A 273546-nucleotide genomic window follows, 5' to 3' on the forward strand; every position below is an offset into this window, starting at 1 on the left:
CATCTGTAATCTTCCCAGACCAACACTGGTCTGTGTATGATGTTTTTCTTACAAAGAGGTAAGAGACATCAGATAGAGTCAATAAGTCACTTATTTAGCATGACATGGGGAAATCAGGAGCACAATCCAGCTGTCCTTGATACTGGAGCTGTACTTGTACTCCTTCCAATACACTGCTGTCGACTCACAAGATACCAGGTCAAACAGGAAAATGTATTTCCATGATGTGCATTGGTTGGAGGACAAGAGTTGCTGAGGATAAGGGCTTTTTCCTGCTGGCTATATTCATACTTTAATTTCCTAGGCAGTGTCCAGGGGATGCACACACTGTACAGCTCTGCACAGGGCTCAGTATTTTAGCTCTAGGGCTGCATGGGCTCAGCTGTATAAGTGAAGCAGAGGTGCAAGTGAAGATCCCCAAATCAGAGGAGGGTCATACATGGCTGTGCTGCAGTCAGATGAGCTTGGCTGCTCCTGCCACAAAGCGCTGCTTGCTCTTCTTTCCAGGGGATGGGTTAAGCCCCAGCCAAACTATGACAAGCTATTCCAGCTAACATGCACTCTAAAATGAACCACAGATGCTGGCATGGCATGCAACATGCTCTCTAAGTCAAAGAACATCTCCTAGCCTGGCTGACCCTTTCTCCCAGACTGCTGCCTGTCCTTTAGTTTCTGAGGGACAAGTAATGATTGATGTTTTTCCATCAGTTATGTTATTCAACCTGATTTTCAGCCTAGCCTAGCCTGGCCTAGACTTTTATTTTTAAAAATCTAGAATGATTGTTACATACCATGCATCCTCAACTACTCTTAAATGAAGGAATAGTGGAATGTTTGCAGTCTGATGCAGACAGCATCTGGCAAGTTTAAATGCTGTGGCAAAGTAGCAGACACCACAAGTTAGGTTTGTGGGCAGAGGTTTTTACCATTATCCTATTTGGTTTTTTGGGTCTTTGGTCTTTTTCAGCAGCTGTCCTGATTAGTGTTACTAAAACGTGGTTCTTTTAGATTTACTGTCTGTGCTACAGAACTGAAGATTTGGGGAGTCCTGGCAGAACTGAATATCAGTGCTGTGGATAAATAAAATGACATGGTTGCATAGATTCAACTTTTGTCTATGTAGTTTCAAATCATAGCAGTGCCTTTCACTTATATTTGTTTGCCTTCCTCTTTGAAGCAAAGAAAACTACAAGCCACTGTAGATTTATAAGAGTATATAAGGTTGTCAGAGTTGGTTACGGTCTGACTGCTATGGCTCCATAGTTTATTTTTTAATAGTCTATATCACTAACATCACAATTAATCTATGTTTTGGAGAATTGATTATTAATTTTATTTATAAACTCAATGCAGTTGTTTCTTCCTGGCATTGTATCTGTAGACAGGCTTAAATTTTGCATGCTGTTGTTAAGAAGTATTGCAATGAGTTTGAAACAAGGCCTTTCTTCTAGCCATAGATATAAATATATGATACTTTGTTTCTTTTACCCAGGCTGTCTTTGGGAAACACTGAACATGAAGATGAAACAGAAAATTCTTCTTCAAGTGAAGATATAAAATGAATGAGACCTGAGGACCTGACTCGTGACTCCGTGACTTGATTCAAGATTAATTAACAGGAATCCAACCTGTGTAAAAGACAATATGCCATGACAACATGCCACAGCTCTGCCATTCCATGTTCTTGCAGCGTTACTACAACAACTGTGAACATAGGAAATTACTATTGCATAATCCCAAAAGACCAAGGTCAGTGGAGCTGAGGAATGGACTCTGCAGGTATATGAAGTAGGGCTGCATATGGAACAGCTTGAAGCCAGCCGTGGCCCTGCATACCTGGTGTTGAGGCTGTTAATGAGCACAGACCCATCTGCTGCTGCTCTGGGACTCCATTCATGGTGTCACCTCTCTGGTATAACAGAAAAGCAGGTGATGGGTGGCTAAAATACTAATTTCTGCATAAACATGGAATCAAAACAGAGTATCTGGTGATGGGTGGGCAGGACACGTGGTGGCCCTGGGTCCATTTGGGAGCTCCTCGTATCCACACTGATACCAACCACAACTGATGCTAGAAGTGAAATCCAAGTGACAGGGAATGAAACACACAGGTCAGAGGTCTGGACAATGCTTGTTACATGTGTTTCAACATGTTCATGTGCCAGTTCTGCCACAAAAATACTGCATCTTATTTTTCTCAGTTACCCTCTTGCAGATTAAAAGTGATTTCATTTGGTTATTTAGGTGGATTAGTAAACCAAAAGGCCAAAATCAAAATCTCAATATCTCTACTGAATTGTGGAAATAATGGGATTTAACCTCAAATTGCAACTCTGCCTCATTCTGATTCAAAGTGTGTTTGAAGAGGGTCTACTTTCCATTTCCATTTAGAAAGGAGTGGATTAAATGATTTTTTTCCATTTATGAGAGCCAAAATCTTTCTATACTTTAGGCTTCTGAATGAACAGAATGTCAACTCACAAGTCTGAGGAAGTGTAATTAACAGACTGATTTGAAGGCAGCATTCTTAGCTTATATTCAGATTCAAGTTACACAATGAAGCATTTACAATGGTCTATTCTTCTGTTACACAACAATTAGGTCATAATTTCAAACAAGATTTTTATTTCTACAAAATTGTTGGCAGTTAGTTTGTCATCTGGATAGTAAAACCATCTGTCCAGAATTATTCTCACCAGGAAACTGAGGGTTTAGAAATCCCATGTACTTCCACACTTTAGAACGATACCACAAATATTCACCAGAAAGCCACTGTCTAAGAACGAAACCAAGTGCCTTGTGGAACAGACTCCTTCTGCCAGCATGTTTTTAAAATTACTAGAATGGTTTTAGAAACCTGACCAGAGACAACATAACCATTCAAAATCCTGCCAGAGTCCTACAAAAGGTTTGATCATCAGTCTATATTTAGTACAGATGAAAGAGTAATTAGAAGCCTGTGGAAAATATTATTGTCCAAACTGTAACTTTTTCTCCACATTTCAGGTGCAGTATTCTCCATCTCAGAAGAGAAGGAAATGCATTACACATTATTATGGAAGTATTAAATAGTTTCTGTCTCAGATGTCAATGTTTAAAACGCTGGAGTATCATGGAATATGGAGGAGAACATTGCATGGATTAGGTAGAAGTTAAAATGGCAAGAATAAGGTCATAAAAGATCAGTTCTTCACAGACAAATGTGGGAGAAAATATGTCAAAATAAAAAGAAAAGAAAGGAAAAATGAAGAAGCATGAGATCAGTATCTTCTCTCATCACCCAGTGTCCCAGCTCATGACTTGGACTGCTCAGCAGGAAGGAGGATAAACACCAAACCACATTTCCAAGCAAAACATGATTCAAGAACCAAATAACGTCTCCAATCAACATCAGGCTGCCATAGGTTTGTCTTGCTCCTATTCTTAGTGGAAAAAAAGGGCAAATATTAAGCAAAAAGGCCAGTAAGCTTTAAGGGTCTACTACAGATACAGGTCTGCACAGATGCCCATAACTTTCATTGAAACCAATGGGCAACCCAAGGTTGGGAATTCTTAATATACAGTTTCTGTTCAGGTTTTGATGGAAATGTAGTCTTTGACTTCAAGGAATTCCAATTCTGTTTATCTGTAAGAAAAAAAAATCAGAAACTGAACTTCTCAATTGTCGTTTAACACATGTCTGTTGCCTGTGACAAGGAAGAACAGTCAAAAGTAACAAGAGCACCTTCACTCCCAAGAAGGTACTAACATTGCCTCTGTTACCTTCTCAGCACACCCATCCCCTGATTTGGTTCTTCTGCAAGGAAATGCCCAAATTCACTCAGCAGAACCCTCAGATCTGCAGGTTCACACAGCTACTGGAGCAATGGAGAGAGGAATCTGGTGGTATAAGAGCAAGTATTTTAGAAATTCTGGACAAAAAGCTTACAGAAGGGTGGATTTCAACTGGGCTTATTTGGAAATACCAAAAAGAATGCTAATATTCACAAGAACTGACTTTTTCCCCTCCTGTAACTGCTGTTTAAAGGGGATATTGCAACCTTCCTAATTCTATTTTGCTGAGCTTTCCTTGTCTTCTAGAGAACTAAGTATACAGTTTAGGGTTGTTTTTTATTCCAATTCCCCTTTAAAACTTTTTGTCTTAAAACAAAAGGGCTCCAGGAAGGCTCTTACTAGGTATAAATCTGTATGGTTTAAATTGAATTTCAAATTCTCATTTTATAAGAAGGTATCAGGAGCAGTCTATAAGAACTTACCTACTGTGTAGTGGAGATATTACTGGGCTGACCCCCTGTGACCCCAGATTAGTGACAAATACCAAATGGCATGTAAGTAGACTTCTGATATCTATGAGACAGATGCTTTACTGAATTTTAAGTGAGTCACATATAAATAATGACTGCACAGATAGATTTAGGAGCTGGAACATGAATTTAATGCAAAGTTAATAAACCCTTCTGGAATTATAGCATTTCTCGAGGTAAAGGCGAACGTAATGGTTTTGTTTCTATTCAGTTGCTTGTCTTGGTACTGAGAACTGCACTTGTTTACTCTGGAGAGGTGTTTTGCTGGTTTTGGCTGGGATAGAGTTAATTTTCTTCCCAGTAGCTTGTACGGGACTGTGTTTTGGATTTGGGCTGAAAACAGTGTTGGCAATTCAGGGATGTTTTAGTTATGGCTAAGCAGCACTTGCACAGAGTCAAGGCCTTTTCTGCACCCCACCCCACCCCACCCCCACCCCACCAGTGAGCAGCTGGGGGCATGCAAGGAGCTGGGAGGGGACACAGCTGACCCCAACTGACCAAAGGGATATTCCATACCATATGGCATCATGCTCAGCATATAAAACTGGGGAATGAAGAAGGAAGTGGGGGGATATTTGGAGTGATGGTGTTTGTCTTCCCAAGTCACCACTATGTGTGACAGAGCCCTGCTTTCCTGGGGATGGCTGAACACCTGCCTGCCTGTGGGAAATGTTGAAGTAAGTCCTTGTTCTGCTTTGCTTGCGTGCACAGCTTTGGCTTTACCTATTAAACTGTCTTCATCTCAACCAATGAGTTTCCTCACTTTCACTCTTCCAGTTCTCTCCCCCATCCAAATGTGAAGGGAGTGAGTGAGTGACTGCGTGGGGCTTAGTGACTGGCTGAACTGAAACCACAAGAGGTAGGAAAACAGGTATTCAGTCCACCCAGTGGATTTTTCTGAGGAGAGCTAAGGGCACCACTGGATTCAGTGGTGTGATCACATGTCTCAGAGGCATGAGCCCTGATTTATGTGCCAGCTACTTTGCATTAATCAGCTATAGAGAGGCAAAGTGTTTTTGCTCTGCAAACATCATCCTTGCGTTCTTCACTGAGACCTTGCATATTTGAACTTCTCTTTTCTTCCGCTCCCACAGAACTCGTCTGGCTCTCCAGGAGCATTAGCAGCAGGCAGCCTCCCACATAGCTCTGAGTAGGGTTGAAAACAGACTTGGCTTAAAGTCACCTGTATCCCGTGCGAGCGGTCACTAATCACTAAGCTTCTGCAGGGAGGGTGAATAGCAGGAGCGACACAGGACACGGGCACCTCCTGCCTTGTTCCTCAGCATCGGCAGCCTCCAGTCCTGCACAGGAAAGGGATTCCAGCCATCAATCGGGGGCAAGATGTGGTCCCTAAGCTCCTAGTAAGGGCAGGATTTTGTGCATACTTCTGGTGCCAGTAGCTGGCTTCAGCAGCTCCTCACTGAGGCTTCCAGCTCTCTCCATGGAGACATGCACGACCAGCTGAAGCCCTGGATGTCCTGCTGGTGGCCAGCCACAGTGACACTTAGCTTTGCTGAACTTGAGTCCTAACAACATGCCTGGGTTATTCTGTGGCAGAGTCAAGAAATTAATTTGCCTTCCTAAACATAATTTTCTCCATTCTGGACAAGTCAGCAATCTTCCCCACACCTTGCTTTGCATTATATTCTCCTAGATTTATTATGCTACATTTTTCAAATCAATTTATGTTTTGTCTTTTTCTTTCTAACTACTTTTCACCTTCTCTGCATTATATTGTCCATCACTGCAGTCTCAGCTACTCGGCTTAATGTGATATCTAGATCTCACTTCACTTCCACGTCAAATTTGACATGACTTGGCAATGAAGAAAATGAAGCAGACTGGGGCTTCCTTTGAAAATGATTCAACTCCCACTTTAGAAAACAAAGCACCTGAGCATAAGACTGGAAATAGCACAGTGTCAAAGGCCAGCCCTTCAGGAAGCAGTAGAGAGCAAAACATTTCAAAGTGAGGGTGAGAAACAAAACCCAAGCCACAAATACCTCTTCCCAGCAAAAACACTTTCAGCGCTGGGGAAGTGATGGGAAAGGCAGATTGCTAATAACATACTTGTGCCTATATCTGACTTCCACGTTAGCTGGCAACATCATGTGGCTTCCATGAGAGCTACCACATCTGCGTTTTCCTTTAGGTCAATCCAAAAGTTTTGTTTTTCTTCTGCTGTTCTTCTAATATCATTAGCAGGAACAAACAGCCACTTAAAAACCAGAAATGGCAATATAGAATATTAGTGAAGAACAACAACAACAAAAAATCCCTGGAACGTGAAAGTTTATTTATACTCACACAAACTGAAATGCGGACAGTTACAAAGATGGATGATTTCAGTAGTCAAATGTAAGAGCTTTACTTATCTTTCATATCTGTGCTGGAGAATGAGAGTAAGGGACATTTTCTATTGCAAACCGTTTGCTTGAAGTCACTTAGACAACAGGTTCAGTGATAGACCATTTTAATTTTGCTGTCATAACTAAGCTTGGCAACAAATACGTCTATCCATATTTGTATATCTAGCCATATATGTATGTGTATATATATGTATGTGTATATATATGCATACATATATTACAGAGAAGTTCACACAGTTAATAGGCTGTGGAGGGAATTCAGGACATGTACCCCAGAGATTTCCATCTTTGCTGTGTCCTTTCTGCCACATGAAGGTGCATCCCAGCTGTACAGAGGTAATGGGGACAGGGCAAAAGTTTCAGGAGGAGCCAGAAGAGGGATGGCAACCAGCGCCCACCTTGATTTACACCATCATCCTCTGAAGGCCCATACTGAGTTATGTGCTGTTGTTCACCATGCTGTGGCCAAGCTGCCATCCACACCATGAAGTTGGTGGGATAGGGTAGCCAAGAGACTGTGGGACCTCTCACCAGACCCTTGTCCCATCACATTCCTGGGCACAATGCTGAGTAGCTGCTAGAAGGCCATCTAGGAGTACTGGGTGCTCCACGCAGTGACCCTCCCAGTTTCCTACAGACTCTCTTTGCAGTTGCAGCCTTGTAACCCTCACACCTCTTCCCTATTTTTTTTTATTTTCCAGCCTGGGAGATGACTGTTTCCTCCTGGATTTTCCCATTTTCTTCTAGCCCTTTGCCTGCACAAGAGAGCTGGACAGTTTTGGTAGAGCCAGTCCCCGGCTAAACAGAGAATGGCAAAAGTGGCAGCTGTGCAGCCTTGCCATTGACAAAGAACAGGAAGATTAGGACAGGACTCTGCCTCTCTCTTGGCATATGACACAAAGAAACATGTCTCTTGATATCCATCCTCTACTCATGTTGCAGGGCAGAATTCAACACTGAGAGAAGCAGAAAACTGAAGGAAAAGGCAAAAAAGAATTTCTAATTGTATTTTATTGGCTTGCATTGCAAGCATTTTTGAGACAAAGGTACCACTCACTGAGCATGCATTCCAGTCATGAAAGACATAAATAATAATAATTACTATATTTAATTTCACTTTCTTGGCACTACCTCAAAGTTACGTGTGTTATTCTTAGAATGAAAACCATTACAGCTGAACATTTTTATCAGTGAGCATCTAAGAAATGGAAACTTCAAGTGGTGCTGACATGTTTTAAAAAGTGGACCCCAAGTTTATGAGCTGCCTACATGAACTCCTTCACTCTATAGGACTCCTCTCTTTCTTACAAGATTTTGATTTAAGAAGGGTCTTCATATGATGCTCCTTAAAAAAGAATTATTTTTCTGATTATTGAGAATCTCGGAAAGAAAGACACTAACTTCAGGGCAGATTTAAGTGCTTACTTCATTGGACTAATTTCCAGCATCATTGGTGCTGTGCTGAAAACATATAAACATAATTCAACTCTGAGCATGCAACTTCCATGGTGGTGCCAATTACGTAGAAGGAGGTCCTTAACTGGTCTTGGTTTTGCTTCTATTTAAGTCTCACTAGACCAGAAAGTGAGTGTGTGTGATAACCACCAGGCAGTCAAGGCTCTCACTGATGGGCAGAGAAGCAAAAAGAGATCTTCACCAGACCATGTGTGTATAACAAAGCATCTGCTATTAAAGGGTGCTCACTGCCACTCTTCCCAATTTAAAGGGCAGCCCTGCTCCAAGCTTGAAAAAGTTAAATACCAGTCCTGAATTCCCAGATGTTCAGGTCTGTAGAACCTCAGAGCATGGGAGACTTCTTGTAGCCTTGAGTGAGAGGTCTGAATGGTGGACTCATGCATTCAGCACATGGATTGCTTTGGATGGCAGAGGCACCATGGCACCTGAAGTTCAGGCATTTGCTTCTGTGAGTCACTTAGAGACACATTTCCAGGACACCAGGGCCTTATTCTGCACTGACCATCTCTAGCTGCTGCTGCTAAGAAAAAACACTGCTGCTCATCTAACTGAGCCTTCTGTAAACTAGATGCAAGTATTCTTTAACCTATTTAACATCTCAGCTGGGCACAAGAAGGTGAAAAACGTCTCTGGCTTGGAACAACAAAGAGATGAGAGATGTCTCCTCATTCCCAACCCAGAGGGCAGAACTATCACAGACTTGCATACAAGACAATTGTTTAATACGTTCACAAATCAATTTTATTAATTTAAAACAAAATTAATGAAGAAAAATTCTGTACACGATTGTGGACACAACACACTTTTTGTACAATAAGGCCCAGATAAACTTTGTTATTTTTTTCAGTCAGCAAGTGACTAAAAATTGAAAAGAGCCAAAGAAAAATAAAAAAAAGACAACCAATTCCTCCCCCCATCACTGTCTACTTTGTTTGAGGAAAAAAAGGCTAATTATAGTCTCCATTCTAAAAACTACCCACAATGTGCTTTATGATGTATGTGAGTACTGCATGAGTGGCAGCACTCATACTGGGTAAAGCAAAGCACATGTGCAAGTCTTGGTAAGATCAAAACCTCTCTGTTGGTACTAAAGCAATCCACAAACATTTTATTCTAGCAGCAATACGATTCCTCTAATAGAGAAGGGTGCTGATTTGTAGCTACATTGGTGCTCTGTAGCTTTGCAGGTAGCTGTTTCAAGGCTGGTGGTTTTTTAAAAAAAGAAAAGAAGAAAAGCCAGAAAATTAACGAAAGGTGAGGCTTCTTTTTAATAAGATATTTAACTGGGCAAAGGGAATTGGTACAATTCAAGCCAAAAAGTCAGACTAACTGTTTATTTAACCAAGTAGCTCACAGACTTCAAGATCAGAAAAGTCACAAGTCACAGAAAGACACAGTTTAGTTTTGTCCTTTAAGTGAGCACAGACAAAAGCAAATTTTAACTCCTTGGTGATAACCATTTCAGCATTTCCATTGCCGGCAATGGATGTTATATCTTAGGAAAATCTGACTCCTGGTGGAAGAGGATTAAAAAACTTAAATGTATATGAGCATTCTTGTTTAATTTCTCCAAAATATTCTCATTTCTAATTTCTAAAAATATTAGTGATGATAGTTTCCTTCATTTTTGGATGAGACAAAAGCTATTCAATACCAAGGTTCCAGTTTAAGTTACATCTTAAAATATATTTGTGTTCTTTCTCTATTTCTTTATGGAATGACTCTCCTAATTAATTTTTTAATACTCTAAGAAAGGGTTAATATGTTAACTTTAAAAGAGGAAACAAAAAGACAATAAAGGCCTCCTCTTCACTAGTATTTTATCTGTATTTGCTTTGACTGGGGGGGACACAAGAAATCAATCTTTTCATTATCAGTGGGTGAGAGAAGAAAATGGCAGAGAAACAGCTGAGAACAAAACCCAATTCCTATTGACACTTGACATCCATGCTTTTGGTCTTGACAAATTTATCTAAAAAAAATCCATTATCTACATATTTATATCCAACACATTGATAAGGCACTGCACAAATTTGTGCACACGTGGCCTCATTCTTCACCACAAGGCATTACTATCTTTCAATAGCATTTACCTTAACAATATGTAAAAGAATCATTCATTATTACAAATTTACACAAAAAATTCTTCCTGTACACGATTGTCTCAGTGATGTACCTATTAGTTTAAATTAGACATATTTTAAACTACTCTGTAATGTGCTAAAATCAAAAGTAGTTGCTGTACCATAAGGCAAAGGCTTATAATAGCCTTTAATCCTATTATACATATCCTCAGTTATATGATGTCAAAATATAGTCTGTTCATAAATAAGTAAAGATGTACAGAGTACCCTGGGTATGAGAAACCAAAAAGTAAACCTTCTTTATAAGAAAATTACTCCACTGGTATTTTGTAAAATCTCAGTCTTCATTGTGCAATCAAGTTTGCTGTGTTGAAGAAACGGCGTGTGTCACATTGAAGAGGCTAAAAACGAAAAAGCATTTGCAGGTCCTTTTTCTTTTCTTCACAGGTATGAACCTCTTATTTCCTTTTCTTTTTTTTTTTTTTTTTTTTTTCTTTTCATTTTCTTTTTCCTTCTCTATTTCTTTTTGGTAGCAAATATGGTAAAGATGAGTTGTTCAAAGACTCGCATGGCTTATTTTCGTTGGACTCGCAGTACCGGAGCCAACAGCTGTTCTGAAGAAAAAGACATGCTCCTCCGTTTACTGAAAGGGCAAGGGTTAAGACCAATTGCAGCTGTACGTCAACATGTTGAAATCATAAAGTTCTGTAGTCCAATGCTGACACAAGACACAGGCATCTCATCCACGGGCAGAAGGAGGCTCTGAGGTTTGAAAGTGCTGCTAAGCTGCTACAAGTACTCCAGTTCCAAGGCATGGTGAAGGGCCATAAGGTCAGAGTGGCTCGAGATCCTCCAAAATGGCATAGCATGCTGTGAACAGCACAGACAACATGTAAAAATAACCCCAAGCATTCTGGTATTTAGACCCACCCTTTGTCTTTCACAGGGATGAGAGAACACTTGGGGGAGAGAAAAAGAGCTCTGAAAACCTTGAGTCCTTCATGTTTATGTCTGGTTTCTCTGACCCACCCTCTGAGCATAAATTTTCAATAAGAGCAAATCTATTTACAATAGGAACTACAGCAAACACATCAGGACATCATAAGGAAGGGAGGGACTTCTAATCTCTTTATATGAAAAACAGATTGCAGAACTTGTAGAAGAAAATATTACTTCTGGAAAAAAATAAGACAAATAACATTTACATGAAGCATGTGGGTGATCTGAGGAAAGGAACAGAAAGAAAATAGAGAAAGTGAAAGTGTTGTTTACTATCAAAATTTATTTGCTCCTTGTAAAACTACTCCTGGCAGATGAGTTAAAAACAGAAATGGTGATTCAGAATAACTCATGTGTTGCCCACATCACTTTGAAAAGAATTTTATCCCAGTGACTTGTGTAACATTGGTCATTGCTAATACTGATCTTAAAACATCTTTTCCATATGGGACATTAAAATGAATACATATTTTTTTCCTATTAGTTGTAACAAAATCTGTCTGGAGCACAGATACTTTTGCAAAGAACCTGAATAAACCAAAAACACAAATCCCAGGAAAAAGCACAGATTACCTCATTCATGAAGGGTAAAAATCTGATTAGGAACTGTCTTTATACTTGAAACAGGGGATTATAATGTCAACAAGAACTTTTGCGTAAATTAAAAAAAAAATAGCCATTAGCTTTTGTCAGGAAATCATTCTATAAATTCCATGGGAAAATAGTTGCAATTCAACAGTATTCTGGAGGCAAACATGGCCGTGGTCACCTTTTCATTGGGTCAGTTTCTGTCCCAGCATCTTTAGGAGGCAAACCACAAGCAATTTATTATCACATTAGCTTCTAAGTTCCCCAAGCATTTTATCTATGACTTCTCAAAGAGGCTTTCATCATCCTACTTTGGCAGCTCCTGAGCAAATTCCTAATTCCAATGGCAAAACTCCATCTCCTCTGTCACTTTTATTCTGATCTCCTTTTTTCATTCTGGTCTTCTCAAATTTTAAGTTAGAGAAAAGTTTTGAAAAAAATGTTAAACTCACTGTTTCCAGCTGCATGTTTACCGTAATTTTTACACCTGTCTCAGGAGGCAAACACCTTAGCACAGAGCCTGTCACATCTTCTTTGATATGACACTCCTGGGCTGAATGAAGATGCAATATGGATGCATCAACACCTGCCCACATTCAGAGTATGCCTAGCTTCTAGAGCAAAGGAATTTCTTCAGGAAGAAAACAAAATGAACCCCAAGAAAACACCATTGTAACAGTTTCTGTTCTGCTTTGCTTTGCTCCAGAGTGTTACAAAGCCTTGAGAAACAGCTGACTGAATCTCAGCTTGAAGATAAATTCATGAGCGATGGCTGACAATGGAGAGAACAAAACAAACAAAATTCAGAGACAATTGAGGTGTTTTTGGAAAAAAATGCTTATGATATTTCCAAAACACTTTTATAGATAGATCCTTTGCTTAAAAAGGAAATGTTAAACACTACAACACCTTTTTTTTTCCTGCATCTTCAATCTGGACTTACACTGTACTGTCTCTATGCTCCACCAGCAGTAGAAAGCAGATGTAGTTAGCTCACTCAGTTACAACTCCACGTCTCAGTGTCTTCCTTATTACATTTTACAGGCAGCTTACCCTCTGTGCTCTGTCAGGCCAGACACTGCTGCTTTCCAACTCACAGATTTCCTAAAGATGAACTTCTTGCACCATGTCCAGGAAATGAACCAGCAAGGGCAACATGAAAGAAGAATTACTAGTCATGCCATTCTCTGGACTTGGTAAAAGCTTCTGTGCACCTATCTCTAACTCAGGCTGCAAGATCTTTCTGGCAGAATTTGTAATATCTGGCAGGGGTACTACATCAAGGACAAAGGGACACAGGTTCGTGCTTGCAGCAGGTCCATGTTGTGTTTGCCAGATGACTGCACAGGTCAGCGATGCTTGGCATTGCTGCCTCCTTTTCTTGTGAGGTTGCAGCTTCCCTCTTCCTTCTCAAAGCCCTGTCAGGTAGGACACAGCTGCTCTCCCTGACAGCCAGCCATAGCTCCCTGCTGCTCCTCTCAGCCAGCTTGGCAGCAGCTCTGCCTTAGCCACTGGGTCAGGGAGGTGTAAATAGCACACCTATTATGTGGCGCGGCGAAGAGTTTGGTGGATACCTGCCTCTGCAAAGTGTCTCTGCAGAAGCCAAGAGTCAAGGACATGGATGCCCTCCAAGGTCATGCAGCAAACCAATGAATAGGGAGAACTATAGGAATAAATTCTTGGCTTCCAGCTCCCACCTCATGCAGCTCCAGCTTTATACTGCTTCCCTAGTAACAACCTCAGCATCACAGAGCATACACACACCAGGCAGATAGAGCAGTTAAAGACTCTGAATGATTTAACAGAAGGTTTAGCTTCTGCTAAATCAAATTACAGCCCCTCTTGCTAGGTGCCCATGTGCAATATCAAGTTTTGGATTACCCTGTTTATGGGTCAGCTGTTCATGGTCAGATTTAAACCAAAACTGTAAGCAGTCATTATTTTGACTATATCTTTCTATTTCAAATTCAGTTAAGTATATTCTGCTTTATTTATGTCTGTCTGTGAAAGGATTATACCTATATTTACTTCATGCAGTTACGGGAATGAAGTGTGGAATGATACTAGAGAGTCTCATGAAAAAAAAGAGGTTGTGTAAATCTCAGTATCATAATTATTTTCAGTTCTCCTGCATGCAGGTCGAAAGCATAGCCGCACACTCCCAAGAAATAAAGCACGCCAGGAACGTGGTGGCTGCATGGGGCTGGAATTTGCACTGACGCCCTGGGCATGGCTGAATGTGGCCAGTTCAGATTTCTATCAGTCTGATCCTACAGTACAGCCTTCAGAGCTGTGAGAAGGGGAAACAAACCTGATACAGACCTATATATATCTATATGTTTGCGTGAATATATAGAGTCTCACACGTGTTCATATATGCATGTGTTTTCATGAGGCATGTACATTAATTTTCACCCTAAGATAATAAATGATTGTATGAAACTAAAACCTTTAAAATAACAAAATTATCATACATAACCTTATATACTCTTCCTGTATTAACATACACTGTTTATTCACATCTACTTAGCCATGTCAAAAGCGGGAACACACCCATGAGACGGAAGTGTATTTTCTCTTACCAAATGACTGGGCAAGAGATCCTTGGTATATATATGTACTAAATATTGCCTTCAAAAAGCCATCCCTGCCAACACTTAGCACACATGTCATGCAGAACACTTCTATTCTGAGCAAAGCAAGAAATGCTAATCTCGCATGTGTTGCTGCGGGAGAGCGGATGACAAATGCTAACCACTAATAAATAGGTGGTGAAACTGGATGCATTAGTATCTAATGAAACTCTAAGTGTACTGTTTCAACATCTTCCAAGTAAATATGGAGATTCTGTCTTTTAAAAAACATGAATTTTTTGGTAGATGATACTTAGTAATAAAACATCTATGAATTTTTAAATGATTTGATTTTTATGACATGTTGAAACTAAATATGGTGGCAAAAGTTTGAATTTGGTTTTGATGAAAAAAGCATAAAAAAATGAAACTACCAATTTATTAAGCCTAATAATTAGAGTATTATTAAATAACCTAAAATATTAAGCTATTTTATTTCTGAAAGAGAAGTAATTTTATTTTCAGCATGTACCTACTAAAAATACAAAACTTCAGCTATTTTACTCCACAAAATAGAGTGTTTCAATTAATACACATGCAAAACAAATCCATTTTTTGATAGCAACAACAAAAAGTGCGGACTACCCTCTATCCTCTCTCCCTTAAATGAATACATATTTATACAAAAAAACTTACTCCTGAGATTTGTGATGGATTTGAATAGAAAACTCATCAGTTTTTGTCATCTTTCACGGTATTTTTGTTGTATTCCTGCCAGATTTGCTAAGCGGCCGCCTTTACTTCCTACCCCAAACCTGACCAGCACAGTGTGACTGTGAGCTTAAAAGCAGTGGCATATTGGATACCCATTTATATTCTATTTATTGCTCCACAAAGATTTATGATTTTTCCTCATGATTTCCCTCCAAGGCAGCACAACCATTTTGGAGACAAAGGGAGAAGCCCATTTGCCCAGGCTCTCCTGAATCACCTGATGTAAAATCCAGCTCCTCAGTGCAGAGAGCTTTTGTCTCTTCTCACAAACTAGAAATACTTTGGAGAATTCTCCTAAGCAGAAAAATTCAGGAGTTGGGGTTTTTCTGTCTTATTTCCCAAACATGTCCCCAAAAGCAAAGGCAAAAGATGAGCTCAAACAAGACAAAACAAAACAAAACAAAACAAAACTAAACAAAACACAACAAAACAAAACAAAACACAACCTCCAAACCCAAAACACAAAACAAAGCAAAGCAAAATAAAATGCTGAGACAATGGAGTCTCTGGCAGAAACCCGCAGAAACTTATACTGAGAATGGCAGTGTCACTGCAGTGGCACTCGGAGGCGGCGGCTCTGACCCACATGGCACCGGCACTGGTGCCAGCAGCTCCCAAGCACCCTTTGGTCTTTCACACTGGGTGCTCTCTGCCCTCCTCTGCCTCTTTTCCTGGGGAAGCTGATATGAAGGTAGCAACCTTTGTGTGAACCCTGGTGTTACAGCCAAGCTGGCTGGTTGCTGCACTGATCCAGAAGGGTACGATTATTTCTCAATCCACAATGCAAACACCTTGAGAATTTTAATTATCTCACCAAATATTTTGCTGGAAGTGACAGCTAAACAAAGGTGTCAATATCATAGTTTGACTGAAGCTACCAGAAATGTAACAGTGTGCAGTTTCTTCAGTGTATTATGTTTACTTACATCAACCAAAAGAGGCATTTAATGAACAAACTGTTTATCCTAAATATGTTTCTCAGTAAAGCAGTGATCTTTTAAATGGTATTAAAAAGATTTTATTATTGAATTTTTATACTAATGGCAATAATAAAAAGATTTTAAATGTGTCTTTTATTTTTCCTTCTGCTGTATTGATTCAAGATTTTCCATGAATTAAGGACATAAATGAAAATCTTATGATGAAGCAATTTATAAATGATTGGTAAATTATTCTTAATAGTAAAACTTAACTTTCTTATCCCCGAAGCTGGAAGCTCAACTTTTTTTTATTCACTGAATGAACACAGAATAAAAAAATCTCTTGAATTAAATAGGCTTGAATTTATATGCTCACTTGAAAAGACTCGTTAAGGTTTACATGTAATCAATGAAGTGCTAGCTAAAGAAGGGTGTACTGTTTATGCTTTAAGCAGTGTAAAGAAACACACATATATTAATGGCTTCACCACAGGCCAAACCCCTACAGAAAAGTGCTGTGCAAAGGGGTAACAGAAGACCTGTCCCTTCTCTGAGAATACCACAAAACCTGACATGCTGACAGGAAGGAAGGCAAGAAGGAACCAGCTACCAAGATTCAGGGGATAAGCATGATAATGGGGTGGTACGTTGCAGGACAGTTACGCCACTTTGGATTGATATGCTTTGGGTACTTTAGTGGAGGTAAAGCTTCTGTTTTGTTTGTGTGCTCTCCAGAGAAGGTCCAGGCTTTTACTGTTTTTTAATACAGCAATACAATTTATTCCTTAGACAGGGCACATGCCTTTAACATGAATGCACTAGGGTGCATTCCCGTCCTTGCTCCTCCTAGTAACCCTAAAAAAACCTTGAGGAGCAGATAACAGTTAAGACATCATCAGAGTTGGCAGCAGCTCCTCATACTGCAAGGCACTGTGTGGTTTCTGCTCTTGCAGAATGTGAAGGACAAAACTTAAAGAGGCAAATCCTGCTTTCACAGTGTGAAATGTTGATTTCTTATTTGATGTAGTAAGAAGCAGGACAACAATCACAGAAGCATTTTCTAAATCAGATTGATAGTTTATGCAGAAAGGCAGGACTGCTGATGTACTTATTGATTTCTCTGGCAATGCTGCAGCAGATAATTTAATCCAGAGCATCTAACATGCTTCCAACCTGAAAATTCCTTCCACCAAGAAAGAATACACAGAAGTAATTGCACAAAGGAACTTTCTATACTGCTACTCCTCTTAGTGACTGGAAAGGCTTTTTCTTATGCTTTTCTGAATCATGTTTCCTGTTGAAAAAAAGCATTGAAATAGATAATGTTACCAAAAGGACTACTCCTGCCATTATCATATACAACACTATTTCACCGAGCAACAGAAAAGGAACAAAGAGAAGGAATTTTTTCCCCCCGATCTTAAATACAGCTTTTAAAATGTAATCATTTGCAGCGGGAAAACATTTCTCTGCAAAGATGAAAGGCATTTCTGAAGGAGAAAGGAGCAAACTGCTCCCAGTTTCAGTCTGCCAAAGGGATATATGAAACTGAGAGTCTGCGAAGTGCTGGGACGAGCCGGGAACCTACCCGCAAGGCTTCAGGGGCACAAAACCCAGATTTCATGAAGCAAAACCAGTCAATGGTTGTTAAAACACCATGTGGACTAATTAGTTTTACTTCTCCAATTTAGAAAGTCACAGTGGAAAGAGATAGAAGTATCACAGAGAGTTTTGTGGTAAAAAAGCAGCTGTGTAAAAGCAATTTATCTGTGAAAGGAAGCAAGAACAGAAACATCCATTTTCCTGCTCTTTCTCCTATTATTCAAATAGCCAGTGTTATGCCTCATTCCTCCAAGAAATGAGTGTGTATCTGTAGACTATCTTGGGTAGAATAGCAAGGCTAGAAATAACGCCTATTATTTGTGAGTGGGAAGTGTTACTTTTTATGCAGCTTAATTCACATTGAAAAAAAAAAATGAATTATTCCCTTCTCAGTGGAAAGCAAAAAATAATAGACAGTCAAATAGTATCCACTGTTCAGTTATCTGAGGTTATGAATGCAGGCCAAGCCACAGGTTGTTGCCTGAATGCAGAATCCAAATTATGGACACACAAGAAATTGGAAATTCCTGTATACCTACTCCAGTCCTACATGTCTTTTCAAGGTGTGACGTATATGTATTTCATACAGGCAAACAGCATACTGCCTTTGATCGGTAAGAATCACCATATTTTGCTTACATTCATAACATCCTATGTGGTATTTTCAGTTGCCAAGGAAAACAGAACTATTAGTTCTTGGCACAAAAGCCAAGGTCCATTTTCTGGTCCCTTTTTGAAATACATCAAACATAAATAGTTTAATGTGTCTTTTGGAGAGCAGCAGGGCAAATCATTATCTATAGTCTTACCCAGCTTTCTACTGGATATGGTCAACACAAACTTCATAAGGCGAAGATATCCAACCTAATGTCAATGTATGCTGTCCCATGTTGAAGAGAAGACAATTTGTCAGACTCTTGAAACCAACCCTCACCAAAAGAAGGTCATTACCTTTTTTGCACCTTGTTCTTCTTCGACACCATCCCCTATAACAACATACACTACTTTTCTTCCAAATCTTTGAATTATTCGTTCAAAACAACTTTCCTTTCCTGAAAGAAAAGATCAGACTATTCAGGGTAGGTGGTGATGGGATGACATCAAATAAATAACTTTTTATCCTGGATCTTCCCATCCCTTGGAATTCTTAAGTAGAGCTACAGGGAGAGAAGAGTCTGTCCCTCAGAACGGTGTATCAAGGCCGATTGCAGCACAGATATAGCATACTAGAGGACCAGAATATCACCTATCTTGTCTCATTCCCTAATATGGCACAGGTTTTGAGGGGAATTTCCATACCAGGAGAATTATCTACCATTTGTTTATGACCAGTAGCCTGAGTTAATTGATTGAATCTGAGTTGAAATTCTAGCTTTTTCTCCAAAATCTGTGACAAGATTAATCACAGCTCCTAAAACAGTAGTACCCTGACTTAGAAGGTCACCCAAAAGATTTAGATTTAAATGCCTATAATCTAATACATGGGCCATGTCCTTGATCCTGCACTGGGATCCATTAACATGGGTCATTCCTTCCCTGCACACACCTAGGGAAATGATCTCAGTGCTCCAGCCCTATGCACAAGTACCACTGAATCACAAAAATGTTAAGGGATGGAAGGGACCTTAAAGATCATCTAGTCCCAACTCACCCTGGTATGTACCAGGACACCTCCCACTAAAACAGGCTATCCAAGGCCTTACCCAATCTGTCCTTGAACAATGCCAGGGTTGGGGCATCCACAGCCTCCCTGGGCAACCTGTTTCAGTGTCTTGCCACCCTCACAGTAAATAATTTCTTCCTAATAGCTAACCTAAATTTCCTCTCTTTCAATTTATACCCATACTGGGAAGCTTCAGGTACTGGTATTGAGAAGCCAGAAAGCAAGCAAATGCTTAGAGTTGAGTTTTCTCAAATGTCCCCCTTCTGAAAGGTCACTTTAGTCTGGCCATGGGACATGCTAACCTGTGTGTCTACAGCAATAGATGGGAAAAATTGTGGTTTTTAAAATAGTTGTTTCAGCTAAAGAACAATAAAAACACAAGAAAAAGTAAGCTGGAAATTAAATGAAGTTTTCTAGCCATTAGAGAAGCCAAACTACTTAATGATACCCTTTAACAGTAGTGCCAGGCATAAGAAACCTCCAACACTAAGTTGAAACAGCATTTATGAATCATGGCATGTTATGAAAATCTCATGGTTTCCTGTGACAGTCAGTGACAGAACACATTTTTCCAAAAACATCCTTCTATCCCATGTAGGTGAAGTCACAAGTGAACATTTATTAAAATGTTTTCATTAAAATGTATATTTAAATTATTATATTTCAAAGTTATAATTTACTATACAGTTTTTACAGAGGGCACTGCAACTTTAATATCCAGGAAACAGCTTTAAATCTTTTATGGTAATGCTTTCAAATTTCTCTGTAAAACTCTGAACAAATTTTTGTTTTGTCTTGTTTAAAAAAAAAGAAAACCCCACAATTTTTTCTTGACCATTTGAGCTTGCTGTATTATAGATACTTAAGAACACATGAAAAATGTTTTTGTGTAGCCCACAATTTTGAGGGAATCTGAGAAAGAACAGATATGTCATAATCACATTAAAAACTACAAACACCGTTGCCATCTGGTCTGGGGTACTACTGCATACTCAGAATAACATCTTTTATACTGAACCAGAAAACAGAAATAAACATTTGCCTGGCTGAAGCTTATTACAGTCAGTAGGAAGAAACTTAATAATTACATTCTGCAGCAAAACATTCTTGCTTCTGGTAAATTGTTTACCAAAATTTGCTCCAGAGCCCATGCAAACAAATGGAGCCAGGGCTTACCTTTACAGAATTTCTCCTACAGCTACTCAGGGAGACTCCTACACAGCCCCACAGTTTCAAGAAATGATGGAAAAAAGGCAACTACATTTCTTCCTAACAGAGACTGCACCACTGTTAATAGAGCTATACAAAGCTTTCTCCGCTGGATCATGACACATTTGAAAAGCACTTTTAGGATGCTTTAGCAATGTTTCATGAAGATCAGGTGTTACTAATCTCTGTATTTACCACTGTGAAAGCATGTTAGAATTAAATATAGGCTACTATACCTTTTTTTTTTTAAAAATACAGCTTTAAATGTATACAGCATGATAAAAATAGCTCACCTATTTTAGTTGCACTGTAAATATTCTCTATGGGAAATACAACCCCTAGTCCATACAACAAGACTTTTGCCAGAGCTGGAATTAGCTGAGTAGTTGTTACAAGAATGTTCACACAGTTTGTCCTATGGAAGAGAAAATGCATATATCCTTTTTTAACAAAGCAAAACAGAAAAAAACCAAAACAAAACAATAGAAGGAAAACCTTATCCCTCCCATTGGAGCCCCTCAATATTATTATTATTGCCACTTAAAAAGAACATCTCTTTTTTTGCCACCTTACAGATGAGCAAGGTGTGGCACGGTCAGACCAGAATAAGGAATGAGGATAAGGTCCTCCAGGTTCAGCATTTTGCCCATCAGACCAGACAGCCTCTTCCAGATCATCATCAGACACCCTAGAGCTTCCTTCATACTCTTAGTACTCACCTCGAATGAATGAGGGTGAGTGCTTTCAGTGCAAGTGTTAACCAAGAATCTGTCAAAGCTTCAATTTCTGCTCTTAGTTGTAACCAAGCCTCTCTTTTTGCTGGACCAAGGAGACCTGTGGAGTAGACAAGGGCATGTCTGCACTGGTATTAAGTAGCGCTCTGGCATTTTCCTTTGCTTTCACTAACTCAGACAATTTTCCACACACTGCAAACTAAACAGATCGCTAAGCACTGCTATGTTAAAAAAAGGAGTAGAAACCAGTTCTTCCCATTGACAACCTCTAATGTGTGTTTGTTAGATAACTCCAGAGTCACTTGCCTCCAACATTGTTTTTGTAGGTGTTGTATATCTCTTTTACTCGTCTGTAGCGGAAGGCCAGTTTTCGCATCCAGTCCACTCCTCCGCGCACGCCGGTTGCCAGGCACAGATTGGCGCTGGTGGCAGCTGCGGGAAAGCCGTCTGTTCCGAAATTATATGTGCTAGGCAGACATAAAAAACCCCATAGATGAATAAAAGGCAACAGGCTACATTGAACCACCAGCTACTCACCTGGCTGGGCTGCACAGGAGATAGTTAAAAGAGAGCAGGCTACTCTGAGCATCCCAGCAGCCCATCACTTGCCCAGGAAGGAAGAGGCAAAGCAACTTTTTATCTTAAGGAGTTCTCTTGTACCTTAAATCTTGACCGTTGTCATCTGAAGACACGTCATCAATGTGAACCTGGTCGCATTCCTAAGGTGACAGAAAGATTTTATAATTTTCCTGGTTTTGCAAATCTTGAAAGCACAGCTATAAAAAAATCTATGAACCATCTAGTCATCAGGGACATTTTTAATTGTGGAAATCAGTAGATGGCAGTCTTGCTAAAACAACTATTTTACCTATTCCTTGTGCTCATTTCTTAGAATAAATGCACACCATCATTAGCTACTACTGTTAAATAGCGTTCCAAAAACACATTTTTATGTTTAGAAAGGAAAGTGGTTAAAAACAATTAGCATATGTGTTCCATAAACGTTCTTGTAGCCTTTCAGGTACCTTAAAACATCATGCTGCTCAAAGCTGATTCAGTCAGTGCATAAGTGTAACTAAAACCAGACATTTTGGTAAAAGTAACATATTAGAAAAATTAAACCTGATGCTAACCGCCAATGAAATTATGACCTCTGATTGCTGTTGAGCCACACACCAACACAGCCTGAGGCCAGTGTTTCAGAGGAGTGCAGATGAAAAATCTGTTCCTAGTTTGCCATTCATTTGAGAGTTGTGAGTTTCCTTCTCTCTCTTTGGTCTTAGTGCATGAAAGCAGCATGCCAAGATGAAGAAAATCTGAACAGAAATACCCAAATCAAACCATCTTTCTTCAGCAGCTTGTCTGCAAACTAACACAATGCATTAAAAATTAGCTTCGTCCATCACTAAATTAAAAATCGCAATGCATGTTGTTTATCCACAAAAAGCCCCCATTAAAACATTACTATTAACATTTTAACTGTTGGCAGGAAAACAAATAAGCCTCTGACACTCTAGATCAATATCAATTCAATGTTTGTAACAATAATAGATTTTAATTATTTTACTAATTTCCTCTTCTCTCTCCTAATGTGAAGTCTTATAACAAATATGATCTATTTTAAAGATGAAAATGCTGCAATCCTTTATTTTTGTGTTGCTTTCCTCTGAACAAATTTTTCTCTCTCCATGGATTTGTGAGGAAGGGAGGGAAGATAGAAGTGGAAAGAAACTCAAACCAGCTGTTCCCTAACAGAATTAAAATCATGACCCTCAACCCTTTTTCTAAAACATCTATTTTCCAGCCAACCCTCTCCCAGCAAGCAGCAAGCTCCAAGGAGGAAAAGACTTTGACCCTGTAACCTTCTCCTCCTCTCCTGAGGTCAACAACCTCAGATAAGAAAAAAGCTGAAGAAGCCTATGTGGTCTCACATGGTGGCTGTGGATTCTAGATTTTTAAAAACATTCATTTACGAAAAATGCCTCAGAAACTTGAAATGTTTTGAAGAACAAGGTGTGGTCTTTTGCACTTGTACAACATATTCTTACTGTAATGCTTACTCTTCTATATCTTATGCATAGGCAACTTGTGCTAGAGACAGTGGTAGGAGTGACAACCAGCACAGGAGAGACAATACTACATTTGCTCATATTTAACCACCATACAGTGAATTTCCTCCTCAAGCAGACAAAATGCATTAGATGTACAGACACAGCAGAAACTGCAAGTGTGAGCATATGTTGCCAGGCTTTGAAAATCAACTTGGCTGAAAAAAGAGCCAGAAGCTTCTTCAGCAAGTTATCAAATTCACATAATTTTTTACTATTTTTCTGTTTAAAGCTGAAAGCAAATGTCCATCCAAATGCATGCCACATTAACAATTCAAATATCAGCTGAGTGTAAGCCAAAGAAGAGACACCCTCCTGAATTCATTAGCTTCCCACTCTAGTTACTCTTACAGTGCTCAGTGATTTCTCCTTCTCCAGCTTAGAAACTATGAATGGCAACTGCAACAAGCTGCTGGAGAAGAGAACCCAAAATAGAAATCTGTGAAAAAGAAATTATTCTTTTAGTAACCACAAAACTAAAGGAAGGAATAGAAAATCATCTCTGAGCAGATGAAGGAAGGAATAATGCAAAAAATTTCCAAATTCAACTCAGAGAAAAGATAGAGGCAGGAAAAATGAGACTACTACATCTTAGATACCACAGTTAGACAGAACCTGGGGACTTGGAACTTTAATTCACAGTGCAAGATCTTGGGACCATCACAACCCTTGGGACATGACAGACATTCTCGCCTTCTGTTTAACCATCTGCTTGGTAGGTAGAAAGTGAGAACTGCAGTGATACATTAGAAATAGAAATTGTGGCATCAAAAGAAAGAGGTATTTTGGAGAGAAAAACCCAGAAAATAAATCAGAGACTAAAGATTGGTGGGGCAAAGGTACAGAAACAGTGTCAAGAAAGGAAGAAAAATGAAGAAAATGTCACAAGCACCACAAATTTCAGAATATAATAAGAGAGAGTGTCCTCTTTTGTCAGGAATACAAGAAGGAAAAAGACAGGAGGGGAACAAAGCACAAGAGATACATGCTATAATTTAGAAAGGATTAAAGCCCACTGTGATTGACACTACGTTAGAGCTAAAGGGAGGTCACAAACAGTGCACGACTGTTTTGTTCCTTTTGAATGGCAGGGCACATCTTTGAGGCTAAATGTGAGCTTTGAGTGCCAGGTATTTTTTCACGCTGTCTAGCTGACTTGGACTTTGGGCTAATGAGTGATGGCTGCATTTTTCGACCCCTGAACATGGTAAGGAAAAACACTCATTTAGCAATTGCTGTTTTAGCAGAGAAGTTATTTAGGAGTTATTCTTCAAAGAAGCCAGTTACCTGCCCATCATTCATTGATCTGGTCCATCCTTCCATCAGAACCCCTTGTATTTGTTTTCACCTGCTTGGTTTGTGTGTAGCATTCTGTTTGTGAGATACCTGAGGTACTGCTCAGTCCTCTGATTAGATATAAGCAAGCACACACAGAGTCAACAACTTAAAACAGCCATCAGCTCAATATGCATAATCAGGGGTACGGTAAAACACTGCCCAAAAAATAAAGTATGCCCTTCCAACAAGAACACATAGACTCTAAAATGTGGTATATATATACATAGATGCTAAAATCCTCAAGTACTTCTCAGAAAGGCTTCTGTGAGGGAAGCTGACTTACTATAGGCCAAATGGCCATTCAGAAAAAAAAAGGTTGTTTGCAGGCTTATGATTTCAAACTTTCACAAATGTATTTGATGTTTTTGTGAAATTTTCATAGGAAATACAGTACTAGAATTCTTCCCTTAATTTCTCTGGCAAAGTGATATCTGAAACTAATACTGAAAGTCCCTGTAGAAACACTGTTATTTATGCAGATGTACTTTATTATGACAGAATCAGTTTAGCAGTCAAGTCCAAAGCAGAAAATTGAAATTGTGGGATTCTCTTTTAAAATAGGCTGAATTGGCAAGTAAGGAGCAAAATATCCTGTGGCTTACATATAAACTTATGCAGCTAGCTGTGTTTTGCTCCTAAAGGCGTTGACCTTGCAATGTCAGTGTTCCCAGTTTGAAAACTTCAGGAGAAACTACAAGTGATAACCTGTTTGTAGTAAAGATTTGTATTTCAGTCAGACAGGCTGAGATGCAGCTCTGCACCTTCAGATCAATCCCTGGAAAGCAAAATGCACTTGGTATCATTTAGAGATAATATTTTCAGGAAAAATGGGAGTTGTCAGCATGTGTAACTTGGCAAATCTATGGATAGTAGCTTAAGAAGTTACTGCCCATGCTGTCCTTTTTTGCTCTTTCATGCAGCTAGCTTGCATGGATTCATGTGTTTGTGTCCTTCAGACCTTTCTGTGCCACAACTGGTAGCTTAGCTTGAATCTCCTGCAGCAGCCCAATTAAACCAACAGATGTTGCATGGAATAACCGAGACTTGTTTCTCCATTCCCTTCCATCAGCTCTGCTGTGGGGCCTGAAGCAGCAGCAGATATGTGCTTGCAGGAGCAACTTAAAGCTGTTGCAATCATTAGCTAAGTGAATGTCTCCAGTGAAATGCAGCAAGCCAAAGATAAACAGTAATCAAAAATGAATGACTAGGGGAGTCTAGCCTAAGATTTGTACATGGAAAGCTTTTGTCTTCTCCCTCCTCCATTCCCAAAGCATTTGTTACCTTCTTCCTGCTAAGTTTTCTTCCTTCTCTTTTCTGTTTTTGTATGACGAGCTGAACACTCCCAGAGATGCTCTGCAGTCATCATTCACAGCTCTTAAAATGCCTGGACCTATGTAGTCCTCTGGAATCATTCCTTTAAACTAACTTAGGATCTTTATAAAGATTCATATGCAAAGCATTAACTTATGGCAGAAATGTTCTGCAAATATTTATATTACTTTGCTCTGTCACTACCACCCGTCAAGTTGTGTACTTCTGCCATAATTATGTAAAATACGCTTCACTACTCAATTTACTGTAGGAAAATTAATAACAATAATTAAAAAAAAAGACATTAAGGCTGTTATAAGAGTTCTCTTATCTGTGCCAATACTACATGCCAAGTGGAGTGACGCAACAGCTAGCATGCTGATCCTCTACATTTCTGTGTTGCAAAACTAACAAAAATAAAACTAATAATTCTGCTGTCTTTGAATAAACACTGACATAAGGTAACTCTGGACAAGTCTGCACATTATAAAGGGGAATAACGTGAATAATATCAACATAACCTCAGAGGATGCCGAAGTATTACAGTTTCAAGTCTGCTGATTATAGCTAAAATATATTTCCACATTTGGTTAATCTTCTTAATTTACTGTGAGAAAACTAACACCACACTGCCAACTAATTGTTTCAATACCTTAGTCTGCAAAGTCAAATGAGAGAGGAAAAAAAACCCCAACCAACAACCACCCTTCAGAAAGAGCTATTTTCATTTTGCCTTTACATCAGCGGGCCCATTGAGACATCCTGGAAGCTGGCCAACTCACAGGAAATGATTGCTGGGATTCTCTGTTCCTCTCACATCTGTCATTATGCAATTATATCCACTGCTTCATTTTCCCTACTGAACAGTAGAGAAATTTGGTCATGTACATGTGAGAACAGATCTAGCAAAACAAGTTAAAGATGCAATTCTTTATAAATGTGATGTATCCGAAAAAAATAGAAAAAAAAATCCCCAAGCATACACTGCTGCGTTTTTAATGCAGCTTTTTAGGACAGAAGTACCTCTGTTTACGTCTTTTCCAGGAATAAGATATATACCCTTTCAGCTGTATGTACCCTTTAAGACTATTATCTGCTCCACAAATACTCATCATTCCTATTAGCCATCACAACCTGCTTCTTTGGGAATCACAGAGTTACAGATTGTCAGAATTATTTTTTTTCCAGGCAAAAATTACATATTCCAAAGCTAGTTTGTGAACGACCATTTACCACCACCCCCCCAAACTGTTGATTTCTAGTTTTTTTTACTCATAGTTCTGACCATCTTCCAGCAAAATGAAAAGCAGATTGCTTCAACCAGTTTTTGTTCTAATTTTAGACAAATAACAAGGATCCCAACACTATTTACAAGCATTCTTTAAGCTTTAGAAGTAAACCTCTGGCTTTTACTTGGCTAGAAGGATAAAATCTCTGGTATGTACAGGTTAGAAAATTGAACAACAGCACATCTATATCCTCTGTCCATTTATATATATATATGTGTATATATATATTATGACCTGTGCCTAATGTTCCTCTACTGTACTTCTGTGCTTGCTAAATATAAAAAACCCTCTGCACTTCCTTTCAAGCTGAGGCAACAAAGGCTGAAGTGCTGAACTTCCTAACCCATCATCGTGGAGCGCCTGTTAACGCACAGCACAAATCCATGTGAAAGAGCAGGGACTGCAGTTCGCAGGTTCTCAACACTGGCACTCAATTGGCAGGACCTGTCATCTCTGTCTAGCCTGCACTTTGTGACCCTAACATTTTCTCTTCTTTCCCACCACAATTATTCAGCGCTGAAGAAAAAAGGTGCAGATTACCTGTGGGTCAGGCACAGGATATTAAGAACAAAGAGAGTTCTTGAAATCCACTTCATTCTGTCTGACAATTTGTGTATGAACAGTCAAGGAATTAAATTGGGCTGTGAAGGCTTTCAAAATGCTCCCTTTTTAAACTTAAGACTATAAAGAGAAGCTTATAATGTAAAAAAACCCCATAAAAATGCTACCAACCCCCCCTCCCAAATCCTATCTTTTATTGTTAAAATAGAACACCAGAACAACAACAAAAATATTATCAATATAACCTATTAGCTGTTATAAACACTGAGGACTATGAACTGAAATTATTTACTAACTATTTTTCACAGCCAATGACTTTAAAGTACTCTTCTGCACCAAACACATAATCCTCTCATAACACACAATGTAGGCCGTTCTTTTCTAATAGAAAAAGTGATTAAAATCCTACTTTGCTTGCTCACATCAACAAATGCATTTGGATCAAATATGATACTCCTAAAGTAAACAGTGTTTATTCCAAAATAAATCAACAGATCTTATTCTGCAACTTGTGTTTATTGAAGTAGCTATGCTAAAACCAAGGTTTACATTTTCATTTCAACTACACCTTGTAAGTGGAAGAATCCAATTTAAAATAAAACATGACCTAAAGAAGTAGAAAGCAGTGTGCCAGCTACATTCCCACAGCAAATGAAAACTCTATTTTGCTAGTTTTCTTTACTTCATAAGTTTCATGAAGCAGATATTTCAAGAACTCATATTGTCTCTGTATGTATTACTCCATACACTGAAATCTTTCTGTTGAAAAGGAAGACCAAAAAGTTAAATCGTATCTCTAGCAGAGGGTCAGCAGAACTCAGGACAATCACAGAAAGTGCAGTCCTCTAAACCCCAGAGCTTTCTTGCCTGCTACAGGGTGTAAATTTGTTCAGATTTCAGTTCAGAGACAATCCCTATTGTTCTGAATACACTGGTTACATTCCAGTTGTCCAGACAAGATAAAACATAAAATTATTCTAGTTCTGTAGTATATCAATTTACTCAGAGAAGTGTTTTAGAATGCCTCTCTAACAATCAATTCTTGCTCCAACTCTGACGAAATAATTTGTTTTTCTATTTCTGTATATTTTGCAGGAAAAGTAAAGGGAAGAGGGTGGATGTCAAAGAAAGAGTTTTACCAATATATAGAAATGGCTAAATAAAACTCAAGTGTATCTGCATAAAGAGTCTGTGTCACTCCTGGAGAGAACAGTGCTAAGTTCAAAGTGTCAAATTAACTGTATTTTTAAAGGTCAGCACTTCACATGTGTTTAAATATTCTCTTTACGACATGATTCCTATTATTTGCTAATATACACTTTTGTAAAGAGAAAAAAATTCTGAGATTAATGAAAGACAGTGAAAATAAAATATGAAGGTATTTTAAGAAGTAAAAAAAGCCATGAATCTCATCAGAATCTAATGAATTATTCCCAACACATTAACTTGAAAGTATACTTCTAGGAACATATACATTTTGTTGAAACTATACACAAAAGATTGTTAAAATATATTTAAATTTTAAAGAATCTAAAAATTAAATGTATGAAAAGAAAGCTTTTTCCACAAAAGCCTTAAAATAATGTCTCATTTCTCAGGAAATAAGGGATTCATGTGGAAATTTTTACAAGATGATCTAAGCTGTGCCTTTCAGTTCCACACAACCAATTCATTTAAACTTGCAGGGCCTTGGTGGTGTTGATAATCTCCAAATGCATATGTTTAAAATGAAACCTACAATGATTTGAGTGAGCAAGTCTCCCATCTTTGTAATTGTCTGCTAATGAGACAAAGCCAGAGTTTAAAATTCTCTCTGCTAACCTTGCCAGGACGGACAGCAAAAACATTTTCTTCTATTGACAGCCTGAAAACCTTTCCACAACACTTTGACTTTTCTCTTTCCTTTTCTTTCCCACTCCCAGTGCTGCGGTGCAGAGGGCAGATGTTGACTCCTACGCTGCTGCTCAGTGGCAGGACTAGGGAGTGAGCTGACCCATCACTGCCTTGCCCAGCCAGAGCAGAGGACAACTATCCTTTGTCAGAGCTCTGAGAGTGCCAGCTAGAGAGACAAGAGGTTTTGTGCCACCTTACAGCCTGTGGTGGTTTAACACCAGCTGGCAACTCAGGGAGAAGCAACAGAAAGGTAAATAAAGTGACAAAGTGATGCTATGAGCATGGTAGGCTTGTGGGTATTTCAGCTCAGCTGTACATGTGCAATCCATGTTGTACTCTTGAGAAAGGAAATCATATAGGCTCTATTTACAACAATTTTTAGTGGCACCTAGCATGAAAGGTACTTGTCATTCGCCATGTGAAAGAAATTAAGTGGTTAATAAGTTGCATAAGCCTATAGGAATGGTCTTCTCAAGTAAGCAAAGGAGGTATTTGTTATTCTTTGTAGCGCTAACACTCACGAACTACAGCAGCACATTCCACAACAGCCAGGCATCTTGCATTTCAGATGGGTTGAGGCTCTTAGCTGTGTTTTGCACACACCAGCAAAGCCACAGTTCTGCCTGAATGAACACTTTGTTTTGCATTTTTGGTCATTCACCTACAGCTACATGTGTGATGTAATTTGGTCCCACATTCATGAAGTGAACTTCATGAACTTTCTGCAAGTCACCCATGGTAGTAGTATGATCTCACATAGATGAGAAACTATTTCCAGTCATTCCCTCACACACATATTAGAGAAAACTCTGTACCGTGATTCGTGTTTCCTTTCCTCCCTACCCTTCCTTCCTGCACTGCAACTGAGCTGTTCCTGAATTGCTGCTGTGGAAAATCAAATGCAAATACATGGGCTTTGTGTCTCAGTCTGAATGAGCAAAGGGAACTGCTGTGATGCCTGCTGGAAGGGAGTTCACAACCGTTGACAGGTTCCCTAGAAAGTGAACTTGCCTTTGCCAACTCTTCATAGAACTTATAGTACCTTAAAAATAAGGCTTATATCTCTAAAAATAAATTTAATGCTGTTAAAAGGTTTTGAAATAATCACATTTGGCTTTCCCAGAACTCTCTGTTGATGAAGAACTATCAGAAGTTGAATCACATGCTTCTCATAAAGCATCCCTAGCCACTATCTGGTCAGCAGGTTCCCATTACAGACATCACAAATATTGGGAGGAGATGAACTCTTATTTCAACCAAAAGAGAAAAGTAATTTTTGAATAGATATTCCTCTGTAGGCGCCCAATGACTCCACTCTGGGTGACCAAAGATTTGTTCAGCTGCCATCCTTATGGTATTTGGGGGTGGGCAGAAAATAATTCAGTCAGCTCTGTTTGAAGCTTTCCTCTCCCTGAAACCATCCCTTGTATCTCACCAGGAATAAGGCTTATTCAACAGTCTTTCCTGTAATTGTTTATTTTTTTGAGTCTGATGGCCCAGAAATCTATTTTCAGTATGTTCTACAGTCCTTTCTATGTTTGGTGGTTTTGTTGTTTTTTTGGTTTGTTTTTTTTTTTTTTTTAGAAGTGACTACAGGTGTTTCTTATTCAACATCTAGCTAATCAGCTAGGAAATGAAGAGCCAAAGGTTTGCTAAGACTTTCCAGGATCCATCCTCCAATCACAGCCAAATCAGACCAACTCTGCCAAAATCACATTTGTGCCTCAAGGAAAGCAGCTATTTCTCACAGCAGCAGAACCAGACCTAGAGGTCTGAATATGAGCTTCTGTCCATTGTTTATTGATAAATGAAGGTCACCTGGCAAAAACAATCATGAATGATTACATTCAACAATCACCAAGAGCTGATTTCACTTTCAGCTCATCTTTAACTATTATACTCTTCTGAAAACTTCTCAAGCAAAAAGATTTTCTTTCATCGGTTGTTTTAAAAATATTTCTATTGAAGAAACATTTCTTAGAATATTAAAGATAGCACATGCAATTTTTCTATTTTGAGAGAATGTGAAATGTAATTTTCTAAGAAATTTATTTTCTTTGGCATCTTCATGGTCAATATTTATTTTTAGGTCAGTAAATCTATCCCTTCAGCTCAACAGTGGTTGACCTCCACCTATCAATAACACAGTTGCTTCATACTGGATTTTTTTTCTTTTTTACTGACATTGACATATTTAGGTTTATGTTTTTCTTGCTGGCACATCATTGGGGATCCCAGCACAACAAAGGAAATTCATGCCACAATGAAAAAAGCTGAGTTTTGCAATGCTCCTAGACAAGTTTGCAAATGAAATGTTTTAAATAGAACTGGGGTAATTGTCCATGAGGATAACAAAGAGCAGGAAGCACTCAAAGCTGTCGTGTTCACTTCTTAAAAGAGCTGATATCTATTTCTTTTTTAAAAACCCCAACCAAAAAACAATAACAACCCCCTTCATATTCCAACAACTTAACTTAGGAATGGTCGAACAACTAAAACACATAAATGTGCTGTATGGTTGTAAGAAAATCATTAAATTCTAAGTAACTTTAATCATCCTCATTTTGAATGGAAGATAATACCAGCTCTAGTGGGGATGCTGCAGACTTAATCAGTGATTTAATCTTTTTAGCATTCTGAAAGCTTATCACAAACCAAACATAAATGGGATAACTGTTAATACTAAGTTTATCAATATTTTAATGCATTCTCCATCCCAATTTTCTTCTAATAATATTATTTCAAAAGACATTAAGAGGTAAAAAATAGACAAGTGATACTAAGAAATAATAGAATTTATGAAAATTATAAATATAGCAAATAATTATGAAATGATACTAAGTTCTAATCCCATGATGTTTTTCACCTTTCTCCTGAATGATTTTAATTCATAGCTACCAATATTTTATGTTCTGCCATGGATTGTGGTATAACTTTGTGGTAATTTTACTGATTTCTGAAGCATTTTTTCACACCCCAGAAATTGAAAGCCTAGAAGTCTCACTTGCTTTATGGTCAAGAAAAATGAGCTATTAAATAATACACACAATCACAGGTAACTTGTTTTGGAACAGCAGTACTTAGAGAAGCAATACTCTGATTTACTGTTGTTCTGATTTCTGCTTTTTCAATGGGTTACCACATCATTTTGTAAACATAATTTGTCACCAACACCAGCCAGAGTTCTCTGTAGCTACTTTTTGCCTTTCTTTCAGATCTGTTATTCCTGCTGAGAGAATCTACTAAAGAAGAATTTTTCATACTGACACCAACTGTAGTCTTGCTGTGAATAACCACATTCCCATAAAAATCATTCCATTTATTGCAAAGTTGTTGGCAGACCATAGGAATAATAGTCAACTCAGGAAACCTTTTATCCTGAAATCACATAGCTTAACCCTTTGCATGACCACATGTAGTTCATACAGAAAAGCTATATTGCCACACTGCTATTTAATTTCTTAGTAAAAGCTTTTCTGTTGTTGGCAAGTCTTTTAAAATTATTTTTTCACAGTACTTCATTTAAGTAAAATTTAAATAATGATTTTTAAAAAGACAATTTGAATTAGTCAAGCAGTATTCAGGGTTTTTTTTCTTAATATACAATGTAGTATTAAAAATTAGAGACTCTTTCCCAGTACACGAAGTATTACATTATATAGACATTTGAGTGTGGTTTTGATTATAAACTAAAAATTTTCATTCATACAAATTTTTTTGTTTTTTCTACCTTCCTATGGTAAAGAAAGACTTATGAGTTTACAATATATGAAACAATTAGAAAAAAAAACCTGTTTGCTTTATGATTTTTCTGTGGAAGATACTTCTGTTAGTCATTATATTTGCTGTGAGATTACTGAGATTCCACTAGTGAGAAACTAGTGGAGATTAGATCCAGGAAAGAGATGTTCTGTTAGTCAGTCGTCTTGACAGTTTGGGAGTCAGAGGTTGTATTGCTTGTATTAAAATTTCTGTCTGAATTTATTAAACTGATGGAACAAAAACCAAAAAGTCAGTGTGTGTTTTCACTGTCTATTTTGTTCTGCTTATAAATCCTTGTTTGTAGGTAATCATGGCTTGATTTATGCTTTATTCATTTGACCAAGGCGATAATGGGAGTTTTGGACGTGTGAGCACACCTTTAAGAAAAATATATACATCTTGTTCCAATGAATGAATTGAAATATTTGTGGTTTAAACTTTTCAAAGTCAAAGAAAATTCCTAGAAACCCTCTTACTCGTGTTCTAACTGCTGCTACAACTGTCTCTCCTCCTTGCCCAACAGTGTTAGGGAAGGAGTTATTCCCCTGTGTGTCCATATTTTACATTCACAGAGTGAGTTATATAATTAGGCAGAAGAAAAAGATGAGACCTTTTTACTTACTGAAGTGGTTTTCTACAGTTCAGAAAGTATCATTTGCTTAGATAAAGCTGATCTTTCTCATGACAGTGTTTCAGCTGAGCCAGTACTGGTGTCAGCAGCCTGTACCCCGCTGCCCGTGAACACGCATGAACGCTCATCTCCTGACTGCACGGTGCTACAGGTAACCCTCACATAATGCCTGGACTGCCTTGTTCTGACCGAATGAGGGTCTTGGAAAACCCCAAAAAATAAAATCAACGCTCCATTCCTTCAATACCTCATTGTTTCTTTTGTTAAACTTTTTGTTTACATTTTTTTAAGTCCTTATTTAAAGCCTCATGCTTTAACAGCACACTTTAAGGTAGTTTTAGTCTACTATAGAATCACCCAGCCTCTTGACCATACCTAAAAAAAAATTTTACAAATGCAATTAACAACAGTCAAATTTTACTTTAAAATACAGAAAAATAGAAGTGATACCGCAATGAGTAAAGGAAATAATGCTCTCCCCCTTTCTTTACAGTTTCATTAGACCATTGAACTGGATGAAATTCAGATAGAGACCTTATTGTAACCACACTGAAACAGAAGAAATCTCCTGAGACTGTGAAACTCAAACATTTTGGGAACCAGCTTCAAGAACTCTTTTCGTGCTTTTAAAAGAAAGTGAATGAAAGAAACTTCTTAATTTTTCTCCCTGTGGAAACATTTTAACATAATTGCTACCAAAAAGCCAAACCAACCAACCAACCAACCAACCACCCTAAAAACCCAGCACAAAGAGATATGCTTAAAATTCATATGTATGCATATTTCCTTAACATTTAAACTTCAATCATAGCACTCACACATAACCACACCAGCACAACCTGCACGACAGCTTTCATGATACCAAACAACTTGTAAACAACATTGTAAATTCATGCCAAAAAATAAACCTAGGCTGACAAGATTGATAGAAACTACCTACCATGTATATTGCTAAGATGCTTAAGCTGTGGTTTCAAACCTTTGTACTTATGTGAGGATTGGCTAATGTGCTCTAATCCTGCAAAAAAAGGCGTAAGGATGACACTTAGCTTCACCCAGTTTTCCTAAAATAATTGCATTACATAATTTTCAGAGACTAATCCACTCAAAATATTAACCTGAATAATTCAAATCTGAGATTTTAAGATGTTACCTACATCAATCAGGAGATATTTTTTCTAAAGGTGGCTATTTGTTTTGCCTCCTGGATTTTTGTATTGGAAGAGTCCAATGAGAAAACAATGGTTTGCCTCAAAGTAGCGGAATCAGCACAAAATAACCACATTACATGAATAGAAAGGGCAGTCTGGGAAAGATATTTGAGTGTAAATTAATGTTGATCTTAGCTGGAATAACTTGCACTCTTTAGCACTCGCAGCTGCACCAGGGACTTGACTGGCTGTATGAGATTTTACACATCTGTCAGCTTAATCAGAGACCAAAACACAAAATCTACTGTTCAGGAATGTTAATTGATTTTATGAAACTCTTTATATTATAAACTAATAATGGAATACTTAGTGTTAGGAACAAGTTGTAACTACAGTCTTGACATCTATAGTGGTAGATAGGATTTTGTTCAGTGCTATCAAATTCATAATATTTAAATAAAATGTAAAAAAAAATTTGTTCGCATCAGTTCCATGAAATATTAAAAGCCAAGTGAAGCTTCTCTACACAAGAATAAAAGGAAAGCAATACAATAATTAATACATAAACTGCTTTTACCATTAGTATCAACTATTTATTAATTTATTTGACATTACTGCTCTATTGTTTCAAATAATTTTACTAATAAAATGAACCTATTCAAATCTGAAGCGACAATTCTGGCACTAAGAGGCCTTCAGGATGAATGACATTATTACCTAGTTTTGGATTTAGTATGATGAACCATCAAGTAGTGTATCATATCTGTGCTTAGGAAAGAATTTGCATTGTGAAAGAGCTCTGTGGCACATATCAGCAACTTTTCAACCTCTCACAAGTAAAAACTCATTATTCATTAAGGGTGTTTTTATGTGTCAGCAATATAATGTAAGACACTGTTTTGAAATCTGCTAATGGTTGCAAAGCTCTCAATCTGATCAATTTCTTGCAGTCAGTTTTGCATCTCTTAGTTTCCATCAAGTCAGACAGGCTTTTAAAAACAACTCTATCATTTCATTACTGGCTGTTAAGAGAATTTTCAAACCACTGTCTCATGTCCTTCATGACATAGCAATCTGCATGTTGCCCTTCAGAGCCTGCCTCTGCAGCCCAGCACTGAGGTTTCTGCTGCAATTAAAGCTGACATACGTGGGGTAGATCTGGGATTCCAGTAACAGACCCTGCCTATACACAGCTTTGATGGAGGTATTGCAATGGCTTCCAGGTACCTCACCACTGTCCTTCTACCACTGTCTCCTGAACTAGCTGATCCTAAATCTGATATTTCAGACTCTGCAGAATCTAGCTATAACAGGCAGGTATGATTGATACCTGAAAAGCATGCCAGCTTTTGGTATTTTATTTCCTGTGAAAGGGACAAGAATGTTCGTTCTGTCACTGGAAGGAACACCTCTGAATGTGTAACTTGGGAGAATACATAGACAAAACACATTTTGTTATTTTGAAAGAAATTACTTTTAGCATACCATCTTGGAGATGGGTCTCATACCACTAAAAGTTAGCTTGCTGCCTACCACAAACCTTTTTGCACTGGAATGTATTTCACTGACTTGTGGGATGCCATCCAGAGAGACCTTGACAGGCTTGAGGAGTGGGCTGATATGAACTTCATGAAATGCAATAAAGGGGAGGGTATTGCAGCTGGACTGGGACAATGACCCATATCAGTACAGGCTAGGTGGTGAACAGATAGAGAATAGCCCTGTTAAGAAAGACTTGGGAATTCCAGTGGATAAAAAATCCTGGATATAACCTGCAGCCCAGAAAGACAACAGTACACAGGGTCACACCAAAAGAGGCCTGAAGAGCAGGTTGAGGGAGGTCATTTTCCCCCTTCCCCTTCTACTCTGCCCTGGTGAGATCCCACATGGAGGACTGCCTCCAGCTCAGGGGGCCTCAGCACAGGAAAGAGAGGCAGGCTGTGAAGACAGGCTGAGAGAGCTGGGGTTGTTTAGCATGGAGAAGAGAAGGCTCTGGAGTGACCTAATTGTGGCCTTTCAATACATCTAAAGTGGATTTAGAAGAAAGATAGGGTCAGACTTTTTACCAAGGCCTGTACTGATAGGACAAGGAATAAGGGGTAATGGTTTTAAACTGATAGAGGACAGATTTAGATTATGTACATGGAAGAAATTCTTTACTGTGAGAGTGGTGAGGTACTTGAACACATTGTTCAGAGAAGCTGTGGATGTGGATCCCTGGAAGTTGGATGGGGATTCAAGCAACCTGGTCGAGTGGAACATTGTTCCTGACCATGGCAGTCGGGTTGGACTAGACGATTGCTAAAGGCTTCTTCCAAACCAAACTACTCCATGATTCCATGAAATGCACTATACTATACTGGGCAATTTGCATGTCCATGTATTTCTTCACAAAGCATGCCTGCCTAGCCTTTAGCTCATTTGTACTACAGCAAAATCTAGGCATCCCAAACAGAAGCCCTGGTACCAGTTGACTACATGGAGTTCTTACTAGCTACTAGCTCACAAGTACAGACACCTGAAGCACTGCCATGATTAGTGATGACTGATGCCCTTTTACTCTAAATGTTGGGGTGTTTTTTAACCTGCGCTTTTACAAATCAGACCTTACCTGAACTATCCGAGTAACGCAAACTGGAACAAGTACAACTGACAAAAATCATCCAAAAAAAACCCCCAAACCAGAAAAGAAATTAACAAATACAACAGAAAATTGGAAAGTTTTCTTGGCTGACTATTTGTAATTTTTTTGTATTTTTTTTTCTTTTGAGTTGTTTGAAATACATTTCCTAATTGTGTCAGTCGAGAGAGAATTTGTGCCAGTATGTTCCTGAGGACTAATATGTTAAAGAGAACAAGCTGAAGCTTTGTTAGAAAGCCAGCTACAACTGTACACAGTAAAAGCTGCTATAATCATCAGACTCAACTGCTGCTTTTCTCTCGAGTACTTTATGACAGAATTATGATCCTCATATCTGTAGATACCATCCTTATCATCACCATCATGAAGAGACTAAGGCACAGTGATCACGAATTAAAAAGTACTGGTAACCACAAACACGGGCTTCGTGTTGTGTCATCTGCACAAATATGTATATAAAATATGCACCAGACAAGTGATTAGTACATAACGCCAGCAAAGGGTCACCCTGTCAATGTTCAGACCTTGGAGTACAGCTTCAGACACAAAATGACCTTGATCTGATTCTTTTTATTGTGTGGAGAAGTTGAGAAAGCTTTTCTTTCTGTAATGGTGTTTCACAATCCTCCTTCTGCACTTCTTTGGTCTGACTGCAGCTCCCCCAGTTCCCATCACTGACTGTGGACCTCCATACAACACAGTTAAGTTTAAATCTAGGCCACGTCATACCTGTCAAAGCTGGCTCCATGACATTTCTACAAGGTGTGGGAGAATAAATGATGGACCTCTACACTGCTAATAGTGGCCAACCTGCTCTCCCAGCCTGCTTTGGAGCTTGCTCAAAATCTGCACTTAAGAGCTGGCTTGCATCCAAGCACTTCATTTGTTAGATTATTTGACTCTAGGACCAGATGTGCTAAAATGCTTTCAGAAAGAAGAGCATTTTACCCTGCAGTGGTCATGGTTCTTTGACATGTGCAATAACCTGCATATGGTAAGTCTGCTGAAATGAATTCAATAATGTGTATTATCATAATGCCAATGATCCCAAATCATGCTTCAGAGTGCTACTGTGCTAAAAGTTACCGGTCCAAGTCTGTGGTGTATTAAAGTACCCAGGTCTGAGGGGAAATCGTTTCCCTTTCTCCTTCAGATTAAAGAAACAGAACATATGGCTGTATTGCTTCAAAGGCATTCCTACAGGGCACTGCATGGTACACGGGGGACGTAGCTGTGTGCACGGTCACTGAAGGACCTGTGAGGAAAGTCACTTAGTCTCCTGTGGTGTTACTGATACCTACAAAGGAGAGATTTTCAGGCTGATGAAAAGAGGATATATGTCCCTGTCATGAAAAAAGGTCTCCTTGAGGGCCAGAAGTGATTTATATGGTACATTTGCTTCCAGCAGCAGGGAGGCAGCCGGGTTTCACCTGTAAGAATTGAAGGCAAAGGCCAAAAAGGAGCTAATGTTCAAGGAGTTCTGCTCCACGATCAGCCTTTATAGATGCTATCCTGGGCTTTAGTTGTTCTCTCTCTTATCCCTGAGGTTTCACAAAGATTTCTCATCTCGGAAATCCCTGTAGTGCCTGGTGTTAGTACAGAGTGTATCATCTGCTTTAGTGACATGAGAGTCTGCCTTGTAACGTGGGCCTTACTGGTCCTTTACGTGCCTTTAGGGAACAGAAGGCCTCAGCATCAGACATCTCCATCACATTTCAAGTAAAAAAGCTGTCCTCCACACAGTCTTCAGCTTGAAAAGGCATAAGAGGGAGAGGTAGAGTTGATAAATACTCATAGTCTAATGACTGGGAGCCACAAAGAAGAGCAGGCACTTCCATATAGTAAATTATACAAGAAACAATCCACAAAAAGCAGTTTTCATAAAAAGTATCTGATAGCTAATTTCTCCCTATCAACTTCTAGATCTGAGTAAACCTAAGCTAGCAGCTACAGACTTGTAGGAGTCCCGGAAGGATTTATTGCACTGTGGGTGGAGGGAGGAGGTTTACAGGGCAAACACAGAATGTGAGAGTGCAAGGACATAAACGCTGCTTATTCTCTGCTTTAAACTGTGAGAAGATGCATCTGTGGAAGACAGCATCTCAATGCTTCATTAAAGCTGGAAATGTTCCCATATGTGTAAAATGGAGGATTTGTAAAATGTTTCTGTATTAATCTAACTTCGTTTTATGGAGTGAAGAGGCAGAGAGATGGGCTGCTCCTTGGTGCCTGAGGACCGGCTGATCTTGTTGGTGGCAGGTGGGCAGGACAGAGGAGTGAAGGTGCTGCCTGGTAGCCAGGCTGGGATGGGAGCACCTCGGCCACTGCCCACCCTGGGCTGACAGTCCAGCCAGCTGTGGTTAACAACAGTTGCATTTTATGGAAATCACGTGCAACTCCAACACAGGCAGCTTTCCAGAGGGGTCCATGCACAATAACATGCTCATATGGTGTCTTAAAGGTTCATTAATGTGAAGTAACACCCCATACTTGAAATCATAACACAGTTATGCAGCTCTTTTTGACACACAGAAGAGATTGTGCTCTGAATTTTCATCATGAACACATTAGGTGTGGAACACCAGGTGGATTTTAAGTAACAATTTCAGAAGAAATTAATCAAGGTCATCATTCCTAATTGTTAGAATATAATTGACTATTTTAATTTTTTTTCCCAAAGAACCAAAGTTACTGCTTGACAGTAGTACCTTACAGCATTCCCTCATCTTTTATCACTAAGAGAAATATATCAACTAACGAAGCCTGGAAACTCATACCATACTGCCATTCATTATAAACGACTCCCATACACATATCATCACTTTGCATAGGCTTCACAAACAGAAGTGAATTGTGAACCCATGGGTGTGCATTATACATCCTTCACAAATGGCATAAAAATTAATGCAATTCATCATGATCATGCACTCTGCATTACTACATTTGTCAAAGGTGTGAAAATTTTTGATTTTTTATAGTATCATTACAATCTTATTTTGAACCTTCCCACAAAAGCCCACACCAAAAAACTTGACATAAACAAACTGAAATAAAAGTCCTAAAAGAAAAAAACAACAACTATGAAATAAAACTACAAATTAATTTGCCTTTAATTACTTCAATAGAATTCAATACAAACAATTAAAAAAAAAGGAAAGTATTCTAAGTGTTAGGTAAGATTAGACAAAAAAAGTGTTAATAAGTGACATATTCAGCTCCAGTATGTATCTCAGTATATATAAGGAAGAGATCTAATGAGGTGGTATCATTTTAGAATAAAGTTTGCAAAACACTGAATTAACTTTTTCAAATAAGATGTTCCTAATAAGTCACTACCACCAATATTCCTTTAACATACCCAGTTATAATATGCACTTGATATTCCAAAAAAATGAGTACACTAGTATTTTTTAAAGTACTAGTAAAAATATGTAAACATATACAATCTTTAAAGATGCGGATAGAATCACAAAATGGTTTTGGTTAAAGGGACCATAAAGATCATCCAGTTCCAAACCCCCTGCCATGGGCAGAGACACCTCCCTCTAGACCAGATTGCTCAAAGCTGCATCCAAACTGGCCTTGCACCCTTCCAGGGATGGGGCATCCACAACTTCCCTGGGCAACCTATTCCAGTGTCTCACCAACCTCACACTGAATAATTTCTACCTAATTCCTAATACAAACCTACCCTTTTTCAGTTTAAAGCCACCAACCCTTGTCCTGTCACTACATGACACCTTGCAAGAAGTCCCTTTCCTGCTCTCCCCTCTGGAAGGCCATGATAAGGTTTTCCTGGAGCCTTCTGTTCTCCAGGCTCAACAACTCCAACTCCTCAGCCTTTCCTCATATATGAGAGGTGCTCCATTCCTCTCATCGCCTTTGTGGCCTCCTCCTGACTCACTCTATGCCCTTTAGCTGGGTTCCCAGAGCTGGACGCAGTACTCCAGGTGGGATCTCACAAGGGGAGAGTAAAGGGGGACAATTACCTCCTCGACCTGCTGGTCATGCTTTTATTGCAGCCCAGGACACAACTGGCTTTCTGTGCTGCAAACGCACATTGCCAGGTCATGTTTAGCTTCTTGTCAATTAACCTCCAAGTCCTTCCACCCAGGGCTGCTCTCAATTCAATCTCCTCTGGATTTCCGCAATCCAGATGCAGTATTTTGCACTTGGCCTTGCTGAACTCCCTGAGGTTTGCATGGGCCCACCTTCCAAGCCTTTCAAGGTCCCTCTGGATGATAGCTCTTCCCTCCAGCATGTTCACCACATCCTCTTTGTTGGGATGCACCATTCTTGAGCTTGGAGGAGCTGATCCTTGAATATTAACCCCTTTTCTTGGGCCTCTTTTCCCTCTAGCGATTTATCCCATGGTATTCTACCGGGTAGGTTGCCAAAGAGGCCAAAGTCTTTCTTCCAAAGTTCAGGGTTGTGAGCTTCATGTGCACCCTCCTTGCTCCCCTGAGTATCTTAAAATCCACTATTTCATGGTCACTGCAGTCAGTCCTTGAGCTTCACATTCCCCACCAGCCCTTCCTTGTTGTTGAGAACAAGGTCCAGCATAGCACGTCCCTTCTCCATCACTTGCAAAAGGAAGTCATCACCAATGCATTACAGAACCTCCTGGATTGCTTATGGCCTACGGTGTTATACCTCCAAGAGACATTTGGGTGGCTGAAGCTCACCATGAGGACCAGGAATTGCCAGTGTGAGGCTGTTCCTACCTGTCTATGGAGTGCCTCATGCACTATGGAGTGCCTCATCCACAATCTTCCTGGTTAGCTAGTCTATAGCAGACCCCCACTTAACGTCACCTGTTTCCTGCTCTCCCTTTAATCCTGACTCACAAGCTCTCAGTTGGCTCCTTATCTATCTCCAGGCAGTGCTCCATGCACTCCAGCATCAACATCCACTGACATACAGGCCCTTCCTGTCTCCCCTGCCCGTCCTTCCTAAACATCTTGCTTATTTTCTTTCCAACACTCCAATCACAAGAGTCATCCCATCAGTCTCTGTGATGCCAATAAGATCACAGAACGGCAGGCATGCACGTGCATCCAACTCCTCTGTTTACTCCCCATGTTGTGTGCATTTGCATAGAAGCATTTAAGATGGGGCCATGATGAAGCCAACTTACTGGCTAGAGTGGCTGGAATTCTTTTGTACTGTTCTTCAGGTGTTCTTCTGCTGAACTGTGATCCCTCTCCAGGCTCTGGGCATGTCTGGCTACCACAGGCATCAGACTGGTAGGAGTGGGATGGATTGGGGTTCCTCTCCTCCAGCAACTTTAGTTTAAAGCCCTCTTCCTCAAGCTTATGACTGAAGATGCTCTTCTTCTCTGACAGATGGAGCCCATCAGCCCCATCAGACCAGGTTTCTCAAGGAAGTCACATGCTCTAAAGTACCTGAACCCCTCTCTGTGGTACCAGTTCTGCAGCCATGTGTCAATTTGCCAGATTTGATTGGCCCTTTCAAACTCCCTTCCTATGGCTGGGAGGATTGATGAAAAAACTACTCACACTCCAGAATCCCTTACTGTTGCTCCCAGGGCTCTGCAATCCATCTTGACTGTTTCTGTTTCCTCAGACTGTTTCTGGCTGTATCACTGGTGCCCATGTCAAACAGCAGCAGATAGAAGAGGACTGTATGAGGCTTGGTAGGCTCTTGGTGATACCCCTAATATGAGTCCCTGGCAAACAACACACCTCTCTAGAGAGCAGCTGAGGCTGACAAATAAGACTCCCAGAAGTGAGTCACCTACTACTATTGCCTCCTACCTTTTCTTCATTGCTTTCATTGTTGTATGGGGGGCGGGTCAGGCTCCTTAGTCAGCTCCAGCATCTCTCCTGTATGATGTGTCTTTCCTTTTCAGTCTGCACAGCAGTGAAGCAGTTCTACAGGGGCACCTCATCTTCCTCCTGCAGACCCTTGCCATTGCAGGCTTACATTGTGCCATGTTATTGCTCCCCCTCCCTTCTGCGTGTGCCAGTGGGGGAGGTTTTGGCTGTTTGGCCATGGGCTCTGGGTACGCTGCAGACTGCGCTTGGAAGCAGCCATCCAACTCCACTGAACCAGCTATACAACTCCTTCTCAGCCACCCTGATGCTATGCAGTCTTCCCACTGCCTCCTGCAGCTCAGCCACCTGTCACAGGAGCTCCTCCACTTGACGCACCTTTGGCAGTCAGGTCTGCTGCCTTTCCCTACCCCAGGAGAAACTTCTACTTGCTTTCTGCAGTCTCAGTTCTGCACTGCAGTCTCCCCATTTAGCAGCCCTGTCTGTGTGGAGGCACTGGCCACTGTCCGGACAGATGGTGCAGATCCCCCATCAAAGCTGCAGCCTTTGCTCTCAGATGAGTGCCTACCATTCTGCCCTGGGAGTCAGGTGGGATGAGTGCCTTTGACCTGTGCAGATGGCTACAGAATGGTGCTGGGTTGCTGGTAGACTTCATGTGTGCACTTGGCCAGTGGATTGTCCCTCCTCGGAGTCATCATACTCCCTGAGCACCCTGTCGGGTTCCCTTCCCCCCTGCCATGTGGTCCTGGGAGAGGGGCCCTGGGGGGGAGGCACGGGGTTTCCCTGCCCCTGCTCAGCCTCGTTCCCCATTGGTTGTTTTGTGTTCCCCTGCGCGGGCAGAAGGACCCTCGGGTCCCGTGATTGCCTCAGTTCCTCGGCAGAGCCCCGGCCATGCGGCTGGAGAAATAAACATCTCTGAAACATCTATCAAGAATCCGTCCATATATATTTCTTTCCACGGGCCTCGTTGTTTGATACACGTGTTGCAGTATCCGCACTGTAACAAATGGTGGATAATGCGAGCAGAATGATCTCCGATCCCTAAGGACAGCGACTGATTTGTGAGTAAACTCTGGATTTCGCTTCTTGTTTTTGTTTTGCTGTTCCATCTCTAAATCATGGAGGAACTGTGGAAAGACTCCTGGCTCTCCAAGCCGCATATGGACATTTATCTTAAACTTGAAAAGATTCTTGAACAATGATTTGTAAATTTTAGCTTAATTCAAGCTCAAAAGGAACTGAAACACTTCCTGACATGGTTGTTTAAGAACTTTTTCTACTTTTCTTGGGATTTGATTCTTACCAAAAACTTTTGGAAGACCATTTGGACCCAGTTAATTTCTGAGTCAAAATATATGCCAATGGAAGAATATTTTCGTGACTATTATTTAATTATCGAGAGTGTTGAGCAATGTCAGCTGTGTCCTTGCAAAGTTAGAACTGCTTCAGGGACCGTGCAACCCAGGCCACATGGACCGAGCGCTCTCCAAGCAGCAGTGAGGCAGTTCCCGCGCGCGGGTGGAGCGGTGCGAGCTGCAGTGTCAGCAGCAGAGCGAGGTGCAGTGGGAGCCTGCCCAGCCCCGCGCAGTGCATGGTGGAGCGAGCCCCGTGAGAGGAGCGGCGCGTGGGTGGCGGCTGGCGGTGGAGCGGAGCCGTGCCTAGCCAAAAATGCGCGCTGGAGCAGGGCACGGGGGCTTGTCACTCGGGGCCCTGCTGAGACGTGGGCGCGGCCCCAGGCAGCAGCAGTGCAGCTGAGGGCAGAGGCGGCGGTGCGGCAGGGAGCTGAGCCGGCGCGGCCCGGCCCAGCCCGCACAGCCCCGAATGCAATCCCGGGAAGAGCGCGGCAGGCACGAGCAGCCCCAATGGCCCCAGCAGCCCTGGCAATTCCAACACGGGAGCGAGCGAAAACAAAAGAGAAAGCAAAACCACAGAGAGACAGAAAACAGCAGCCACTCGGAAAAAGGAAAAGATCATCGTAGCTAAGGTTTTAGGAATAGTAAAATGGTATAATGTTAAACAAAATTATGGTTTTATAACAAGATGTGACAACCAAGAAGACATATTCGTTCATAGAACTGCTTTTAAAAAGAATAACCCTGAAAAATACATCCCAAGCTTAAGAGATGGTGAAGTAGTAGAGTTGAAAATTGTGCAAGGTAGAAAAGGGTTACAAGCAGCAGAGGTCACTGGGCCTGATGGTGTTCCTGTAAAAGGCAGTATATATGCTAAAAATCGTAGTCATGTTAGACAATATCTCCATTATAAGCCCCCCTACAGTCTCCCTTTCCTAATCCCACCTTTCCCTTTTACCCTATGTCCTATTACCGCCAGTGTATTCCCAATCCGTTTTTTCACCCATGGTTTCCCTCACAAAACCATGCCTTTGCCAATTGTTTCCCCAAAAATCCCTTTCCAATGCCGAGTGGGGGATGAAGAGGGGGAGGGAAGAAATTAACTAGTGTTGTTTAGAGTTCCAACTGGTACAAATGGAAGAAACCCTCTCCTGCCTCCATTTCCCCACAAAGCATGCCCAGAGAGTCCTGTCTCCCTACCGTCAGCCTTAAGATGTTCCAGAGAATCTGTTTGGACATTTAAAGACTCAGGAAGGTGGCTTGTTTTGTTTTGAAACTGTCCTTGTTATCTCATGTTTATCCAGTTGTTTTCAATGTTAATTTTTAAACCTCTTTTTGTTAAAAATAAATGGGTGAAATGTTGGGGCCCTCCCCCTGCCATGTAGCCCTGGGAGAGGGGCCCTGAGGGGACACACGGGGTTTCCCTGCCCTGCTCAGCCTCGTTCCCATTGGTTGGTTTGTGTTCCCTGCGCGGGCAGAAGGACCCTCGGGTCCCGTGATTGCCTCAGTTCCTCGGCAGAGCCCCGGCCATACGGCTGGAGAAATAAACATCTCTGAAACAGCTATCAAGAATCAGCCCATAGGTATTTCTTTTCCACGGGCCTCGTTGTCTGATACGCGTGTTGCAGTATCCCTGCTGTAACACCCTGCCGAGCAAACTGCCACACCATGACCTGCCTGCCTGCCCTGGTCACGGTGCTCCTGGGCACAGTGCTCACTAGGGCTGCCTACTGTGGGAAGAGGGACTGGACACCAATTCTCCTGGCCTTGCAGATGCCAGGAAAGTAAGCCACTCTCATATGAGCTGCTGGCTCCTGGTGGGTCTCTGTGCTCCCCTGGGCTTCCCTGGGGTGAGGAACACCCCCCATGAGCCATGGTCCCCTGCTCTGCTGTAGGACACACCTGCACCGGAGCTGATCACCTCGGTGGATGTCATCTTTCAGTCCTATCATCAAGTCACTCATTTCCCTAAAACACTGGAGCATACCTCCTAAAATACATAATATGTGTAATTGCTCCATACACACCTTTAAAATATTATACCTTATTATCCCTATCACAACATAATCAGCATGTAAAATCAAACATTATTTTTGGATGAGGTAACTGTGGTTCTCTTGAGAGCACAACATCAATTTAGTTATTCCCTCTTGCACACAATTAAAATTCAACTATAGAACAGAAAGTATGAGATATTTAAATAAAAAAAGCTTCAATACTGAAAACCAAAAGCTCTTATTTGGAAGCCCAAATGCAGATTTTGGAATCTAAATTTTATAGAACACTGCACTATTTTCTACTGTTTAGCCTAGTACACTTCTATAATTTCATTATGAAATTACTGCTATTGCAAGAAAACACTGTTTATTATGGTACTTAGATCAAATTATACATAAGTAAACATTAATATTTTTCTTTTCAGTATGTTAAAAACCTTGTCATACCCCTTTAACATGCTGTTTAAGGAATGTTCCTAAAGACCAGAAATTATTTGCTATTACATCACTTTGGAATTAATTACTCCAAATAAATCTGTGCAAAGTGAAGGAAATAAGCAATTTATTTTATTTTTTTCAAAGTAATAAAATAAGAACTTGTACAAGGGTGCAAATCTAAACATACCTCACCCATCTAGAAACAGAATACTGACTTCAGACCTAGACAGTGAGATCTGACTGAATTTTTTCAATGACTTTGAAATTTTCAATAAAAATATTATTATTATTATCATTACTATTACTATTATATAAAGAACAACATACATAAAATTAGGTGATTCATTTACCTGGCTGTACCCCCTACTAAATTCAGATGGGTAAACCAGTTTTAAACTGATAGACATTGGCACTGATTCCCTTTATACAGACTAAAAATTGACTGCCAAATTTTAGAATTTAACCTAATAACATTATTAAATCTCTAGGCTGAGCTTTGAAAAATCAGGTCATATATAAATCAAATTGTGCTTCAGAGATCACTGCTGCAACTCTGCCCTTTGCATTCAAAATGTTCAATCGGTCTTCAGCATTTTATAAGAAGAAAAAGTATTTTTACTTGGATAACATGAGAGCTGTTCTGATTATAGAGTTTTCTGGAATGCGTTGGATGAAAGAAGATTTTTATTTAAAAACATTAAGTTGTGGTATCTGGAAAAATGTGCATCATAGGCCAAAGTTATGACAGATGATTGCCTGCCTGTAAAAGCAGCCTCTCTATATGCCAAGAAGGGTTCCCTCTGAGCCTGGGTGAGACAGAGGGCATCAGCTTTCAGGTTCCCACTTTGAATTAAGCCTAGACCCAAAAACGTCTACTCTGTGGGTTAGATATGTTCCAAATCCAGCTTTGCCTTTCTTCGTACTATGGCTGGGCAAGGATACCCAAACTCTGCAGCTCACTGGCAATGGTGCCTACAAATATCTTCATTCCCAACAGCCCAGATGCTTGTGCTTGTGAACTGGAAAGCATAGGCCTGAGTAGTGTCACCATTAGATCTTTCAGACTCACTCCTTCATCAGTGAGAACAGATGCTTTAAGCCTGAGACACATCCAAACCAAATTGTCCACAGTTTTCATGAAAGCCTGTCAAGCTGTGGGCAGCCTGAACTTCCAAACCACCAAGCAAGGACTTTTGAGTTTCTGAGATGGATGCGAGGAATCTGCCCCAAGGTCACAGCCCTTGGAAAAGTGGCAGGCCCTGCTAGTTAAATGGTGATGCTCACAAGAATGACAGAGTGTGGCTCCAGGAGGACATGCTCCTTCAAAAACACCACGTGCTTGTGACAATGTTCCAAAAAAACATGTCACTTCTGGTGAACAGGAAGCCTCAGTATGTGATGAGGTCTAGTCCTTATGTGCTGCTTCCCACAAAGTACAGGCTCTCTTATGTCCTTTCACTGTGTACTTTTCTGAAGGCTTCTCTAAACACACTGAACATGCTCTTCACTCCTTGGACAAGGCATGGTCTTTCAGACTGGAGCTTATGTTCCCCAGACATAAGGATTAGAGCTCATGTGCAAGGACATGAACCCAACTGCTCACTCCTGGGTGCTTCTATGTATAAGGAAGACAGAATAGGGTATAGGCACAAACTGTAACACTTCAGTTTGGAGACACAAGATAAACTGGGTTGTTATGGTGGAAATGCAAAGAATCATTTCCAGTGAGCTCCTATGCCTCCATGAACCACCTGGAGCAGTTGTTTTCTCACACACAGCTTCAAAGTTCTTCAGTGAATAAACTGCTGTGCCGCACTGTTAAGGCTGCAATATGTCTATTAGCAGAAGATAATCTACCACCCCTAAGACACGATTGATTAACTTTCATTAAAGTCAGCGATGTCAACAATCATGTATGAAGTGGCTCATATCTGGCTCTGCATAGCAAATGAAAACACACTGAACTTTATTAAATATACTGCTAAAACACCGAAAGAGTAGTACTTTTTCATTCCGCTCTGGTTAAAATGAAATATAACCAGAAATCAGAAACAGAGTTGGAAAATAACTAGTATTGTTATATTTTTAGACAAATCTGAAAAATAATTCCTATACATGCAACTCACTGATGGTGCTTCTTCTATCCAAAACAATCATATCTTTACATACCTTCATGAAAGAAAACGCTACTTTAAAATTTAAAGAAACCAGCTATTTTACTGTAAGTATAAAAAATACGCTAAGGAATGGAAGGAAAAAAAACCCATGTTCAATAATTTCATTACATTCTAAGATGCCAAATCATCTGTGAGTGGTTTCTTTTTAGATGAAAAGAAATCAAAATATAGGACAGATGTTGGACAAACCACATTTGAGGTCTATCACACACTGGCATTTTTCAAATTATTTTGGCTCATCTATTGAATAAGGTGTATTTTGCTTGATTTTGAAAAGGGAAACATCAGGAAATATTTAAAGGCCAATTGCTGCCAATTAACTTTGATCAGCAAAAGTTGCATTTGAATCTTTTAGATTCTTTTGCCTGTCTGGAATAACACACTATTCTAAAATCTAGCAAAACAACAATGTGATGATTAATGTGTGTTGGCAGCCCCACCACAAGCTTGCTTAACAGCTGGATTTTAAATAAACAGCTGTCTTCACTATGATGGGAAAGAAATCTGACTGTTTTCATGTTTTTGTGTCATTAAAATATGATCAGAAATTGCTTTTTTCCCTTTTAAGATGAAACAGCCAGGCATTACAGTGACAGTCTCTTTCAGCAGTTTGGAGAGTTTTGGAACAATCTCACAACCATAGGCTGTGCAGGCTAAAAAAGCCCTTGGCAAGGCACCCACAGCTCCTCGCTGCACGCTGCAGGCAGAGGCACCCTGGCACAGAACACCCCGTGCCTGCCGAAGGCAGAGCAGCCCCAGGAACAGGCTGTGGACACACACAGCCCATACATCATTAATGATGTCCCTTGGAGCTAAGGTAACTCTTGCCCACAGTGGCATGTAAGCAAGAAATCTGTACCCAGCCATCAACTGTTTATAGAAGCTGAAGTTTAATATTTAATGGCCTGTGCAGACTATTGAATTCTGCACGTTTATAGATCCTTTCAGTGTATCCACTTTTGAAACTTGTCTACTGTCATCATAAATGCTAAAACCTGTGAGGACAAAACTCTACCATTTAAACTGTAGGAACATTTGAAGGGCAGTGCAGACATTTAGTGTAGATATTATTATATATCCTAATGACTAAATGATACAGCTATTTTCTAAGCATTTCTGTATTGAAACTCTGCAAATAATTGTCAAACCATCTAACAGCACATAAAACCAGACAAATATTAAACATTAAATCATCTCTGTGTGTTTTAAAAGAATGAACACTTACTTCTAAATCGTTAAAGAATAGGTGTGTGTCCGCCAAATTGAAAATCATCTCTTCCATTCGGAGTCCAAGGGACACAGAAGTGGGAGGATCCTTAAAGAAGAAATTAAGCAAGTACACCATCAATACTGTGCCTAACATACATACCCAAATACAAACGGGAGGAACAGCTTTTCGTAAGATACTACTCATATTAAATGCAACATCTGCTTTGTCAGTTTCAGTTCAGTACCTGTCTCATCCTGTACTATGACTCTTACCAGTAACACTCAAAAATATGACTGTAACTCAACTGGCTCCAAGATTTTGCAGTGGGACTTCTGTGGTCACCCTCACGCATCCCTGGCACAGACTTTTTGTTCTCTGTTCACCTAAAACTTCTCCAGATTCTACAACTGTTCACAAGTTTTGTGATCAACCAGGGGTATGATAATGCTATTGTTACTCAAAATAAACTCTCAGTGGTCACAAATGACAGGATTCAGTGCTGGGAATACCTAGTGACTTTAAAGCAAAGAACTACTTTTATTTGCAAATGGCAATTATATTTAAAACCACTCCTTGATTGTCCACAAAACCATGCTTTAATTATGCTTCCAGTTGGGCCCACCCATACAGATTGAACAAAACTATTGTTTGTTATTAATACATAACACACTTTAACTTCTCTACAGAAATTACCATAACAACTTATTCCTTACTGAGATAATAAACTCAAAAAGCATGTTCAGCATTGTGGTTACTAAATGCATTACAGATGTTTGTCTCGTTTTAATTTTTTTTGTGTTTTATATATATTTTCAATCTGGAAAAATGGAAAAGAGAGCCTAATAGATAAATTTGATATAGACTTTCTCATTTATAATGCACTATCCAAGTGCACAGGAGCATGAGTTTGAAAAAACATGTTATATTATCTCATAACACCCTCTATTACTAATGTTAGTTTGTTAGGAATTATATTTTAAATAGAACTGAAGAACTGACAACCCATATTTTACTTAAAATAAGCTAATATTCTAAACTTGATGACAAGACACAGTTAAAAAGCAAAAGATGCAGTCCTTAGTTTCTTTTTCCACTCTCAATCAAATTAATAGGTGTTTCAACAGGATCTCTGAACTTTCAAACATTTTTCTGTAACTACTGGTTAAAAGCAAAATGAGTCAGTAGTAAAGAGCTGGAAAAGAATGTTGATTTGGCAGCCTGTTTGCCTTCTGGAAATGCCAAAATCCAAGAACTACTATCCAGAGAAAGAATTTTTGAAAATTAGAAGCAAAGCTACATCGAGCAGACAAAACATCTATTCTTGAATTCACATTCTTGAATATACATTAAGTTTTTTAAAATTTAAAAAAAAAATAGCCCTTATATATGGGGGAAAAAAATTGCATCATACTATTTTGATGAACTTTGCCCTTAAAAATAAGTCTTCTATTTAAACTGGCACAGTTAAAAAAAAAAAAAAAGAACATTTGGCTTCTTAATTCAAATGGAAAGACTTTAAAATATGAACAAAAGTATTCTGTCTCTCTGTTTTAGTATTTCTCTATTTGTAGACCTGTGCCTTCCTTTCCTTTTGTAGGCATGTGAGGTGGAAAGCAGGTGGTATTTTCTCTCTATCTATGCCTGAGGCTTCTTCTCCCTTTGACATTTCTGCTTATCTTTGTGCCCAGTTAGCATCTCATCATCCTACACAGCATCGGGCTTCTTTTTTTTAACAGACAAGGATTTCTGCTGAACCTGAGCACTAATAGAAGTCAGCCCACAGAAGCCTCTGCTCTAGCTATTAAAAGGAGTTACATGGCTAAAGGTCTAAGATGCAAATGAAGACCACTTGCTACCTCTTGATAGCAACTGCCAATGCAGCAAGGTAGAAATAATTCCCTTCTGAGCTTCCATCCATAAATAGGAACATCATTTTAAAAGCAGAATAAATGGGCAACAGAGCATGATAATGGTTATGAATCCATTTGACTAATCTTAAACAAATGGCTGCAAATATATATTTTATGTTTCAGTGTACACGACAGTTTTTCAACTTAAACATTTTTATCACATTCCTGAGTCTGTAAAAACAGATTTTTGTAAAGCTTTCTAACCATTTCACTCCAAGATATTTTTACATGGCAGAAATAAAACAGAATCGCTTTCTCTAAAGTAATAGTAAAATAATGTCATTTTTTAGATAATTTAATTAGGCAGAAAAAAATAAAGAAACTCATTGGCACCTACTGAAAGCATCAGATTAAGTAACACAAAAGCTAAAAGAAGAAACAAAATGGACTGCTTTTCAAAGAAACCTTAACTCCTAGATTAAACACAATCTTTTTGTATAGGAAGTTCCACTTAACACAAATCTATGTTAAACTGTGGTCTCAACACCTACATCTTTAAGAGAAGCAAAAACCTTATCTGCATTAGCGTTTTAAGCATCTGTATAGTCACAAACTTGCAACTGGTCTAATAAAAAGCACAAGAACCTTAGCTTAAAGCATCATAGTAGATCAAACTCTGCCATCAGATGTTACAGTGGGGGCTGTAAGCTTTAAAAAAAAGACAAGGCTAGAACAAGGTTCTGAAAAAATAATCCCACACCCAACCTGCTTTTGCAATTTTTGCAACTAATTGCTAACTAATTACTGTGAGGTGTCACACAATGAGTAGGAAAGCTAACAATCTCTTATTGTTGCCTGGGATTTGCAGGTTCAGTCAGTGTCTTTTCAGGTATGGTCAAAATCAGGTACAAATCTCTGAGGGAGGTACAGTTTAACTAAAGAAAAGAAATACCAATGTCAAACTGCTTAAGTAGGCCTTTTGTTTTGAATACTGGCATTGGAGCCAAAACATTGCCTGTATGTCATTTCTAAATTCTACCTACTTGATTTCTTTGTTTTGTGGAGAAACAAGAAGCTGAAAAACAGGAAAGTTCACTTTGGGTACAAGGCTTATTTTCCACTTAAGCCTACAGGTCACAAATGAAGGGTTAAGTGAAACCAGGCTTTGTTTTTCTCTATCTCTAAAGTATATTAAACCACAATAAAATAGCTTATAATTTAAAGGAAAATTCCTTTAAAACCTCTGCATATAACTGCTTTAACTGAGGATGGAAACATATGCAAAGACCACAGTATTCTAGTGCCAATTCTGAGCTGTATTTTCACCTGCTCCAAGACCCTAAAGGGCTCCAAGTTTTTCCAAATTCCAAAACTTAATCAGCCCTAATGTCAATTAAAGTAACTGATAACTTTATATTTGATCAATATACATATTTTAAAAATGTACATATTAAAAAAATATCCAAAACCTAACAGAAATGTTTTGTTTCTTTTTCTTCTCTTCTGGAAGGATAAATCATATTCTTAGAGTTTCACACATTTCCCTTAAATTCACTAAATTCAAATCATTCTTAAATAAAAATGTAGTGCTTTATGAAGTAGTTTGTGCCATGACTGCACAAACTGAAAAACAAAGGTGTTATTTTGTTACAACAAAGCTGAAGGACAAAAGCAGGAGGCAAATAGAGCACAATAGCAGCAAAAGGAGAGCAGGTGATAAAAACAGATGAAAAAGTAAGAAGATAGAGAAAAGGGTGGCACAAGTAAGGAGGAATGAGGTAGAGAATTAGGCAAAGAAAATCAATCCCTTCAGCAGCAAGGCCGCACATCATTCATAGTCATTCACCTTGAAACTCACTCAGGCTTTATGAAAAGAGCTGAATGCCAAGTTGCCAAATCCCCTATTATTTAATTAGGACATTTTTGTTTATTTGAAGATCCAGCTTTTGTATTTTAATGATTATGTGATCAGCCTAGATTTAAGTTTTTAAAAGGGCATTTCTAGCCCTCACCACAGAGCAGAAATGTAAGAGAACATGATGTTAGATTGCTCATAAACCAGAATACAAGTGAAAAGAATAATAATTCCCGTCAACTTTTTTTTTTTCAGATTGACTTATGATCCAGATTTCTGATTTTAAAGGCCAGTAATCACAGACAAACACTCTTAAAAACATGCACCTTCTGCTGCCACAAATAAACCCTAAAATTCTCATATGACAGATACATGTTATATTATGTTTGTTTCGAACATTTGACACTTCCTCTAACATCCTTGGAAATGGCTAACTGCTGTCTGAAGCTGTCAATAACCCAAGAGAAACTCTGATTTGAATGAAATCTTAAGAAAACAAAACAAGAATTGCACAGTTTCATGACAGCATCTGAGAGCCAAAGACAGGCCTGTTGCTACCCCTCACCAAAAAGATTTAGTATTTATCCACAGCATAAGCACTAATGCCATCATTCCTCTCAACATCAACAATTGGTTGTTGTTTAGAAATGCAGGAATATTGTGCCAGATGCCACACAACCAGAGCCAGCAGCCGGGCAAAAGCTACACCTCAGCTAAACAGTGCCAACAGTGATGGAGCTGCAATCAGGAGTCAGCCCCCTCCTTGCAGCATATGTATTTATATCTCTGCAACTGAACACCAGCCACTTTCCTCAACTTCAACCATCCAGCAATAAAGTGTTTATGTTCAGGCCCCAATTAATGAATCCACTACAGGGAACTAGTAACAAATGGAAAAAATATGTTCACATTAGTACTTCTACATCAATGACTAATTACTTAGGCTTTTCCAGCACTATTCTGATGCCCAAAAGCCAGTGGTGAGTCTGTCATCAGTGAGCTTCTTTGTGAGCACTGGGATTTGTTCTCCTCATTCTGAATTGAATTGGCATAGATTTTGGGATGCCACACAAAAGCTGGTTTTAGTCTGAAAAATGGAAAATAACTTTTGGTAATATTTAATACTCTTCTATAATGCTTTTGTCCATACATATCCATACAATAATTGTTGAAACATTCAAGTTCTAGTTTCTTTTTACTACCTAAATATAAACTAACAATACCTAGGAAACCAAGGCTGCTGAATTAACCAAATATAAACTAACAACACCTAGGAAACCTAGGCTGCTTAATTAACTTGCTTTTCTGACATATAATGAAAAAAAACCTAATTATATTCCTCAAACAGGTACACTGTTATTACAGCAAACATTTCTGAAAACAAACCTTGCCTGAACAAGCAAGAAAGGTTGCAAAGTAGTACTTTAGATTTTTATAGAGCAAAAAGCTGTTGAGAGAAACTCAGAATCTGACCTAGGCACAGACAATTGGAGGTATCTTTGCCCTTCCCTCAGCTGGGTGTAGGGTAAAACCTTTTAGTGCTCAGCAGAAGGTTTACAAGAAGGCAGAGGCATTACATAAAACCAGACAAAACTATGTAGTTGTTCTTTACATGTAGAAATTTTTAAGGTTAACAAAAATCACATTCCCGTTATAACTCGCATGAGGTGAACATAAAAGGCTATAGCAGATTTTGGCACAAGCTGAGATGTTAGCTTTCAAATACAATCCTGAAAAGAAGTCTGATCTCATAAGGACATTCCATTCATAAACTGTTCCTATTCACCTAAAATCATGTTTCCCTTCTGAGAATTACCAAGGAAACCCACTGTCTGTAGAACATGTTCATTAGTTCAGTTATGATTTATAGATTGTGCATAATAGAAAGAATTGACTCATAAGCAGACTTTCAAAAACATCAGTCAATATGTAGATTAAAAAAATGTAAGCTAAACAATTTTACACTAATCTGGCCATGTCCAAAAGTATTCTTCCTCTTGCCTTCTCAGTACAGAGCACAGCCAACTGGTCAAAAAAAACATTCCTGGAAGTTCTTAACTCTCTGAGGGGATGCAGACCTTTGCAGATTTTGATGATATCAGGAGGTTTCAGACAACCCTGTATCTACAAACCAAACCTCAAGTGGTCAAAGTATTACTCCCAACACTATTTCAATACGTACTGAATACAAGAGCTGAGTAACTGCAAAGAATGGACGTGAAACAGCTTGGTATTTTTTGTCTTGTAACACCTGTACCAGTTGGCCTCTAAAAATAACTAATGTTCTGGTATGCCTTGTGTATCAACCATAAACCAGCAAATATCACTGAACATTCCCATCAGTTTCTTGACACTTACCCTTCCGTATCTGTTAGCGTAGGACCCTGTAAGCAAGGAATGGAAAATGATGATTGTCTCATCCAAATCCCAAATGAATACTCTCTGTAAAAAGAGAATCAAATCAACGTGTTCCTCTGTGAAGCTAACACTTGAAATGGAAAGTTAAAATTTGAATCACTAAGCACACAAATGGGAAAATTGTATTGAAATGGTTGCATATCAAAACCATAGTTTCCTTGCCATTTATTTTCAAAACTAACCAGTTTTTTTTCAGTGGGTAGGGTAGTACAATCTGTTGGCTTTTTATTACAATTGCTATTATAGCAAATCCTTCTATTAGAATAGAATTAGAGTATTGTCAAATATACACAGAAAATGAGATTGTACAATGTAATTTTTGAAGCTTGATGTGAGATAGAAACGGAAATAAAGAGAAGCATCTGAAAATTAAATCCTTGGGGTTAGAATTCTGTATTTCTGCAAGTCTTACAAAACAAAATTCATATAACTACTCTTGAACATTACCTCTAAAACCAAAACAAAGTAGACTGCAGCTAAGCACTTAAATCCCCTTAATTTAGGCTAATTTTAATGCATTTTAGGCACCTGAAGAACAAAAACTATGAACTTGGATGATGTATGTATAAAACTTATGGCATCAGTAAATAATTCTTTTGCTTAGAGACAATGAAAAATATGTGTTTTAAATTTGTCCTTCGACCACACACAAAATGATATCTTAATGAAAAATAAAGTGTTCAAATACAAGTATTTTAAATCCTGGTGAGGTTGTATTTCCTATGATGACAAATGGGGTAAGCTTTTGGAAAGGAAAAGTAATGCAGTGTAGACACTCATAGCTGTGGTGTGTCATTGGAGATGTGTTCTCAGCATAAACTACGGGCCACTGGGAGGAATGTGAACACAGCATGAGAGAACAAACCCCACTATTGTGCTAGAAGTGTCTCCTGTCCAAATGCAAACCTTTCTTTGACTTGGGAAAAGCTTGCTCCTTTTTTTTCTTTTTTCTTGGTTGCTTTTTTGTTTTGTTTTGTTTGTTTGCTTTGGTTTGTTTGTTTGCTTTGGTTTGTGTGTTTGCTTTGTTTAATCAAAATGAGAAAGAAACACCCAGTATTCACCCAGGGTTTTTTTCTGAGGAAATAGGAGCTCATCCTGAAGAAGGTTCTTTAGAAGAAAAATCCAATTTTCTATGAAAATACTGTTAAAAAAAAGAGACCTTCAATGCCACTTTATTTTTGATGCGCAAATAACACTTCTCTGTGAAAAATAATGACAAAAATAAAGTCTGTAACAGGACAAAGACATTTTATATAAAGTACCTCCAGGTCAGAGTCAGGTGGTGGTGAAGGATTATTGTTTCTTCTGCCACGTCCACGTGATTTCCCATCTGAGCTACGACGCAATCTATCCGAATCTGAATCTTTAATGGGGGTGGATGGACTGTGGATTGTACTGTATTCTGTTGTAGTAAAGAAAGGACACTTTTTACCTTTTGGTTCAATATTCAAAATGTTCAACTTACTTGCTTACACCAAACCCAGTCCTAACTAAAGTAATTAAATGTAAAATGGTAAGTGGTAATATTGATTCATAAATAATTCAGTCTAGCTCAAGTTATATGTAAAAACAGAGGGATAAACTATTTCAGTAAACACATATAAAAGACTTAGTAGAAAAAAAAATCTTAATTCCTTCAATTATTACAAGACTAAACAAACAATTTTAAGGGATACCAGCTTTTCATAAAACAACATTAATTTAACTCTAGCTCTTCAAACTTAAATACTTTAAATGCTTTAAAATAACAGTTACGGTGATGGGTAAGAAAAATCCAACCAGGTGTGAAAAAAAATTCAAACATATAGAAATTGAAAAATTTTCCAAATTGCCTGGTTGCAGACACTTTTAGATTGCTACATTTGAGACAGAAGAACAGAATTATTCCTAAATATAGCATAAACAAGAGTATTTATTTTCCTAAATAATTTAAATAATTGAGTGCTAAATATGCATCAACTGTAAAGATGAAATTTCTAGTATTTTTCAAAGGCCTAGTCAACACCGAACATTTCCAGTGAGTACCTTCAAGATAGGATAAAAATCCTTACAAACATTATTGCATGCTAATTATTATGCTTCAGCAACATTTTTTAATAAGAATATTTACTGTTACTGAACAGGTGAAAAAAAGAATGATGATTCATGTAGTTAAAAACAAGAGTTTTTTTGAAAACATGCTAGTTTGAAGATATTTTGCTACTCTTAACATCCATAGATTTTATCACAGTGAATGCTTGTACATTAACAAAGCAGAGATCCAGCATCAATTACCTTCCCATTAATTCAATTAGCAGTACCATAGTCCTCAGAAACACAACAACACATTTTAAAATCTCTTTTGGGAACTTCCTTTCATAGTCTGAAGGTCACAAATACTTTTATTTTGATGGTCACCATGATTTCTTTTCTTTTTCCTAAAAACACTACTTTAGTGAAGGCAGCTGCAGTTTTTATGTTTCTCAATTTTACTGCTCAGTTAATATTAACTACTCTTTAGAGTCCAGTAGATATAAAATTTTTCATTTTAATCTGCCTAGACTGTGGCATTCCAGCTTGAACAGACAGGTATACTTCTCACACAGGGGATTCTCTCTCCTAGGAAAACATCCTGCTGAGGTCAAAGGTTAGATTAAGGAGGAGACTCTGGACATCTGTGTAACACCACATATGCACAATTACTCAAAATAATAACAGTTGCTTGTGCTGAATGAAAGGAAAAGGTCTTGAAATTCTCATGCTCAGCCTTCAAAACTACACTTACTGAGAATTAGCATATCTTATATATTTCACATTATGTATTCACCTAAGTATTTCAGGCTACATCAAACAAAGCAGAACAAGTTAAGATGTAACTCAAGGTTAAGCACCGAATCTTCTGAAGACATCTGACCTTTACTAAAAGAGTGATTCTGTATGTGTCAAACAACAAAAATTATCCAGCCACGTCTATCTACACATCCCAATAATATTTTTTTTTTCTTATGACAATGCACACTTCAGAATATTTATTTTAATGATTTAAACTTTGAATGCTGACTGCTCTTTCACCTACTGCATTTAACCATAAATAAGAAACAGTAACAAATAGTACCAATTTCCCAATTAATTTTTCTGCTATACATTAATAAAATCTTTAATAAAAAGAAAAGAGAAAGAAAACAATGCACAAAAGTCTTAAAATAAATTATAACCCTGTAAAAGGAACAGACCAGAATTTCTTCAACAGGTATACTGACCAATGATGTTCTAAATAAGTACTCTAAAATTTAGGTGTAATGAAAAACTGCATTTCCTATTGACTAATTTAAATTAGGCTGCTTTTGGTCTCTGTCACTGTTCTTAGGAGTGCGTCTTTAGTTCCCAGTTTTAAAAATCTTTCTCACAGTCATGCTATGCCTAAAAGTTTCAAGTATTAAACTTGCAGGAGTAATAATAAAAAAAATAGGGGACAGTTAAGATGGAAAGAGTAGAAACAAAACTTCATGACAAATAAACAAACAAGCAAATCTAAACGAGTGAGCACACAGAGCAGAGCATGGTGGGGGCAGGGAAGAAAGTCTGTTTGTAAGAGCCATCCAGCTTTCCATCTTTGCAAGCACCTTTCACTAATAAATACTGCATCCAAAATTTCAGACTAAGGGCTGCAAGTTTGAGTGGAGGCTCATTTCCATGTCCCCTTCACAGGTAATCTGTCTGGATGCACCAGATCCTCACCTGACAGAAAGGCTCCCACCCTTGCCTCAGGACCCCTTCTTGGGACCACTGTACCTCCATCATTCCCATAAAAGATTTGTCTGTCCTGCTTTTACAGATCTCTCCAGGAAATCTACTCTGCTGCTTGGACAGCTGTGTCATTAGAACATACAACTTCAGCATTCATTACAGCAGTAGAAGTTTAATCAGTGAAATCAGAGGCAAAATCATTCTATTCATTGTATCTGCATGCATTTGAAGACTGTTCACAGATCCTCTTTGTTGTTATGTTAATCCTTTCCTGTCAATCTTCTTTGCTAGGCTCTGACTGTCATTTTCTACAGTCTCGCCAAACTGGACAAAATAATGCAAAGCAATGTCAAGCAAATCTTGACTTCCTGAATGCAGGCTACCCTCCCCTGGATACCACTTGGCATGAAAAAATTTGCATTTTCTACAATATTTTCCATAAATGCTAGATTCATCATTCCTAGATCATCTTCTGAGGAAGAGGTGACATTGAACTGGTTGTTTCTCAAAGACCTGGCCAAATCTTGCACATGAACTGAATAAGCAACACTGCAAATACCTGCAGCTTCCAAGTCTACTCAGGAGATCAGTGTGTTACAAACAGTGTGACAGATGGCAGTAACCCATGGGGAGAAAACCTGACATTGTGTGCAAGAAACTTATTCCATGTATGTAAAGGGAAACCTCCACGTGCACGGACAGCTCACTGTCCAATGGTTGCTCTCGGGGCCTCATAAGGAAACCCAGTTAAAGAATACAGTGTCCAGCTGAGCCCTGAGCCCCCACAAGCCCAAGCCCTGACAAATTCTGGAGAAAGAAAAACAACAGCGGCTGAGGGTACTCTGTGTGCCACTAATATGTGGAGTACTGAGAGTGGTCCGTGGGGAAAGGTAGAGCCTGGAAGAAGCTGCCAACATTCCCCATCCCACATTTGTGCAGTTCATCATTCCTGCCTAAATGTATACCTCACACCTGCTCCTATTCAGATCACATCTCCATTTTTTGAGTTCTCATCCCGTCTCCAAAGACCTCACAGCCCCTCTCAGCATGGTGTCATCTACATATTTAATAGACAAACACATTCTGTTCCGTCACCTAAATGATTAATGAAAATGTGGTCTGGTGCTAGGCCTAAGGCAGACATTGAAGAATGTTGCTGTAGCCATCCTTCTATTTTAACAGCAAGCTCTCACTCTAGAGTTCTCTCTGGACATGATTTCCTAAACAGCTTTTTATCCTTCTGCTGTAATTTCTGCCAAACTTCTTTAGCCTAGTTTGCTTTTAAGACTGTTAAGTGAAAAGGTTTAACTGCCAGGGCATCAAAAGACTTGCTGAAGTCAATTTACATGGCTACAAACCATGTTATCATAATACTCATTACCCTATAATCACTGGTAAGTGATTTGTTCAACTTCAGCTGACTTCATGGTACCAGCCATACTTTAGTATTAGCCAAGTGAAATGATGATGTTTCTAAAGCATTGAGTTCAATTTTATCCTGTTCTTGAGCATCATAAACACAAATGCAGGAGAAAACCCTGCCCTCCACATAATCATGAGCAGGGAAGGGGATGAGGATCAGATCCATTGCCTGTCCAACACTAAAGCAAGATCACCAAAGGGAGCTGGCAGCAGCCTGGTTAAATACAAGGAGTTCAGATAAAAGCTACGAGCTTTGTGGCACATTTTGCCAAAACAACCCCATGCCAGACTCCCAAAATATTACAAGGGCTCGAGAGGACCCTGGAAGTGAAGCATTCAGGGATGCTACAGGTGCACCACATTAGCAAAGTCAGATCTGTGGGACCAGGCAAGGGGTGGCAACTATATCAGGCTCCGATATCTGTTTCTGAGAGGTTATTTCAGTGCAAGTGCATCCTGATCTAGTCTCCTGGGCATCCTCAGTAGGGGCTGGAGGAATTAGGAACTGTCCTGGAGAACATCTTTCAGGTTAGCTTTGACTGGAAGGACCCCATTTGGGTGCCCTAGGACTGCTCTGCTGAGCCAAAGCTTCACATCAAAACAGACCCTACTCAAAATTAAAATGCTAATGCAGGCACACCCTAAACACACAAACAATAGCAGGTCTGGAAATCCCCTGAGACAAAAATATCTGGAATCTGGAGAAGTGCTTAGGGCAAGTCTTACACAAGCCTAGCCTGTGCTCGCTGCTCCCAAGGTGCCTGCTGATGGCCCCTGGGGCAGGCAGGGCATGGCCTGGTGGATCCATCTGTCTGGACCACTACAGCCATCTCTCTGTGTTGCACATGCCTTCACAAAATTGTATGAATAATGTAGCAACAGTTATTCTTCTGCATCCATGGACATACACATCATTTTAGACCTCCCTGCTACAGCAGCTCTCTGTACTTTGCCCCAGACAGACACTAAACATCATAGCTTATTTCTTCTTCACACACTCAAGAGTCCCCTCTTCCAAACCTTGGATAAATGTAAAAGACCCACTCTTGACTTTTACAGTCAGTAAGAAAAAACCATTTTCAACCCAGATTCTATAAATGTCTTATTTTCCAGGTGTGACCAGTACTCCCCTGCCTCTGACCTGGTAGCAACCCCTGTAGTATATGGTGGCATCAAGCCTGACAGAAAAAGTAACTGTGAGGAATGAAGTATGTTGACATCCTGGCTTAACTAAAATAAATGAACCATACTGTATCAGACTTTCCTCTATGCTTCAAGGCACTGTATAACTGCAACTTGACATAAGAGTTCATAAGCTTATACTTCCCTTTATACATCACTCTGGGCAGTGTTGATGGTTTTGTCACACAGGACAATTTTCCATCAACTCAAAAATAAAAATACCTTGATTACTTATGAACAGATAATACAGCTGCAGAGATAGCATTTACAACACCATATTCTGTAATTCATTTCTGATTGTTGTGGAAATCCCCCCTAAGTAATTGCTGCATTTTCTTACTGTTGATTTTGATGTACAGCAATAGTGCCCAGTGACAAATCTGGGGAAAACTGGCTATGCCAGAAAGCACAAAATCAAGTCTGTCTCTAAGTAAATCCAGCTGGTGAGTGTGTGGGTAGAGCTTTTGCTGTTGACAAAGGCATTGCAAATTTTGTCAGACTTTTTCCCCACTACACTGAAAGGTTATGCAAAAAAAGAGTAAACATACATTATCAAAGTAATCATATCTCATGTCACAATGTAAATTACAGGGATGAGGTGGGTCTAGGGTAATTAGTACAGTCAAATGTCTCTGCAAGTAGGTATGTACAAAAATTTTCCATTTAGATTGTGACCAGATTAATGGCTTCCCCTTAAATCTTATACTTAATTTTTCCAGTGTTATTTCAACTCCTGTGCATCCAAATAAAAATATAAGATTCAAGTAATTTGAATATGTCAGTCTCACGCTATGATTTTCTTACTTTTGCATAATTAAAGTTTCCTTTTGCATAAATAAAACTAAACACAAATTCCATGAGCACGTATACAAACTTCTACTTGCATACAACTGGAACAGGATTAAACAATGCAGTAAAATCACATGTATTTGTGGATTTTCTTTTCTTACTTGCCTATAAAAAAAGATAGTACTGTATTAGTAGTAAGTAAAAGCACTAAGTATTGCAAGAAATACAATAATGCCTGCTGGCAGGAACACAGAAGTACATCTCTAGTGCTGTTTTGACAAAATGTCAAAATCCTCACTTGAAAAACAAATTTAATGTTTGTATATTGAGAATTAAGAGCATGCTATTATAAACTTGACAGAACCTCTCACCAGTCTGTTAAAAATAGTGGCAAAAATGACTATTTATTTCAAAGCTTGGTTGAAGTTTTGATTTAGGATTGCGTATTTAAAATAATGACAAAATATCATGTATAACAGTATTTATAAACTATATATGGCCACAACCTAAAGTGGTCCAGATTTTTTTTCTCCAGCTTTCTTTGTAGAAGAAAAAAAGTGAAGTAATGGGCCAGTAGTATCTGTATCTGTTGTAGTTATTTCTCCCTTACTCATTAATTCCATTTTCAAACAATTTGAAGTCATTGTTACTTTTAATCCCACCAAAATCAAAGATCAACATCCCAGGAGAACAACCATCATCAGAAAAGCATAACCAGTACTGTCCCTTGTCATTCATTATTGTATCCAATTTAATTTCTGTTTTTACAGAATTTTCCATGACTTTCCTTCCTTATATAAATATATCCTCTAGGTTTGCTCTTCATTTATATTTACAAAAAAGAACAAACATTAGAGTACCAGAAATGTACTGTGAATATAGCTGCGTTTCTTTCCATTCAGGTATTAGTGAAAAGTTGCCTACATAAACGATTTGCTCTGTTTCACTTTTCTGTCTCTAATTTATTGTTATGAAACACGATAAGAAGAAACCAAAAGTTGATTTCCCTTTTGCAATACTAAATGTGATATAGTACTCAAGGAAAAAGAAGTTTAGTCTTTAAGAGCAAAATAGTGACCCATGTCTGAGACCAAATTTTGTTGGCTTGCACAGCCCTTGTGAGGTTTTTAATCTGCATTGTGAAGTATGTGAGTAATATGAAAAAACCCCAAACCTTCCAGTAATATATTAAACATACTTATTACAGAAACCAAGGAAAATGAAGGAGATTGAATCTCAAGAACAATGCAAGTCTCTCTTGTCAGAAACACTGTTTAATAAATTATAAATACATCATCATATGAAATAGAAGGATAAATTCATCATTCCTGACCGAATTAAAAAAAAAATTGCACAAATCAAGAATTTTTTATTACCAGCGGTGATGATGGAGTCGAAATATTGCAAGAGAAATTATTACAGCTTTAGAAAAGGTAGTCTTTTTTTATATTAGCTCCTAGAAATACATGTTATGAATGTTACTCTAAGTATTTTTGAGCATCAGGGTAGGCATAGGATGGGGGCGTAACTTCATTTGTCTAGGGTAAGTTTCAACATTGGCAAACAGCTGGAAACTAAGTAAGAAAGCATAAAAAGGACAGACATACACATAGCACTAATTCATCCACTGTCTCCAGTGATCTTGTGCATCAAGAATTTCTTGTTGTCTGTGTAAATCTAATATTTGAGCTTGTCAAAGTTATGCTTGAACTGGCATAAACTTTTTACATCCACAACATCCTGCGTGAAACACAAAGAAATACTGCTTTTGTTCACTCTGAACCTATTTCAATGAATTTGAATATTGGAAGGGAGAACAAATATTTAATTATTTATCTAGTTCTATTCTCTTTTATAATTTATTTACTATTACTTCTCTTGATACTACAGCTTAGACAAAAAATCAGCAACTTTCTGATTATGTCACTAATAAAAATACAGGCTTTTGTTCACAAGAAAATAACATTAATTTGTATATCTGATTTATGGAGACAAAGTCTATAAACCTCTGTGCAAAGAATAGTTTTGTCCTGACTGTGGTACAAGAAAGTTTCAAATCCTGTAAGCAAAGAGAAAGAAGAAACACTGCACATGGAAAATCTCAGGTTCTTCTGCAAGAATCCCCACATGTTCTGGATTGCATGGCAAGAAACTTTCAAATTTAACTAGTAACTGAAGGAAACCACAAAAGGATTATTTTATATTTAGACAAGGAAATAAATATATTTCAAGTGAAATTATCTGAGATTTCTGAGTCTGCAAAACTCTACTAAAAACGTCACAAGAGCACATAATTACTTTCTCCCTTTCACATTTTTCTTACCAGACTCTTCTGTTTCACTTATTGGCCCAAATTCATAGAAACCACCTATGTCTGTCAAATTATTCTGGTGCCTCTGTAAAGTCTGAAAGCTGCTCTGTGCTTGTCCTGGCATAGTTCATAACCACACAGATTGCATGTTTTTTTTAAATACAGAAGATGTCTAAGGATAGACAGCTGCAATTCAGCAGCTGGAGCCCATCCTACTAAATGTGATGGCTCTGCACTGCTCCCCACCATCTCTCATATCAAACATTCCAGTTGTGGTAAAGAATCAGCAGCCTAACTTGAGCAGATGTGGCAAAACAGCCTACAGAAATTTTACTAATTGCAATAAAAATTTGTTTAATTTTCTCTTTTGTTCTGTGTTTTTGACCCAACCATGAATTTCCATCTGTTGAATACACCTTTCACTTGTACCCACTCCACCAGCATTCCCTTCCTACATGCTGATCCCTCTTTTCTTTGACTCCAGACTTGCTTTGTCTTCCAAGTAGACTGTGTATGAGCTCAACGGAGGGTTTGCAATAAACCTCAGCAAGAAAAAAGTAAAATCATTTACACTGTCTAAGGAGAAATGGCAAGCGCAGCACTGGATTCACTGACGGGTCCTTGCTTCCCTTCTACCAGTGTTGCTTTATGAGGCAGCAAAAGATTCTCACCTAATTTCTCTTTACTTAGCCAGCACTGGTATGTCAGGCACTTTAAACTGCTCTCATAGCACTGGAGAGGCTTTGGCATCTCAGGATTAAGACTGTCGTTAAACTGAACTCTAATTAGAAGTGTTCATCTCTCTCCACTCAACACAGAAAGAGCCTAAATGGGCTTGATCCTAACTTAGCTGCATAAAGACAACAACTGCATGAAGAAAAATGGAGAAATCTGGGTCTAGCCCTATACCTTCTGCTGACTGCAACCACACTGATGGAGATGGCTTTCATCGGCTCCTTCTGAGAGAGCGGCCCGCAGCAGGTACCTTCCTAAATGTGCCCCTGCCTCTGGTAGAGGCAGCCAGCCCCATGATAACCCCATAGCTACATTAAAAGTTGTTATTTGCAAACTTTTAGAAAGAACATTTTCAGAACTGTTAAATCAGTAACATTAACGTTTTGGGAAAAGAAATGGCAGTCCCAGGAATGCCAGAGGAGGTGTGCACATGTGCAAGCAAGGGCTAAGCAAGCAGTGGTAGAGCATCCATGGATGTACAGCTTTAAATACATGAAACAACAAATTAGAAGAAGGATTAGGTGCAGAACTCATCCAAGGGAAAGCCCACCAAATTCTTTCAAATTTTTAGACAAAAATGCTGTAACAAGAGTATGGAAGACGTGAGGGAGAAAAGAAAGATTTCTTAAAAAGGAACTGAAAAGCTCTGTTCAGGCCTATAGAACACAGAAAACTATTTAAATAGGAGGACAGCCTTTAAGCCACTAAGTTTGACCTTGGAAAAAATGTACCCGCTCTCTTTATATGCATATTTACTAAAGCTTTTAGGAAGTAAATGCTATAGTAAAGATCAATGACTTTAGAAAAATACATGCCAAGATTTTGCAAAGGATCAAGACCCAGATAATACAATGATTCAATTTTAGTATCTTGATAGCAGCTAAAACTTGATCACATTAGCATTTTGGGCTAAGAGGAACTTAACTGCTTCCAACATAAAAAAAAAGCAAACAAAATCACAAGAAAACAAAAGCAAAAAATGTTTTAAAAGTGAAAAGCAGGATAATTATGCAGACATCAATATGAATCCACATCTAAATGCAACAGACCCCAATAAGCACTCATTAGAAAGACACTCACAATTTAGAAAGATTCCTTTCTCAAATACAGTGCACACCCGTGACTTCGTGTATATAAATGCACACACCAGCTATATTTTCTTCCCTACTTACTTGCAGCAAATGTCTCAAAAGAGACAACACTGCACAACATTTTCTTCAGGTGCACACTCATGCAGAAAAGAAACAGAGGCCTAGCAAATTATATGAAAATTTAGCATTGCACATGGAAGATCAGTTCCATCAAGTGCTTCAAGAGAACTAAACCCAAACTCATCCCAAAGAAGTCCAAAACAAAACCACCTGATACCACTGCCAAATCATAACTGCTTCTTCCTGCATTACTGAGAAACACATCTGCTGCCTTGGACTTTCTCTCTGACAGACTTCAAACTTCTGCCATTGACTAATGACTGACATGCTTGAACTGTTAAAAAAATGGATTTTTACTTTTTTTAATAATGAGAAAAGTATTTTTCACCCCTCATTTCCAAAAACAGCTGGAGCAGTTTGGCATAAATGTTAAAAAAATTTCTCAACTAGTAAAGGACTGCCAAATTCCAACAAGAAAGGTAAAATGACTGGAAAAAAGAATAAGCCACTGAAAATCTTTTCTTAAAATGGAAACACTTGTGCAATTTCAACTCCCCACTGCATGCATTATTATGTCCTCTGAAAGTAAGAAACAAAAGCTGTCTTTCAAGTGGGCAGTTGGGTTATGGTATGAAGGCCTCTTGATTTCAGTCTTATTTAAGAAAAATCAAAGGGGTTTTTCTTAATGAAGACAGAGCTTAAAAGCACCAGGTTCTTTTTTACTGTAAAGACTTATCCATAGCCTGCAACTTTTAACACAAACACTCTACAAATAAATACAAACAATTTGTATTCCAGATAAGCTTTAAAACTTTTACTGATCTTTTTTTTTTCTTTAGTCTATTTTCTGTTAAAATCTGTCCAAGATATGCCACAGGCTCAGGATTAAGAAATAATAAAAAGAAAAATCAACAACTACACAAAAAAAATCCAATTCAATCCTCTTTCAACTTACAAAAATGTGCCTCATAGGGACCATAAAATCCATGTAATTACCTGCTGCAGGATCTGTAACTGCTTGACTGGTGATGCCAGATGGTGGTTCTTGAAGCTGGTATGTTGCATTTGTGGAGGGTGTTGTAGGACTGGTGTTGCTGTTTGTCATGTAATGTGAAGGATATGGTGAGCTATTATAATACTGCGCATATTGGCCCTGGCCAAAACTGGGATAAGAGGGATATTCCTGCAAGACAAAAAAGCAACTGAATAGTCCATCAGAGTTTTGCTACTTTTTAGTATAAATTCCAAAATATAACTACAAACACATGTCAGACTTTGAGCACGTATGCTTCCTGGACTGGATGTTGTAGAACCTAAAACTGTGAGGCGGTAAAATGAAATCTAAATTACACATAATTTAGTATGTCTTCTCATACAAGTAGTTTATTAGACACACTGCTGAAGATGTGTGAATAAGAACATCAACCTCAGACAATTAGGTCTAGTACTGGAAGATGACAGATTGAAGAAAAAGATTTATAAACTTTAGTTTAACTAGAAAGGATGATAATTTCTTTCAATAAGCTATTTAAGGGCTTCATTTTTTCAGTGGATGAGAATTTACCTGCTGTGAACTATTAAATCCAGTAGAATTTGTAAGTGAATTATTTCCTGCATATATTCCTGATGATGTTGTAAAACTGCTGCCTGAAACGAAATGAAAAATTATGTGAATTACTAAAACAAAGCATTGGAAAATAACTTCAATCACATGATTATATCATAACATTATGGCATATTTGTAATATTTCCCATATGTTGACCAATTCAGCTCTATAACATGTTAATATACAAAAGTGATAATTCATAGTTCTTATACTCTGTGTTTCATTATTGCAATAAAAAAACCCCTGAAATTTAGACAGGAATTTTGGACCCACCTCATCTCTGATTGAAAATTAGGCTATTGCACCCCTCTGAATAATATCCAGCACTGTGGAAGTAATGAGGGCTTCTTTACTTTTTTTTTCCATTGAACAACAAGCACAAGCCTTGTCCCGAGAGACACCATCTCCCCTCATGAAAGCCTGGTGGCTCTGTTTCTCCTCCCACCTTTGAGAACGGTGTCCTCTCCTCTCCCTGAGCCTCAGGCCCTCACAGGAGCAGCAAAAACCGTAACTCCCTGCTCCAAACAGCCTGGTCTGACTGCGAAGCCATTACGACTCACTAAGTGATCACAGACAGCCTTGGGCTGCAAACTTTTTCTCTTTTGAGAGAGTGTACCGGGCATGACACAGGAGGAAAAAAGTACCTCTCTGAGAAGGGAGACCCAAGACTGAATTTAGCCCAGAGACTGAATTACTGCCTCCATCTCCCTCCTCCAGCTTTCATGAACCACCAGAAATAAACAGATGGGGCTCTTGTTTAATACCCAACCTGAGAAGCTGTTCCACTAAAAGGGCAGCAACCCCCTTTCAGCTGTCTTGCCCTTGCTGGTTATAACCCAGGAGTGACACAGCCACCAGCTGAGACATATGGATGCACAGGGTGAAGCTACATAAGCCACCACAAAGTCTGTAATGAGGCAACCTATTGAACTCATCCAGCAGGAGAGCACCAGTCAGAGCAGGTTATTAAAGTGTGCAGGTTGTTTACAGCCTCCCTCGCCACCAAAATCTGCCTCAGTGCAAAGACATACAGAGACCTTGGGAGCAAAACTTGCAGGTGAGCAAAGGAGACTAGGAGGGATGAAAATCAAATCAACAGGGAGCCAGGCACACAGATGCATCAATCCTCTGATGTATCCTACAGAAAGCAATTAACAACCAAATCCAAAAAGAGGTTGCTCGTTGGGAAAATCAACATTTTTGCAACTCCAAGGAGGACAGAATGCGGGCAGGGGTTCATACTTACTACAACCCCTGCAAGACATTTGTGAGCTATTTACTTTTCTTAAACAAAAAAACCACCAAACCAATAGGTATTGTAGCTATGAGAAGTCAGAAGGAAAAATATTTAAATGCTTTGACTGCAAAAGTTACTAAAAGCACATACAAGTTAAGCCTCAAAGAAGGAGGTGTGAAGACCAACAGCAGAGGGAGTAAAGGATGAAGCTTAAATTTAATGTATGAAATTACTGTAAACATTTCTCTTGTGTCTTCTACTAGTGCAAAATCTCTGATTGTTGATAGATGCTACCAATCCTGTGAACTAAAATCATATTACTTCAGCAGAAGAGTTGACATCCAAGTTTAGCAGATAGTACAGATAAACAGTACTAATGAGAAAAACATGTTGTTTTAAATTTAATTTAAAATTGGAAAACAGATTTTTTTTTTTTTTATTGTAACCAACACGAAAGCCAAAATACAGCTGAAAAATATTTTAAATTGCAAAACTTTGAAATGATATTTTATTTCTAATAGTGCTCTGTCTGGAAGATTATAAGTCCCTGTGTCTCTTCTTATTTCTGTAGGGTTTTTTGAGTGATGCAGTAATACATTCAAACCCAGGTTTTAAGGTGCACAGTTTAAGCCACTCTAAAAGGATATAAAAGGCCTCTCATAGTTATAATTAGAAAAAAAATAGACTTTTTTTGAGGAATACATCATCTTTCCTCAGAAAGTTTGGAAAATAATTTGCAAGAGCAAATGAGAAAAGTAATTATATGCCAGCCAGCATCTCTCCCTCTCAGACAAAGACACACACACACTAACACACAGATCTCTCTCTTTCATCTCATGGTCAGCGCTGGCTCCTATGGAGGAGGGGTAGGGGTCTCTTAGACCGTAACAAACATGAAGCAGGTTTCTCAGAAACAACTCTGTGGGCCACCCAGAACTACAGGCCTGAGGTTGTTTTTAAAATACTCATGATTTTGCAAATTGCTTTTTAAATATTCAGCCATAACATAGCATAGAGCCGCTATCCTGCCTTAGCTGAACAAACACAAAAATAAGAATCACTACAAAACACACAAGATTTACTGCCCTAAGCTGGCTGGCTACATAGCTTTAAAATGTGATAAAAGCTGTAAATTGCAGGTCAAAGGTCTATTTTGCAAAGAGCTCTGACCCACATTAAAGCTGGGAATCCCAGTCAGCATCGGAAGGCGGCCGGACCCTGCTGGGACTAGGGTGCGCTCCAGGCGTGGGGCTCACCCTGCGCCGCCGCAGGCATGGGATAAGGTCCTCCCCCGTGTATTGGCCACAGAAGCCCATTTGCTTTCCTAGCTCAGTGTCCTTGCCATGGGCTATGTCTATCATCAGGGCACAATGTATGTGGCAGAAGTTTAGTGCAGCTCTCTTGGGAAAGCCGTAGACAGCCAGATGGGCTATTTGAACTCAAGGTTTCTTCCGTTTGCCAACAGTGTTTAAAAATCCTTGGCAAACTCCCCCTTGTTGTCCTAGTAACTGCTTAGCCATCCAGCACAATATTTTTATACTGTATAATAATAACCAAATACCTTAACGTTTACTTTTTTACAGTTGAATTCCCAAACCAATTGGATCGTTATTCTCAGTCATCACAGTCTTGGTAACTAAAACAATGCTGGTGCTCATCACAGATCCAGCACCCTTCCAGCGGTAGGGAACTCAGGTGGAGGGTAAAAGTCATGCTTTTATCACAGTCAAAGGAGACTCAAATAAGACAGTTGCAAATGGAGTTCTTTCCTTGCTGTTTCCCCCAGCCCTTCTCCACTCCATTTACCCTTACTGAGCAATCCTTATAACTCTGCCAATATAGGAACAACAGCCCATTCCCACAGCCATTAGTCATGTAAGTGGTCTTTCAACATCTATGAAGCAGCTTATATGAAAAACAGCTTAAGGAACACACTCGTTAAATAAAGCAAGGGGGGGAGGGGAGTGGGGAGATGGGTGGCAGAACCTCCTGAGTCCTCTTCTCACCCTCTCCCCCTATGCACCCTCCCTTACAGAGATTATAAATTTGCAACAAACAAAAATCCAATTACCAGAATAAATTTAGCTAGGAGTCACAGGCAGAAATTCTCCTTATAATTTTCATAAATTGGCAGCCTCTCCCTCCACTATTGTTCAGTGACTAATGATGCTGTAATTTTAGCAAGGTCAGGAAAAGCACTGCGTTTAATTGGCTGCACACGCACCGCGAGACAGCGTCCCTACATTGCAGGGAGACATTCATCCCAGGGAGAGGAACCAGAATTAACTCCAAGGTTTTCGAGCACGAGGTAACCCCAGTCAGGGAACACGAGCAGGACAACTGCAAGGCCGCTAGGAAATCCCCTTTACCGCAGGCAAGAATGCCAGCAGGGCCCCGAGCGCGCTGTCATGTAACGCTTGGTTGTGAAGGAGGTTGTGGGATCCATCATCTCCATTTAGCAGCTCAGCAGCTGCACGCAGGAGATGAAGAGCAGCTATTGCAGGCTATGACAAGGCTGAGGCTGCAGCCTGCCCATATACTGCTAGAGGGGAAAGGGAGAATAAACTCATTTTCCTCTCTGGAGGTTTCTGCACAAACAACTGAACAGCAGCAGCTCTAACGCTGTCTTCTGTCATGAGAATCAATTTTGTCCTTAAATAATAGTTGAAATTATGAATAGGTTCTCCTTCCAAAATTAAATCAGGAAAGGGAAACAAATGTTCCTGTTTACTTTTAACAGCTGTTCAATCAAAAGGAAGAATTAAGTCAATTTAGGGTTGTTTCAAACACAAAAGTTAACTTAATGAAAATATTACAAAGACATATATTCTCATGTATAGCATGACATATATTGTCAAACATTTAACTTCAAGAAAGACCTGTTCAGCAATGTGATTCTTTTCTACTTAGCAACTAAATACTCCACCAATTCTTTCATTTGAAATATTCTCCTTATTTCTATTCTTATGGTCTCTAAGGTTTCTGTAGAAGACCAGTCCTTCCCTCACCCAGACATCATGCTGTTCATGAGCACAACAGAAAGAACATACACACCACAGGGACCCTCCAACTCTGACCTGTGGCTCTTCTGCCCAAGCCAGACTGTCAATGATCCACTGACTTCCACAGGTGGGCAGCTCTCAGCCCAAGCACAGCACAGCCAGAGCAGAACCCAGGGTCAGACCCCCTCCTCCCTCAGCTCTGCAGAAAACTCCATCATTAAAACAATTCTTCTGATCCTTTTCTTATTAGAGCCTTCACAACTGGGTCATCTCGAACATATTTCTTTTTGCAGAATATTTTTAGATCCTTGCCTCTCAATGTATACAGCTGAAATGCTTTCCAAGATCTTACTGTTCCATCTCTTGACACCTGTCACCCTTTGCTGTGCTTGACAATTCTGATCTTATACACATTTTGCATAAAGCAAAAAAACAAAGCAATACCTTTTATGGCAGACTCTATGCACACTATTGACAGAGTCCTAGCTTTGCACTACTAATGCCAGCATTCACATTACTTACAGCATTCATTTAAAATTTTCCAAGCACTCTCTGTGTTATCCTATGCTGCTCCTTCTTCCCTCTGTCTATAGAATGAGTTTCCCATAGACATCTGCAAAACTATTTCCCTTTCCTGCCTAAAATCCCTTTATATTGACATCCCTCTCCTCGGTATCTTACAAAAAACATCTTTAGAACTGTTAGATAACCAGTATGGGGTGCCAACTGTTTCTTATACATAAACAGTGTCAGCTTTATTGTTACATTAAGCCCTCCTAGCCTGTGTGTTTTATTTTAGCCTCCAACTTCTATGGGGACTATATTTTTATTTGCCTGTAGAAGTTAGCACAACAGGATCCCAGTATATGACTATGGCATGAAGGTACTACTGCAATAGAAATTATAGGCAGCACAGACATGATTTTTCAATAACATTATTTCCTAGCTACTGTGAATTATCAGTTCCTTAAAAGCTGAAATGTTGATTCAGAAGATCATTGTAGCTGCTGCTGGCAAATATTTTGAGCTCTCTCCTACAGAGAGGCAGGATTTTTTTTTGGGGGGTGTGGGGGGGTGGGTGTGGAGGTGGGTGTGGAGGTGTGTTTGTTTCCTGAGGTTTTTGTGTAGCTGTCTGCAGAAAGCTAAACCAGTAACTTGATTTGGTTATATTTACTCTGATGAGGAGAAGACCATCACTATTCAGCATGTAGATGAAAATCCATATGCTACTCTGGTCCTGTCCCTCTTACTTGTCAGACCACACTACAAGTCAGCAATACTTCAGATGTCAGATGGTCACTTCTGCCCTATGGAGCTACTCAACACACAGCTCAAAAGGGGATTTGAAAAAAAAATGCAACAAAAACACATCTCTCATGTCTGAGCAAAGGACTGGATCAATATACCCTTAAAACTGTGGAACAAAAGCAAAATCTCACTCACTTAGTCTCTGAAAGCACTTCTGCTTCAAGACATTTCATGGAGTGTTTACCTGATGGCATACAGTTTAAACTGAGCTTGATAATATATAAAGGTGCTAAACTTATAAAAATATGTGGTCTGTTTCTGTGATTGATCACTTATTTCAACAATTCCAAAATCTGCAACACACCTGATATCTACTGCCAAATTCAGGCTGAAAAGGCCTGCAGCAGACATCCCAAATTAGCTATTTCTGGTAAACAAAGATTTTTCAAAATATCTGTTAAGCGGTGAGCAATCCAGAACCAGGCACAACCAGTGAATTCTCAATACGGAAGAGGGAAAAGGAATTGGGAGAACAAGGTGGAAAGACATTAAGTAAACTAAACAGGCAAGTAAGGCTACAAAATGTAATTGATAATAATAGCCTGCACATACAAAGACTTACGACTTTTAAATAGACTTCAAAGAAACAGACTTCAATCATTACTTAGCTACCTCCACAGCTGCAGTAAGTATTTTTATCTTCTTCTCCCTCCTCAAACATGCTCAGGTGTCAAATTATATTTGGCACTTCCTAAATTCATAATCCTGACACGTTTTCCAGAACTAGCTTTGTCTCATTCACTATTTGCTAAACTATTGCTATTCAGAGATACATTTTTACTATAATAACACTAGAACACTTCACTATTTAACATTTAATGAAGCAAGGGATCTTCCAGACTGCTGAGAGCTGGCCTGTTGCTCTCTCAGCAAAGGCAATCATCATTTCATCTCCAACTGCAATAAAATCAGTTAAGTGCCCAAGAAAACATTCATTTTTATTCTAGGAATAAAACAAAATAAGGAGGGAAAAAAACCCACCATAGCATTAGCTATATCCAATTAATGGTAACATCTGTTTATACAGACCTTGCATCTGGTAGCTATAGGGAGCCTGTCCAGGTTGAGGTGTGCTAAAGCTGGCACCGTAGCTTAGAAATCCTGTCTGTCCAGGTGACTGTGACTGTGCCAATCCACCTTCTGTCTTGATGCCTGCCCACAATGCACCTAAATCAGTTAGTGACAGCAAATCTATTTGTTCATATTCAAAGAGGGATGGAAAACAAAATCACTTAATTAACAGCAATTTTAACATATACCTACTCTTCTTGCCTGACAGAACAAATATTGAGAGCATGCACAAATGAATAGGGTAAGGGCAGTCTAAAAGCATGTGGAAAACTGAAGTTCACCAGGGAGAGGTTAAATCCAAAACTGTGTTTCCAATAACTGCAAAAGAAATTTATACATGAACAGGAAGTTGCATTATTCCTTTTTCCTTTCCTGCCAGAGGCAAACTTTTCCATATATTCATGACATTACACAGAGGTAGATTAGCAACTTTATATGAATTTAATGAAGCATAGCATAGCCAAGCTCTCCTGCCATCTACCCATTAATGACATAACTGAGATTTGCATTGTATAATACTCCTACATGAAAATTACACAGGTCCAAGAACAGTTTTCTAAGGAATGAGAAGTGGATAAAGAGAACTAGCAGTATTAAGTACAATGATGATTTTACAAAGGTAATTAAACACTAATTCAGTTTTTAACAAAAAAGCACCTAACAGACAGGAACTATTCCTGAAGCAATCTCCTGAACTGGGAAAAGCATAGCAGAGAGTCATTAATCTGCACTGATGGGGAAATCCATTACACACCACATTACTCTCTCATTTCTAAATTTAGTTATAAAAGAATGCAAAGTCTGATCAATGAATGACTTGCTACCCAGTTTCAGTGATTCTTCCCTCAATTTGTAAGGCAATGAGCAGCAAATATCAGGAAGCAAAATACTGAGGAAATGCACACAATTCAGACTCTGTCTCTTAGTTTTAATTATAAAGTTGTCCCAACATGAACTACCATTTAAAAATAATTATAGCCAAAGTAATGGAAAAGTGATACAATATTCTTAGGTTTCGTTGTGGCATTCAGTGATACCTCATTGTTCTGAAACCAAAAATATTTGAACTGAATTAACTAAGTGTGAATTAGTAACATTCCTTTGAAAATTACTGTTAATCTAAGGTCCATTTCCTGGTTGGATTTTTCTTTAGACAATATTCAACAGTGTTTCAAGGTAGGAGAGGGCTCAGAAGCTACTGTGTTGGCAAAACTTCAATACCTCCCTGTATACAAATGGCAGCATATTCTCTGCCATCTAAATAATTACTTTTCAGCTGCTGTCATTGATTACCCTTAATTCCTTCTGCCAGGCCTCCAACTGCCAGACTAACCCTGTTTGCTTGTTTTCCCCTGATGCTTACTTGCTTCTTCTGTTTCATGTTACAATTAAGCAGTTCAAATGACGAATCTTGACACCTCATTTTCAAGGGGAAACTCCTGCTATGGATGATTTGGTATCAACAATCCCTATTTGTTGTCTGTTTAAGGACTTCTGAAATGCTGATTAAATATGGCTTAGAGAAAGTTTAACTAAATCAAGTATTAAATTTCTAGCCTAAATTTCCTTTAACAGCCTGATCCAACTCTCTATCTCAGTCCGAGCAGGAGGAGATGATCAAAAGCAGCAGTAGGAGGATGACACTTGAGTGAAGACAACTTGGCACTGACATGCCCTTTTGCAAACCTCCATGCTATGAAGAGCCTTTCATCTCCTGGGACTTGCTCTCACACTTGCTCTTATCCAGAAAGCCTTCACTCATCAAACCTCGATGCTCCCAAGTCTAATGTACTCAAGGAAGTGGGAAGGGACAGTGACACAAGGGGACTGCCAGGATCTGGAAAGTAAAGAAGTTGGCAAGCAAAGCCTTTGCTAGATGCTGGTGCTGGAGCAGGCAGGAGGAAAGAGCTTCAGGAAATTCTCCAGCCTCCTCAGGGGCTTTGCAGATGAAGCAGAGCCAGGAGCCCCAGGGCAGCAGCTGTCAATGGCATTCCCCTCCACCCCCCTTCCTGCCTGCATGGCTGCATGACTGTGGAGGTGGGGAACTGGAAAAATGAACAGGCTAGAGGTGCAGTTGAGACAGGACCTTCCCAAACTCCACTCTAGAGAGAAAACTTGAGGCAGGCTGATACAGGAACTCATGAATACTCTTTCTTCTAGTAGAACCAGAGTAAAGAAACAAAAAGAAAGAGGCCTCAACTCAGTTTTTCCTTTCACATAGGCATAAGTCTTCTCCCTTTATACTGCTGTAAGATTTCTGCCTGGGCAAAAGAAAGGCAAGACAGAGGGTACATGGGGTCTAAACTGCGGATCAAAGAGTAGAGTTTTGGCTTTAAGCAAGGCTTCAGTTCTTGCCTGTTGCAAATGAGAGTCCTAATGCTCCCCACATAATTTCATTTGGGAGAACAGATTATATGTCATGCCTTAAATATGGAAAAAAATATGTTAGGTCCCAAAACTTTTAAATAGTTATTTGCTTTTAAATATTACTCCTATAAAGTACATCAGCAAGGAACACCTTAGCACTAGCCACAAGGCATTTTCTGAAAAGAACGAAATGCATAAAAACCCTCTTGGCTCAGGAGCTGAGGATTTCAGTGGTCAAAAGCAGCTCTGCAATGTAAAACATTGTAAATTTATCTGAAGTCCTAGGCATGGGGGATGGACTAGGCAAAAAACTAAACCAAAACAAAAGAGCAGGCAAGCATGTTAACCCCTACAAGCAGTTGCCAAGTAAAGCAACTCTCAATTACAGCTCCGACGACAGTGAGACAGCTAAACTCAAGTAGGGAAATCAAGGCCTGGCTGAAGTCAGTGGGAATTTTAGAGTTGACTTCAGTGAGGTCAGGATTTCATCCAGAGGAAGCAAGCAAAAAACAAAAAAGTCACTGTTTGGGCTGCCCAAGCCTTGCAGTCAGCCAAGTATGAACATGAGGTGTCCACAGGAGAAACAGGTCAAGAAAAGCAGGGTGGGGAAAAGGGTTGTCTGTTATCACCCCACCTGATCCAGATGGAATTAGAAGACAAGCTCTCATCAGCAGGAGCTCTTGGGTGTGTATATGTGCATGCGTGTGTCTAAGATTCCCCAGCTCACGGTGTAAGCTTAAAATATGTGGATTCTAACTGGAACTGAAACATCCAATTTATACTTAGAACCCTATTTTAAAGCATGGGGAAATAAGAATGTATGGTGAACCTACTGTTCACCATAATCTGCCCTAGGATATACTTGAGAGCCAGTGGATTTTCAACTTGCAGACTTCAAGATGGAAGATTCACCAGTTTTTCACTTAAAACTTTTAACAATTTTAAAGTGAACAGTTTGTATGGTGAGTTCTGTCCTTTTTGTATAAAACTTACATTATTTGAATGTATTTTTACAAAATATACTGCTCAAAGCATGTGGATTGTATAATTTTAATATATTCCCCCAGAGGAATATAAGACCTATTTTCTAATAATGCATCCTCGCTGCTGCACTGCTATGTGGTCTGCCAGCAGACAGTCTGGCAGGAAAATGGTCTCACCCACGGCAGCTTGTTTTTAAATTAAATTTTTTTGGAAATATTTGCTATTTAGTACTATCTCCTTCATCGAGCAGACAGACCTTCAGTGGCAATTTACCTCAATTTTCACCTCCAGGGAGTTTTAAAACATTGGAAAGTGAGATTTTTTTGATGGAGGCATTTTTGAATCAGTTTTTTTGCCTGCTGAAAATCAGCACAGCCTCGCAGATTCATCTGTGTTCCAGTAATCTGTATCAGCTGAAATTCAGACCTTTACGTCCCCACGTAACCTCCGGCACCGCTGGGGAGCAGAGCCCTGAGCAAGTAGCCAGGGGCTGGGCCTGTGTAATGGAAGCACAGAGATCCCTCTTCCCACTTCAGTGCTGTATTTTTGATGTCACCAACAAAAAGCTAACGAACCTCTCCCCCCGATCCCAAAATGGGTCTTCTTGAGTACCTTTGTAGCTTGTTAATACATAAATTAAACACCACTCATTCCAAGGGGGGAAAATTTACAGTGTTCCACAAGAAATGCTCTAGAGCACAGCTGTCCCATTAAGTACTAACCTGAGGGTCACATAACCTTGATCTAAAAAACATTTACCTCAGGAATAAAGTAACACGGACGTGATTTCTTACCATATGAAGGGATTCCATAGGGTTGGCCGGGCTGGGGGTAAGTGGCATAGGCTGTAGCTTGTTGCATTCCCGTTGTAAACTGTGTCTGCCCATAAGCAGCCATCGTTTGTGAAGACGGGGTAGGAAGAATATGTGGGTAGGGTCTGCTATTGATTACAAATGACAGAAAATAGGACAGACACTGCATTAGACAGACATGTGTGTACTTATTTTTAGCCTTATTATAATCCTGCTGCTTCATTAACACATAATCATAGGCTGTGCTAGACAACAGAAACTTTAAGAGACAAAACAGTAAGAATCAATAATAAAAGAATAAATGAAATAAGAACTTTACAAATATTTTTCAAATACATTCTTAGCATTTAAAAAAAAAATGTTTTTTTCCCCTAGAAGCTGCTGCGGTTTAAATTATGGCTTAACAGATGGACTCAATTATTATTTTAAATGAGGTTAAAATCTGCCTATTCCAGTTATTATTATTACTACTACTATTATTATTTTAAAAAGATATCATACTTGGAAGGGTAAATCTGTGGTGGGGAGAACTGGTGTGTTTGTCTTGGGCTGAAACCACTGCTTCCAATTGCTGCACCAAGGAGAAAAGAAAGCATACAGAAGTGTAAATACACACACCAAAGATAAATATTATTTTTCCTAATAGAATTTCAGAGTATTAACAAGATTTTAATTAAATTCAAATATTATTGATACCTTAGATAGAAAATAATATTTTATGAGGAACTATACAAGAATGCTTAACATTAAAATCTTGATTGCAAATCTCAAATACTAAATTGCCCCTTTGTACACCTCCTGAGCCATAGTTTATTCTTTGGTTGCACACAGGCAACATTTTCAATGCAAACAACCTATTTCCTAATGGAAACATTTCCCTTCGTATTTTCAAAGGATTGTTGATATCTCAAGTGCAACATTTTATTAACTTTTAGGATTTTTAAGACCTACATTTTATGAAGGAGCTTTATGCATGCCTTGATTGAAAACATATGGCCCTCTTCAGAGCACGCGCCTCTTTTTAAAAAAAAAAAAATTCCTAATACAGACTATGTATTACCTTATTACACTTCTATTTTCTTCCACCTCATCTGCTGTCTAAAATGCTTTCAGACCTTCAAATCAGTGTTGCATAAAGATGTCCAAGGCACAGATGCTGTTAGTGAAACACGCAGGCAGAGGAGGCTACACCGTGAGCTGCTCCCTGAGCAGCCCCGCGCCTCTGACACGGAGCCTCTCACCAGCCCAGCCCACTGCTGTCAGCATCTCTGGGTGCTCCGCGGAGCGTGGCGGCTGTGCTGGCCTACTCTGCTCAGGGCGATATTCTTGGGAGCCCTTCCCTCTCTGGTTACTGTCTGGGTGTCACTTCTCCTCAAGGTCCCAAGGTGGGCTTGGAAGCCTTTGCCAGGAAAGGGTCAGCAGCAGGTTATGAGACTACTGTAAAATCAGACAGCCCGAGAAACAACAGGCCTTATTGCTAAGTACTTGGAAATAAACAAGGCACTCATAATTACCCCTCGCCAGCTACCCCTTTCCTGGCCAGCTACAGGGAAAATCCATCATCTTTACACTCTGGGAGGGAAGCAGGGAGCCTCTTTCTGTGCCTTCTCCACCCAGTAATTTTTCTTTTCTGTGGCCTATGAGGCTGCAAAACTGCCAAATGTTGCAGTCCCACCTTTAGTCAGATCACCACAGATGTATGTAGCTACCATTAGCTACACATTGTATTTTCTTCTTTCAGAAAGTTAAAATACCTTAGAAACCTTACTTTGGACTTTCAGGCTTGATGCTTTCATACTCAACAGCCTGTGCAGAAAACAGAGGCTGTGACAAGACCAGGAAAGGGCTGGCTACTAAGCAGTCAGACTGGTTTCAAGATGTCAAATTTTGCTACTATGGAAATGTAATCCCACAATATATTATTAGATCATTCTTTTGATTTGATTTGCACCATAAAAATGATGTGCTAGAAGTACCACAGTTAGTCCTCAGGTGTGCAAAACTGAGCAAACACCTTAGGCTGTTCTCACAGTGCTTGTAAGCTGTCAGAACCTAAGATGCATTTGGCTTCCATGAAGAAAAGAAGCCTGACAAAAGAATGAATGTCTTGGTAATAATAAATTACAGTAAGTGAGGAAGACCTACCCCTCAATTAGAATAATAGTCACAGAGGTTTACTCACAGAAAACTCAAAGTAATTACCCTGGGCCAGAATGCTCCCTAGTGAGACTCCCACCAAAGACACCAATGGACATTAATAAGCCTGATAATGTAATGCTCCTTACTTGGGGAAAACTCCTGTTGACTTAGACTAAAATGAACAGAAATAAGTATAAGCTGGAAAGTGCAAAAGGCTTTTTTAGAGATGTGCACAGGTTTAGACCGTGCAGGATAAGAAAATAATAAATGAAAAAATTCTGAGGTTAAAACTTTTGTTTATTCCTTACCTGATCCTGAGAAATTGTCTAAAGACCCGTCTGTGGTGGTAGTAGTAGCGATCTCACTGCTGTTCATTGGTTCTGTTTTAACTACAGAAATATAAACAGGAGATATTCCATATGCTCCTAATATTCTTGCATGTGCATGCACACACACTCACTACAGATACAAACTCAATAAAACAAAAATCTGCCAAAAACGTTCTAAATCATGGCTATGGATATTTTGCATGTTATGTATTTGTGTATACAAACAATGCAAAATACTGGCAGCTATGATTTACACATCAATATAAGATGATCAAGAGGGTTATTCCTGTCCCCAAGGAATAAGAGCCACTGTAATGAACCAGAAGTCCCCATGCAACTCTCTGCACCTGTCCTGATTCCTCTTAATCCTGCAGACCCAACAATAAGGATCCACATTTAGATCAGGTCACACAGCATTTACAGGCTTGAAAGACAGCAAACTGAATAAGACAAAAGAGGAAATAATTTTTAAATGGGTTTTGCTGAGGGCTGTTCAAATTTTGTTTCCAATTAAATAAATTTTCAGAGGAAAACTAAGGATTTGTGATGAAGTAAAACACTTTCCTCAAGGTGGATTTCTTCTCTCAAAATGAAAACCAACTTTATACACAACAACCCTGAATAAAAAAAGGGGAACACAGTCTCACCATATACTTCAAAGAATGCTTTAAAACATTTTATACCCCCTGCACCCACAACATAACACGGCTATCTGAGAGTACAAAAGAAAGACACCAAGAGATTATCTCCTGGCTCATGCTGATTCATAATTAATAATCAATTAATGCCTTTTAATAAATCCTCAAGTAAATAAACAATTTTCCTTTCTGTCAGTTCAGTGCAAACTCTGTAATGTTTGGATCAGGAGAATATCCTGATCCAAAGAGCAAGGATGGGGCTGACCTGGCATGGATGTAAAACAGGCACCAATAGCTACTCCCAGAGAGTTAGCAGAACATCATGGCAATCCCTAAAATCCATTTTTACACACCTGGCTTTTGGGGCTACAGCATGCCAAAAGCAACTGAGGATGATGTTTCAGAAAACAACAGAGCTGGTCTTACTATCAACATCCCCCCTTTTGCCCTGGTTGACACACACAGAGACGCCGCTGCCCACGCGCCAGCGCTGGTGCATACCTGACCTTTTAGTGAGGCAGTTCTCTAACACTGCTGGGAGCCAAACTGAGAAAGCCAAGGTAAACTGCACCACATTTGACATGTAAAGCCTCAGTGTCACCACACATGCATACGTGAGTGCCTGTATGTTTGTCTATACGTGTCTATTCAGGAATTACAACCATCATTAGCAGGAACCTTTTGGTACCAACTTTGGAAAAGGTGAGGCAGAGAGACTTCTCTCTTTTCACTGAAGACCTTTCCTTTCATTCCCAATCCAAATTCTTATTTCTGCATGTCTATTGCCTTCAACACGCCTCCTCCATGGGATTTGTAAGAAATCTCCCAAGATTTTACTAATCATCCATTATTTTCTTTTGACTCTCATGCAGGATTTTTGTCTGATAACTTGGGAGGTCAATGCTTAGCTGCACACAAAACTGCTGTATCATCTTTTACAAGCAGTGCAGTCCATTTAGGAAAGTTTCATGAAATGAAATGGCTGGTGCAGAGGGTCCAGTGTCCAGAGGTTAGGTATTTTTGAGAGGGGTTATTCAGCTTGAGAACATTAGCTGTACTTCTGCAAAGCTTTTTTGAAACAAGTGAAGTCCAAGAGACTCCCTAAGGGGAATTAATGTGGTAAGAAAAGGTGGCCACGAGGTTCACTTCAAAAGTGCACTCATGATCTGAACCATAACTCTAATACAAAGGTATTAAAACCATGGCATGTAAGTTATTCACCATCCATTTAATGACTAAATACTGAAAGTCTAACACACAGATACAACGAAATACTTATTGCAAAGTGTCTATCACAAGTATTTTTTCAGAAACTACCAGACTTTCACAGCATGTTCTACAGTTTGTCAGTCTAGATATGAAAAATTATAGCATCTACATTATCTTCTGCTTTTTCTTAGAAGGTTATCACAGCTACATTTTACAGTCAGACTCATTCTTCTCTCATAGACTACTCTGAGTTCCCCCAGAATTTGCAAGTCCTCTGAATTTAATTTCCATAATGCAATTATACTTTTGGGAATAACAATGAAAGATGCTTTCCTCTATAGCTGGTATCTGTGGTGGGGGAAAAGAGAGGAAGATAAGACAGATCAACCTAACTTGGAGTAAAGGGTGGAAGCTTTCAGTATGTGCTTTCTCCAAACTCTTCCTTTTCTCTATTGGAGAAACAATATGCCTTATTCCTCATTTTTGGATCACTGCAAATTAGCAGTCTGAAGACTATGCTAGGGTTCACACAATGTAGAAAAGCATAGCATCCATCATTTGTTCTAGATAAAAAGCAGCCCTTCTGAAAAGGACTTGGGATTTCTGGTGGATGAGAGGTTACATGAGAGCTGGCAATGTCCATTTGCAGCCCAGAAAGCCCAGCTGTATCCTGGGCTGCATCAAAAGCAGCGTGGCCAGCAGGGCAAGGGAGGGGATTCTGCCCCCTGCTCTGCTCTTTGAGACACAACTGGGAGTACTGCATCCAGCACAGGAAGGACATCAACCTGTTGGAACAAGTCCAGAGAGGGACACCAAGATGATTAGAGGAGTGGAGCACCTCCCCTGCAAGGAAAGGCTAAGGGATTTCGGATTGATAGAAAAGGTTTTGGGATGACCTAGTTGTGGCCTTCCAGTACCTGAAGGGAGCCCATAAGAAAGATGGAGAAGGACCTTTTACAAGAACATGTAGTGACAGGAAAAGGGACAATGGATCCAAAGGGAAAGAGAGTAGGTTTAGATTAAATATCAGGAAGAAATTCTTTACTCTGAGGGCAGTAAGGCACAGGAACAAGTTGCCTGGAGGAGCTGTGGCTGCCCCATCACTGGAAATGTTCCACGGTTGAATGGGCCTCTGAGCACCTCTCTGGATCCTTGTTCAAGATACCATTTTCAGAAAAAACATCATCAAAATGGAATTTCTGTCTCTGTAGCTAATGAGCAATATTTCTGTGCAACTTAGTTTAAAACTGAATGCTGTTTACTAGACATACTACTTTTGAAGATCAGGAAAACATGAAATACAATGCAGTGCCTTTTTGATGGGAATGAATTCCAGTTGATGATTGAGGTGCTCAACAATTTTTCATAAAAAAATTGTCTTCTCTCTCAGCTGTTTAATCTCCTGAATACAAGAAAAACAGGATATAAGAAAGGATGTTCCCATTATTCCTAATCTGGATACCCATGACTTGGGTGATAATAAACGTGCTTTATCATGCTGCCTTTAGAAACAACCATAACCTTAATGAACCTTTGTGTCACAGACAGTTGGGAATTTAATAAAGGTGAAGAGGTCCTGAAAAACTCTCCATTCCCCAAGCACTTTAATCAAAATGCCTGAAAATGTCCTTCTATCTGTGTATTTCCTTCTATCAGCCTAAGCACATTTAAGAGGATGAAATCTCACTATTCAAAGAAATAAACTGAGAATAGCCATGGGTTTAGCTGCTGGAAACATTTACATGTATTCTTACTTTAAAGGAAGGTCTCTTGTTTGTCCGAGGCAAAAACTGACCTGCAAGGGAGCATATTTCATCCCAGGATCATGGGGAAAGAGAACTGCAAAGGGACTGCCTAAGGATACAAGTCTCACAGTCTGTCCCAGCAGCACATGAGTCATCCATGTCTATGATGAGAGACATATGGAGCTGTCCAAGGAAGCCAGGCTTTGGTCGGGCACAGATCTCACCCTGCCACATGCTGCCTACGGGTGCTCTGGATTCCAGCTCTTCACATTTTCCATGACAATTAACATTTCTGCAATATGTCCTAAGCTTTCACAAGATGACACTGGGAAAGGAGTGGGAATATTGCCACATCTGGACAGCACACATTGCAAGCTTGCCAGTAACAGCCAACAACACCATGCTCAGTTGTGGCAGAGACCATGGAAAGTAACACAGGAAAGTTCCCATTTCTGCTGCTCCTTTATCAAAACTGACCTTTACAGAGGTGCAGAATCATCAGACTTGAAGTCTAGAGACAGACTCTGATTTAGCAATGTACTACCAAGCTTTAGGGCCACCCAAACCACTCATGTAATAAAACAGATTATCAATAAGAAGTTCAAGAAGAAGACTGCCTTATCTTCTGCAAAAATTCAGTGTTTATTTAGAACCAGTGATTTAGATTTGATTTATATACCAAGGAGCTTAAGAAACTAAATCTAACAAAGAGATATTTTTCCTCCTTATTTTTTGTTTCTAGTCATTTGTGAGAATCTAAAAAGATTTAAAAAGAAACTGCGTAAGAAAACAACATACAGAGCAATAGAAAAAATAGGAGTAGCAGATAATAGCACAAATGCTAGCTTGGAGAAAAAAGCACAAAAATTCAGAGATATCACAATTGCTGAGCTAATGTTATATTGATTGTCAAGATTTTTCTTCTAAAGGAACTTAGAGATTGCAAGTGCAATGTGCCCTGTTTTGTCAGCTGTATAGCAAAACGTGGTTAAAAAATTACTTACATGGCAGTTTCTGAACTCCACTGAGAGAGAGAACTTCAGACCAGAACCCACAAGTTCATGTGGTTCATTGGCCAAGTAACAACTTTCTGAGTTCACAGCTTGTCATGCAGTTCCTGGTATATATATCAGTAAAGAGTGTTATGAGGAATGAGATGCTGGCTATTTTAAATATGGATTTAAAGATCTAATATTTGGCTACTCCTAACACAGAAATTGTAGAAATACCTCATAAAGATTGCACCTTCAAGCATGAAAAAATAAGGTTTTAAAATATCTTTTAAAAATTGCTTTTATTACATTAAATACATATAAGGCTTGCTCTACTGAACTCATCTTTGTTAACAGCTATGCCATATACACTAAATCAGAATAGAAATATTGCAAACATGCCTGACTAATTGAATTGGTTTTAATTGTGCAGTTTTAAGATTGAATTAACACTATAATATTATGCTCTTTGTATTATACAAATAAGTGGGTAAAATGAATGAGTGGGCAAAATGAAATTATTCCTGGCTGACAGCTCTCAGTATTCATGGGCTACAAAGAGACTCAACAAAGTGTAGTGGTTAGTTTGTTTACAGACATACATAAAAACATAATCTCTTGCCCTATTTTGGCTTGTCTGATCTTCAAATAATAGTAGTAGCTAAACACCATGTAAATCTTGATTAAGTATTTTATGTATCAGTTGCTCTTCACATACTGTTTTGCTTGACACCATCCTCTTTCTGTACTCACTAGAAGCTCAGAGTTCACCTGGAAGCTTAAAGATAGTTGTCACTAACAACAAGATGAAAATTCTATCTTGAACCTCTAAGCTGATGATTTTCCATTATTTTATTCAAACTGTAGTGAAGAACCTTGCAATTATAAAAAGGTTACAGGTTACTCGGTTGTACTAATTCCTATCCAGGATATTATTGTCTCTTCCCATCACAGATTATCAAATCATCAGCTTCTGACCATGAAGCCTGATAAACTTACTTGCTACTGCTTCTCAAAGCAGAGAACTCTTCCTGAATCTCATTGTCTGGAAACTACCAGAAGGTAATTTCCAGCCTAAATTTTTGTATGGTTTTCAAAGAAAGTCCCTGCTCAAAGCAGCACATTCTAGTTCAAGCCCAGACTGTTCCCTGCTTTCCCCATCTCTGATGTAAGAGGCTTCAAAACTTCTCCAGTATTTGGGCTGTGGCTAACACTTAGGTTTCACCACATACACCCCCATGACCCTCATCTTGCTCTTATGTTATCCATTTCAGGTGAAACACCTTTAACATCCTTGTACCTGCTCACCTAGAAGTAAAAACCTTAAATTTACAAAGAAATGGTGTCACAGCTACAGTGCAAAATCAGAAAGAAAATTCAAAAACATCTGTATAGAGACAAGGTTGGACAGTATTTGTAGCTGCTAAGCAAGATTCAACTTGGATTTTTTTTGACAGGTACAGTCATGGGTTAAAACAGTCTCATTCACTGCAGTTAGGAGATGAGAGCATCTGAATCAAGCTAAGGTTCTTACCCCTTCACACTCACATGTCCAATTATACCAAATGTTTGTGTCTCTGCTCTGAAAATGGAGGCAGCATATATCCAAAACCAATCCTTTTAGAGGTGTCATGGACTATTCTATTTCCTTTTTTTCTTTTCCTCTTTTTAACTGGGAGTCTGACCATGCATGTTTAACAGTTTGCAGCATTCCCAAGCAGTCTTCATATTCTTTAACCAAAGCCAGACAGAATGACCAAAAAACATCACAGACCCAGCCATTAATGGCAAAGAAGGTTTTCTTCACTGCCTTCTGGGAACATGGACTTCTTCAAGGGAGCAAGAGAGCAGCATGTAGAAGTCAAGCCTGCTCTGACATTTAGGTGTACAAGACACAAGACTAACTCATGAAGACAGAAGCACAATGACAAAGCAGGTGGGACTTTCCATTAATGGGAAATAACTTGGCCAGGGTCTGAACTCCAGGACTGACAGACTTAAATTCACCTGGACAAAGAGGGATAGTGCTAGCTTCCATTCCCCTCCAGCCAGCTCCAGCAGCAGCAAATTCCCTAGCTTGTTTCATCAAACCTGGAAGCATGGGTACTTCACTCACTGACCAGGGTCAGATGACATGGCTAACCCCGAAGTGTAACCAAGTTTCATGCTTGTCTACTTAGGACAAGCAAAACCCATCAGAAGATTATAAGATGCAAATGCAAATGCTAAATCATCAAGTCACAAGTCTGAAGTTGCTAAGGCTCTTCAAACACCACCCTACTAAGGTGTGATCTTTGACTAAGATGTTCTACTTCTGTTCCTTGGAGTTTCTGCAGGTGCACAGTGACAGCTGGGGCTGGATTTCCTTCTCATTTGTATTACTGGCCAGGCATATGGCATATGACATTTCATATGACGTTTGTGTTTGGAATCACACAATTGTACACGTGCATAACAGGCTGGTCCCACTGGAAAGACACCACACCTAGAATGATGTGTTGTGCCTACAGTTTTCAGTAAACTAGTGGACATCCTCACAGTTCCTTGAAATCCCACAGCCTGTGCAAAACCACTGTGCATGTGGAGCTGTGGGACCCTCAGACACACTCAGAGGGTGCTCTCACACCACCAGACTTCATCCACAATCTGAAACAGCATGTGCTGTGAACATCTATATGAGAAGCTTGCAAAAATAAATTATATTAAAATAATTCCAAGATGTTCCTTTTTTTTTTTGTAAAGTAATTTGCCATTTGGAGTGTTTTGTCTCCCTCAAATGCCTGTGGGAACCAGTATTGCTATTAACTTATCACATAAATGAGGTCCTTTCTTTCAGGAAAAACTTATGGAGGAAACCAAAATAGAGAATCTTTCAAAAATGGATATAAATACATACAAAAAGAAAAGACAGTAAGTACATAAATATTTATTAGCCAGTCTCCTCCCCAAGACCTTGCAAAAGGAGTTGCTCAACTGAGTCAGCAGAGAAGTGGACAAGTCATCTCACTAGCCAAGTACCTATGAAAGAGGAATAATAGAGCATTATGCTACATATGCTCAGAACAGACAGAAAGACTCTTGGGGAAGCAGGAGAATAAAAGCACAGGTAAGACAAAGAGTCTGGAAGGAAGCCAATGTCATACAGCAAGGAGAAAAAGGTGGAGAGGAGGGAAGAAAGGACAGTCCAAGCCAGCCCCTTTCCTTCACATAAACCTGCTGTATCTCATTTTTGTCCTTCAGAAGTGACATCAAGTTGAAGACTCATACTAGCCTCTACAGACTGCCAGCTTGCTTTTGGGAGCCCAGGACCTCTGCAATTTTTGCCTATGGCCAAACAACTGTTCTCTTGCACTCTTCTGGGATGAGTAAGGAATCCACAGCTTTTTCTGCTAATACCCTACTTAAAGGCAAACATTACATCTACCTTTAGTATGCTATTATTTCAGGATGTCTAAATATGGAGGTATCAATTACAAGTTTCATACCATCAAGCTTCTTACTGCAGACAAAAGTATAGAAACTTCAGCATACATAATTAGCAGGAACTCCAGAAATGAGTAATTAAAAGGTACCAGAATCCAACCATCAACAAAAAAAGCATCATTTTGTCTGATTACCATCGCCTACCACAACTTTGTACTCCAAAGCATAGAAAAATATGAAAAATATAAAAACATAGGAATAAATTAAAAAACATTCATTGCCAATATGAATTGCTTAATTGCAATACTAAAATACTATTTTGAGTGCTACAAAATATTGCTAGAATTACAAGAAATATACTTTATAGAAATATAATTTATTTAGAGAAATCTACATCACTTGCCATAACAACCAGCTCTACCCTCTCTATGGATTTCAACATCTTACTCCCCATTACTTTAGGAAATACTGAAAATAATTTTTTCTCCATTCTGTAATACTGCAACTTGACAGCAAACATACCACACAGTGCTGCCTTTTGAAACCCTGAAGATGGATTTATGTTCACCAGACTTAAAACAACCTTTCTAATGGCCACACATCAGATAGTCTCGTAGTGGAGAGCTTTGACTGCCTTTGTGTGAGATCTCATTCTCATGTTGCAGCAGGTACTCAAAGAGTGAGAATCATTTTTTTTCAAAGGAATTTTGATGTCCAACTCCCTTTGAAGCCTCCCTTCCTATGTATCTTTGAAAATCTGATCTTCAATTTGTTATCCATTTTCCCTTCCCACTTGATATGACAATGCCTTCCCTCCTTCCCTCTTGAAGGCTCAAATAAAAGGGCAGTAGCAGGCCTGTACTCCTTAAATGAATTAAGTAGTTGCTCAGAAAATCACAGCTCCTTTGCCCAGTCTTCATCCATTCTGTTCCATTCCAGTTTCATACAACATCATCACGATGGGCTGCAGGCTTCTGTTTCTCACTCTATGCCATCCATCAGATTTGATTTACATTCTTTAGATAAAAGTAAAGATCACCACAGGCAGAAACTGGATGGAGTTGTCTGCTATGGAAAACAGATTTCCTACTCCTTTCAAATTTACTGATTACTCATGGCCTTTTCCCTCTAAAGGGTATCTACCAAAGTGGGCACTGGTGTTGGAATAGCCACCAGCTGTCTGATAAAACTTAATGAATGGCAATTTTATGAGCTTCTGTTGTTATTGTTCCTTTAACTCCTTCAGTATCAAACCACCATGGCAATTCACTGACAAAGGGAGATTAGAGATAAGGCACAACTATGAATATTTTGATCCCTACTCCAATATTTTTTTAAGAGATTTTCTTAGGCAAGTCATAGAGAGCCATAATTTTTATGATGTCCGGTGTCTGCTCCTTTCTACAATAGAGGGTATGTTGTGGAAATACACTTAAGGAGAACATGGAAACCTCAAATACTGTAGTATTTATATAATCAGCACCATCTTGGCATATTAGGACTGATTTTTCTGAATGCCTTTAGCCAGACATTTTAGTGTTACTCCTCTGCATTTGATCCTGGGAAATTTCTGTCTGGTCAAGGTCTATAATTTCCTCGTTACTTCACCATCAATGAAGACCATACTGCCTGGCCAGGAGAAGAATTTTGCTCTATCAAAGTGAAATTAAGCACACAAAGAGTTACTATTTATAAGCTGCATGTAGAGATTAAATTCAGACTCAACTGCACAACTAAATCCCCATTCAGTGCTTTGAAAATTTACAGCTAAATGTGAAGCTAAAAATATTAGCTAACAATGTGAGCTATCTTCCAACCACATCCTCTTGCAGAAAAACATCAATAGAAGACAAGTCTGAAAATGTGCCTTAGAGGAATTAATGAACATTTGTTTGAAATGGAGCCATTTCACTTTCGGACGGGTATTTTTTCTGCTTCTTCTTTTTTCTTCCCCTCCCCTCATCTAGTGAACATATCCTGTGCTTCAGGGTATGGAAACCTGTCAAAATCACACCCACAGTCAAATAAAATTTAACATATCTTTACAAGATATTTATAACATGCAAATACCTAGAGGCCCTGCTTCTCAGTCACATGAAGATCCCTTATGCTAGAGAAGGAGGGCTCTTTCACATTAGTGAGAATGTGTGCATCGTAGACTGGAAGCTGGTCTCACATATTATATTTGACACGTGAAGCTCCAGCAACACACATCTCCACTCCATGTGCAACAAGCAGGCAAACCACATTGCAGCATCTAAGAAGAGGTGTTCGGCGAGCCCTTACAACCGCATCCTTACAATCAAACTTGTGTCTCAGCAGGATTCTGCTTCAAGGATCCCACAAAAAATAATTTTACTTCATCCTTCATTTAAAAAATAGGAAACTTTTGCTTCATTCACTCCACTTTTTCTTAAGTCTCTTTAGCAGCTCAAGGAGCCTAACAAAACATTTTCTCAAGATAAAAGAGATTAGCAGTAAAAATTCCACCTTCAGATTCTTAGACATCTGCTTCACTCACAAATTTTCTCTCTTGGCACACATCTCATTCAGATATAAATTATTCTACTAGTTTCTTTGAAAAACTTTTCTTTCTTTGTCACTTAAGAGCAATCAGAGACAGGAATTTTCAAATTAGAAAGCTTAGAGCAGAACCAGCAAGCACAAGCTATCGCTTGGGACACTTTTGGAGCAAATCTGAAATCGCATGCTGAGTGCCCACGCCTGCTGCGCCCACTGCAGCACCCAAACCTGCGGGGCTCTGTGTGCTAGGGCTGAGCAACCAGTCTGCAGTGCTGAGGAGGGTCATGTCACCTGAGGGAAAAGGGCAAACAAAAGAAAACTGTTTGGCTTTGTCTCAGGAGGCAAACATGTATTGCAAGTTAGAGCTTTCTGGGTAGAATTTACTCCAAAACTGTAAAATTCTAGTGTCAGATAAATAAGTTACCATGGTTTAATTGACTTTCTTTGATAAACTCCGATACCTACCTAGAAGTTGGGATATTATTTCCAAAATTATTTTCTACCTGAGGTCAGTGCATTAATAGATAGATACAATATATACCTTATTTCCTGACAAAGTAATATTAAGAATTTCTTAGAGTACACACAGTATTACATGCTGAACAAAAAGTCAAGTCAGATGATGAACATCTTTCAGTGTTTCAAGGAACACCCCCTGTTTTTTGTGCTACAAAAGAACCTTCAAGTTATATAGAAGGTAGAAAAGCTCACAAAGTTTACAACAAAGGCTTCTGTGAGCTAGAGGAATTTTAATTTGAAAGGGCAATTTTATCCTGTACCAGAAGTGGTACATACCTGGTAATATGATATAAAAATATAATAACATATTTGTGTATTTTAAAGGAAGAAGACTCATTTATGGACATACAATTTTTTTCTGCTTAAAATACATGAACAGAGTAAGCACTTTATTTATTCTTTAAAGAGCTATTTTTTTTTTCAAATGGCTTAATATTTGATTGCAGCAACACTTTTCATAGCAATAGCAAAAAGTAAATTACACACAAGTCTGGCACAAATTCCTGTTAATCTGATAACCCATAAACCGTCCCCACTACCAAGGACTCCAATTAGAATGAATAACAGAGATGTTTGGGGAATTGAGGGAGGGACAACATCTGTTTGATTGACATGTGCCTTTCCTGGAAAAAGACAATGCATGTCCATAATCCTAAAGAGTCTGACGGCCCTACTATGACCCAGTTTTTAGGAAAAAAAAGGCATATCTTTGCTACAAGGGTTGTAGCTGTTTACCTATATGTTTATACTGAAGAGCAATACTGAAGCTGCATGACTCCCTTTTCTAGTAATGCATTAAGTGTCTGTTCACACGGCCAGCCAAATGTCACATACGATCTTTCTCACTATTGCCACAGAAATGCTTCAGGAAAGAGCATTTTTTGCTGCTTGTTGTATAAACCCTTCTGTGTTTCATTATATGTATTATTATATGTATTATAGATGTATTATATTACTGGCAAAGCTGTTAGGTTGTTCTGTTGTTAGTATTCTACTGAGAACAAACATAACTTATCAACTGCCTGACTGCTTCTTCAGAAATAGGTATCAGTTTACCCCATTGAATTACTACACCTGTTTGAATTTTGGCCACTCCATCAGAGCAGCAAGCTAGCCTGAGGAACTTTCAGCACTCAGTTTTATTAGCCTACTTGACAAAATTCTCATAGCCTTAGGAGCTTGCAAAAAGTGAGAACCTAAAGAAATACCAAACTAGTAAAAAAGACTGGAAAATTGCATTTTGTACTGTGGCAATTGTAAACACCTACTTTTTTTCTCTCATCATTAGATTTTTCAGGTTTTTGACTTTTTTTAAAATTTAAGCTCTGCACATACTACCTGCTCAGTCCATTCAAACTCCATGAAAGAAACATAAACTTGTAATGAAAGCTATTGCTGAAACTTGATAATAGTAACTACTGATAAACATTGAACATTGCCTTTATGTACCATATGAATAAACACGGAACACTTAAAATAGTAAGACATTATATGGCTTGCTGACTGCAAGAACACCAAAGCGACAAGGAGAAAAAACAAATTATGAAACACTAAAAGAAAAAGACTGGCTCACCTTCTGTGCCATTGGGTGTCATGGAATTATTATTTATATGGGAGTTATCAAGTTTTGGACCACTGGGGGATTCACTACTACCACTTAGTCGTCTATGTGGGCTAGCTAGATCCTGCATTTCCATAGACCTGCAAACAAGATGCAACTAGTTTTAGTGACATAAGTCAACATAATTACAGAGGAACTGCCTTTATGAGATGCAGACTGCTATTTATCAACATCCCAGAAACACTTAGAAAAAATTAACTACTTCTCCCAACTTGATCTTTTCCAGTGCTTAACTCATGTTGTAGCCCCACACATGACTGGCCAGCTACTGTAATTATTTTTGCAGCTTGTAACGAAATAAAATTTAGATTCCAAGTACTATACTTAGAAAATTTATTTAATCGTGTATTTTTAAACTACATACAAAGACAGAATCACCAATATATGAAGACATATATTCTCTTAACAACAAATTAACACTCTGCTTTTTCAAGATTTACCACTCAGTGGCAATATAATGGGCCTCCAAACCAAATAAAACACTTGAAGCAATTGCGGAAACCTATCATCTACTGACAGGGAATGAGATATTCCTGATGTATGTGTTTACTCTGGCAAACTACTTAATTGTTCCTCTGTTTCCTTTGAAACAAATGCAGCATTAAAACATTATTATGTCTGCTCACTTGTTTGCTTTGTGGATTACATAAAGCGTGCCCAATTGAAAAGGGATATGACAGACATACAGTGAATCCATACGGGCGTTAGTGTGCCCCAGCGCTCTGCTGCACCTCAGCAGCTGTTGCTTAGTCAACATGAGAAAAGAGCAATTCCGATAAAGCAAAAATTAAATGTTTAAGCAGCACAAAAGCAGCTGAATATTTCAGATTTGTGCTTTCAGTAGCCTTACATTAAAAGGCCAACAGCCATCACCACCATGACATATCCCTTGGCTGATGGCGGGGCTTATGACTGAAGTGCCCTATCCTTCCGTTCCTTTATACCTAAAACTTTTACTATTGTTATTTGATGTACTCATTCTAAGTAATTGCTCCCAGTAGAAACTTCATAGGTTACTGCGCCTCCAAGGCATTTGAACCAGTAATTTTTCAGTTTAAAAGAAATGTTTAGGCTCTTTTAAAGACTATTAAAATGATACATAAAATTACTCCTGCAGTAATGGTATAAATATCCTTAAGCCTAAGTGTCATTTCAGGTAAGAAGCTTTCATATTTTAACTGAAATTTTATCAGTTCTAAAGGTTCTAAACATAAACCCTTTATTTAGTATTTCTTTACCTAAAACAATCTACACAAAAAAGAAGATGATACTGCACTGAGTTTGAAATGCCAGAATCAAATATAAACTCAAACAATTTAGTGAAAAAGTTACATCCTCATGGTTTACAGACTTGGTTGCACGCATGTAAAAGCTACACTCCAGCATTTACTCATCTGCTTAATGAGGGAAACAAGAATAAATATTTTACTTATCACTTGAAGCTAAAAAAAAATCCCCAACAATTAAAGACTTGCCAGAAATTAGCAATTTTCAGTCAAATCCTTACCTGCAGCTTGAGGAAACAGCAACATCTGAACTGGTTTGGGACTTCTGCACCTGTAAACCAGGGAAACAAACAGAAGCTTCTATTACTCCGCTTTACTATGAGGCCTTAATTTAAAGAAAGGATATCACTGCGGATGACAATTCTGTCCTTTAAATCCAAAGGGAGAGGAGGAGGGTGCGGTGCCCGTGAAAGGCATATTGTCTTTAAATTGAAGGCTCAACTGTTGTTTCCCCGGCAGGTCTCTCTCCCTCCTCCCCGCGCCAGGGGACGGCAGCCAAGTGACGGGATAGTGATTCATCAGGGGCCCGTGACAGCTGCAGAGGGGCTCACTCCTCCCACGGCACGGCTCGGCTCGGCTCGGCTCTGCCTGCACCCCGCAAAGGTAACCCCGCCGCGCCGCCCCGCCAAGGGCAGCACGGGCTGCTCCAGCCCCCGGCCCCTCAGCATCCTCCACTCCTCTGGCCTCTTCTCACCCCTCCTTTCCCCTTCAGTCCTGACAGATTCTTGCCCTCATCATACTGGTTTCCCTCTTCCTTTGCTCTTCACCAGCCTTCGTCTGTGACTGGGAAGGGAACCCACAAGTCAGGCTCACCCCAAAGGCAAGCTGGAGATGCTGATGTTATTTTTTTTTGGGGGGGGGGGGGGGGGGGTAGGGGCAAAGAATAACAAGGGACAAGTCTCCCTATGATAAAGACCTTCACTATATAGCCAACAGCCTTACAGAACCATCTCTAAAACAAGACCATCTCCAGCCAGGTCAAATTAAAATAAAAACTCCACACGTTATTGCATAGTCTGACTCGTAAAAATTCCAGTTGCTAATGAGATTTCTGATAAAATGACTTAAAAGGACACTTCTGGCTGAATAAATGGGAGGAAGTTGTAGCATTTATCTTTGAGGTCACTCATGAAGAAAAGGAATCTGGTTGCACTGGGAAGCCCACCAATAATTTTTTAGTTTAATAAAATGATTCTTTTTATAACTCAGGTGAGTAATAGTTCTCATATTCCATCAGAAAAACACTGTTGCTTTACTAACAAACTCTGGCCTGTAACAATTGTCATCAAGTGAAAAAATTCAGGTGGAAATACACTGCTAGACACTGGTAGATTAAAAGCACACAAAAGCTTCTCTGGGCAAGGTATATATCCCTCTTAATGTCTGCAGTGAGGATCCTTCTTGTGCGTTTCCATTCAACCTGAACTGACATCTCTTAAATGATCACAGAGCAAAGACAAGGGAGATGAGGCATTTTAAGTGCCATAAAAATCATCCAAGCAAATCCTATTTATGTGTCTGTAGGGTGGGTTTTTTGTTATTTTTAATCACAGACAGAATTACAACTAGCAAGAGTAAACAACTGCTAGGGGCAGTCAGGCAATGAAGAACATTACAAATGATGTCAAGAAGCATGCAATAATGCATGCTGAAAAACATCAATCTTTTTATAACTGGGTACTTAAAGTACTGCATAACACGCTTTTCAATACATCGTTGCATGCCAAATCAAACTAGACTAGGACATACAGTCAAAGCTGGGCATTTTGGTTTAAGTTTTTTTTCCCCCTCAGTTCTTTACCCCAGAAACTGCTGCAGAGTGCCTTAGGATATGCTGCTGCTGTTACTTTTAAACACCTGGAAAAAATTATAGGTGAGAACTAAGTTTGCCTACAGAGCTATCTTCACTCCCTCTTGCACAGGATCTTTTAAAACATATCTTTTATAATAGAAAAAACTTCCTTTTTCAAATGGATGCTTTAATTAACTGATATTTTCCAACATGCCCTACAGAATTATTAGTACTTGATTGAAATAAAAAACCCATGTAATCATCACTATTTTAAGTACCAAATTTTTACAAAAATAGTAACTTCTGTACATTTGAAAATATATACAATATATGCATATATACATGTTCATGTATGCGCATAGTGAGAAAGATCTCATTTATGTATTCATGGGACAGGAATAACCAGCTCATTCAAAGTGAATTAAGAATGTACCTTAAATGTCCTCCAACACTCCATGATTTGTGAAAGTTCATATCCACAATTTTCATTTTCATTAGATGTACTTTAGATATATTCCTTTGTGTCTTAAGGATTATTTAAACCATGTGTTGCACGTTACCAAATTTAAAAATGACTCTTTAATCAAAATAACTTTAAAACAACTAATCCTCACTTAGGCTGGTCAGCTGAATCCACAGAGTGGTCCAGGAAAAATAAATCTACTCTCAAGAATGCGAATGCAGACAACAATTAGACACAGATGTGAGTGAAATTAGTTACAGTTTACAAAATGCTACACTTCACATGCTTTCAGTTTTTTATGTGCAGTACAAAATTACAATGTAGTAAGGAACCACACTTATGACGACCAGTTAGTTCATAGAATAAAAACATTTCTGGGAGTTGTGTGCTTGTGCTTTCTCTCATATATTCCCATTTTGTCAACAGGTTTCTGGATAATTGAAGTTTGGCAACATAACTCACATATCAAATAAAAGGTGGGGGAAAAAACCCAAATGCTTGGCCTTAACTGGACAGAAATGGGTCACATTTAAAAAAAAAAAAAGAGCTGTCACACTCCCTTCATACTCACTACTCTGCTTAAACCTTAAACTAAAAATACCTTATATGCCAAATGGCATACACGTTCTTCTTAATACCTTTATTATTAACATTACTATGTATAATTTGATTGTTGTAAGTCTTTCTTACACCTTTCTCCTTAACACAGATTGCAGATTGGGCACTGTGTACTACACGGCGAGAAAAAAAGGACAATGATAGCAAAGCTACTTAAAATTCATCCATTTAAGAATCTTAAATCAGTAACATCAAATTCTGATTAGTTAATGAGGTCTTTTAAGTTTGCCTTTTTTTCTAATTAAATTTATAATTCTTCACAGATGTAGGTTTTGTTGATGTTCAATTTGTCTCTCTCATTTTGTTAAACCTCACATAGTACTCCACCAATCCATTGAATAGCCACATTAAATCTGTTAATACCATGCTCTTCAACCCCAGAAATTATTTCCAGAAGGCAAACTTGCTTTGAGAGATCATCAAACAAGACTTAAGGTACACATTTTATCACATTTTCCCTACCACAGAGCTCAGGATGCAGAGGAAAATTCATGACTTTTGCACTGTTTATTATACTTTGCTAAATTACAAATCAAAAGCATCTGACAGAAGATCATGTATGAAGCCAAAAAGTTAATAATGTTCTGTGAAAAGTAAACTGTAAATGGGAAGGGATTCTAAATTTCAGCAGCACAGAGCAAATAAAACCTAGGTACTTGTCTAAATTACAGGTTTTCCACAGTATTTTTGCTTGCTAGAAGCAATTTTTTTAATGGCTATAATTTAAAACATTTTTCCAGCTGAAAAGAAATTTTCGAAGTGAAAATAAGAATTTAACCCAGAAAACTATAGCCAGCACACGCGTTTTCTCTTAAAATACAGCTCTACTTTAAAGAAGAAAATTCCAAAGACAATGGCAGTTTTCAAATGAGGGTGTTCCTTCTTAAGAAAAAAAAAATCTGTCATTTTTAGGAAGGGGTGGAGGGAGGGAGAGAAAGGGACTTTTCCCCAACAGCACTCTTTGCCTCCCTAAAAGCACGACACATATGGGCTTCAACAGCCAAAATGCTACAAAACTAAAATGCAAATTGGTTGCAGAAAGGCACCTTGCTGGCAACCCAGGAAACTTGGTAATACTTTCATTCTTCCAATAATCATATATCTCTGGGCTCTAAGGGAAGAGGTAGGGCTTTTTCACTAGATATTCTCATCAAAGACAAATTGTACTTATTAAAGCAAAAGCAGGTAATTGCAGCTTTTTAATTTTTAATTACTAGTTTAAATTCTTCTAAAAGTGCTATCCTGCGTGCTCATTTCATACACTCATGAATGAAATGTTTTCAAATCCCAACACTTTTTTTCCCTTTAAGAAGGAAGTACTACAACGTGACAATGCTTCTATTATGACCAGCCATTTAAGAATGTCTTTCTGCTTTTCCAAGATTCTTTTTGGCTCCTGAGAAATATTTCATACTTAGTGCAATTCAAGCAAAATGATTACTCATTCTTTTTTTCTCCTAAGCTGAAGCGTGACTCAAGCCGTCTGTCACTGTGCAGAAGTGCTGAGAGGGGATGGCTGCTCATTTCCAGACCCTTCCAGGCCTTGGGAAAACTCTGACAGCAGTGAGGTGCTTGGCTAAAAACTGCATGTCATGGGTTTGTGAGCAACATGAAAACACTGTGTGCCTATGTGATTATATACCTAAAATTCTGTAATGTGTACTCACACGTATACGTACTTTTAAAGACCCACATCTGCATATATACTACTGATTTATTTTACACCTCAAACCAGTAGTCTGTGTTCTGGCAGATGCTTTGCGAACCATCTCAGTATGGGATGGAAAATAAAATAATCTTTATATGTCGTATCTAATGTTAAAAACTTCCAATGATACATTACACCACATCTCCACTTCTTATTCCAAATTTCCCTTGGTGCTCACTTTTAAATTTAAACAAACTACATGAAACACACTACCCTTTTTTTTCCCGGACAGCTTTTATCTCTTCCGCTTACCTCAGTTTTAAATGTTTGCTTACAGAAGAAAGAAAAGAACACACCAACTCCCAACAACCTTCAAAGAAACATTTTTAAATGCACCTTTACTTTTCCAGAATCAATCTTGCACTGTAAAGGGCAGTCCTTCCTCTTGGTGTTTGAAACACCGAGAGAATGTTTGGTGGGTTTTGGCTGCTTAAAAGCAAGATGTAAATTTAATGAGACTTCAGAAGGTCTTTAACTTCCTCGTTCTAAGATCACCGTTCTAAATAAGCCACCCAAAATGTCAATAAACGTCAAATATTTCAGTTGTGTAGATGTTTATTCTGTCATCTTGAAAAGTTCTCCTGTGGGGATCTGCATGTTTTGCTTGGTGTTTGGAAAATTTAAACATATTAAGCAAAAGGATTTCCTGCTTCAGAAAGTACTGTCAAAATCTCTGTCAGGCATTCTTCCTCCCAATTTTTTTATTATTTTTCTCACGCTCTCATGTCTCTTTCAACAAGGTCTGCTGATTTCGTACCGTACGTGCCTATTTCCACCCCCCATTTAACATCTCACCATCACGTAACTCCTATCTGCCGAACCATTAGCACTCGAGGAAATCAAACAGGAGAATCCCCAAACCTGGCCGATCACAATAAACAGAACATCCTAACATCTGTTTTGTGGGAAGCCTACAAACCCCAGCCTGAACTACGGCCAGAATTAGCTGCTGCACCCAATGATTTATAACTGAGCGCTGCTCTCCTCCGGAGCGGCAGAAAGCGCGGAAAGCGCCCCTGCCCCTGCGCGCATCCCGGCCCCGCCGCCGCGGACCCCGCGCTCCCCCGGGCTGCCGCGGCCGCCCCCTGTCCCCGGTGCGGCGCTCCCGCCCTGCCCGTCCCGCCGCCGCTGCCGGTGCCCGCGCCCCGGGTACTCACGGTGCGGGGCGCAGCTCCGCGGGCTCAGAGCGCGGCGGCGGCGGCGCCTCCCATGGCGCGGCGGGGCCGGAGCGCCCCGGGGCCGGGCCGGGCCGGGCCGGGGCCGGGCAGACAAAGCGCGGCCGAGGGAGGCTGCCTGCAGCCCCGCCGTCTGTTTGCTCAGCCTTGTGTGTCTGCCCAGGCAGTGCCTGGGGGCACGCTGCCGCTCCCGCGCCCGCTTTCCTCCTCACTCCCCTTCGCCTTTTTTTTTTTTTTTTTTTTTTTGTCTCTCCTCTTTTTTTTTTTTTCCTTCCCCTTTGGGTTTTGTTTTTGTTTTTGTAATGCAAACCGCAGCTATTCTCTTGTCCCGACCATACTGGTTTAAAAGCAACAACTGCAGTGAGGCTTGCGCGGTCTGAAGTCAACCTTTCTGCACGGGAGAAACGCGCTCCGCCGCGGAAACTGCGCGCCCCTGGCCCCCGGCCGCCCCCTCCGCCCCCTGCCCGGCCGGACAGGGCCCCCCTTCCTTGCACCTTCCTCAGCCTCACCCCAGAAAAACTCCTGAAAATCCCTCGGGTCCCTCCTCATTTAGAAAGTTGAATTGTGCGTAGATGCATCCCCTCTTATAAGCTGGGTTTAATCTAAAGCCGTCCTAATAGAATAACTGGAATTACACCAACATTATATCAATGAGAGAAGCTAAATAGGGATACTCATAGAGGCTCTTAAGCATACAACCAGCATGCACGCCCGGACATGCCGTTTTGATTGGATATGTAACAGATTTGTTCTCAAATATCTGAGATTCTTGCAACCTTGTAAAGAAAGGGTCTGCTAAAACTATTTAAGCTAGCCTTCTCCAATTTAAGGGTATTTATTAAATGAAATATCTGGAACTTTTAAAATGGTTTAAACCACGTAAACTATTAAATATCTGTACGCCTAAAACCAATTGTAAATATAGTCAAATTCGTATTTTAATTATTACTAATCACTTACTTAAGTTTTAAAATTTAAAACTGTGTAAAGGCTGTTTCCACAGACTTTATAAATGTTTCCAAAGAAGAGAGAGATGGATGCACAGAGTTAAATTTGTGCATTAAGTAACAGTAACTCTAAAGCTTAGCTTTTACCAATCAATAAGTAATTAAGTAATTTAATTAGTAAGCCATTAAACTGAAATGGGTTTATGATGCTTTTCTATTACAGAACTTTTAGTTGCTCGCAATGAAAAAAAAAACCCAACAACTCTTTTAAAAATATATACATTATGTTAAGAAAACATTGTAACATACATGGTAACTAAATTTGACCAGCATTCTCCGGAGCATTTCCACTTTGCAGACAGTATGTTTCACTACACGTAACACTAATTTTTCTATGCTTTTTTTCAGTACACATAATCCAAATATGATGAGGAAAACAGCATAACGACTTGTAGTACAAAAAAGAAGTCTTAATACCACGCCAGGTCTAAAGTACTAAATCTAAATAAACCAAACCAAACCAAAACCAAAAATCAACACCCCCCCAACTTTATACTGTATAAACAGATTGAAACAGAACTTTTTTACTCTTTACAAAAACCTGCGGTTATTCACTGCTAATATATCCTTACCTTCAATTAACTAATCTGTGAATGAAAGCAATACTTCTAGAGGAGAAATATCTTCTGGCTACTACATCCCAGTAAGTGAGACATTATTTTGTAGCAAGTACATTGGGAATACTTCAGGAAAGCAGATCGGTTTGCAAAGCTACAAGTCAACCTCGAGCTGAAAAGGCACCTAGGATTTCATTTTGTTTAGCGGAGAAAAGGGATCTCGGGACAGTCACACACCATATATGGGAACCCAGGTCAAAATAAGCAGCTTTCGATTGGGCCCGTCTGCGTAGCCAGCACAAACACAATCCCATCACTTCTTCAGAGTCACAAACCACATCTCATGCCAAGAAAACTATTTACCATGCTCTATATTAAACTGTGAAAGAAATACAAATTACTTATTATGGAGTCACACAGTTTCGTCAGGTAAAAATCACTGAAACCCTGAAACACAAGGCTATGCAATCATTCTGAACTGTATGCTTTTTTGGAACAGCCATGATCTTCTGGAAAATGCTTACCGCTGAATTCTTTACCAGTGTTAATAAGACCATTTTTTGAAAGTCCTACCCAGTCCAATATAAAAACACACGTCTTGCTTCACTGACTGTAGGATATCTATTAAATGAAAAATATCAGGCACACACTTTAATGAAGCAGAAACGAATTATTTTCTAGAAGAAAAACTCAAAAAATATCATATTGTTGTTGTGAGGTAACACTGGAAAATGTAACCCAAAAACCTTTCTCAAAAATAGCAAAACTTAAATGATGCTATGGAAATAAAAAAATTATTTTAAAAAAAAGACTGTGACTTCAATGATGCATGTAATTTTTTGCACAAATCTATTTCATTCCATTGTTGAAATAGCGCAAATATATGAATACATTTTAGTATTTTAAATGTAAAGGTCAGTGAAACAGGTTTATTGTTGGCTAGTTTGTAGTCCCTATTGGGAGTTTTATCTAAGTAATAACTTCAGGAGTGTGCCCAGTCTCTGTATTTAATTAAAGTAAGACAGATCCCCACACACACGTACAGAGCTTGATGTGACGATAAACATGGGATAAATTACACAGAGGCTAAGATGATCAGAAAAAGGGTGTTGACGATGCATTGCAAGAAAAGAATCAGCTTTGAATTTTTAATCTCTTCTGTAGTATGGCATGTAGACAGTATGGGAACTGAAGCCATATAAATGATCTAGATGGGGGCTATGAGATAAAGGAGGGTCCTCTGTGTTTATACAGCCATTAAACAGTGCCTTAAAGTTCTTTATCTGATGTCTGAAGATTGGACTTCAGATTAGTGTATATCATTACCCCACAATAGGGTCTAACCTATGAACTTGTCCTACAGCTGATACTCTGGACCAGATCCTCATTTGGTTTAAGTGAGTGCAGTTCTTTTTATTTCAATAGGTAATCTAATTATGACAGCTGAGCACCGCACCGATTTGAAACCTACTTGAAAGGGGTTTGTTTACTTATCTTTTGGGGTTTGTTCTTCCCAGTAACTGCATACCAAATCAGTGCAGGGTGGGTTGTTGGTCACTGGCACCCAACACCATTTTCAAACCACAATTGCACTAACACTGGGTTTGGAACAGAGATTTCAGTGGGATTTGTAGATTTTTACATCATGCCTAAATTTGCCCTGATTCTGCATTCCCATTAATGCAGCTGGCATCTCAAGAGTCCTAAGAGGTAAAGGACCAGGCCTATTACATAATATCAAACAACAAGCTATCAGGTATATTATTACAACCATTACTCATGCAATATGGTTTTAACTTCATATGCAGTGTCACACACTTGTTTTAGCACAAGTAAAATGGGTCCATCTGGAACACAACATTTACTGGGCGCTTAGGTGCCACGATTACAGATGTTCTGGTAATTAAGAAAAATTAGATGTAAGATGGATATGGAACAGCGGGATGTTCGTATGTTTGTCTCCAAGTAGGAAATACTACTGAAATATTTAGCATCAGAAATAGGCCTAGGAAGACCACACTTCATTAAAGCAAAAGATGCATCCCATTGCTCCTGAAAGCCACTGCCTGGCTCTTCCCATAACAACTGCAGTGCAACGTCAGAACCCTCAGAAGCAGCAATATCCCTCCTATGCCTCCATACAAGTTTTATCTTACACATAGCAGCTGTTGCCTAGAGACATCCCTGGCTGGAACAGAAGTTTGCAGCATTTGACAGGAGCCCGCATTGTCTCATGCTACTCATGTGAGCAAAAGTAGAAAGACCTTGGTAAACACAAACAATAAAAGTGACAGAAATCAACTATTTTAAGTGTTCTGTCCAAAAACTATCAGTGTGACTAAGAAGAAAAAATTAATTATATTCTTCCAAGATGTGTTAGACAAAATTAAAATTGAATTAAAGTCTGTGTGTAATGTGTTATAAGAAAAGGTATGTGCTGTTAACCATCGTCCTTAGCCAAAACACGTATGAACTGCTGGCCCCAGGTTGCACGCAACTGCAGTTGTTTTTGATCCACCAATTCAGTACGAATTACAGAACCATTTAGTACAATTTAAAATAGGAAATAGTAATCTTTATTAATCTTAAGTAGATGCTGATTTAGCTTTTTGAATGAATGCATGACTTACATATGATTCTGAAAGAGTTCTTGACATGATACAAAAAAAATGCAGAGATTGTCCACAGAAGAAGTGTTCAGTCTAATTTGAAAGCAAATACCTTAGCATAGCTCAATTTTTCACTCTCCAAAGTGAAAGCATGCTTGTTTTTTCAGTAGATTTGTTGCATCTTAAAAGCATTATGTTAAAGGGAGGAAAAAATAGTGTGCATATATATATATATATATTTACAGGTGCCAGTAGTGTAAATTATAGACATACTCAGTACTCTAACTGCAAAATAAAAAAGTACCTTGTCAGGGTGAAGGAAAGGTTTCCTAGATTAACTTAAATTTTAAATGTATCTAATACTATCATTTCCCTTTGGGTATTTTTTAACACCCTAGAAATCTCATGAAGGTAATGATTGCCACACAAAAATACTGAAAAGCTTTGGTCTCCAGATCATGTGAAGTAGATGCTCTACCCAAAAGTGATGGCTTTTCCCTAAAGACTGAGACACCAGATTTGTGACATCCTGAGGGCAGAGCTCTGAGATCTACTCCAGGTTTAAGAGTAATGTAGCTTTTCCAACTACGTAGTCTTCATCTAAGCAATGTCTTAGCTATTAAACTGAACTTTACAAAATTACCTTTCATTTTCCAATAAAGTTCAAGTTTTACAGGGGGACTTTTAATACTGTCTACAGTACCTAAGAATCAGTGGAGTGTTACTTTTATTTGTTGCACAAAAACCTCTGCTCAAAAGACACATACACACATTAGTAACTATTTGTAAAAGAAGTCCTGCTGAAGACAACATAAATCTCTGAAGAAAGTTATTTGAAGAATTATCTGTTTACAAGATAGGGGGTGAAATGAAAGGAGTAAATTGCAATCTGTGAGCATCCTTCAGAAACAGTTAATTTTTCTAATTGACATTCAGGCTTTTCCTCCAGCTCAGCATGGAAACATATCTGCCTAAAATTTGAAAATAATCATCCTTCACTGTGATATGTGAATAATAATTTGCTTATAAAAATGAACAAGTCAAACCAAATGCACCACTGATGATGAGAAGCAGCTTGCTAGCATTCTAACGGGTGATAAAAGCTATAATCAGTAGCTCCTCGGAAGATTGGGTTGCAGGAAGAACACACTACAAATGAGAGATTACCAGTGAGCTGACAAAATAATCAAGTCCTGTTGTTCTGTGAAGACTATAAAACACATCATTTCACACACATGCCATTTTTCCATAGTTCATCCTCCCAGGACTGTTTCAGCCTTCCTCATCTTTCTTTTAGTGCTACTAGAATAAAGTTAGAAACCATTGCAAATTTTTTTTCCTCAGCAATAACTTACATTTTTGCCAGTGATATAAATACAGCACACTGTATGACATGAGTCAGCTCAGTAATACTAGACTGTCTTTTCTCCAAATTTTCCCACTAACATGAACAAAAACCATTTTGTCAGCACCTCCTATAAGGTGAAAAGGAAGATGGAAGTTCCTCTTTGTTTTTCAACTTTGAATTAAAGTCATACTCAGAATACTTTACTCTGCAAGAAAAATATATTTGTTCACTAAATACAGAAATAATAGGTTTATTTGTTGCAGATTCCATTTTGTTATTATTTCCTAAATGCATTCCATACTTTTTTTTCCAAAGTGCTATTCATGTCATTGTTCAACAGTAGATGGAGCAGTGGATCATTACTGTATTTTAGTTATTTGTGACAATTATTACGTAATTTTTCAGCTCCTGACATATAAGGCTGCACAAAAAACCCTAAAAATATTATATAGAGAAAATAATTATTGATTAAAGCATTTAGAATTAGAAAGAAAATTGAAAGAACAGCAACTCAGGCTCACTTTGACAAATTATTAAGACAAACCTGCATTTATGACTAATATAAGTGACTCATAAACATACATTCAAATTACAAACCTTGCGTTATCTGAATACAGTAAATATGTACATCCTTAACTTTGAAACATTCAGTCATACAAATTTTTCTTACAGTGATCTGGAACAGTAAAGTATCTTCTAAAAGTGACATGCATAAATATCCCACATTGTGGGCCTCGTAAGTCAAATGACAAAGTGGAAGTCTAAGTTAAGATAGTGCTGTCATTTCTTTTATACTTGCTTCATTGTTTTTCCTAGAAACTGTTTTTAAGAAATTTAACACAATAAATTCTTCTAAGCCTTACAGTAATTATACCATGACCATCATTTATTCAGCAGAGGCTAGATTCTCACCTGTGTGTAACCATCTAAAATGAAGCACTTAGTTGAAGATGAGCATCCAAACCCTCATCCTCAGGGGAGAGAGACACTTCCAGTCAATGCAGGGGACCCAGTTTTGAGGTGTCCCCTCCCTATAGAAACAGATGATGGACTTAATCTACTCTCGGGTTTTGATGGCTACAGCTGCCCCAAGAACAGTATAATTTCCCTTAGAATCAATTGGGTCTCAATAGTAATTGTATTCACTGAAGTTTCAAAATAGAGCATTCGTCTCTATTTTGAAACTTCATATAATTACTGACTCAGACTGCCAATATTTGTTGTTATAAATCAAGGCCAGAGAAAAACTTCTCAGATGGCTTCAAAGACCCAGTTCTCATCTCCAAGCCCAGCTCCCTCCCCCTCTTCCTTCCAGCAGCATTAACTTTTTCTCTGCAATCTCACAAATCGGAAAAAGAGTAACCTCTAAAGCTGTTTTAGACTGAAGGTCAGAATTCAAAGGATTGGTAACTTTATCCACAGAGCCTTGCAATCACATTGCTATTGGAAACACACCCAGAAGCACCAGCACTCGAGATGTTTTTATTAAGCAATGTCAATAGGTACGAAATTTGAAGGTTGGTTTGTTGGGGTTTTTTTCCATAGTGTAAGGTTTATCAAGACTCATATTTGCAAGAGATCAAATTGCTTTCTGCCACTGAATTGTAGTTTAATGTTCTCTCAGGTAAGGAAACTGGGGGCTGTGTTACATGCTAATGAAAACAGCAGCTTTGGTTTGTTTATCTAAAAACTTAAAGAGAGGCACCTCTTGCAGCCAAAATGTAAACAAAGCTTAAACTCTTTTTACTGCTTGGATACTTCCAGGCTACTAATAAGTTTGTTGGGTTTTTTTTTTATTATGGGCATTATACAGATTTTCTACATATATATCCTGCTTGAAAATCTACCTTTCTGAAGAAATATTTAATTCTTAAACCAATTATTCATAATTACACCGACACTTTGAGCCCACAAACACAAGATGACAGATCCCTTTCAAACCTGGGCTCCAGGGGAAAAAAAAATCACAGACAGCAGCCAGAAATTTTCTCCCTGCAAACCTGTCACTAATTTAGAGGGAAATAGGTTAAAACAAGGATTTCAAGTGAGTTTCACAAGAATTAAGAACAAGTGAAATTTTGATTCCAGTATCTAAAAAATCAAATCCTATACCTTGCCCCTCTGTCTTATACCACATCTGCATGTCCAAAAGAGTGAAGCATTCATATCCACCCTAGTGATTCACCTGAGGAAGTTCTGAAAATGTATCTTTAAGGGTGCTTTGCCTTCTACAGCGCAGGAACCTCCATACACAACCACCTCCATTAAACAGTGTTGCTAAACTGGGCACAGACAAATGAAAATGCACCTTGCACTGGATGCCAGTTTATGAGCTGAGAGACACAGCACGGGTGCTGCACACTGAGCAGAGGCAGAATGCTTTTCATGCAGTGGTACCAGAAGAATGCAGTATAATAAGGAGAACAGGACACAGAGCTACACACAACAGAAGACAACTGCATGAAAAACTTGAAACCAAGCTGAGTAATCTGTTTTTAATTCTTATAATTTGATTTTTAAAAAATTGCAATCTGTCTGCTATCAGTGTAAGGAATGTGTTGAGTGCAACTCAGAAATGCTTATTTGTCTTTGGTGCATCTAGTGCCATTGTAATCACAAGCAGGGTATTTTTTGTAACGAGGCTGATTTTTCATAGCTCATTTGGAAAGCACAAAAGCCTAAATTAGAGACACCTTGGAAAGTTTAGTAGCTTTAGTAGCCTGAAAATGCACTAGTTTGAAATATATTCCACCAATGGATTCCACCGCAGACGACTGGCTATTGAAACAAAGTCAAAATTAAACTGCTGGAGACTGAACACTGCATGTGATGCCTTTTGGTGCCTGGGACACAAGGGCTTCATTGCCCTGGCTGAGGACACCTCCTGCTCCACCAAGCCCCAGTGGGCTGTGGCCATACACTAAAGCATCCCCAGCCCCTGCAGCCACTGATGAAGTGCTTACCCATCCCTCAAGCATCCAGAAGGAAGGCTCCCCGTCCTGAACCTTAATCTGTATCTAGAATGGTTTTGAATTCAGAAATAGTCTCAGGAACTGTGTGGTAGTCTCAGGAACCGTGTGGTGGTCTCAGGAACAGTTGTAAAGAGGGGAAATCCAAGGGATTGAAAGTGGCTGCCCCTTGTCCCTCTGTGAAACCCAAAAGAGCTGCCACAAAGCAGCAGTGATAGCCCTAGAGTGAATTTCTCTTCTCCCATCTCCTCTCTCATAAAATCCTCCTTGTTTTCAGTCAGGGTTTTTTTGAGTTTTTGTTGGTTTTGGTTTTGGTTTTTTTTTTTTTTTAAATGAGAACACACTCAATACTTTCACCTCCAAAGTACTATAAAATACTGTGTGTGCATCTCTAAAGCTTGAATTAAAACAGAATCAGCTTCACAGTAATTGGCCTCGGACATATGTGGTATACCAAGCACAGCAGGGGGTTTATACTAATCTTTCTCTACCAGCTGATGAATTACAGGATTTGCCTCTCATTTTTCTGGTCAGTAAGTAAATAATAGCATATAGTTATGCAGCATGCATCCCAAAGCAGCAACTTCTAGATCAACTATTTTTATATCAATCCAACAGGGCCTTGCCTAAAATCATTTTTACTATCTGATGAACGTGCAGGATGAAATGCATTTGAGCAGGTCCTATGTTACAAGGTTACTGTCAACCCGTGCTGGGGTCTGCTCCAGCCCAGGCCACTGCCCTCCAGTCCAATCCAAAGGTGGACTGTGGTACCCATCAGTCATCCTTCTGACCTCAAGAGGGCTGTGTACTGTTGGCTGGAGTCTACATCCTCACAGTCCAGGTTGCAGGAAACAGGTCATTTCATCATGTTTGGATGCACTGAAGTTCTCCAAGACACCAGTTTCTCAAAATTTGAATGGGTACAATAAAACGACTTGAAGTGAATGGCAATGAGAAAACAGCTGTAAGTTAATATGCAGTAAAAATGTTTCCTATTAATTTAGTAAGAGAAGTGGACTTTAGAGACCCTGAATAAGAGGTTTGAAGTCTTCTGTTTACATTTGGTTTAGAAATTCATGACTATGAATAAAAACCCAATAAATCACAGTGATTTAAGAGATTGGTTTGAGACACTGATTTGCTAAATCTTTACACTCACCTAAGCTTGCTTGTAACTTTGCAAGACATAAGTTTCTCTGTTTTAATAAAACTGCACTACACTGCTTAAAGATACCTGCCGAATTTCCAACTTTAGCTCTGTTTAAGCATGTGTAGCTTTTCTCTTGCTAGAAATATCCATGGATAATACCAATGAATCTTCCCTCAAATAGCTGAGAACTAATAGTAATGCAAAGTATTTGCAATCAGACAGCAGTGATGTCATTTAACAGTCAATAAACATGAAACACTCAGACATCAGTGGAAATGTGGAAAAAGCCTAATATATGATAAAAATAGTGATACCCAGACTTCATAAGATTTCCAAATAGGTGTCATGTGCTCAAGGGGATGACATTTAATATCTCCTTTAGCATATGACAATGTGCTTCTTTCCTTCCATCCCAGAAGAACTAATAAGCCACAGCATCCTTCCCTGCCTCACATCAAACGCCATGCTATCCAAATTAACATCTCCGTAGGGTTGGTTCTACTGAAAGGAGTAAATCCAGTAAATTTTCTTCACTTGAATTGATCTTGGATTAGCTCCATGATTTGAAAATTCCAAAGAACATACTTCTGAAATGTGCAAATGGATTCACAAAATAGAAATTAAAAAAAGAAAAAAAAAAAAACAACTGTCCTGACTTCCTCCAAGTCTAAAAAACATACTGATTTATCATTTAAAATTTGTTTGCTTTTCTCACCTGCCTGCAATTACAACTCTGACTTCATTAGCTGAATACTGCTAAATGCATCCCCATCATCTTTTCATAACTGCACTCTGAAAGACTGTTTCATTTCTTCACTCTTGATCACCTTATCTGATTATTTCTCCATTTACATAATTCCTTGCTAGCTCCGGAAATTACTTTTCAGAAAACATTTATCATTTAACATTTATGCCTTGTCCAACACGCTGGTGTCTCTCCCCTAACTGCATTACAAATGCCTTCCTAGGAGTTTGTTCTCCCACGCAGGGGTGACTGCCCTATGGCGTGTCAGACTCTTACCTCCCTCCTCTTGAGTTTGAAGATAAGAAAAATGTGTGGATGTATTTATTAAATCACTTTTTTGTTCACTCTCTCAGCTCTCTTGATCTGAACCACTGAAGTAGGAATCACTCATATTCTGAATTATATTGGCAGTAAGGACACTCCTGTGGCAACACGAGCTGGGTGGCTCAAAGTTTTGCTCTCCAGCTGTTCATGAGCTGCCCACTGAGGCTGCCCACATTCACCTAGCAGCTCTCTCAATTTACTTTTTGGTTACTCAATTTACACAATTTGTCTTTCTTTACACAAGCCAGCTAAACTGTCCTTCTCTGGGGGAATACCCACATGTACTTGCCAGGGGAATTTATTCTCTTCGATTTTCTATAGGATCGAGAAGGTGCTTGTATTTTGTTCGTGACATGTAGGGGATCAGTCTCTCTGATATTGATCAATTTATACTTCTCCTTACCCCTCTAACCATTTCTTGCTAGGAAGGGTGTGAGACTCTTGGTCCTACTGGAGATGTGACTGTTTCTTTTTTGAGTTTGGGGTCTGGGGTGTTGGGGAGGAATTTTGTTGCTTCACTGCTTCAGCAGATGAGGATCTTTGGGTTAAGGCTGTGTTACACAGAGAGAAAGAAAAACATTTCTTTTCTCTGATCTTTTGCATCCAACATTCAGTCTATAGGGCAGGGAAGTTAGGATGAACTGACAAAGCCCATGACAGACTAATTGGTGATGGAATTATTTGGCAGAAGATTGCTGCTTGGTTTGACAAGACTCCAAAATGTGAAAACCACTTGGTAGACAGGGAAAGCTGCAGAATATCTACTTTTCATGACAGGTTTTTTAAGGGTTATATTGACTTAGAATTATTCTCATTTTACAGGCATTGTCATTTTTTGACCTGCTGCATCTGTCCTGGGAAAGCCACGGTGGTACAGTAATATACTAACAGCTGAAATTAGTTCTGTGGCTCTTGAGTTTTGGAGGGGATGCAGACACCATATGATACTTGTTTTCAGACATAACTGCTTCATCTTTCAATCTTTCCCTGAGCTGAACTGACAATCAAAAACCACGAGCCTTGATTTGGATTTATGATGTTGAATGAAAGCTCAGTGGATAATAAAATTAACACCATTTGTGACTTAATTAATGATAAGCACCATGTGTCTTTTACTAAGCCAGCAGTAACTGGACACAGGACACAGTGGATAGATGGGTTCTGAAGCAAATGCAGAGGCCTTTCCTTTGACCTCCTACCCCTTTCTCATATCATCCTTCAGTGCAGCTACAGTCTTCAGAATACAAAGAATCAGTTTAACCCAATATAGAGATCAAATTAAGACTCTGCATACATTACCAGAAGCTTGTTTGATATCTGGTGATCCGACTGACATAAACATCTCCTCTAGAGTGATGCAATAATCTGTATTTTGGGGGTTTTTAACATACATGAGAGTAAAGATTTTAAATACGTTTGCTAAATGTGCAGCAAGTTTAGTGACTTCATTAGGAATAAATTTTAAAAAATATTTCCTTTCTAAATAATTGCTGAAACAGTCTTCTTTTGTGTTTAACTACTTCATTCATATGCATTTTTTATTTCTGGACAATAGTGGAGTTTATGTCAATAATTAAAAACGTGCAAAATTACATGATCACTCTGTATTTACACTGGCTTTTGCTTCATTGCCTGCATATTATTCTGATTGCATAAATATTCAAAGAAAAACACCCAGGGAAATTTTCAAAGTGGTGCATAGAGACTGCACTATGCAGTTCCTATTAATTGGAGTAAGTCACATGGTTACATTCTCACAGTCTAATTTGAAAATTTCCCTCCTGCTTTCCACCATCTAAAATAATTGTCTAATTCCAGGTATGCACTGTCTGCATCTCCCACTCTGCAATCTATAAATACAGATGGGACATAGAGTCTTTTCATGCAAATACTTCAGAATGCTCCACTGGCATTTTATACCCAGAAGAAAAAGTCTCCAGCCTAATGAGAGTTACTTTATTCCTTGTGCTGCTCCTAATCCTCATCTCTAAGGACATTTTCATTAATATCTTTGCTGAAATGCCTATTTAGATGCAGAGAAAATCAATATCCCGGGAACTTCTAAAATAATTACAAGTACAATCACAAAAAAATGTAGGCTCAAAAAACCCACTAAAACTAGAGTAAGTTGTAACCCATCAAGCAGTCCCAGAAACTGTGCTTTGATATTCCTGCTCCAGAAGCTAATGACAGCAAGTATAAATGAAAGATTTTTGCATTTGACTATATTTGAACTTTCCCCACAATGTGCCAGGAAGGTCAGCCAGGGTATTTTAGAGCAAGGCTGTGAATAGAGAGAATTACAGGCTTAGAGTTACTTACAGGTCCTTGCCAGAGATTCCCTCTGTTTTATAGCTCATAGGCTTCAATTTTCACAGTTGCTGCTTCTAACCAGTTTTTTTTTACATCTGAAAACCAGGAGTGGGGGAAGGGAGGGCTTTTTTCCCCACACAGATAACTTCAAGAGATCCATGGAGGCTGACCATGGAGGCAGAGGCAATGAACACGGGCAGCCAGTGGGAGCACAGCTGGCTCAAAGCAGCACCTTGGACCAGGCTGAAATCTAGTGGTGGAGCAGCTGCCATGGGTTTGAACCTTTCATGTTGGGAAACTTGAAGAGAAGATCATGGGGTGGCTTAAGTGAAGAGAATCAAATGTCAGGGAAGAAGGAGAGAGGTTTGCTGATGAGATTGGTGTAGTTCTGGAGAGGAAAGGGTCTGGCTTTTGGGATGCAAGTTGCTTAAAAGTGATTTCTCTGGGGTTGGAAGCCCTGAGGGTGCAATGGCTTGGGGTTGACACAGACCAACCAGGTACCTCTTACGAAAACCCCAGCCTGGGGAGAGGGACACACAAAGGGCTGTGTCACCAACAGCACCTTTGGGGACAAAAGGCAGCTTGCCTGCACTGGAGACCTGCCCGCCTCCAGCCACGCCATCATCAGTATATGGCAGCCCTATCCTGCAGTTTCACAGATGTCCTTACCCAAAGATACATTTGTCTTCAGCCTCTCATCAGCCAAGGACATGTCCACACATTCTCCACAACCCATCTTTGCGTTTTCCTAAAACTTAAAGGAGTGTGACACATGTGAGGCTGGCTAGCTTTCCATCAGACTGGATTGAGATCTCCCAAGAAACTGAAAAGTTATTATTAGGAAACATGCAGCTAGACATATACAAAGAAGGTGGTTGCAAAAGCCTTTTTGCTTTAGGAAACCAGGTTATAACAAGAAACTACCTCATCTCCATTTACAGTTCTGTTCAGCTATTTTAATGAAGTTTTTGATTTTGCTGACAGGGCAACTTCATTTTATACCAAAAGACAGTTCCCCAGAGGGTAAGATCTGTCAGCTGTCACACGAAAGCCTTTCAGTCCCTACTTAAAAAAGCAAAGGTGTACCTGAAGAAATCAGGTTCATCCTATCGAGCTGCTGAAGGAAGGAAAACAATATTACAGACAAAAAACCCTTCCCTGGTTTCATTGTGCATTGCTTCCTTTCAGGGACCAGCTATGGCTGCAATCAAGAAGTCACTTCTTATTTATATTATAGATTGCTTGAATATTTTTTTTCAATCTCAGACCTGATGCTGTTAACAGCTGGACTGTCCTGTCTCATATGTGGGTCAGATTGACTTTCTCTTCTCCACCACATAGCAGCAGTTAAGAATGATGTCAACGAAGAGTATCTTTCTTTTTCACCCATTCTTTCAGTCTACTTTAATGGACACAAAAAATAAAATCAAAGGCACCACAGCCCTGCAAGGAAGGATGAGACCACCAGAAAAGAACCACAAGCCAACAGGAGTGGACACCATGTACGAGCTCACGAATAACCTGATTTTCCACCAAGCAGGTTGTGAAAAGGCTTTGTTACACAGCCTGCTGGAATGCCTGAGGCTCTCAGCTTGTTTCAAAGCAAAAGGGAAGACTGTTGACAACCTCAGGGCCTAAAATGGCGGGGGGAAAAAAGCTTTGTGTCAGGGAGCGGTGAAGCAAGAGTCTTTCGTCCTCACTTAATGACCTGATGCCTTGATGATTTCCAGCTAGGGTAATCTGCTTTGGGGAAATTATCAATGCTCTATTGAAAAGGATTATTTTCCTCAAACAAGCAAATCTCAAATCAGAAATCTTTTCACCTAAACTAAATGAAGTCTCTCCTATCAAAAAATATTTTAAAAGCTGTAAGAATGAAAAAGCTGAAAACTCTTTGCATTTAGAATGCCCTAAAAACTTTACTGTATCCTGCGATTTTCTGAAAACCCATGTTTCACTCTGGTTTTAACAAGTTTTCCTTTTCAATATTATTTCCCTTTATACCACATTATTTCAACCTATTGTAACTCCTCTGCAGAAACCTGTTTCTAGTAAAACAGTTATGGAAGGAGAAAGCACTAGACAAGCAACAAAGGTGGAAAGTCCGTGCCTCTAAGTAATACTATTACTAAACTTGGTATCTTTCTTTTAAAACATTTTAAAATTATATTAATTCAGAACCATACTAAATTGATTCTATCCTTTATTAACAAAGATAGGAGACCAAAGACTATAACCAACTAGACTGGGCCACCTCCTGTGTTTTCATTATCAGTGTTAAAAATAAAGCTCAAAAGCTGAACACAGCTGAAATTAGTAGATTTGTAAGATATTGATACCTGTGCAGTATTCTATTAATTGTGGTCTTCCTTAAATGCAAGAGATAAAGGATGTTATAGAAAGTTAAGTCTTTAACAAGCTGTACATGGAAAGCCTGCCTACAAGGTTTTCATACCAATGATGAATTCATCACTGAAATTCTACTTTTCCTCTTAGATCATGTCTTTGCTCAAGTAAACTGTCAAAACTTGTATTCAAAGTATTGAGAAGACATACCAAAAAACCAACCCTGCTCCACAATACAAGCTGGTTTTAGGGTTTCTGTAATGCTTCAGCATTTGAAACTCTTAGAAAGCTTGCCTTTTTTGTACCACTTGAAAAAAAAGTATCGTCACATATAAAAGGAAGAGAGGAGTATATGAAGAGTTGCAACCACAGTCAGTTTGCAAACACTGAAACTTTCATGCAATATAGGTGTAAAAATTGAGTACACCTACCAGTACATCTGGCCTGACTGGATAGCTATAATTTAAGCAGGTGGCTGACAGATGTCATATCTCAAGCATGCCTTTTCATGTTCATTTCATTTTAATCTCATTTTCATGTCTCAAGTATGCATTTAAAATTATTTGCTAACATATTGTAGTGTGTAGTATACATGATCCTTGAAGGAGATTTCAAAGTGCAGTTCAAAGCTGCCAATTGATTACACAATGGGAAAAATGAGAATAACCACTGCCAATTTACCAGCCCCCAAGACCGACAAAGATGGGCTGTTCCACAGCTAACTGCAGCACCAAGGTTTCAGAATGCAAAATACAGCAATTTGCAAAGTTAAAATGAAGTTTTTTCTGTAACTTGCTGAAAAATATATTAAAGTGCTGCTTTTAGGCTGAGAAGATGTAGATGTAACTCACCCTTTCACTATTCAAGGGTTTGTAGATGGCAATCTCGTTGCACTGTAATGTTGCAAAGGTTTTCCTCTAGATACTATTTTCAAGCTTCATTCGGAGGTTTGATTCTGCAGAGGAAGTGTCAGAAACCAAAAATTACTAATTATGGTGCCACCACTTGCTTCATATATGATCTTGGTACTTCAACAGAAGAAACATACTTCTGAGTAACTACACACCAATCTCACACATGACCATATCTATCCAAGTGGAAGATGGGTGGTTATTCTGGAAAATAAGAGCTAAATTCTCAGCTGGCAAAAGCAGCATGTCAAAAAGCAAACTTAAATTCTGAATATCATCTGAACAGTTGTCCTAATGAATGTAATCTCCCTCACAGGAATAAAGCCACCCTATCAAACCCACTAGGGTACACTGAGATTTAATTAACTGTCCTGACTTTCAGGAAGAAAGTACCAAATAATAACAACAGGTGACATTGATAAAGTTGTAAGTACAAAATACGACTGTTTTGCCAAATACAAGCAGTACTCTTTTGTTTTTATTAACAGATGCATCATGTCTCATTCCTTCAAGATGAGGACTGAAACGCTCTATAGTAATTTGTGTGAACTTTGGGGCATATTTACTTAAATCCTCTAAAATATGCAGTCTGTTTGGCCAGTGAATTTCCAAGTTAATGAAGCAAACATCCTCTTACATGCATAAGTGAGGAAAAAAAGGAAATAAATCTTTCTGTTTGACCCCCATTCAAATTTGAACATGAAACACGAGCACTTTTAAAGCAAGGCAGAATTTTGCAATATATTAAAAGTATATGCTAAAGACTACTGCTACGAAAAAGCCTCTTGCACCTCACTTTATCATTGCACTGCATCTGCCACCTCACAGGTGTCCATGAGCTTTTAAACACACACAAGTTCTAAATGTGAAAAAAGAAGAATCAAGTAAAAGCAATCTTATGATGACTTTGCGATTTATGAAAGAAAGCTCTTTGAAATGCTGCCCTGAGCCACACAGAACTCCAGTTGAATAATTAATTACATATTGACAAGGTCTTATAAAAGAAAAGCTCAGAGCTGTATTGACATTTATATCTTCTTCTTAACATTCATCAGAAAATGTCATTCTGCTTGAAACAATTATTGGTAGCTTAGAGTTTTTGCCTTTATATCCAAATGCTTATCAATAAGATATGTGACTGATGATGTTTTATGGTTATATATGGTGATTTAACAAGTTGCCTAAATTTAATCTTTAGGATTGCCTAATTCCTATTACGAGAACATTAGTGTCCTCTATAAACAAATAAGAAATTATAGTGTGTACTTAACAGCAAGTCACAGTGTGCTACAAACATTTCTTTGAACTATTCTAATTAGGCTTTACATCTGAATTTTTGTACAATTAGGAACCATTAACACAAAAAATACAACCAAAACCATGATTTAAAATGACTCTCCATGAACTTTATTAGGTAGGATATAAACATGAGATGCACCAAATAATTGCAAAATACACAATACTGACAGTGTTCTGTATTTTAAAAGGAGAGAGAATAAATTTTCATATTTCTGTTTTCCTATTACTTTTGCAATTAATTGAACTAGGATGGCACGCACATTTCTGGTAGAGCTCTTCTGTTACAGTACTTCAGTTGCACTTAATAAATTGCACCTTCCATGAAAAGAAAAGGTGATGGATTGAAAAATGTTTAGCACAACCATGCATAATTGATAGGTTCCCTAGTGCAAATAAGTGTCTAATAAATAATTAAATTTAATCTCATTATAAGAGTTTTCATAATGGGATAATTTAATTAAATGAAAGCCAAAGGGTTCTTAGGGGTTGAAAGATGCTGCTGTTGCTATATTTGGCTAATGGTCTGGGGATAGTATAGTGAAGAAGGGTAATTCACATGGGTACATGCATTATTTAATGAATCCCTCTGAGATGGAGGAAAGGACAGATCAATGATAACTTGTCATTTTATCATCGCTTACAATGCACATTTAAACAACCTGGGAAATGTTAAAAACAGAGAGAGAATCTTGCAAGCCTTTGCAGTGCAGCAGGCCCTCTCTCTGCCAGACACACAGTGAACATTGCCTTTTGCAATACACAGTTTCACTCTCATCTAGCATTGTTAATTTTTTCTCTTTCGGACCAAAAATAAGAGCAAAGCCTTACAAGCTTCTGTACAGTTAGGGCAAGCCTGCCCCTAAGTGAAAGTTATAATGGATACAGCATGTATATCTGATACTAAAAAATTGATAGCTGTGTCACGTGGGACCCATTAACAAGCTTTTTGAGTGGGCTGAGTTTTGAGCTCTAAGTCTCCAGAAGCACTTAGCTAGGCTAGGATACTAAAACCATACAAGTCTAAGTAGTTAGCTCATTTTCAGGTGATCAGTTATGAATTAATATAAATAGTGAAGGTTATATCTTTACAGATGAGAGAGAAGTGTCATCTTGCACACAATAAATGTGAAAGATCCAAAAGCTAAAAGGCTGAGTTTGCAATCTGAACTCTCACTTTTTAATGACCTGAACACACACAAGCATTCTCATTTAGAAACTTTTACCTTTACTGGTAGACTCTGAACACAATGACTGCAGCAGCACCGCAGACATTTTTATCAGAGAGATAACAATCACTCTTTTAGAAAAACAGAGGGATACAGTTGCCCATGATTTTGCCATCTGAAGCATAAGGATTATGTAACATATATTAAAAAAAAATTATTTTTGCTCTTATTATCTGTATTACCTTTGTTAGTACCCTTCTAAATCTTTCTGAACCTTAAAAGTGATTTTTTTTCTATCAGTTACATAGGCTTATTACTTGCACAAAGAAAACATTTTCTAGTATCAATTAAACAATTTTAATGTTTGTTTGGTGCTGTGCTGTGAGCATAAGTGGCAATGAGCTACACAGAATGATGGCCAAATGTCTCTAGGAGCTATGGCCACAGCAGGTTACATTGTCCTACCAAATAGTTTGCATCATATTTGCCAGTTATATGAGGTCCCATAATCTTCACCTAATTTTCTTTTCTTAAGTTTGCCATCTCTCCAGTCTTCCTATTTTTAGTTGATTTTTTCCTAATCTTCACCTAAATGATCTTTTCTTAAGTTTGCCATCTCTCCACTCATCCTATTTTTAGTTGATTAATAAGTACATTTATCAAAGTACTTTTATTATAGATGCTGAAGGTTTTGCATGATGAATATCAATCTCCTATTTCTATTTGCTCTTTACTCTCCCAGACACTTTTCATTCCACACGGAAATTTAGCATTAACACGTTTCTTGAATCATTTCTTTTGAGAATCTAAACCTTTCTTGAAAAATCCAGATATACTGTATCTGTCCAGTTTTTGTTCACCTTCTCAGTGACTCACACAAAGAACGCAGAAACCTCATTGTGTCTCACATATGTTCTCTGAGGGCTTTACACTTCCACACTCACTGGTTACCTCATACAAAAATATGTCACAGTGCTTTCAGTATTGTTACTCGTGTTTTTTGACCACCCCCTTCTTAAGCTGAACAAATACAATGCCATTTGGCTTCCTTGCTGCTGCTCTGTTATTTGGTTTAGCACCTCCTTCAGCATTGAAAACACAAACAGTTCCTCACTTTGTATAAAGAGTAGGTGCTTAATTTTACACTAACTCAAATGAATCATTCCTGAGTCATTACAGAGATGGAGTGCCTCTTCCCTTCTCAACTGTTATATTTAGATTCTTGCAATTTAATAGCCTGACTGATTAATGTTTTGGCTTTTACAAAAGGAATAACTTGACGGCTTTTATTCTAGAGGGGATTTGCAGAAGGATCCTACGAAAAATTATCACAAAATACTTTCTGTTATTTATAAGATACCCTCCTTCATCTATTTCTTTATAAACAAACAAACAAAAATATACATGTCTTGAGAAAATAAAAGTGGCTATATTTTCTGACTAGGGTGCCCAGAATTCAGCAGCCTGATTTCCATGAGAGTTAAATATTCTTGGTGTCTAGGAAATGAGTTTCATAGACAGCGTACTGAAATTAAGATGTTCTTTTCTATAAATAAGGCACAGTTATCTACTTAAATCTCTGAGAATATTTGTGTACATTTTATTACAGATTATTTAATTCAAATGTCTGGGAAGTAAGATCTCTGATTATTATTCAGTAATCTGTTCTGTCCTTCAAGAACTAATGAAGCTCTCCATCCACTTCTCATCTTCTCTAAGGAGATCTCCAGTAAAGGAGACCTCCAGTAAACCAAGCTAAAACACACAAGACATTATAAAATTGAGAGTTCCCCTGCTTTATATAAAATACAGGACAAATACAGAAGTAATTTATTTTTTCCTTTTTCAGATTGCATTTCCACAATGTCTTATTGGAGCATAACTTCAATGCTGAAATACTCTGACTGGTATCCAAACTTTAAGGGGTTCAGGGCAGAGGAATTTTGTTTGTTTAAGAGTGGGACCATTTATTTTTCTTATTAAGTTACAAAATTCATTCCCCCCGCCTCCAGGAACTAGTTTACTTATCCCAAAACCTCAGCAGACTTCTATACACAATGTTGCAAGAGTGATCATACCATAGATCTGAATTACAATCTGTGATTTCAACTCATTGTAGAAATCTACGCCTGCTTTCCAGGCCTGTATGATAAAATTCCAATAAGTCATAAAAGGAAAAAAAGACTCCAACAAGAAAGTAACATGGAGTTATTTTGATGGGGATCTACCTAAGAAGTAAAATTTCTGTTTTCATGGTTTCTTTTCTTTAAGAAAATCCCTGTCAGCCACCTAAAAGTCCAAACTTTGGCGGTCAGAGTTTTCATGCTATACTCCAGTGCTTGCAAAATTTAACATTCACATGTGGCAGAACAGTGGCTCCATGTACTCCAGAACAGTCAAATCCCCACAGCACAGTATGGAAATACTGTAACTGAGCTGCATCAGCAGCTTGTTTTCTAACTGCTGATTCTACACGTCAGCATCTCCTAGCGAGGAGTCCGTACTTGGCGCCAGTTAATGCCTTCATGAAGCTCTGCTCATTGCATGCATGCATCACCAAACCCCAACGCACTGGAACTAGGAGACAGCAGAAGAAATACATGTGATAGGACCCTTTTAAATGCAAACCAAAACTCATTTCTAAAACTGCATCTGTACCTAAGTTATTGTGCACTCGGGGCTTGTTTGATTTATTTAATATTTGTTTTGAAATCTATTTCTGTGAACATAATTTTGCTGTAGTACCATCATTTCAAGAAGAAGTGAATCTCTTTTATGATGACATTGGGATAAATTTTGCAGGACGTATTTAAAATATATAAATTAAACCTGAGAATGCCTTCCCAAATAAGCATATATTTTATTATTTCCACAAGTCCCATGAATCAGTATTTTAGCCTAGCTTTATTAAAAAAACCAAGCAATGTCACATGAATTTACACTTTCAATTGCTACAACTTGAAATACAGGAATGACCCCAGAGGTTTTTTTTCTCAGTGTACCAATCCATATCTTGTAAGTTTGTTCAGTTAAACATAAATTTAATAGGCCTCAATAACCAAAAGAAAAACCACAGTTTTACTGCCATTTCTGGACTCCTTCCTTCTGCTGTGAAGTCCTTCCCCAGCCGATTTCCATGACCTCAGTTCTCCATGAGACATACTAGTTGGCATAATGAACAACAAAACTTCAGTTATGCTGGAGAAAAAAAAATACTTAAAATAGAAAGAAACCAAGACACTAATATTTTTCCTGCTTGCAGCATGGGAGGGATTCTCTGGTAGAACTGGTCAAAATCTGTAGAACTTTGACTGGTTACATGTTGCTAAATGAACCCTTCCCAAGGCACCACAGGGATGCAATGAAGCAAATGTCAACTAATCTGGCCAAAGAGCAACTGTCTATCTAGCCATACATTGGTCCTGTTCATCAGTAGCTATCACCAAATCCAAATGATCACAACATTTGATATTCAGAAGGACCTGGAGATCTGCTCCCTTCCCTTCTCATGCTTTTCTGTCCCTCCATCTAGTACATCTCTCCACAGTCTCAGGTGGCACTAAACCTCCTACAAGTCTTCCAAGGATGAGAACAAAATGCTAAACTAGTGCTCATTTCCATAAAGACAGAAATGAAAAGGAAAAGCTTTCTATCTCTACACCTAACCAAAGTAGACTGAGTCTTCACAGTGGAAATAATACATATTGTGGGGGAAAAGATCTAGATACCAAGCATAAAACTATCAGAGAATCTCAAGAAATTCTTTATGTTTCCTGCCAACAGTTTGTGCTGGAAGTGATCTGTTGGATACATTTCATTAAGACTTTATGAAAGCCTCAGCTTCACACAACCCAGCTACAAGTCCGCAGCTGCCCTGTAAGGACAGAAACATTGGAGCCAAGCATAAAGTTGTGAGAGATGAGCAAGGCTCCAAAAATATCCAGTCTTTCCAACACCTTACACAAAGTAATTTCTGGTGTGCTGTAACTGCTGAATGCAAACTCGTTAATACAGCTGGACAGGTCAATTCTGTATTTTCAAACTACTGGCTGGCAAGTAACAGATTTTCACTTCTTTCTATAGGCATACACAGGATCTCTTTTTTCAAATGGGAAATGTAAGAATGGGATTGATACACAAAATGCTTATGTTTTGTCAATTTTAACATTTTTCTTTGAAACAAATATAAGACACACCCTTTAATTCCCTTTGAGGATGTATGGGAATGTCCCCACCCACTCCCTGAAGTCCACTCTTAATCCAGACACAGGAACAAAACATTCTTGAATGCAAAGTAATGAAGACAGCTAATGACAACTTCGAAATACATTCTCAGAAATTGCGATTCATTCATTTGCAAAAAAAAAAAAATTTTCATAAAAACAGATGAACCACTTTTCTTAGTATGAATATTTTTGAGACACCTCATGTTAAAAATTAACTGTGCTAAAGAAATGCAGGGCAAACCAGATAGCAATCAAGGAGCAGATGTCCTACGAGTTTTATGAAATACTAAGTAGTGGCTAAATGGTATAATCTGGTGAAGATCAGCAAAACAGAAGTTCTCTGAAGATAAATCTGTGTTCCCAGTAGCTTAGTACATCTGACTTTCATTTTAAAGTTTAAAATCCCAGCAAAAGGGCAGAAAGCAAGAAGGATGCCAAGGTTTGTCCTCCTGAATAGATTAAGTGGAAACAATAGGAGAGAGGAGAGATCAACTCACCTTTGGAGGAACCTTGTGTGTAATACAAACACCAGATTACTCCTATCACGTGAAGACGCACTCAAAACTTACGCATGCAACACAGAATTCTGAGTATCCACAACCTAAATATCGCTCCCAACATTTTAGTTTTCCCGAAATTGAACCTCTGGGCACAACACTCACAACCACTCACTGATGTCAGACCAACACTGGTACAGCACATAAGGGCATGGTACTAACAAACAAAGAGGGCAAAAAATCTGGAGGACCTAAACACCCCAACAGAGAGCTGTTGGGAGTTGTTTAAAAGCTAAAACCTGGTCTTTATTTCTCAAAATAATATGTGGCTTGGCCGGTGGAATAAATTAGACAAACTCTACCAAGTTTAGCAGGTAAAGGGGAACCTAATTGCAGCCTTCCTGTACCTAAAAGAAGATCATCAAGAGGACAAGAGCCAGGCTCATTGATTGATGCCTGGCGGGGGGATTTGGGCCAGCGGGCACAAGATGAAATTCAAGAGTTTTTAGAGTGTATAATAGGAAAATCTTTTTCACCCTGAGGTTAAAATATGGAAGTTTTTCAAGATTGGACTAGATAAAACCCTGAGCCACTTGGTCTGGCTTTATGGATGATCTTGCTTTGAGTAGGAGGATGAATGAGGGACATCCTGGATTGCCTTCCAAACTGAATTTTCCTATAATCCTAACATCCTAAATTATTAATTGTTAAAACAGATAAATGGCTAAATAACTAAATATTAATTGCAGAAGAATTAATGCACAAAGAAAGAATATGTAGCTCTAATATATTGCTTAGCATTAGCCACTGCATGCTAGTCTTTCAGATTTCCTACACCACTTATTAAAGAAAAAGTGCCTTGATAAAGCCTTACTTAGCCTATATTAAAAGTTCAAAAGAAAATTGGAACAAATCTTAGTCAATAAGCCATAAATTAAATTGTCTCCCAGTAGATCTTGGCATGTTACAGTACATTTCCATTCAGTAGGCCTTGATTGGCAGATTGTAATGATTCATATTACATTAGTAATTCATGAAATAGTACAATATACATAATCCTAAAACTATGTTCAGACATAGTGAAGAGGGGCAGCTACAAGAAGCTGACTATTCTTCCCCATTCCTCACCTCCAGCTAAAACAAACAGCAGCCCACCCTGTACTTTACTAACACAGTCCAACAAGTAATGAAACACAGAGCAGATAATTTCACCATGACCTCTCTACGCTTCTAGTTTCACTTTTCCTGATGGGAAAGGGAACAGATGGTACAGGAAAATTATCTCTGGGCAGGGACAGGATCCTCACTACCTACTAAGGATTCAGCTGGCCACACACCATGTGCTGCAGAACAACCTGATGACCTGGAGAAATAAGAGGTGAACCTACAGAATGACATGGATTTCCAGAATCAGTTCTGGACATGTCTGATTAAACCCTCTCCTTGAAGGCTGAAGATTTACCATTGTCAGCCTCCAGCAGTGTCCTTGAATTTGTGTTTGCAATAGAACTGCAGGCTTACACGGGTAACTGCAGTACCTAATACCTGACTTAGCACCTGTTGGTGTTCTACAAGACAATATGCTTTTAAAGTCCAGAGATTATATGCAATGCTATATATTTCTGAATGTCTAGGCATGTATTGATATAGACACACACATGCACATAAATACTTGCGATTAATTCTCCCAGGAATTTTTAGTTTCCTGTTGATTTGCCAGACTTAGGCAGTCCCATTAGAACTTGGAGAAAACATAGCTAAAAAATGGGGTTTATGATCTATTAAATCAAAACTATGCTGAAAATATGTTTACAGCATCATTTTATTTGCAGTATTCCTTCTGGTGCAGTGAAATGGTAAGGAAATATTCCTTTTTTGTAGTTTTTCAATAGTGATTTTGCAGAAATATTTTCCATTTGCTAAGCAAATTGTGTTACAGGGCTTTCTTAAATAAAGCACTGTACTGTTCAAATGATAAAATTCCGGCGCCATGGGTTGCTATTTCTATCTGCAGTGTTAAATATGCCATAAAGGTTCAGAAAGGTACAGAAACATACCTCTGCCATATTATCTATTAAACATACAAAAAAAAAAAAAATGAAGGTACAATTTCCTCAATCGGAACAGAAGGCTTACTGCTGAAGTTAACAAAGAACATCTGGTTTTCATTTGAGGTGCATTAAAGTGTTCATTGAAGTGTCCTTGTTGGTAATTTTCAGCCTTTTTCTCTTTTTTGCCTGCTTCACAATAGTTTGTGTCCTAGCTCTGTGGTAATTACAGCGTGCTACTAAAAATGGTCATTGTCATTGTACCATTTCCCTTTGAAAAATTGCAGGAGAAACATGAAAGAACCAAATGTAGATCTCATCTGATTTCAGTGTTAGAGCAGCTTCCACAGCTCACCTTGTTCATACTTCCTAGGGGTGTTTATTTTCTGCAATTATTCATCTAGGCTTCACTGAACTTGAATACTAATAAATTTTAAGAAGTGAAACAAGAAGCCTTCATGCTGTCTGCGGGGAGGCCTTGGAAAACTCTGCATTGAGAGTTATTAGTATCAGCAACGAAGGTGCTAATACTTTTTTACTTGTCACAGAAATCCAGATCAGGTGAAAAATGTAGGAAAAAACAAAACCTTTGTACATTTTCTCTGAACACATGAACATCCTTACATGATCAATCTAAAGTAAAGGGGTTTAATAAAAACTGTAAATACTTTCCTTAGATTTGTGTTGTGGTCCTCTGTAAAGTTATTAGATGCATTTTATAGAAATCTTAGTTTTAAAAGTTTAACTTTAGTAATTTATAACTAAATGTGGGGGGAAATATCAATTATTTAATTACACAAATGAATGTGCATTATTTATAGTCCCATTATAACTTTAAGGAAACTACTTCTGTGCTTTAAGCTAAATTTCTGTCTCAGTGCTTCAGATCAAGTAAATTCAGCAACATACTGTTACTGCATCCAAAGTGAATTAACATTGGTATGGTTAACAAAACTACAAGGATTCATGACACTTGACAGGCAAATAAAAAGACAAGACTGCCTCCAAGCACCCATACATCTGGAGTTAGACTGAAACCTTTCTGAAACATAGAGCAAAAATTCACAGGATGTAAATGTGGGCTTTAAACACACATAGGATGCACATGCTTACCGTGTTCTCTGCAACTAAAAGTATTTTAATAGTTACCCAGCTTACACAAAGGTGGTTCTGCCAGCAGGTACAATAAAAGCATTCTCTGAGTGACCAGGACTATAAAAACACTTACAAGTCTTGCAGCCTGACAGGGAAAGGGTAGCAAGGCAGTTGCAGGAGAAATGGCTTTTCAGCTTACTTCCCAGCCTGGCTGGCAGAAGCCTAGAAAGCTTAAGTGTACACATGTTTTAACTACAAGGTGAAAAAGTTCCACAACAAATTTACAAAGCTTCCCAATATCAAGCTTATTGATATAAAATGTCAAGCAAAAGTGTTCAGCCATTTCTAGAATCATAAAAAAGAAAGCAATTCCACCTGTATTCAAAATAATTATCATTTTTTTAAGTTGAGCAGTACATTAGGAAGATGAAATTAATTTCAGGGCAGCAATTATTAACTTTACTATGAATCTCTTAAAAAATAGTTAACCTTGGAAAACTGCAGCTTCTGGTAGAAACTTAACAACGTATTACATTTTAGCAAGTCAGTCTTATGGACCAATCTGTTCGCACTCGGCATGCTTTGAGGAATTCTGAGGGCTGTCTCATAAAATTAGGTCAGGAATGGGTTTTATCTTCTTTTTAATGATCTTTTCCTTCCCCTCATTCTCTGTCTTGTGTTTCCAAAGGACAGAGAAAGAAGGAAAGGAAAGTATGCAGGGAAAGCGGAGTAGCTGAGAGAGAAAATGAGCTCTGTGGCTGAGGAAAGCATGAAGAATAGGCAGATCACTGAGCAGAGGAAGGAAGAAAGTTAAGGATTAGTGAGGACAGGAGCTGGGGATGCAGGGCCGTGCGGGGCAATGCAGGACCTGGGGCTGGAGGATGAAAGAACAAGAGGTGGGAACACCCCGGGAATGACCACTAGAACTGACCATGAGGAAGAAGAGTGATCAGGAGGATCCCCTCAGGAAGAGAGATCAGTATTGGCAGCAGGGTAGTGCTGAGACTGCTGGCTGGAGTAAGACACAACGGGATGCCCAGGGGATCAACCACTGCCTTCCCAAGCAGAAGCCGCCTGCAGGTGGCCGGCGGGCAGCCACCTTCAAGCATCTCCCTGGTCAGCCTGGAGATACAGCTTGACACACTGAGGACAGGCAGGGAGCAACTCTTTGAAAAGCTTCATTAAAAGCAGATCAACAGTCAAGGAAGAAAAGCAAACAAATGCATAAGGAAGGGGTAGGAAATAATATGGCCATGCAGCTAAAGTAAGAATGTACATGTTTTTAGAGATTCTGCATGTGATCACTAAAGCCAGGACAAGAGGTATTTATTTCAGGTGGAACCACCACCCAGGAAAAAATGTCTTCTGCATGAGAAAAAGCCAATTTTATCAATAATTTTGCTAACTGCAGAAGATATTCTATGCAAAATTTTCCTAATAGCTTACATTCATGCCACCTCCAGTCTTCTTTTTTGACTTCTGTTTACTTGACTTGACATCACCCTTAATATCCAAAAAAATATATCCAACAGGGACCACCCAGAAAACTCCACTCTTCACAATTCTTTGAAAGCCCTTACCTACAGCAATATCCCCAGGTTTCCTGAATGTACCACTTACTTTGGGTCCCTTTATGCAGCAAAGATTATTGTATAATAATTTAGCATTGTTCACTGCAAATACTTTAGTCAAATACCTGAGAAAATTATTAAAGGAGCCCCTGAATAAACTGAGTTTTCTATTTCTCTAATAATGAAAGCCATGGTAGCTGTGGATACTAAGCACATCAGAGAACCAAGACTGTGATTAAATAACTGTCTCTAAATACCAGCAATCACATTTCTATGTGATTTTTTTAAAAAATAAAGATAATGTAAATGTATTTAAATTAGCTCTTAGTTCCTAAAAATTCTACATAATCCAAATATTTCATTCCTATCTTATATGTGATCCATGGCACAGTACTGTCTGCCTAAACATTCCCATTTACTACAAACAGAAGAATAATTTGTTTAGCTATATAATCAGCAGAGAGGCAGCACACAATAAAAGAAAGCATTCCAGCTTTAAAATGAATAAAAATTGATTGTGTCCCTGTAAAAACTAAATTGGCAGAGTGTTAATTGCATTTCACATAAACATCTGTAGCAGTCGGTGACTTGTTACTGTGCTGTAATGCAATACAGGACACTTAGGAATAAATGCATCCTCTAGATGAGTTCATAGAGATTTTCTAAAAGCGCCTGATGAGATTGTAAAAATCTGATTAGTCAGAACTCCTAATGACATTTAAAACAAAGGGAAATCTTTAAATAAAATTATTTTGCTTTTCTTTTCTCTTGATAAATTATATGCAAATTACTGTTGATTGAAAAATGTCTGCCTTGAAGGGAAATTCATACTAATGATGGAAAGGTCATCAGACAACAAAAGTATTTGCCAAAGAAATCTGCAGGCACTTGAATAGTATGCTGGAATAAGAAAATGTACCCATTCCTCATATTATTTGTTGTTGTTATAATGCATGAGACACTCTCCAGGGAGGAAAGCAGACCGGTTTGCTTCCCTGGAGAGCTCAAAGTAAAGACTCAGTACTTAAAAGATGCAAACACGTGTTTAAATGTGTGCTACCTCAACTCCAACCACATTAGTTACATTCAAATGCACATCTGCAAGAACATGGTCTAAGAAAGCCATGATATGGGACATAATCAACACCAAAAGTTTATGCCTGAGCTGATGACAAAAAAAAAAAAAAAAAAAAATTACCAGCAAAAATAAATGTCCTTTCAATTCTTCCACTAAAAAATTCAGTAAAAAGGGACTGGTAATATTATAGTTACAGGACCCTGAAAAAAATACATAAGTTTTAACCATTTCAAATGCAGACTGAATTATTTCTTTCTAGGTATCGTATAGCTCTACTGTATTGAACATTTATTTCAACAACAGTGACAAAATACAAAAATCAAGTGAAATAAAAGCAAAAGTTGCAGTTCAAAATTCTCACTGAAAATTTTTATAATTCCCTAAATTTCAGGTCAGAAAATTGAGCCTATATTTTTAATTTCTTCTAATTATCATCAACTAAAATTATACTTAATCTGTAAAACAACTACAACATCTGAACAAGTAGCTGCACAGATATGAGAAAGCAACTACTGGATAAGTTGCAGCTATGGAGAAATAGTTTTGGAGCAGACCACAAACCAAGTCTAAGCAATATGTGTAAAAAAAGTGTTTATCCTGTTGTGACATCCAAAGTAATCCTCCCTAGCAGGAGAACCTTCTAAAGAGCAGCACAGACAATCAAGTTGAGGAAATATGAGCTATCAGGAATCACTCAAAGAACTGAGCTTGGTGGATCTAGGGTTGGTGGATCTAGAAAGGAGATTGAAATTGAGAAGAATGTGATTTATATAATTACTGGTTCCTAAAAGTCTCCCACAAAGGGCAGTGACTTACTCCCTGTGAAATGGGAATGGAGCAAACTCCACCATCATGTTAGGTAAGTGTCCAGTGGTACAATGGCAATTAAGGTGTTTGATTCTGCTTCAGAGACGGTGATAGATGAAACAATCTGTTGAATTTCTCATCCATGCTTCTATCAATACCATTCATTTTACAGTCAGCATATTTAAAATTTTATGGTGATATGTAATGTAGTAAAGAAAAAGTCCATTAAAAGTTTTAAAAGGGTTATTTTATTCTTATTTGCAGATGAATGATAATTAGTCTCAAATGGGCTTCAAATGCATACATATATGTCTATACACATATAAAAACATGTATATGAAATGTTCTTTGTAGATAAATGGCAAAGCAAGTATTAGTAACAAGACTAGGAATTGTCTTGTATGATTTTTAGTATTACCATTTAAACTACTGTATCAGCCAAGAATGGACTTTATCTACCTTGTATTTTTATATAACAGAGTAGTCCCATTCCTGATAAGTGTCTCTAAAGAAAAGTCTTCTGTAACTCTAAAAATAGTAAACCCCAGTTTCAAGCACTGATTTTAGTAGAATAAACTCACAAAAAGTTAGCAAAATAAATAGTCTTCAATCCTTGAATGGAACATAGAGGAGTTCTAAATTCTGTAAACATGTTTTCACTTCACTCCCACATGAACTGTATCTTTTCAAATGAACAAGGCTTGTGTCTAACCTCACATCATACTGTATGTTCCCAGCTCAAATAGATTATAATAATGTGTTGTAAAGCCACTTGGTTTGAACTGTGGCCGGTGCAGTACCCTTCAATAAATAAAAAATGAATGGACATATGGAACCACTAGAATCCACTCTATTCATCCCTTAATGGAGGGTCCTAAATCACAAACCGAAAGTTTAGCCTGTTGGTAGCTGCACTGATTATAATGAGACCATTTACTCCTGAGGTTAATGCTTAAGCTGACTCAGATTCTTAAAGCAATCAGATAAGGCTGGCCAAGATGTGGTGCTAGACAGAAGTGGATGTTCAAAGGGATTTCCCTACAGTCAAGCTAAATAGAAAGGCAAGCAGCAAGGTTTTAGTTGGGCTGCCACATAACCCATATTGCCAGCAGAGTTCAGCTTGCTCAAGGTGACATCCCTCAGCTACTTTGGGACTCAGAAGCTAGGCAAGTCAACCCTATGAGCACAGGGACTCTTCTTTCAGTTCTTACTGGGAAATCACACTCCTTCTCTCTTTGATTCTTCCAAGCATGCAATGGAGCCCGGGCAGCTTTTTATCTCCAGGGATTTTAGGATGGGGCTCCCACAGTGAAGAAGTCTGTCCACGTCTGATTTAAAATTTGGAGCGCTGTTGAATGAAATGAACTTAAGTATTCACAGTTCAGCCAATTCTACGCTCTCAGGAGCCTAACTGCAATGGATTCAACTTGGTTGCTCCCCCAAAGACATTAGGAAATACAGAACACACTGAATTTGTGCTCTCTTCCTTCACTGACATTGCCCCAGCTGCAGCATACAGCCAGGAAGACACGGGGCAACCACTAAAGCCATCTCACACAGTAAAGCTCTTCCCTGAAATCTCAGCGAAATATCTCTGATTTTATTTAAATTACTGATTAGAAAGCAAGACAAGAAATGCAGTCAGTTCCTTCCAATTAATATTACTGTTTTCTGTGCATTTCTTCTAAATAAGTAGAATCAGTTAAAGTAATTTTTGTAGCAAAAGTTTTATACATTATAGAATTACCAATTGCATCCATCTTGGTAAGGCAACTCATTTTTCCAGGATGCAGGTGTGGACAATCCCTTGAATTTGTAAATTCTAGTGCAACAATGAAATACTAATGCTTTTAGCATATGAATATAGGGAATTGGATAAATTGTTTATGTTTCTTTCTCTGACAAAATAAAAGCTAACATTTATGTAGCAGCGACAAAAGGAAGATTACTAGAAGGTAGCTCTGACAAGTATCCTTTTTAAAAAAAGGAAGAGAAGAAAGGAAAAGAGCTCATTCTCCATGCACTAATTGGAGTGTTCTGCCCTGATACATGGCAAAGTATTTTTCAGCCTAAGTTATTTAAAAAACAATAAAGGTACCCTTCTGCCAGATGAAAAATGTTTCAACATTTTCTGATAAGAGATAACTTTTGTCCTTTAAAACCTATTATACAGACAACCTGTAAAATGCCCTTTCGAGATTGAGTGTTGTAGCAGTCTGGTATGACTACTTACTGAAATATTTTCAGTGCATCATAAAATTAAATTATGTGTTCCAGCTCATTGGCTCCTAATTTAGATAAAACAGTAAGATCTGAATTCATAAGGCTGGTTGGTCTGTAAGGGGGCCCCAGTAAGGGACTGCATATTAGGCTATTAAGCCTTTAATTTTAGCTCGGCTGTAGTTATGTCATGTACTTGAAGTGAAAAAATGATTAAACATTTTGAGAAAAAAAAATGATCAATGGGATGCTTAAATGAGCATTTATGGGGAAAGCATTTAGACCTGGCATTTATGCAGACCATAAACAATTTCTAATTACATCCACAATGTCTTCTCTATGAATAGATCATGCTTTCTTCCTTTTATAGATGAGCATTTAGATAAGAGGGACAGAATTGGTTAGGGGTTAAATGTAATTTCAAATAAGCATCAGATTCAAACTGAAAGATACAGTTAATTGCTTCTCCCTTGTATGTAACTGAATCATCATCTTCTCCTTTGGAAGGAATAAATCTGAACATATCTCTTCCATGGCAGCAATTTTCCATTTTGTACAACCATTCTCTCATCTCTGTTACATTTTAAATAAGTTCAGTGAGTGAAGAGTCTACCACAGAGAGTTCATTTTTACGGAGTGTTAGTTCAGCTGCAACTTCTCCTGAATGATTTAATACATATAGCTATTATGTAACTCAGATTGTCTTCCCATGTTTTAATTTATTCAGTCATTTCCTTTTTAAAACATGTGCTATAAGGTACAGCATACCTTCTGGTTGTGATTTTGAAGGCTTTCAATTTATTAGTTAGATTTCAGACACTTAAATATTTAGTTATAAAAATGTAAAGATTTAGAACAGTTGGAAACTCCTGTTTCCATATTTTACTCCTGTCTTGCAAGAGCTTTTGTCCCAAGGTGAATGTGGTAATGATGTAGATGTGATTTGAATAAGCCCTAGATAAGGTATTTTTTTCCAGAAACACACAGTGAGAAGTTTGTTGGGAGAAAAAGTTATGAGAATAAGAGCAAGCCACCAAGGATTAGAGGAAGGAAACTTGGAGCTACATCTCTTCTGGTGTTCAAGTATGAAGTCGTCCAACTCATTAGTTATCTTATTCAACCTTGACATTCATTTATATGGAAGACAAGGCTACAAATGACTTTAGCAGGCATGCCGAGTCTCTTCCTGCAAGGAATATAGTTAGGAAGAAAATACAGTAGTCATTTTAGAGCAACTTGCAAGAGGAATGTGGACTCTGTTAGGAGCTTATCTCAAGACATGAATTATTTGTTTCCCCTAATAAACATCCTATTACACTGGTTACTATGTTTAGGCTCAAGATTGACAAGGAGGTCTTGCATAGCAAAGATTTAGCTACTGTCTCATGGTGCTGCAGACCAGATGCTCAAAAAACCTGGTCTCACACAGAGTTGTTTTAATATTTGTGTAGCAGCCAGGCGGGTGAGTTTCCTGTATAAAAAGAACATTTGAACTTTAGGCGTCAACACTAGAAGAATTCATGTTCTTTAATTAGGTCACTGATCCCTCTAAATTTCTATGTCTTGACTAGACATAGAAACATTTTCTGTTCCTCAAGACAGTCAGCCTGTCCCCTCTGGTTCATTTGAAAGAGGATGGTTAAAACTGTCTTCCAGGCACATTCATCTAAATCCCCTAGGCATTGCATTCTTATCTACATACACACAGAGTGTTTATAAAGGAATAGCAAATCCTACCAAATAAAATCAATCATGTTGTACATTAATTTTCAGGGATGTACATAATGAAACACTGAACCTTGCAAGTGAGAATATGGCCCACAAACATCTGGATAAGGTGCAATCAGTTTTAACTCTCTAAGACTTACAGTTGCAGATGAATTTTAGAAGTCTGTTGGTCTGTTTAGTATAACAAAAAGGGAAATAAATATTAAAATATATCAAAATTTTTATGGTTCTGCATCATTTTTGTGTTGGCCAGGACCTGTTCTTCATTTTATTTTTTTTTTTTAATTGTGAGTAGTCTTGCTATTAATCACTTTACAGTGAGTAGACATCAAGAAATTTCTTTCTTACTATTAATGATGGCTATTACATGAGTAATTCACTTCCAGGGCCTGCTGTGGTACCCACAGAAGTACTACACAAGTTCCCACCAAAACATGTAGGACGCAAAAGTCACGCAGTGCAGGTTACACTTTCCTTCTCTACTCTCTCCATCTTACTTCTTCTGAGATCTTAAATAATTTGAAGTTGCTTTCCCAAGGTATGTTATCCAAGTTATCAATTTTATAACTAGACTGTGTAAAAGATCTGAAATTTCCTTTTAACATACATGTGATCTGAATTTTAAAAAGATCCCACGGAATGCTACTTGATATCTAATTTCTTTTACCCAAAGTCGTATTTTCAACACAGGATGATGCTTAAAGGTTTACTTTGACATATCTATCATGAGAGAAAGGTTACTATGTAAAAGGTTATATGTTAAAACTTACTTTTTTTTTCATTTTGACTTTTTTTTCAATTCCACAGCAAAAAAGAAAAACCACCAAGTAATTTTACCGTCATGCAGGCCAGGAGTTTGTCATTCTTTGCTTGGTAACATTTGAATCTGATAGACAGAGGGCAGCTTCTACAGTGCTAGGGGACAGAGAAGCCTAAGCAGAAGAGAGATCCTTCCCCATAAATGGAAAGCCTGCCTCATAACCTCAGTCAGATTTTAGATAAGAGGAAATCCACGCAGGAGACAGCTACTGAAAACTGAGCTCCAAAAATTTCACCAAAGGTCTACTTTCAGTCTGACAGAATTCAAAATAATGGTCTTTGAAATGCACAACAGACTAATAGACTAATCGACTACAAACTAATTATCAACTGGTAAAAACTGTCGTACATATAAAGGGAGGAATTTGGGCTATGGAACTATCTCAAGTAAGCAAAAATGACACTTGCAAAAAAATTGGGGGGCTGGTCCCTCTGAAATCAATGGTAATCCTCTTGCTGATTTCAACACACTCGTAGTTTGTCTCTGATATTTGCATTAGGTTCCAATCATTAAAACTAATTATGTGCTTCATTCACCTTGGAATACATAGCCTGTGATTAGAGCCCCAGACACCACACTGAACTACATGTATGTTGTTTGAATTATGACAAATTAATAATAGGTCATAAATACAGAAACAGGTCTGCAAAAGCACTGTTTGCTCATAGGATTAATTATAGCAACACTGAAATTTTTCACTTACACTTGGTTCATACTGGAGATCTTCCCTGCATAACTTGAAAGCTCACAATCAAAAATCAAGCTAAATCAAACAGCATGACAAACAATCTGCCTAATCTTCACCTTGGCTGGGGTTCAGAAATGTCAGCTACCTTAAAAATGAGTCTTGGCACTGGCACAGTTTCCTCAATAATTTTTTTTCAATCAGATACCCAGAAAAGTTAAGTATAAAAGTCCCTTTTACAAGTCTCCTTCTGGGTGATGCAATGTACTAACTTCAAGGTTTTTGTGACTGCAACACTTTGCTTCTGCTGAGATTAAAAGATGATACAGAAGAAATTAAAGCAAGGGATTCAGGATACATATTTGAAAAATTCAATTATCTTTTAGAACACAATTTGCTTTAATAGTTAATTTTTCTTTTATGTAAACTTGAGATCCATTCTCTACTGATGATAGTTATACTTACAGTACTACTGAGAAGTTTTCTAAACATCTTCCCAGTTTACCTGAAATATATATATGTTAATATAAATATATGTATTTATATAACACAATTATATATGTATATACCAAAAGATATGTTTTACTCAGGTGTGTTCTACAGAAAAAGGCAAGTCACTGGAACTAAAAAGTTAAAATCAACCACTTCATCAAAGATACTGGTGAACTACAGCTTCATCACAGCTGAAAACAACTACATTAATATTCAACTACGTGCCTCATTTTCCCCTTTGTGAATACTTGTATAAATCTTATTAATGAGAAACTGAACACTAAGGGATGCAAAAAAGTTTTTGGCATAATATTATTTCAAAAAAGCTGTCAGTAACACCCTTTTGTATCTTAAGTAGTCTTTTCAAACCCGCTCATTTATTATGGTCTTTGAGTCGCTTGATGGAGTTTCAACTACCACAGGCATTCCAGAAACCATTAAATCTAATTCTTACCCCTAGGGGATTGAGAACAGATGAAACTTCAGGCCTACTACTATTATTATCGTTACTAGTTTTGCATATTTTAGAAAATAAAGTTGTTTTGAAACCTTACATCTAGGTTCAGCAAATATAAGACCTTAAAGGAAGTATCTGTGATGGACCCAGTTTAATCCCTACATAACGCAAGCTACTCTATAAAACTAAGATTTCATAATTTAACACAAGTAGCATTTTGTGTTAAGGATATCCCCAGGCTTAAGGTCAACAGGGCAGCAGTTTACTTGCCAGAAACTTGACTGCAAATTAGAAGGGACTATAGGATTTAAACTAGTTTTTGGTAGTTGCTCTTGAAGTCTCCTTAACAATTTCAGAATTAACTATGTTACTTTTAGCATTCAGCAGCATAAACTGGATAAGGTGGAAAAGGCAGAGAAACTGCAAACATTTTATCACCTGTATCTACGTAACTCAGTCTTTGCAACATTCAGCTTCTTCATGTCTCAGTCATGAACTCAGTATTGTACTCTTCATCATAACTTATCTCGCCATGTGAGCAAGGGTAAGTCCACTGACAGCTACCAAAGAGTTACTGCTTTTTGTCACTGTAATAGTAAATATATTAATTCAGTGATAATTGTTTTTCACTGCAGACAAGGGCAACAAATGGAGTACTTATAAAAATCCTCAAGATAAAAGGCAGGGAACTGGAAGCATCCCAGGAAGTAGGGAAAAGCATTGTTTCAATGTTGTGGGTATTGAACTTGTTTTGTACATTACATAATGGGAAAATATTTGGGCCCTGGCGTTTAGCTACATTAAATAGTTTTTGCGGTTATCAAATTTTGTAGCCTAGTTTCAGCTTTTAGAAGTTGCCACAAAAGCAGTTTTCTGTTATGTACACTGTACAGGCATAAACATAATCAATTAGATAAACTGACAGAAAATTGCCGGTCATTCAAAAGGGAGAACTTCCCTCAGGAATTGATAAAATTCTATCATGCTCTCAGAACTCAAGGGCTGTGTTTATGCCATAAGCATTACACAGGAACAATAGTCATTCAAAATACAGTAATTACTTTGCATTCTTCTGTAAAGGGGAGAAAAAAAGGAAAAGACAACACTTAGATCAATTTTCTAACCTAACCAGCCATGGTTTACATTCACAATCTGCACTCATGTTTTACTGTTTGATTTCTTTTTTGCTTAAATGGGCAGCCACTGTTAATTACTGTCAATTACTAGGCAAATGCCGGCTTATTTAAAGCTATTTCCTTTGAAGCTTATGGATAAGAGTGGCCTTGAAAAATTGTTCTCATCTTGGGAGAAAGCAGTATGTCTCAAATCCATTAGCAGGGCAGGGAGGAGGCTGCCACAGGGAGCATCCTGGTGTGAATGCAGTGCAGGTTTGGCAGAGCTAGCAATAGGTACGGCACAGTGATGAACGAGATCAGAAACACACCACAGCCCTACTCCTTCATCTATCCACATCTGATCATTCAGAAGAGCAGGTGGGATCTGCTGGCAGGACCCCATGGGAGTAGAGGGGCCCAGGAAAGTTGGTTCACCCTCAACAACAGCCTCCCCACAGCATTGTCCTTTCCAACATGTAGGAATCTGAGGAGGAAAGGCAGAAGGCCAGCATGGATGAAAAAGACACTCTTGATTCAGCTTAACCAAAAAAATGAAGAACATAGAGGGTGGAGGCAGGGACAGTCTACTCATAAGGAGTATAGAGATATGGCATGAGTGTGTAAGGACAAAGGTAGAAAAGCAGCAACACTGAGCATCTTTGAGAGGCCACAATGATTAGAGGAGACTCCTGGAGACTGTAAAAAAGCAATGCCATATCATCGTCAAGAAGAACAAGAAGACTCTGGGAAAATACAGGCCAGCCAGCCCAGCCTCAGTCTCCAGGAAGATTATGGAACAAATCCTTCCAGAAGCCATTTCCAGGCACATGATGGACAAGAAGATAATGAGGAATAGCCAGCACAGATTTAACAAGGACAATTTATGCTTAACTGACCTGATTGCTTTAAGATGAAATGACTGCCTCTGTCAACAAGAGGCTGCAAGCCTCCCACAGTATCCTTTCAGACAAATACATAGAAGATAAGGGAGGTGAAGAACTGGCTGAACCTTGGGCTTGAAGGTTTGTGATCAGCAATGCAAAGGCCCTCTGGGAGGCAGTTGCCAATGTCATCTTATCAGGCATTGATAATACAGCCCATACTGTTTAGTACCTTTACAAACAAACAGGGAGAGTGTGTACTTTCAACTAGTTTGTAGACTGCAAAGTTTGCAGCCCTGCCCTCCCAGACTGGTCGGGAAGGGCTGCAGTTCATCAGAGGGATGTTGATAGGCTAGGGATATGGATGTGTAGAAAACTCGTGGAATTCAACAAAGGGAAATGCCCAGTCCTGTGCCAGGACAGAATATCCCCATGGAACAGTTCAGGCTGGGAGCTGATTGGGTGCAGATTTACAGAAAAGGATGAGAGAGCATTTGAACATGAGCTATGAGAAGTGAAGAAAGCCAAAGAATATGGGGCCATATTAGCAAGAGCGCAAGCAGCAAATCACAGAACCTTTTCCCCCCTTCTATTTGGCACTCAAGAGACTGCATCTAAATTACTATGTCTAGTTTTGGCCTCCCCAGTATAAGACACTGGAAAGAGCCTGACAGGAGTCTATCAATATTAGGGGGAACATTCCATATGAGGATGGGCTGAGGGAACTGGTTTTCATCAGCCTGAAGAAGAGAAGGCTATTAGGAAATCTTACTGCTCTTTACATCTTCCTTGTAGGAAGACAAGGAGAAGATGAAGCCTGATTCTTGTTGGAGGTGTGCAGTGACAGGGTAAGAGACAACAAACACCAGGCTCAACATGGGAAATTACACACAAGAAGAAAAGAATTCACCATTAGAGTAGTGCAGTTTTCAATATGCTAATCATAACATGGATTGAAGAAAACATAAAACTCATAAAACCTGAGGTTTAAGCTGTTAATGCAAGCAGTAATCTATCGCTGGATGAAAGCACTGGAAAGACAGAAAGCCTATTAGGACAAAGTGGAACTTACTGAAACTCAGAGCATCAGTGTTAGACACTTCTACTGGCTGTCAATTTCTTCTTCAGACAAACTGAACACAGTTTATTTGGGATACATATGAATTTGTCAATAACAATTTTCTCCTTGTGGGAAATTTGCAGTTCTTTATTGTTCCACACTGGAATCCCCCATGATTGACTAGCACACTCTCAGAAGCACCTGACACTATATGCAGCAAGACTGGCATAGCAATCATTGGTCTAATCCTATAAATGTTTTTTACATGCATGAAGATGAGTCTTTCCTCATAGCTTAATTATTGAACATAAATTATACAGTAAAAGAAATAACCTTCAGTAGGAACATCAAAATATGACAATTGGCTGTGCAACCAGACATGTTTCTATTTAACACACCTGATTAAGGAAGCTATTAATTTTCTAAATGCGTGGCCAAACTTCTTTGTAACACCTGACACAGCATTTTGCTAGGGTAATAAAAGAAAGCTGACAGCTGCAATTTTCTAGAAATATGGATTAAGCCTTTCAGTATGCTCTTGGGAAAGTTTTCTCTTCTATAAGCTTCTGTAATTTGTTTTTAAATGGCTTGCTTCTGATCATTCAAATCCAGAGTTCTCTTGCATCTACTCCAGTCCCAGTTTATTTTTTGTCACAGACATATTAAAGCATTGGAAAAAAAACCCCCATATAATCTCCTACATATTCTCTCTGACACTGTTTTTAAAATTATTTTGTTTACAACTTTCTTCCAGGTGTTCATAACACCAAAGATTACAGAAAAAAAAAAACCCATGCTGATAGAGTTGATTACCACTTTTGCTAAAAAAAAACCCCAAATGATATTAACTGAAGGGGAACATTGCAGAGAAAGTATCTGGCTTTCTCTTCTGAGAACGAGACGCACTGGTGCCTTGTGCTGTCTGGTGACAGGAACTAAATATATTATCTGCATTCTCCAAGACATTCCACTTTGAACTTACCATGCCAGTAGTCATGGTACAAGTGAATGGACAGCTGCCATGAGGAAGGCATTTAATGTTCGAAACAAAGATTAATAGAGCAACCACAGTTAAATATAAATTAAATAGGATAAATACATGTGGCAACTACCTTTATATTTATAATTTAAAAATAATGGTTCTAAAATTTGCATAGTTTAAAAAATCATCAAGTTACAAGATAATAGATTCTTGCTACTATTAAAATTGGATCACGTAGCCCTCTGTTCATGTAATATCATTTGTACACCGTAGCAACAGCAGATGACTAAAAGTAAGACTACTAACTTTGTCCTATTTTAAAAACAGCTAAAGAACAAGTTTAAAATTTGCTCTATTTATCCTGTAATTTTCTTCATTTGCCTCTCAGTACCACTTTGCATTAATTAATTAAACTACTCAATATACTAAAAAACTACTAAATATATTCTATAATTTGGGTTATCGAAAGATATTACCACACTATAGTCTGACAAGATGAGAACAAATAAATGTGAAAGTATTGAACTGTGCCATTTAAACATGTGCTTAGCATTTTAAAATGTCAAAGTCTGCTATAGAAAATAATTGCTCTAGAATTTAAATAGCTTCAAAGCATACCATTTTTCATAAACTGGATATAACAGTCATGATAAAAATGTGTGTGCACTCACAAAGTGGAAGAAGTCATACAGAATAATATGCCTTAAGAGAAATTACTGCATTTACAGAATATAGAAGAAAGTTCTGGATCAAATTCACGACTTTAGCTCTGCACACACAACTCCCTTACCCTCCACGGTGACAGATAATACAGTGTTCAAATCTAGACTTCAGACCTTTATCACTTCAAAAACATATGGGTCAGTCTCTGTGTGTTTTGGATTTGCCCACTGGAATATATTTGCTGTGAGCACTTACACAGAGATGTTCATAGGAATATTTTGAGCTTCATCATTTTGATTACTGAAAGCAGAAGCTTAGAGTAGTTCATTTTTCATGCCTGGCACTCTCACTTTACTTTCAAAAGGATAAATTCAATACTCAGGACGATAAGACAGTGCTTAGCACAACCTCTGTACATAACAGAAGCTTACTACAACTAGCTCAAATTATTTAGACTAATATGATGAGAGGGAAAATGTTACTGTCCCATCCGGCAGACAAACAATAGACAAAGACAAACTACATGGCATTGCAGTCATACAAGTGGTTTGCAGGACAGCCATGGAGAGGATTCATATTTCCCAAAGTCAGATCGGTGTCTTAATGACAAAACCCTCCTTACTACCACAACACTACATCCAATTACACGAGGAGATGTCAAAGCAGAGAAATTTAATTTCCTCCTTACTGAAGTCTTAGATGTTTAAAAAGTGTCAGCAGAGCAATCATGAAACCTCTAGTGACAGTTTGGGCACAATGGGGTAACACCAAGATCTTGGATGAAACACATCAGACGTTACAGCCAGTTAATCTAGTCCTCCAATCTTGACAGATTCAGAACTGATAAAAAAAACAGTTTTAAAACTCCTTTATGAACAGTAAAACGAAAGGTTGTGGTGGATTAAGAGAATCTCTGTTTCAGAAGCCCAGCTCCTAGACTCCACATGGTCAGCTCTTTTATGATCCCAATGATGCTTGTTTAGTGTCCCTCCAAGAGCCTCTACAGCTCTGCTAACACCACCGTCACACACTTCATCACATTCATGTTTATTTTTCTTGGCAGGCCTACACAGGTCCTGTGTAACACTTCCTATCACTAAATTTACTCAAATGTTACTTTTATACCTACAAATTACTCACAGAAAACAAATGTTAAAGCACAAAACACATTGGGTTTGTCAGCACTACTTGTTTCTGACAATCCTCTTTGACTTATAAATGTAACTCTTGCAATTTCTCAGCAGGGTGCAAGGCTTACAGGCAGAATAATAATGCCCTCTAAACTAGTATCTCACAAGGATTTGGTATTAAAGATACTTAGGCATGAAACATTCACCAAGCAACCCTGTAAAAAGAAAAAATACTAAGACAAGAACTCCATGACAGTAAATGCTGTGTGCAATAAAAAATGTGGCAAGAGTTTGCAATCCTCTCTAAGTAACAGCAGTAACAACAACATAAAATCTCCCACTGAGTTCATTTGACACAAACTATCCACAACTGCTCAGCAAAACCAAGAAGGACAGGACTTCTATTTCTAGCAGCTGTCTCTAATGCTGAACGCCCTGTGAACACTTTGCAGCGAATAATGTTTTCCTACTTAGCCATTGACAATGAGAAACTAGAGTGGCACAAAACATCAGTGGTTGAATAAGATGAGTGCAGGCAAAAAAAAAGTCCCCAAAAGAGCACTGGCTTTTTGGCAAAAACAGCTGAGATCCACAGTCTATTATTAGCACAAGCTGACAGTCAATGGGAGTAAAGCCAAAGGTGTAGCAGTGCTTAAGGAAAGGACTCAGGATGACCTAAACAGCATCAGTGTAAATCTGGCATTAGTGTGAAGTAAGCAAATAGTCAAAACACTCATCAGCAGAAGTACATAACAGGTAACTCTCAAAGTCATGCTGGAAAAATATTTAACATCCATTTTTATTTTCATGGCAGGTTATAAAAGACTTGAGAGCTCAGAGGCACAAATAACTTTTCAGGCATGTGCTGCTATGATCCGTGGTCAACTGAACTAAAGGACTGTTCTACGCCAGTAAAATACGAAAACAAAGATGAGAAGCCAAAGGCTGGAACAGGCAGGTAGGTGGAAGAGTTCTTTCAGCCGGAGGTAAAAGGAAGGAGCAAATGACTTGTCCTTCTTTTTTTCCCAAACTTACTTGCCTTACTTCCCATTCAGAGTTATCTTCCGCAGCATTTTATTACCCACTCATGGATTACACTACACAGTGCAGTTCCCTCCTTCCTCCTCACCTTTGCTCACCACAATCTCCTCCTGCACAATACACTGAATGCCATAACATGCAGGTGACAGCTGTAACACACAGGAGAATGAACATGCCCTAAAAGGCCCAGGGAGTCAAAGGTGCTAGCATAACCCTTCTCACTACACAATAACAAGCAGTCAATACATTTGGCATTTCAAGTACAGAGGATTCATCACAACCCACCATCATAATGATCCACCCGCAGAGTGTCTAAATCTTTAATAAAGAAAAGCAATTAATGCTTTCAAGATTTCAAGGTATTACAACTGCTTGCTTTCTGCTAACACTTCTTGCTCTCTTCCCACTTACATGACAAAACATTTCATGGGGAGGTCAACAAGGGGAAAAAATCTGTCATGTCATTATAATCTAACAGTCATTGGATTAAATCTTCCGTGGAAGAAGCCTAGGAAGAAACAGAAAAGATATTTGGAGCTGCTGTTTTGCTGGTACCCAGTTTTTTGTAATTGAAGAAAAAAACCCCCAAAAGCAGAAGGAGGTATAATTAAAGTAAAAACAGCTTCTGTCTCCTGCATACCTTTAATTGTAATATGTTGACCAAGTTGGGCTCATGATCTTATCAGTTGTTCTCAGATCTACCAAACGATGCTAGTCCAGACAGCGTAAGGCTTAGGTTTTAGCACCTTTGCCAGCTGAGGATCCACAACTCACATGCTAGAGGAATCACACGTGTTAATTAGGACACGCTTTTCTTGAACAGAAGGCAACAGAGATGGGAAAGAGGAGGAATAAAGTGGAGAAAGAAAAGAGCACAAGGTAAGAGAAGAACCATACACTTTGCACTCCAACTGACTTACTCAGGGTTTAGCCACAGTGCGTCAGAGTGATGATGCAGACTGTCTTTTCAGTCCCAAGCTCTAAGATTTATCCAGCAACATTGCAGCAGGCACTGGCTGCAAGTGCCCACTGAAACCAGGGGTGCTAAACTACCTGAGGCCTGAGAGTCAATAGATCTGACTGCTTACTGATCTTTAACAACAGGAACAAAGCTCTGTATAAGAGCCAATCTTCAAATAGTGCATCTGTTCAACTAAAAGACAAGAAAAAATAGTCACTGACTTACTTATTAAGGGTATTGAATAAATTCATTTTTCATTTAAAAAAATAGAATATTTAAAAAAATAAGTAATTCAACTCAGAATTTGCTTTTAGAACAGATGGGCTTACAACTCTAAAATTTACTCTTCCATCATATGTTGCATGTAATTTAAGTGACAGCTTGCTTTTCTCTTTCCTCTCTCTGTGCCACCTGCCAGAATGGGTCTTTGATCTACCTCTAGAAATAAAGGATATGTTATATATTTTTTGAAACTCACAAAGCTACTAATTAACCTTAAAATAATATGACATAAATAATTGAATGTTTCCCAGCCTTATCTTTTCTTGGTTCCAAAAAGAAAGCAATATATACTGCCATGATGCAAGTTTTGCTGGAAGGTTATGTCCCCACTCTCTCAAAACCTGTCTAGCCCTTTTGAGTCAGACCATAAATCTCTCCAGATCCAGAACTATCCAGAAATTTTACTAGCAAGGGAAGAAGAAAGTTTTGGAAACAGAGCTTTTAACAAAAAGATTGGATGACAACAGAAAGAGGGGGCAGGTGGCTGGGGCAGGTGTTTCCTAGAACCCTGACCATTTTACATGCCAAAGAATGCAAAAGGGAGATTAAATCACACTTCTGCCTGATTAGGGTTAGAATTCAAACTTCTCCTCCAGGAAAGCACCATCCCTCTTGTTTGTCTGGAAGAAGTTGCTCACCTGTAGCCAAGTGGGTAGAACACTTGATCACAAGGGCGACGTGTTCATTCAGCTCTCTGCTCCAACCCAAGCTGTCTGTCATGGGCAGACAGCCCAAAGCACCATCACCAGAGAACAGAGTGAAGAAGGGGTGGAATCACATCTTCCTGATTTGCAACTGATGCCAGTGCCCCCAGTTTCTGTGGCTTTTTGGTGAAAACTATTTCAACACAAATTCATAAACTGTTTCAGCTTCAAAGCCATTTTTAAAAAACTGAATAGATTCAGTGAGAAAGGTTCTGAATGTCCGTCAGAGACATTACACAAGCTGAGTGCCACACACTACAGTTAAATACCTGAAACTGGAAAAGTGCTCATGTTCCATAGATTCAAATGCAAACCCAGGAAAACACAGGCCAAAAAATACCCCAACCCCGAAGAACCATTGTTATTGTCTCAGATTAATATAAACACTTAATGAAAAAACATGCAAAAAGCCAAAATTCAGCCATGGTAACAAAGGAAAATTCAGTCAATACAAGACCATTGCAGAAATAGCTAAATAAATTATTTGCATGATGCTCACTATACAAGAAGAGAAGACCTTCACAGCTCTGAAACAAAGTATCAGCAGAAGCTTTGGGAAAGATTAACAAAATGAAGAGACACAAAACAGCCAGATTCCAGAGTTCACTGGAGAGCTCTAAAACAATGGAAGCATGATCAAATCAGCTGCTATAATAAACAAGAGAACTGGTAGGCACATGGGAATATGATGTAATGGGGAAGAGAAAGCATGGCTTTGTAAAGAGAAGTCATAACTTCAAGATTACTTGCGTTTCTGTAAGGAGTTAACAATTATTTGGGTAAGGATGATTTGGTTAATGTAGTATATTTAGGTTTCTAAAAAGCTCTCACAAGCCAAAAGCTCTTAAACTATTTGTCATATAGTAAAATAAAAGGTCTGTCATGAATTACTATTTAAAGGATGGAACAGAGTAAGTGGGCAGTTTTCACAATGTTACTAGTGGAATTCCAAAATGACCTGCTCCATTAAACATAAATACCCTGGAAAAGATGACAAACAGCAAGGTTATAAACTTGCTAAATGATTCAGGTCAGCTCAAAGTAAAACTGCCTACAGAAAACTGCTTTCATGGTGACTACACATGACAAAAGCTGGTGAAATTCTGTGTTGATAAATGCAAAATAAAAGACAACTCAAACTGAGAATGGACAAGGATAAGTGCTAAATTATCTACTGTTCCCAAGGAAGAGATCTTGCAGTTGTTGCCAATAATTTTCTGAAAACAGTGCCTCAGTGGCCAATGGAAGTCAAAAGGGTGGATGTTGCATTTAAAATTATTAGGAAGGAAACACAGAGTAAAACAGAAAACATCATAAAGCCAGAGTGCTCACGTTTTGAGTCTCTCACACAAAGCTCAGCAGCAGCCTCAGGAAAAAACAACTTGGAAGAGACACCTTTGTGTCACAAAAACAACAGAATTTTACCAAATCAGGAAAGAGACTGCAGGAAGTGAACAGAGATTGACACGTCATTATTTCTCATGTCAGGAAAACCTAACAACCCCATGGTTTTGCTGAAGTTATTACGCAGCAAGCATAAAAAACCAAAACCACTTTCTTTGAAAAGGCATAATTAACTTGTGGAACCCATCACTACAGAGAATCAAAGCACACACATGTCCAAAAGCAAGTTTATGAATGACAGCATTAAACACAATGTTTTGGATGTATCTTCCATCCTCTCAAAAGCAGGATTTGCTCTCTTTTTCCTACTCTCATTAACTGCCTGCTGCCAGTCCCTGTTAGACACAGAACACCAGGCTAGGTTATGTTGTCTATCCCAAGCTGGTGGCACGCACTTACCTCTTGCTCTTCTCTGCTAGTCCCACTCTGAGGTTCTTCAGCTGTCATATGAGGCTCTTGTTTTTCTGTCTAGCCCTGAAGGTGTTTGCTTCTGAGTAGTTTTTTTCTTTAAGTCTCACTAGTCAGACCAAAATACTTTCGAATTAATTACACTCATCAGAGGTAATTATTTCATTAAAACTCTGCAGATGGAGATGAAATTGCAAAGATGGAGATTCCAAGCTACCAAGAAGTGCAAGATACCCTTTGCTCCTGATGATCAAAAGCGGATGCAATACTGGCAAATAAGACAGTCTTTGAGCATCAACAAACAAGACAAGCTAAGGACAGAAAGAGCTGATGTCCAGCACTGCAAGGATTTGGCAGTGCACTTGTCTTCTGTTTATAGAAAGCATAATGGCAGCATACAGCCCTTACAGGGACTGAGCAGAGGATTTATGCAGTGTCTGCACTATATAAACCTGCTTGATGTGCCACTTAGCTTTTACAATGCCTTGCAAAAAACAGAGAAAAACATAACATAGATCTTGCACCTTGTCCCTCTTCAAAGAATTGTTGCAAAGGACAAAGATCTGAGGCACCCATCAGCCTACCACTAAATACACCTTGCTTGTTCCCCAAAAACTAATGCTTTGAACTAGAGTAGAAAAATAGAAGAGGAACAGTGGAACCTAAATTTAGATTCTTTCTTCATGTACATATAACTGAAGGTGAAAGCCAGGCATATAAGCATTTAACTAGTTGATTCTGAATACTGAGATACTTTTAGATCTTTTAAATTATTTACAGGACTAAAAGGGTGGTCAAACATGAAAAATATGTCCAATTATTAAGAATAAAAATAAAATAAAAAATAGATCATGCTTACTTTCTAAAAATATCTACACTACTAAACACACATTCAGCAAGACAAAATGCCTGAATCTACAAGCACCCAAGCAGTGCTCACTCTAAAAGCTCTCACTCTTGCAATTCCCATTCATTTTGCCCAAATGCAACACTTAGATTATATTTTAAAATTACTCCGCAGCATAAGGAAAGTATGAAAGTGTGTCTGAAATTACTTACTCTCCTACTTGCTTCTTTTAAAATAGAATGAGAAAAATGATAAAAACTTTTTTTTTATCATCAAGCAATTTCATTCATTGACTCATGACCATTAACAGCATTTACAGCTCCGTAAATTATAATGCGCTTTGGGGTAGGAGCTGGTCTCCATAGGAGCTGGGAAGAAATTTTCTCCCATCTGCTGCACTGCACAGTTGTAGAGGTGCATTGTCAGTACAATGGAAAGTCCACTCTATGTGAATGGTGGTGGCAGAATATAAGGCTTTGAATGCCAAAAATGTTGAAATGACAAATTCTATGTGATTGATGAGAAAGCCCTATGAAGCTTTCTACTCACTGCCAGGCTCTGCTGCTGTGCTGTGCACAGACCACGAGACCACTGAGTCTGTGACTTCCAGGACAGTCTAGACAGTACAGCTACAGCAAGGCAGACCGAAACAGAGAAGAATCTCTTTCCTACCAAGTCTGAATTTTAATTTCTCCTGTTGTAAACAGCTCCTTGACTGACTAATCTTACCCCCAGCAAATATAATTTGATTTTACTGTAGCCATATATGTAAACATAATATGAGAAAATCATGGCATTAACATTATTAACTACTAACAAAATTATATTCCTCAAGTAAAAGCTGGAACATAACTTAATTTAATCTAATACATTCCATGCACACAGACACACACAGACACACATATATACACTCACACCAAAATAACATTAATTTAAACATCATGTTTCCACTAATCTGAGGTCAGTATATACAGGACTGAAAACTGTACTTAAACAGGATTTATTTGTCATTCTACTGTATTTTCTATTACCATAGAACAAGGTAAGAATGAATATTTCAGAGAAATCTGAAACTGGGAGGAACTTATATTTCAATATCCCATGTAAAATAAACTAAAACTAGGAGTTCGTTGTGTACATAGGAGCGATACCAGTGATAGCTACAGCCCAACCCAGTACCAAAAATATTTAAGTGCCAACCTGAACCTCCCATCTCCTGACATTGCTATCCATATAGTTATCAGGACACACGTGAGCTGCACGGCAATGCTCTGTGCAAAGATGTCAGAAGGAAAAGGGTGAGCTGGTGACCAAAATCCTCATCAAAATACTGTTTTAGGGAAACATAGTTCTATTAAGCACAGGTAGAGCATCTTCACTTCTGGTTTACTGATCCTTCTTACAGACAACATTTCTTCTGCTGGGAAGCTCCAACTTACCTGTGAGTCAACGTCATGGAGATGAAGCTGAGTGCTGGAGTTGGTCTGTGTCATTAGTATTGCTAAATACAGGCTTCAACCTATCACATAAATATGCACGGTAAACTTGAGACAAAATTTACAAGAGCATGTCTCTAAAAAAGCTGCTGAAATCCATGGGATTGCTCCACACTGTCTTTAAGATACACATTCAAGCAGCTGAACATGAAATACCTGATCTGTAAAGTTTTAATTTTATTTCTAAATATTCACATTCTCTCTTTCTCCCTAGAAGTATTCATAGAAAATTGTGGGTTTATGTATGCATCAAAATACTGCAAGAGTATTTTAGACTAGAAAACCCACTTAAAATTTTATTAATTTCCACATTTACTCAAATGGCGCCAGGACAGGGGATGGAAGAAAACAGGTATGCCATGAAAGTCTTGGCATCTGAGTGACTATCCCAGCTTTTGAAGCAGCAACAGAAACACATCCTTACAATTAGAAATTATTGTTTTGAGAAAAACAGTATCTACTTAAAAACAGCATTTCAGGTAGTTCATTTAATATTGCATAAATATACTTTGTACTGAATTTTTTTAATAGAAGTGAAATTCAAAAAACAGTTTAAGTATGTGCATGTATAAGTAAAGCAGCCTGTGTATGTGTGGGTGTGTAAATACCATATACCCAGATGCAAACCTTCAGTGCATTAAGTAAACTTCAGCTCTATACCTTAGTACTCAATTCTGAGTCTGGTTACCTTCCGGATTGCTAAGTCTTTCTAAATTAGAACAAGCAATTTCTCTTTGTTTTACCTAATATTTGAAAATGGCAAAAAAGTCCCATGGGTCACTGAAAATTATCCCTTCATTCCTGCCGCCTGTTTCAAGTCAGTCAAAACATTCCAGACTTCAAAAGGGGGCTTTGCCTGCTTAGGCCATTTTGGTGTCCTTCTATGGTTGGCCTATGAGGGATTGGTTATTTGGATAAATTAGTTTGTGGAGCCTGCTGGCCTTCTAGAAGACCTCAGTGTCTGACTGCAAATTAGTTCTACCGAACATGTAGAAATCCCTGGGCAGACGAGAAGAAATAAATGGTGATAAAATCTAATACTACAATGTTTGTAATGAGATTTTATTCTGCTCTGTAGCTTGTAAGCAAAGCTAATGTTGAATTAAAAATTTTCGAATATAAAAATGTCCATGAAAGCACAAAATCAGATCAGTATCCGAGTCACAGCAGAGAAGGCTGGATGCCAACTTTAAAGTTAAGCTTCCCGCAGGAATCTTTTACAAGAACAAACAAAAAACCTCCTGGTTTTCCACAGAATCAATTAGGTATTTACATTACGGATGCACCCCTGCTTAAGCCAGGAAGTCACACAGTTGAATTCCGCTGGAGCTTGGGCTGTGAATAAACTGCTATGCAGTCTTTTAGTGCACAGTTGTACAACTGCCTAAGGAGAGTTTATCCTTAAGGAAGAGAAGTCAGAGCCAAAACTAACAAACATGGCTCCTTGAGCGGAACAATGGTCCAGAAAACCTAGTAAAAAAGAAAATAAACTTCACTGGCAGTTTGCTTTTTACTGTTAAGGACTAAGCTACACTTCATCAAGACTTCCAAAAAGAGACTCCACGCTGAACAGTTGCACACAGTGGGTGGAAAAAGTCAGATGGACTGTGTATTCCTTATATACCCACTTTTACAAGTCATCTAAAAATGCCTCATGCCATAACAAAGCAAATGCTCCACCCCTCTAAAGGAAACAAGGATTTGTAACCAAGATAAGTGGTGGTATCTGGTGACGGACCCCAATGAAACCCCTACAAGGCCTCTGTGACCCTGAGGAATTTGCCCAGCACTACAAGCTGTGGGTAGCAGTACCTCTGTCAGTGCTGCAAGCACCGCTGCCTATGGCACTGTAGGATTTCTGCCACCAATTAGGAAAAGTACGTTTTAAGTGACAAGAATTCCTCCGTGGTGTTACTGCAAACCCAGATGAATGAAGAGCTTCTAGTGAACAATGTTTTCAAACTGTCCACAAACAGCTTACAACTTTCAGGAGTATTTTCACTAAAATGTTTTGAAAGAAAAAAATTCTATCAATAGTTACTGATTGAGCAGCTGCTATAGACGGCCTAGCAGCAGCTCATTTCAATTTGGGGAACTTAAATACATCAGCTAGTTCCGGCTGTTCATTCTTTTTGACACTTACTGAGCATAATAAGTGGGTTTTGTGGCTTATGTTTCCAATATTCTACCAATTGCAGATAGAGAGGGGAAGGGGAGTGGGAAGGGTGCAGGCGATTACATTTTATAGGCTCAGTTACAGATTGCAATTGCAGGGCGCTTGTTGGTTATTGCCTTGCAGAGCTTTCCAAAAAGGAAGTGTGTCACACATTTCTTCAAAACAGGAGGGGAACGAAGAAGGGAGAACAGTGCTGTGCCAGTCTTTGAGAAAAACTAGGCAGCACATGCATGACTTTCACAGTGACAATGCTGTAAGTTTTCAACCAAAGGTAAAATACTTATATTTTCACCCTTCTTCCTCATAGACTTTGTTCCCTAATGTGACAAACAGGTAATGTGAGTGAGCACGACAAACATGTCATTGATGATGCTGTTCAAATCTGGAGGTCACGTCTGGCTGTCACCAGCCATGCCCTCAGGCACAGCCATGCCACCACCGTGGCAGTGGCCTCTGAAACCGCTTGAGAGTTGTGCTGCCGGATCCTGGCTCGCCTTGAAACAAAATGAACTTTCTAGCCCTTCTGGTAGTGAAGATAACCTTGAAAATGTGAAGAGAGTGTAATCTGATGCCTCAGTAAGACTGCAAGGAGCTTGAAACAAAGACAGAGAGATGTGAACTGCCCCAGCCATCTCTCTCTGGGCCCCATGGACTCAGCATTTCTGTGGTCGTGGAGTCTGGCATTTTTCCAAGATTCCACAGAATCTCGCATGTTTGCTGCAAAATTCATTATTTTGCTGCAGCCAGGTGCTGGATGTTTTTGGTTTGGGCTTTTATTTTCCCCTCCCCCTTTCTTGCTGAAACCAACTACTTGCTCTGTGTCTTTCCACTAGCAGAGGTATGAGGTGAATTTTCGGTGCAAAGTGCCACTCTCTGGTACGTGGCACGGCCTTCGCAGGAGAGAAGTGTCCAGAGAGCAGCAGGGAGGAGAAAGAAGTTGGAAATATGCAGCCAGGCTGCCCAGAGCACTGACTGAAAGCTGAGGTTTGGGGGCTGTGGGGGGAATCAGAGAAGATTAACTGCTGGAGTGGACCAAGAGCACCTCCTTTTTTGGCTCATTGGGCACACACCGTTTGGATCTAACTTGACTGCTGAGGGCCTCAGAGTCTTCGCTCTGTTTTCCAGATGGGCAAACTCCATCATCAAAAATACTCCATGCTGAAAATACTTCTTGGTGCACAATTTTGCAATGAGAATTTTCAATTATGAGCCTGGACAGGGTAGGAATGAAAATTATTTTATGCTATATAATAACTTAATATCGCTACCAGAGAGTTATGGAAGAAACGCCCTCCAAAATATCCCCAGAGGGCATAGTAATTGCTGAAAACATGCCAATACTTAGTGGTGAAAATTTTCTTCTGCTGAGTTTTGCAAATAAATAAACCTCATGCATTTCTTAAAAAAAAATCACAGGCAAATCAAATGAAATAAAGTACCTGCTGACCTCTACACTGCCCGTTTTAAGGGTTTTTTTAGAAGTCATCATCAGGGTACCTCTAACCACCTGGGTTATCAAGTTGAATCTTATCAGTGTTTGTCATGGTTTTAGGGCTTCTAGATGGTTTCTAGGGCAATGGATTCATGCCAATGCCAAGTTTGGAACTGGTAGATTTGGCCTACCACAAATATAAGCCATGATAATTTTGCATAATTTTTTGAAATCAATTTGGTATAAGATGTACTGTTACCCATTCCCAGTCTCCTTACAATCAGAATTTCTGTAACATCCAAAATGACATTTTCATCTCAAAAATAATTAAAACAAGAGGTTATTTTTTTATTTCTCAAGTATATTTGAGCAGTGGGACTTGCTGCAAATGACTAGCAGGCAGAAAAGCCCCCTCAGGATGGTGAAGAAAATACGAATTAAAAAACCTCAACCATTTGTTTTAGCTTGATAAAACATGAGTGAACCATCTTTGATAGATGCATGTACCATTAGCAAGCAAGCTTCAAAGTCTTTTTTGGACATGGAAAGAAAGAAACAGAACTTCAGTGAAATTTTCAGATAGGATAATACACTGATATCCTCTGTCTAGCTGGCCTCAGCTAGACAGAGTCTAGCTTATGTTGTGCTTCTTTCTCAAGCACCTATTAAAGGCAAGGCAGGGGTAGACGTAAAGTTCAAGTTTGCAAGCCCAGGGTTGAAATTCGTTTCCTACAAACTGCGAACCAAGCAAGTGACAGTACCATTAGAACCACTTTTTGGTTAGGAAATGGCTACAATACTCTCTCGCTGTGTGAGTGTAACAGAAGTGTAACAGAAGTGCAAAAGTGAGTTTACTGGGCTTATTACAGCATCCTCTGTACATGGCAACACTGACAGGCTGTATTCCTACCTGCAACATCATCCTCTTCCTCTAAAGAGAAATCTTGGCCAAAGACAGTGGCAAAGTACTCATCTACTCTCTCATACTGTTCTCTGATAACTTTTTTTCATTTTCCTTTACTTTGTCCTTCTCTTGGTACTTTCTCTGTTGTCCATCTCTCCCTAAAACATTATCCAGCTTCATTTCTCACTTGTTGATAAAGCTCCTCCCTTATCCACATGTACCTGAAATTGCTTCCACCACACAGTTTGCATTGTCCAGTTGCAAAATTAAATTACCTTTCAACTGGTATTTGTAGGGAAGTTTCCCCCTTTTCCTATGGACCAGCACCAGGTTTTTGAAATCACTACATGTGCTTGAGATCTTAAATCCCAAACAGGTTTTGGTTTCTGGTTTCTAATTACAGAGTGCTAATCTATCCCTCACTCTCTCTCTCTTTCTACGCACACACACAGAGCAAAATAAACACAAACACTGTTCATGCCGTCATTTTTATTTTCACTGAGACTATTTTGCCTTCTGACTACTGCTTTTAGGAAATCTCCCTGTTGGTCAACTGGCTGTTGCAAACACAGCAGCCTGTCCAGTTATGAATGACTTCTAGTGAGACCTAATTGAAGGATCTGATTCCAGGGTTTAACACCCCAATTTTAAACTCTCCAATGACACTGCAATCAGAAGAGTTACACCCTGACCTGTGCTATGTACCTTTGGGAGTTTCAGTCCTCGTTTACAGAAGCCTGAGTGCTGGTCAGTGCAGTGGGTCTATTCAGCAGTTACTGGTTTAGATTTTGATAATCCTGATAGCATGAACAACTACCACCCACTTGGGTAATGTGAAGGGAAACTCTGAGCAGACAAAGTGTTTTACAGGCTCTCTGGACTAAGTGGTGAAAAGAAGGAATGGAATGAATAACCCCAACAGGAGTGCTGGTGGTGCCAAACCATGAACAAATATTTCCCTTAACACTCCTGTTATGTTAAGTGACAGTTACATTTGTCATTACATACAGATTCAGCATACAATTACCCAGCCCAAACCCTCCACAGCACACGAAGCCCAGGCTATGCCGGGCACACAGAGGGGAAGTATTGCAATGGAAGCCACAGAAAATCTTGACAGCATCAGGGAAAGGCTTTTCATGCATGGAGGAAAGCCTGACTCCAAACAGAACGAGGAGCTTGGGTGGTGCTGAAAGCTCTGGCACTGCAACTGCAAACAGGACCATCCCTGTTTAGTGCCTGTTGGTAACCATGGCCACTCACTTCCCTAAGAGTTAACTGGTCCTGTCCACACGTGGTGGTACCAGCGATGGATAAATCCCCAAATGTACACATAGAGACAAGACTGTGGAACAAATGAACATTGGAAAATAATCAAAGCCATATTGCTTCAGACAGCAAAAATTACACTACACATGAAGTGTAACAAAAACACACAACACAACAGGCTTATTGTTAAGGGGCTTGGCTTTTCCTACTCTGTTGCTACATGAAAACCTAATGGAAGCATCAGGGAAACTGGATACAGGAACATAGAATACAAAGGGAATAGTGAGAGATAATACAGAGAGTACTGTCAAATGTAGAAAATAAACACATCAGAAAAAATGCAGGAAATAAATCTAATTAAATTTACTAAATAATAGTTTTTGGACTTATTTTACAACTGGAAAAATAAGGCAATTTCAATATGCACAGTTTCTGTTAAACAATTCAGAATAAAAACATATATGTAGCATTTCAAATTTCACTGAGTGCCAAGAATGATGTCACAAACTAAAGTAACAAATCCAAAACACACAACTAATCATATGACCATGCATGAAACATTCTTAATTGTACCTGATAATTTGCAAAATTTCTTACTATTGTGACTCTGTAAGCAGACATTTACAAGAAACAATAACGTACTACATTTTTTGCCACTGTTGCACTCGTCTCTCCCAGAAGCAGTATTTGCATATATTCACACAGGCAAAGAGAAATAACTTCAAATAATGGGATGAAAACTCTCTAGCAGACAAAAATATTAACAACATAAATGCAGCAGGCCAAATATTTCTCAGAGAAAGCAACAACTGTCATTTTTTAAATATGAATCACTGAAGACAAATATTTTTAAAGCTATACTTAATTTTCTGTAGCATTAGCATAAGCCTCCATCTCTCAATTAATTTCATCACTCACTGCTTCTTCCAATCACTAAAAGTGCATGTAGCTCTCTAAGACTTTCACTCGCTTGGTTGCCACAAAAATAATTGCTACTTTAAAAACTGCAACTTTTTTCTCAGGGCTGACAAGTTGTTTACTTACAGACTTCCCATTTATTCCCTCGGGGTCTTCCATTGAAGATTTCTCCTTCCAAATTATATATGGGCTATTACTTACAGGGAGGTTCAGACAGTCCCAGTACACACACACCTGTGGAAAAGACAATACCACATCGTCGGATTAATTTGTTGGCATGAAACTAGGAGCTGATCTTCACTTCTGCAACTTTCCAGTAACTAACAAGTATTCACAAGTTGGGAGCAGTTGTCTTTGAAGAATTGAATCAGTCTTGAAAATAAACACATATCTGAGCTGTTTATTGCAAATCCCCACAAGCCAAAAGCAGGCAGCGAGAGTCCCGTTGTGCTCACTGTATGCAGAATAAAAGGCAGCCGGGAACTCTTCTACCGTCACTATTTCTGTGCCAACAACACATCTCTTCTTCTTTTTTTTTTTTTTTTTCTTTAGGAAGCTCAGCCTTCCCCTGATATCTATCAATGTCAATCGTACTTTAATGCTAAGAGGAAATAATAGCAAAGAAATATGATTGTAGACTGAGCCAGGATAAAAAAGAAAATCCACAAAGTTTTCAAACATTGCCCTCAAGCTAAGGATATTTTTATACTAAATCTCTTCAAGTTTACATTACGTCACAGCCCTAGGCCCCATAAATTATAAATATGGGATGCTTTGTGTTCTCTCACCTTCAGAAAGGGTGTTCTTTGATGTTAAAAGTAACAGTGAAGTACCAAGATGAAACAACAAAGGCTTACCCTCCCAAACAGATATCAACACAAAAATTGGTTTCCTTCCATGGACAATTTTCTTTAGAATAAAATGCCGCAAACTTCTTAAAATTCAGAATTATTGATTGGTGTAATTTAAACAAACCCAGCTAAAATCCTCATTAGAAAAATCAGCGCTTTTTTAAAAATACATGAAGAAAATGCTGTCAATAAAGAATAAAAATGAGAATCTGATTAAGTGTATGTATATATATATACACACATGTTATATACACAGAAATGTGAATAGCACTTTGTTCTTCTGTGACAGGTGAAGATATGGTCTGAAGATATTCAGTTTGTCCTAAGACCACTCTGCATAAGAAACACATAATTTAGAATCAAAACCTAAAATCTTATTCTTTATCTTTCTACCTGGATAAGACTCTATCAAGAAAATTTAAAAATCCCTTTGAACCCTGTTTTTTGGACACTACTCACTGCACACATTTGGCTCCTTCTATAAAAACTAAGCCTTAAGAAAGTGTTAATAGGTCCACTCCACACCCTAAGGAAGATGCTAATATGAACCATGCTTCTGCAATGCATCCACTCCCTTCTTTCTGGTTTACAATTGAGAGATAAAATCCAATCCTGCCCCTGCTGAGAACAATGGTCAATCTGCAATATTTCTATGAAATCAGGGTTTGGTGCTTATATTTGTTCTGACACCAGATTATAGGTTAGAAAATTATTCATGGCTTTAAAGAGTGACAATTAAAGTTAGGGAGGGGAAGGACAAGAATTTCTTCTAACTTAAAAAAAAAGGGAAGAAAACAGCTCTCTAACAATGCCCCACTCCTAAGCAATGACTGACATCTGTTTCAAAAACTCTTTTATTGCAAAATTCAATAAATGGAAAAACCGCACAAACTGAAAGTCTGCCACTTCAGCGAGGGAATAAAAATGGAGCCTTTTCTAATGGAAAAATATTCAAAAGTCAATTGATGTAATGCTGGTATGGATGACCTGATGGATTTTCAGATCAGCAGTGCTCTCTTTACTAATGGAAAGAAAACTTTACCAAGACTGGTAATTTTCTGTTGAAGCCCAGAAGGAAAAAGCATATACATTTTAGTGTGTATTATAGTTCAACAGTAATTAGGCGACCTAACTTGCAGGAGCTGCTGCAGCAAATATTTTCTCTCTCTGGAAAAGATTCCTGTAACACACCAGTGTTAAAAGAGCCTACTCTTGAATTTCTGCTCTGACATATGCTGCACTTCATGTCACTGCAAAAGAGGTTTACAAAAAGCTCCTGTATATACCCACCCACACTGCTAGGGGCAAAGACTTGTCTTTCTCAGAAGACATCAGAGACCTCTGGCAGCCAAAGCAAGCCACAGTAACATGAGGGCTTAGATGTTAATACAGAACAGCTGATGTACAATATAATTAAGTAATTTTAATTTTGAAAAATTCAACTTTTAAACAAGAGCAACTTAGTTATTCTAGTTGTCATCTTAGGTTATTTTTAACTTCTAGTAAAGCTTTACAAAAACCAATTAAATTCCCTTGAGTTGTTAATGTATCAAAAAATACATCTAAATTACACAGAGTATCCATTACAGAGAAATTGTTATATCCAAAATGTGCCATTGAATATGAGTAGAACAAAAACTCAAATTATTGAAAAAGGCAAGATCTAAATTGAAGGGAAGTCATGAAAGTATATATCACCTTTTATTTCTCTCTACTACTTTAGAAGTCATTTGCTTGGTTCAATATTATTACTGTTAAATACAAGACAGTATTAAAAGTCCCACCAGCTAAGGAAGTACTATTGTACCAGGCAGATAACCGGCAGTCCTCTTTCCAAACAGCTATTACCATTTTAAAGGGAATTTTAAAAACCCACAAAGAAGTCCAGAAAGTGGTTATGGGGCATTTTTATTCCCTGCTTTCTGAAACGCTACCCAACGCCGTGCAATGTTCCCCACGCACAAGGATCTGAGCGTGTCTTTGCCGCCAGGCACAGGGCGGCTGCCAGCCCCTCCCAGCCACGCTGCGGAGGTGGCAGGAGCTTCCACAAGCTCCTTGCCGTGGAAGCGCTGTCCCCACCTGAGGACCCACCTGAAAGCCTGGCAACCCAGGAAGCAGATGTTAGAAACAGCCCCTGAGAAATAATCTCTAGGGATGGAAGGTACCAGTGCAGGCTGACCTCCTGCACAAAGAGTACCAAATGCAAGGGTGACCAAAACGTAACTGTCCATGGCTGAGCCCTGGCACCTGGACACCTACATTTAAGGACAAGGAGCCTGATTCCTTAGGCTTGCCAAGCTGTTCATAAAAGCTGTGCATTTCCCATGCAAGACCTACACTGCCACTAATCCACATCTTGGAGCTGTCCCAGGGCTGTTGTAACACACCTTCAGCTGCACTGAGCCCCTGAGGAAACTCACAGTGATCAGAAATGGCACTAACAACAGCATAAAAATACCTTGGGCTACCCTACCCCTTCCATCACCAAGGAGAGGAATTAAACTTTTTATCCTGTTCCTGTGCCACCAGCAAAATCAATCCTGTCTTACAACCCCACAGATAATTAGGCCATTGCAAAGTCTCCAAGATAGGTCATTCTGAGTGCCATCAGTGGTTTCTGCTCTGCTCTTATTTTTTTATGCTTTCTCAGGGACTGGTAGGATTTTTCCAGTAACACCATGAAAAAACTGTATCTCCCCAAACTATACACATTTGTCAGAAGAAAAAAAAACAAAAAGCCACACGTGCTTTATCTTTTGGAAGAGAAAATAAAAAAAGAGGTTATGAGGCTGGGCGAAATGGCTTTTTTTTTTTTGGATGATAGCACGTGGTATTTTACAGTTGATGTGAGGGAACTCGATGGTTTTGATTTTAGGTGCTATATTTGGGAAGTTTCCTTTTTAGCACTTTCTAAAGACTCACTACATTTCCTCCATTCCCAGGTAGGTCTCTCGTCCCCCACCCCCGCTTCCTTTTAAGGTGTTAAATTTGGCAGATAACCTGGGTAGCATTTAGAAAACAATTATTTCCAAATGCTGTGAAAGAAACTTGCCAAGTGTAACAGCTGAAAACCAAAAAGAAAGAGGAAAAAAAAAAGAGGAAGGAAATAAAACAGAAGAGGGAAAGGTATTTTTAAAAAATGAAATTTAGTAGGGACCTTTCAGCAGCTTTATAAACAATTAACTCCAGGGCTGTGACTGAAGACCACCTCTGATTCAGCCTGGAATGCCTGCAGATGCAATACAGGATCCTGCCTTCCAGTGAGCCTCAGGGACACCAGCAAAACAGATAGGTGCCCAGATGTGTGGGACCTAACATGCACATCTGCTGGAAGGCATCCCACACCAAATGCAGCGCTGACACAGACCAGACACAGACTCTGGGGGTGTGCAAACCCCCAGACTGCTCTGTGGGCATCCAGCATGTAGGTAACACACTGTACAACACCACAGGAGGTAGGTCACTACTTCTGCATCCCCATAAAAATCCATGTTCGTCTCAACAGATCTTTTTTTCCACTACCATCAAGCAGAAATACACAGGGTGTTGGGACTTGTGGCTGAAGTAAACTTGTGGGAGAGGGGGCTGAAAGTTTTCAGTTTTATTGGTAAGCTTTCCTTTATATAAAAATAGAACAAGCACTCTGGTGTCCTGGCATGTTTAAAACCCCTGCCACTTACACTCACTGTCAAGTCTAGGTCTAGCACCAAAGGAATCTCATTCTTTATAAGTAAATAATATAAATTAAATATCAAGATTTTTTTTTTCTATATAGGTAATCACTTTTAACTTTATTTTAAAGATTAAACTATGGTATTTCCCTAACATTTTTAACTTCACTGAGGAGTTAAGTTTCTGGTAAGGAAACATGAGGTCTCATCTGCCTACACAGGAAACTCATTGGGTGTTGGACCAGAATAAAAGAGGAGACTCAAGAGCAAAAGGAGGCAAGAAAGAAGGTAGACATGAAGCACTATGAACACAAAAAATACATCACAGGCAAATGACATCACTGACAGTCTGAGAAATACATCTGTAATACTTTCTGAATCCTGATGACATTTATAAAATTGCTATCACACTGTAGGCCTAAGTACATCTTGAAGGAACTACTCAACAATAGAGTTTGTGCCCCATTTCTCCCATATACCATTAAATCTAACATGAAAAAGGTGTTGAGAACACAAGGGCCACAATACTGGCTGAGACCAACAATCCTCCTGGTGCTTTCTCCAACAACAGCCATAACTGGACACAGAAGAGCAAGAACAGAACAAGCAATATGCCATTTTCACAGCATTTTCCCTGTTTCCTGCTATTTCATTTCAGAGGGTTTCCTGAGACAGATGGAGTTCATCTGTCTAGCAATCCTCAGTACAGCTCTCTCAAGTACTTGTCTATTCTCCTCCTGAAGCCTATGTGATTTGTTTTGGTTCCTAGCAGTTCTGAACATTCACTTTTGGGGGAATTACTAAGAACTGAAAAAATTTTCTTGGAATTCTCTTAGATGCCAAGACCTCATTTCTGAAAGATGAGGGTCAGCCCAGTGCCAGTCACTTTCCATGTACAGCTACAACTATTTTAACTGAGGCTTAGCAGTCCACATTTATCTCTGCAGAATTTCATTTGTCATTTTATTGTCTGGTGACTTGTCTCATAAGGTCCTTGAGCAGTTCTTCACCCCTCTCCTTGCTATTCACCTCAAGTGGAAGCAACCTAGAAAATGATTCTGCCTGATTAGGACAGTTATTGAGGCATTTGGAGAAAGCGGAGTGAGGATAACAGAAAAGTCCTACCTGAAGAAACAAACAAAGGTAAAAGATGTTAGCATGTGTTTATGGGAATCTGCTGGTTGCTAATTTCAGCAAGCTCAGAAGAGCTCTCTGGTCTCCCAGTGTTGGAAGAGATGGTCAAATACAAAGAAGCCCCTGCTGAGGTGGCGAAAGAAGCCTGACGATGTAGTGTTCAAAAGTTAGAGCGCACCTCAGAAGAGCAATGATGTAAGACTGGAGAACTGAAAAAAAATGAAGTAAATAATTTGCCATTGCTTTTACAAGATCTAAACCTAAAATATAACTGTTTCAAAAACTGTCTTGATGAGGTCCTTGAGTTGCTTCCCGCATCCAGTGGTCAGGAATGATTTTGAACTGGAATTAGAATGCACCTGGTATCTGCATCAGGTATGAAACCTGGTGCCTGCAATGGGCAGATTTCTAAGTTCAAACTCCCTCACACAAACACCCAACAGGGTGCCTCAGTCAGGAAGCTCCACAAAAGGCTAAAGTGGGAGACATATACATATAAAAATTTAAAGCAATAATGTTATTCTAAAAGCAGAGCTCTCCAAACATAGCAAAAGATCATATTTTTCATTGAATACTAAATGCGAACAAAAGTCAAGCTGTAGAACAATGTTAAAATTATACTGGCTACTTGCTTGCCAGAATTTCTTTTCTAAATTACTTACAAAATTAATACTATGTTTAAACTACCCAGTGGGATCAACTTTATTTGTATTTGAAATGTAGGTTGAAACTGTTCAGCAGAAAAACACAGACAGTTCAGGACAGGAAATAAAGAATATTCAAAAGGTGCAAACATAAAAATTCTGTTTTTAAAAATGAATAAAATTACATTTTACAAGGTGAACTTTGCCTCAAATAAGGATTAAACAGCTCTTCTCTTAGCATTCCATAGGATCTTTATTATCTAAAAGTTAGAATTTCCCTGGTTTTATTTATGTATCATTAACAAAGAACAAAACCAGAATGAAACAGCCAATTCCTTTGTCATAATTTCTTTGAGCAATAAATGTGTTTTCTGCTTTCTATGTGTCAAACACACAACAAAAGGTGGGGAGGGACCCACAGATTAACACCGTTAGACTAAGTGTCATGGTTAATCAAGAATATTAAATACGTACAAGAAAAAATGCTGAGCTACGAATCATAACATGCAACTGGAATACTTACCTAGCTCAGGAAAGATGCTTTTACAAACAAAGCTTTCTTTCAACCCGTGTGGTTCTGTACAATGTTTCTAATGAGCAGTAATTATATTTGTGCTTTAAGAAGCCTTTCTACACCTTTTATAAATTTAGATTAAAGGTAGGGCATTACTTATTATTTTACATGTGCTTTTAAAGTAGTTTGTAAAAGATATGCAGTCTATAAAAGTTTGTGGTCTAACAACAAGCAACTGTACTGCTTCTGCATAAACAGGTAAAAGTTTGCTAGTTATAATTAATACAGGTCACATGTAGAAGTTTTAAGGTTTACACAGAGCAATGAAAGTAATTTTTATCCAGGTGAAAGGTCTTCGTTTTCTAAATTTTTTTAAGTTTTATTTATTTTTAAAATAAATCCAATAAATTTGAGTCTGAAATTGTAACAACCTTCATTAAAACCTAGGCTTTCCCCAAGCTGGTAAAAGCATTCAAATAAGAAACAGTACCAGGAGTATTTTCAGTAGTGGAAGCCACAGTATCCCAGAGAGCAGAGAAAATACACCCAGATAGGATGGGTTACAGAAAGCACGGCTGCAAGGGAGTCATCCTGGCTACAGAAAGCTAATGTTCAAGCAGGAAACTCAGAGGCCAGAGTCTTGGCATCTCCTACTGAGGGGCACCCAAGCGCTGGCTTAGGGTCAGCTGAGGTCCCATGCTCTGTGAGAAGCCCCCAGCTGCCTCTGGACTCACCCTGCCCTTGGGAGCAGTGATGTAGCCCTTGTGTGGCACACCTCTGGTGCCTCCATGTGAGTGCCACTCACAGATCTCACAACCACCAGCTCAATGTGCATAGCAATGACCTTCCTCACACCACCATCAGTTAGGCTAAGGATGCTGCTTTCTTCTTTAGCCACCACACAATAAGAAAACCTTCCTGTCTCCTGAGATCAACCAAAATTTTCACTGGTAAGTCACAACATTCACATACCGCAAGAAACATTTTATTTTCAATCTTTACAACAGATCAGTATCTACATATACTTCTGCTTCTCTTCATGCAGTAGAGGTAATTACTGGAAATTGGGGTGAGTTTCACTAATAGGTGCAAGTAGTTTATTTTCTCCATTTGGACTCATGTCTGAGAATGGGATCTCCTTCAATCTCTGTTAAGTCCAAATGAACCAGCATGAATGGTCCTAAGACTGAGAAAACCAGAAGGCTGTACCACTGAAATGTCAAATCTGTCAGTGTGAGATCCAAAGGGATATTTAAAGGCACCACATCAGCCTAAGCATCTACAGCCATTCACACTTCTTTGTTTGTCTGTTTGTTTATACTGCAAGCACCCTCGTGAATCACAGTAAAGACCCAGCTGCACCTTTAGCCACCTAAATACCCTTGGAAGCCTGGCCCATGGTGATCAGAAATACCTACAATTCACTAACTGAAAACTAATTTTAAAGCAGAAACAATACTGATTTTACCTAAGAATGATGCCAGCTTTTCTTCACATTTCTGTGCTACATCCTCAAGCTCTTGTCTCTCAGGAGTAATCCCAGGGAAGGCACTGCCCAGCTCCCTGTGGGGCCATGCCCACTGTCAGTGGGTCAAGCAAGGAGGGATTGGTTGGGACCTCTCTCTCTTTTCTAACCAGCAGTCACTCCTTATGAAATTAAACCCCACCAATAAATTGTTGCCAAATTTGGACAATTAACATTGGAATACTACAGGAAAGGAGAAGAAAATTATTGTAGGAGTATATATAGGACTCCCAGTTCCTTGGAAAACAATGCTAAAAAATATTTTTATAATGTTGTTCTGTTCAACTTCGTCATATCTTTTGCTTGACAGATGACATCCTTCTCCTCTGATTTCGTGCAGACTACATTTTCATGAAAATTAATTCAGTAACCCATCATTTTTAAAATAACAAAAACTGAAAACTTAAGGATTTGGAACCTTGATAAATAGGTTCTGCTTACACAACTACACAAAGATGCATTATGTGTTTTTGTCAGCAAAAAATGCACCTAGTCAAACAATAGTATTTAGTTTCAGTTCTCCATGTCTCCAAACTGTATCTACCAATGAGAATGAACTTTATATACATTTATGAAAAAACCAAAACACACAAGAGCAAAACACAGTTGAAGTTCAGTCATTAAATCAGTCTGTCCTTTAGCAGCAGCCACACTTCTTAAGTGTTTGCTTATCCTAATAGTCTTGCAGTCTTTTTCACCATCACAGCTCAAGATAAAACTTTAATTATTGTTACATATTACTGACTATACTAATATATTAAGTGGGAAAAACAGAACAGACAATGGTTATGATCTACAGAACATGATTTTTACAATTATTATAAAAATAGTTTCACTTATCAAATAATGTCATATATAAGTTATTATAAATAATATTTCATAATAAAGGAAAAGGTGAAGAATTAACTACACTAGCATTCTGAACATAATGTTTCACTCTTTTGAGAACAATATAACCTAAAAGATAGAAAATTTTATTCACACAACACTATGCAATCCTCTTCAATATTCAGATGATAAAGTGCTCAAGCTATTGAGCTGAGTAATTAAAATTCAAAAATTTCAGGAATTAGGCCAATTGCCTAAAGTAGCAGTAGGTGTGACTCGCTATGGAAACAGCATGGGAAGGACAGAGAAACAACTTCAAGTTGGAAAAGCTTTTAAAAGCATATGAAGTACCCAGCTGTGGCCTCCTTGATTTTAAGGACTTTACACACAATTTCCGTTCTTATAAATAAAAAGAGCTTTCTCCTAGCTCACTTCATTATAAGGGGAGCTGCAAAAATGCAGACCCACCTCACAGGGTGGGAGTTCACCTCCGTGATTTTTCCAGGCAGCCCGGCACAGTGGGGCCCTGGGCAGACTGGGGCACTGCCTGCCTGCACTGCCCACATCCCCACCCCCTGCTCAGGGTTTGATTATGGACAGCAGCTGCCCCCAGGCTCCCCCAAGAACTGACCCTCCGGGTGTCACTGCCAGGCAGCCACAGCTCACTGTCACACCATCAAATCCAGGCAAATTTTGTTTGGTCCAACCACTAGAGCCTTTTCATGGCAGTTTGACCCATATCACGAAATGGTAAATTCATATTTTACTTCCTAGGTCCATGCAGTAGGATTAGCAATCTCAGACAGAGTGAGAAGATATTCCATGTCACAAAGAAAAAAAATAAAAAAACCAGAGCACTAAAAGTGTCCAGATATCTGAGAAATCATTATCCTGTGATGTTTGGTATATCAGATTAAACAGTCAAAGATAAAAAGAGCAAAAACGAGAGAAAGGAAAAAAACCCTCAAAATTCTTAATTCAATTTAAACTCTTAATTTTGTATCACTCTCCCTCTCTCTAAATCTAGAAGGAAAGGTTATTTTCAGCAATAATATTTTTGGATTCTCTAATTAAGAAATTGAATGAGAGAAACAAAGGAAATAACCTAAAATTCTCAAAATGCACAGGAAGCATGAGGCCTCCAGTTTCTAGCTGACTTGGAGGAACTGTTCAAACGACCTTTGAAGATTTTACAATTCTCCTGCCAGAGTCCATCCCTCACCTTGTCCATAGCAACAAGTTTTGCAGTACAAGGAGAACAAAGCCACGAACAAGAGTGACTTGCTTCCTCCTTTTTCTTCCTACCATTTTTGTGATTCAGTCTACATGGGAAGATGCAGCTAATGAAGAAAATTAGGAATGAAATATCAAGCTTGGAATAAATAACACAGCTGTAAGGAACCAGTGACTTAGTTTTGACTTAGTTTCTACTTAGATGGGTTATAAATATTTTTATTGATGCTATTATAATTTCTACAATTTTGAGGACTGGAGAACCATTCAGAAAAAGTCATCCATACATTTTAAAAGGTTGCTGAAGAACACACATACTTGTATTCTACCTCACACTTAAATATACAGTAGAATAAGTTGTGTACAAGCTGGAACAAAGGTTTGGGAGGAATGTATCCAGACAAGCCTTCAGAAGATGTGCCAGCTACTTCCATGAGCTGCAGTCCTCAATTAGGGACATTTCCATACACATTGCCCTTCTGTCTCTTACTTTCTGCTGCAGCTGGACTACCTGCTCCATGACTACTCCGTGATCCTACAACTACCCTCATTATGGTTCATGCTTACACAGCTTTTGGCAGAGAATGAGCAGCTCTAATCTGGAAATTGTTTCATAGGGACTTTCCACACACCACTCTCCTTACAGACAACTTCTGACAACACTGAATGACCGTTTTCTCTTCTTATAACCATATTTTTACTTTAAATTATTATGGAATGTGTGAGTCTTCAAACATAGCAACTGTCTGGTGGTGTTGTTCATACTGCATTTTGCTGAAGCATATGTGACCATACCAGTGTTTTGCTACTAAAAGTCAATGGGAACTACTCTGCAATTTAAACACAACACTACGCTCCTAGGAGTCTAAAAGGAAAAAAAAAAAAGGGGGGGGGGGGGGGCGAGGGGGGAAGAGGGGAAGCCTACTGTTATATTTTCATAATAGAAGAAAACTCTGATCTTTGACTTTCTGATAGAAAATCTGCCAAATTAAGCATAGTTTTAAAGAACAGAATATTTCCTGCAAAAAATAAGCCTTATCTCCAAGATGAACAACAGAGACCATAACCATCTCGTAAGTAGCCATATCCATCCATCTTTCTGAAGGTCTTAGGTGATGGTGGGAGAAATAAGAACCCCAGAAAGCGAGCCGAGGAAGGTGTACCTCTTCCCTGCTGCCAATGCTCAGCACTCTCCTCCCCAGCTGCTGCGATGGGCTGAGCGGAGAGGGGAGAGGACAGGAGATCATCCCTCCGTGCCCTGACCCGCTGGAGGCAGGCAGCCAGCGGACTCCCGGTGGGGAGGCGGCCGCCCCAGCGGGGCCGTGCCCGGGACACCGGTGCGATCGCGGGGCCGCCGTCGGTGCCCCGGCATCAGTCGCTTTCCCCCGTCCATCGGAGGAGGAGCTGCGCGCTCCGTGCCGGGGACCCGGACACCTCCCCTGACACTTGCCCACAGCCGGCAGCCCCGGGGAGCGAGGCGAAGGCGGACACGCTCACACCACGGCGAAGCGCGCACAGATTGTTACCGTCTGACACAAAACACGCGTTCAGCGCTGCCGACGCGCCACAGCGCCCGGCGGCCCCCGGCCGGCACCGGGGCTCCCGCGACACCGGGCGAGCCGCGCTCCGCCGCCCCTTCCCTCCCACGCGGGGGCTCCCGCGGCCTCGCCCCTCCCTCCCCGCGCCGCTGCGCGCCCGCGCAACCCCCGGGGCTGAGCCGGCGCCTCCCGCCCGGTCCGCCGCACCCACGTGTCCGGCACCCCCGGCTGTGGGGGCGGCGGCCGCGGCCCCGCCGCCCGGGCACGGCACGGCTCGGCTCGGCTCGGCACGGCTCGGCTCGGCTCGGCTCGGCTCGGCTCGGCTCGGCTCGGCTCGGCTCGGCTCGGCTCGGCTCGGCTCGGCTCGGCACGGCTCGGCTCGGCTGCACTTACTCCGCGGGGCCTCCTCCGCGGGCGGCGGCGCGGGCCCGGCGGCTCCCCAGGAGCGGCGCCCGGCCGTAAGTTTCGAGGAGCGCGGAGCCGCGGTTGGCGGGGAGGGGTTTCGGGGAGGCGGCGGCGAGGAAACTTCCCTGGAGCGGCTCGACCGCCTCCTCCGCCTCCTCCCGCCGCCGCCGCCTCGCCCGGCGGCAGCACCGCGCCTGCCCGGCCGCGCCGCCCGCTGCCGCCGCTCTCGGCCCGCCGTCACACAGGAGAGCGCCGCTGGCCGCCCCCGTGCCCGCCCCACCAACACACGCTTTTTAAAAACTATTATTATTATTACTATTACTATTATTATTATTAAATTTTCTTTTATTTCTAAGAATTAAGGTGTTACTAGCGAGGGAAGGATGGGCCCTGAGGAATCCCGGCTTCCTGCAGCGCTGTCGGGAGGTAAGGGACGGCTGCAGATTAAACTCCCCGAGCCCGGCTGGCGGCTCCGTCGCTGTCTTGGCAGCGCCGGGGCCGCAGGGTGGGCAGTCGGAAAGGTACCGGCAGCATCCCCCGGCCCCAGGGGCTTGTCTGACACCGCTCCTCGCCATCGTGGGTAAAGCCATCGCTGAAGGCACAGAATGAGTCAAGGCGTCAAGGTCTGCATGGGAATGCCGCACTGAGAGCAGCTGTGCTAGGCATGTGGCACCTGACCCCGCGGACTTCGGATCATCCCCAAAATCCGAGCTTGTACACATCCACCCCTCCTCATTACCCATGAAGAGAGAGAAAGCATGGGTCAGATTCCATATGTCTTATGCTTCAGGTACAAAGTCACTGCAGAACAGTGGTAGAACATCCTCTTCACTTCCCCATCCCAGAGACCTGAACTTAGACCCTGCATAAGGTGTGTAGCATGGCATTCCAATGAAAGCCCTGCTCAGTCTGGCAACCTGGTCCAGACATGGAAGTAAGCATAGCTGCTGGGGTTTTTTACCTATACTGTAAATATGGACACTGCAGTCTAGGCCTTTTCTTCCTCCCTTTCTTCTTCCTTAAACCAGAAGGAAAAAAAGAAAGTTGCCATTGCTTCGAGTTCTTCCATTCCATTTCTTTGTCTTCAGTACATACTCTCGTGCTATTTTCCCAGCTTTCTTGGTGTGCTTTTATGCCAGTTTCAGAAAGTAAAAAACTTTATCTCTGCATAAAGTCATAAAAATATCTCTACCTATAAAGAATTTGAAATTATGTAGCATTTATGTAGGTATACAAGCAACACCATTTTAAATCACTAGAATATCTAATGTTTGTCCTGAAGGATACAAATCACATGGAATCCATTTTAACTTTCTAAAAAATTGAAGGGTTTTTTCCTCCACTTGTTTCTTCTCCAATCCTGTAAACTAAAGGGTGAAAGTTAATTAAAATGTCACACATGGGGCCATGTGCAAAATACTGACAGAGATGGAGTCCACATTCTTCTGAAGTTAAATGAATCCATTAGGCTGTATTTTGACTTGACAAATATGGGATGTTTATATGTATATATATTTTTTAAATTGTCATTGTACTTGTATTACTTGAACATTGTACTTCTAGCTCGTTATAATTTTAAGATACAAAACAGAGGTTTTTTTAATTCCCACTAAATGCAGTAGCCAAAACTCACCTTGACCCACAACGAAGGGATTATGGATTTTTATACTGCAGGGAAGCAGGTTGAATTGCTGTAGCATACATGAGGTGAGAATGTGATCTAAATGTGATCTAGAATGTGTAAAAATTTTGGTTCACAGATTATGAGAAAGACTAAAGAAAGGTAAAGTTGCAGGTCCACTTGCTCCCTTGTAGTGGATTATGTAATGGAGAAGAGCACATGTGATTCCATAAAAATCCCTACAAGCAAAATGGAAAACCACATCTCTGCAATATACTTTGTCCTGGACTTACGGAATACGTGCAGCCCATATTCTACCTTGTAATGCAGTTTCTTCAGAAATTCATGATCCTTGTTTGGCTATCTGCTCTGGCATGAAGCCTTTTTTCAAAGTCAGGTGTGGGGCTAAGTGTGTGTCCAAATTCTGTCCTTTTCCACCTAGAAATCTTGCTGGTAAAAAAAAATTCAAAGAGTTGTATTTCCTACGTTTTTAGTAATTTTGAGCAAGTAGTAGAGTATTCAAAAACTACACACATACTGAAAATATTTAAGGTCTCTGCCAGAGCACATCTAATTCCCCAGGTATGCTCTTACTTTTGTGTTGGATACCTCAGAATAAAATGTCAATGTTAGCTGCAGCATGAGCAGAATTGTTGCACAGGCATTTGAGAATGCTGGCAATACAACTCCAAGGAGAACCATGCTCTCATGAGAACCCTCAACTTGTTTGTGAAAGTAAAAGAGTGGAGCTCCTTCCTACAGGAAGCCCTGGACATTGTGGTGGTAGGTGATGTGGATTGTCTTAGATTTGGCTTTGCAGTGGTTCTTTTAGCTTTCCTTTTCTGCAGGGTTTTGAGCTGTTAATGTTGTGAGAAGAATCAAGTGAAGCCTATATAATAGTTAGGCACTGAGTAAAAAAACAGCATAATTACCCCTCACAATAGGAAACTGGTAAACATGGCTTGTAGATCAAAATGTTTAGAACAGCAGTCAGATTGCCATCCTGCTTCCTAGAGTCCAGTCTAATGAGTTGTCAAGCATCTGCTGTTGCTACTGGATTAAAAACCAGTTGTGGAAACTCCCTCCCACCCCAAGAGCTGTCAGGTCACCTGCTGCCGTTTATCCCCTTATCTGCAATAGAAACCCCTGAAATATTAAGTGGTTTGTTCGACCTTTAGTGTCAGCTAAAACTAGTGTGGGTCTTCCTTATGTAGCTAATGAATTTCAGTAGGAATAGTAAGAAAGCATATTAGGTCTGACAACTCATAGCCCTGAAATTTGAAAGACCGCTGCATTTGAGAACTGACAGTAATGCCAAGGTAAACAGTTTCTCTTCTGTTATTCTTTCACTGCTCAAAACAAGCACCTCTCCAAATCTGAGAGCTCCTGGCAGGTATGATGAATGGCAAATCCTAATGAAGCCTATGGTTTGGCCAGAAGTGTTAGGACTTAGCACTCTGTACAAGTTCTCATCTGAAATAGGAGTATCAGGAGCCAATTTCTTGAACATAATTTATTCCAGACACCAGTTGGAATAAACAGCATTCTGTAATCTCCTCAGATATTTTGCCAGTAGGGAGCTGTCTTTACACTTCTTTCAACTAAGCAAGCGATCCAAATACAAAATTCATCATTCGAGAATACAGTGTGGTTTAGGAGACTGGAGGATTTGAGCTCATTACCAGGAACATTGTTGTGTCCTATCTGTATGACATTTTCTTTCAGAATCAGGTCTACCATAGTGTGCTGCTACCTTGCCCTGATGAGTTAAAAAAATCCCAGCACGCAGGTTTAACTTTCTAGAAGCAACTCAAGCTTACATTCAGTTTCTAAAATATGTTTTACTTAAGTTTCATACTAGAAAGGAAGTATAAAACAGGACCTCCTTAGTTAGTAAATGTTCTTTTGTCTCCCTCAAAGTCTTTTCAGACTTTGATTCCTTCAGTCACAGACAGGCATTTTGTTATGAACAAAAGCACTGCCATGAGTATAAACCTAACTTATCCGCACAAGGAAGGACAAATAAAACTCAGCTTTTCAGATCCAGGGTCAGATGCCATCCTTAGGTAGCTGCAGATGTAATTAAAAGTAAGTATTTTATTACTACGAAAACAGACAATATTCAAATGGTGCATAATGGCTTCTAATGGAACCTGGAAACATTTATGAGACAGATGCTGTTGGGATACAGTACAAACTGGTCCCCATAATGCCATGTTGGTGAGCCACATGTGACAACAGACCTCCACCTACTCCTTTAGAAGGTCCCACGAGAAGACAAATAACAAATAGTCCATTCAAATGTTAATGTCTTGTCTTCTAACTCTTGGTTATACTTTATTCCAAAACCCACCATTTTCATATGTAATGCTCATGTTTTCAGTACCTCCACTGTTTGTTATCTTCCATGTGATAGGATGATTTAAATATAATTTAAAATATTTTTCCCTCTGCTATGCTGCTCATCCCCCACCCCCGCCCCCCAATAATACATTACTTTGTTGTTATCTTTTTGATAAGTAGTTGTCTAGAACTAATGAAGATGGAGGTAGATGGGGAAAGCAGCAATTTAGCATTGTCTGGAGGAGCAGATAAGATCGTCTTCCAGTTTCATAGTCTGCTAATTGTGGTGCTGCAGATAGAAACTTCCCACAGCCTCCAGGTCAGTGGGAGAAGTGCCTCTGACTTCCAATGACTTTTGAGCACTATTTTTTGCAGTATCAGAAAATTAATCTCGAATGCTGCCTAAGATCTAACTCTGTAGACACTTAGGTTTTAATGAAACTACCCACCGAGCTATTTATGAATACATGGATTGACAGAATTTTACTCCATGAAATAACTGGCTAAAACCAGATTATAAAGTAGATTATCAATGAAATCCTATATTTTAAACTGTCTGGGAATTTTAATTGTGCCTTAGCTCATTAAGATTTTAAAACGGAATACTCCATGTGCAGTGGAAGAACACCTTTAATTTTGCTCTCTCCACAACTGTAGATGAGATTTTTCAGCAGTAAAGGCCTGAAATCAGAAGCCTGTGTACCTAACGTAGGTATTAGCGGGAGGCTGAACCGTACAGAGTGACAAGCCACTTGTTTAATGTCATATTCTGCAAACATGGACTTGTGCATTATTTAACATAAGACCGTTGGTAAAAGTAGTTAAGTACAGTCACTGTTGCAAGTTTTGAAGTGCCGTTTATCAAGTACAGAAGTTCAATCAAAAGAGTCTGGGGAAACTTGTATGTATTTCACATTCTTTGTTTTTTTTAGAACATTATGACTCGATTTAACTCCCAGCAGCGAGAGGCTGGTCCGTGTAATTTAATCATTTTTGCCGACAGTGTTAAGTCTTGCTTATCTGTCATTACCTATATCCTCACTAGGTTCAATAAAGAAAAATTCTTAGTATATTTGAGAAAAATAGTGTTTGTAACAGGAGGTTCAAATGTCTTCGAAGAAAATATTAACAAACAAGGCAAATATTTATTGTAATGATGGCAAAACAAAAGAATTGTATTCTTTTAATGAGTAAAAGTATATGAAGGCATTGCAACACATTTCTGACAGGTTAATTGGAAAAAGTATCATCCTTAGGTATCTGGGGAGAAATGCTTAAGATTACCATCTCCGAGTTTGTTCAAGCCCCTTCCGAACACACGTCTGGAAATACTCTAGAAAGAGAATTTATTGTCAAAAAAATTAACGAAACGGCGAATTTTAAGTAAATATTTTTCCACGATGAAATTCGGCAGTGCAAATGTGCTAGGAACAAACCAGGGCGTAGGGGGAAGCGGTGCCTCCCGGCCGCAGCTGCCCCAGCCGAGCCGCGCTCGCCGCCCGCCCCGCTCCGCCTCCGCGGGGCTGGGAAAGCGCGGAGCCGGCCTGGGGATGCTGAACCCAGTGTTTTGAACACTCCCCTCCCTGGCTGTTCGGTGGGACTTTCCAGGCTTGAGGTCCCACAAGGGACACGGAGGCCTTGAGTGGTGCTCCGAAGTACATGGCAGGCACCTACCCGGCGGCTCTGCCGCCTCGGCCCCCCTCGGCCCCCCTCAGCGAGGTTTCGGGGAAACCGGAAGGTGGGCCGGGACTGGGGGGCAACCATGCGTGAAATCATCCCCTTCCACCCACCATGGACCGACCCCTGTTTCGCTGAGGGGACCTTCTGCGGTATCCTAGGGATGCTCCTCCAACACTACGTTCGGTCGCTCCAGTGGTTTCTTATGTCCAAGAGAGGAAGTTAGGAGATCATACGGGGGAGAGAAGACCTATTCGACTAAAGACTGAGTCAGTGCTCCCGCTTAACAGCCTTCTAAACGGGAGTAGCTAATGTCTCACTGATCCCTTTGGCTGTTCGCAGCGCCTGAGCGCAGCCATTGCCAATAGCCGCGCAAGGACTTTGAAATTATGGAAATTGTCTTCGCGGGCATTAGTCAGTGCTTTAATAGGTCTCATTCTGGCTCGGTCGCTGAAAGATGTAAGCAAGTCAAAAATTCAACGCTCTTCTGGGGCATCTAAAACGTTAGGTCCCTCCTCCGAGAGGGATTTCGGTGTGAGGCCAAGCGCGAAGAGACGAATGAGTGCATATGTTCAAAATTACGTTTTCGACAGAAATTCAGATCTACCGGGTCGTGTTTAAATGCGAAGTGGGGGCGGGGGGGTGGGGGGGGTGGGGGGGCTCAGTGTGCAGGAAATATCACTGGGAAACCTGGAATGTAACAGGCAGGATCAAAAGTTAATGGCCTATTTGATGTGAAAAGTGAGCTGGGGATGCCGGAGAGCGGGAGCGAAAAGAGCCGGCCAGACGCATGCAGGGCGTCTGCGCAGCCGGGCCCCCCAGCCCCACGCAAATAGCTAAGCCAAAAATACAGCGCAGGTAGGAGCGATTCTCCGTCGGGTTAGCCTTTCATCCGGTGAGTTCAACCTCCCAGGTGGGGCGGTGGGGTGGCTGAGTCGGCCCCGGCTCCGCGGGAGATGCGCCTCGCGGCTCTCCGCGCCTGGCATTGGCTGCCCCCCGCAAACCCGAGTACAGCCTCTCCGCCACCTGCCGCGCAAAGCCTGGGCAGTCGATCAGGGCTCCCACACCTCTCTGCCCGCAGCACCGGGGTGATGCCGTGGGTCCCCGGGGAGCTGCAAGTGGGGCGCTGCGCGGGCGGGCGCGGTGAGGGAAGGGGGGTGCGGAGCGGCGCGGAACGCCCCGAGGCGCGCAAGGGATGCCGCTGTGACCGCGCTCGCAGACCCTCAGTGCTCGCACCGCCGCTGCCGGTGCTGGGCAAAGCTCAGAGCTGTATCTGCGCCTGGCACAGACGGACAGGGAAAGGTTCAGGAGGAGAAGGTGCGCTCCTCTGGATTGGCAGGCCACGGTCGAAGCTCGCTAAAATTACAGACCTCCCTGCCACACAGCATCGAGCCATCTCGTTGTCGATAAAGCTAAGAAAAAAAATATTAGCCTCTAGTACCGTCAGAATATTTCGTCCATGCCAATTTGTTTTGTATTTTTCTAAAAATAACTCTCTCCCTTGTACGGCTCAGTTTCTTCGGCTTTAGCATACGCTTTGAATTAAAACTGTTGACAAGATTGTAACGAAAATACTGATTGATGCAAACATGCCCTGAAACAAATCCACACCTGATTCTGGTTCTCTGACTACGCTGATTAAAGCCAACCCCCGCCTCCCGCAAGCCCGACCGGGGTCTCCAGCTTCCAGAGAAACGGCCTGGCGGGACATAACGGTGACAGACAACGAGGGCACGGGGACGAGTACCGAAAAACAGGGTTTGAAGCGCTTGGGGTTCCCCAAGTTGGTTTGAAGTGGCACCACTGAAGTGAAGAGACAAACACATCGAATGCAATCTGTTTCTTCCTCCTTGGTCTTATCCCAACCCCCAGATACAGTCAAATGTTGAGAGAAGTCTGAAGTCAGGCCATTGCCAGCGCTAGAATGAAAAGGCTAAGGGAAGCCAAAAATGCCTGTGGTCTCCGTGAACTACGTTAAATCACGGGGTGGTTATATTTAGGTGGATAATGAAGCGCGTAAAACGGTAGATAAAAATCAGTTACTATGGACTGTCTAGGATTTCGTGTGTTTTTATTAATTTTCATAGGAGATTTTAAGATTTACGTGTTCTCCCCGTTTCAAGCTTCGGACGGAGCGCTCTCGGCGGCGGGAAGAGCCGGGAGAGGCGTTCGTAGCCTCCCCGCCCTCCGCAGCCGCCCTGCCCCGCGCCCTACCTGCGGCCGGCCCAGCCCTGCCGCTGCATGAGCGGCTTGCGCTGGGAACGGAGCAGAAGGGAGCCTGAGTTGCGGGGTGATGAGCGAGGAAGGCGGGGGGATGTGACACCGGGGGGCGCGTCAGAACTTCTGCTCAGGCCCTGATGTCCCGGTTGCAGGTCAGCTCTGCAGGAACTCCAGGGAGGTTTGGTCTCCGAATGTTCAGGCAAGGCAGGGGAAGGATGCTGCTGCCTGCGCACAGGAGCTCTGTTCCCTGGCTGAGCAGGACAAGAACAGCCCAGTTCCCAACTACAGAGCAGCTGGCCTTGCAGCCTTCCCATCTCCTGGCTGACCACCGCCCCCACAATCTCCCTCTGCTCCCGCTGCTCTGTTCACCTCCCTGGGGTGACGGCACCAGCGGTAGCACCAGCGGGGTCCACTGGGGCCGGGTAAACAAGAAAGTCCTACTGGATTCCCGGGCGATTCTCCCCGAGCCGAGGGGAGGAGCGGCCGCCTCCCGCTCCGTGCTCTGCTCTCGCCTCGGCCGCTCCTCTCCCGCCCACCGCTCTGTGCGGGGCGCGGGGACGGCGGGGGCCGTCGCGGCCCTCCCGCACCTCCGAGGGAACAGTGGGATCCCGCAGCATGCGGGAAGGCTTCCCGCTGGGATTTGTGTTCTATCTTTTTAATAGCTACACTTTGCCGGCTTAAAAAAAAAAAAAAAACCCAACAACTTTATTTTTAGTGAAATCAGTATCACCGGGAATATGTGACTATAGAGTAAGGAAGGGGCTGGAACACGGGCGGGATTTGCAGAGCGTCACGGTCCCACAGCGGCGTACTCCTACATCATAAGCAAAACTTAACCACCCGCAGCGACGGCATCACCGACACCCGGCAGCACCCCCACCCCTTCCCCGGGAGACCGCAGAGCTCCCCCTCGGCTCTCCAGCACCTGCCTGGATCTCCAGCACCGACAGCCTGTGGGCACCCACGGGGGCCCGGCGGGTCTGCGCGGAGGCTTCCGCGGGGAGAGCAGGTGCGGCCGGCTCGTAGGCGCTGCCGTGCCGGCGTGCCGATGCGGGATTCACCGCGCGGCCGTGTCTATTCTCCTTTTCCCCCGAGTTTTGGCTGCTGTTTGTTTGTTGTTTGTTTGTTTTCTTTTTCTTTTTTTCTGGTGTAACAGATTTCCACGCAGCTGCACCTCGCGTTTTGCCCCTCGCTCAGACTTCAACTACGTGCCAGCCGGAGCCTGAGATGCCCTGCGCTACTTTCTGTGCCCTTTCTTCCTTATATTCCTTTTTAAATTTTTTTTCTCTTCCCCAAGGAAGTTTAGACACATAGATGTGCCGGGTTATTTTCAGATGGTCAATGCTCAAGACTTCGAACTGATTAGCGAAGCGGCATCACTATCTCCTCATTAGCTGGGCTCGCGTCACGGCGCACGTCACCGGCTCAAATCCCAGCACTCTCCCTGCAGTACCTGCCTGACGGAGCCGTGGCATCGGAGCCGCCGTGCACTCCTGGCTGGGATGAAAGGCAGGCGCTTCTCCACCCCATGCTCGCAGCAGCCGGGAACTTATTCTGACAAGGAGAGAAATGAGTGTTTCGTATGACGTAGATATTCATTGTCACTCCAATGGCTGGTGATGGAGATACCTGCCAGATGAACAAATTCAGGTTTGGATCCAAAGCTGCCTTCCTAAATAACACGGCGCAAGCAGCCCAGGTGGCTGCTGGGCTGCCATTAACCTTTACTTTATAGCAACTGAGAGCTGTATGAATTTTACTAGCAGCCCGGCATTTTTCTGTGCGAGCTGGTTTCTCTCGGACGCTGCTGCGTACAAACGAGGGATAGAAAAGAGGCTCTCACTGTCAGGGTGTAAGAACGGTATCAGGTTGTAATTCTGGGAAGTGGTAAGGTCTAAGTTCAAGGACGGGAGCTTTGCTTGCCAGGCACTCAGAAGTGCACAAACCCGCCCTTTTCCACCCCGCCTCACCCCCTCCCCCAAATCAACAGCAACACTAAACTCCGGATGCCCATAAACCTTAAAAAAAAAAAAAAAAGCAATACACTTTAAGACCCGCCTCGAATACATAAGCACATAGAACGCAGAACCATCCTTGTCTCCGAGCCCCTGCAAAACGTTTCTGTTTGTACAGGAGCGGGAAGAGACAACCGTGTCGACAATGTGCTCATCTGCTTCACTGCTGTGGCTAACTCCTCAGGTTCCTGCTGCTGGGGTAACAAATACCCTTCTCAAAGGTGCCAAACAATACTCTTTAATCGCCCAGCTATCCAGATAATGGTGTTGAGCATTTATTTGCTGTGGTTCATCCCTAGGTTGGTATCACGGCATATCTCTCCCTTCCTATTCCCCTCTGACACCCATGAGTGACTGGAGGGTGTGAGTGCGTGTGCACCCTAGAATATGGCAGCGTGGAAAATGCACTGTTTCCTGAAATAATAAACAATCAACTTGTTCAAATAATCCGGTTTTTACTGTGTTTTGTGTGTGGAGGAGTGCTTACCTCAAGTCTACTCAGGTTTCCCAAGCATAAAAAGTCTGTAAACATTGCAAATCACCTAGGAGAGAGTTTGAATTCTATGCGTCTAGAAACAGACACGTACTGAGCTTTTTAAAGGAAAAAAAAAAAAAGAAAAAAAAAGATTTGCAGGATACGTTGTAAAGAAAAAAATATAGTGAAAGAGAAAATAAAGGAAGAGAAATTGAAATGGCACTGGAAAAGTCTTGGCTCTGGTAAGCAAGGAAACACTCTGTCTTCTTCCAGCGTCACTTGATGAGACCATAAAGAGACACACATTGCGCATTTTCTCAGGTTTTCAATATCCCACACACATATAGTAATAGCAAGTTTCAACAGCTATTGCCAGGGCTCGGGTTGGTTTCCCTCAAGTGAAGAAATGCATCTTTACGTGGGAAATCTGCCACTGGCTAACCACAGTCAGAGATGTCTGCTGGGATAAACAGCATTGTTAATTCCTTCAAGCTCCATCTGTGGAAATGATAAAGTGCAGCCATTATGGAAGACTGCAAAGTTAAATTAATTAGGTTCCTCCATTATGCTGCAGTCTTCTGAAGATGATTGCTATTTTCCTCTTAAATGCCATTTTTCCTAGATCTAACTAGCAGCTGATGCAATTAAAGTGAACATAATGTAAATTTAACAACACAAATGACACTTTCCTCCGCATATGTTTGAATGGGGCACGCAGGGGCTGTATCACAAGCTTGGACTTCCCCCGTAAACATCTGATGTAACCTTAAAAAAAATTCAAATAAACCAGTGTGTATTTGAATACTTTTCTTCGGCGAATTCTTGGATCAATACTTTTGTTTCATGTTTTCATGTTCTCAGTAATGTTAAGGGATCCAGTTACAAACTCTTGCCAGTAAGAAAGAAAATATGCCCCGCTGTGCACCCTCCTAAACACTTCTAAGAAATAGTGTTTTCTTTTCATTTGGAATGACGATTTTGTTTGTCTGCTCTGCCCCGGCGAGCGAGACTATAGATTATTAGTAGACACATTTAATTCCGGACCATAACGCAGGCGGCTGTGCCCAGGGCCGCCACACGCCCTCCCGCCGGGGCAGTGCCGGGCGGGGGCGAGGGCACCCGGGAGGGCTCCCGGGGCCGGGGCTGGAGCCCCACCGGGACTGGGGCGCTGCCTCCCGCTCTGCTCCCTCCGCCGGAGTCCCGTGCCTCCCGCCCCGCCGCCCTGTCGCGCCCCCACTTTATTTTATTTTATTTTATTTTATTTTATTTTTTATTACTTATTTATTACTTTTATCTCTTTACGGAAGAAGCGTGATTTCTCTAAGTCTTTGCAGTGCTTCATGGGTCATTATGGCTTAATGCAATTAACGTAACCTTTTGTAACCCAATATCAAGTACTTCCAGGACAAATCTTTAAACAGATCACTAATCGTAAAACAAGTTATGGTGTCTGGGAGTGAAAACTAAGCTATTTGCTATTCCTACTGATACTTTCGCCCTTCCCCCTTTCTCTTCTCTCTAGCTCTCGCATCTCGGGTTTATGGGGTTTGTTGAAACGCTGCTGCTTTTTTTTTTTTTTTTTCCTTTAGGTCTCTGTTTTAAGCCACTAAAATCCAGCACTGGGGTTTTACAGTTTTCGTAGGAAGGCCGTCGGGCATACGCTGAAGGAGGAGCAGACGGGCGCCCTGGGGCGGGAGTTTGCGCGCAGAGGTGAGCGAGCATCCCCGGGAGGGGCCGAGCCCCGCCGGCTCCCACCGCGCCGCCGCCCCGGGGGCCCGAGGTGTGGCGGGGGCCGGGGCCGGGGCCGCGGTGGCCTCCGGGGCGGAGGGACATCCATCAGCAGCGGCCAATCAAGCGGAGTGCCCTCCCCCCGCGCTAATTGCTTTTGCTTTTCTTCCAGTTAGGGCCGGCGCTTCCCTGCGCGCTGCCCCTCAGCTGGAGCGGGAGCGGGGCAGGGGAGCCCTGCGCCGGAGGGAGGGGAGCGCAGGAATCGTAACGCGTGTGCCTGCATTCGCAGACATATATATTCCCCCCGCCAGCCCTTGTAAAGCTTCCTGCAGCACGCACAAATGCAACAGGTTTGGCTGTGAAGTTTATGTTTGATTTAATGGCGAAAGGCGCTTCCTGGCCTGCTCCTTCGTTCCCGCCGTGCCGTGTGCGGGTAAATTCGGGCGGGATATTTAAATTTGGTTCAAATGTCACATGGATCACTTATAGATGGTTCAAGGTAGAGCCACCACTTACCTCAAATTTAGGCGTATTGTTGCATGTCTATGAATATATTTCTGTATATGACTGTTATACAGACCACGTCCATGCAAGCTACACCAACAGAGGCCCGGCTCAGTGATGCGGTACCTAACACAAAAAATAGAACAAAAAAAGCTGGGAGTAAATTATACTGGAATTCTGGTTTGGAGGAATTACACCCCAGTACTTAGAATATTAGATTCTGTTTGGATAGATTATTTAATCTACCACCCACCATCTCTATACTTTAATTTTCCCAATCGTGTGTGAAATAGGTCTTGTCCTGATTTCGTTTTTACATCCAAGTTTTTGTTTGTGTTCCTTGTTACCCCTGAGGAAAGAGAGTTGCTCCAGGAACCTAATAATGAAGGAAAATATTTTGCATTGTCACAGTGTGCTTGTGCATTCTGCTACATTTTATGAAGAAGTCTCTATGATATATCATCTTTTACTGTTTTACACTGGACTTTAGTATGTCAGAAACAGGAATTACATCTACATATTCATCATAACAATGCATTTTCCAAAAAGGGTGCACTAAAGGTAATATTTAAAAGGTCCCAATTGTAAGTTTTTGAGGAAAAAACCTCAAAACCAACAATCACTGTAGCTTATCTGTCTTTAGAGAGACTGGCAGGTTTTCAAAGAAATCCTGCAGAATGCACAATGCATTCACCTTGTCTAGTTTAATAGAGGCAGAAAATGATTAGAGTGTGTTTTAATACTTGCTGTACATGTGACGTAGGAAGCCAAGCCTCAGAACAGTTTAAATGTTGATATACCCAGCTTGAAAAAGCTTGTCAAATAAATCAAACCGTTCTGGGGGCAAACCCATGTTGTTTTTAAACCACAGAGTGGGGCAGTGGGCGTGGTTACTCCCATGGTTGAATGGTGAATGTATAGATTTAAAATACATTTTGCCACACTGGTTTTCAGAGGATTGTTTTGGCCTCGTATTCCAACACCATGAGCCAAAACTCTGGTCAATGTTTTGACAACAGAGCCAGGAAAAACAAAAAAGGCTTACCCTCTGAAAAAGAAATGAAGATGTAGTGAAGGAAAACAGTAGTCTCTCTGCCACTGCCTTACTCAATCCATATGTGGACTTAAACACAGGAAATACCCACCATTCACCGCAATCAAGCCAGGGGCTTGTGCATCAGAAAGTGCCTTGTGGAACTAATTGTAGTTTATTAAGATTGTCATTGACATAGAAAAGCATTTTGAAATTTGAAGTCAGAACATTTAAAGAATACAGAAAAAAGATAATCTGCTGCATGAGTGTTAATTTTTAAAGAAATATATTTACCACAATACTACAATCCTACAATGTGCATTTATTATGGCATTTTACATAAATTAATTATCATTTTGTGATGTTTGTGTTATTAAACTCTTTATGCTTACTTCTCATCCGCAGTCTTTCTGGTGCAGGGTTCCAGGATAATTTCAGAGTGGAAGAAAATCTAAACTTCATCAATTTAAAAGGATAATAAAGAAAAAGCATGGTGCCTTTCATACAGGCAAAGTTTACACAGAAAACAAAGCTACAAATAATAGGTCCTAGAATTTTTTTTTTCATTTTATGAACTTAAATGAAAACTTGTCCTTGCCAACAAGTATTTGGCAAAGTGTTTATTTTAGGACTTTCATGCCAGATATATTTCCTTGTGAGGTTTTGCTGATGCTTTTCCTGACCGCATTTTTTTTAAAAAAAATTATTATTTTGTTGTACTGTTGCATTTAGATTTTAAGCATGGTGAGTCACTATTAGGCCTGAAAAAACAGTGCTGTGATTGCCAATTAAATTCAACCTCTGGGTAATTTTCATTGAATTTACATTCCTGTGAACACCGGTGATCTTTGCATGATGATTCTACTTCCCAGTGCTTTACACCAAACCAGGAGACCATTCGTGCTTACAATGGTACAGGCTTTTTAGTGCACTGCTGTACTGTGGGTCAAGTCACTTGGCCTTCCACATAGACTGGGAAGTGTTTGAGGGTGTGATGTGTTTTCCACAGTTTTCAATTCATCTAAGAGGGCTGCTGTAGAGCTGTCTAATCAAAATTATCAATTCCTCCACACCAGCCACACAGGTACTGTGACAGGACTAGGGACCGGCAATTTCAGTGCTTCAAATGCTGTCTCTACCTGAAATAATTTTGGTTTTGTTGCTTGTCTCTGATCATTCTTTTTTTCTTCATCCAAATGGCATTTCATCCAAATTTCATAAAAAATTTGTGTACAAAATCTCCTATGTTTTAAAGAATTTCAAGAACAAACCTGTCCACAGAGAGCAAGAGTTGCAGTTGTCATTTCCACATGTTGAAATCCAACTGACTGAGATTTGGAATACAGGTACCTTCAGCTCCCAAAGCTGCACATTCAAGCCTTACTTTTGTCTGAAGTGATTTTAACCTACTATGTAAAATATAATGGCAGTGGATGCTCGCTCTCTTTGCCATTTCTTTTCTCTAAAAAGCCCATTTTATCCTGGCTGGTTCACAATCTAGATTGAAATGTGGAATGCCTGAGGTTCACCATTCAAATTTCTTTCTGTTTCTAGTGCTAAAATCCATTGAGAGTACCCCAGATCTTCCTCCAGAGTTGGTCCACAGGTGACCACCTCCTAATCCCAGCTACCAGTTATTTTTCTACCTTAAGCAGCAGCCTTATCCTGATATTTTGCAACTTTTCCAGATTTGATATCAGATTTTATGAACTATTCTTGCATTTTATGTGGTCTGTTGGGGGAAAAAGTGGGGAGAAAACCTGAAATACGTAAAATGGGATGAATTTACAGGCATGAGTCAAGTCTGATTGTAATGTAAACACAACTGATTATTGTGTTGGTAGATATCTACACCAAAGCGTATTTGGAGTACAATAGTCCATATGATATACTCAGAAAGTAACTGAATATGTAAGAAATCAAGAACAGACAAGACCATTATTTTCCTATAGTTGTTCATTTTCCATACATATGATTCTTAACTTTTTTCAATGTGAAAGAGTGCATACACAAAAAGCTGATCTGAACAAAACTCTCAGCCTCATCCATGCATCCAGCAACATTCCTGTGGGAACGAGAAGAGAATAAAAGTTTGGCATCTTGAGATCTGGGCTATGGACAGAGGCACTGTCATTAATTTTTAAAAGTGAGAGCAAGGGCCTATGGGCACTAAGATCATATTCTGAGAGTTTGTACTACTGACTTTGGAGTGACAGCAAGTAAAAAACACCCCTGAAGGTCAATGTCATTAGATTTCTAAGTCATCCATACTTTTCCTGATGAAATGAACATTAGACTGATGTGTATTGGAGGCAGTGAAAGTTAAAAGTTTTGGCTTCTTCGCTTACTTTGCAGCACAGTTTCCTTGGCCATTTGCCCATTACAGGTCTCTGCAAAGCCAGTGTTTATACTGATCCATTTTCTTTTGCTTTTTTCCACCATAGACATCTAAAAGTATAAAATGGTGGTATTCTCTAAGGAAACAAGAACAGCAAAACAGTAGAGAGATACTAAATCAGAAGAAAGTAAAGAAATGCAGGAGGTGGTGTGGTAAGAGAAAAGGCAGAGATAAATGTATGGGGGTAAATATCCTTCCTTGGAGTGACATTTGTGAAAGCTACAGATTACAACATACAGAACATAAAACCTTTGCTAGATGTGTCTGCATCTCATCCAGCACATGCTGATCTGGTATGTTACACCTCTGTAACATTCAATCAGAGCCATGGAGGCAGGCATGGAAAAGAGAGCACAGATTTGTAATTAAGAGGCAGTAGCCAAACTGAAACTAGTGTGAAAGTATGAACTCGAGCGAAGGTAATTTTCTCACAAATAGTAATTGATGTTTATTTATGGCATCAGAACATCAAAAGCAGTCAGGGCTGCCCTGAACCTACTGTGTCTTGGTTTTGGCATTAGCATGTAGGACTTGAATTTCATTCCAAGCCCTACTACTGTCAGTTATGCCCATGCACCAGCCTTCGAGCCTGTTTACTTTAAATAAAGGCTTTTAACTCCCCAAAATGAGTAGTGTGAATACAATGGCACGGACTATTAAAAAGTCCCTTTAGTTTATAAATACATAGTATCAGTAAGAGTTGTGGAACCTAGAGTATAAATTAGACAAGACTGCTGAAGACAGCAGGATTTCTCTTATGGGCCATTGCAGAGTTCTTAAAATAACCATGTAATCAAGTATTAAGTCCAAATCAGTTAGGCAGTCTTGGGAAACATACTGTTTCAGATAAATTATAGATCCTCAGCTGATGTAAACAGATGTGGTTCTATCAATGTGCTCCTCACACAGCTGTGGGCTTATATCCAAAATAATCCACATGCTGGACAGTAGTCTTCTCCCCCACTTTCCAAACAGCTTCCTAGTCTGTTGTCCATCCTTTGGGGAGTTGAAAAATACAGACCTCAAAATGTATGTACTCTGATTTGAAGAAAATGCAGATGTCATTGTATACGAAAATGTATAACTAGATCAAACCAAAAATAATCCATTTGTATCTGTTACTGTGTGTTTTTAGTGGGGGGAGAAGTATTACTTTACATATTTCATTTGCTAATATTTCAGGATAAATGGCCTGGAAAAATCCAAACATTGTTATTTTTAGCCCTGTTTTCTCTCACTCTCTCTCCCCGACTACCCCTTCATCTCCCCAGAAAAATTCAGGCCAATTTCAACCACATTTGAGAAAGGAGGAGAAATCCCAAACATCATTAAGTTCCAATAACTGCCATGAAAATTTGTGGTTGGATAGAGGAGAAAAAGCGTATTTGTTCTTCCAGGTAACTTGGCCCCTGTTCAGCAAAGTCAGCTTTGCTTCTGCCTGGCAATGCCTGGGTGCACGCAAATGCTCGTGGCCACGCATCAGCCAGCTCACCCAGGGCTCTGGGACGGCTTCAGGCTGCTCTCTCCCTTGCCAAAAGGGATTAGCAAGTAGGGACGTGAGAGATGAATAGGGTTAATACAGTAGGAACGTGCAGAGGATATAAGACACAAACACCAGGGGCTCAGGATCTGTTAACTGCTCACGGAACAGCTTGTTTTTTAAATATACCTGAGGTCGTTATTACATTTTTTCCTAGACATTGAGTCTCATGTTTATAAAGTATAATCCTTGGATAATTTATCACTTTCAATAAATACTAGCATTCAATCTTCATGCTATGGCTCTTTCAATGAAGTCATTTAATTGAAACAGGACCTATGATATTTCTACACCAACGTGTACAATGTTAGCTTTTTTTTTAACATGCTAAACTTCTTTTAATACTTTACACCACAAAATACTTAAGTCAGCTTCCTATTATTTTGCATATGCATTTTAAGCATTTTCAAATTTTCAAGCAATCAAGGTACTCACCATTTTTAATCCAAGTGAAGAGTGTTTAAGAAATGACCCACTCAAGTAAAAAGGGAAAAAAGGAATCCTGGTAGACAGGTTAAGATTTTAACTACCTTTTGCCTACAGCTTTTGATTTCAGCATAAGAAATCTGGAGCTGACTTGGGAGAGTTGATGGTGGATCTCTAATGCCCTGGGGGCTGGAGTCCTCAGGTCCCCTATACAGGCCAGAGGGAAGTCAAGAAAGAAGTTTGTACTGGGAGTCCTGAATTTCTGCCTGGAGCAACCTCTCTTGTTCGGCCGACTGTGTGGAAGTTGGAGAGACCTGACCCCCAGCTTAGACACTACCTTTAAATGCCTTCAGATGGGTGGTGTAGAGAGCCTAAGTGGAAAAGGAGCCTGTTCCAACCCTGCTCTCAGCATGAGATAGCCACAACAATATAAGGAAAGGTTTCTTTCCCCCTCAAGACCTAAGCAATGTAATTTCTCTGTGAGAGAAGGAAATTCAGATCCTCAGCTACATTAACAGCCATGCAACCTGCCATCACATCACCTTCCAGACTGTGCCAGAGGGGCAGAGGTGGCATGGCCACATGCAGAGAGAGCACAGAGGTTCCCTCATGGGCTCTGTCATTTTCTAACTCCTCTTCATTCCCTGTCTTAGGGACTGCCCTTTCATACACCTTTTTCCACACCAGCTTTCCTGCAGTGTTTTCATGTTTCTCAAGGGGATTTCTCTTGCTGCTTCTCCATCCCTGATTGTCTGTGGTCACTCACTCCTTTGGACAACTGAGTTGCTCCCAGCTCTGATTTCCCCATGCTTCTGGAGCCACGCTACTTACTTTCCTCTTCTCTTTTCACTTACTGCCTTTCCTCTTCCTCTCTTGGTGTCTCAAGGCTTTCTTCTTTTATTGCTTCCTTTCTCGTTTCCTAACTCACTCCTTGGAAACTTAATTAATTTTCATTACTTTTTTTTTACCATCTCTAGCAGGGTGGCTACCAAGTCTAAATTTCTGTTCTTGACAACATCCTTCTTTTTTGTCTCTGGAATTCTCATATTTCACCCTTCAAGTCTATCCAACATGCCATTGCCAACATTTCCTGGCTAGCTTACATTGCAATTTTCTTACTATTTAAGTGAAAGAAAAAAAAAGACAAACTTTGGGTCTCGTTTCTCAAGAATACAAAGGGGATACTTCTATTCTTGGTGGTGTACCAGGTAATAAAGATAAAGCTTTCTTTATGATGAAGTCAGACTAGACTGTATATTTTTATATGTAGCTGCTATTGTGACATTTACCACAAATCATTATCATTCACATGGAATAATCTGTCAAATATCAGGGATTTAAATATTTTACCACTAAAAATTGACTGTGCTTTTCAACAGTTGAATGTTGAAAATTCCATGTAGTTCTTAAAACAACACTTTCCACTCCAATATATATTTTCCAAAGCTGTATTATTGTAAATTACTATAAACGATCATCATTTGTGCGGTAGAAAATGATGGCAATGGGAATGCTCATTCCTCCAGACCAGCCTTTGTTTGAACTGGCAGAGGACAATCAAGATCCTTCTGCCATGTGTGTTGTGTAGGAGGATAGAGAAGAGCTGGAGGGATCTCTCTCCAGTGGTGATCTAGAGTTATGTGAAGTGCCTTGCAGGGCTGACACTAGGAAGGTGGCTCCTCTCCAGAGAAGAATTGAGCATATTTCCATCAAGTTTTGCAGACTGTGGTGAGCCATGGGCACGGTGCATAGGCCAGGAATGGGAAAACAGAGAGACACACAGAGGGGACAAACAGATAGCACAAGTAAAACAGTTGTCATTTTGTTGCTTCTCATAGGAATTGTCTACTGGCTCCAAAATGAAACAGCTGCATTTACTTCTATGGTATGCTGGACACCAAACGACATAATAGAAGCTGTTCCTCTAATATGAAAGAGTGTGAGCTTCTGTGCAAAGATCATACTAATTTTATAGGTCTGATGACCTTTTGCTACAGTGTCAATTCCTGGATGTATACAGCCAAATGACAGTGAAGAGATGTCACACATCATGCGCTCTTGTGAGGCAGTGAAGATGAGCGAAGCAAAAGAAGACAAACCTACCCACAAATAAAGATGAGTAGAAAACTAGAGCACACACTTCATTGGTATTAGGATACAGACAGAAGTATATTACTTTTTATTTTGTATTTTTTATAAATATTAAAAATATTTTATTTATTTTTTGGATGAGCACCAGAAACAATAATTCTTTTGTCTGAATTGAAAGCTCTTATTTTCAGCTGCCAAAAATACAGGATTTTTTTTTTTTTAAGATCTCAGAGACCAGGAAACAATAAATGTTTTGTTTCCTCAGATCCAGTGATGGAGAGCTGACATGCCAAAGTCATTCTTCTATTTAGTAAAGATTTCTGCAACATTTGTCTTCCCATTAGGGATGTCAGTAGAACTAAATTAATACTATAATATATACTTCACCCACTTGTTTCAAAGATGAATTTAAACCATATTTAATATCTTCTGAAAAACCTTGAAAATATGATGGCCTAAATTCTGGCCATGTATACAATGTTTGTACCTAGTCTAACATCATGGAAATCAGTTTTGTAGCTGTTTCATGCAGCCAAGAGACTACCTTTCCTGCATATCCTCCATAATGCAGGACCAAGGACACTCAGAACAGAGGAGGGACAGAGGACTGTGGGTGTGCAATATGTATACATTGCCACTGCATTTAAGCAGAGTGGCTGAACACAATGACTTCATCCATCCTGGCATGCCTGAAGCGTGACCTCAGCTCACTTTGGCTTCAGTTTGTGTTGAAGGTTCTTAGCAGGTGCTGGCAGCTCAGTGGATGTGACACAACATATATAGCTCTCTCTTCATCCAAGAGGCAGGATCAGTTTCATGCTGACCCTGCAAATTACATTTGCACTATGTAGAGTTTGTCCTCTTGTTGTTGTAGCTTGGATGATCTAAGTTTACAACTTAGTCAAGGCTTGCAAGCAGAGCTGGTATGTTTTACTAGACCTAACTGGGGCAACAAAGCAAAAAAGCAATCTGTGAGCTTTAGAAACAAAGGTCTGTCTTGTCCCTCTCTAATGGCAAACAGAAATACTGAAGGGCCTGTGGTACTCTCCCAGAGATGTGCCGTTTCCTGCCACCTTATCAGTATACATGTAATTTTTTCCCCAGTACTCTTTCCATGCATTCTTAGGATATTTTCCTGTGATTCACAACAACACAGGGCAGTGATTTGAAACGGGGTTTTTTTATTTGTGCAGTCACACACACAGATGTCTGTTGCAATGGTAAGTGACAGGTTTGAAGGAAAGTAGCCGTGTGCAGCAAATGACCCTGTGTGGAAGTGTCAGGGCTTCCTCCATACATCTACTACGACATTGTGCTTCAGCTGAAGCCTTGACTCTCAGCAAACCACCCCGTTCAGTGAGCAGTGCTTCTGTTTGTGCCAGGAGATCTTAATCTGCTCTGAAATCCACTGCTGCGTTTTCATTCACATAAATGTCCTTCCATATGGCAAAATTAGTGCTGGTCACAGAAGTTATGTGTACAGTAGCAGGTAGTATAGGCGGGTATGAGCAGATCAGTGGAGCAAATCTGTTGATCCCGAGGACCAGGCATGTGTCAGAGGGGGTTTGCTTTGGGCTAGCTTTTGACTGGGTCTGGGACCTGTTAGCTACCTGTGAGTGAAATAGGTGCAGTCCTGGAGCACATCTGGCTTAGTTTCATCCAAAACATGTTTATGGAATGTGCTCTTAGACCACTCTGTGCTGTGAACCAAAGCACAGTGAATGGGAACAAACAGGAGGTTTGTTCAAAAATACACTTCTGTTCTGACCTATAGCACTGCTGCAGATTCCTCTGGCGTGCACTGTGCTATAGCATGGTGCAGCAGCACTTCTTCAGTTTAGCATTGTATTTTCTTTTCTCAAGGAATCACATATTCCTCCAGGTGACTTGGATGTAGATAAACACTTTTGCTTCTGACATTAAAATAACAGTCAGAAGCTGTGTGTAGAAGTAATCTTCTAATGCATATATTCTAACAGCACCAGGCAAATTTTATCTCTGGGGCTGGGTTACCAAGCCATAGGCTATCTATGGCTGTGTATGCAGAAACTTGACTAACCCAGAAGGCACTTTTTAGGAGAAGTCCTAGTCAGACATAATATTTTTACTATCTATACAAAAGGAAATAGTCTATTTTTAGTGTCTGGTGATGTATCCATAAGCTTTTAATAACAAACAAAATGGTGTGGTGCATTTGCTAAAACAAAACAAAACAAAAACCCCAAACCAACAAAAAACCAAACCAATTAAAAAAACCCAATACCCCCATTCCCTGAAAAAAAAAAATCACGGAACCTTTTAAAAGCCTACACTAAAAAGTTCAAGATGAGGGAGAGAGATGAAAAATAAGGCTGACCATGCTTACCCTAATGAGAGATGTTTTCATTTTTTAGTGGAAGCACGTGCTTTAAAAGGCTAAAATGTTGAATCATCTCAACTTTACTAGAATGTTTTAATCACCAGCCTAAATAAAAAATATAGAAAGTACTGGAAGCAATTGTTTTAATAAATGCGAAGAAAGAACTAAGTGCCAAGAAACACATTAAAAATTGTTTTTTGTCTGTACTGCTACAGTTCAGTATGGCTGTCACTCTGGCTTGGCTGAGGGCTTTCCTCTGAAAGCATCCTACTGATTGTGGACAGAAGATGCTGTTACTTTCCAGCATGTGACTTTATTCAGACACTTTCGTGAAAATAGTGCAAAACTTAACAATGGGAAATTACATTAGAAAGTTGGGGTTTTTAGGGCTTTTTCTATGGACAATGTATAGACACCGTGAGCCCAAAGAAGAAATTTTGCAAAGGTTGTGATGATTTTACACTTACATCAAACAAATTCTGAAGGCCTTCCTTGTACTCCTCAGTTTTAGCTGTGCACTGAGTAGGCTGAATTGCAGGACTTGGCTTTAAGCACAGCTTGAGCTATGGGAAAGTTTGGAGCAGGCAGAAAAAAAGTACAATGTGTGGCTGAACACATTGTAAAATAGGTAATGTAAACTGAGCAAGGAAGAAGAAAACAGAAAGTGGATTTCCAATATCTTCATAAACTATAAAATATGTCCTACAAGTAAAATAAAATCCTCTGTCTTTGCCAAACATTACTCCATCATAATGTTTCATTGCACCATATCCATTTGCATGAGCCACTAATTCCCATTTGTAGCTGTCCACTGGTCTAGACAGACAAATCTTTGGACATCTATTCTTTTGGTGGATTTATCAGATTTCCAGACCCATTTTCCCCATCTTAACAATTCCCGTTCCTTCCTCACTCTTGTGCTGGCTGCCACGGATTGCTGAGGTATGTCCACATAAGTAGCCCTGTGGCATCGGGGTGAGCAGTTTGCTTACTTGCCTTCTCTTTCTTTTAGTCCTGTTTGAAGTGACCCTCCACCTTGTACTTAGTATGATATGGAAACTGGCTGCCTCTGCAGTAAATTTAGATCCTATGTGGTACACACAGTACACTACTGCCAAGGAGCACAGAAAAATAACTTCCTCAGACTCCCGTGCTCCAGCTCCTTTAAAACAACGCACATTCTTTGTGCAGCGTGGGCATTGTGTATCCAGCAAGCTTAATACTGCACACTATGAAAGACTTTGTTGACATAAGATTGCTAAAGAAGGCTTTAATAAAGCAGTTTTCTAACACGGGAGTTTTTGTTTATTTTCAGAGTTCAAGAACACAGTGCTTTGGTAGTTCTGCAGTTCCGGATGTGTAAGGTATTTAAAAATCAATTCCAGAAACCAAAGCTGTTCTATCCAAGGTACATCAAGGGCTAGATGCCAGCCACACATTCAGTATAAATAATATAAAACCATCAGTCACATTTTATAGTAAGCAAAGTAAAATTGAAGAAGTAAAGACAAGCTAATAAAATAATTAATATTAGTGGAAAATAACTGGTATAAAGTAACAAATACGTTTCTGTAGACATACCACTTAACTCTAAAAAAATATATACATACATATATGATGGCTACAAATGAGCTTGTGATTTTCTTCCAAAAGCATCTGAGCAGGAAGTAAAACATTTTCCCAGTGGATGAAATAACATTCATTTTTGCCAATCTAAGCAAGGCAGATTTAAATTTTATGTGTGTCCAACTGCTTGTTCCCCCTCAGCTAATAACCTGCCTGCTGGAAGCATTTCAAATGAAAAGGAGTTCACAGTTCCTAAGCCCAGCTCTGAATATATCTGCCATGCATGTAAACAAGTAAACCATTATGTTTCTTGTTGAGATAAAGAATACCATGATAAGTGGGGACTTTTACCCAACAAAGGGCTTCCTATTGCGAGTGTGGATAATCTTCCAGAAAACCCTGTGTTTTGGCAAATCACACCAGATTAATCTATTAGGCATCTCCTTTCATCATCAAATTTCCGCTGCCTATCACAGTGGCTGCCTTATCAAGCACCCTTTACTCAATAGCAGGCCCATTCCTAGGATTTCAGGTGCTGGCCTTCCGAGCTCAGAAAACAGGTGTCCCCACTGTTTTCAGGCAGGAAAGGTCCCTGCACAGAAGCCTGGGAAAGGGCAGGGGTATCAGCTGCTGTTCTACCTGAAGGAACAGGTAACAGGAAACTGTTGATTCAATGGGCTGAAGTTAATTGGCAAGCATTAGTCAGCACTGAGTGTTTTTTGTGAATTAAAAACTCTCATAAGAATCCTTTCTGACAAAAGTTTTGGAAAGGGGGAAGATATGTGCCCAGAGATGCCCTCCCAGAAGTTGCCAGTTCTTGTAACTCTATTTTAAGTGCTGAATTCTCTCGGTGTATTACAGAAAATAAGAGCTAGGAGCAGAGGGCAGTGTCAAGCTTTACCTGGTTATGTGTAGTGCCTGAGCTGTTAGGCAAATTACCTATATTCAGGAGGAAATGGATTTCAAATCTCAGAGAAAGGCTAATATTCCAAACCAATTAATATGATGGATGAGGTCTTTGGTTTTTGAGCTCACTCTCAGTGAGGCCTTTTTTTTCTTCAAGTTTATGAAACTGGGCATATAGTTTCTGACCAGACTCTTCGTCTGTGAAACAGGGCCATCCACTTGGTCACTCAGCAATGATGCAATATGGAGCACATTCAGAGGTATGAAGAAAGACATTTTAAACTTGACAGAGGAATGTGTTTTACAGAAGCAAGTAAATCCTTGCTCATCTTATTTAACTTTCAGTGCTTATCTCTTCTTGTCAAGACAGCATCAGGCAGCTCCTGTCCTGGCAGGTGTCTCAGTATCTGCCTGCCTTCTCAGGCAGAAAGACCTTCTTTCTGTGCTCCAAACCCCGCTCCTGAAAATTGGCTTGTACAGACTTTGCTGTAATGAAATCAAGGCAGGCAGGAAGGCTGGTGCAGTGACAGCAGGAAGAACCCATCTGCTCTCAGCTCCTTGCTTCGACAGCAGGGCTGCTCAGAGCATCGGGATGAGCTCCCAGCTCTGGTTGCTGGGTAGGAAGGAGTTGATAAGTGCATGCCTGCCCTTCCGGGACGCCACAGCACAGGCTTTGTTTCATCTACAGATGATTAAATGGTCTATGGAGCAATTACAAACCAAAGGAAGGAATAGCCAGCTCTCTCCAGGTTTCCTCAATCAGCACGATTGAATTTCTCAAAGGAAGGCAGCAGTAGCAACAGCAGGCTCAATGACTTTTCCTGAAAAATGTTGTCCAGTTTAGGATTGAGCTTTCATTTAACTACTTGCTGTTTCATTTTATTAAGTGCAAATTGTGGCTTAATAGATTTACAGTTGCCATAAACTTTGGCATCATGAAAGCTGTTGGACTGGCCAGTTGCACAGTGTATTTCTCAGGTGATGCTAGAAAGGGTGAGCAGGGCAAGCCAGGCACCAAGAAAGTTTGCAGAGTATTTTAAGGGGTCTGTGCACAGTGTTCTGAGAGGCAGACAGATGAATCACAAGCAGCTGCTTTCCTTTTGTTCCTCTCTTTTCTAGGAATTAGAGTGAAGGTGGAAGAGTTCAGAAGTTTATCTGCAAATGAAAAAGGCTCATTTTGCCTTTTCAGACATAAACTTTGTAAGTTAACTGCTAGACAGTGGTTATCCAAGTCCAAAACACAGGTTGTTTTTTTCTGTTTTTTCCTGTGTGCCCATTACACTGTAGCTCTGTTCTCCACTCATTACACTATGTTTCATTCTAGATACAAACTAGCAAAAAATGTAGACATACTGGAGCGAGTTCAGAGAGAAACATCAAGGCTGATTAAAAGGCAGGAGGTAGAGATTCCTGTGAGAAGATTAAAACAATTAAATACAAATGGGTTTTTTAAGCAGTGATGGGACAGTGGGCATGAGAGACACCTACAGTCATTTTCCCTAGGACAAAGTTGACATACTGTGCAATCTTTACCTCTAGGTTAGATGGCTGATTTACCGTGGGGGAGAGGGAAAGCTGCTTACCTTCCTCAAGCTAAGTGAGAAGGGCTAAAGAGAGGAAGAGAAGATGAGTTTTCATTTTGTGTAGGGGAAATTTTTGTCACTTCTAAATAAAGTCTCCTGCAGGAGGCTATTAATTTCGCAAGGCAGCAACTTTCCCCACCAACCATAGTTTTTTGGCAAATATCTGAGTCCCTCTGTGTACTGCTAAAAAGTTGGTTCATTTACTCCATGCAGCACACATAGGGATCTCTGTTACCTCCCCATCCAGATATGTACAAAAGAGCTTAGGGGTCTTCAGGGAAGTTTGATACTAGAATAAAACAAGGCTGCCACAGCTTTGTTGCATCCCCTGAACAAAGAACTGTCCCGTGCAGGGGTATCAATGTAAGGGAAAAAAAGGTCTGGTGTCCTATGCAGGACATTTTCCCCCAGCGCATCCACACAGGGGTATTTCATGTCCTTGGCTAATAATAGAAAATATCTCCATATGCAAAGATGCACCCCAGATGTGAAGCAGTAGAAAGAAAAGCTGTAAGTCCAGGGGGGAAACCTATTTTTGCTGTTACTGCACTCTGAAAAGGGTTCACTTTATGGGTCAAATATTCTGCAAAACACTGAAATGTATGTGTGAACTTTGCTGAGTGACAACCACTGTACCAGCGGGCAGTATATCAGAGGACCTAATAGTTGTGTAAATAGTGTCTTGGTGTAATGATCCCGTGTGAAACAAGGCAATTTATTTCAAAACAAATTTAGCAGACAAATAATATCCTGGTGACAATAGTGGGGCAGTTAAATCATCCACAGAGTATTCATACTCTTTTATGATGACTTGTAAACAGGCATGGACCTGCCAACAGGAACTGAGGAGATTTTTGCCCTTCTGCTCTGCCAGCACAGCTCAGGAGCCCACAGCTTAAAAGGCCAGTGTACCCTTACATCCCATTCCCACTCCTCACCTGTCAACAGCTCTGCTACATCCCATACTGTGGTGCGTTTATCATGTCAGAAGGACTGGAAGAGAATTATAATGTGTTGAGGTACGGTCAGAAATGCTGAAATCATTACCAACTCAAACCACCTCACAAAAACAAATAAAGGATGTTTATTTTCTAGACCTTCTTGTAGTCAAGCTGTTAAATTGTGCTTCAAAGGAACAAAAAAATTAATCTAAGGCAGTTTGTAGTTTACTTTGCAATACTGTTAGTCTGCGAGATGCAACCTATTCCTTCTAAAAAAATATGAAGTATGTGCTTCACTTGCCTTTGTGTGAAAACACATCTTAATAGACACAAACAACAAGACTTTCTTTTCTCCCCACAGTTACTTCACATGTAAATTCAATTAATTTATTTCTCTAAACTGGATCTTACTGTATGAATAGAAGATAAAGGTTTTAAGGCTTTTGGTCCACTCTGCTAATTACAGTGTAAAACACTTCACATATTTATTGCCAAAGACCATTTTGAAATCACTTATTATCTAGGAAAGTTGCCTAAATCTTCCTCACTCCTTTAGCAAATATCTTATGTACAGATAGCCAGAGGACTTAATGGTCACCATGCTCACAGACAGCTGCCAGCACGCTGTGGCCAGCGAGGCCATTTGTAATTCTCATTAACAGTTCTACCATTTTTGGTTGTATGAAAAGTGATAACACACTGATCTAACAGTCATTAAGAACTTTTTCTTACTCCTTTAGGATTAATTTGCACTGACCCAGAATTCTCTATTTGCTTAACACAAGCAGTGGGCCACTTTGATGTTATCTGCTTCTATAAACAATAGCGTACAGTTCTCTCCTGGGCTAAAACAGCTCTTACTCTACTGAGAATTAGCTATATTAATCATTCTGAAGTCCAAGAGTGCATGATCATAAATTGTGTGCAGGGACCTCACTTAGCAACTCCCAAGACTCTCATTTATCAACATTTTTTTCCCTTCCTGGATATTTAGTATGTAGGGAGTAATTTATTTCTGAGCCGGTGCCTTGTGATGTCTTTCATGTTGAAGTAAAGTTGGAAAACTTTCCGCAACAAATATAATTTTTCTTACTTCCTTAGTGTAAAAACAAAAATTATGGACCACAGCTACAGAATGATTCCCTCAAGTGGTCAGAACAGAAAGCACAGGCCAAGCTTCCAGTCACAGAGCTTGAAATTCAGTGAACCACACACCAGTAACTAAAAATAGGGCAAATTGCACACAAAAAATGCCTTTTCCTAGTTATAAAATTAGAGTTTTAAAAGTATGGGGCATCTTTGAAGCTGATACATGCCTAACTTTTCTTACCTTTCTTAAACTAAATTGCCAGAACATTATTAAGTTATAATTAAAGCAAGATGAAATCTTCAGGGAACATTAATTTAGTTTATATTTTCCCAGAAAAGGTCTGGCTACCAGTGAGTAATGTTTTTGTCTTTACCATTTATTGGTCTTTTTCCCACCATCAAAACACAATACAAATCTGCCAAAAAAAATGCTGTTCCATGTCAGGTCAGAGTTGATGTGATACAATGCATTTCATACTTTTAATGCAGCTAGCAAGAGACTTTTATTTAAACTCTCCCCCAGCTTTCAAAATCCCCTTGTAAAAGGATACAAAGTCAGAGCATACAAAAATCAAGAATAGAGGGAGCAAAATTCACATTTTGAGTGAAAGAATGACAACCTTGGGCCTTATAAGGCAGTCTTTTATCCACATGGCTCAATTTCTTCAGCTTTTGGGATTATTCATTACCTAAACCACAAGGGGAAACAGAAGCCCCAATTCTGCTTTCCTTGAAAGTAGCATATGTGAAGTATCTTCATTGACTTACTGGGGAAAGTCCAGAGTTGAGTTAATTTTTGATGAGAAAAAAATTTTGGCCCAACTCAGGCAGAATCAAACTTATGAGCACAGAAACCTTTCTAACATTTCTCCTAGCTTCATCCTGAGCTTAACTTCGATTTCAAAGCTCTCACTGTTTTATTGTAAACATGTGGTTTTAAAAGTACTGCACTGATCCAAAGTTATCAGCATGTGAGTTTATTTTATATTAAGTGCTTCAAAAAATATATGAACATAAAATGCCAACAGAAACAACAAAAATATAAATAAATCACCACATTCAGCAGAAGTGCTTGAATTCAGAATGCAATAAAGACAGGCAAGGTTTAAAAAGTTTATGCCAGAGTGTTAGCTGGAGGAATCAGTAATTTATTTTTTTTTCCTGCAGACAGTTTTGCTGCTGCAGCCAAAAGATCCTCAAAGGTTGTAAAAAAAAAAAATTAAGGAGAAAAAAAAAAGACAGTGGAAAAATGTCTATTTCCCCTCAAGAAATTCTGGCTTCTGCAATTTGGCATTTTTCTCAGCTTTTGAGAACATTTGTTTAGTGAAGGCCAAGAACTGCTGTTATATTAACAGAATCTTCCTCTCTTCCTGTAAATAAGTATTCAGGAGCTGTGATCTATCCTCACCTAGAGCTGTGCTGTCTCACTGATATTCATAAAATCATGAGAGCAATTCCTGTGAAAACTGCTCATACTTCGGAGGCTGCCCTAATTCTTCCTGGATTTCTAATTACAGAAGAGTTTGCTACCAGAGTCAGAGGGCAAAATTCAGCCAGCAGTAATGTGAAGCTCCGTGACTGTTTTTTTAACCTAGTAAAACTATCAGTAACTGCCTGTGGAAGAACTTTTCTTTAGGACTATGGGCACATGTTGCTTGTGTACAGCAGCTAATGCCTTTTGAGGTGATACAGGTGTGCCTGAGCCAGGCCTATCTCAGTGTTATAAAACTCACAGAATCAGAGAATATGCTGAATTGGAAGGGTCCCATCAGGATCACTGAGCCCAACTCCAGTGGGTGGCCCTACACAGGACACCCCACGGGTCACACCATGTGCCTGAGAGCATTTTCCAAACTCTTCTTGAACTCTGTCAGGCTTGGTGCTGTGACCATTTCCCTGGGGAGCCTCTTCCAGTGCCCTTGCTCTTCTTGCTCCTTCTTTCCTTTCTTGAAAATTGGGACGTTTGCCAGCTTCCAGTCAGCTGGGACCTCTCTGGAATCCCAAGATAGCTCAAAAATCATCAAGAGAGACTTTAGAATGACATCAGCCAGCTCTTTGAGGATTCTTGGGTGAACCTCATCAGGCCCCACAGATTTGTAGGGATCCAGCTGAAGCAGCAGATCTCACACGATTTCAGGGTTGGCTGGGAGTTGATAGTTCTCACAGTCATGGTCGTCCAGTTCAGGGCACTGAGACCCTTTTGGTCTGTCATCTTCTCGAAGTCAGAAGAAAAGAATGCATTAAACACCTCTGCGTTGTTTCTGTCCCTGTTTGTGAGAAGACTGTCCCATGTTGTCATGGGCAGATGCTGTTTCTACATTGCCTTTTGCCATTAGTATATTTGAAAAAACTCTTTTTATTGTCCCCCATATTTCTGGCCAGCTTCAACTCCAGCTGACCTTTGGCCACATGAATTTTCTTCTTGCAGTGGTGAGCAGCATCTCTGTGTTCTTCCCATGTCACTTGACTTTGCTTCCTATTGGACATACACCTTCCTTTTTCACCTTATTTCCAAGAGAAGATTCCTCTTTAACCAAGCAGGCCTTCTGCCTCACCTGCTTGGCTTCTCAGTTTGGGAATTGCCTGCTCCGGTGTCCTTAGGAGGTGATGTTTAAAAAGTGACCAGCACTGATGGACCCTGCAACCTGCAAAAACATTTTTACGGGGGACTTACTAATTCCCTGAGCAGCCTGAAGCCTGCTGTCCTTATGTCCAGAGTTGAATTTTGTTGGCACTTTGGGCATCGTTGTTCACTAGTTTGGCTGATTTGACTAGTCAAACAGGAGTAAGAACATTTTAACCCTGCCTCAGGAAACACAGCACCTCACTCTACAGAGTACTGCAGACGTGCTTACAATGCAGTTAATCTCTATAATATCAGCCCATTTTATTTAAAATTCTGTGAATGGATGCTTGACACAATCCTCAAGAGTTATTTTTGCATGACCCATACACTGAGAACTATACCCCTGGCTGAAACAAAAGTAAATAGGGGCTTTCAATTGCCTTCATTTCAATGGATGGTCAGCAGGCTTTTCACTGCTTGTTCTGTGCTCCTTTATATAATGCTGCTGCAGCAAGATTTGATCTGGGCTTATGCCTTGAGCATTATCTACTGGATCCTGTGTCTGTAGCCTGAGACAATGAAACTCTCTGCCTAATTTAAAATCCATTTTAAGAACTTACAGCACTTCCACTGCCCTTGTCACTCATGATTGCATTGGCATATATCTGAAGAACTGCATATTATTTTATTGAGGTCTTAACTATTATTTTATTGAGGTCTTGCTATTGTTATTATTACCTCTCCTGAGACTTAATTTCTGATATTAATTTTGTGCTTCCCATTAGCTGTCACAGTATATTAATTTGTATTTATAGAAAATTTATCTTTTTTCTAAAATCCTGTTTCCAAAATTTGCAGTGCTGAAATATGTGTTTACATATGAAAGCCCAAAGTCCTCATTAGAGTCTCATCTACGTGTGAAGGTATAAACATAAAATTGTGTTTGCTGGTGACATTACAAATAACAAACAAAAAGTTTCAAAGTTCATTTTAGTCCTTTGCTTTCATGGCTGTTTTTGTGGCTCACCTGCATCAATAATTTCATGACACTATGGGAGAGGCCATGTAGACCCAAGGTTCCATCATTGGGAACCCTCCTACTCCCTAGACCTCTCTATGAGTGCAGCTGTGCAAACAGTTAATAGGTGACATGTCTATAGATGCTTACAGAAGTCTTTTTTTGTGTTCATTCACCACAAAAGTAATTTGCCACCCCCATTCAACTCACCAGAAGGCTATCTCATTTGTGGAATTCTTTTAAAGAAATGCCAGCTGTCTGTTTAGAATCTAAAATACAGGTAGTTGAAATTATGCCCTCCTGTGATGTCACACATCCCAAATTCTCTGCAGAGATTTAAAAATGGGGTCACCTGGTATCTGCCCTTTGCACATGTAGTCTTTCCAGTTGGTGTTCCCTCGTGTTCTGGATCCCTGCTGGAGGCACAAGCACGTCTCTAAGAAGGATTTCCTTCAAAAGCTTAAGAAGGGGCAGAGAGGAGAACAGCTGCATTCAATTACCAAAAGCATGTGTCTGCTAGTCAGGAAGAAAGGGTGACTGCTGCTGCTCAGAACAGCTCCCTGTGCTTTGGAAGCAAACTCTGGCAGATCAAAAATTTACAGTCTTCTATTTTGGTGACAACACTAGTTTGGAAAAGCAAGGCAGCAACTTGCCTTGAAGAAGCGTGGCTTCTGAAGAACTTACACATTGTGGTGGTCCCTTTAAAACAAACAAGCAGAATCTTCCAAAAATCAATTTCTCCTTATAAATTGTTTCTGCTGTAGTTTGGAGGTTGGGGGTAGGGAGTAAGCAGTCTTTGATCAGGATTTCCCTTGAACCTATAAAATGAATAGACAAAACTTGATGGTCTGTGTGGATAATTTGCTCCCCGAACATCCTCTCCCAATGGTTCTCTTCTGGTACTTTGCTCCCTGGAACTTTGGTTTCTTTCAAAGTAGAATATGAAAGTGATAGATGAGTACTTGAGGAAGAGATCACTTGATGGGAGGATACGGCCTGATTTTAGCAGCAGAGGCAATGTCAAGAGCTCCTTCTACAATGCAGTTGTATGTAGAACAGCAGGAAATGAGGAATCTGCTCCCTGTCAGCAGGTACTCTACAGACCCAAAGTGAAAACTCAGATGAAATCATTTGGACAGATACTCTAGTCCTCAAACACTGGCTTTGCTTTTGACATGGTGTATCAGGTTCTTCAAGGGGGTGGAAGGGAGAGGATGAATCTGGGAGGGCTTCAAGAGCAGACCACAAATACAATGCTCATGTAAAAAAAAAAAACAAAAACAAAATAATAGGCATATTTTTACTTCATATTTTTTGTTTTGTTTGATTCTTTTTTCAAAAATATCTGTTGAGTTTTTAAAACACTGAATTGCAGAAGACCACCATACTGAATTAAATACCCTGAATTAAATAGAGTTCCGAGAGTGAACAGGAAAAAAATATACAGATTATGGGCTTTTGGATTGGAAAGCAGCCAACATTGTTCCTGGGATTTAGGAGATCTTGGATATAAGAGCATTTAATATTTGACTTGTGAATAGTCTCCAGTTAATTCACTGTAGGATTAAAAAAAAAAAAAAAAGAAAGAAAGAAAGAAAAAAGGAAAAGAAAACAAAAGAAGTCCAGATTACAAAGTTCAAGGATTTTAAAAGTAAGTAGAGGAAGGAGAAGGTTATACTACACTTAATCCTACAATTTCCTTACTGCTAATGAGTTATAGGAGGATATGCAGTTGTTCTAGCTTCTGAACTGTGGAAGGCAAATAGGAATACAGGTACTGTTGCACTGAAGCAAAATCTGGTAATTCTACCCTCAGAATGCTCGTTGTGAAGCACGTTCTGACTAGGAGTTCGATAAACTCCTCCTTTCCAGAAGGTGTGAGGGTCTTGAAATTACTCAATATGTAAAGAGTCGCAAAATTTTCTGCTGAATCTGCAGTCACTTCAGCTTTGGACGTTTTGCATCATTATTTATAGATAATATGTCCATTGGTATTACAGCATTAGGCAGCACAAACAGGAATTTCTGGAGCTGGTCAGGGCTCTGGCACTAGTGAGAAGACACATGCTTAAGTTTTGCAACCCTTTCTGGTAGGCTGAAAGGGACTGTTTGGAGGCAGAGGTTGGTGGTGATGTAGAAGAGGATTAGGGAGACAAGTTGGGAACACAATGGCCAGCAGCAGCAGCAAGGACAGCTGGGGCTGTGCAGCTGCATAGGCAGATGGATTATTGGACACAGAGGACGAGATTGCTTTGGTAGACCACTGCAAAAGAGTCAGTGTTGCTCTTCAGTATCTGAAGTCTGAGACAACATGAAGAAATGGATTACGACCAAAGGAGTTAAGCAGATCATTATAATGAAGAAAATTACTATCTTGCTGTTCCCTTGCTGTAGGGGAGGAGAAAATTCCTCTCAGTCCTTTGGTGAAAAAGAGACAGACGAGACAGAAGGTGGAAGGTGTTACCTCTTTGACCCTGAATGTGATGCTCATGACAGAAGATGAATAAACTTCTTGTTACTTTTGTGCTTTCTGCCTGTATTCAGCTTTCCTTGAGTGCCAGGCTTGGCTTCCCTGTCAGTTCCCATGGCACTGGTACTTGTGGGTCACGCTCTTGTGTCTCATGAAGAAGTTGCAGCCATGCTGTTGTGCAGTCATTTAGACAAGGATGGATCCTATCTCTTGAAACTCTATATCACCAATTTTTTTTTTTTAGATAAGCAATCAATTACAATAATTCATTCAATGCAGCTTTTTTTTTTTTTAATCAGCTGCTTGCAACATGCCCCTTCTGCTTCACATCTGTTTCAAGACATGCAGTTAGCTTCTGTTTCCTTGTTATTCCATCTGCAGTTTCACAGCTGCATGTGTCCTACACACTGCTGTTTTGTTCAGTGACAGAATTTAGATTAAGTCTTTATTTCTTTCTATAGTCACCCTTCTGATACATGTATGTGTCTCTTCAAGCCCACCTAGGGATCAGGATTGAAATTGTATCTACCTCGGTATAATTTGCTAACATAAAGGACAGGCAAACCATATTTTTCATTTGATTTTGTTAGTAATTGAAAACAAAGTTTTATGTATTTTTTATTTTTAAGTTAATTCTCATCCCTGGGAGGTGATGGTGATATTCAGCTTTTGTATATCAGTGTCCTGAGCACCACTAAAAAAGGTTTTAGTCTTTCAATATGCAGCATTGTTTTCGGGGACTGTGTGGCTGAAGGAATGGAGTGCCGAGGTTTTTCTCCACATACAGATGTTTTGACTATTTGAACAGACACAGAAATACCTCAGCACTGTTGTTATGTCATATCACAGCACATGCCCAAAATATTCAGTAGGCTCCTGGAACTTATAAGAAACAACACCAGCTATCAGATTCTGTCTGTGAGATACATTCCCTCCCTTAAATAAAATCAAGGAAAATGAAGATATTTTATTATTATCAAACCTCAGGATGCTGTTACCAATTGAAATGCCAGTTTAACTTTAAGCCCCTCTTTGATATTTGTACTTGATGAGAGTACATGACGGCCATAAATCCAACTTGGCAATGATTCTGAAAGGTCACCTGTGGATATTGTTTTTCATGGTGTTAAATAGACTGTAATGGTCTCATTATTTCTCCAGAAGGACAAGTGGAAGTCCCATTGGTCTTCTTGCTGTCTCATAAATAATTAACAGGCTGTTTTAACTGGGTCTAACCTTTGTACAGAGTGGCTGAACTTCACCACGTAGCAGCGGCAGAAGAGATTCAGAAAATATCATTCATCTTTGACGGTACTAAAACTTTCAGGTGATCTAGGAATAAAAATAAAAGACTAATAATCGAGTGGTAATCAAGCATTTTACAGGCAACAAGAAAAATTGTCTTTCTGTACAGGCATGAATAGTTTTAGCATCCTCCATCATCCAGGTTATTCTTATTTTTTTTTCACATCTTCCCACATGACCTGCCAGCCAACTTTTCAACCTGAGAAATTTAACTGTGGTATGAGAAGAAGTTAAAAATGTTTATTTTTCCCTACTGCCATAGGTAAAATACAAAAGAAGAAGGATTAAAGAAGGACCAGATTCTTCCTACTACCAGCTCAAAACTTTCAAGTGGGGACAACTGAAATCCTGCATTTGAATATTGTAATTATTTCTTGTTTAGATAAATAGTCCTCTCCAACTTTCCATTTTGAGCATCAGCAGGGTCTAAACTTGTGCTGGATTCAGTATCTAAAGTACAATGCAGATATCTGCCACATCTCACCTGGAAAGCCCCCAGGTTTCTTGGTAGCAACAGCTGGTGTTAGCAATAAGGAGCCAGGTCTGATCTCACAGATGTTTCATCATGACAAAGGGGGGGGGAGTGCAGAAAGTGTTCTTGCTATTGGATACAGGAAAGATTGTCCGGAAAAGAAATGCTAAATTCCAGCAATGAAAATGCAAAAAAAAAAAAAAAATTTAAAAAAAAAAAAAAATAGAGGGGCTTAGAAAAGGAGAATCAAAAAGAGAGAGAGAAAAAGAGAGAAAGAAAACACAAGCCTCTCAAATGTTTCAATTTTACGGAAAAGCAGACACAGGTTGTTTGTAAGAAAATGATCTGTATGTTTCCACTGCAACTGTTCCTCTTGTCTCCTTTGTTCTTCATTTTGGGAAATGAAATTATCTTCCAAACAAATCAGGGCAAGTTCATGCAGAAAAAACCCCATAGTTTAACAATTCTGCTTTTGGAGTTCACTTCTTTGTAATTGTATTCTCTTCTTGACCCTTACATTCATGGACTGATGAATGAAGGACAGTTGGAGGAAAAGGAAAGCTCTGAACACCCATCACAGGAGGAATGTGAGAGGGATTGCTCTTGAACATGCGTCCTCTTCCAAGATGCTTGGTAGCAACCCCACAAAGCAAAGAACCTGACACAGGGAGAAGAAGGAATATTTTAGAGCAGGAGTAGCAGGAGGCTCCAATGGCATATTTCAGACAATTAACAGGAACACCAGTTCCTATTCCAAGCTGGTGGCAACATGTCTCTGGAGAGCACCTTGATACTGACAGTCAGGGGAGTCTGAAGTCAAGCAGCTTTTCATGTGGAGGCCAGGGGAGGTTTTGAGCTGCTTTGCCCTACTGATCCCTGAACGTCATGGGTGTTAGAGGACTTGCTGTCCTGCCCTTCTTGCCAAGAAAACAAAATTTTCTCTTTTAAGAAGACACTCATCTTAAAGTCTCCAGCTTAAAGACATTTAAAAAAAAATCCCAAGAGAGGGTACTTCCTATGTATTTTTCTGGAAACTCTTTCCAGTACCTTGGGAGCTCCTTACAATTTAATAGTCCACATTTTTACCACACTTTCTATTTTGAGCTATTTTTCACATTTTTCAAGCAATTTAAGGGAAAAACAGTAAAAGCAGAACAACAGCATGCAGGTAATTTTAAGAAGTAGCTGTAATGGGTGGTACTTTCTAGTTGCATGCCACAGAAACTCAGTGGTACTGCTGAAGATGTCTGTGGGGTGAAGGGGCACTACTTGGAGAGATTTATTAGGTTCTTAACCTCAAGTTAAAAAGGGAAGATAAATAGAGGAAAGTCTCCTCCCAATAGACCTCAATTACTTACAAATAATCAGAAGATGCATTGAAAAGCTAACATTTTTTATCACAACCTTCATTATTCTTTACGTAACTTTTTTCTAAAAGCTGAACTGAGGAATTACATTCGGGCAGTTCCTCTTCCTTGAAGAAAAAAAAAAGAAAAGAAAACAAGAACCAAGAGCATTTCTGCTTTCTCCCTCTGAGCCCCCTGCATGTACACACAGACTGCTGTAGAGATGTCCACAAGCGTGGACCTTTGTGTTTTGCCCTCCTGTTCAAAAGCTCTTGTACACTTAACGATCAGATCCAAAGCTTCATAAAAACAAAGTCCTTCTACTGACTTCAGGAGGTCAAGACTCATATATAAGCAATTTGAGGAAAGAGAAACAAAAACCTATTAGTCCTTGCTGACATTTTTGTGCCCTGAAAAAAAAATTAGAATTTTCCATTAATTCCATGTTGAAGTAGGAATACACAAACTCCTAAAGGTGACAACTTGACTTGTAGCAGCAGCCCAATGGCAAACATCAGCACTTACTGATCATGCCTCGGTGTTAACTAATGTGGTTTCTGTGTAACCTGAGGGCACCGCTATGGGCTGTTTGCAATATCCCAAATTGCCCCCATTGTCTCTGATGTTTACTTAAACTCTAGAAACTCAGATGTGGATTTTCATTCATTTTAGCCTAGAAAAACTTGTGCTTTTACTGTCTGTTACTACTGTCTACTGAATGCAGTTATGGTATAGAAAGCAAACAAACCCTGAAGATGCAGGTGTGTGATGTGTTGAAATCTGATACTGCTTGCTGCCTGTAAGTAAAATAAACAGAATTGATTTATATTAACTTAAGTGTTGATTGTAACCTCAAAGTAATTTTTTCCTTTTATCTCTTAAATATATATATATTGGTGACATTTAAAAACCCTAGGTCTTAATTAATTTTCAGGGGGAGTTCTTCCTAAATACACAGGACAGGTCCTGATCTTTGACGTTTGGTGGAGTGTAATGACAGAGAAGTGTTGTCCTGTTTTCATCAATGGCTTTAACGGATTTCACAAAACTTCCCTGTTAAAACAATTGTTTAAAACAAGACCTGGACCTGTCTTCTTTCTGCCAGATCACAATCATCACAGAAATTTTAAAACAAACAAAGAGCCAGAGGTTACCTGTTCCTCTGTGCAGTGACTGAAAGCTGCCAAGGCTGGACCAAAGCCAGCCTTCAGGTCAGGTTTACATTATCGTCAGCAAAGAAGGAAAATCAGGTCCTGAAAGAAAAGGTACTGTAGTTAATAAGAAATTGAAAAAATCTGATTAGCACATCTGCAATTAATCAAAGCTGTCACAAATAATTCAATGAAACTTAACTCTTTGCTGAAATGTCTTTTGACTCAGTTTACAGCAGTCTGAACAATTGTGCTCCCCTTCAGGAAAACAAACAAACAATTTCCCTGGCAAACAAGAAAGGCTGTATTGCTTTAACTCTACATGGGATGACAGTTTTCTGTGTACATATCACTACAAGGCACGTTGGACATGTTTCCATAGGACTTACAGGGTAAATTTATATATTTCTTAAGGGCTTGTACTCCTAACAAGTTGGACGGAGAGGCTGTAGGCCTGGATGAAATAAAGACATGTTTGGTTTGATTAAGCACCTGGATGAGAGGCTGCAAAGAAAAGTTTGGGGGCTCTTGGAAACATTGTACATAACACAATACACTTTCTCAAGGCTCTGTGTTTGATCAAAACTCCTGTGTGGTTTCAAGACAAGCTGTGTCCATAAGGAAATCCCTTTTTCATTTAATTTTTGTTTTATTTTATTTGAATGTAAAACCAAAGCTTTGAAAGCTTATTTTAAACCTTAAAGATCCCTTACAGCCTTTCATGAGAAGCTATAACATCAATAATGATGCTCTGGCTTCCTGAATTCCCCTTCCAGTTTTCTTGGATTCATTTCTTTTCCCTCTCCAGGAGATGAAAGCTGGCTCTGCGGTACAGAATGGATGCCCCTGGGGTTTTGGCGGGGAGAAAGCCATCCTTGCTTGGACTCAGAGAGGCCATGATCCTATGCATCGAGCAGCTATTGAAGGAAGGGAAAACTGGTGGACCCAGAGATTTAACGGCAGCATTCTGATCCTCTTCTGTTTAGCTACAGCAGAGCTAGAGCAGCAGGAGGTCTCCTCCAGCTCCTGCTGCAAAAGGAGACTCTAGTGCAACCAAAATGGCTACATGCAGCCCAGCTTCATTTCCTACATCTTTCATTGCTCTTACCACAGCATACATTTGGTACCTGCCTGTCTACTCCCACACCAGCTCTGCAGCATAATTGTGTCTCCACCTGAAAAGCTCTTCATGAAGGGGCCCCATTGGAGACATGCAAAGAATGGAGACTGCAGGAGAAGAAAGAAACCTCTAGGTGGTGGAGGGACCATGTTTGCACACATATAAAGGAGTGCAGTACCAGAGGGTTCCAAACAAACACCCAGCCCTGTTGCGTTTTTCCTTTTAATATCAATGCCATGACAGACAGTATTTTCTATCCATGCACATTCATGTGTGCCAACACCCACACTAGAACTCCAAACTTGCAAATACAGCTCCTTTAAATAGCACACACTGCTCTGTCTTGGCTCTGCAAGTTGGTTTTTTCTACTTTTCTTTCCCTATTTTGTTATGTTACATCATAATTTAATGTTTAGTCCTGCAAGCTGCCGAAACCCAAAGTGTATAAGGGGCACAATCTGTATAATATCTCCCAAGAAGTGCAAGTTCTTGTGGGACCGGACTATGCTTGTCACATCTAGGAAGCATCTTAACCACTAATGTCATTGTGCAGAGATAGGAGTGCCAATAATAAATAGAGCAGTAAGGATGAAGTGGATGTATTTTGTAGTATTAATTTCACAGAACACAATGTAATACACTTAGGAAGACTTTTAAGTATCATAATAGTGGGTTTATCTCATCTTAGCCAAAGTATAAGCAAACAAGAAAAAATAGAACTCTCAGTATGTCATTAACTTGATATGAATGGAGCACAATAAAATTGGATATAGTGTTGTTACACTTCTCTACAACCACAATTTTGGATGGTGTACAAGTCTTGGAAATAGCACTGCTTTGTGGACAATAAAATCATGTGAACAATGAATATCTGATCCAAACTTTGTTGGATAATTATTATTAGAGATACAAATATTCCCAAGAAGGTAGCTTTTATTATTGCTCATGGATACATTCTGTAACTCTGTTTTTAATGTACATTGCTGGCAAAATGTCGAGGGTAGAAAATCATAGGCAATTCACATCAAATAAAATGTGTAGGCCAGGAGTTTTGCATTAACATATCCGCTAGGCTGCACTGAATTTATAACCCCTTAAAGCAATACAAAGGGTTTTAGTATTGGATATAAATTATGTATAAAACACTCAGCATGAACTGTTGTCCCTGTGTTAAGGTAGATACACCAGGCATAAAAAATAAATGACAAAATCTACATTAATGTCAAGAGGTCAACTTTAAACTGACAAAATCAAGGAAATGCAGAATTACTGCTGAATCCTTCTGTCACTCATTTTACCCCCTACTCAGTTCACACTGGGTTATCCCTCTTCTTTCCAAGCTGGAGTAAAACCTCTGCTAACACAAAAAGAGTAATCAGGAGTCACTGCCTTGAGTGCATGTGGTGCAGGTGATGACTGGGTACCACTGCTACTGACCTGCTCTTCCTTCTCAAGAAAGAAACCCCCCGTTCATGTAAGAAACACAGCTTCCTTAATTTCTACCTAGGAACATTTTCCCCCTAGGTGCTCCTCCCTCCCATATTATCCTGTGAGTGTGTGTTGCACTCACTCAACATTTAGCCTATCACACCTCTCTTTAAGAAAAGTTCTACTCTGTTAAAATGGATCCCAAATATGATGTGGCCCTCAGGAAATGGCTAAGCTGTAAGTATTCAAATAATTCAGAGATGGTTGTGTTCCAAAGTGTATCACATTATTTTCCTAAGAGCTAAATAATAACAGCATCATTGGGGGTAAGACTTGAAGGGTGAATGTGAACCAAAGTTAATAAGAAGAACTAATTACAGACTTTACCCCAATAAAATACTTGGATCCTCAGTGCTACGCCACCACTAATCATTATCAACCTTCATATTTTGGAAAAGAGAGAAAAACATCAGGACTAAAGACTGACATTATTTATTCTAATGCAAAATCTTACTCCTCTTTCAACATGAGGAGATAAACACACACAAACACACACACATATTCAGTGAACATAGGATATATTTTAAAAGACTGAAGGGTAAATTTGACTTCAGATAAGCCAATGGGAATATGGGTTGCATTCACAAATTTCATGTTCAGGAGGGACTATTGTGTTAACCCAGCCTATTTGGAAGCTCTCTCCAAATAACAGGCTTTCATTCTTTTCTGTTAAAAATTAATTTCCTTTGTGTCACCCATAGTGATAATGATTAGATCAGCAACAAAATTAGTGAACATTATCAAACTCAGTAACTTGTGAATGAAGAAGAAAGATGTTCAGCTGAAAGGCTTCAAGTGACAAAGGCCAGAAGGAATTATTTTGCTTCAGGGAACAATTACACACTTAAAAAGTAATTTTAGTCCCACCTGTAGCCATTGGATTGCATTATGTTCTTGTATTAGAGACCAAAAAGGTCCCTATTGCCACGTGCAAGTAATTACAGATTGGGATCTAGTTGTTTTTGTGAGCCTAATAATCCATAACAACCTAACTGCCAGTCACACATGGAAGGTTTCAGCCATCTCCTTCTCTACCTGAGTCAATAACTGTTAAACCAAAATCTTGACTTATTGTTAACACAGGGTGGACTCACTCAGATTTTCTAAAATATTTCTGCTTTTGTCAAAAAGAAATTGTAAGGGCAAGGAAACTTGAGATCTTTCTTTCAGCAGCTAAAGTGGAAAAATGCTGATGCGTGTAGGGTCAGTTGCTGCTGCAGTTTCTGTGAGACCTGGGAACACTGTCTTAGATGTGATTGTGTGAAGATGCTCTGTCTAGCTGCTGTTTTTGGAAGACTCTTTCAAGTTAGTTAAAGCCAAATGCTTCTTCCTGCTATATTTGTACAGGAACAAATATATGTCTGGCACATACACTGCCTTTCAGAAAGATCAATATTCATAACATGAAGCTCACAGAAATCTTGATAAATGTATTTTAGACCAGTTTGAGCAAAAATTATCAAGTTCAATTTTCAACATATTTACGGCACTAAAGTAAAAAAAAAAAAAAAAGTGTGGCTCTAATAATCTTCCACATATTTTGGGTTTGAGGGTGATTTTTCCGGTATAGGATACTCAGCATTCCCAGCTCTAGACCTTCTTACATGGCTAATGGAAAGGTGGGTCCTCCCTGCAGCCCATAGGATATGATCCAGGTGACCTGTGGGTAGCAGCATGGAGGCTGAGCACAGCTGCTCCAGCACATCCTTCCTACAGTCATTACAGGTCAGGTCCCTCTCACAGCACCATGTGTAAGTGAAGGAAACATTTTCTGCCTTTAGAAAAGTCAGGTCACAAGGAATGCTGAACCAAGGACTAATTGTAATCTCATGCAATCAGTGCAATTTCACCCGAGTTATTGGTGAAACTCCAGGGCAGCAAAATCTGTCCTATTATATAGGATTTTTTATCATGCTCTGTATGATCTGAAGACAAATTTTTGGCGATAAAGAGCTGAAACTGGAAAGGTACAGGACTTGGTGACACAGCTTATGATATCAAATATTTACCCTGTTTAGTGTGGTGGCTTTTTTTGGTTTGTTTTTGTTTTTTTAATTTTTTTTGTGGTTTTTTTGTTTGTTTGTTTGGGGTTTTTTTGGTGTTTTTTTTGTTTGGTTTTTTTGTTTGTTTTGTGTTTTGTTTGTTTTTGTTTTTTGAGACAAAAGTACTTTTCAGACTGTTTTTCATTATATAAAATTCTGCCAGAAATTTTGGCATTTGCTAACATTTCCAGGATACCTGAAAGAAAGAGTAGCTGGAACTGAAGAGGCTCTTGAAAAAGAATTAATTGATAACCCAATGATTTGAGCTTGTGTAGGCCAGTGAATTATGAAAGGGTTGGACGTACTCTATAACATTTAGGAGGAGAAATTAGGCTGTGATTTTTCTTTGGAGCAACAGGAAAGGCACAACATGATGTCAAAAATGCTGAAAAAAAAGCTAATTAACCCTTCCTCCCAAACCTAGAAGTCATGAATGAATTAGAAAAAGGTAATGATCCCTAAAGAATAGTTTTATGGCAATGATGAAAAAGCATTAAAATAGGAGTGGAATGAGGCGTGCAGTGAATTTGCTTACAGGAGGTGATACAAATAGTCAATATGGAAAAATTCACAAAATAATTACTATAGGAGCAACCCTTAAATTCTGAGTGAGCACAAAGATTCAGCCATGCTTCTGAATTTCTTATTTGAAGTGTAACAACGCTTTAAATGCCAAAATGTAAAATCTGTTGTACAAATGTCCATTTAGTTACAGTCTTTCATGAGGGCATTATGGCTTTCAGGTGCAATAAACTACCCTTCTTTGTAACAACACCCCTTTATAAACACAAAGCAAATCATTACATGGAGAGGGGAGAAGTTAAAAGCCCTAAATCTTCCATTCCCAAGGATACTGTTACCTTCAGATAGAATGTATTTTTTTTATGTATGTATTTACTGCTTAAATGTAGTATATTTCCATTGGGTTTAACTGACAAGATTTTAGGGAGTTCTTCATTACTGATTTATATGTATACATATAGACACATATATGTTCAACTACCCATACACTTTTTTGCTCCTGTTTCCTAGCATAAAATTATTGCCTTCCCTGGAACAATGAAAATGCAACTGCTTTCTAGACCAGTGACTATTCTTTCTTTGAAGAGTCTCTTAATAGGATGCATGAAACATCTGGAAGAATTAAATCAAAGGGTGATGGAATTCCCACTGGAGAACACATGTCAAACAAGAAAAAGAGTCTTGTGGAACAAATGAGATTTTGCCCTGAGACTTAGCAAGTACAACAGCTAAGCTTAGCATTGGATTGAGATGAAAACTCCTAAGAGGCCTATTGATACTGTTTTTAAACATCCACTGCGCCTAAAAAAGAGAATAAATTGTGTAATACAGTCTGCAAGCAAAATGTCTGTTTTGCCTATCCACACCCACTATTCAGAGAAATTCCTGAGATCCACAATAATCTACATGTAGGGAAGACAGTCTGGGAGAAAGACTGCATCTAATAAGCACACCACCATCAAGACACTACCCAACTACAGCTCTAAAGCTGCAGTGGGGAAGGGAAACCCAAACACAGCAGATGCATAGGGACTCACAAATAAAACAATTATCATCCACAGCTCAAGTTGTTCATTTTGGCACTTGTATAATTTCAGTTGCCACACCAAGGCTGAACTTCATTCAGTGACTTTCTAAGGAAACCTTGTATTAAGGAGAAAATTAAAAACAACCTCAGGAACTGATAGTCACACGTGTCTGTCTGCCTTGCACAGTTGTATTCTCATCTCATTCACAGCTGCCAAACAAAAAAATTAAAATATGTCTGTACACTAATACTGATTTCCCCAAAACTGCATTGTAAAGTGGTGGGTTAAAACAATTGAAAGAGTATTTAATGAGAACATACCTGAAGGATGGGATGCCACCCAGAGGGAACTGGACAAGCTTGAGAAGTGGGCCCGTGGGAATCTCATGAGGTTTAATAAGACGAAGTGCGAAGTGCTGCACCTGGGTCAAGGCAGCCCCTGGTCTCAATACAGACTGGAGGATGAACAGATCAAGTGCAGCCCTTGGGGGTGCTGGTGGGTGAGAGACTGGACAGGAGCTGGCCATGTGCACTTGCAGCCCAGAAAGGCCAGCCTGAGCTTCATCAAAGGCAGCGTGGCCAGCAGGTCAAGGCAGGGGATTCTGCCCCTCTACTCTGCCCTCATGAGACCCCATCTGGAGAGCTGTGTCCAGCTCTGGGGTCCCCAGCACAGGAAGGACATGGACCTGCTGTAGCAAGTCCATAGGAGGGACACCAAGAGGCTTAGAGGGATGAAGCACCTCTCACATGAGGAAAAGCTGAGGGAATTGGGATTGCTCAGCCTGGAGAAGAGAAGGCTTTGGGGTGGCCTAAATGGGGCCTTCCAGTACCTGAAAGGAAGCCTGCAAGAAAGATGGAGAGGGACTTTTAACAAGGCCATGGTGACGGGACAAGGGGGGGGATGGCTTCAAACTGAAAGACAGTGGGTTTAAATTAGGTTTAAACTGTGGATGCCCCATCCCTGGAAGTGTCCAAGACCACACTGGATGGAGATCTGAGCAACCTGGTCTAGTGATCTTTGGTAAGGAGTTGGAACTAGATGACCTTTAAGGTCCCTGGGAACCCAAACCATTCCATGATTCTATGAGAATGAATTTACTTTTACTGGGGAAATAAAATGCTCCTTCATTCATATTCTAATAGATATCCATCCAATCTTTTTTTCTATTTCTCTCATTACATTCCTATGCATTAAAAGACTTACAGAAGACAAGTAGCAAAGAATGGGCTAGACTGTGACTGGACTATATACTTGGATGAAACAAAGGAAATTTTCAAAACTCTGTTTCCCACTGGTCCAAAGGCAGCTCAAGAGAGCAGTGATATGTTTTTCCCCTTGTTTTTCTGGTTTCCTTCACCCTCACTCAGTGGAGAATGCTCTGCTCATGGAAGAGAGAACAAGGTGAGTTGACTGCAAGAAGCCCAAGTGATCTTGCACTGGAGATGCATTTAGTGGTTGGAATACTTGATGGTGTTCTACTAAAATATTTTAGCTCTTTTGGATTTATTAAAAGCATAACTCCTGGAATGTTACCTTTTATTTTTTTTTACTAAAAAGAGTCTTTGTCTTTCCACTACAGTGGGTCTGATTTGAGAGGAAATTGGTCTGTTACTGAAGGTGGTGGGAGAGCAGATGTTCTACTGTGGACAACACAGAACGTGTTTGTAGTACTGCAAAATGCAAAGTGAAGCACTTCCTTTACCCTTTTGTATCTCATGCAGTGGTTTCCTTGCCTCTCCAGAGAGGCCATATGATTTATAATTAGAGATGTTTTGATCCTTTTCCATCTCCTGGTCATGTGGGGAAGGGATCACCGACTGCTGTATTCATGGTGAAACTCGGTCTGTTGGGCCTTTATTCAAACCACTGAATCACTTATATTGGAGAAAAAAAGATGCACAGTAGGAAATATTTTAAGCATAAAACTGACTTTTGGAATCTCTGCGGAAAATAAGCTTCCTACGCAGATAAAACAAAGAAAAGTTATTTTCACCCCAGTTAGATATTGAAACAATATGAACAGTACTCTGAACTGTATAAGTTTAAAAGTGAATAGTGCAATTTACAGACTTCATCCCACCACATAAATTTCACTGACTACGGATTGGATAGTACACTGGAGCCTTATGCCTTTTTAACACACCAGTTTGCTAGACTATCTTTCCTACAGTAGCTCTTTTTTTTTACCTTGGAAAGCTTTTTCTACAGCTATTCTTCAGGAAAACTTAAGAATTATTCCTACTTTGTAGATCTGCAGCAGCATGTTGCTATATTTCCAAAATTTCCGGACATGCTGGTTCTCTGCCTTCTTGTTTGCAAGCTCAAATTGTGCCAGAAAGACGTGCTGCTTTTCTGTGATCACAAAATTAATTGGATTTGTCAGCAGTAGGCTGATTTATGTCTCCAGTTCAAGTCACAAATGTGTGATCAGTGCTAAAAGTGGTGGTTGATAGGTCAGCATGATGAAATTTTTCACTAATGTTTCACCTTCAGAGAAGCTTCATGTATTCAAATATAATTTCCTTCTGACTGCTTTGTATTTCTTTAATTATCTCTTTTTTAAAGATGAATTGGTGATTTGTTCTGCTGAAAGTCAATGCTGGAAAAATGCTTTTTTCTTCAGAAATATTGCATTTATTGTCGGAAACATAAAATAAAAGTGCTCCTGTTGTTAAGCCTGAAAATGCTTTTTACTGCCAATTTTGAAAATAGCTTTGAACATAATGGTCAAACTCTGCTTTCTTCTCCCATACACAAAGGATTCTATAAATTCTTATAAGTCAAAACCCATACAGTTCATAATAATGAATATTTGCCTTTAGTGTCAGCAGATGTTGTGTTTAAAATGTACAGACAAGGAAGGCAGCGGCAACTCACAGGGACCTTGTTTACAGAACCAGTGCCTTAATTACCAGGTAGTAACACAAGGCATACTCTAAAACAAAGCAGAGTGAAACACTTAAGAAGTTTGCAACAGTGCAACAAGACTAATTCTGCAATTTAATAAAATGAAACATTACATTTTCTTCTCTGTAAACACTGTAAGATTCATGTCAGCTGCCAACAAATGAAAGATGTTAATGTATTCTAGTGAAGTTTCTTTCAACAGAATTTCTGCTTCATAAGTTTTCTAAACAAGAAAGCATCTGAGCTGCTTCAGCATAGAGCTTTTAAAGGCTATCAAATGGCATTTAAAACACACACACTCTACACACCAAAGTCTACCCCTCCTTTCCCCTCTGTGTTAATGGTACAGAGCATCTCTCCGTAATTAAACTAAACCCTGAAATCTTGACCATTGTGGTTGCTAAAGATCCCATGCACTTTTCAGGAGGGGAGGGGCATTAACCACAGTTTCCTCCACAAATTCCCAGTCAGGTAATTGCCTGCCTAGAAATCACCCATCCAGCTTCCACTGAGAAAGCTATTTCCACTCACCCTCTTACTGAAACTGCTGGAGGGCATTGCAGGCATGGGCTGACAGCTGTGTTCTGTCTTTAAGCTCTCTTGCTTTGCTGAATATGAAAACACTGCTACCATAACACAATAAAATGAACAAAGTGACAGGAATATATTTGCCATAAAGTTTAGGAATAGCAAGTAAGCTAATAAAAGCATTGGTAAACCAGGCCATTAATGTCTACAAAAGATACTGCTGTGTAACAGGTTATCCATCATACCAGATAATGCAGATTTGAGGTGAAAAGTTGATGATCCCCAGTTCACACTTTTAACTGAGCACATTTCATCTGTTTTAACTGGGGCAAGAAAAGAACAGCCTGGACTAATTTCAAATGTCAACTGTGCAAGTAAGACAAAGCTTTAGAAAGAAAACTGCCATTCACCCAGTTTTATTTTCAGGCATGCTTACAAAATGCTCTTCTGGTTTCTATCGTCTTGTAACTTGATGGGAGCCTACAGGAGACTAAGATGTTCAGACAGAAATTCAATGATGGAGCTCAGAGTAAAATGACACAGCTTCCCAGATACACTCCAGAGATATTTAATAGGTTCTGTCATAATCCATATGTTCTCTTCAGAAAATAGGAATAAAAACCATCTGCCTTACAATAAATTCTAACTGCAGTATGAGTTAATTTTAAACTGATGTAACATTCAGTCAGTTTTCATTTAAAATGACAGTGGATATCTTTGCCAGACTAAGTGTGGATTTGTAAAAACAGATGAGGAACAGTAAAATGTTTTTCCTTCAAGACAAATATTTCTTCTTAACATGGAGGTTTTAGATAATAGGGAATTGTTCAAGTGAAGAAAGACTTTACATTCATCACCATGATGATGTGTTACTAAATACTGTACTTTTGGACTCTGTCAGGAACCCCTCAGGGATGTGGCAGAGCAGAGATTGGAAATGGTGCCTGATGCCACTTCTGCTGGCTCAGGCCCTGAAGCAACTTGCTGGCTCTGGTGGCACCAGGATGGTCAGCGTGACCAGGCACTGGTGTGGTGCCTGCTGACTCCAACCATAGGTGTCAAACAAAGGAGGGAAGCAGCAGGCTAGATTATGTTGTTTATTTCTACTATTGTAGCCTGAAAGAATTGCTATGGTGAGGTTCCAAGCGATTTAGACGTTTTCAAATATCACCCCTATGAACAGCAAAAAAAAAAAAAAAAAAAAATCGTTTGAAGATCCATGTTAAAAAATACAGAAGACAACCCACTAGCATTCCTCATTCCTACCGTTCTAACTGCTCTCAGCTCCCTAGAAAACCACAAATGACTGAGTAATAAAGTAGGCTTATAGTGTGTCCCAAAGATCAACAGCTTTGACTATGCTAGCCCAAGAATGTAATCATTGCAGGAAAAAAGTATGGTGTGTCTTGGCATACATACCTGGCAACAGTATGGCATGTCAGGGAGACTGGGACAGATGTGTCACTGAGGCCCATTCTGATATCTTAAATGTTTTCAAAACGATGTTTCATCTTAGGTCTCAAAAAGAGCAGATCAGTCAGGTAGATATTCTATAGCCTCTTTGCTTGAGAGAAAGGCTTTTCCCCATCTTCCCTTTCTGAAGTTGCTGTCTTAGTTCCTATAGTGGTAATACCTCAGTCCTTCATCCTGGTCTTATTCTTGATAGCAAGGCTGATAAAAAAACCAAAACGTTTCAGACTGTCTGTATCCAAACAAGACAACCTGAATGGTCCCATACAAAAGCTCCAGATTAGATCGAGCAGTCAAGAGAGAAATTTGGGAATCATCATTTGCTGGATGAATTGGCCAGCTTAGTGTCCAGGACAGGTTTTAAAGCCATATAATGTTAATGTTCCTGTGGAGGAAGAATTTGAAACAAGAAACACAATAATGCCAAAGCTTGATGTTCCCATCTTTTGAATATCCTCTGCATTCTGGCACCCCACTGAAATAAACAAGGGTGGTTAGGGGCATTCACTAACTTCCATGAAGCGAGGGGTAAAGTAGGGTAGGAGCTTCTTCTGGGAAAAGAGTTGTCCCTGAAGTCCCATAAAATATGATAGGAGAGACTGATAGAGGTCTGTAAGATTAACAAATAATGTTGAGCAGCAAACAGAGGATGATTATTTTCTATAATAACAATGCACTCAATGCAATTATTAGGCACTGGATTTCAAGAAAATCAAAGGAAGAATGCTCTGAACTAACATATAGTTAAATTATGGAACTCATTGGGACAGAATGTTGAGAAGGCCAAAGACTTCAACTGGCTCACAAAGGGACTAGACAATTTCCTAGAGGATAGGTCCAGATACTATTGTTCATGTTTAAATGCAGACTCAGAAAACTCCTAAACTGTTATTTCCCATAAATTATGAAAATGTACTAAGGGATAGACTGCTTCCTGAAATTTGTATTATACACTCTTCCCTGTTGAAACCAGTGCCATTAAAGACCCAATGCTGGGCTCAAGGAGACTTTTGGTACAAAAAGCAGAGAAAGTCTTCTGTTTCTGAGAGGGAGGTGGGGTGTAAGAATGAATCTTTGGAATAGGTCATGGACATAAAATGCAAAACCAACTTCAATTTTTAAAAAGTATTTTTGGTGGATAAGCAAAAATGGACATGCTGTCTTGGTGAAAAATGCTATCCCAAAAATAGCATACAAATTTTTTTCCCTTGTGACAGTTAAGCTTAACCTTGAATGAGTGGCCCATCTTAACTTTAAAATCATTGTTTTCCCCCTGTAAGCTTCTGACTATGCAAATGTTATAAACATGCTCACGTTTAATCATATGAGTGCTCCCTTGAGAGCTATGTATCTTTTTTTCCTGTGCTGTGTTGATATGCTGTCCACTGCTTTACTTTTCAACTTTGAGTAAAGTGGACACATCTCACACATGGATGGCTATAATGCAACAGTCTTTCAGTGGCTAAGAAATCTTCTACAAACCTTTCTAATCAAAATCTCTTATTAGCAGCTCCAGGATAGTTAATACTGGAGCAGCAGTACTGTGTCAATGCCAACCAAGCATGAACTCAAATAATTTTATTAGCTTGATTGATAAAAAAGATTTTAGGGATGCAAAGGCAAGATTTGTTTAACTATTGGGCTAGTTAGCAATGCAAAAGGATTTTATTTTATTTTCCATTTTTTCTTGTGTGTTTTTTCTGTCTGTCTGTCTCTGTCTTTTCTTTCCCAGATGCACTGTAACAAATCCAAGAAGTTTCAGACCTCTGAGTTAGGAAGGACCCTGGAATACACAGGGCTCCTGCTGATTCTTGCCATTCTTTTTAGAGAACCCCAGAAAAATGGAGGTTATTTATCGCGGTGGAAAGCGTCAGTGGATCAATGCCGCGTATATTCCACAGGGTCCCTCATGGACACACTTAGGCGGCGCTCTGCCAGCACCCACGCGTGCACACGACCTCACCTTCGCAGGTGGTCGTGAACAGCCGCTCACACACACAGTCTGTGCACGAATTGGAGACAGAGAGGCGAGAGGGGCTCTCTGCATGCGATTCCAAGGCGTTTAATGGAACCAACACAGTCGAAGGGAAACAGAGGCAAAAGAACCAAAAACAAAATCCGCGCGTGGTTTTATCCCAAAGGGTCCCAGGGTTAGGCAAAGCATCAGAAGCCAATGGTCTGAGGGCCAGGGGGCAGAGGCAAGGGTGAGTGACAAAAGAGGAGCTAAGGGGAGAAGGGATGGGATGGGGGAGAGAGTCAGTACCCAGTGGAATCTCAGTAAAGGGAGAACTTTCTAGCACAGTGGTGTGGGGAGAGACCACTTCGAAGTAACATGGTGGGTGTAAAGTGGACTTAGCCACCGCAACACTTATTAATGACATTTCCTTGCTTGGATCTATTCAGTGTGTTTGTCACACAATAATAGAAGATTTGTACTTTTCATAAAGCCTCTTCCGTAGCTAATTCTTATGAAGGCGGAAACTTCTGGGCAAAAGACAGCACATTTCACACTAGAAACTCATGTTGAGACCTTAATGAATGTTTTGGCAGTGCTCTGTAAAATATTACTCAGTCCTTTCCAAGGATCTGCAGGCTTGATATGATGTACATTGTGAAAAATAAAGGTTAGTGAAAGTATTATTGGTAAAGGAATAAAGAAAATAAAAAGGTAAAAGGCAATCTGAATGCACAATCTTTATCTGAATGGGAAAAATATCCATTACTATGACTGGCTACTCTACACTGCAGTTGTATGCAAGTGACTAGAAAGTGCCATAATTTAAATCAGAGTATACTGTTTTATCCTGAGGTTCCAGTTTTTCACTGGAAGCCTGTTGAATGTGGCTGAAAAGCACACCATATGAAAGTGAATGCTCTGTGTCTCCCTGATATCTTCTTTCTGAAGTCTGAAGTGCAATTTGCAAGTGTGCAAGGGTCCTGTGATGGGGGGGAACACTGCAGTGTCCTGTGGCAGAGAGAGCCAAAGGACTGAACGTAGGAGGGTCACAGCAGGGGGAGTAGGATAGAGCTCAGGTCTCCTGGTTTCCTGCATCATCTACTGTAGGTATTGCATTTTATTGTTTATTGAGTCTTAACTGTGCCAACAGAGATTCTGTTACTTCCACTTGCTCCAGTTAATTATTTCAGAGGAGGTTGGTAGCCCACCTTGCATAGGAAGATAGATTCCTTTTGTCCTTGAAATCTATGAATCTGTGAAACTTATAAAGAAACCCCTCCTAAAACCGTTAGGAGTCTTAACCCATGTAGGGAACTCTGGATGCACAGCTCTGTGTGGGTCAGAGCTATTGAGTTTTGAACACTGTTGTTTCTAGGGCATGATGGCTGTCTCCCAGGAAGAAATTTAGTAAGTGACTCTGTGATGCTCACCTCACTGTTCTTGTATCTTAGCCTCTGAGTAGCAATACTGATCTATCACCTCCCTGGATAACAGCAGCATCCACTCTTCCCATTTAAGCAGAGCACCAGCTGATGTCTAAATGTGTTTAGACCTCGGTTTTCTGAGCTTTCTATGGTGGCCTCTGTCCATGCTGATGCGAACATGTGGCTTGATAAAAGCTTTCAATTTTGGTTAAGAAAAACCACATGAAGTGATGTCAGATGGTATGTAGAGCCTGGCCCATGCCTGTTATGAGAATGGACTCCTGCCCTTGAAAATTCAAATGAAAATGTTTATAAGGAAGTTGGTAAGGTAGAATAAATCCCTCTAATTGAGTAACCTAATCTTTCAAACAATCTTTCTCAATGCAATGATATTTACTTTGGATTTAGAGTAAAAAAGGAGTTGAAGGACCAATGGGGCTTTAGGTTTCCCAGTAAAGTGGTGGCATTGTAGGAAAGGGGCAGAGTATGAGATGGTATTTATGGAATATAAATATCTATTAATAAAGCATGAAAGGACAGCTATGCAGCACTGATCTCTCCCTCACTGTGGGAATTCCTGTGGAAGCACAATTCACATAACTTTTCACTCCTCTGTTTAACACAAGACTGGATTAAACATGGTTAGAAAACTCTTCCTGTATGAAGGGTAGAAAGACAGAGAAGAGGCAGCAATTAGCAGCTGCCCCTACAAAAGGAAGACCCACAGAGCCCCAGAGAAAAGCTTGTGAACTGAGGACAACTTGCTGAACTGCTGAGCTGTACATGCTAAAATTCCTTACTTTTAAATTCCTGCACTATGATATATTCTTTGGGTGTTCAGGGGCTGGAAACTCCTGCAGTCAGCCCCAGGACATAACCTTGCTTTTCCTCATGCTCGCCTGCAGCCCTCTGCCCCAGCAGTACCGTTCATCCTCACTTCTCCCACCACCACTCACACAGAGCATGTTTAAAAATTACACAGAGAGGAAGAACACACATCCCCTGCATTTCTTCCTGTAACTCCTACTTTGGCTACTATCCTTGTACTCTGCTGCATCAGAGGTGAGCAGCTCTGCCTGCCTCTGCATTTTGGTATTCCACTTTGCATTGCTTAATAAAATTGTGCTCACTGCCTGCAACCCTCCAAAGCCATAGAGGAGAGGGCAGTTGTAGCATATGGTCCAGATATGAGAGGAGAGTAGACAGCTTAAATTGTCATTTCTAAGATCCCAGGAGGTATTATTTGGGAATGCTTTGTGGTAAGGAGAAGGTAAGCAAGAGATTTTTCATTTAGTTATGATAAGACCAGGACTGCATTTAGCATCCCTTTCTAGTGCTGTGAGTTTGAGCCATGTGCTTAAACCTCTGGAGCGATTCCAAATTTACACCAGTGTGAGGGTGAGTATCTAGACTTTACATGTTTATTAGTGATTGTTAGCCACAGTTTAATTTTAAATGCATTAATACCACCAAGCCTTTTTTTTGACCACCCACAGTTTACAGCAGAATGGAAGTAGCGGCATATTTCCTACCCCAAAAATTGACACAGATGCTTAGGTAGATACGCACTACGTATGCACTTCAGTCTGTGTTCCAGTGGTACTTCAATATTAAAAACATTAATATCAAATCAGGTCTAAACAATGTGAACCCTACTTTACAATAAATATCTGCCATGAAGTTATAATTCAGTATTAACTGACAACGCAGTATTTGTTTAAATTGCCTGCCAACTATGTTTTTTTCTTCTTTGAAAGATCCAACATGTGCATAATGTCTTCTGTTAAGTCTGGATGACTCTCTTAAATGGAAAAAGCACCCTACTGACCTCATTTGAAAAAGCAGTTTGGACTAATACAAATTTACTGCAAAGCCATATAAATTTCCTATCTGTTATTTCTGCACTGTGTTTACTGAATGTGACAAGTTTAAGTAGACCCAAAGTGGATAATAATTTTCATCACATTGTTGCTTCAATTGTTACTATTCAAACTTCTGCTTAGTTTCCAAAATGAGAAGAAAAGCAATGTAAAATATAACTTACTGACTCAAAGTTGTCAGGCATCAGTCTTCTGCCTAAACAATAAGAAATCTTTCATAATGTATATATTCATTATTTCTATTCACAGAGTAAGTTGTCCTGTAAATTTGAGAGATCCAAATGGACTATGACAGATACTCTTTTCCCCAGCAACAGATGCAGCTGTGAGGAGGAGACTGAATCTGCCTGCTCAGCCTCTGTGAACACCAGTCACAGTTGCTTTCCTGAGCTTGTTGCACGACAAGTCCCTGGAGGATGTAGGCAGCAGGTGACATATTAGCTCTGAGCAAAGACAAATTCATTTTTAGGAAGCAATTCTTTCTCCTTGGAGTTGGAAAAAGTGGTAGGTTTGGAGGTGTGGTGGATTGCAGGCAGGGTGATATCTTACAGGCTTACCAGCTTGTGGCTTTTACTCCATCTTTATTTAATAAAAACAGCTTGGAATTTTGTTCATTTTTTCCTCAATTGAATAGTGGACAATCACTGCTTCCAGTCATTCTCACATGTAGAGTCATGTTTATGCTTTCTGTTAAAGTGAAAAATGCCTGATCCAGTCAAGGTTGAGCCATTTATGAACATATCATACACTTAAGATAAAAATAGGCAAATGAGACTAATTGTTTATAACTTGTCTGACCACCTGAATATAAAGCCATCCTATCAACACATCTGGCTTTCTAAAATCCAGCTGATCAGTTGGTCTTGTTGTGTGACCAGAACAGTAAGAGACTCATGATGTGGCGACTCAGGATGAATTTCACAACTGAAAAAGCCTTATTGAAAAATCCTTTAGTGTTTTAGATAAATTAGACAGCTGCTACTCTTTGCTGCGATTTCAGTTGCTATTTTGAATAATTATTTGTGTTATCAAAACAATTAGGTACGACGACTATGACTACATAATGTGAGGAGTCCCCATCTTTCTCCCTGCCCTAAAGAGCTCACAGTGCAACTGCAAGACCACAGTAAATGATGTCCAGGTACATGGCTCAGTTATGGGAGCTATCCCAGAACAGAAGGGCTTTGAGGAAAGACTCCAAGGTATCTTTATGGGGAGATGGAGATAAAATTTTGCTGTTTCTAGGAGAAAGCATAGAATTACTTGCTTAAAAATGTACCCAGCTGATGAGATTACAATTGCATACTGCTGAAGGACTCACTTTAGTGGTGAAACAGATGTATAAGTAGGCTGGAAGTAGGGTATGATGGCTTTGAAAGTGAAGATAAATATTTTTTCACATATAAAATAGAAGTGAGTAACCCCATAGAGGAGTTTATGCACTCAAAGGGACTAATTAAACAGATTATCACAACAAGGTATCCCGAAAAGTTGTGACGTGGGTTATTTGTCAAGGCTAGAGAGAAAAAAATTACAGTAACTAAGGAGAGAGCTTGAATGAATTTTTGGCTGTTTGGCTAACTTTGAAAGCCTGTTAGAACTGCCATACAAATAATGCATTAAAGTTAGGTACGATCTTGAGAGGGATTGTCCAGTAGAAGCTGCAGCTTAAGTCAAGGAGCAGCTGATCGTCTCCACAAAAATCACAGAGTATTGAACTATTTCCCTTAACTTTATTGAACCTGACTGGCAGATAAAATGAAGCATGTGGTTCCTTTTAAAGTCCCAGCAAAAAACCTAGCTTGCTAGGTACATGCAGGTGATGTAAATCAACATCATCTGCCTGGGAGCAGAGGTTTAAAACTCTTCCAACCTAAACAAGAACACTGAGGTAAGAGCAGCTCTAAGGTGAGAAGTGGATATTCAGAGCAAAACAGGTGTGCTACTTAGCTCAGTTAGAAGAGGGCCAACATTTTCTTTGGTGGCTACTAACTGGGTATGTTATTTTGGCTTAGTAAGAAATAAGGTATTTTGCAACCTGATACTGAAAATATTGTGGTCACCTTGGAACTTCTCCATATAACTGGCCTTGTGCTAGATGTGTATATGCTAGCAGATAGCAAAATGACTGTAGTGTAGACCAAAAGCATAGGATATATGACTTGTTGGCATGGAGTTGGATGGTGAGTTTATGGATTAGGCTTCCTAAGGGAGAAAGGAATCTTATGCCCCTGCCAGACTCTTCCAATAGACAGAAATGGGATAGAAGAATATCTGCCTACATAAAATAGGAAAAGATCAATGATATTGTTATATCTAGTGCAGAATGAACACAGAGGTGGAGAGGAAAGAAGGTCTGAGAGTTCAATCAAATGTGGTGAAAATGCAACTGGAACTACAGAGCCAGATGCAGTTTGTTTTGGTCACTGGGAAACCTGGTATCACCAAAGGACATTTGTAAGACAAATATGAGAACTGAATGTTAGAAAAGAAGTGAATGAAGAAATGAGTTACATATTGCTGAAAAGAAGCGATGGATCAAGGATTCTTCAGTTATATTAATGGAAATCAGGGAAGAGGACAAGGAAAAGAAAGCTGGGGAAGCAGTGGAGAAAAAAAACCAAAAACGAGCAGACAATGTCATCAGGCCAAAAAGGAGTGTTATATAGAGTTAATGAGTGATTTCACTCAAAATCATGTCGTTTTTGAGAGGAATTTGAATACGTGTATTGTTCTCTAAATGGCTGCAGTAGAGCTCATTCTCTTCAGAGTGGTGGGTATAGGGCTGTGTTTTGGATTTGTGCTGAACATAGATAATACAGAGATTTTTTTTTTTTATGTTGCTGAGCAGTGCTGACGCAGAGCCAAGGCCTTTTCTTCTTTTCAGACTGCCGTGCTGGCGAGTAGGCTGGGGATGCATGGGAAATTGGGAGGAGACACAGCAGGGACAGGTTACCCCAACTGACCAAAGAGATATTCCAGACAATATTCTCAGTACATAAAGTTGGGGGAAGAAGGAGAAAGGGGGTACTTTTGGAGTGATGGGGCATGTCTTCCCAAGTAATAGTTGCACATGAGGGAGCCCTGCTCTCCTGGAGATGGCTGAACACCTGGGTGCCCCTGGGAAGCAGTGAATTATTTCCTTGTTTTTCTTTCCTTTGTACACACAGCTTTTGCTTCTCTATTAAACTCTCTTCTTCTCAATCCACGAGTTTTCTAGCTTTTACTCTTCTGATTCTCTCCCTGATCCTGCTGGTGGGGGAGTGAGTGAGGAGCTGTTTGTGGGGCTTGGCTGCTGGCTGGGGTTAAACCATGACAATATGCCATTGGACCTGTTATCATAGTAAGATGCAACCTCTTAAATGACTAGATCTGACTGAGGTTGAACAAACACACTGGACAGAAGCAGCTGTTGTGTTAAGGGAAAGAGCCCTCTCCAGAGAGATTTCCTGTTCTGCTGTTCCTCAAGGCACGGTGTGCTCTGACTCCACGCAGGGCTCACAAGTCGTGTGGTTCCTTAAAAGTAAGCAAGGAAAGAAAGTGAAGTCCTGCAGTCCAATAAAAAAACCCAAAAAGTATTGCTTTCAGTAATTTCTACAGTATGTTAAAATCAGGTTCAAATGTTCTTGTAAGTTTTCAAGAAAATAATCCTTGTATTTTTTTAATATGACTCTTCCATCTTTCTCATAGCCATCATGTCAAGTAAAGAACTTAGAATCAGAAACTAAAATAACTTTTGGCCAATTAAAATTTGATTAAAACAACACAACATAAAGGACATCTCTCTGTGTCATGTACAGATTAATCACCACTGACTGTCACATTGCAAGTGTGAATGTGGGGGGAATGGGCCAGTTTCTCAGCTGCAGAAAACTGGTGCATTGGGATACTCACGTTAGGGATACAGTTCTACTGTGATCTGGCAGTGTGCACTCTTGAACTCAGACCAGAGTCGGGTTTCAATTTAATGATGTAGAAAAATGTATTTGTATTTAACTCATATCTGGAAAGTCCTTATGTGAGTGAATCAGGTTTTACCCTACCTTGATAAGTGGCATTTATGTACCCAGGTCAAGCATATACTCATATTGCTGTCCTTATTGTAATTCACTTCTGAAGTCCTTAACCTGCATTGGCTCTGGTGTCACTCAGGAGGGTATGAATCAGAAATAAATCCAAACCCCGTGATACACAGTTCCACAGTTGTAAGAGCGAAGTTACTCTTCCTCAGATGGGCATGCACCTTGTCATCCACATCCCTGTGGTTTAAATATTCTTTCTAGGAATGAACAATCACTTTTTTTTCTTGTTTCAGTCTAGTTTTGACAATCAAAAACCAACCTTGAGTGTGCATTGCACAGAGGTACAGAAACTTTAGAGAGGCTCATTATTATGAATTTTGTAAGAACTGGAATAGGAAGAAATCTCTTCAATATAAAGACATTATATTATGATTGCTCTACTCTTAAAAGATTATCTGAAGAAAAATAATGTCCCAAACTGTGGTATTGAAATAAGTGTTTTATATTAATTTTCTACTCCAAGGAATGAGAAAACATTAAAATAAGGAAACTGGAAACTAGAATATTTAAATTACTCAATAAAAAGAACAAAAAACCATTTCTTGAATAGACCAATTGTTCTTTAAAATGAAACGAAAAAGGCAACTACCATAACTACTCATTGCTCTCCATAAAAGTACAGTATTTTTTCATTATAAAGAAAATCACCGCAAGGATTTAACTTAAAGTATTTTAGTTTCTAAAACTAGACCATTCTCCTACCCCTTGAAATAAAGAAGCTTAAAATTATATAGGAGCTTAATTTGTTATATGAAAAGACTTAACCTCTTTATCTCTAGAGAATTCTTATTTCTCAAGCTATGGATGTTCTATTTAATATACTCCAAACAGTAGGCATGTATGAGCAGGCAGGTTAACTTTTTCTTACACATTATTTGGGGACAAAAGTTAAGCATGTGGTGGCTATATCTTAAAACAGAGCTCTCATGAGTGTCAAAGATGATCTTGTCTTGATTTCAGATGTGTATTTAGCATTTGCTTTACTATTTCAATGTTGGATTGTAGGCATCTTTTGCATGGATGAACAAAGGCAGGGAGGAACAAGGACAGTCATCTTTGTGTGGCCCGTACAATTGCACTTACTTAGTTTAAGGAAGGAAGTGAGGTCTGTGACCTTGCCGTGCTCCACACTGTGGAGGGTACACCATCCTAAAGGCAAACATTAATTGGAAGCCTGTTTTAGTTAGGAAAGGAAAGACACAAAAATTGGGTTTATGTGAAGGAAGCAGAAGGAGAAGTGAAGGGGAAAGCCAGTGGGGGTAGGTGGTTAGTGGGAAGCACTAAGTGTAATGTCTGTGTTGTTCAGGACTGTGGGACTGTGTTAAAGGCAGACTTTGAACATGATGTGCAAGGACAACACAACAAAACCAGCCCATTTTTTGAAGGGCTGACAGTGTAAATTCTTGGCTGCAGAACAGCTCTGGACAGATTTGAAGGGAGAAGGAGAGAGAGAACGGGCATACGTTCGTTGCAGTTCAAGACACATAGCCCTTATCACCTAATGCATTTTTAGATAATATAACTTTGAAATGGGTATCTGATAGATGTTCTCCACTGCCCATTCCTGCCTGCTGACCAGCATCCCCGCCCCTGTGATGGGTACTCTCCAGCTGCCCCTTCACACTGGGTGCAGCTGCTGTTGCATAATTAATTCCCTTTTATGTTCCTTTCTCTTGCCATTGAAGGCAATAGTAATTAACGCCCCCTCCCCCCCCAACCCATCTACCTTTTCTCCCTGGTTCTGGTTTTGCTAGCTCCCCATTTACCCTGGAAAGGCCTTTCAGACCCAAGCATCCGCCAAGAAATATTATCTCTCAACTGGAATATTATCTGAAGAAGACGTCTGGTTTATTGTCCCTACCTAATATAATTGTCCCCAAGTACTCTTGCACATCTGTTACATATTTATGTGTTAAGGGTTCCCCCTTGCCCCAAAGTGACTGAATTTAGAGGTATTCTGCAGGTGACAAGTTTGCATGCTACAGAGGCGCAATGAGGTGTGAACTGTTCAATTGCCAGCAGGGAAGAAAAATTATTATAACCTGCATCGTTTAGAAAGCTTTATATTTGGAAATCATATACTCTAACCCCAGCCTTCCAGGTAATTAATTGGTGGTAAGGAGCCAATAGAGGAAGTGGATGACTTTTGGTACTCATACACTTTATTTTACTTCCCACATATGTCTGCATCATAACCAAAAGCATCTGAACATAAAAGATTCTGCAGCATCTTCAGAAACATCAGTAAGCCTCAGTAAAATAGCTGAACCTTGACTCAGCCCCTTAGGAGCTGTTATAAAACCATTTTTGTGAAGTAAAGTAGAAGGATGGGTGGGAAAAAGAAAAACAGATTTTGTCACTCTCGAAATATGCTCAGATTCAACCTTCACTAACCCCATTGTGTAAAACATACTGAAAATTATTAAGAGAAAGCTTGCAAGTGTAAATACTTATTCTCAATGAAATCAACACCATCAAACTGATTTGTAACTATTCCCTTAATACTGCTATAAACTTTACTGCAGTGAAAACACTGGCTATACAGATTGCTTTCCTCTTCCTCAGGATGTGTTTCACCTTTGTGGCATTGCCACTATAAATCTCATGGTCCAACAACCCCTTGTCTGCAAGTGATTTCAAGCACTATCATAAAAACGAAACAGACAGACTTAATTTGAGTTCCAGACTTAAGGAAACTCAACTAAAATATTAGCATAATTTCACTGAAGACGGAGGAAATTGTTAAAATATGTGTATTAGAGAGTGTCTGCAATTCAATACATCTCTTAGCTGGCTCTTGGGTGCCACCCAGTGATTGATTTAACAGCAGGTTTGTAATGGTGTCTGTGGTGCGCCACAGGCCACGTTAAGAAGCAGCACTGATCACAGGAGATCAGAAACAAAACGTTAGGAAGTATAGGAGATTCATGGCATGTTAAATCTGAACCTGCGAATAATAAGCTCTGTCTGATGGATTTAGTGCTTGGAGAATTTCTGTGTTGAACAATACTCCTATTTGTTTCACATGGGGACTGACTGATTAGGCAACCATTGTGCATGTTTCTTCCTGAAAGAAATTAGGGAAGCTTGTAGTCCTTTGATTTGTTGTACTTTCCTTTTTTGGAAAAATATCTACTTATTTTTTTAAGACAATAGTAAAATTCTAAAAATAACCAAAACAAGACCAAAAATATAACAAAGTCATTTTCATGCAGAAAAAGTACATGTTTTTCTGATGATTATTCTTTAAATAATGTAAAACCTTTGGAAAAAAAGTCCTAGTTAAATACTAAAAGATGTATGATGGAAATATGCTAAAACAACTGGTCCTGAAATTGAAAAGTCCTTTCCAGTGACCCTGCGTGAGAGTATGTTCTTGTCCCAAGAAAATGTGATGATGCACTGACTGCTGCCCTGGATCACAGGTCTTTATAGGCAATTGATGACAACAGTTTAGAAATACTGATGTGAAAAAGATTTCTCCTAAAGAGAGCTATTTAATCCCACAGAGAAGGCATAATGCTTTCTACTATTAGAGTCAGAAAGACGAGTATTTTTTGAAGTGGAGGACTTGAAACAATCTCTCTCAAAGCATGGCTGATTCATCAATACTGAAGTTTTAATTGACAGTAAGATGTGTTCCACAAAGTGAGGCTGCAACTGAAACTAGGATGGTTCTGGTGCAAAAATAATTAAGTGAAAGAAGTAGAATTAATAACCAGAATGGACACTTCTTGTCTTGAAACTTATTGCTCCTTAGAGTTGGAGAAAAGATTACACAGGGACAGAGTAAAAGGGTTTTACCCTGTGTCTCAGCACAATGTCTGCCTGCTGTGCTACATACCTGCATGTCTGCAATTCTCTTTGCTAAAATATTTTGCAGAAGCTTAAAATTTTAGATACACTCTCCAACTTTAAATTGAAAATCTCTTTCTCTTATGTTCATGCTTGCTGGGGTAGGTAGAAGCTACCAAATTAATAAATTAATTAAGTATATATGAATGCCAGGAAATGAAAGACTGTGGCCCTAATTCCATATACCATGAAACAGCATGTTCTTTGTGGTTTCCTAGAAGGCTTAACAGTTTATTGGTTAAGGAGACAACTTTATCTAGAGATTTAACATTAGATAGCATTTCTTGTACAGTATTTTTCATTACAGAAGTCAGTTTGATGGAAGAAAAGCAAAAAATGTGTTTTGAGTAGACTGTTAAGTGACCAGCAGGTCCAATGTTAGCACCTTCCCTTTCCAAGCAAAGAGGGAGGTTTTGAATTGAATACCTTTGGGCTGCAAGGAGAGAACAGGATTCTGTCAGCCTAATCTCATTATACATGTAGCCATTACAGTCAAAATGAGTTTCCTCTGCCTTAGTTTAGGTTGGAGTCAAAGGCAGTTCTCAGAGGAAAAGGGTCATTACATTAAGGTAGTAAGTTACTAAATTGAGCTTCCTATTATACTGGGGTATACACATTTATATTTTCTTTAACCATAGGGAGATGAGATGAATAATTTGGGTATTGTTTACTAATTGGAGTCGGACATTATGTTCTGATGAATTAAAAAAAAAAGAATAGACAATAAAATGAAATATACAAAATGTTAATTGGACAAGAAGTGGTTTGGGACCAAGATTTTTTTCAGAACACCCCCACACTTTGAGGAGATGCAGCATTAAGCCAGCAATTTGTGGCTCAGGCTCATCTTAAATGAAGTGAAATGAATAAATATATGTCATAGAAATCAATATTCTTTTGGCCACGGTCCTACAAACACATGTGAATAATTTTGTGCATGTGAGTTCAATTAGATTATTCATATGCACAGTGTTAACTCAGATATGCAAGTGTTTGCACTATTGGAATCCCAGTTTATGGATGTTCACAAAGAGCCAAAATCTACAAGGAAAAGCTCAGATACCACAAATGTTCATGCAAGTGAGTATTTGTGCAGAGGTCCTTTTGTACTCACAGGCATGAAGGTGCTCAGAGGTTTCTACACACCATTTTGCAAATCAAGAAGGGCCAAGTCTCACATTTTGCAAGTTTTACATGCTTAAATAATTCATTTGATTGAGCATAATTAATTAATTTGATGGCCAACAGAGAAATCTTTTATTAAATATGTAATGGATTTGATATATCTTGCCTAAATTTTCAGCAATTCACATGAATTCAAAATTTCTTTTTTTTTCCCCTTTGCATCAGTCTGTAAGAAATTTTGAGCCATCCCAACCTAGATTCATGCTTTCTTGCAAATGTGCAGAAAATTGCAATACCATGTTGAAAACACTTTTTTGTATTGAAAGATTAATCATACAGAAATAACTGTGGCATGGTGTAGGGTGGGCTGTGCAAGGGTTGTGGCCTTGGCCCAGGAGACCTGGCTACATGTACAAAAGGAACTTCCAGGGAAATGGGAGGAAAATAACATCCTTCCTTGTCTTTTTCTGTCTTTCTCTGAAAAAGGGAGGCATAGTAGTCTTTTCTATCATGTGAGGGTCAAGAGCAGAGGCTGAAGGAAGTTCTTTCTCTTCAAGCAGGCAAACAGTGCATCTCTCATTCAAGAAACAGTCAAAATCCCTTAGTTAATGACGAAACAATTAAAAAATAACATCTAAAATTACAGGCCTCATAAAAGCGCAGCCAAGGGTGCAAACTAATGTTTTAGTGAGTTTTGCATCAAAATCCAAGGGTATAGCGAGCATGACTGTACATTAGTGGGGTGACATTTTGTGTGTGACAAAGAGAAGAAGAACTTATAAGGCCAGGAAAGAGCGCTGGAACAAGTCCTGTAAGTGGCTGACAAAGGAAATGTTTGAAGGAGTTTTTCAGTTAGGTCCTGGCTCGAAGAGGTACAGAGTTCTCTGCAAAAAAATCTTTGCTTTGCTTTTTGGCCTTTGTCTGCAAGGATAAGGGACTTTGCATACTCTTCAGGACTGAACAAAAATCATTGCATTCTATTATAGAATCAAAGAATCATATCATATCCTTCTTCTCAAGACAAAAAGAAAATGCAAGAAATTAAATCTGAGGCAGCCACATGAGATGCAAATGATGTGTCAGATTTAAGAGGATGTAGGAGCCCATACACTATGGGGCTGTCTTGCAAGAGTATTTACCTGTGTGATCACCTCTGGCTCAAGACAAAGGTGGTAGCTGTGTTCCTACATTACTCACTGGTCCACTCAGTCACTGCTGAGAGTTTTCAGTCCCTCTGTCCATGAAGGACCAGATTAAAGCTGTAGAAAATGGAATGCAGGACTACAGCAAGCTTCCTCTTGTACAGGGTAGTCACCAATACTTGGCTGCAGTGTCTCACCTCAGCCACATGTAACTTAAATAGGTGTGATAAAGATACTGTAAATTCCTCAGCAAAATATGCTTTAGATCAATGTGTTATTGAATCATTGTTTATCCTTGAGAAACACTATGTTAGCATAAAACTTTCCCCCTATCTCTCCAACATCTGCTAACTAAAAATGCTGAAGTCTTTTTTTCCTTTCCCAGTTTTTCAAACTAATATTGATTTTACTTCAGCTAAAAATAGTTCAGTGGGAAAATGTCATTCAGAGGTGCCAGCTGACTAAAGAAGAAAAAGGATAACATCTCGTAAAACACAGAGTAGAACTGAAAATTAAATTTTGATATTATTCCGCTACTCTCAGTGGATTATGTTAAATTTTATATGCAAGGAAGTATGTATGATAAAATGTTGCTATGATTCCTCTTAATTCTAGTGCTGAGGAAAATTTTGTTGGAAAGATTGTTTTTAAAACTGAAAAAAATAGCAGATTTATTTTAGTTTTGTCTACCAAGATCCATACATTTCATGGTAACTTTGCAGTGAAGCATACTAAAAAGGCACCAAATTCAATAGAGTCTGACCCTCACTCTGACAGTTTTTGGGCTAGCCTGATCTATGTTTAAAGCAATACTCATTTTACTAGAACACCACACTGCATCTGCTCCTACCACAAGAGATCACATGCTTTATGCCATTCATTGTTGTCAGTGTTGTCTATTGAAACCTTCTTCCAGAACAAATCTCCTGCCTTTAGAAATAAGGTTTTATCACTCCAGCTTCTGCACCCTGCCTTGCCTTGGATAGTCCCCTACCTGGAAGCAGGACAACAAACCTTGCTCAAACCAGGTCTCTTTCTCTACTTGGAACTCAACTGTGAACACAAGGAAGTTTGCTGTTCAGGCCATTCCAGCGGTGAGTAAAGTGGTTCCCAGAAATGTGCTGCCTGCCTTGACTGGCTGATGTTATGCTTGCTTTGACTTTTCAGCTTTCTCCCCGGAAGAGAAGTTTAGGCACAGAGTGTTTTTTGGATATGGTTTTATTTGCTTCATTGTGCACAAGACTGTGTCTCTCTGATGTTAATGGTGGTAAGATTGAAGGAACCTGCACTGGAGATAAGTAGAACAGTACAGGGCCATATTTTGCAGTCTTGAAAGGAATTTTGTTCTCTCTGCAGATGAGTTTTACACCTGTGTAGGAAGTTACGTAGTTCTGAGTTTTGAGTTTTAATATTGACAATTATCTTGTACAAAGCAGTACTTGAGATATGAGGAAACAGGCTTACTAAAAACCTTATGGATATGTGCTGAGCATTTGAAGTAACAAGTATCTTTGCTTTCCTGGATAGTCTGTGGGAACTTAATGTCTGCGTGGATCACATCAAAGATATGCTAAATTTACTAATGGCTGTGCTACTGGGTCCTCTAGCTTTCTGGAAGTGGTCCAGGGCTGAATACTTAGGAATGGCACCAGTATAGAAAGTTACTTCACATGATACTAGTCCCTCTCTTACGGCTTCTGGCAATTTACTGCTTGGGGATTTCTTGAGCTGAAAGTTGAATCTGCATTGTTGTACTTAGGAAGAGTTGGCAGACTTCTGTTATGTACATTTGTTTCATCCAGTTATTAAACATTTCCTATTTTTGATATTTACTATGTCCTGCAGTAATTGAATACAAAAAATTGCTTCTGAGTGTGCTTCTTTTAAAACTTCTGACTGGTCATTTTTCTTGGTGTGCTCAATTTTGGCATCAGGAAGGCACTCTGGAGAGTAGAAAACAAGCCTGATAGGCTTCTACCAGCTAGTGTTGGTTGAAAGCTACATTTGAGTTCCACATTTAGTCTTAACTAGTGCATTATTCCCATAGCCCTGGCATGCATCTATAAATTAGCAGATAAGGGGTGTAGAGGCAAATACAAATGAAGGGAAATTCCACATTGCTCAGCCCTCAGCTTAAAGAGTAGCTACTGAGATTCTTTGCCATCATAGATGGATTAAATGATCCATCCTTGAACTTACAAGATCATAATCCATTATTGAAATCCCGTGTAGAAATTAATTTTATCATCTGAAATACAGAGAATCATCCTAAAGACTTCAGAGAGAAAGAAATTTACACCTCTCCCCAGTCTTCTTGGTTGAAAAGTGGATGGGGAATAAGACAATTCCTCCCCACCTTCCAAGGTTGTCCCATCTCCAAAGACAAGCAACACCTTTGTGACTGCTCAGGCTGGTGGGACCTGAATATTTTGATTCTGCTTGGGCCATTCTATGGTGTTTTCTTTTCAAAAAAAGAAAAGAAATGTTTTTGCTGAAATAGATTTTTCTTTGTTTGTGACATTTTGCTAGTAGGCATCACTGTGTCAAGTCTCTGACATCACCAACTCTGTATGAATGAAATGTGTCTTTCTTTGGAAAAACTCTACTGCTTCTTGTCCTCTTTAAACACTGATTTGTTGACCGTGTGTAAGGAATATAAGTGTATAAGTAATGTCTTCAGTTACTATTTGAGAAATTTGTCTACTGTAAATGAGTTGGAATAAAGCCTTTCATTTATGGGTATCCTCTGTAATATGGCACTGGTAAATGCCTAGCTAGTAACTGACTAGCTAGAGACCAGACCACCCACTAACTCAACGCAGGCCACTGCATGACTGACTAATACTAGAGACGTGCAAGGAACAAGTCTTATTTCTCTCTGCAGATCTTAAAATCTGTCCAGTTGTCTGTTGTCTCTGCTTTTTATTGCCATGCAATGTTCAAAACTGGAAAACTTTTCCTTTAGTTCTAACCCCACACACTGCACAAGCGTTATTGACAAATGCTTTCAACTGTAGTGGCAGTGCTGAGCGTGAGTATTGCCTACCTCCACAGTTATATTTGTTCTGTTGTTTCTGAACTTGAAGGCAATAAAGACTTAAGTTAAGAAAGTCGCATAACTAGAATGCAGCGATGGTGTGACTCTTCACCATACTATCAATGTATCGGTACCTGTATTGGGAGGATTAAGTTATGTTATGGAAAAAAAAAATACTGACTCCAATAAAGTTACCTGCAAAAATCAACACTAGACCTTTTTCTATCTGTGTTAAACTCTGGTAGCCAGATAAAGTAGCCTTTTTCACTTATCTCCTACTCTAACCAAAATAGCTTCTACTTCTCCCTGATGTAAGGTGTAGTACACCAAATCAATATTGCCAACTGTACAAAAGTATAGTATACAAGAATGCAGAACAAAATATACTATGTTTGAAGTTGAAAAAGTAAGATACATCTGAAGAGTGAGGTTAATGTTCAAAATGTCATTGCAAAAGTATTGAAATGGATGAGAAGAGTTGAATGTTTGTCTAATCAAATACCCAGAACGCCCACCCCTTTGAATGTTTCAGTAGTGAATCCTTCCTGTTGGACTTCTTAAGTCCATTTGTTAGGTTTGTTCTTTGGGAAGCTCTACAGCCTATTTTATAATACAGTATTGCACGACTGGAAGATTGCCTCAAAAAGGAAAGGTCAGCACAACTTCATTTGCATATGTTTAGAATCTAAATGTTTGCTTTTAATGTGTGTGCAAGAGTGCATGCCTTTTTATGACCAACCATACTGAAAGTTTGGAGCTTTTCAGTCCACATTTGGAAACAGGAGCAAAGCACTATTAGAGGTTATGTCTTTCTGTATTCCCTGACACACTTGGGTACACATGAAGAGAATGCAGAATTAACATGAATCTGCATATTATAGAATAGATACAAAAACTATCTAAATTGATGCACAAAGGTTTACTGAAACAGCATTAAAATGGATGAAAACAGACAAATGTTTATCTGATGAGTGATATTGAAAACTTGCACCTTTGAATGTTTTGGCTGCAAAGACTGACAATGATAAATCACTTTCCAACAGCTGTGGACAGCTGTTTAAGTCTGGGGTCTAGAGAGCTTAATTGGGGAAGTGTGTTATAAAATTAAAGTGCCAATGGCTCATTAAGTTATGTGATGACTTTGTGTGGCAGGCCAATAATACTGCATTCCAGGCTTTGGGAAAAGACATTCCTAACTCTCTGTTAATTAAGGGCTTGTCGAAGAATGCAGGTTTGCCCAACTGCAGTGTTTTCATAGGAGAGCATCTGTAAAAGAAGACTCAGAGGGAGAAGCTATTTACAAGTAAGAGTTTATTGCAGCTAGAGCAGATTTTTACCTCTTTATATCCTGATGCCCGGGCATGTTTACCTTTTTTATAAACTACTGGGATGCCTTAGATGCAGAGAAAAGACTACCAACCCTGCTTTGATAAATAACAATTTTTCTGAAGAGAGTAAACTATTACCAACATAGACACAATAATAAAAAAATTCCACCCAACCATTAACACTCTCCCCCAGCATAGAGAAAAAAATAGGTTTTCCAAGGTGACCAGAGGATTAAAAAACAGAGACATGAGGGAAGTGGAGTGGGGTGGAGGAGGTGAAGTGTATTACAGCCATAAGGATTATTTGCATGAATATATTGTCATCTTTTAAATATCTTTTTTACATTGATTTGTTTATATAGAAGGAATTATACTTGTCTATTTAAATCTCTAGTGAGATATAAAGCAAGGGTGAATGACCCTTGCTAGCAATGGTATGGACTGTAAAACGGTGATAGGGGGACTGTCAACTCAGAGTTAGTTTGCCATCTGATTTCAAAAATGCTGGCTACTGCCTGTGCTAAATGCAACTTCACAATCCCTCCTCTCTGCAGGGTTTAGAGGACCACCAAGCATGGGCCAGAAGATTTTCCCTCTCACTGTTAGACTGCTAAGGCCACAGATCCACATAGCAATTTGGCTTAGAGACAGACTGGGACATGTTGTCTGTCAGACTGGACCTGCATGAGCTTCCTAAAATAAATATGAGTACAAAACCACTGAAGAAAGGACCAAAATGTGAACAATGTGAGAGGGATGATAACACCAAATTATTAAGCAGTCTTTCAAGTGCCAGTGTGGAAATTTGAGACCCGTTCTCATAATTTCTTTCATTTCTCCACCCTAATATTTTCCTTTGCATTTTCAAACTGTAGAACATAAAGCTCATTCATGCCTCTGTCTTGTTCTTAAACTGCTGACTTGCATTTCTTGGGATTTTCCATTCAACATTTCTGCACAAGTCTTTGATAACATTTAACTTGTGTTGCATTAAGATGGGAAAACTTAGTATCTATTTATCTGTTTGCCTCAATCTAAACACCATTTTCTGATAAGGTCAGCTATCCACAACATCTTGCCTGGAGTTAATAGAGGCTTGATATTAAAGATTCACACTTACCTAATCATAAATCCGAAATAATGCAAATTCAGTGTAGTTATCAGGATTTCTATCAACAGAAAAGAATTTGTCCTGAAAATGCAGCAACAAAAAGGATACTTGAAGATATTTAAATAAAGGTGTTTTAATGAAGGTTTGGAGCATAGCTGTCATTCTTTAAAATTGTAATGTGATGGAAAAGGGAGAATTTGTGCATATGCCAAGAGAATTTTCTCTGCAAATTGATCATTGATTGTCTTGATAATAGGCTGCACATCAATTTTATTGCTAAGTGCAAGATTGTCTTTACTACTGAATTTGAAGCATCATGCTCCTGGTTAAAAAATCAGCAGCTGCTTCTGCTGAAAAAAAACAAACTTTGTAGAAGCTAGGGAATTTTTTTATTTTATCGTAGTCTTTCCTGTATAACTAATTCTGCAGAGTCTATTTCTTCATGAGTCTAAAGATCAGCTGATGTGTTTGTTCACACTTTTTTGTTCTGTGAGCTATTTATTGCTGCTTGTAAAGTTTGAATGGGTATACTGTAAATATTTTCACAGAAGGTAAAATAGTCCTTATGTGGCATTTAATGAAAATAATTCCATATTCTGTCTGTACCCTAGAAATATATTACACAGAATGAACCTCAATACTGACGTGGGTGTATTATACCTGTATATATGTGTAACGTGGGTGTATTATATCTGTATATATGTGTAAAGTGTTTTGGGTTGTTTTTTGACTGAGGGGAATATTGTTTACTCCAGTTTTTCAGTTCTAAGATTTCTATATTGTAACAATCATCCTTGTGGATACTAAGAGCTTGTTGAGCTCCCTCCCTTGGGAACTCGTTGATGCATCTCACTAATCAACAGATGACAATGCTATTGAACAATACAAGTTGAAGTACCTGTACCTCTAGTGAACTTTTGGCAGAATTATGCTCTCCCGTGCATTAGTTAAAACACTTGCTGCTGGAGTATGTGGCCATTCTCCTTCACAGTATTCTGTCCAGTATTTTCAAGACAGAGGATACAACTGTGGTCGTATCTTTGCTGCTATTTAAACTTTGGACAGGTACCAAGGTCTGATTTGCCAATATCTATTTGTATTTGAAAGTCTCTCAGGAGACACTCTTGGTCTCTCAAGGAATAATTTAAGCCCTGTCATTTTCCAAAACAGCCACTGTCACCTCTCATGAAAATAAAATCTGAGGAGGCAAAATTTCAGTGCTAAAGGTGCCCTTTTACATCCTTTATTTGTTAACTAACACGGTTCCAGCAAAGGCCAAGTACAGCCTGGCTCTGTTGCAGTGCAAATAACATCAGTCAGCTCAAATTTCTCTCAGCAATGAATTAATCTAATCTTTCTGACTCTGTGCTGACACAGATGAAGAGCTGTCACAGGGAGATGTAATCATCTCAGGTGAAGGATTATGATAAACCGATGAGATGTGGTAGCTGTTAAAATGCTACTGCTCTTCTGCAAGTGAGTGACTGAGTTTCTCAGGCTGAGTTTCTGTGTGGTTCACTCCATTATTTTCCATCCACACAGGCTTTAAGGAGGGAACACACATCCTCTCTGTGGGCTGGACATTTCAGGCATGTGCTTTGTCCTTGTAAAAGGACCTGACCCTGGCCAAAGTGTATAACAGGTACAGAAAGCAGAGTTGATGCATAGCCAAGCATATTCTGCAGGCATGTCCTATAGATAAATTTGAGCTGAACACTGCAAAATAGGAATGCAGCAGCCTCTTCAAACTCAAGTCAACAAAAATGACAAGGCTTTCTTGGACTTTTCTTAGTGTAAAAAGAATATGAACTGTTCTCTGTTATATTTGGATTTACTAAAGAATGTGTGTTGCATTCCACATAATTCATGGTTTCAGCATTCTGTCTTTTCCATCTCACTCTAAATTATTAAGAGGACCTCAATGTTCATTTTCAGAGATATTAAAAAGAAATAAATTTTCCAGCTATTGTAATACATTCTTAAAAGAAACTTCAGAGTTCTCTGTGATTACACAAAAGGAATTTGCAGGTGCTTGGGCAGCCTGAATATACGAAAAATATAATAAACTAGATAATCAAATCATTATGTCTGGTGCTCTGGATTAAAATGTATATATTTTAAAGAAAAATAGCATGAAGATTAAAATGAAAGTTCAGAATAGCACCAACAAAAATCATATTGAAAGAAAAAAGATACAATGCATTTTCCAGCTTTGCGAAATGAATGATAAATTGGAAAGGAGAGTGGGGAAAAGTGAAAGAGTTACTTAAAGGTCAAGTTCAACTTTGGGGCTGTAACCATATTCGCCTTTGGTTATGTTTGCTCTTGAACTGGGGAAACTTCAAAAGAGCAGACTGGTGACTGACATTGTGCAGACAGGGAGGCATTAAGGCTTCTTAAGCTGATTTTGATGATATTCAGCTATTTGACAACATTCTCCTCTTAACATACTTGGCAATCAGAACAAAAACAAAGAGGTTTTCTTTTGCAGCATGGCTTCCTGAGCAATTGTCAAAGTTTTTAGTCTAATAGAATATCCTTTGCAGTAATCCTTTTCACTTTTACTTCACTCCTTTCAGTGTGGACCTGGAAGACTACACAAAGGAATTTTCATGGTCTTTCTGAGGTAATACTACTACTACTATGTACCCCTACATAGAGAGGAAAGTCAATAGGGACACATTAAATGTGTTGGTCATTTGAGTGAGCTAGAGGGTCATGTAGGAAAAGCCCTTACTCTACTGACATCTCTATGCAGCGGGACATACTTGCCTAACATGATGCCCACACTAGAATGTTTTTCTGTGTTGACAGCAATGGGGTAGTTCCTTTGCTGTATTGATCTGCTGTTCTGACCACAAAATCAGTTTTTTCCCAGTAGTTCTGTCATTTTCTACCAACAGTGTTCATTTTGTAATGTAACAAGCAAACTGCCCTCAAGTAGACACAGTCTAAATTGTGCATGTATTTCAAAGGAAAAAAATGAACTGAAAAAAAGATTTATGTGCTGAAACTGTAGTTTGATAGAGACCTTAAACTAACAGATTTATAGAGGACATTAGCTTTCAAATTTTTTTAGTTGTAGCAAACTATTCTTTTTAACATATAAATTATGATATTTACGTAAGCTTAGGAATTTTCTATTAAACCAGTTTTTTGAGCACTACAGAGCTTTGAAGGACCCTTCTGTAAACGAAAACTAAATCTCTTTTTCATGGTTTTACTACTGCTTTTCCAGCACAATGTCAATCATTCTTCTCTCAGTGGTCACTAACCAGGTTATTTGTGTGTTTCCACACTGCTGCATCACAAAACATCATGCCCACTTGCCTCAAAAAGATAATATCTAACACATATGGAGACTGCCTTTGATCTCCACGGTCTATCTAGAGGTCACAGACCTGTCTTCTTCTCTCCCTCACTTCAAATAGCCCCTTTCATTTACTGTGAAACTAAACATTGGAAAGACAAAGGCAGGAAAATAAAGGCCTTGATTTAGTAGTGCCTATGCATTTGGCTATTTCAAGGTAGATTTTACTCTCCTAGGTCACAATATTAATTGCCCTGCATTTCTGCATCATGGCATACTGTATTTGTTTTCATGCATGCAGCCTTAAAAATTCAAGCTGCTATTTAAATCAATATGTGCTTTGTTCATAACTTAATAACCATTAAGGGTCTACTAATCAATTTGCAATAGTCAGCACTGAATCCAGCTCTGTGGGAGTTGCATGGGAAAGTTTGGTAATTTTACTTGGGTTTTGGAAAATAGATTTTTATTTATTAGCATGAAGTTGTTAATGTAGAAGGAGACATTGGGTGTTCTTTTAAATTATTGTGAGGATAAATCGGGATGGGAAGGTGAAGAAAAAAGAGGCTACATTAGAAATCTCAAGGGTCTTAGGGAATAATTCCATACCCTATGTGGAACTACAGATGAGCAATTATATGGTAGATGCTTTAATAGCATTTGCCAAAGGACAACATTTCTTTTTCACATGCAAAAGCCAGACATGTTTCAGTACAACCACTTTTGTTCCGAGCCAGAAAAGCAAGTAGTTACCCAAATAAGGATTTGAGCAACAATTTCCTCAAAATCACGTGTTCAAAACCCTAGTCTTGAAAATAGCTCTACCTTAAAGACCTTTCAGTGTTGACCCTACTGCTCTGCAGTTCTGCTCAAGTTCTCCATGTTCTCACTCTGATGCTCAAAACTTCCTCAGGTATCGCTGCTCCAATTACTTACTGATGCTCAGTAGACACTTATGGAGCTTGTCTGCTTAACTCCCTTCAAGAAGTCAAAACAGTAGAAGTTTTCTAAGTATATTTAATGAAAAGAGTTTTGTCTGAAGTATTGTAGCAATTATTGATTTTTTTTTTTTTTTTAATATTGGTTAGCTGGGAAGGAAGAAATTCTCTTTTTTTTCAAAACCAGAGAAGTCACCCAGATTGTTTTGTCTTTAATGACAGAAGAATCCAAGGTTCTACAGGAGAAACTCTAGCTGCAAGGTCACTGCATGTATTGTAGGAAATTTGGCATATATGCTGTTCCTCTGCCATTAATATTTATAGAGGCAAAGATATCTGCCTTCTTAGAAGCAAAGAGATCTCTATGATCTCACCAATTCGCGGTTAGGTTACTCAGAGTGTGCATAGTACAGCAGTCCTGCTTCTGGGTCCACCTTCTCTTACAACTATTTGGGGATTAATTCTGCATTTTATGTTAAATCTCCCTACAAAAGTTCAGATGATTTCCACTCCTTTTAGGTGGAATATGCGTGCTTTCTCTTATGATTTTGGTTTGGCCAGAAAAGTATTTCCTATGCAGTGGACACAGAAGATGTGTGGTTCAAAAGAGTCTCTGGATTCAGAGAACATTTCAGGGAGATGTATGAGAGCTGAAGAGGGTGAATCTGAATCTCTGGACCACCCACAGCTTATATGATGGCCTCAGTAGCTGGAATATTAATTATCAGCTGTGTCCATTAATCTTTTCTCACCTGCTCATTTTTAAAAATAAATATTAATTTGTTTTGTTTGATTATAAAAATAAGTGAGGAAAAGATTTTGTACCAGGATCACAAATAGAGAACAAATTTTATTGGGAGATGGCGAGATTTAAAATGCTGCTCAGTGTTTTCCCAGATTTATTGCCTGAAGGGTAATAATCTTCATGCCAGTCCACGGGGGGTCTGTGTCTCCTCTGAAAATCAAGCACCTTGCCCAGAGAGCTGGAACCCATCTGGGAGCAAGTGCCCTGGAGCAAGCACAGTGCATTCAGCATTACATCACCTATGTGACATTCTGCATCGACTTAAAGGGACTGAAAGAAAGATGCTCGTATGTAATCCTCCTAGAAAAGAGCTGTGTTAGAGTGTGCTCTCTGCAATAAACTGCTTTGCACCATAAAAATCAAAGCAGCAGTGTGTAGAAATAGAGTTCTAGGATGGAGAAAAAGAAATTACTTTATATACATGTAGATATTTCTATACACACAGACATACCCCAACCCTTTACTTGAAATTTCCCCTATAGATCATTCACCTTCTGGGCTTACCATACAGATGGATACAGCTTTAATCCTCTTGGTCAACCGACAAACCAGAGTAACTTCAGCTTGTACCTCAATAACCTGATGAGAAACTTTGTGGGATGCAACTATAAAGCTGGAACTGGAAGTATAACCAGCTTGTTTCTGTGGTTATAATAAATCTCAGGTGCATTTCTTTTTCACGATTGAGCTAATTGCTATTTCTTTAATTTGCATCAGATATCTCTTGTTAACTATCAGCCAATACATTTCTGAGCCCATCACTTCACTGTAGTATTCAGGGAAGAGGTGTCAGCAGCTGATCCTAATGATCTTTCTATGCGCTGGCAAACTTTGCTGATGAAAGCAAAATCTTAAGTAACACTAATACTTTAAGTGGTATAGATTGTTCTCTGTGATATTTAAATGCATTAAGGGAATGGTTGAAGAAATTGTTGATGAGTTTCAATGTGAGCAAATGTTAAATGATGTATTCAGGAGCTAAAAATAGTACTACTCCCTGTACATTGCTGAGGAGAGTGGAATGCAGAGATAAAGAAGGGAAGTGAGTGGGTTGGAAGAGTAGGTACATGAGGATGGAGTATGTTTCTCAGCTGCAGTAAAAGAAGGTTAAGATGATAAAAAGAGAAGTTCTGCTTGGAGAATCTTCCTCTGAAGTTTTTGCATCCAGATTTGGCCTAATGAAGTGTGAGAAAGCATCTGAAGGAGGACTGGAACTGAGCAGAGGTTAGTGAAGCAATGACTGATTTTTTAGAGTTTAAACCTAATATGCAGATTATATCCAAAGAAAAAGTAACAAAAATAATTAAAGTCATGGGAACTGGAGAGACCTCAATATGAGGAAAGATTAAATATGCTATGACTATTTTGTTTGGAAAGTAAAAGGAAGTAGGACATCAGAAATAAAAATAACAATAGCTAGAAAGCAATGTAGTCTTTCCAAAATTTAAAGAATGAAAAATAATTAAAGGGGACCCAAATAAAGAATAGTAAGCTTAATATTCTATTTATGCAAATAACAAAATCAGCTTTGATTTTAGAGTGTTATTTTTAGATGTTTCTTAGTAAAATCAGAAAGAAAAATAGAAGCATATGAACAATACTTTTGGAACCACAAGAACAAAACTAGAAAGAACAAGAAAATACAGTCTTTCTTCTCCATGCAGGATAAGTGACATTTAAAGGTGGTTTTCAGCTTGAGATTACATTTTGGAAGACAACAGAGCTTCAGAAAGTAGAGCCAACATCTACACAAAAACAATTAACTTTCTCATTACCTAGGAAATGCATCCTTTCATGCTCTGGGCCATTCAACATAGATTAAAATTATCCTTTATTTTTATTCAGGTAATTCAGATGCTGTTTTAGCACCAAAAGTTTGCAGCCATTCCTGAAAGAGGTGACAGTATGTAGGAGGAATTAAAATGCTATCTGTAAGCCCTTTTTTTCTGATGTCTTTCTGAAATGAAAAAAGGTCAATAATGAAAATAATATTCCAAGACTACTGAAAAAGACAAAAGAAGTTGATTTTCCATGCAACAAGTGCAAACCTAAACTCTATACCAAGTATGTTCAATATCAAATACACAAAGTGCTGCAGGACCAGCTGTGTGTGGTTTGAGGATGTCTCTAGGGAGTTATTTCCAGTAGCTTTAATTCATGTGGGAAGGTCACCTCCTCTGGAAAATCTGCTGTACAGTACTAAGCAGAAACCCTATGCCTTCCTCTGCCCACTGCTGGAAGTAGAAAACCAGCTGTCTTGGTGCAGTTAGTGATTAATCAGTGTCCCATAACTTATTGTCCATGTTCTTTTGCACTTGTGGCCCTGCATATGCTCATTTGTGTGCCAGAGGAGCAGAAGCTCTGTCTCTTAGAGATGCCAGCTGGAGGACTTTTGCTTTGCCTGCTAGGTGCCACATTGTGAAAACCTTTACAGTTCCATTTACTGAGGGACAGTTACTTGAACTAATTCATGAACTTTGCAGAAGAATCACAAACAGCAACATACCATCTGTGTGTGAACAAATGACACTGCAATTCTCTCATTGCTTTGTGGCTGAGACAGAAAGTAGCAGAATTGCTTTGAGGAGGGGTTAAATTTTCATGGTTAGCAGGGCACACTGTCCCAAAACAAAATATATATTAACATGTGCCTACTACTTTGGGCATTGGTGACCTGCTCATAAGAAAGTGAGTATCAAAAGTCAGAAAGGAGTTTGTCTCTTCCTTTTGCTCCTATGACTTTCTACTTTAGCAGCTATGCCAAATTATTGCTGGGCTTGTTTGAATCCTTCTCTCTAGATTTGTTTATTAGTGCTGTAAAAGAAAACTCTCAAGTCATTTTAGGCTCCTTTCCCATTGGAGTCAGTCTTATGGAGTCATTGTGTCTCTGTGTGAACATGTATTTAGATCTATATTTCTGTCTCTCTCTCTCTCCTTCTCAGAGTAGCTTCTGCACCTGCTGCCAGATTTCAGCCAAACCTGGCAAAAGAACAATACTCTTTCAATAATTAATTTCCTGCAAATATTATATGCAGGTAGAGGGGCAAGGCCTGATAAGTGGCCCAAGTGAGGAGCACTTTGCAACATAGCTTATCAGTCACAGGAGCATACACGTATGACAGAGATCTCATAAGCATGTCTATCAGATTTCTCAGACAACAAGTAAATCAAAATCTAGAAGAAAACAGGCCTTACTAGCTGTCTCAAGAGAACCATTTGTTCTAACAGCAGGTTGTGGCTGTCCCAGTTGAGACTCAATTTTCCTATTAGGGCTAAATGAAGAAGCACAAATGTCTTTCTGCAAAGCCACATGTGCATATTAATAATGCTTTCCTGCTGTTCTTCATATTCACTGCTTTGTGTATTCTAAAACTAGGCATGTAAATAAATCAATAGCATGCAAACTTTGCTTTCAACTCAACCAAAGAAGCCTGCTAAGGAGTGATGTCAACATATATACACGCTCCAGATTAAAATGGCAATTCTTTTGATAAATTTCAAAGGTCCTGCAGGTCTAAGTAATAGCACAGTAAAGGTGATTAACTAAAAAAATCCCAGCCATTTGATAAATTAAACATTACTGTCAGGACTTTATCAGGGTTGATAAATTCCAGCTCAGTCATGAAGATCTACAGAAAATTTACTTTTGAACCTGGAGGTTATTAGTTTTGCATGTCTCCCAGCATTTACTGGAATACAGAGTTGACCCTGGCTGAATGCCAGGATCCCACCAAAGCGGCTCATGCCCTTCCTCAGCTCAATAGGGAAGACAAAATATAACAAAAGGCTTGTGGGTTGAGATAAGGAACGGGAGAGATCACTCACCAGTCATTGTCACAGGCGAAAAGGAATTGACTTGGGGAAATTAGTTTATTACCAATCTAAATACAATAATGAGAAATAAAAACTAATTTAAAAACATCTTCCTCCATTCTTCCCATGCTGAACTTCACTCCCAAATTCCCTACCTCCTTCATGCAGTGGCATGGAGTAGGGGTTGTGGTCAGTTCATTATACACAGTCTCTGCTGCTCCTTCCTCCTCAGGGGAGAACTCCTAGCACTCTTCCTCTGATCCAGCATGGGGTCCCTTCCATGGGAGACAGACCTCCACCAGCTTTTCTAACCAGAGTCCTTCCCATGGGCCGCAGTTCTTGATGAACTGCTTGAGGGTGGGTCCCTTTTTTCCCTGGGGTGCAGTCCTTCAGGAACAGACTGCTTCAGCAACGTGTCCCCTGCACGGTCACAAATCTTGCCAGCAAATCTGCTCCAGCCCGGGCTTCTGTCTCCATGGAGTCACAGATCCTATCAGGAGCCTACTCCAGGATGGACTTCCCATGGGGCCGTATGAGCAGCAAGCCTGAGCCATGGGTCTGGCTGCCAGTGCAGAGCTGGGATCACGGCATAGTGCGAGCCCCTCATCACCACTGCACCCTTGGGTACATGTGCTGTGCCCAGGGTGGGCTCAGTAGAACAGGGCAGGGCTCTCCTTCTGCTGCAGGCAATCACACCACATAAGACATGTGAGAAACTAAACAAGAAACTTTTAAAAATAATTCTATACCATTTCAGACAAAATATATTAAAGACCAATTTGTGTGGTTATTTTTGTGTCAACACTGTTCTTCTCTTCTGCCCCCTTTATAATTATTTAGATCCTGCAAAGGATTATGATTCAGAGCAAAACATCTCATAGGTAGATGAGGACTCTATTTCTGATGAACGGCTTGTTAAAACCAGCTCCTATATATGGAGCTAAATATTTACATGGACAAAGATTGCCCTGAGTGGCTACACAGTGTTGCTTTTCCTGTGACCATGGCTATTATGACTTAACAGCAGATCTGTCTAAACTTCCTGATATGGTGGATTAAAGAGGAGACACTGGAAGGCCCAACATAATAATCTCCTTTTCTAGCACTGTCATTAAAACAATATTTAGGCCACCTCAGTGGGTGACCTGACATGACTCTGCACTCCAAACAAGTGCCCAGAGAGGTACTTGTCAGGCGATGGAGATGTCTCCATTTCAGCCATGGACTGGGTGCACTTCTGATTGTGACGGGGATGACCCTGGTTCCTTGCAGAGGAGCTGCAGTGAACAGGCTGTGGGACAGCCTAAACATCAGCGAGCTGTATTAACACACTCACACTGGGATTCCACTTGCAGCTTCCTGCTTTACTTATGATTACAGGCAAAGAAAAGCAGAAAAACATTCCACATTGCAATTCATAATCCCCAATTTTATAAACGACTTAGAGGTCCTTAACACCTTCTTCTTCCCTATTTTAATGAGAAGAGAGAAGACCAGCCTATCTCTCCTTTTATCTTCCTCCTCAAATGCAAAATGTTGTTCCTCTTCCTAACAGAAAGATTAAAATAATGTAGTTGTTAGCTAAGAAATTATTGCTGGTCATAAGTTTATCATTTAATAAAGGAAACCTTTTTGTTTTACGTAGTTCTTGACATTCTGCTATCCTCAACAGAACATTTTCATTAAAACAAGAGAAAAGAACAAGACTGTGGAATAGTTATTTTTACCATTCAAAAAAAATAAAAATCACCACTGCAAGTATTGATAGAACTGTAGAGGAATTGTCTTTATTTTGTAACTCAGTGAATGGAAAACGGGTTCTGAAGTAGGTGAGCACATTTTACAGAACTACTCACCATAAACAGCTTCCCCCTCCCTGCTCCAAGAAAAAAGTAGCCATTGATAAATAATTTTCCCATAGCTACAAAACTGATTTGTAGAAGTTAAATTGTTCAAGGCTAATCAGGCTAATCTGAGGAAGTTTACCCTCCATTTCCCAACAGATTCTCTTTAATTTTGCAGTCACATTGACAGGTGGCCTCATCACTCAGGCATTACAGACCACCTTGAAGATATCAGCACCGCTGGCCTTTGAAGTCAGAATAATCAACAAGCCATTTGATACTCTATCAGATGAAATGGCCCTGTCAGGAAAGGCTGGCTCTCAGGTGTACTGATTGTCTATCGAAAGGAGATAACTTGATACAGTTTACTACGGTACAGATTCATGGACCTTGTGGGATGTTGTAACAGATGTCTTTTTAGATGCACTTCTTCACAATGTCTCTTAAAAAAATATTCCCAAGAGACTTTTAACAGAAATTATCGTACTCTTAATTTCCTGTCTACAATATTCCCACAATACTGTGTAGATAGGCAAATGCATTAGTTATGGTTGGGGTCACAGATGCACAGATTCATGTGTATAAATCCTGTCAAAGCCTTAATTCAAATATTGTGTAGTAGACATTATTAGGTAAGTCTCCATTGCTTTACAACAGTTAACATTCTGGAAGCTGCCAAAATCTGGCAAAATATTATTTTCAGAAAAAGACAATTTTTTATTTTCTGTAGGATTATCCAGGATAATAGGAGTTTTTCCCTCAGGTTACTTCAATATGTTATCATCTTTGAGTCTAATAATGTGACCTTTATTCAACAAGTATTATATCTTAAGCTGAGTGATTTAACAGAAACCAAATTTTTAAAATTATTACCTTAAATTCCACTTTCACATGTCCATATAAGTGTTTACTTTCAGAATTGAATATTGGCTGGAAGGATTTGAGTGCTTTGTAAATCTGGAGGAAGTGAGACTGAAAAGTACAAAGTATGGTGTTTTGGGGTTTTTTGTCCATTCTAACTAAATTTCAGCTATTGAGGTATGACAATTAAATTCTTGATGAAATTATGTTTTGTGATGGCTCCAAAATCATGGGAATAGATCTTAAAACAGTTAAAGATCATTTGTTTGTGTGTACAGAAAATTGGAGTTGAAAGCAAGAAAAATAAATAAAAATTGCCAAAAAGCATGTTAAATGTCTTTTTGTTTAATAGAATTTTTTGACTCATCCATAACATTTACTTGGGAAGAAGCGGATAAAAATATTTGTTTCAACATTAAGAAGCAGATTAGTTTATATCAGGGGTTGAGAAAGTTATGCTGTCTGTTCTATTTATATGACAGGCAGGAAACTCATTTCCATGAAAGACCCTGGCTTGTTCTAATAGTAATTATTCATTCAAAAACAGTCATGAAATGTTCAGTCAGTAGTAAATGGTCTATTTGATATCATTAGAGCAGCTCAGGGACTTAAAGTCACCCCTTTCTTGGTGTGCAGGTGTGTTAGGTCTCACAGTCTGTATGCAGGAGCACACTGTACTCCCTGGCAGAGGACAGCTGCTCTGATTTGTTAGACCTTTGGAAACAGTATTGCTCCTGTTATCGACACATAATCCCTTAAAGTTGTTTGACAGCTAAGGCCTGAAGCAACACCACCAGACAAATCTTCAAGTATCACCTTTGGTGCTGAGAAGGAATACAGAAATTAAAGTAAAGAAGGAAAACTTGTAGGAAAAAAACCATGGACCTTAAATATAGATCAGTGTTCTCAAGGGAAGGTTAATAACCATTTTCATTGAGCTACATTAATGATTTTTAAGCAGCTTACTTCTGCTAGCAATTATTCTTCATAATCTCATCTCTTGTAACCGCCAGTTTCATGGCAAATGATGTATTGGAGATTTTCTGTGCAGTGTGAAAATAAATCAAGGAAATATACAGAGACAAACCTTCAGCAAAGATGGAATACCTGGAGCAATTCTGTGGATTGACTGCAACTGAGCCTTGTCACAGAGGCCTTGAGTGATGTAGTTGCTGACTCCCGTGAAGATTTATCAGAGGTGAATTTGGTGCACTATGAGCAATGTAGCTTCAGACAGGCAAGACCTGAGCCCCTGTGCTTACATCCTGCTGTCCAAACCATGTGCGTGCCAGAGAGTATGGATAAAAATGAGGAATGTGTTCTGAATTTATTTTAGACAAACATTAGTTGATGTTTCAAATTAAGATTTTTTGGCAAAATGCAGAGAAAATGTGCATAAAAGGTATAATGAAGAATGCTGTCTTTCAGTCCTAGGGAAGTCTGGGACCCACAGGTTGCTGAGGAAATTCAGGCAAAGGTGACAAGAAGGGCCATTTGCCATCTATACAAAGAAGTATCTTGAACACATACTTTTCCCTATGGCTGGGAACAGGTTGTGAGGCTGTAGGCCAGGGGCCAAGAAAAGGCCAGCCTCATGATCACAGGCACCTAGAAACAATTCAGATTTCTGGAGATAAGCAGAGAAAATTTTTTTAATACAGGTGCTGGACTAAGCATGGAGCACATATTTATGGACCTGGTACTCACAGTTAAGGTAGAACTGCATGGAGATGGTAGAGTTTAAGATCTGGAGAGAGTTAAACATATCAATCAGTTGAGAACAGCCCTGGACTTTACGTTTTGGATTGTTCAGGGAACTGGCAGGGACAATCCTGTAGAAGACAAAGGAGCCATGGAGAGCTGTCCAGTTTTCAAGGGCATCATCCTAAAAGGACAAGAATCCACCCGACCTCAGCAGCTATGAACATGTGCCTGCATGCCAGGTGAAGGCTGGCTGAGCAACCTGAGTTAAACTGATAAAAAGAAATGCTCAAGAGATGAAGGCAGGAACAGGCAAGCAAGGAGGCATACAGAAAGCAGAGATAGAATTAAGAAGGTTAAAACTTGGCTGAGGTTATGGCTGAGTGGAATGAAATGTGAAACATGAACAAGAAAAGCTTCTATAGATGTATTGGTAGCAAAATTAAGATTCAACATATTTTTCCACTTCTTACTGGAACAGGCCATCTTGTGCTGAAGGGTATGGGAAAAACGTAGGCAGCAAGACCTTCCTTGCTTTGGTCTTTATTGCTCACAAACCCTCCTGATCTCTACTCATTACAGAAGACTTTACGGGAGACAGGTATTATCCAAAGCAGAGGAAGATATAGCTGGGGCTACTTAAGTAAGTTGGACATACAAGTCCAACAAGGCATATTAGGAGGAGCCAAGGATGTCAAAGGAAATGGCTTAAGTAATTGAAAGACATTTGATAAGCTTGTAGCAACTGCAGTATGCTTCTGCATACCGGAAAAAGCCAAATGCCATGTCAATATTAAAAAAAAACCCCAAACAGTGAGGAGGATGCTTTTCATCCTAAATTCAGTGTCTGGAAGGGTACATCTTTTCTGGAGGCCATTTTTAGCCATGAAATACAAGGTGATTGGGAATAACCAGTAAGAATTATCAAAGAAAATTACACCTGACCAACTTGACTATTTTCTATTATGAAATGTCTGCCTGTGTGAGTGAGGAGAAAGCTGTACTCCTGTACTCCAGCAAAACTTTCTGTACTGTCTCTGACAGCATCCTTGTAGCTGAACTGAGGAGAGATGGATTGTATGAGGCAATTATAGTGTGGCTGAAAAACTGGCCATACACTTGGGCAAAGAGAGCCACGGTCAATGGTTGCAAGCCCAGTTGGAGTCTGGTTGTGAATAACATCCTTCAGGGACTGATATGGCACTGCTCGTGTTCATAGTCTGTTTATCTTCATAGTACTCTCTGATATATTCATCAATGATCAGGACAACCATGCACATGCACCTCAAGAGGTTCAGCAAAGTAAATGCCAAGTCCTTTGTCTGGCAAAAAATAACCCCATGCACTACTACAGGCTGGGGCCAACTAGATCAAAAGCAGGTTTGCGGAAGCAGTTGGGGCACTCTGGAGGGTGTCAGCTTTAACATGAGTCAGTAGTGAAATCTTGCAACAGTACAGGGTGCCTGTGCCCTGCACTACATTAGAAAGAGCGGAACCTGCAGGGTTTGTGAAATCATCCTGTTATCTGACACTGGTGCCTCACAGCTGAGGTGTTATGTCCAGTGTTTGGTCCTTCTACAAGAGAGAGCACTGCAAGCTGAAGAATCCAGAGTAGGTCTGCTATGATGGTGAGGGGGTTAGAGGATATTATGCATTAGGAAAAGCTGATGAATAAAGAAATACTGTTTAGCCTGGAGAAGAGAAGATGCCAGGTGAGGCAGTTTCAAGTTTTTAACTATCTAAAGAAGGCTCATAGAGAAAATATTCAGGCTATTTTCGTACACATACTTCAACACAATAAGAAGGTATTGCCACAATTGCCAGGAAGGAAAATTCTCGCTAGACATAAGGAAACCAAAAATTTGTAATGCAAGTGATAAAGCACTAGAATGGGTTGTGGAATCTCTATTCTTGGAGAATAAGCGACCCTGAGCAACCTGATCTAATTTTTAAATTAGCCTTGCTCTGAGTAGAAGGATGGACTAGATGGTCCTCAAAGATCCCTTCCAGCCCTTCATGCCCAGCCTCACTCATGTCAGGAACTAAATTTACAGCTTTACTGTAGATATAGAAAGCATGGCTGAGGATTTATCCAAGATTATACAGTTAATTAAACATTACGTGTATAATTAAACACGTTATATATAAGTCATCTCTTTCACCCCATGGAGTAGCTTACTCTACATGTCGTGCTTTTCTGGAGAGACCTCGTTGTGGCCTTTCAGTACTTAAAGGGAGCTTATAAAAAAAAAGAAGGAGAGACTTTTGACATGGGCAAGTAGTGATAGGACAAGACAGAATGGTTTTAAATTGAAAGAAGAGGGCTTTAGATTAGATGTTAAGAAGAAATTCTGTACACAGAGGGTAGTGAGGCACTAGAACAGGTTTCCCAGAAGGGTTGTGGATGCTTGGAAGTCTTCAAGGTCAGATTGGATGGGCTTTGAGCAATCTAATCTAGTGCGTGACATCCCTACCCATGGCAGGGGGTTGGAGTGAAATGATCTTTAAGGTCCCAACCCAAACCGTTCTATGATTCTACATATTTATATTAATCCTCTCCCTGAGCTGTTTTCAAGCCAACTGGTTGCTGCAAATCCACTTAGTCAAACGTGAAAGTACATAGTCACTAATCTGGCAGAAGCCATCCTCCTGTGGCATATCTATAACAACTGAGTGTGCAGCTGAACCGTGATCATTCTTGAGGCAGCTGTATTCCTGTTCCACCTGGGCTTCCAAATACTAGCACATGTGCTCATCATCACACATTTTGACTTCTGCTGGGTTTCAGTGAACAAATTTGTAACATTACATACAATATCTGAATTTTATATTTTCTGGTGGTTTTTAGGCTAGACTTAGGCTAACTTTCAGTCTGCTTCAGCACAACTCTGAATTTCTGCATGAGTTCAGAATATTCAATTGATTGTAAATTTCAGTCAAATGCCGTCTATCATCTCTAATAACTTATCAAGCACAACAGGCAAACACAGAACTTTTAACAACAAGAGAAAACAGTGTTGAACTGAATTTATTTCCAGACGTGGAGAGGGAGGTTTTCACTTTTTCCTCCAACAGGACTAATGCTGCTCTAATGCCTTTCAGCATGATTTTTAAGGCATTCATTTGTTATGTTACATTCATCAATTATAAAATATATTTATGAGGTCTTGCTAGCAGTCGTTAACAGCAGTATTGTGGGATCACGTTTACAAGGCCTAATGAAATGGGAGAGCAAGAGTAATTGGATTGAAATTGGTAAATGAAAACTCATTCCAGGGGAAAAAAAGGTGCAAAGCTGATGAGGTCTGACGTGTCATCAAATGGTGAGGATTAAATTAAGATTCAGTGAAGACATATATAGTGCTTATTGTAAGTGTTTAATTGCTAGAATAACAAATGCCTCACAGAAATGCAGTTAAGTATTAAACTCTTTCTGCTGCTAAATGGAGTCAGGCAGATAAATCTTTTCCTGTCCTCCAACTGACTATTTGTCCCACATTTTTAAGTGGATTTTGTTTATTTGCATATGAAATGGAAACCAAAGTTATTATTAAAAAAAAAGAAGGTAATTTGGTGACTTTAAATCAGGCACTTGGAAATACTTTATTTGTATTCCTAGGGAAAAAACCAAATATATTCCAGCTCATTCTCAGAGAAAAAGTTAGGCATTAGAAAAATTAGAATTATGAAAAGTTTGAGGTTTCTTTCCCTTTAAGAAAAGGAATTTGCTAATAATGAAAATTGTTAGCCAATGAGGTGAATTTGGAGGTCTCCAGTTAGAACCAACTATCCCTGCCCAGAAAGGAAAATTGTTTCAGTGACATATATTGCATCAAAAGTTTAGGGTGTCTTTGAAAGAGTATGTGTAGATCCAATAATTATTCTTTTTTGAGTAATAATCCGTTAGGGTCAGCAGGCTTTTTTCCTACTCTAATTTAAAATGCCCAAGAATCTATTGGGCTAGAAATAAATTTTTTCCATCATTTGACTGACTGTATAAAATCAAATAACTGTAAATTGTTGAATTCTGATGAATCCATGGTTTCACAGAAGGCTAGGATGCTCTGCTTTCAGGGCTGCTAGGCCTAGAACCTATTTTCTCAAATGGCCACCCTCACCTGTCATAGAGATCACCCATCTGAGCTCCTTGTCTGCAGTACAGACCAGTAAAGGAAATAACAAGAAACTACTCTTTTGTGCCTATTAAGTGAGGATGTAAGAAATAATCTGTAAATGCCTGATCAGCAACCTCAGTAGTTTGTCTGTCCCTGTCCCTGAAATTATTATTATAAAATCATGAAAAAATGAAGCCCAAACAGCTGAAGGAAGAAGTCCAGTTTGCATTATGATAGCAGCTTTGAATGGTGCAGAAGACAAGTAGCTATAACTGGTGCAAAGGGAAAATTCTGGTTTATCTAGCAAACTAACTGTAGTATTACTTCATCTTTTTCCAGAAAAAGGCAAGAGCCAAAAATTTTGTGTTGGCAGTATATTCCAACCACGGAACAGCATAATAATAGTTATAGCAGAATAAACCGCAGAAATAAATTGACTTTTTCTGCCTGGAGAGGGTCTTTATGAAGGATGTCTTGCATGTTAGGAGATACTACTTTAGAACAGCAAGGAACTTGTGTGATGAACCCAGAAGAAATGCAGATTTCTCCTGCCATTTGCAATGCATTGGAGGACTGTGTCTTCTGCAACTTGAGAAGCACCTCAGGTTTACTGCATAAGCCATCATGCAATGTTGCCCAGAGGTGCAAAGGACTGACTGAGGACCTCTGTGGCCACTAGTGCCCTGCAGTCCATGGTAGGTCAGCTACAAGCATTTTCTATAGAATGTTAGTAGTCCTGGAAAGGAGTGCTCTAATCATGTCACTCACAAGAAATCACTTGTCTGAACTGTCCAGCAAAAATCAGAATATTTTTGCTTGTTGCTTCCACATTGAAGATAATTATTTTCCCCTACAATATAACAGAACTCAATAGCTTGGTGCTTAAAATAGAGTGCTTATTTTAGAAAGACAGACAATCTTCTTTTAAAGATGCCAGGTGACAAATTTACAATATCCCTTGGAAATCTGGTCTGATTGTCAATTACCCTCACTTAAAAAGTCACGTCTTGTTTTAAAATTTGTTTAAGTAAATCCTGAAGCTGATTGTGATGCCTTTTCTTGGTCTTAAAATCGAGTCAAACATGGTTAGAAGGGAAAAGGGATTTTACCTTGATATTTATTTTAAGGATCCTTAGGTGCACCACATCCAGGTGGAATGCACCGAAATGCACACCGCAACGCACCCCGAAAAGATCTGGTATAACATTATAGGTTTTACTAATTAGCATATCTATCAAAAATTCCCCAAGGAGAGGCTCAAGCGAGCCTCCCTCCCCAAGGAGCCTTCCCCTGGCTGGTTCTATCTTAGTTACAGAATGTGTTCTGGTGAGGATCTTGGGGGTCTGGGGCGCACTGATCCCTAGCTACGAAGCTTCTAAAATGTTTAAGTCTCTCAGCTTGACAAACAAGTCCAAGAATGCAGGCAAAAAGCACTAAAGAATACAGATGTTGTAAAAAAGGTATAACAGAAGTATAAAAGAAAAGGCAAAAAGTCTTCATGGCATCATTTGGGTCCTGTTGTAGATTTGCCTCCTATAATAAAGTTTCTACAATACCAAAAGTGTTCTCCCTTGTGTAGGGATTTTCATTTCTACCATGCTGATGTTGCTGTGGAAGGGGGAAAAAAGAATGAAGGAGAGGAACACATTTTGAGATGGGACACATTTTCTCAGTGGGGAATCCGTAACACCAACTACTTTATTCCTGAAATACCAGTCTGCATTCATGGGCTAACAACATAACATTTGATTACTCTGGTTATGAAAGTCACCTCAGCTCGCACTCAGAGCTATGACAGCACATTGCCAGGGATAACAAGTCACTTATTTTGCACAGCCCAGACTCCGAAAATCTAACCCAGATGCTGCTACTGTGATGAGAGCAACAGCCGTGATGGGGCAGCAGCTGTTTCTAGGAACTGGGGCAGGCCTCCTCTGCCACCAGCAGCCACCAGTGCTCATCAACATCTCCAGCTGCTGCAGGCAGCAAGAATGAATTTTCACCCAGTCTTTTGTACCTCTACCATTTCTTTCACCCCAGGCCCTATCTTAGTTCTTGGGGAAAGAAATCAATTTTGGTTTTGCTGCTGAGAAGTCTTGAGCCTTCATATGTGACATTTTACTGTAGAAATCCAACTACCAGCACTAAAGGATGAAAGAAAACAAAATTCTGTTCCTAATTTACTAGGTGATACACTAAGTACATTAATTCTATTACTACTATGTTAGAAATACTGCCAAGGTGGTTTGTACTTCTCACAAGTTTGGTAGGGGATTACATAAATATCTCAGAATATTTACACCAAAAAATCCTTTTCAAGCTGCCTGGTTTTTTTGAATGGTTGTTTCACATCTGAGTCTGTCAGCAAGATAGCAAAAACACAGGCAATGCCAACTTATCTATTTGTTTAGATAATATTTAAACAATTTCTCTATGTTTATTCCTCTGCTGTTTTCAGATTAACACAGCTGTTTCACTCAGTCAAATCATTACTAACCAATCACGGCAAAGAGCTAGTAGTGAGGGACAAAACACCAGCAAATTTACAAGTTATTGCATTCCAAATTGCATGAAAAGGAAGCACCTTGAGCACTATCACATGCTGCAAGTTGACATGTCATTCTGCAGCCTCTAGCCTGACCTTTCCTTAACATCAGCTGAAAAACAAAGAGACTATGCTGTTAGAGCAGCTGCTCTACCTCTAGGCAGGTAACAGTATCGTCTTCATGAATGACATCTCTGTCGCATTTGCTGCATGTCAGGAAGTCCTTAAAAATCCGCAGATCAAAACAACGCAAGATTTTCATATTGACCTTGAGGTGATGATCAAATATGGTGACTTGTGAACTGCAGATCAGGATGCATGTGGAGGCCAGCTGTGCAGCAATGGATCTGCTAGAAATTTTTACTATACCAGAGATCTGTTTATGTCCTAAGTTATATACGCATCGTATTTTCAACAAGAAAAGCAGAAAAAGCACTGCGAACCTTGATTGTGATTCTGTTTCTGTAAATGTACTGATTTGTGTTATTTTAAACATGATTGCTTCTTCATGGAGCTTTTCACAGAACCCTCCAATTATGACCTGTTAACACAAATTGGTAAATATTTCTACCTAATTTCTCTGAAATAACATCAATTATTAGACTTAATTGTCAACAGACAGATATATTCTGCTCTGCTGAAACATTGTATTGCAATCTTCAAGCAGCACTTGAGGTTGACCATTTAATAACATTCCTTGTTTTATTTATTTAATTTTTGTTCAATTCCTAATCTGAGATAGTTCTTTACTTTCCTGTCTTTATTTATTTTATTAATAATTAAATATATTTAATAGAAATGGAAACTAGAAATGTGGGAATGAAAAGGTCAGCACTAGCATTTGTGCAATATGTGCATTTCTGGAAAACAAAAATTACATGCCCAAGAAAAAAAGTGCTGGAATGCTTAAGAGTTGTATGATTTAACAGGCTTTAGCAAACTACACCACTCCCTCATCTGAAGCAGAAATGTAACCAAACAGAAGGGTTGGTGCTGTACAGCTGTTTCACCACCTAATGAAACTTGTAACTGCACACTCTAAACTGTTGTTGGCAGAGCGGCCTTTTAGGAATGAGAACCACAAAGTCCAGTACTCAGAACAGTAAGCTCCTTAAGCAGATGATCGTCAGGAAGATAAGTTGCATTGTAAATGTGTTGTTTTCTTGAAGACATAGGCTTTTTCTGGTTATAGGAAAATTTGGCTTCATAATTGTCAGTCATCTTCTGGAGCTGGAGTCCAGAAGGCTCACAGAACCAGAGGACAGTTTAGGCTGGAGGGGATCTCAGAAGGTCACCTTGTCTAATCTGCTGCTCATGATGAGGGCACTGCTTGAGGCAACCTGGTCATTACACTCTGCCTGAAATCCTTGAATCTTCACCTCCCATCACTGAGGTAAAATTTCATAAGTTGGGGAATTCTGTGTTCTTTAAGCCCTTTTTGTGTCAGTGCAAGTCAGTATTTTTAACTGTTTTTCCATTCATGAAGCAATGTGTAGAGGCTTAAAACTTCTCAGAAGTGAAAGGGAAAATTCAGGACTGTTCCAACATGTTCTAGGATGGCACAGAAGAAAGGTTAGTAGTAGTTGTTTGAGGAGCACTAGAGGGGAATGGAGGATGAACTGTGTCTCTTAGGCGTTGTTAAGAGTATAGGAACACAGAAGATTGAAACTAATTTTCAGAAGGGCTTTCTGTATCTCCAACTTTTTCTAATACATCTGGACGTGATTTATAGTTTTATTCTCTTCCTACATTCATATCCAGTCTGTGCCACTGCAAGAATCTGTATCTTAAAGATGCGTTCAGATATCATCCATGGATAGGCAGGCAAGTATTCAGTATGCAGCAAGAAGCATAATGGAAATCTAATTGATTAACATGGTCAAAGATGTGACAACTTAAGCATAACCAGATGATTCAAGCAGCTATGGAAATTTACTGGTGAAGGCACAGACACGTATCATTTATTACATAGAATTGGATGACTATTCCTGATATTACATCTTTAAGCACAGGACCAAGTCCTGCCAACTGGTTATCATAACTGACATGATTTCAGCAAGTTTGGAGGGGGTTTTGTTACATTTCTAATCAATTTTGTGTATTCCATGCTCTTCACTTTCCATCTTCACTTTCCATCTTGTTTCTCCCAATATGCTGCCACAGTGTTCTTATACCTTTCTGAGAAATATCAGCTAGAAAGGAGGTGCAAGCAGTGAATACCACAGTGTTGGTTTCCATAGGAATAATAAACATATGGAAATAGAAGGAATACAAAATAAAAGACCTGTTCACAGGCCAAGGGGATAATCTTCATCATTCACGATCTGCATACTGGAATTATGGTACAATCTGTGCAAAATATACTTTTTTTGGTGTTCTTTTTAAAAGGGTTTATACTGTGAAGCCTCCATTATAAAAGCCCAAATTTGAATGAGGTCTTGAACTACATTATTTGAATAAGTGTAATTTCTTATGTTGACTCCAGAGCACTGACATCCTACAGGGACCCAAAATACAGAGTATCAGTTGAGAGTTTTCAAAGTAAAACCAGACATTTTCTTGTGATGACAAAAGAAATCTGCAGGTAAATTATTTATAGATAGTTTTATAAAGCTAAGGGTCAGTAAATCAAAGGCTCAGATTTTTAAAAATAGCAACTTCAAGAGCAGTTAATAAGAGCTAATTAGATGTCAAACCCTGCAATTTAATATAAAGATTCCAAGAGGCAATTACGTGCATGAACTGACCTTTTATAAGCCAAGCAAAGAAGAATATGCAAGATGGGAAATTAACACCTATGATAACATTCAGTTAGGAAAAAGCTGTGTAATAGACTGACCCTTCTAAAAATGTCAGCCCTACCTACAGGACAGTGTGACTTTAGAACTTACTAATTCAAGATTTTTTTTTCTTTTCTTCAGAAGGAGAGATCTTAGAATAAGAAAATTCTACACTACTGCCTTCATGATCGGAAAAAGAATGAAAACCACCCCCTCACACAGTAGCCTTTTTGTAAAGATTGGATGAAAGCCGGGCCCTGGCAGTTTGGGATGGGAAAAAAAATTAATTGTGTACTGAGACATGAGACAGTAATAACTCACACAGGCTTCACTGCTTCATGCCAGACAAAATAAAAATGAAGCCAAGTAAGGGAGAGCTGCTGATGAAAGTTGTGCCATCCATTTTATCCCCACCGATTTGAAAGATCAGAAAGAGGCAAATAAAAACCTTAGATATAAGATTATTCCTTCCACTTTCCCTATGGCTGATCCAGCTAATATGAAAAAGAAATGAAATTAATGCCCCTAGGAGATGTTATTTTGGTTGGATGAGCAGACAGATCTGGGCTGGGTAATCAAAGTGAGACTCTTTGTTTAGGGAAAAAAAAAAGAAATCAAAAGTGTGATTTGCGTGCATTCTGCAAAGAGCTGCAGCCCTCTCAGAGCCAGGTGAAATTGAAGAGGAAAAAGAAAATTGTGGGAAAAGTAGATAACATTTATTAGCAAGCTTTTGCCATCCAAGAAGCTCTTTTCAAGACAGACACATGCAAATATGCACACACACAAAATATCCTCTTGTTGTTATTTCAGATTTGCCATTTCTTTAACCTAAAGTAGATGTTTCAGATCTGTTATTAGTACAAGAAAAATAGTGAGAAAAACAAGCTTATGAAATCCACCTTATGCTCATGTGTTTTTTAAAAAAAGTATTATTAATAAATGTATGATCCCAGTGTCTTTAGCATTGTAGCTCATGAGACTCTGAAAGGGAAATCTGCCAGGAATTTTTGGTAAAATAAAACTGAATAGGACAATCATATTGCCCTTGATGGCAAAAATGCAGCATAAATTTATAAAATTGATCTCTGTTTCATTTTGAATGCTATTGAATGAACATCTCATAATTTAAAATTCCTCTCAAATTCTTGCCATTCTCTTGAAACAATGACACGTTTCTACTTCCACATCTGTAAATCTCCATAACCTTTTCTAAGATGAAGTCACTGCTTTAAATTTACTGAACAGGGGTACATTTTGTACCCAAATTTCATTCCGTCTCTGCAAAATATATGCATGAGACATATTTCAAGGGAGCATGGATACATACACACAGACAGAGAAATCCATTTAGTGCTATTCAAGAACAGATTTAATTACATTATAGTTGTACTTTTATGACTTGTACAACCTTCAAAGAGACAGAATTCTTTCATCTACAGTCAAAAGCCATGAAAAGGCATAAAAGATTCCTAAAATGACTAGTACTAGTACTGTGTACGTCTGTACTGAATTAAAAAAGGAAAACATTATAAACTTGTTTTGAAAAATAATCCTGTAAGACATGCAATATATTTCTAAAGGGATGACAGTACAGACATATTTATTTTTGAAATATTCCTAATAATTCCCTGAGTACTTATCTTACTAGTGTAATCAAACTACTATTTACAAGGAAACATCATATCTTTGGTTCCTTCCTGAAATCATTCTTGAAGAATATTTTGAAGGTAAATGTAGCAGAGTTTCAGCTGTGGTCTCATTTAAGAATTATGAACTGAGATTCATATGCCTCACTCAGAACCATTGCACAGGTCCAACATATTTAGGGTCTCTTCAGTGATGACTTTTTAGCCATTTAAGTTCCTTCCAACTTGTGCTGAAAAGCATGCAGTGAGTTGATGGAAAATAACACAAGGTTCTAGGAAGCACTTTACTACTTCTTAAGTGGTTGCAGGGAGTTGGATAATCTAAAAGTAACCAGGTGAGTAGAAAAAAGTTTCTAAACAGAAATTTGTGTGATAGAGAAGGAAATATTGGAATATTGTTTTTAAATATCGTAAGGGAAAAATTAGCATACAATGTATTTTTGACAAAAAAACCCTGATACTCAATAGTTAAATAAAATTTCATTACTTGTGACTGCCTAGTATATCCAAAGGAGATCCAAAAATAATACATTTTTAACCAGGCTAGCTCTCAATTTTTCATTCAGGACCTGAACCCATATGTTTATCTATAACTTAGAGATGTTAGCTATTTATTCATGAGCTCAGAGCTCTCTCTCACTAGTGCTGTGAATAGACTGAGGCTGCACAGTTTTTCAGGGAGTTGGCATTTGGCTTTCCATAAATATCTCCTGCTTGTGTCATGGCTTCACCTGGAGATTCTTTGATCACATCAGGTCAGAATGTACCTCTGGTGGATACAACGCCTAAATCAGTAGTTCACAAAATGGCCTGCATTTCCTGAAGCAAATATAAATATTACTGCTGGCAACTGGTGTAAACCCAACTGAATATGCCTTCAGGTGTGCTCTACAGAAACGCTCAGAATATTTATTTAAATGTTGCTATTTCCCTGTCAACTAACTTTTTATTTGTATGTTTTAGCAAAGCCCGTAAAATCTTACCACAGCCATCTGAAGCCTTTGAATGAATGTTTAATGTCCTTTTAGCAGAATTCACTCAGCTCTCATTTCAGTGCACCTGAAAACATGACAGGATATACAAAAATGAGGTTCCAGGTTGTTTATTACTTTCGCTTTTAAATATGCCAGTTAAGCAAATTCTTACACCAGAACTCCACCTTTTAGATACCCCGCCAGGGTTTGATATTTCCAGTTTTTATAAGGTGAAAAGATTTTCTTAAACCTTTCTGCAGCTGCAGCATTTCTAAGCTAGCGTAAGAGCAAACAAAGGTGCAAATACAGAAACTTTATGAGCCCCACAGTCCCTGGCTGTGTAATTAAATGGAAATACTTCTGAGTTTCAGGGACACCTGTTGCACTCTCCTCAGATATTGCTGTTTCCACTAGTTTTCAAAATAGAAAGAGATGGTCAGGGGTCTCTGTGTCACGTAGCACAAGATTTCTTAATGCCAGGACTAGATTTTGTTTGTCTTGCTGCAATATTGAGACGCCACAGCAGGAAAACTCTGGGCCCCTGCCATGGCTGAGGACAACCAGGCATGGGAAGAAGGAGCATGGCAGGGAGAAGTCCTGCATGTGCCCAGGTGTGTGATGGGGGAAGAAGTCCCACTCACTCTGTGAGTTGCACCAGGCAAGGCCGAATGAGAGGATGGTGAAGGAAGAAGAAAAAAAAGATCTGTCTTACTGAAGGGTGAGGGCCTTCCAGGCATGTAGCTGTGTTAGCATTGTTTGCGCTGTTTTTTTGGTTTTTGTTTTTTTTTTCTTTTTGACACTTCCTTTTGTAAGTAATGATGTCAAAGGAAATATTTGTTAAGAAAAAAGAGGAGTAAATTGATGCCCCAGTTAACACCATCACTCCTCCAAGTAGCCTGATGGGGTCTTCACAACCATCTCAACAGAGTTTAACATCTGATAGAAACTTTTCAAGCAGCACAGCATCTTATATTGGGATCTCACTAATACTGAGAGAAAATTTGGACATGGGAATTCCCAACTTAAATTAAGAGAATGCAGAGTTTTACTTCCTCTTTTTTTTTTTTTTTTTTTTCAGGAAACTTCCTTCCTTCCTATCTCTTCCTTGTAAAGAGCAGATTTAGTTGTTTTACAGAGTAAAATGCATTCAGTCCAGTGGCATATAAATACATGCTCAGGGTAGACAGAACACTAAGAATTTTTCACAACATTGCCCAGATTTCAAATGGCTTTATTAGAGCATTCATAACAGTGCAGAGATAAGGGACCTGCACTCCTTATCTACATGCTGCTTTAGGCCACTGTAGCTGTGACAGTACAACTACCAGAATATTTTAATTCAGAAAATACTATTTTATCTTCCCATGCCAAAGCATTTTTCGCAGACTTTCCCAGGAAATTTAGCTTGATACAGGTAGGTGGGATTTCAGATCAAACAAAGATTTGGCAAACAGAAGAAAACTGTGTCTTTTAACAGAAATTTTTACCTAATTTTAAATAAAGACAATATTATTAACCATGGCTTTCTAAGCATTTGAAAAACACAGATTATCACAATCCCTTGAAAAAATAAATACAAAAAATTTGGAAAGATGGAAAAATTTATGCAGCAACACCATTTTTAAAGGAGGTGTCCAAATAAACAAGTGTACCTTCAACCATACCAAGACCTACACCATATCCTAGATCATGGGGTGTTATTTCTGTTATGAGCGGTATTTGACATCGAGTGAAAGGACTGAAATTCCATTTCATGTGAAAATAGAGCACAAGTACAAGAAGGAACTATCATTATCCAGGCCTCCAAAGCAATATGAAGAACAGTTTGTATGATCCAATTAATCTACACAGGTATCACCATCTGAGAAGCATACCTACCAAAAGTATTGCAAGGGCACAGCTCTATAGGGAACACTCAGGAGCTTAGTAATGATCCCAGGTGAGTGATAAGCTAAAGAGATAATGCAGCTGCTTGATATTTCACATTTCAGCCACACAGCCACAGCTGTATCTGTGTTGGAAGAGGACATCCACAGCTCTGTGTATATCACAGCAGATGGTGCTGCCAAAGCTTCGTTACTGCAACCAGCTGTGTTGAAACAGGAATTGCCAAGGAGATTCAGAGCCATACAAGAAACACTCCTCACGCTATGCTCTCTTGTCTTTTATATGAGCACTCAGCTGGTAGGATTAATTCAACCTGTTCATAATTAGTTACATGTGCAGAACCAGGTATTTCTGTCAGAATACGTCCATCAAAATTAAAATGTGTCATTAAAGAATGATGATTTTGCTAGTTTTCTGGTAATTTTTCAAGATTCTGGAATTCTGTGGGAAAGGAAAAGTCCAAGATTTCTATGGGATGGAACATCTTGTGCAATTTTTTCCATTGATATTTAAATATTCTGTTCTGTTCCATTTTATAAAACTAAATGAAAAAAACAACATGAAATAGAATGTTTCTATTTGCCATAATTCTGCATTTCTTTTAACCTGAAACAACAATCTAAATCTTTTTTTCTTGACAATGTACTGCATTGAGTCAGAATTAAAGAAATTTTGAAATCCTTTGAAAAAAATATTTTTTTTTGTACCCATACATTCAAAGTATGTGTCTATATTATAGATATGCATCTAAACTATACATATTTTGGTTCAAAAAATTGAAATTTTCTTTCTCCATCTTTGATGATTATGAAAAGAAAGGTGATTTCTTTTTATCTCCTAGCCAGGAACTAGCAGGTTTACCTTTAAGCCTGTGTGCTTGGTATTCAATTGTGAATCAATTCACCATTGGTTCCTTGGGGGGAACAAAAGACCCTCTGTGCCTGTTCAGACCTCTAAAGTAGCCATTGAGAATGTCTCCTGGAACTGCACATAACTCACTGAGTGGGAAAGCTCCCTTTGCCACCCTTACAGAGATGAGAAATCTGCAAGGAGGGAATAGAAAAAACAAGAGCACCCATATAATCAGCAGGATTTATGTGAGAGGCACAGAGGATGTGAGCAATACTTCAGCCACTAACAGAGAACAACAACCTGATGGCTCACAATTTGATGTGTCTTTCATGCTCCCCAGTCAGTTCATTCACACAGAATCTAAATACTTGGACCAAACGTTTCCAACAGGTGAGTACTCAAATTCTGTGCACCTGCTTGAGGCCTCACTGTGTGCATTGGAGCCAACACTCTGCAAAGGCACCCCAGACCAGCCTCCATGTGGTCAGTGTGTGCTGCAGGCCTTGGTTTGGCCAGCACAGAACTCCCTATCCTTAAAATAGAAAATAAAAAATGTGAATGCACTTGCTTTGTCACAGTTGTGATATAAATTGAAATTGCTACAAGTCAAGCACATTCTGAGCTGCAGTTTCAGCACCTCACTTATCTCAAGCAAAATGTAATACTGGCAGCTAAAAAACAAACATCTGCCAATTCAAATAGACTGTAGAAATAATGTTCTGAAACACAAACACCTTCTGACAGTTTAGGGAGTCTGGGCAGAGTTGGTAGTGACAAACACAGCTGGGCTGCCCAACATCTACCATTATAAGATACTGTTTTAAGTAATTTACAAAACTTTGCCAACCTTTAACTGGACTGAACTTTCCCAGATGAAGTATCTGTCTTGGGCTGACTTATTTTGGAAAATTTCATTAAAATCGCTCAATCATTTCCAAATAATTTAGAGAAAAGTGCAATATTACCTTCCTGCTGAAACATAAATAAACTGTACAATAGCATAGCTGAGAAGTTCTAAGATACTTGTACTGTGGAAAAGGGGACTTCAGAACACCCTCAGCATCCAGGTCATGCTTTTTGCTGATTCCGAAAATACTCAGATCCATTTTTCCATGACACAAAATTCTTAAAAATTTTAGTTTGTTTTGTGTTCTGTAGATACTTGCTCAAAATTAGGAGCTGAACTCCTGTGAGATCTCATTTTCACAGAGCAAAATCCCACCCTTATCCCCTCCTCCAGCACAGCTGTGGCTGACTGCATGGGGAGGCAATTTCACCTATAACTAGAGCTCTGGTTAGTTCAGGGCACAGACATCAAAGCCAGCATTTTACAGTCAGTCTCAAGGTGGGCAGCCACGAGTTTTCTGTCTCGCTGAGAGGTCTGCAGCAACCTCACTGGTCTCAAATGAAAAAACATACAGGGCAGCTTCACAGGCATTTGAATCAGATCCACTCTCAGCAGATCTTTGTGGAGAAAAGACTGCACAGACAAATGCAGATGAAGTCAGTCACTTTACTTCTACACTGTGTTAGCCAAACAGCTACTGAAGACTGTACTAACAGTACTAAGGAACAGTGGTGGATCAGCACAGCGATGTGCCTGAGCTACTTAACTGCATTTCTGTAGGTCATACTGGCATGGACCCAGAAAGATGCTAATGTTAAATCTGCCCCGTGGCTCCCAGGTCAGAGGTTGCTTGTATGTGTCCAGCTTGAAGCATGAATAGAGGAATTCAGGAATGTTTCATATGCATGTACCTATCTTTCACACAACCTCTCCACACCCTGTACTTTGGCTGAGTGTGGAAGTGACTTGAGCACAGATTGGTAAGGATATTTGGTGACCTAGAAGCCTAAAGAGTCTTTAGCCAATGTAACTGAAACAGAAGTAGTTCAGATTAATTGTACCACATGCTGAAGGGGACATTTTAGGTTGTTTATGTGGCAGTGGTGAAGAAAATAATATTTCCTTATTTGAAGGTTAATCATGATCGAATATTTTACTCTCTCCTAAATGATATGTGTTTGTCTTACTTGTGATATTCTTTTATTGAAGAATCAGTGCAATTCTGAGTTTTTTCAGTGCACAAAAAATTCTTCAATTCATCCATAATTTATTATGTGTGGATCAGATCTACCTGGGTTGGGTTCTGTGATTTATTATATTAGTAACAAATTAGACATTTCTAAACTCCTGCAAGTTTAGAAATGAATGACTCTGAAATTGCTCTCCAGTTTTATTTTGAAAAAAGGTGGGTGACACCACTGAAATACCATCTTGCGCAGTATGACTGAAAGGTTTTAGTTTTGTGGCACCTTCTATCTCCGAAGATCATAAAAAACCTCTCCAAGATCTTCAAGTTCTCTTTCCAAATAGCCTATAAGGCAGAGGAATGTGGTCTCTATTCCCTGCTTACAAGGATAATCATAAGGAATCATAATATTCCTGAACTCCTTTGAAGGTCCTTGCAAAGACAGCAAGATCTTACCTCTTGGCTGCTGTCACCATACTACCATTCACCTGAAAAATGTAAATACAGTGATTTACAAGACCAGAAAAATGTGGATTTATTGTGCACATCATTGCTTTGCCATAAAGGTAGTTATCTAGTAAAAGTGTGAGATTACTTTGATATAGTATGGCACAAGAGGACAGGTGGTAATTTATGTCAAATGGCGTTAGATGGAAGAGGTCAAAGGTAAAATTTTGCTTCTGGAGTCTGTTTTGCTATTTAATTAATACCTGCTAGACAAAACAGGTAGGACCTGCAAATGCATGACTGTTCTGCTCTGGTACAAATCCAGAGATAAATAGGTTTTGGGGACTGACAGTAGTCACATGACCTGGGTGTGTTTGAAGGTGTTGTTTAGAGGCATCACTTGCTTAAGCATTTATTGACATAAGTAAATCACTTGCTGCAGGGAGCTGATGAGCCTCATTTACATACATTCATGTAATTACAATTTTTTTGTACTGATGGATGTTTTGGAGCTGCTGTTCTTAGGGAGAAGAATCATAAGAGGGGAAAAAGGGCAGAAAAAGTGAAGCTATCTGGCTCACAACGGAATGGAAGCTAGGCATAAGGAAGGGGACAAGGACATCTCTGTGTGTTAGTTTTTCTCTAGTGAGCTGAGGAGCCAGA

The 273546-nt window shown here is 39.3% G+C and overlaps 1 protein-coding gene across 10 annotated transcripts; it reads right to left on the minus strand.

Annotated features, from left to right (window-relative positions):
• Positions 1-7666: 7666 nt before the first annotated feature.
• EYA1 (EYA transcriptional coactivator and phosphatase 1) lies at positions 7667-171563 on the minus strand. Of its 10 annotated transcripts, none has more exons than XM_039549834.1 (20): positions 171432-171562; positions 159227-159334; positions 97422-97471; positions 95867-95994; positions 94003-94065; positions 83224-83304; positions 81278-81347; positions 80759-80901; positions 76572-76694; positions 69953-70035; positions 69385-69571; positions 58335-58474; positions 57013-57096; positions 50965-51054; positions 21956-22014; positions 21602-21762; positions 21281-21395; positions 20855-20976; positions 18641-18741; positions 7667-11103 (listed from the first exon to the last, which is right to left on the minus strand). In XM_039549834.1, the coding sequence occupies exons 2-20, from the start codon at positions 159257-159259 to the stop codon at positions 11023-11025; spliced, it is 1914 nt and encodes a 637-aa protein (XP_039405768.1). In that variant the 5' UTR covers positions 159260-159334; positions 171432-171562; the 3' UTR covers positions 7667-11022. The 10 variants fall into 10 exon arrangements, with proteins under 10 accessions (XP_039405768.1, XP_039405767.1, XP_039405766.1 ...); XM_039549833.1 differs by having other exon boundaries at positions 80759-80904; XM_039549832.1 differs by having other exon boundaries at positions 76572-76709; positions 171432-171561.
• Positions 171564-273546: the final 101983 nt, after the last annotated feature.

Source organism: Corvus cornix, chromosome 2 (genome assembly GCF_000738735.6).
Source record: "Corvus cornix cornix isolate S_Up_H32 chromosome 2, ASM73873v5, whole genome shotgun sequence".
In the NCBI taxonomy this organism is placed as follows: Eukaryota; Metazoa; Chordata; class Aves; order Passeriformes; family Corvidae; genus Corvus; species Corvus cornix.

What these genes read in the sequence shown, in the direction of transcription:
- EYA1 (XM_039549831.1), bottom strand. Translation starts at nt 159,259, where the DNA reads ATGGAAGACCCCGAGGGAATAAATGGGAAGTCT. An exon ending in GACACCCAATGGCACAGAAG is followed by an intron (nt 94,066 to 95,866) that starts GTGAGCCAGTCT and finishes CTTTTCCCTCAG; the next exon opens with GTGACATGACCCTCCTCAGC. An exon ending in GACAACGGTCAAGATTTAAG is followed by an intron (nt 21,763 to 21,955) that starts GTACAAGAGAAC and finishes ATGTCTGCCTAG; the next exon opens with CACATATAATTTCGGAACAG.